At 41.8% G+C, this 288,358-nt stretch overlaps 2 protein-coding genes across 4 annotated transcripts; one reads left to right on the top strand and one right to left on the bottom strand.

The window, feature by feature from the left end:
• The first annotated feature begins 52,958 nt into the window (after positions 1-52,958).
• On the top strand, positions 52,959-222,178 carry ITSN1 (intersectin 1). 3 transcript variants are annotated; one of them, XM_065875722.1, is made up of 39 exons: positions 52,959-52,986; positions 55,173-55,265; positions 56,253-56,316; positions 68,491-68,651; positions 78,472-78,651; positions 80,133-80,229; positions 83,677-83,777; positions 87,863-87,926; positions 90,789-90,926; positions 92,342-92,457; positions 95,822-96,084; positions 98,255-98,404; positions 98,491-98,631; positions 106,758-106,845; positions 106,980-107,119; positions 134,033-134,160; positions 137,073-137,299; positions 139,125-139,246; positions 140,991-141,005; positions 148,652-148,899; positions 151,579-151,738; positions 155,139-155,344; positions 156,122-156,204; positions 160,154-160,320; positions 163,625-163,670; positions 166,005-166,126; positions 169,493-169,610; positions 171,300-171,491; positions 190,742-190,863; positions 192,679-192,785; positions 198,256-198,439; positions 200,449-200,547; positions 211,351-211,518; positions 215,735-215,947; positions 216,942-217,063; positions 218,129-218,211; positions 218,518-218,601; positions 219,400-219,573; positions 222,030-222,178. In XM_065875722.1, exons 1-39 carry the CDS (start codon positions 52,959-52,961, stop codon positions 222,176-222,178), a joined length of 5,163 nt encoding a protein of 1,720 aa, XP_065731794.1. The 3 variants fall into 3 exon arrangements, with proteins under 3 accessions (XP_065731794.1, XP_065731795.1, XP_065731796.1); XM_065875723.1 differs by lacking the exon at positions 140,991-141,005; XM_065875724.1 differs by lacking the exons at positions 140,991-141,005; positions 211,351-211,518.
• Positions 222,179-237,170: 14,992 nt separating this feature from the next.
• ATP5PO (ATP synthase peripheral stalk subunit OSCP) lies at positions 237,171-246,499 on the bottom strand. The gene is made up of 7 exons (XM_065876147.1): positions 246,426-246,499; positions 245,201-245,251; positions 243,933-244,043; positions 241,085-241,214; positions 240,252-240,364; positions 237,652-237,738; positions 237,171-237,352 (listed from the first exon to the last, which is right to left on the bottom strand). The coding sequence occupies exons 1-7, from the start codon at positions 246,459-246,461 to the stop codon at positions 237,239-237,241; spliced, it is 642 nt and encodes a 213-aa protein (XP_065732219.1). The 5' UTR covers positions 246,462-246,499; the 3' UTR covers positions 237,171-237,238.
• Between the last annotated feature and the right edge of the window lie 41,859 nt (positions 246,500-288,358).

A 288,358-nucleotide genomic window follows, 5' to 3' on the forward strand; every position in this document is an offset into this window, starting at 1 on the left:
CTATAGGTTTCTGATAGGAAAGATTTTTCTGTTTACATTTTTTGGTGAAAGAAACTTTAAATATATGGAAATCAATCCTTAAAAATAGCTGTTTTATGAATTGAGTGTCTATAGAAGCTATTCATTTTGAGGAAGATCTTATTTGTAAAATGCTAATATTGTCTGTCCAATCTGGTGTTTTAATTAGTATCAAAGGGAGGGAAATACTGCAGTAATTGTAACCTTACGTTACTTCCTTAGTTCTGTTAGTTTTAAACCATAGTCATTATCTATTATCTTTAGTTGTTTTGATCTCATTAGATTAAGTGATATTGCAGTTGTGATTTGGTAATTTAAAAAGTAACATGTTTTTCTTACTACAAAAGCAATACATGTTTATTGAAGAAAACTTTTGGAAATTCAGATAAAGTAGTAAAAGAGCGTATCTGGAATCTCACTGTCCAGAGATAATGACCATCCATACCCTGTGAGGGGTCAGCTTGCTCAAATTACCTAGAAGTTTAGTTGTATTCAGTCTGGGAGACACGAAGGCATGTTAGGGACTCTGGGGACTGAAGATGGTCCCATGGATGGGGCAGCCCAGGGCCAGTCTTCCCAGACATTTGTGGCCCTGGGAGGATGCATCTTGGTGTTACTACACCTTCTAGCTTTTTAAGAGAAGCTGGAAATCTAGAAATATGGATTTAATAAGAAATCTCCCAATTTTTATGTGGGCCACAATTTTTAATAACACGCTGAGGTTCAAACAAAGCATACCTGAGGGCTGCATTCAGTCTTTTTTGCCTTGCCAGCTTATAACCTCAGGTATATATAGTTTTGTAGCCTGTGTTTTTCACTTAGTATATTGGAATATATTCCCAAGCCTTAACCGTATGCTACCTTGGCAGTGTGTACCTGTCTACTGTTTCCTTACCAGCGTTGGGTAAAACCATCTCAGAAAAAAAAATCTTAGCTAGTTTTATTAGTTTTAACTCACATTTTTTGGTACTGCTGATGAGTTGAACATTTAAATGCTTATTGGCCTTATACAGATTTACTTGGTAACCAGCCACCTTGCTAGAACTCTGAGTTCCAGTAGTGCTTTGGTCATTTATTCAGTGCTTCTCAACCTTTCTAACATTATATAATATTTGTACCACATCAGTCCTAGTAATTAGTACTAATGGCAGGCATCATCCCCTAAACCTGAGGGCATCAGTACCTTGAGCACACCTCTAACCCATGTTAAAGATCTACAGGTGAGAAGTTCTGAGTTTGGTCAGTGGTGTAGTGAGTGTTTGAGCACGTGCTCTGTGCCTGGCATTGCTCTAGGTGTCCAGCCTTGAACCAAGACAAAGGTCTCAGCTCTCCAAGACCTCATGATTTTTTTCATTTCTTTTGAGTTTTTCATGTAGACCATCATATTTATAAAAGATACTTTTTATTTCTAGAATTTATAATTAATTTTTTGGCTTGTATTTCTTACTGACATGAACTCCCCCAACAGTGGTGAATGCTAGTTACCCTCTCATTTCTTAAATTCAGTTAATTCTCTTAAGTTCTATTAAACTCTAGACTTTGGTGACCATTTCCTTTCTTTTGATGATGAGAAAACCAGGGTACAACCCTGGGAATGTGTAATGGGAACTTTTGGAGTGTCTGCCTGACTCAACACGAATCCCTTAACTGTCCTCTAACCTAGACATCCACTCCCCTGCATACTTCTTCATTCCCACAGAAGACACAGAGGATTGAACCAGGTTTAGGGACCCTGACCCAAGGTAGTCCAATCAGTGTCCTTTCCTGGAGTTTGACCTCAATGTGTTCACGGGCCATAACGTAAAAACTTGGGAGTTATAGGCAGTTACGTTCTGCTGTTGTGTCTGGGGACAGATAAAGGTGGTTTGTGGATGGAGAAAATAAAGCAAGTATCTAGAGAGAAGCAGGAAGAGAGAACTACTACCTGAGACTGATAACTTGAAACATCTCTTCCAGTTTTTTCTGGAGCTGGTTGCATTCCTGTTCCTGAGTTCTGTGAAGTCCTCCTATATTCTTATGATTACATCCCCCCTCCCCCGAACACACGTGTTAGTTGAAGCCAGCTGATGTTGGGTTCTGTTACTCTGATCTAAGCCTTCTCTTCATTTTCAGCTCTATATTCTTTTTATAATCCTACCTCATCTCTTGTATTTCTTGACTATCGTCTGAGGAAGTTGTGAATTTATTATTATTTTCTCCATATAACAGCAACATCAAAAATTAAGGATACACTACTATATATAAGTTAGATGGGACTTCCCTGATGGCACAGTGGTTAAGAATCCACCTGCCAGTGCAGGGGACATGGGTTTGATCCCTAGTCTGGGAAGATCCCACATGCCACGTAGCAAGTAAACCCATGCGCCTCGACTACTGAGCCTGTACTCTAAAGCCCGCAAGCCACAACTACTGAGTCCACGTGCCACAAATACTGAAGCCCGAATTCTCTAGGGCCTGCATGCTGCAACTACTGAGCCTGCATGCTGCAACTACTGAAGCCTGCGTGTCTAGAGCCTGTGCTCCACAACAAGAGAAGCCACCACAATGAGAAGCCCGTGCACCGCAACAAAGAGTAGCCCCTGTTCGCCACAACTAGAGAAAGCCTGCACACAGCAACGAAGACCCAACGCAGCCAAAAAAAGAAAGATAATCAACAAGGACCTACTGTATAGCACAGGGAACTCTACTCAGTATTCTGTAATAACCTATATGGGAAAAGAACCTGAAGAAGAATGGATATATGTATATGTATAACTGAATCACTTTGTTGAACACCTGAAACTAACACAGTATTGTAAATCAACTATACTCCAATGTAACATAAAAATTAAATTAAAAAAATTAGGGGCTTCCCTGGTGGCGCAGTGGTTGAGGGTCTGCCTGCCGATGCAGGGGACACGGGTTCATGCCCTGGTCTGGGAGGATCCCGCGTGCCATGGAGCGGCTGGGCTTGTGGGCCATGGCCACTGAGCCTGTGTGTCCGGAAGCCTGTGCTCCGCAATAGGAGAGGCCACAACAGTGAGGGGCCTGCGTACCACCAAAAAAAAAAAAAAAAAAAGAAAAAAAGTTAAAGACAGCAAGAGACACAGAAGTGCAGAAATTTAAGCTAATTCAGGCAATTATGATTTTATTGGAAAGGCCATTTTGCAAATGTGGATGCCCTCTCTGACCTCTTTTAAGCCAGTTCAGATCTCTAGCTGAGGGAAAACAGAAAAGAAGAGATTTTGAACTTAATTCCAAATGCCCTAGAATTTCAGTGGAGTTACTCCCCTTCACATACATATAACCGTTTGACCTCATGAAAAAAATGATACTGCATCTGTATAGGGGGTCTGTTCAAGCGTGTTCTGTTCCAGCCAGTGAAAGAAGACTCTTAACTTAATATCTAAATATCAAGAAATTTAATCACAGTATAATTTACCTGGGGCTAGGATTATTCTTAGATTAACTTTCTGTCTCATGGTGATGTCATAAGTACTCAGTGCTAAGTTTAAATATTCCACTATCCTAAAGGCATTGGATGGGGAGGGGAAAAAAATGAAGAATGATAGGAAGAGAAGGAAAGAATTGTAGTAGAGAGAAGGAAGAATGCTCAGTGCTGTAATTCTCCTTATTCATAATTGTATTTATCTGAACTTTTTCATTTGCAAGCAGAAGAAGCACAAATTGTCTTAAGAAAAAAAGGGAAATGTATTGACTCACATAACTGTCAAGTCCAAGGGTTCTGATTGGCCTGGCTTGATCATGTGCTTGAACCAGTCACCATGGCCAGGGGAAGGCAGGACTCTCATTGGCTGTCCTGGGCCTTTGGGTCCACCTTTTGTACCAGTTTGTAAAGTCAGTAGCTAGACTCCTGGAATTAGCAGAAGGAGGGAAAGTGGGATCAATTAGGGGGAGAAAGAATGCCAGGCAGGCTAACACACTCATCATATACAGTGATCCGACAGAAAGGGGCTGATGGTGACCCTCTTTTTTCCTTTTGAGTGATAGTCTTTAATAAAACAATAATACAAAGACATCAAAGCAATCCAAAGTATATATGCACTTTCTTCTCAATAAAGCTTACTTTTTAAATTTAAATGTTCAACATGCTGCCCAAGAATCTGTATTGTTCATTCATTTTAAAACAAAATATATTTTACTATCCTGTGATTGCTCTAGATATGATGAAGTTTGGGCAGCTCATCTCTAATCTGGTTAGATCACCTTTGGTTTAGAAGTGTGGACATTATTTCACTAGTTTGACTACTTCTATAATTATAGATTTTGTCAGATTTTTTTCCATGCCTAAAGGTATGTTAGCATTCTCTCTTGGTGTGTATTTGGAGGCTTTCTACCTTACGGTTCATCTGGAACTGCTGGGGAAATGTGTATACTATGGAAAATTTGGAGCTGGAAGGGGATATCCTTTCTTCAGCCATCTGCTTTTTTAAATTAGACTCCAGGAAAGATAGCAGTTTGACCTTTTTCAGAAGGGCATGGGTCTATTTTTAATTGTTTTGTTTTGTTTTGTTTTGTTCTAAGAGACCGATAACAGTAGGTGGTGAGAGCTTATGGTATCTTGAAAAATGTTGCACTTTATAAAAAATTTTTTATTATTTATTTATTTTTTGGCCACGCCCCATGGCTTGCAGAATCTCAGTTCCCCGACCAGGGATTTAAACCAGACCGTAGTTGTGAAAGCCTGGAATCCTAACCACTAGGCCACCAGGGAACTCCCACTTATTTTTTAAATTATATATCTGCAGCATGATTTATCAATATTTCACATGTTCTTGGATTACAACAATTCCACCCATAAACTCTAGTTCCTGGACCTTCTTCCTTTTATCTCAGATTGTCAGTTTCCCCCAGTTTCATTTCCTTCCACCTGCAGCTGGGACCTCAGAGTGGGTCACCCCAGCTATTTCCTTGCCCTGGTGTCCTTGTGTCATGTCTTCCCCGCAGACTTCCATTGCTAGACCAAGCCAACTATCTGTGTTCTGTTTCCTGTATCTGTGCTGTTAAAAGTCAGCTGACAAAAACTGAACAAACTTTCGGACTTTTGTCCTTACCCATTTAGCTGCATTCTTCCTGAGCTTGTATTCTGCTAGGAATTCTTCCTCCGCTCTCTCTCCATTCCTCACAGACGCTGTACCACATTTGTCCCTTTCCTCAAGCCTCCCTGCTCCTCTGAACCTTCGCTCTCAGGAGCAGTTCTGCCTCCTGGCTGGGCCTGCTGCCCACTTCCCAGGCAGGTATCGTAAATCTATCTGACTCACACTTGCTCTTTGCTTCTTGAGATAAGAGGGTGAAGGAAGAGGCAGGTGTCTCCTTCCCTTCCCCTGGTTCTAGATGCCGTCCTCTTCGGTTTCCTTTGAGGCTCTGAGCTCAGTCCCTCATCAGAGCCACAACTCCATCCCGCTTGACTGCTGTGTGCAGGTGCTGTGGTAGGAGCTGGGGAGACAGTAGTGACAGGTCCCTGTCCTCACTCTATTTATATTTTACTAGGGACAGACAGACATACCCCACACCCCCCAATCACAGAAATAAATGATTCCTAGCTGTTATAAGTGCTATACAGAAAGTGTCCAAGAGGACCTAGTCTAGTCCTAGAGTCCAGGAAAAATGTGACATTTCCTTGGCATCTGAAGGATGTCTAGCAGGTCATCAGGGAAGGGAAGAAGTTGTTTGGCTGAGGGACCAGAACGTGACAGGGCCTGTGGCATAAAGAAGCACAGTATATTTGAGTAGAAGGCACCGTGGCCGCCATGAAGAAGCTGGAGAGGGAGGTAAGGCCAGATGTGCAGGACCTTGCAGGCATGTACAGAAGGGTTCGGTGTCCATCTCAGAGTCCCGATCTGAATCACGCTTGCTCTCAGCCTCCCGTGTCCTCCATGCCCTCCTGGCCTCTGCTCGCTCCTTCACGCCGCTCAGCTTTGACCCCCTCGACACTGCACTGTCGGCATCTCACATCTTCCTCTCACAGCCTTGTCTCTTGGAAGAATAGCTGTGCTGGGTGTCTGCCTTGTCCCTGTTGCCTGTTGCAGTCTGGGTCTGCCTCTGCCCCTCCATCGTTGAGTCCCATGCACAATTTCCTGTCAATTCATTTCTCTATCTTTCTGTGACTTTCAATACGTTCTGTAGAAACACTCTTCTGCTTGGCTTTCTGTGTCTTCTGCTCTGTGTGTTCTCCCCTCTCACATCTGAGGACTTCTCAGTCTCCTCTGAGGGCTCCTTATCCTTATACGTTGCTGTCCCCAGGGGTGTTTTTTCTACCCTCTTTTTTTAAAAAAATTATTTATTTAATTTATTTACTTTTGACTGTGTTGGGTCTTCGTTGCTGCACGCGGGCTTTCTCTAGTTGCGGCGAGCGGGGGCTACTCTTCATTGCGGTGCGCGGGCTTCTCATTGCGGTGGCTTCTCTTGTTGCGGAGCATGGGCTCTAGGCACTCGGGCTTCAGTAGTTGTGGCTTACGGGCTCTAGAGCGCAGGTTCAGTAGTTGTGGTGCACGGGCTTAGTTGCTCCGCGGCATGTGGGATCTTCCTGGACCAGGGCATTGGCAGGCGGATTCTTAACCACTGTGCCACCAGGGAAGTCTCCTCTACCCTCCTTTGACCCTACACTGTCCTCCAGGACGGTCATCTCCACTCTTAGTTTTATCTGTCACAATTAAGTCCTATTGTCTGCATGTCCATACCTGGAGCTCTGTCCTTTCTTCTGGGTTTTGACCCTTTATATCTGAGTGCCTCCTGTGACCCTTGGGCACTTCCAATGCAGTGTGTCCAAAACAGAGCTCACCACCACCTTTCTTCTGACAACCTCTTTCTCTGCCTGTATTTCCCATTCTGGTGAATGATACTATTATCTGCCCTTTTGTTCATTCTTTCAGCAGTTGTTTATTGAGTACTGTTATATACCAACAACTATGTTATCAGATATTCTGGTGTAATTAAAAAAAAAAATACAGTTAGTCTTTGTTCTGGATTCCTGTCACAGAAAAACCTTTGGACTTTCCTGAGTTGGTAGGAATGCCTTTTGTTATCCAAAATGAGCCCTTTCGGACCTTACCTGAATTTATGCTAATGAAGTACCTTTCAGCTCCCCACTACCATCACCTTCAGGGAAGAGGAAGAGGGAAGGATGAGATCGAGGTCAGTCACATGGCCAATGATTTAGTCAGTCATACCTACATGATGGAATCCCATATAAAGATCCTAGAATGATGAGGTTCGGGGAGCTTCTGGTTTGGCGAACACTTAGCTGTGTGGAAAGGAGTGCACCTGTATTCCATGGAGGAGGAGAGGAAGGTGTGGCATCTCTGCACCTCCCTTCCCCCATACTTTGCCCTATTAGCCCAAATGGCCAAATGGTTGTTCCCGAGTTATATCCTTTATAATAAAACTGTAATCACAAGTATGGAGCTTTCCTCAGTTGTGTGAGTTGTGAATTATTGAACCTGGGGCAGCGGGGGTCGGTGTGGTCATGGGACCCTGCGAGTTTGTAGCCTACATGGCAGAAGTGCTGGTAGCTTGGGGATCATTGAGACTTGGGGCTGGCGTTGAAGTGGGACTGAGCCCTTAACCTGTGGGGTCTGCACTAAATTGAACCGTGGGACACCTAGTTGATGTCAGAGAATTGTTGTTAGAACACATATTCTGGGACTTCTCTGGTGGTCCAGTGGGTAAGAAGACTCCACGCTCCCAATGCAGGGGGCCTGGGTTCGATCCCTGGTTGGGGAACTAGATCCTGCATGCATGCCACAACTAAGAGTTCACATGCCGCAACTAATAAGTCCGCATGCCGCAATTAAAGATCTTGCGTGCCACAACTAAGACCCGGTGCAGCCAAAGTAATAAATAAATAAATATTTTTTAAAAAACCATAATCTGACTGTAGAGTCTGTAGATGTCTATACAGTTGTCCCTCGGTATCTGTGGGGTGGTGAGATTGGTTCCAGGACCCCCCACGGATACCAAAATTCCTGGATGCTCAAGCCTTTCATATAAGATGGTGTAGTGTTTGCATATAACCTATGCACATCCTCCCGTATACTTTAAATCATCTCTAGATTATTTATAATACCTGATACAATATAAATGCTATGCAGATAGTTGTCAGTGCTCAGCAAATTCAAATTTTGCTTTTTGGAACTCTCTGGAAATTTTCTTTCTGTGTATTTTCGATATGAGGGTGGTTGAATCCACAGCTACGGGACCCGTGGATACGGAGGGCCAACTGTATATGGTGTAGACTCAGTACCTGTGTCTAAGCCAGAAAAGTGGACAGTCAGTTAAAATTCAGCCATGCAAGCAGCAGCCTGGTCTTTTTCTGATTCTGAAGTTGCGAGGTCTTGTCGATTCTGTCTCCATAATATCTTTTGAATTCACCCCTTTCTCCCTCTCGCCGTTGCAGCTGTCTTAGTCCAGGCAGTTACCGTTTTTCACTTGACTGCTTTGCTCTTACTGGCTTCCACTTCCTGGCTGGTCAGGCTTCCTTCATCCACTTCGTCTCACCCGCATGTTGTTGCCAGAGGAGTGTATTGGTTCACGTGCTGCCTCACAGTGAAATCTTCCCCTGTGGTTTCATCTCTTACGGGGATGGGTTTCAAACTTTGGTATCAGGACCCTTGTATACTCTTAAAAGTTATTGAAGACCCCAAGCAGATTTTCTTTACGTGTGTTTTATCACTATTTGTCAGATTAGAAATTAAAACTGAGAGAGTTATAAAATATTAATTTATTTATTGGAAATATCTGTAATAAACCCATTACACACTCACATAAAAAACAGATATTTATGAAAACTGTTTTACAAAACAAAACAGAGGGACTTCCCTGGTGGTGCAGTGGTTAAGAATCCACCTGCCAACGCAGGGGACACGAGTTCAAGCCCTGACCTGGGAAGATCCCACGTGTGGCGGAGCAACTAAGCCTGTGGGCCACAACGACTGAGCCTGCGCTCTAGAGCCCGCGAGCCACAACTACTGAGCCCACGTGCCACAACTACAGAAGCCCACATGCCTAGAGCCCGTGGTCCGCAACAAGAGAAGCTACTGCAATGAGAAGCCTACACACCACAACGAAGAGTAGCCCCTGCTCACCGCAACTAGAGAAAGCCTGCGTGCAGCAACGAAGACCCAATGCAGCCAAAAATAAATAAATAAATGTATTTTTTAAAAAAAAACAACTTTAGTGAGAAGAGTGGCACTGTTTTACGGTTTTGTGCTTTAATGTCTGACTTAGTAGAAGACAGCTGGATTCTCATATCTGCTCTGTAGTCTGTTACGAAATGTTGTTTTGGTTGAAGTAATTGATGAAAATCTGGTCTTACACAGATATGTAGTTGGAGAAAGCAGGAGTCTTAATGGCATTTTCCAAAAACTGTGGTTATTCTTTGATACTATACCAGCATTTGACATTGGTAGTTTCTTAAGGTAGTTTCTTAGTTGCAGTGTGGAATCTGAAGTTATATTAGGAAACTCTTCATGCTCTGTTAAAATAAAATCTATTGATCCATCTTGCAATATGAATGGATGTTTTACTCCTCTATGATTTTGTAACATCATGTATTGGTCATTTGGAAAATATTACTCCACTAAGTTATGTGGGTCTTCCAGATGTTGATACATTTCATTAAACAATATCACGAAATCCCATTTGTTAATTTTACCACCCATCTTATTAGAAAATTCTCTAAATTTGAGGGAAGCAGTCTAACTCACAGTAGCAGATACTAGTTTTCCAAATTAAAAATTTTTACCCCGAAGCTTAACTTTTATCATCAGCAACAAATACTGTCAGTCATTTTTCTTGAAGCAGCAGGTCCCCTTCATTTTTGAGAAACCATCTGCCAGATACTCAAGTCTGAATAACCATAGTTTTTCTGTTGTCATTCTGCTGAACACAAATTGTGTTCCATGAAAAAAGTGGCTAGTTCAGCTTGTAACTCATTTGCACAAGTTTGTTACCTGGAGATATTGGTCATATTCTCTGGTGTGCCATAGAAGTGTCCTTTAGTCACACCAGTATTAAACACATGTACTCAACGGCCGAGATTTAATAAAGTAATACTTTTTAATAACTCATCAAGGATGTCCTGAGGTGAAATTGTTGTTTAATTTTTTTTTTTTGCGGTACGCGGGCCTCTCACTGTTGTGGCCTCTCCCGCTGCGGAGCACAGGCTCCGGACGCGCAGGCTCAGCGGCCACGGCTCACGGGCCCAGCTGCTCCGCGGCATGTGGGATCTTCCCGGCCGGGGGCACGAACCCGTGTCCCCTGCATCGGCAGGCGGACTCTCAACCACTGCGCCACCAGGGAAGCCCTAATTTTTTAAAATTAATTTATCTAAATGTGAGTGTGTGGCAGTGAAGAATACAAGGACCACTAGTACAGTTTGGTCCCTCTGCTAAGGTGGCTGTAGTGTCCCCCACCCTTGCTTTTGTATCAATGCAAACATAAGAAAAGGGAAAGTAATGTCTGAGTACTATTATGATAATAATTTTGAACTTCAGGATCCCCGAAAGGGTCTTGGGAACTCCAGGGATCCACAGACCACACTGATTGCCACCCTGTAGGATAAAGTCTAAACCTTTATGCACAGTCTAAAGAGTGCTCTATGCTCTGTCCCTATTGACCTTTCTAATTTTTCCTCTTCTCCAGCTACACCTCACCTTTCCCAATTCCGGCTACCTGCACCTCAAAATGTTGTCCTTTTGTCACATGCACTTACCTTGACATTTCGTTTCCCCCAAGCAAGCATTTTCCTTTGCCCTCTTCCTCTGCCTCCCCTACTCTGGTTCTGGCTGATACCCTTCTAGGCCAAACTGGACCTACCTGAGGCGGAAGGTCCTGCCACAGCTGTTAGTCATTTTCTCTCTGATCCCACCCCCTCTCAAACTTTTTTGAGTGTACTTCTTTCCATCTATTTTCCAGGTCCCTTGATTTACAATTCTTAATTTCACAAGTCTGTCATAACAGGAAAGCATTTTACATCCCTCTTGTGACTTAAGCTTATTCATGCTAATGTTTTACATGTTGAACCTTCTTAGCCATAATTCAGTGAAACATTTGAACAAACGGGGTGAGATATCTGTTTGGAGCCTTCTGCTCTATCAGAAATGGTATTATAGATTGGTCTACCCAAGGAATAACCTGATTTCCTTTAATAACTACATGAATGATACCCATTTTCCTTATTAGGAAATTCTTCTGCTATCATCTAGATTTGGGGTTATATATGGCTAAGTTCATCAGATAAGTGATCTTTAGATAAGTAAGCTGAGTTGTGCTTAGCTTATGTAAAGTATGCTTTAGAATGACTTCTGGTTTTATCTGACCCACACCTGTCACTATCCGCACCCCCTCCCCCCATGCACACACCCATACTGCCCATCCCCACACACACAGAGGAATGCTTACTGAGTACCTGTCCCAGCTCAGGTATTTTGCAAGGGACTTTCACATATCCCATCTAATTTGTTTTCCACAATTCTGTGAGATAGATGGTAAATACCCTTATGTCACAGATGAGAAAGCAGAACCTCACATTTGCTACATTTGTAGTAATGGAAACATTATAAGTCATATTGGATAGCTGAACTTAAATAAAAAAATTCTTGAGTTACCGCAAAAGTAAATAGGAGGATAACATTATGAACTGACACTTGGTATAAATGAACATGTATCAGGTAGGCACACTTCAGGGCTTTGGTCCACCTTTTAATTCTAGAAGAAGCAAGAGTTATTTGTGAAGGATTATTCTAGATATGGCTTAAAGTTCCTTCAAATTCTGAGGTCCCATAACTCTAGGCAGTTGCAGCAATGTTAGAAATATCAGGAAGTTATGGCTCTAATTATTGCTCGGAAAATGAAATCTATAAACTCCAGTATTGTGTTCATATTGGTTTTATTATGAAATATATTACCTTTTAGATTTCTTCTCAAGTTTGAGATTCAGTTTGCAAAGCCATTAACTGCTGTATAATTATACTGCAAATTATGGGTTTGAGTTCGATGGACCTTTAGGCACTGGCTTTGCTGGTAACTGTAACCTCTTATAATTACTGTCAAGATGCAATCCAGATGCTCTTGGAAATAGACTGTTGAGTCACATCCCGAATGGCCTTTGTCAGATTCAGAAATCTTAGAAAAGACCTAAGTTGGAATGATAAAATGACATTCACTCCTTTGGTTTTTGGCTTACTTCTTTGTGACATTCCTAAGCCCGATTAAAGAGTTCTAGAACCAAGATTTGTGCAGACAGTGGGGATTGGAACTTGAAAGTGACATATCAAAATGTAGCTACTAGCATTTTCTAAAAAAGTCCTCAGTTAGGCATTCAGGCAAGGCTTATTATTTCATGGTTGAGAGGTAGTCTAACAAAGGGATTAAGAGCACAGATTCTGAAGCCAGGCTGTTCAGCTACTGATTGTATGACCATAAGCCAGCTATTTAACTTTAATGCACCTATTTCCTCATTTATAAAATGAGGTGGATCACAGTTCTTGCCTTGTAGGGTTATTGTGAGGATGTTAAGCACCTAAGACAGTGCCTCACTAAATAGTAAGCACTTTCTGAGAAATGAATATTATTATTTTATCATCACCTATGATTCAATCCTGGATTTATAATTTAAGACAGAAATGAAGGTGTTATATAGTATTATTGCCAATTGATTCTGTGACCTCTTTTAACTTCTTGGTTGCTCTTTCTATCATCTGGAAGGTTGGCATTTGTCTTAAGCTTGGTAGAGAGGAGAGGACCAGATGCCTGGTAGGTTTAAAGTGCTTTCATCTACTTACAGAAAAATAGATGTAAGAACTCTTACCTCCAACAACACAAAGAAACAACCTAATTTAAAAAATGGGCAAAAGATGTGACTAGGCATTTCTGCAAAGAGCATAGTATGAACACTCAAGGAGCACATGAAAAATGTTCAATGTATTGATATTCAGTCAATAGGGAAATGGAAATCTAAAGTATGAGATGCCACTTCACACCCATTAGGATGGCTATTAGAAAACAACAGAGTGCTTCCCTGGTGGCGCAGTGGTTGAGAGTCCGCCTGCCGATGCAGGGGGCACGGGTTTGTGCCCCGGTCCGGGAAGATCCCACATGCCACGGAGCGGCTGGGCCCGTGAGCCATGGCCGCTGAGGCTGTGCGTCCGGAGCCTGCGCTCCGCAACGGGAGAGGCCACAACAGTGAGAGGCCCGCATACTGCAAAAATAAATAAATAAATAAATAAATAAATAAATAAATAAATAAATAAATAAATAAAGTTTTGTCAAGGATGTGGAAAAATTGGAATTCCTGGTAGGGATGTAAAATTGTGCTACTGCTCTTCCTCAGTAAGCTAAACATAGAGTTATGTGGCCTAGCAATTTCATTCCTAGGTATATACCCCAAAGAATTGAAAACAAGTGTTCAAGCAAAAACTTGTATGTGGAATGTTCATAGCAGCACTATTCACAGTAGCCAAAAGGTGGAAATAGTCATGTCCGTCGACTTCTGTTTATCAATAGACAAACAAAATTTGGTATATTCTTCTAATGGAATAGTATTCAGCCATAAAGAGGAATGAATGATGCATCCACAACATGGAGGAACCTTGAAAACATTATGCTAAGTGAAAGAAACCAGACACAAAAGGCCACATACTCTGTGATCCATTTGTATGAAATATTCAGAATAGGCAAATCCGTAGAAAGCAGGTTATTTGCTAGGGACAAGATATGGTGTTTCTTTCAGAGGTGATGAAAATGTTCTGGAACCAGATGTTTGTTGTACAACATTGTGAATGTATTACATGTCGCTGAATTGTCCACTTTAAAATGATTTAAATGGTAAATTTTACATTCTGTGTTTTTAAAAAAGGGAGAAAATTAGACATGACATTTAGTTTACCCTAATGGCAATTTTGTCAAAATATTTTCTTAAACTATTTTAAAAATAATTTTAGGATGTGATCATTTTCATTTCATATATAATCCGGTGAAATGTATTACACTTATTCTCTTGTAGATCTAGAAAAGGTAGAAAATGAAAGCAGTGAGAATTTTGATACTTGTTCTTTCCTTAGTGCAGAGGTTCTCAAAATGTAGTCTGGAGCCCCTGGGGATTGTTGAGACCCTTTCAAAGGATCTGCAAGTTCAGATTATTTTGGTAATGATGGTTAAGATGTGATTTCCCTTTTATACTCTCCTTCTCCATGTGTTCAGTGTAGTTTTCCAGTGGCTTTATGCATTTGATGACATCATTCCTTTGATGGCTAATGTTTTATGTGCTTATATATGTCTATTTTTTAGAATTTCCTAAGGTAAGCTCTTTGGGTTCCTCAGTAATTTTTAAGAATGTAAAAAAGTCCTGAGGCCAGAAAGTTAGAGAATCAGTGTCTTAACAAAAATGTTATGTGCTAATAATTTTTTTTAAATGTATGAAGTGCCTACATTATGCATTTTTGAAAATAGAGGGAAAATAATTGTAAGCCAGTTTTTTTTTTGTTTTTTGTTTTTTGGCTTTTTTTGGTGGTGGTGGTTTTATGTCTTTATTGCTCAGAGTTTATTAGATTTGGAACCAGGGTGTTCTTTTCTGGACACTGTAAGTCTCCAGTTTAGGAAAAGGATCTCGGTTATTGGTTAAGTCTATAGTTTTTAAATTTGAACACATTTTACAATAGGAATGATATTAGATATGTTGATTAAGGTTACCATATTCAGTTCCCCCAAACTTGTATAACCCATAATGTATTTGAAGCTTCATAATAACAGCTGATGTTTACTGAGTGCCTACCATGTGTAGGCAGTGTTCTAGGTCTTTCCCCATGTGATAACTCATCTAACCCTCCCTATAACTCTGCAGAATAAGTACTGTTATAGTGGTTAAATAATTTACCTATGATTCCACAACTGGTAGGTGGCAAATCTAGGTATTAGGACCCACGCAGTCTGGCTTCCAGAGTCTTCACTGTTCGCGCTATGCTATATACTAGTTTATGTATGCATTCTGTATAATAATAACTTACTGGGAATATATATAGACAGTTCCCACTTGGAAGGCCCGCCCACACTTCTACCTCATTGTAGTGCTGTGCGACAGTGGTGCTAGGGTTGGGAGGGGGCCTGGGTCTAGTGCCTAGGGCAGGGTCTCCAGCAAAGAAGTGGTTCAGGGAGACATGGGGAGCAAGAATAGGAGGTTGGGGAGCTGTAGGGTGCCAAACCTCTTGCCCAGGATGCCTCTGGTCCAGTTTTCTAGTTGGATGTTTCCTTCCTAGGGATTGGCTCAGCTTATGGCTTACAGGAGCATCTCTCTCCCTTTCTTCAGCCCTTTGAAATAAGTTAGATTTTCACAGTTTTCTCCTAATCTGTCTTTGAGTCATGCGTTTACGCCATTTGAATGATTCTGCGGGTTTTTACTACCAACTAGAAATGAGAAAAAAGGTTGGGGTGAGGGAAGGTGTTAAAGACAGCCTTTAAAAAAGTAACTTTTTAAGGGAATTCCCTGGCCGTCCAGTGGGTAAGACACCCATACTCCCAATGCAGGGGACCTGGGTTCAATCCCTGGTTGGGGAACTAGATCGCGCGTGCGTGCTGCAACTGAGTTCTCATGCCACAATTAAGAAGCCCACAAGGGCTTCCCTGGTGGTGCAGTGGTTGAGAGTCTGCCTGCCGATGCAGGGGACACGGGTTCGTGCCCTGGTGCGGGAAGATCCCACATGCTGCAGAGTGGCTGGGCCTGTCCCGCATGCTGCAACTAAAAAAAAAAAAAAAGATCCTGCATGCCATGACGAAGATCACGTGCTGCAACTAAGAACTGGTGGAGCCTAAGTAAATAAATACTAAAACAAAAAACACAAAAAACAGTTGGCTAAGATTAAAAAATAATAAAAGTAACTTAGAAGTAGTAGGTACAGCTGTTAATGGTGATAAGGGTCCTTGGGATTCATATAAAGGAAAAGTTACCAACCTCTAAGAATGTCACCTGCCTTGGTGTGGGCTGCCCCAGGCTTGTCACCACTGGAGCAAGGAGAGGCGGAATAACCCAGGCCTCTAGCCCTGGACTACAAGGGGAATGTTGCCAAGAGATCTCCCCTGGGGCTCAAGGATGTGCCCTCCCATCCCACCTCCTGCCTTTCTCTCTCTCTCTCTTTTTTTTTTTTTTTTTTTTTTTTTACCTATTTTTTGTTTGTTTGTTTTGGTTTGGTTTGGCCTCCACATGCGGCTTGCGGGATCTCAGTTCCCTGACCAGGGATTGAACCTGGGCCACAGCAGTGAAAGCCCGGAATCCTAACCACTAGCCCACCAGGGAACTCCCTGATTTTCTCTTCCTAGTATCAGTCTTACTGCCCTGGCTCCCTTTCTAGGTCCAAGATACGCACTGGGGTGATGTAGGAAGCAGGGGTGGGGCCTGGGGATGGTTCCAGACAGTTTGTGTGATGGAGTGGCTCCACTAGTGTTAAAAATTGGGCGTTTTTGGACTCTTCCTTAAGAGACTTTCTTTGCTTTGTGGCCATATCCGTTCCTCTGTCCTGAACTCTGGGAGGGAAAGCACGACCCTGCGGGGCCAGTGAGAGGCAGAGCCTGCCCAGGAGTTCCTGCAGAAACCTGCCACGGGGCAGTAGGTGGTCCCTCCTTCCTGCTTCTTTGAACATCTCTGATTTAAAAGGTTTTTGAAGCTGAATCCTTAAAAAAATATTGTATGGACTCCTTGAAGATGCTGGCCAAAGGAGGCCTGGCAGGGGGTGGAGCGGGGGAGGAGGGTGGATACTGTCTCTCCTTTTCCACTTTTGGTGCCATGGAGTGGGCTCCAGTCATGTTCATGACTATTGTCCAAACGTCTGGTTTGTTAACATATATCAGAAGCAATGAAAGAAGGTATTTTTGACTATTATTAATGTCTGCATGAAAAAGGGCTGTATGTGCTGGTAGTTTCATTTAAACTTTTATGTTTGTGGGTTTATTTTCTACTTAAAAATTGTTTTTATGACGCAATGGTTATGGTATTAAAATTCCTCTGAGTGGCATCCTGTATATTCAGCTGCCCAAGTCAGAAGCTTATACCTCATTCCGGGATTCCTTCCTCTCCCTTCGCCACTTATAATCCAGCACTACTGATCTGGCTTGGTTCTCGAAGTTCCCTCACCCTACTCAGGTACTGCTCTGGTTTGTGACCTGCTCCTTCTCCAGCCAAAAGTGCCCTCCTTCCTTACCTTTTTCTATAAGAGCAGCAGTTTGCAAACATTTTCATCTTAGGACCCCCTTCACGCACCTAAAATGTATTGAAGACTATCAAAGAGCTTTTGTTTATGTATTCTTCATTGGCATTTCCATATTAAAATTGAAACAGAAAAGTTACCTGTTTTTAACACTTTTGCTTTATTAATTCATTTAAAAATAATAAATTCATTACAAGTGAGCATAAATAACTCTTTAATGAAAATAGCTCTATTTTTCATAACAAAGAATTGTAGAGAGATAAGTGGCCCTGTTTTGCGGTTTTGCAGATCTCTTTAATGTCTGGCCTAGTAGAAGTCAGCAGCACTCTGATCACTGCATACATTCCTCGGGTCACCACAGCTCTCAGCCTTGTCACACCCAGCACTGCCTTTTTGTAATGCTTCCTTTAGTCTCATGAGGTTAAATTCATCAATAATATACACATAATTTCAAAACTCTCAATGTAATGCCCCAACTTTTTTATAAAGAAGCAATCAAAGCATTTCTTTGGCATTTGAATATGTCCGAGCTTGGTCTTGACTGCACCAGAAGACACAGGAGTGAGATGCTCACTGCAAATGCACTGACTACCGGTGTACCCTGATGGAGGTGGTTCAGATATTGAGAAGGGCAGTATAGTTAATGATGTGGCTTTTCCGAAATTGTGAACAACTTTTGGTAAAACTGAAAACAATGTTCTTTTGACATATACTGCTAGCACCCTACTAGGGTGAGGGTGTATAGTAAAAACTTGTAAAAAGTCCTTTGTGTTTATATGTAAAGTGGAATTTGGTTCTAGGTTCGGAGAGTTATAAATGGATTTTGTTTCCCCCTACAGGAACGTCTAGACAGACGTTCGAGTCACATGGGACAGTTCCTTGTGTGGGACTGTTCTCAGGAGCCTGTTAAATGCCAGTGGTGCCTCCCAGTGAATGTGACAACCAAAAACACTCCCACATGTTTCTGAACATCCACTGGGGAGTGGTACAAACCTGTGGAGAACTACTGATTAATGGAATCTTGGCTGGGTTAAAAAACGTTTTTTAAAATGTTGAATGATCATTTTTTAAAAATAATTTACATTATAAAAGAATTTTGAATTGGGACAATAATCATCTATAATCTTCCCATTCAGCATAATCAGTATTAATATTTTTGTTCCATATTCGTCTTGCCCTTTTTTTGTTGCTGTTGCTTCTATAAGATAATTTTTCTCATTCAAAAGCAGGATCATTAGGGGACTTCCCTGGTGGTCCAGTGGGTAAGACCTCGCACTCCCAATGCAGGGGGCCCGGTAAGAGTCCGCATGCTGCAACTGAGAAGCCTGCATGTGGCAACTAAACGTGCTGCAACGAAGATCCCTCGTGCCGCAACTAAGACCTGGTGCGGCCAAAATAGATAGATAGATAGATAGATAGACAGACAGATAGATAAATATTTTTTAAAAAAGCAGGATCATTAGAAACTACTTTTTTTTTTTCTTTTGCTGTGACGCACACGGCTTTAGGGATCTCAGTTCCCTGACTGGGGATTGAACCTGGGCCATGGCAGTGAAAGTGGTGAATCCTAACCACTAGACCACCAGGGAACTCCCTGATAAACTCCTTTTTTTTACTTGGCCTGATGCCACTTGATTTTACCTAATTGTATGTCCCCTTTTTAATAACAGGAAAGTCGCTTTTATTCTTGGCTTTATTCTTAGCACAATCTCATGTAAGATGCGACAGTGCATACTCATGTCTCCTTTCGGTGCCAACATTAGGGCCAGGATAGAAGGGCAAGAGCAGAGCCTGGACTTGTAGGGAGTTGGGTGGCCTTGAACAAGTGACTTAACCTCAAGTATTAAAGAATGTATGTAAAGTTTCTGCCCTGGAGTGAGTGGAGGTCCTGTCTGGACTCTGCCAGTCTCCAAGGGGACCGCAGGCTTCTGGAGGGCAGGAAAGGTACTTTAGACATCATTTTGTCTCTGGCACTAGCTTCGTACCTGGCTCTTTGAACAGATGAATGTGGCAGAAAAATTTGGTACTTCATTGGGCTGTGAATAAACTTTCTTTCATTTCTCTCATGGTTATACCTCCATTACAAGTAAACAACTATATTAATTGTTGTTCACATCAAACGCCAGTAGACCTTGCCCCAAATGGGCTCACTGATTAGTTCAGGTGAAGATGTTTCTCAAGTTTTTAGCCCACCTGATTGTTGTATTTTTTTTTTTATCTGTTTTAAAGGACAGTTATTTCCTTCGGCCTCATTATTTATTTTTCATTTTTGCTGTGTTGGATCTTCATTTCTGTTCGAGGGCTTTCTCTAGTTGTGGCAAGTGGGGGCCACTCTTCATCACGGTGCGCGGGCCTCTTACTATCACGGCCTCTCTTGTTGCGGAGCACAGGCTCCAGACGCGCAGGCTCAGTAGTTGTGGCTCACGGGCACATGCTCTGCGGCACGTGGGATCCTCCCAGACCAGGGCTTGGACCCGTGTCCCCTGCATTGGCAGGCAGATTCTCAACCACTGAGCCACCAAGGAAGCCCCCTGATGGTTGTATTTATGTCTAGATATGGCTTCAGTATTGTTTTTACTGAGGAGTCTGGTTGGTTGATTGATTGTGAAGCCCTGCCTTTGACACTTGTAATTAAATGAGTTCACATTTAGCGTGTTCCTTGAGGAGGGGAGGTGTGTCAACCTCAAAGGCCGTGGAAGGCTTGAAGTGATGTCTCTAGGACTCACTGGTACCTTTAAGACATCTCTACAGGTATGGTTTTCTTTCCTTGTTATCTTTTTCTTTAAAAATTTTGTTTTCAGCTGTTACGATTAGAGATTTAGCAGCTCAGTCCCCTTGAATGATTTAATGTGTTACCATTAGAATTCTGAAAGATATAATTTGAAAAATGATTTGACTGTGTAGGAGAGTTTCTGGATGCTGAAGACCCAAAGGTTATAGGCTGAAACAGTGGTTCTCCAACTTTGGCATGCATCAGAATCACCTAGAGTATCATGATAAAAACTCACTGTTGGGTCCCACCCTATTTCTTATTCTCTAGGTCTGAGGTGGGGCCCAAGAATTTGCATTTACCAGCTCCCTGTTTATGCTGGTGCTGTAGGTCTGGGACAAGACTTCGGGAACCACTGAGCTAAAGTGTTGAAGTCCATTAAAGGTATTAACATGGAGGGAGATATGGGACCCAGCATGTTTCAGGAGAATCCCTTTGAGCTCCCCTAAGCTATTTAGAATAATGAAGAAAAACTGGTTTTGGTACATGAAGAGAAGGGCATAAACCCTTGAAAATACTGTTTGATAGTTGTAACGGTCATTCAAATTAAGATAAAATTGGAAAGTAATTTTTAGAAGTTTGTTTTACCTTTTTAAGAAATAAGTAGTGCATGTTCATAATGGGAAGTGTGTAAAATACAGAGAATTTCGATTCTAGAAGTGATGAAAAATTTTGCAAAATTGTATTTTATCACTTGAAAATATCTCCTGTTAATTTTTTGATAATTTCTATTCAATATGCATAGGACTTTTATTTTTGTTTTTCCCCCCAAAACGAAGTTTTTATTATCAAATCATATATGCTCATTATAATGAAAGAAAAAGATCATAAAGAACACTTAATTTTTCTAGACAGAACCACTGTTAATTTCCTGTAATTTATTATTAGAGATCTCTTTCTATGAATATGCCTATTGCTATGTATTATCCTGACCACGATTTTAAAACCTAATTTTTATTTTGAAACTTTTATTTATTTAAATATCTTTATTGGAACATAATTGCTTTACAGTGTTGTGTTTCTGCTGTACAACAAAGTGAATCAGCTATATGTATACATATATCCCCATATCCCCTCCCTCTTAAGCATCGCTCCCACCCTCCCTATCCCACCCCTCTAGGTGTTCACAGAGCACTGAGCTGATCTACCTGTGCAGCAGCTTCCCACTAGCCATCCATTTTACATTTGGTAGTGTATATATGTCAATGCTACTCTCTCACTTCGTCCCAGCTTCCCCTTCCCCACCTATGTCCTCAAGTCTGTTCTCTACATCTGTGTCTTTATTCCTGGCCTGCCACTAGGTTTATCAGTACCATTTTTTTTAGATTCCATATATGTGCGTTAGCGTACGGTTTTCTTTTTCTCTTTCTGACTTACTTCACTCTGCGTGACAGACTCTAGGTCCATCCACCTCATTACAAATAACTTAGCTTCGTTCCTTTTTATGGCACAGTAACATTCAATTGTATACATGTGCCACATCTTCTTTATCCATTCATCTGTCGATGGACACTTAGGTTGCTTCCATGTCCTGGCTATTGTAAATAGTGCTGCAATGAACATTGAGGTACGTGTATTTTTTTGAATTATGGTTTTCTCAGGTCATATGCCCAGTAGTGTGATTACTGGATCATATGGTAGATCTATTTTTAGATTTTAAGGAATTTCCATACTGTTCTCCATACTGGCTGTATCAATTTACATTCCCACCAACAGTGCAGGAGGGTTCCCTTTTCTCCATACCCTCTCCAGCATTTATTGTTTGTAGATGTTTTGATGATGGCCATTCTGACTGGTGTGAGGTGATACCTCATTGTGGTTTTGATTTGCATTTCTCTAATGATTAGTGTTGTTGGGCATCTTTTCATGTGTTTGTTGACAATCTGTATGTCTTCTTTGGAGAAATGTCTATTTAGGTCTTCTGCCCATTTTTGGATTGGGTTGTTTTTTTGATATTGAGCTGCAAGAGCTGCTTGTATATTTTGGAGATTAATCCTTTGTCAATTGCTTCGTTTGCAAATGTTTTCTCCCATTCTGAGGGTTGGGTTGTCTTTTCGTCTTGTTTATGGTTTCCTTTGCTGTGCAAAAGCTTTTAAGTTTCATTAGGTCCAACTTGTTTATTTTTGTTCTTATTTCCATTACTCTAGGAGGTGAGTCAAAAAGGATCTTGCTGTGATTTATGTCATAGAGTGTTCTGCCTGTGTTTTCCTCTAAGAGTTTTATAGTGTCTGGCCTTACATTTAGGTCTTTAATCCATTTTGAGTTTATTTTTGTGTATGGTGTTAGGAAGTGTTCTAATTTCATTCTTTTACATGTAACTGTCCAGTTTTCCCAGCACCACTTATTGAAGAGGCTGCCTTTTCTCCATTGTATATTCTTGCCTCCTCTGTCAAAGATAAGGTAACCATAGGTGCGTGGGTTTATCTCTGGGTTTTCTATCCTGATCCATTGATCTATATTTTTGTTTTTGTGCAAGTACCATACCGTCTTGATTACTGTAGCTTTGTAGTATAGTCTGAAGCCAGGGAGCCTGATTCCTCCAGCTCCATTTTTCTTTCTCAAGATTGCTTTGGCTATTCGGAATCTTCTGTGTTTCCATACAAATTGTAAAAATTCTTGTTGTAGTTCTGTGAAAAATGCCATTGGTAATTTGATAGGGATTGCATTGAATCTGTAGATTGCTTTGGGTAGTATAGTCATTTCCACAGTGTTGAGTCTTCCAATCCAAGAACATGGTATATCTCTCCAACTGTTTGTTTCATCTTTGATTTCTTTCATCAGTGTCTTATAGTTTTCTGCATAGAGGTCCTTTGCCTCCTCAGGTAGGTTTATTCCTAGGTACTTTATTCTTTTTGTTGCAGTGGTAAGTGGGCGTGTTTCCTTAATTTCTCTTTCTGATTTTTCATTTAAAACCTAATTTTTAAAATCCAGTATCTTTTCATGTTATTAGATGTGATTCTGAAGCATCTCTTTTTTAGGTGCAGAATATTCTAATCTGAAAAACATAATTTGTGCTGAAATCTTTTGAAACAAACCCCCTGATACTCCTGCCTTTTGGATGAGTTCCATGAAGCAGAATTGGTAGGTCAGAGAGCTTCTAAAATCTATGGCTCTTGATACATTTTACCAAATTGTCTCCAGAAAGGGCTTAGTAATTACTGCCCAGGTTCCAAGTCTATACTCATTGCCATTTTAATATTTATGAGCTTGATAGGGGAAAAAATAGTATCTCCTTGTTTTAATTCCTTTTGCTGATAAGTTTAGCATTTTTTAATATGTTAATTTAAAAAAAATTTGTGTTAGTAGCTCACATATATTATTTCTTCTCTTTGGAATTTTCTCTTGTCCTTGTCACATTTTCTTTTGGAGTTAATCTTTTTTCTTCATTTATGTGGGCTCCTTGTACTTAGGGATATTTCTTTTTTTTTTTTTAAATAAATTTATTTAGTTAGTTTTGACTGCATTGGGTCTTTGTTGCTGCACTTGGGCTTTCTCTAATTGTGGCGAGTGGGGGCTACTCTTCGTTGCGGTGTGCAGGCTTCTTATTGCAGTGGCTTTTCTGGTTGAGGAGCACAGGATCTAGGCGCATGGGCTTCAATAGTTGTGGCAGGCGGGCTCAGTAGTTGTGGTGCACAGGCTCAGTAGTTGTGGCGCACTGGCTGAGTGGCTCCATGACACATGGGATCTTCCCGGACCAGGGCTCAAACCCGTGTCCCCTGCGTTGGCAGGTGGATTCTTAACCATTGAGTCACCAGGGAAGTCCAGGGATATTTCTTTATTCCCAATTTTTCATTTGCTTTTAAAACTTGTGGTGTTTTCTTTTATAGAAGTATTTACCTCCCCCACCCCGACAATCCACGATTATTTTCCATTTTTAAGGATTTCTGCCCGCTGTCAAATGAGGAAGTCCTCTCTCATGCCAAGATTTTATGAATATTAACCCATATTTTCTTCTAGCACACTTTCATGGTTTCATTTTTTTCACTAGACTCTTCAAGCCATCTGTAATTTGTTTTGGTGTCAACAAATTTATTCTAGTGTAGGCAAATGTGATTTACATTTTCTTAATTTAATTATTTGTATACACTATGCAAACATTAGGCAAGTTTAGGTAGCAAGTTGGAGGTAAACATTAAGTTTTCACACTGCTCTGGGGAGCACTGGGATTTCTGAGAAGTCTTAAAGGGTTTGCCATGCGAATAGAGGTGTGGGAGGTATATGTGTGTTTCCAGCTCCAACTTCTCCCAAGAACTGCAGACTTAGATGGTCAGCTAGGCACCATCTAAGTAGGCAGGTCTTCTTGGGAACATAATGATAGGCTGTTCAAAATTAACATGGTCAAAACAGAGTTCTTTTTTTTTTTTAATTTATTTTATTGAAGTATAGTTGATTTAGAATGCTGTGTTAGTTTCTGGTATACAGCAAAGTGATTCAGTTATACATACATACATATATATATATATATATATATATATATATGAAATTTGCATATGGTAATCCCAAACTCCCAATCTATCCCTCCTTCCCCCCCTCCCCCCTTGGCAACCACAAGTCTGTTTTCTATGTCTGAGCCTGTTTCTGTTTTGTGGATAAGTTCTTTTGTGTCATATTTTAGATTCCACATATAAGTGATAATCATGATATTTGTCTTTCTGACTTCCTTTAGTATGATAATCTCTAGGTCCATCCATGTTGCTGCAAATGGCATTTCATTCTTTTTTATGGCTGAGTGGTATTCCATTGTGTGTGTGTGTGTGTGTGTGTGTGTGTGTGTGTGTGTGTGTATATATATATATATATATATGTATATATACCACATCTTCTTTATCCATTCATCTGTTGATAGACATTTAGGTTGTTTCCATGTCTTGGCTATTGTAAATAGTGCTGCTGCTATGAACATTGGGGTGCATGTATCTTTTTGAATTATAGTTTTGTCCGGATATATGCCTAGGAGTGGGATTGCTGTCTCATATGGTAGCTCTATTTTTAGTCTTTTAAGGAACCTCCATACTGTTCTCCATAGTGGCTGCACCAATTTACATTCCCACCAACAGTATGGGAGGGTTCCCTTTTCTCCACAACCTCTCCAGCATTTGTTATTTATAGAGTTTTTAATCATGGCCATTCTGACCCGTGTGAGGTGGTACCTCATTGTAGTTTTGATTTGCATTTCTCTAATATTTAGTGATGTCGAGTGTCTTTTCATGTGCCTATTGGCCAACTGTAAAAACACAATTCTCGGGCTTCCCTGGTGGCGCAGTGGTTGAGAGTCCGCCTGCCGATGCAGCGGACACGGGTTCGTGCGCCGGTCCGGGAAGATCCCACATGCCGCGGAGCGGCTGGGCCCGTGAGCCATGGCCGTTGAGCCTGCGCGTCCGGAGCCTGTGCTCCGCAACGGGAGAGGCCACAACAGTGAGAGGCCCACGTACCAAAAAAAAAAAAATCTCGATGCTATGCCCAGTCTAATCTACACACCCCAGACCTTTCCGTCTTAGCAAATGGCGCCCTTATCCACCCAGTTCTCCAGGCCAGAAACTTCACAGCTCTTCTTGATTCTTCTGTCTTCTACCTGCTCCATATCTATTCCGTTAAGTTCTGTGAACTTTCTGTTCAAAGTACATCCCGAATCTGACCACTCATCATCATTTCCACTGTTAAATGTTACTCCTGGCCACCACTGCCTCTCACGTGAGTGTCTGCCATGATCTCGCTGGTTTTCTTGATTTCACTCTGTCTGCGTGGAATCTGTTCCACACAGCACCTTCTACGCTAAAAATCAGATCCTGTTATTCCCTTGCTCAAAACCTTTCAAAGACTTCCCATTACACTTAAAATAAAATCCAAGCCTCACTTTAAGGGATGCTTGTATTTTGGTCTCTGTTGCCTCTCCTGTTTCCTCTTTCTAGGCTCACTTTGTTCACTTTGCTACAGCTGGACTGGCCTCTTTCTCTTCCTTGGACAGGTTCTTTTCTTTCCATGGGTCTTTGCACTGGCTGAACCCTCCCAGAAAGAACCCCAGTGTCTTTTTAGAGAGGTTCTCCTTGACTACCCAGGCATACAGAGAAATCCCAGATACCACCTCCAACCATCATCTGCCTTGTTACCCTACCTCATTTCCTTTGGAGTGGTTCTGTGTGTGTGAAATGATCATATTTGTTTGTTTACTTCTTTATTAGCTTTCTCCCCATTCTAGAATGTAAGCTGCCTGAGGGCAGAGACTCTGTTTTGTTCCCTCCTGAATTCCCAGTGCTTAGCCCAGTGCCTGGCTCATGGTGCTCCTTACTGGTGGGAGGTACTTGGTAGCCATTTGTGGAACTGCTCCCACCCTGTGGCCCTGCCTTACTTACACTTTAGTCGTAGCAGCTCAGCTGTTCGGTCTTGAGCTAGAGTGAGGTTTTGTGTACAGAATGTTTTGTTGGTTAACAAAAGTTTGAAGATAATTTCCTCAGAAGATAGGAATTTACTCTGAGGATATATGAGGAAGAAGAGGTTTTAATTTGACATTTCTGTCAGAGTGTTGCATTCACTTCCTAAGTATATTGGTGATATGGTTCCTGCCTTTTCAACCTAAAGGGGCAAGCATGAGTACAGCATGATTTTAAACATTTCCTGCTCAAGATTTTAAACATTTCCTGCTTTTTCTTTACGTACTGAACTGCATACCATAGATTGTTTTTAATCCTATAGTTAGGATGATTATGAGATTATAGCATCTCATATTTACCCTTTTAAAAGAGTGCTTCCTGAATCTCAAGCCAAAGCATTTTTTTTTTTGTGTGTGTGGTACGTGGGCCTCTCACTGTTGTGGCCTCTCCCGTTGCGGAGCACAGGTTCCGGATGCGCAGGCTCAGCAGCCATGGCTTACAGGCCCGGCCGCTCCGTGGCATGTGGGATCCTCCTGGACCGGGGCATGAACCCGTGTCCCCTGCATTGGCAGGCAGACTCTCAACCACTGCGCCACCAGGGCAGCCCCAAGCCAAAGCATTTTATAACTTTACTGTGTAAATATTTTATGTTTCAGGTGTGTTATTCATACATATAAACGTATCTTCGCCTTGATCTATATGTATATGGTAGTGTAGTTTATGACTTCTTTGCTTCCTGTTTAACTCCTCACTGTTTTGATACTGTATACCAGGTAGCTGCTCCCTAAATATTAGTTCATTTCTGTGACAGTTGTCCTATGACAATTTCAATATTTTAGTTTCCGGCTACTCTTATTAATTAGAAACATCCCAGTTGTTTCTTAAGTTATTGCTTTCTACATTTTAACCAGTAAGTTCAAAGAGATTGCCTCTTGTTTTTGTCTAATGTGTTTTCGTGTTATAGTATTGGGAGTATAAAGTTTTACAACTGTTCTTTTCATTGTAGATTATACATCTTATGAAAATAAAAAATTTTTATTGTATACAGCTTTTTCCTTGAAGTGGTACTTTATTAAATTTAATAACTCTTCCTTTCTTTTTTGTGTTTTTTTTTAAATTTCAGTCTCTGTCTTTTATTTTATTATTATTATTATTTTGGCTGTGCCACGCGGCTAACAGAATCTTAGTTCTATGACCAGGGATTGAACCCAGGTCCTGGCAGTGAAATTGCCAAGTCCTAACTGCTGGACCACCAGGGAATTCCCTCTCTTGTTTTTATTTTAGGTGTATTCTAGTTAGCTTGGCCTGCTCTTTTCACAGCAGACTATTGTTTAATAGATACAGTATTCTTCTGCCTTTTATTGTTTCCCAAGCAAATAGCTTCTAATTTAAAAAATAACTTATTTATTGATTGATTGATTGATTTTGGCCGTGCTGCCGCAGCTTGCAGGATCTCAGTTCCCTGACGACGGACTGAACCCGGGTCATGGAAGTGAAAGCACCAAATCCTAACCACTAGACCACCAGGGAACTCCCTATAGTTAACTTCTGAAAATCGAAATATAATTGACATATAACAGTATATTAGTTTCAGGTGTACAGCAATGATTCTTACAGTTAATTTGTTTCAAAAGAAAGTAGTAGATTTCATTCCTCTGGACATTTCTTGTTCTCTTGTGTCCTGTAGAATATTTTCATTGGTGCCGTATTTTGCGGGTTTTCTTCAAGTAAGGGAATTTCATACCTGTGTAAAGAGTTGAATTAGAGGACAACTCCAAATGCCTGAAGTGCAGCAAATGGGCCAGCCCAGACGTCTAGAGAGAAAACGACGCAAAACGAAACAAGCGGTGGGCTAGTGATATCCTGCTTGGGGTCAAATTGTTATCTACTTTGCAAGAGTAAGTTAGAAACTATAGAGGAGGTTACTTATTTCTTCCTCCTGCCCATTGGTGAGTGACGGTCTTTAATGTATCAAAGTTTAGTGAGGGGTATATGAATTCGTCAGCTTTTGCTAAATTATGCTGTAGTAACAATCCCCAAATCCCAGTAGCTTCCAACAACAAAAGTTTATTTCTCACATTAATATACTTCGTGGGCTTCATTCCAGGACCCAGGATGAAAGAGTGGAAGGAGCCATGATAGACCCTCCCCATGGCTATTAATGCTTCTGCTTAGAAGGTGACATTTGTCATTGCTACTCATACTTCATTGGCCAAAGCAAGTCACGTGGTCAAACATGGCCTCAGTGGATAAAACGTATAATCCCCTGCAGGGATGAACGGGTAGGGAAGGACCCGGTAAGGGAAGGAGAGCAAATATTTTCACAGTAACATTGCAGTATATTTTTGGATGTAGTGACCTTACAAAAAGGTTTCCTAAGGTTTTTTTTGAGGCGTATTCAGAGTTGGAGATGGGGCAGGAAGGTTTGCAGCCTACATTTTTAAGCACCTTGATAGTGAGAATTGACTAGTATATCTTAATTACATTTTGGGGACCTCAGCAGACAGTGGATTTAATGCATGATAACTGCTTAGTAAACGTTTGTTGGATTAGTGGACAAAGACTTCTAACAATAGTAAGAAAATCAATCTTTTCATTATCTTTAGTGCCTTTTGCAGCTTAGCTTGAAAGAATTTTATAGAGCAGGTCCTATAAACTACACGTGTTATATCATTAAATGAAAAATGCTTTCTCGGGGGTCTTTTTTGCCATGTAAGAAATTGTTTTTTTAATGACCTACATATTCATTATAGAAAATTTTGATTGCATTAAATACAATCAAGGAAAGGATAATCTTCTATCTGGCTACTCAGGACCACTACTGATAATGTTTATTATATATCCCACTGTATTTTCTTTTCCTCCTTTTTTTCTCCATATGGATTTTGAACGTTGTCCATATTTATAGTCATATTGTGATTACTTATTTTTGTACTTTTTGCAGTGTCTCTTGCTTAACACATAATGTTGTGAATCAACAATTGTAAGGGACATAGATGATGAGTATTATAAAATTAATTTTAATTTTCCCTCTTCTCCTCTCTTCCTGACTGTCCTCTTTCATACAAACTATTCGCTCAATCAAAAAAGTCACACCCTGTTCCTATTCTCTCTCACCGAAGCAAGCATGGAAATGAGCAGAAGAATGGTGAAAGGTAGACCAGAGGCATGAAAAATAAGGTGGGAAGGTGATTCTCAGACTAGATAATCAGCTCCAGGAGCATCAAGCTCATTTCCTTTTTTGTGTGTGTGTTTATTTGTTTTTATATTTTGCTTTGTTCGTTTGTTTTTGTTTTTGGCTGGCCTGCGGGATCTTAGTTCCCCAACCAGGGATCGAACCCAGGTCCCTGGCAGTGGGCGTGCCAGAGTCCTAACTACTGGACCGCCAGGGAATTCTCATTTTCTTTTTTAATCTTTTTCTTCTTTTACTAAGAAATCAGTTTTTCATATCTTGGAGTTTTCACAGTCTTTTGAAAGTCAAAAACTTGATAATAAGTTGGTTTCAGTACTATTATGTTTTTGTGCTGTACTAGATAACTTTAATGTGAGTCGTTCCAGAATGTAGCCCCTACTTGAACCTATGATTTGAGTGCCCTCTTTATCTAAGGTTGAAGCACTTTTTAGTTAGCAACTGAGCTTTTGTAAGCAACCCATTGTAAAAGTTCACCATGCCTTGTTGTTTTGTATCATTAATCATGTTCCCTCTAAGCTTTGGAAACATGGCTGACTCTTGAGTCATCTGGTCCTTTGCAGTGCTGGAAACCCACCCTGCTGAGGGGAATGCATGAAATATTTGCTGTCTCAGTAGAGCTCTAACTGGTTTGTCTCTTGTAATGCATAGACTGAATTCCTTACACGTTACTAAATACACCTTTTGTGTCCATTTTACAAAGGGATCTGATTGGGGCTATCAGGAGTTGCCATATAGATGATATGATTAACCAAACTATTTATTAAACTCTTTTGAATACTCCTGTACTTAATGTAATTTCCAAATAGTTTGAAATACCAAATGTAGACTCAGGGAGCTCAGTGACCAGTTTTTGAATTTTGGTGAATTTTTCTAGTTTAGTTTTCATAGTTGTCCAGTTTTGAAATGTCTGCTCTGCCGAATAGGTTAGGAGTATGGGCAGAGCAACAGTTTAAATAATCTGTTTGCTGTTGAAGCAGATGCCTCTAAGTAAACCTCCCGGATCCAAAGGAGAAAGGGGGGAAAAGCAGGACAATGAACCCCACCATGTAACATATGTTAGAGATAATGTGAGCCTCGCAAGTTATTCTTCAGTTCCCACCCTAGATTTTAATTTTCCCAGTTCTATTAAGGTATCTTGGTAAATTCTGTATGAAAAGAGTGCTGATAACTTCTTAAAGAAATGTGATTCAGTGATAACTTTGAGTTTCCATGTGATTACTTATCTAACATTTATCTCCTTTAAGAAAAGTATCTATTATTAAGGTCAATTCACAGGTCAGACATTAATCTTGGTTGTCAAGTGTCTCAGATCAATTCTGGAGGCTAAAGTGATCTTGATGGCACTCATCAGAGTACTGATTCTGTTGAGTAAAAGACATCAGGGCTTTGGTCTCTTTTGTGTTGCAATTTTTAGCAGAATTTAAAAGAATGAAAATTTCCAAATATGGACTAGCATGATTTATGAGAATACTTATCAAGATTAAAGTAATATGTTAAAAATCAGCTTACTTTAGTTTGATCTAAGCTTAACTCTTAGAAACTGATGTAAAGGGTAGTTTAAAATATGCTAAGCTTCATTAAAAGTCTGGATTTTGGGGTAGAAACAGTTTCCCTATGGTATCTCTTAATTTCCTTAATTTTAGAAAGAGTGTCTTTTGTCGGGATGAAGAAAAAAATGACCAGTAATTCTTTTTAATCAGGTTTAATTGCAATGACAGATAAAGGAGAAAATAAATTGTTAGCACAAGTTTGTGTGCCCGACACAGTGAGGCCAAACAAACTGAAACGTAGGAGTTTGGGGCAGAGAAAGCTTTATTACAGGGCCATGCAGGAAGATGGGTGGCTCATGCCCTAAAAAGCCCCGGCTCTGGGAAGGGTTTCAGCAAAGCATTTTCAAAAGCCAGGTGAGGGAGGGGTGTCACAGGGTATGTGATCAGCACGTGCACAGTTCTCTGATTGGCTGATGGTGAGGTAACAGGGTGGTGTCACAGGGGTTAACATTATCAGTCCTTAGGCTCCAGGAGGCCTGGGCCCATGTGCTCATGGTCATCAAGTAGTTAACATCGTCCATTTGGTGGGGGGTTTTCCCATCTGTAAAACAACTCAGGAAATGTGCATCAAATACTGTTATCTAGGTACTTCAGAGACGAGCTAAAGCAGAGGATATGGGGAAAGGCCTGTCCCGGCAAGACCCCATAGGGTCCAGCTCGGTTACAATAGCAATTTAGAGACAGGTAACTTCTTAATTCATCCTTTCACACCTGTGTGAACAACAGAAAAACCATAGGGTCATTCTAATTGTTTATGACTATAAAGAATTTAGATAATTCTTGCTATATTATATTCCTATAGAATTCTCAGTTAAGTATTTCTATAAGCTGGTCTTATAGAAATAGGCTAGCTGAGAGGCATTTGCTTTCTAAAACTAGCTTTCTTCTCTTTCTCTGTTTAACCTTTTATTATGAAAAATTCCAACAACTACAGAAGTGGGGGCAGTAGTAATCCCCATTACCCAGCTTCAGCAGGTGTTAACTCTCGTCAGTCTTGTTTCATCTTTCCCGCCAGCCCCAACTCTAGATTATTTTGAAACAAATTCTAGACATCATATCATTTCATTAAAGTGAATTGCTTTTGATAGTGACAGTAGAAGCCATTTTCCCTCTTGGCACTAGCACAGACTCTCAGGGCTGAATAGAATTTATAAGGAGACAGACTCTGCATTGAAGAGCTTACCTTTTGAGAAAGGAGCTCATATTTTCACTGGATACTTTCTTCAAGTTTCTCTTGTCTTTCAAATAGGCATGTATTTGCAAAGTTCTTAAGTTCTTATCTGTTTGGAAATTCCTGTAGCAAGTTCAGGTTTAGTCATCCTGTACTGCTTTGGCTGTGCCTTATCTAAATAGTATTGAAGGGAAGAAAGAATTATTTCACCCGGAGCTGGCTTTGAGAGGAGTTAGATATATTGGGTATATTTAGGAAGTGCCCCTTAGTGCTGTAATAATATACTAGCTTTTAAAGGTACCTCATAATAATAGCTTTTAAAAAGAACAAATAAAACACTTAAACGTGATCTCTTTTCCTAGCCATCAGTGGGACAATTTAATTCCTTTTTTGAGTTAAAATAAAATATTCTTTCAAGTACCTGAGATCTGCAAGTATTAGTTGACTCATCTTTTGTTTTTAAACCTATTGGTTTTCCAGGCCAGTGTGTCTTTTTGTATATTTTGACCTTGCACTTTAAACTGAATTCCTTTCATCTTTTGAAGGAGGCATAAAACTCAGTTTATATTGGTGAGTGTGAGAAATAGAATTTTTACTTTTCTCTGTGATTTCTAAATTTCAAGTAGCTTTAATAACCATCATAATGGTTTCTCAACTTCTAAAAGTAGATTCCAAAAAAATTTAAAAAGTAGATTCAACAGATTAAATAGAATACTTGAACTGTTTTCCTTCAAAAACTGAAACCAATTTTGACTTGTTAATTGTTAGAGTTTAGTTCTTGAACATGGGAAACTGTGGGGTTTGCTTTTCTATTTGACTTTGTTACAGTCCCTAGGATTATTGGTGACTTGGCTGTATGGGATGCTGAAAGTGCTGGATTGAGTCAGATCAGAACTCCAATTTGCAGTGTGATTAAATATGTCTACTTTTCTTCAGTAGCTAAACAGAAGTACTTATATTTACATTCCACCTATTTCACAGAGGTGTTGTTAGAAGTCCTATAATTAGATTATTTTTAATTTGCAAGAATATTTGAGCTGCTTCACAGATAAGTGCTATATAAAAGCAAGGTGTTATTAACATCTCATTTTTCTTGATTTGTGTTTTTGACACTAGAAGCATGTATTACTTTTCTCTTTTCCTGGTGCAGGTTCTGCTACATGTTTTGAAATTTGTTCTCTGAACATTTTTAGCAGCTGGGATGCTATAAAAGCAATCTTGTGTCCTATTTTTAGTACACAGTGATGAGTCTGGATAGATGGCTCAGGTAATGGCAAGGTAATTGAACCGAGCACTAAGTGCTCGTCAGTGTATCCTCTGGCCTCTCCCCTTTCAGGGTAGAGTTACTGTTTACAGTGACAGTTTCACTGTCTGTGACTGGGTAGTCTGAATCAGTTTGCCTGCTGCCTGGCTGTCTTGAATGCAATTTTTGTCTTATCCCCTCCCCCCCCCCAGCTTTATTTTATATCTTGCATTTCAGGGTAGATGATCTACTTGGCTAACTACTGCAGTGAAGCTTAGTGCTGTCTAATAAAGTCAGAATGAGATTCTTCGTGTTAGGCGACAGGAATTAGAGAGCAGATCTGTGACGAGAGCCATGTCACTAGACTCCTCAGTTTTTCTGGGCTTATTGTGTGCTTATGGGTGAAAGCGTTCTCCTTATCAGGTTTGGGTTGTATTGTTTGGAAAAGTTTGGACATGCTTCATGTACATTTAGCAGAAGATTCATTTTCTTTTAGTCCCAACCATGGTTGGCCAACCTTGTACTTAGTTAAGGTTGAAGAATTCTAACTTTGGTACTACTTAAAGGATTTCCCAGCCTCATTGGGATGCTTCTGTAGGCATGAGCTTTTCACATAAGGAGATGAGCTGTTATATATTTAGGTTTTGATGTTTCTAGTTTATAGAACTTGAGAGCCTGAGGATTTGGCTTGGTGGTTCTTCAGGGAACAGGAGCTTCTCTTTCTCAGAGGGTGGTCCCCTTCGTTACATTGTTATATTGACCTACTCAAAGGGTTTGGTTTCTGTTACGTTTGGAAATGAATTAACTTTTTTTTTTAATGTGGACCATTTTTAAAGTCGTTATTGAATTTGTTACAGTACTGCTTCTGCTTTATGGTTTGTCTTACTGGTCTGAGGCATGTGGGATCTTAGCTCCCTGACCAGGGATTGAACCTGCACCCCCTGCATTGGAAGGTGAAGTTTTAACCATGGGACCGCCAGGGAAGTCCCTGAGTTAACTTTCAAGACCAAGTGAGATGACTTGCTTAGGAGGGCATTCCAAATATATAGGTAGGGACAGTTGTCAGTGGTCCTCATTGTGTCATACAACTTGAATTGGCAACTGCGACAACTGCCTTGCTTTGAAAAGGTCCTTAAAAAACAGGGATGATGTACTTTGGTACTGAGTAAATAAAATAAGCAAAGGAAGCCTCTGATGTTAAACTGAATTTATTTGATTTTAGGGCCAAATAAATGAAGACTGTTTCTAAGAGAAACTTATGCCCTGTACAGATAAAGAGAAAAACCTCCTAAGAGTTTTGATTGTTGCTTCCAAAATAGCAAATTTCTAGAACATGATTGTCTGGTTTATCTTTAAAAAAAAAAAAAAAAAGCTGCCTTGCCTCTGTTAAAATATTAAGTTAAAAAGTCATCAGTGTTTTCATTCATAGCTTTATTTTTTTTTGAAAAGGCATTTGCTTGAGCATCAGCTTCATTAGTTGGTCTATGTTTTATGTATTTCTGTCTTAACTCCAGATAATTGATTTGAAAATTAATATGGCTAATATAGTACTGTGAAGTGTAGGGAACAAGTTCATTTCTGTTGTATTCCTTGGAATTATTTTTATTCCTTGGAACTTCTAAAATCAAGATTTGGTTTTTGCTTTGATATTTGTCACTTTGGAAAATTGAAATTGGTCTGGCTCCTGAACATTTGCAGGATTATACAATATCAGGAATCTGACTGGGGAAAGACTCCTTGTTTAGTCCTCAGTTTATGCAGGTGACCCCTGAAGGTGGACGGGTGATCACATGGAATTCTCAGTATTTACTTCATTCACTCGTTCTAAGACCTATTCATTCAGTACACATTGTGTGTCATTCATGGGCCAAACCATGTAACAGGTGCTAGAAATGCAGAAACAAGTCCTTGTTCTCAAGGGACCAAAGTCTTGTCTAAGGAGCACGCAGTTAACAAGCAATTTACAGTGGATTTAGTTCTAAGCTTAGAGTGTGCAAAGGGAACAATAGAGGAAATCCACTTAAAACCATTCCAGCCTCCAAACAGGACATGTGGCCCAAGTTTAGAAGAGCAGGAAGAGTTAGCCAGGTCAAGAAGGGAGGACAGAGAGGGAGTGTGGGTAGAGCCCTACAAGGGGTAAATTCAATTCTTTTGTAAGGATAGTTCAGTAGTTAATAGTTACCAATCTGTAATAGTTGTACAGTAAATAAAATCATTATGGTTGCCTAATGTTGACATATTAATTTTGGCTCTTTTTCCCTTGGTGTGTTTCTACAAACTGTCTGTGCTCTATTTTTTTCCCTTGTCCATTTTGTGCTTGTTGATGGGAAGTATCTACATTTTCTTGCCAATTACATAATATGCGTTTATTTGGATTTAAGCTGCCACCTCCCCAAATCCGGCTTCTTAGTTGCTGGAGAGGGACAGACTGGAAAAACGTAAATTGGAAAAGGTAACTCTGGTCCTGGCACGTTCCTGTTAAATCTTTCAGTAGCTCCCTTGCCCAAGTGTGCCAGTGAGACATGGTCTGGTCTCAACTCCACCCTTACACCTTTGCCCTTGGGATGGCTTCCTTCTTCCTGAGTGTTCATCCTCCACCTTGAAAGTGATTCTGCAACTTCTCTTCCTCCTTCAAAGCCTGTCTGGTGACCCTTCCACTACACTCAGTTCATCAGTTTCTCTTCTCTGCTGCCTTTGTACCCTGACCTGCTGTCCATTGTTGTATGAGCACATGTAGAGTGATTCTCTGTTCCTGTTCTAAATTTCCTGTTCTAAATTTAAGCTCTCTGAGGCAGGCCCTGTATCGTTCTCTCTTTGGGTCTTTATGGGTCACAATAACTGCTGTGTAATAAATAGCCATTAATTGATTTAAGCTGAACAGTTTAGCCTTTAAACATTTAGTTACTCTTTTATATTTACTGGATGTTGATCGTGACTGAACAAAAGTGTATAAGTTAATGTTCCAAGTGTTTTATTTATATTAAAACTCATTTTATCCTCCTTGTTAAAGAAAAACTTATTCTGACACTTGTCAGAATATAAGGAAGACTTTATTGAAGACTATTGCAATAGAGGAGAGAGAACAGGCTCAACTCTGAGTATAACAAAGATGAGTGGGGATCTGTAGCCAAGGAGCAGGGTGAAGGGGGTCAGTGGGTGGAAGTTTACTAAGAGGAGACTTCAGGGTAGGGGGATTCTTGCTAAATTGACCTAGTACAGGGACTGGTACATCAAAGGCTGGAGATGAGGAACTCGATCAGATATCAGGTGTGATCAGATATCAGGGGTAGGGAGGTTCTGTTCAACTGACTAGCAGGATTCTTGCTAAAACTGGTCTAGGCAGACTGAAGACGGTACAGGACCAAGGTTGAGGCCTAGTCCAGAAGAGGGCTCAGAGCAGCCTGATTAAAGTTTGGTCAGGGGAAAGTCTTTGTCATTATGAGCTTTTTTTTTTTTTTTTTTTTTTTTTTGCGATACGCGGGCCTCTCACTGTTGTGGCCTCTCCCGTTGCGGAGCACAGGCTCTGGACGCGCAGGCTCAGTGGCCATGGCTCACGGGCCCAGATGCTCCGCGGCATGTGGGATCCTCTCGGACCGGGGCACGAACCCGCGTCCCCTGCATCGGCAGGCGGACTCTAAACCACTGCGCCACCAGGGAAGCCCCATTATGAGCTTTTAAATTAGGTACTATTATTATCTGCATTTTATAGATAAAGAATCTAAAGCTTAGAAATAGTCTAAATATCTTATACAAGGTCCACAGCCAGTAAGTACCAGAGCTGGATGCTTGCTGGATGCTTTCCATCTGAAGGCTTCAAACTGTTGATCATTTTCTGGACTGTGTCCTGCCTGTGATGGCTCAGTTAATTTTTGCTAACCTACTGTGAGAGTCAGTAGAAGTTTACCTCTCTTTTAGAATGACTCGTGGCCTTGCTGCTGTCAATGCTGTTGTAAGGCCCATGATTTCCACTGGAGCAGCATACTCAGGTTGCAATAAAGAAGGATTTAAATGTTAGCGTTATTAGAATTCCAGATAGATGGTGTGACTATCTATACACATTTCTATTTTCTTATATATATATATATTCAGCAGAATAACATTTTTCGGCTAGATTTCTGGATCTCACCTATTGAAATATAACCACAGAAGGGAGAAAAATCAATCTATTTCTCTGCCGAGCTCTTCAGGTATGAGTGAGTTACCTTGTAAACTTTATGAATGGGCTGTTTTCTAAATGGTAGTAATTGAAAAAGACCATTTTTGTATGATTTTCTCTATTTTCTATGAGAAATAAAAATTAAAAATCAAATAGCTTATATAGCTGCTGCTTCTGTGGTCTGTGTTCAAAGGAAGCCCGCTTTAGCATGAAGACAAGGTTCCTTAGATTGCAAGACATTTTGGAGGTTTCTCTCCACTACTGGGTTCCCATCCTATGTATAACATTTCTTATGTTCTCTTGTCCCTTTTCCGTTCCTGCCATTCAGAATTATTGACTAGTCCTTGGATGCCTATTAAACTTTTATATGGGGCTTTGCCCATGCCCTTCATCCTGTTCTTTAGTCTAGAATGCTGTTTCCTATGTATCTATATACTGCTAGTGATTTCAGTCACACTCATTGCTAGTTGTTCTGAAGAGTGACTTATTCTCTTGGGTGAGTTGGTAGCTTTTTTCTCTGGGCTTTTACAGTCCCGTGGGTTGTTTCATTTGATGCAAGGTATGGGAAGTAGTGACTGTGAATCATTGCACAAGCTTTAGATGAAGATTATTTCAGTTCTTAATTGTGAAAAATAAAGTCACAGTAAACATCTTTGGCTATAGGTCTTTGCATTTTGGATTATTTTCTTAAGGCAGATTCCCAGGAGTTGAATTATTGGTTACATGGTTAAAGAACATTTTCCACTCTTGAAGCTTTGCCACGTTGCTTTCCAAAGGAGATGTAACAGTTCGCCCTCCCGCCAGCAGTGTGAGGTGGGCTCTAGTTGCTATACGGTTATTAATATTGGAAATCTGCAATAATAACCTTATTTATTTCGAGGTTTTACTTCATTCCTTTGTGGTGAGCTTTCAAGCTGGATTGACCTTAATTAAATTGGCTCAAATTCCCAAGTAAAATGTCCCTCTGACAAAAACTTTCTAATGTCCATTTTAAAGGTTGAGGTGTAAAGGAAATCAGAAAAGCTTTGTCAGAGAGGGAATAAAAGGGTTAGTTTATAATGTCCACGTAGATGAATGTTAATCAGTGAGCTGCGTATTGAATGAATTAACTTTTCTTCTCTTTAGTAACAATAGTTATCTTTTCAAAATCTTTTGATCGTTATTTCGGAATTGTAAAGCTTAGTAGCTCTACTGGATTTCACAACATTGAAGTCAAATGCAGTCAACTTGACATGTGCAAACATGCCTAAATTCTAATTCTAGATAAACTGAATTGGAATTCACATTTTGAGAATAAAATTGGCTTCTACAAAGTTTTTCATATTATGAGAAGTTGAACCTTTTTAAAGAAAATACGAAATTGAGAAAAACTGGGATTTTCTTCTTTTTCAGTTTTGTTCCAGACCACGGTGTATTTGTGATTTTGTGTGTGTGTGTGTGTTTACCTTCTGAAAGCATCCTTTTTTTTTTTTTTGATTATTTTATTTCATTTATTTTGGGCTGCAATTGGTCTTCGTTGCTGTGCACGGGCTTTCTCTAGTTGTGGCGAGCGGGAGCTATTCTTCTTTGCGGTGCGCAGGCTTTTCATTGCAGTGGCTTCTCTTGTTGTGGAGCATGGGCTCTAGGCACGCGGGCTTCAGTAGTTGTGCAGGTGGGCTCAGTAGTTGTGGCTCGTGGGCTCTAGAGCGCAGGCTCAGTAGTTGTGGCACACGGGTTTAGTTGCTCCGCAGCATGTGGGATCTTCCCGGACCAGGGCTTGAACCCGTGTCCCCTGCATTGGCAGGTGGATTCTTAACCACTGCACCACCAGGGAAGTCCTTTTTTTTTTAACATCTTTATTGGAGTATAATTGCTTTACAATGTTGTGTTAGTTTCTGCTGTATAACAAAGTGAATCAGCTATATGTATACATATATCCCCATATCCCCTCCCTCTTGCATCTCCCTCCCACTATTTGTGATTTTTAACAGAAACTTCCAAGCTTCCTTTCTGTACTTTAATGGTACAGATGGATCTACTTAAAGAAATTGAGTGAAATCCTCAGTAAATAATAATGACCAGGATTCTTTTCAGGTTTTCTCTTTTTTCTCAGGCTTGAATATATTTCAGTGTAATTCAGTCAAGTGAAGTGAAATTAAAGATTGGAATCATGTATCTCTTGCCTTCTGAAAACTCTGGTTTTCTGTTGGCTTCTGTCTGCTGAGTGTTTTAGTGATGCTAATGTTATTGAACAGTTTTTTAGTCCTAAAACTTCCTTGTGTCGATAAATCTTGTGTTGCATAGAAGTCCTCTAGGTCACCTAGCAGGGTGCAGTTGGTTTTTGTTAATGACTGCATTGTCCTTTACTCGCATTCATGATACTCAGTGACTTTTCATTGATGTTGCAATAAGGCTTTTCCCTTGGACTTCGCCCATTCTTTACACATTGGTAAATAATCTTCAGCTGTAGCAGGAGGCAACCAGCATCTGTGCATGGATCAGGTTATCAACAGGTAGCTCTGTAGATTTCCTTTATCTCCTGATTGGGGAAACACTTACCAGTCCTTAGCAAAGACTCTACTAAGAGATTAAAACAAATCTCCCTTGAAGTTTCCACTTGCTGGCATCAGGAGTTGGTCTAATTGTCATTGTTGTGCATTGTGGCACACTGCATCTGTGAAGATGTCAAAGGTGTGAAATATTTGCTGGCTTCTCAGTTGTGTACTCGTTATCAAGGCTTACATGTAGCCAAATTTAATTTTGATGAATATATTCAAATGCAGAGCATTTAATCAGCACTAGCACATGGGTTTTTTTGGTACAGCATGCGTATATTTCCCTTCTTCTTTTACTATGATCTATAAACTCATATTTAATTTATCCGGTTGCAGCTGTTGCACTATTTTTGTTGAACGAGGCTTAAAAATCTGGCAGGAGGCCTTCCTGCTCTCTTGCTCTTTTCAGTGTTGCAGTGCTATTTTGCACAATCGGTGCTTTCTGGGTAGTTCCTTGACTTCTTTTCCAATGCTGAGGCTTTCTCTAAAACTTTTCTCTGCCTAGGGTTGACCACTGTTCCTGCAGCTGAACTGGTAAGACCAGGCTTGGTTGCTGCCTGTATTTGGAGGTTTACAAGTTAATTATCTAGTGATAAAGGTGAGAGTAGTCAACCAGTACACTGTTGATTTAAGACTAAGTGTGATATTATTTCTTGTGCTACGACATGGAAGGTTATTTTAATATTTTCTTTTAAGTGTGCATGTGCCTCGTAATGTGTTGAGAATTCAGTTTATAGTTGAAAGAAAACCTTTCGATCATCTCTTTTTAGTGACCACCATATTTATCCACATGACACAGAGGACAACATTTTGTTCTCCCATTACCTAGTTCGTTACTTTTTTTTTAATGTGGTAAGTATTTACAATTACCTGTGAAATTTCAATTTTTGGTCACTTACTAATTTTTATTTGGGAAGCAACTGGAAAGTGAGTTGATAGTAGGTTAAATATATATAATCTCATTAATTTGGCTGATAATCTTGAAATTCCAAAAGTTTTATATTTAAAATAAAATTTAATCTGAAATGCCCTTCTCCCACTCATTGATTCTTTATTGTTTGCTCTTTGGTTTGGGGTAATCTGCTCTTTTCCAGAAATTACTTTTTCAGCTTTCAATACCTTTCAGTGATAATGTTTTATTCTTAATGACCTTCTTGAAAATGAGACCTTCTGGAAGAAATAAAGTCCCTCATTTATTTTATTGAAGGCTTATGAATGGTTATCCTGTCTGCAGCTGTAGTGCTCTAGAATCTGATTTCTTAAAAAAAAAGTTAGACAAGCTATAAGTTAATGACTTACTTTTCAGATGTGACTTTGGTCCAGAGGTGCAAATAAGCTTCAAAGAGGCGCTGGTTAATTTCCTTTTCTCTCTTAGAACAAGAATGCCTTTCTCTGTCTCTTTGTTCACTGTCGCTCATTTTTCAACTTTGTAGCTAGTTTTGGTTTTATTGCTCCCTGATGAATTCTCTCCTATTGCAAATATTAAAGGAAGGGTGATTTAGAAGAACTGAGGTTAAAATCTGCTCATTGAGCTCTATAGGTGACATTCCTTGGCGTTTCTCTTTGTGGAAAGTAAGCAGGAGTAAATGGACAAGTCGGCTGAAATGCCAGTGAGTGTTGCCAAGGGATGTGCTGACAGCTGGGCCTGACAGTGATTGCTGACCACTGGTCATTCCTGATGCATCCCCTTCTCACCTCTGTCCCCTGCCACCAACCCTTCCCCCAACAACAAAAATCTGGGAGGCACGCCTGTTCTCTTTTGAGAGGACAACTTGAATATTCACTACAGCTTCTCAGACAACGTTGACAATGTCTCTTTGAACTTAGTTCTCTTTTTCATTGGGTTCTTGACCCTTCATGCAGTTTTAAAATCTTACTCATGAACAAGCTGCACGTCCTTACAGGTCATCTTGTTCAGCTTCAAACAGTAGCACATTTATAAGCTACATTGGAGGTCCATGACTTCAGACATGACAATTCGGCATTGATCAGGTTGGCTGTATGTTTGGGATTTGTCAGTTTCTTTGTCCATTTATTGTGTGGCTTTCAGTACCTTTTCTCTGTGTTTCAAAAGAGCTTTGTTTACATCCTGCCTTTATGTGTAATCTTACAGGGCAACTTTCTGCCTTTTGTTCATCTCCTGCTCATTTTTCACAGGAGTGGAATTTGGTGTAAGACTTGCTTATAAAGCAGGGGTATAGGCTCTTCTAGTTGTTTTCCATTCATTGCAGACTTTTTTTTTTAATAAAAGAGATTTCCTTTTTTTTTTTAAGGTTTTCTAATTAAAAATTTTTAGAAATGTAAAGGCCTCCAAAACTAAGAGGTGTGGGGACAATAGTTTGTTTTTATTTTTTGTGATTCCTTTTAATTTTTATTCTAGAACAGGGATGAATATGGGCAGAACAGTGCCTTAAACCAGACCCTCACAACTCTCAAATATGAGACAGTATCATGATATGAGTATATTATATACTTTTATGTGTTCCTGAGTATATTTTTCAAGATATTTATACATATATTTTCATTTTTCTCCCACATTTTTTTTTTTATTTCTCCCACATTTTGACACTTTCTTTCTCTATGTTTCATTGATGCCAAATTTCTAGAAATTTACAATTTCTATTCTGTACCTTCCCATCCTGTAGGTCCTTTCACCTAAAACTAAACCTTTTGATCAACTTTACAACAAAATTAAAAAAAAATTTTTTAATAAGAAGTGAATTTAAAGTTTATTGCCTTAGTACCATGAAAACCTATTTCAAATAAATTAGCCTGAATATTGGGAAAGGACACTGTGAACTGGGTGTAGACAATAGACCTGTTAAAATGCAAGCCAAAAACGAAGTCTATTTTAAATATGAGGAAGAATAGGTCTTTTGTTTCCTTACCTCTCTGGCCTCTGATACCTTCTAGCCAGCTTGCCTTTCTGTGGTGACGAAAGTAGTTTCCTGCAATCTAGAACTGTTGGAATACTGTACATTTAAGGAGAATAGGTGGGAGAATGTAAGCCTAATTTGTTTATAATGTTCCATTATACATAAAATGCCTTCTCTACCAAGAGTGTATCTTTAAATATTGAGACCAGGTGTTCTCTGGTTATGAATCCAGCAACGTAAGTCAGTGGCCGTGTTCACAGCACAGCCCAGGTCTCTGCCTCTCCTATAGCCTTTGCTTGTCTAATTGTTGGGACTTGTTTTCCTTATGTATATAAGATGATTCCAAGATTCTGTGAGGGAATGGGCATTAATTAAGTAAAAAACAGATACTGTATATTCATAATCTCCTTTTGGTCTTTCAGTCATTAATCCTTAACTGGCCCTGCTTTGGTTGTTAGAATTCTGCTAATTATTAGAATTGCATAATTGTGAGGATTTCTTTTTCTGTGAATGAGTATATGTTTGAATTATCTCATTTCATCTCGATACTTCTTTTTATATTTACCCTTTCCCCCCTTTAATTTTAAAACATGTTAGAAAATTTTCAAACTTTCAGGAAATTCAGAAGAATAATGTGACATACTTGTTTTTAAAGACATCTTAAATAGTTTAATTATTTAATATAAGGTTAAAAGTTTTAAATTATGCCAATAATTGTTTAGAAATTTTATTCCTCATGATTAGTTTTTGCCTTTTTTAGTATTATAGTGTCTAAAATTTTAGTGTCTGTTGCGTGCTAGAAACCAGTTATACACGTTTCATATTTGTATTTTGAAATCATTTAATATTTTCTGAATAATCTCCCTTTATCGATGATAGCAAAACATTGGAAATCAAATAACAAACCTGTTTTAACAGTTTTTTATCATGCAAAGTGACATTTTAATAAATACTGTTTTAAGGATGATCTACCTGTTTTATACATATACATTAATAGAGGTGTCTTCTACTTGAAATACATCAACATTTGGGATTTTAATGTACATAGTGAAACTAGGGGTCGTACTTATTTTTTCAGCTTTCTATAATCAGCTCTCATTTCTGAAGCTGAAATGAAGAAAGGTTGAAGACATTTCTCAACCATGTTTTAGCTTTTGGCTTAAAAATCCTAACATTTAGCCAAGCCTTTCAAACCACTATTTACCTGTTCCTTGATTACTCAATATGTCTGAGTGTTTTTCTATCTTTTATATGTAAATATAGGAGTGTTTGCCTCACTCTGAAAATTAATATCTAAGCTAGCAATGTGTTTATGAAAGGTTTTACTAACTTTGGGAAAGTATGTATTATAATGTAAAGCGTGCAAATGAAGGCACGGTTGTATATTGAGGAAATACAAACACTAAGCTGTTAATAAAATGGGGTGGGCATGCTTGTGTGCGTGGTGGCTACCTTCTCTGCCTGTATGAACAGATCTTCCCCCCGGAAGCACTGCATCAGCTGCTGAGCTTTCTGCACTTGTTCTGGGGCAGTGGTCCTGCCTCCCTGCTTCCCAGGCAGTAGGGCCAGGCACCTTAGGGAGAAGAAAACCCTTCTCTGTTTTCTTCCAGGTAGATTCCTACGTTTATGTATGTTTTCATTGTAGGTAAACACACCGTACCCCGCTGAAATCCCATCATATGGGTTGAACTTCTGCCTTCACTCACTCCTTTTTTGTTTTTTTAAACTGCTCTGTTAGTTTTTGTTTTTTTAATATAAGACTTTCAACTTCCGTTTGATAAATGCTTACATTTTACTTTTCATATAAGAAGTAAAAGCTCTTTGGACTTACCTGGCAAAATTCTGTTAAACTTATTTCCTGCATTCAGTTTCCTCTGTGGTCTGCTATGACACTTTAGAAAAACAGGACTTCCCTGGTAGCGTGGTGGTTAAGAATCTGCCTGCCAATGCAGGGGACACGGGTTCGAGCCCTGGTCCAGGAAGATCCCACATGCCGCGGAGCAACTAAGCCCGTGCGCCACAACTACTGAGCCTGCGCTTGCGAGCCACAACTACTGAGCCCACATGCCATAACTACTGAAGCCCACACATCACAGCTACTGAAGCCCACGCGTCTAGAGCCCATGCTCTGCAACAAGAGAAGCCACCGCAATGAGAAGCCTGTGCACTGCAACAAAGAGTAGACCCATTCGCTGCATCTAGAGAAAGCCCGCGGAGCAGCAACGAAGACCCAACACAGCCATAAATAAATAAATAAGTTTATGAAAAACAAGCAAACAAACCCACTTGCTTTCCCTTCCCTCGTTTTTTTGCTTTCCAGCGCTTTTATTCCTTGGGACAGTATCCTCTCACTCCCCACCCCCAGCTCCACCCTGGAAGGTTTACCAGGCTAACTACTTCAGGAATATTCCATTAAGTTCTTAATCCTAAAAGTATGAGGTTATACATGACCACTGAAACAAGACTGACTCTCTGTTCCGTCATTTAGAAAATTTTCAAACCTTCAGGAAATTTGAATGACTATATAAACTGTGCCTTTGTTTCCACATCCCTAAGATGGGATAGTCATATTATTTAACCCATAGTGTTGTCAATTGGATTAAATTGGTTAATACAGGTCAGGCGTGTTAGTAGCATTTAATAATACAATTTTAGTGAATTATTATGTCACCTACATTTTCTCTCTCCCTCTACCCACACACATACACACAGATTTTTGATGTGATTTTTCCATCCCCTGTTTAATTATAAACTCCTTTTTACCCCCAGCTCTCTTGAGGTATAATTGACAAAAGCTTATATATTTAGGATGTACAGCATTCAGTATGTGTATACATTGTGAAGGGACTACCACAGTCAAGCTAATTAACACATCCACACCTTATCTACCATTTTTTTGTGTGTGTGGTGAGCACACTTAAGATCTATTCTCTTAGCACATTTCAGGTATACAAGACAGTATTATTAGCTGTGGTCACCATGCTACACGTTAGATCCCCAGAACTTACTCATCTTATAACTGAAAGTTTGTATCCTTTGACCAGGTCTCCTCATTCCTTACTCCCGCCCCTGGCAAACACTGTTCTGCCTTATGATTCTGTGAGTTTGGCTCGTTTAGATTCTACATATAAGTGAGATCACATAGTATTTGTCTTTCTGTGTCTGGCTCATTTCACTTAGCAAATGTCTTCCAGGTTTAACCATGTCACAAATGGCAGGATCTTCTTTTATTAAGGCTGAATAATATTGCATTGTATATGTATCCCACATTTTCTTTATCTGTTTATACATCCGCAGACACATGTTGTTTCCATGTCTTGACTATTGTTAACGATGCTGCAGCAAACATGGAAGTTCATATATCTCTTCGACATAACGATTTCATTTCCTTTGGATATGTATCAAGAGGTGGCATTGCTGGATCATATGGTAGTTCTATTTTAATTTTTTGAGGAACCTCCCTACTGTTTTCCACAGTGGCTGCACCAATTTACATTTCACAACAGCCGTGCACAAGGGTTTCCTTTTCTCCACATCCTCGCCAGCATTTGTTATCTCTTTTTGTTAATAGCTATCCTAACAGGAGTGAAGTGATACTTCATTGTGATTTTGATTTGCATTTCCTTGATCATTAGTGATGTTGAGCACCTTTTCAGTGTACCTGTTGACCATTTGTATGTCTTATTTGGAAAAGTGTCTGTTCAGGTCCTTTGCCCATTTAAAAATTGTTGTTGTTGTTATTACATTATTTTTCTATTGAGTCAAATGAGGTCATTGTAAACTCCTTAATTATATTAAGTATTCTTGCTCAAAAGCCGTATTGTCTGTCCATCATTTGTTCTATCCCTTCCATTTTTTTTTAACTTGAGCTTAAAGTTGAGTCTTTTTTTATGTGTGTTTTAAAGCTAAAATACTTGTTGAAAGTTATTGGAAACTGTCTTAAGAGGATAGTCCAATGTAGATATTCTAGTTTGTATTCAACTGCTAGGATTGCCAAACTCTTGACTTTTATTTTTAGAATTTTCTTTGTGGCTTCTGACCTAATGGGAAGTATCAGTACACTACACTGCATGTATTTAAAGTGCACAGTTTGGGCTTCCGTGGTGGCACAGTGGTTAAGAATCCACCTGCCAATGCAGGGGACACGGGTTCGAGCCTTGGCCTGGGAAGATCCCACATGCCGCGGAGCAACTAAGCCTGTGCACCACAACTACCGAGCCTGCACTCTAGAGCCTGCAAGCCACAACTACTGAAGCCCGCGCACCTAGAAGCTGTGCTCTGCAATAAGAGAAGCCACCCAATGAGAATCCCATGCACTGCAACGAAGAGTAAAGCCTGCATGCAGCAACAAAGACCCTATGCAGCCCCCCACAAAAAATTAATTAATTTTTTAAAAAGTGCACAGTTTGATCAGTTTTGACATATGGATATACCTGTGAAACCATGACCATTATGACGATAGCAAACATTTCCATTCCTCCCCAAAGTTTTCCTGTGCCTCTTTGTGATTTTATATTCTATCCCTTCCTCTACTGTCATCTCCTGGCAATCACTGATTGGTTTTCTATCACTATAGAGTAGTTAATATTTTCTGCAATTTTTACAAAAATGGAGTTATACTGTGTGTCTGTGTGTGTGTGTGTGTGTGTATACCTGCTTTTTTCATTAAGCATAGTAATTTTGACATTCATGCATGTTATTATAGCAATAGTTGGTTCCTTTTTATTGCTAAATAGTATTTCATTGTATGGGTATATCATTGTTTATTTATCCATTCATCAGTCGTTTGGGTTGCTAGTTTTTGGCTCTTAAAAATAAAGTTGAGGGGCTTCCCTGGTGGCGCAGTGGTTGAGAGTCTGCCTGCTGATGCAGGGGACACGGGTTCATGCCCCAATCCGTGAAGACCCCACATGCTGCGGAGCAGCTGGGCCCGTGAGCCATGGCCGCTGAGCCTGTGTGTCCGGAGCCTGTGCTCCACAACAGTACAGGCCACAACAGTGAGAGGCCCACGTACTGCAAATAAATAAATAAATAAAAATAAAGTTGATATGATATGTGTAGAAATCTTCCTGTGGATAGAAATCTTCATTTCTCGTAGCTAAATATAGAGAAGTAGAGTGGCTGGGTTGAATGGTAGCTGTATAATTTTTTAAGAAAACTGTTTCCCAATGTGATTATACCATTTTACATTCCTACCAGCAGAGTCTAGCTGTTCCACATCTTTGTCTGCACTTGGTATGCTCAGTCTTTTTCATGTTTGCCATTCTAGTGGAAACATAGTGGCACATCACTTTGGTTTAGTTTCCCTAATGGCTAATGATGTTGATCACCTTTTCATGTGTTTCTTGTCCGTTTCTGAGAGTTATTTTGTAAAGTGTTTGTTCACATCTCTTATCAATTTCCTCACTAAGTTGTTTGTCTTACTACTAATTTTAGGTTGCAAGAGTTCTTTATATATTCTGAGTACAGTTCCTTTGTCTGATGTATGTGTTGCAAATGTTTTCTCCCAGTCTATGGCTTGCCTTTTTGTTTTCTTAAGGAGATAACATTTCACTTTGATGAAGCCCAATTTCCTGTTCTCTCTCTTTTTTAAAAAATAAATCATGTTTTTTTGTGTCCTAAGAAATTGTTGCCTAGCCCAAGGGTCACGAAGATATTCTATCTTTTAGAATTTTTTTGTGTAAAACTATACGGTTTTAAATTTAGGCCAAATTTAAATTTTGATCCATTTTGAATTAATTTTTGTGTATTTTGTGAAGTAGGATCGGTGTTCCCCACTCCCGCCTCCACCACCTCCCCATATCTAGTTGATCTACTTCAGTTTGTTGAAAAGACTTTTTTCCTCCAGTGATTTGCCATTGCCAAAAATGAATTCACCAAACATGTGTAAATCTATTTCTCAATGCTTTGTTCTATTGATATGGTATGTCTGCCTTTACATCAGTCCCAAAAGGCCTTGGTTATTACATTGCTTTTTTAGTAAACCTTGAAATCAGGTAGAATAAATTCTCCAATTTTGTTCTTTTTAAAAATTGCTGTGGTTATTCTAGGTCCTTTGCATTTGCAAGCAAATGTCAATATCAGCCTGCCAATTTCTACTCAAAAGCCTGCTGCAGTTTTAATCGGGATTGCATTGAATATATAGATCCATTTGGCGGGAATTGCCATTTTAGCAATATTGAATCTTTCTATTAACATAGTATATCTCTCTATTTATTTAGGTCTTCTTTAATTATTTTTTAAGCAATATTTTGTAGTTTTCAGCATAGAGACCTTGGCCTTGGATGTCTTTTGTTAAATCTATACCTAGGACTTTTACATTTTTTTGGCACTGCTATAAGAGGGATTGTTTGTCTTCATTTCAATTGCCAATTATTGTTCATATATAAGAATTCAGTTGATATCAACGTTTCATCCTGTGATATTGCCAAATTCACTTATTGTACTATTTTGTAGATTTCTTGGGGTTTTCTATGTAAACAGTTATATCATCTGTAAATAGAGTTTTATAGATTTTTTTAAAATCTTTGTCTTTTTTTTCCTTTTTTTGTCTGTTTGTTTTTCTTACCTTATTTCAGGGCTAGAACCTTCAAAACAATGTTGAATAGAAGTGGTAAAAGTGGGTATCCTTGCCTTCTTCCTGATCTCTGGGGGGAGAAATTTAGTCTTTAACCTTTAACTATGATGCTAGCTATAGCTTTTTCATAGATGCCCTGTATCTGAGGAAGTTTCCTACTAATCTTAGATTCCTGAGAGTTTTTATCATCCCTAGGGGTTGAGGTTTTGTCAAGGCTTTTTTTTCCCACATTTATGGAAAAACGATTATATGAGCTTTTTGGTTTATTCTGTTAATATGGTTGATTACATTAATTTATTTTCAAATGTTAAATTAACCTTGACTTCTGCATAAACCCTTGGTTATGTTTTTGCCAATGTATATCCTTTGTTATATATTTTTGAGTTTCAGCTTTGAATTCTTCTTTGGTGAAGAATTTTTGCATATTCTTTACAGTCTTGTTCTGTAATTTTGGGGGGATTCAGCTCAAAAGACGTATGACTTGTCAATTTCAAGGACATTATGAAGATTAAGTGAGGTGGAAAACTAAAATTTTTTGGAAAATTATCAAGCTTACCTACATAATATATTGACTGAGAAATAGTGGAAGAACAGAATAGCAGCTGTAGTTTTTAAAGGGAATTGGCAGTGAGAAGTGGCCTGCTTCATCACTGGACTCACAGACTTTCAGTTCATTGTGGTGGCTTGACCACATGTGTTTTCTCTTCTCCTTCCCTGATGTCTGCCATAATCACATAGGCAGCTAAAAGATGTTAACTCCTAAGGAAAAAGATAACAGTAGAGAAGATAGTGACAGAAGATTTTTTTTAATATAAATATATGTATGTATTTATTTATTGGCTGTGTTGGGTCTTTGTTGCTGCGCGCGGGCTTTCTCTAGTAGCGAGCAGTGGCTACTCTTCATTGTGGTACACTGGCCTCTCATTGCAGTGGCTTCTCTTGTTTCGGAGCACAGACTCTAAGCGCGTGGGATTCAGTAGTTGTGGCACAGGGGCTCAGTAGTTGTGGCTCGCGAGCTCTAGAGCTCAGGCTCAGTAGTTGTGGCGCAGGGACTTAGTTGCTCTGTGGCGTGTGGGATCTTCCCAGACCAGGGCTTGAACCCGTGTCCACTGCATTGGCAGGCGGATTCTTAACCACTGTACCATCAGGGAAGTCCCCAGTGACAAAAGATTTTGACAATTTTTTGTAAAGAGAAACATAACTTTGGAAAGGAGTGTTAATTTGAGTTCAGAGGTAGATAAACAGTGCCTACAAATAAAGATGAGGTCAAGCCAGCTTGTCCCTGGCCCAGAGTACTTGGAGGCTCCTGGCATTCCTAGGTCAGTTTTGCAGCTGAAAATCAAAATTCTTCAACAGTCTGTGTCTCAGACATTTTGAACCATTCTCTCCTGCACCCCAGCAGACAGGTGATTACGTCAGCCCCCTTCCTCTGGGGAGATGTGAAGAGCACTAGGCCAGAGATGCTCCAGACTAGAGGGGTGAAACATGGGGTTGAAAATAAAGGGATTGTATATAAGTCCACTCACTGAAGTTAGGCCCCTCACTTCTTTCTCCCTTCTCCACTCCTCCCCAGAAGCCAGCTGGAATACCACATCTAGCTGAATATAGCTTCAATAGAAAAAAATCTGACATTTGGAGATCTCCCAGTGAACAGGTGACTAGATATATCTGATCATCATAGGGAGAAGCCCATCAATTAATAAACCTGCCACCCATGCCCAGCTTCTGAGCATTGTTTTAGTGCCTCTGTCTTAAATATGAAGGTACATCCAAGGATCACCAGATATATGAGCAAAGCCTCAAAAGTGAAAGAGAATGACCCTAAACGAACTATCAGTGAGCAAACAAAGAAGGAATCAAATGATGCAAGAAACAGAAGAAAACTAAAGAGTAAAATGAAAAAAAAAAATCAGAAGAATAAAAGACGTTGTGTCCATTTAAAAAAGAGATGGAGGAGAACACTAGGAATAAATAGTTGAGAACAAGATAGAGCTTTTGGAATTTTAAAATTCCATGGACAGGGCTTCCCTGGTGGCGCAGTGGTTGAGAGTCCGCCTGCCAATGCAGGGGACACGGGTTCGTGCCCCGGTCTGGGAAGATCCCACATGCTGCGGAGCGGCTGGGCCCATGAGCCATGGCCACTGAGCCTGCGCGTCCGGAGCCTGTGCTCCACAACGGGAGAGACCACGACAGTGAGAGGCACGCGTACCGCAAAAAAAAAAAAAAAAAAAAAAATTTCCATGGACAGATGAAATTGAGTATTAGGGCAAAGGGACTGTCACTTTTAAATTCTAAATTTAATTTTTTTCTGTTACTATTTAGTATTCATTTTTAACTGTGTGCATTTACCATGTTGTTTAGTTAAGCATAAGGAAAATATTAAGTTTGGATTTTTTCAGTTGGGGAAGAGGACTGGCTTGGTTTCACGTTGACTGTTCATGAGCAAATAATGCCTGATGGGGATATTTGAGCCTGGGTTTGTGTTTGGTATTCTGGGCAGACATTAGTGTAATATGCATTTTAAAGCAGCAGTCGCAGGCAATGTTTTTCATAAAAGCAGCACAGGCTGTGGAGTTTGCTTCCCCTGCTCAAATCCAGCTTGGTCACCAAATGTGTGATGTTGTGCTAATCACTTCGCCTCTCTGATTCTCATTTTCTTCGTGTATAGTATGGAATGGTAATATAGTACCTATGTCATAGGGCTGTGATACTATGGAAAGAGATAAGGGACTTCCCTGGCGGTCCAGTGGTTAAGACTCAGCACTTCCACTGCAAGGGCACAGGTTTGATCCCTGGTCAGGAAACTATTGCGCGTGATGCACAGTGCAGCCAAAAAAACCCCAAAAACGGAGAGATAAGACAGTGCGCTCCATGTACTAAGTGCTCATTAAAAAGAGCAGTTGTTGTAACCATGAAGCAGATGGAGTAGTATATGTAGATGGTTAGGAGAAAGATATATTTAAAAAATAACAAATACAACAATACAATTAATGAGATAATAGGCTGTCCCGAGCTAATAGTATCACTCCCCAGACTGAAAGCTTCTTGTTGCTGGCGAGTCTTTCGTTCACATTCCTCAGTGCCCATCATTGTACCTGGGACTGAGAAACTACGCAGAGAAGGAATGAATGAATGAACCCTTAGTTGTAACATTCATTTGCAGTGCTATCCCCTAACTCTAGTATCAGTCTCCAGGTCATTAAGACAGCATGTTAGTGTGTTTATAAGTACCTAGGAGTGAAGTTTTCACAAACTTAAATGTTGCATTTCAATTACAGGCGTCCATTAGCAAGGTGAAAGTAACAGAAACATGGCTCAGTTTCCAACACCTTTTGGTGGTAAGTTTTCAAAGATTTTCCTTTTTTAATGTACTTTGGAATCACATTTTTAAAAACTTAGTATTATGGCAAATTTCAAATATTCACGTAAGTAGAGGGAATAAAATAATCAACCCATCATATAGTTTCAGTGATTATCAATCAACTAATGGCCAATATAGTTTCACCTGGATTCTTTTGAGCACCTCTCATACATCAGATCATTTCATCCACAAACATTTTAGTGGGTGTTTCTAAAAGATAACACTTTTAAAGATATAACTACAATACTGTTACCACTCCTGAAAGTTTCTAGTAATTCCTCAAGTCTTCAACTATCAAGTCAGTGTTAAAATTTTCCCTGATAGTCTTTAGATATTTTTCGTTGTTGTTGTTACGGTTGGTTGGTTCAAATCAGGATCCGAACAAGACACACACATTACAATTAGTTCATGTGTTTCCTAAGTTGCTTTGTTAGTGAACCCTTCTCCATCCCTGTTTTTTTGGTTTTTTGTTTTGCAGTTTATTTGTTGAGGTGACTGGGTCATTTATTCTGTACTTTTTCTTTAGACTGGATTTAAAGCATGACATTTTTGTTTTACTTTAGTTAATCTGCTTGAAACATCAATCTGCATAAGATGTGTTTTTCAGGTAATTTTCCCTGAGATTATTAGGAAAGTGTTAAATGTTGGTTTTGCTTACTGGCCAAGTTTTGTTTTGTTTTAAAGAGAGCATGCCATATGAATGAATTTCTCTTGGCAGCTGTCAAACCTAGCCACCATGAAGAGAGTAAGGCAGCATAAAGCCCCATCCCTGTGATTACATCTGTAAAAGTCTCTGTGAGATTCTAGTACAGAAGTCTGCAACCTTTTCAAAACCATTAGTCTTACTGTTTTATTTTCTGTTTTGTTTTTGTCCCCCTTCTTAGTTACTGAGCAAGTTTTTTGTTTGTTTTGTTTTGCTTGTTTGGTGGGGTTTGTTTCTGTTTGACAAATTTTGACAGGGCAATAGAAGTTGCAGGACTGTAAGGCCTGTGAGGGTAGGGATCTGATCTATTTCGGTCACCATCTTATCCCTAATGTCTAACACAGTGTGTGGCACATAGGAGGTGTTCAACAAGTCTGTTTTCAGTGACTGAATGAATTGCTGCTCTGCCTGTCGCTGTCATATCAGGCCCTGCAGAGAAGGGAGATTTCAGTGTTTAGACATTTTGCTTGTATGCTAGGCACCTTCACATACTGTCTGTTCCCACCTTTTGGGAAAATGTCTGAACTTTTGAAAACCTTCTACCTGTGTAATCTAGAGTTATTTGGTGAATTTGTTTGAGAAAACCTAACACTAAAGTGAGGAAAATCCCAGAAGCAAGGGGATATCTGGTCTGTCCAAGAACTGAAACTGAAGAAGGACTTAAACCCTGTTCCCTCTGGTTTGCCGTTGTTTTTTTCAGGATACCCATTTTTAAAAACAGCTTCAGTGAGTTATAATCTATATGCCATAAAATTCACTACAATCTAGTATTTGAATATTTTTATCACTCCAAAAAGATTTTCATGGAATCACATAGGATGCTAATTTAGTGAAGCTCAATTTTTCCATAACTTTCATTTGTGGCATTTAAGATATCTGAAAATACTGTTTTAAATTAGACTATTGATTTGTAAATCAGTCTGTTTATGTAAATAAATGATGGTTATTAACATGTCTTCATACAGTCCTGCTAACTACAGGGTTATAGGACAAGTTTTTTAAAAAAAAGTTTGTGCTAATATCTTTTTTTTTTTTGGCCTGCTTTACTCTTAATTTTCTTTTTTTCCCCTTTCTTTAAAAAATTTTTATTGGCATATAGTTGATTTACAATGTTGTGTTAGTTTCTGTTGTACAGCAAAGTGAATCAGTTATACATATACATATGTCCACTCTTTTTTAGATTCTTCTCCATATAGGTCATTACAGAGTATTGAGAAGAGTTCCCTGTGCTATACAGTAGGTCCTTATTAGTTGTCTGTTTTATATATAGTAGTGTGTATATGTCTACTCTTAGCTTTCTAACTTTATATTCAAAACTTCCAAGGACAAACAGATGTTAACTTATCAAATCATTTATAACATACCGACAGTATCTTAAGGTACTATGGAAACTGTGCGTGTGAGCACTTTGTTTTTCTTTTCTCATTGAATAATTTCTTTGTCTTTTCTTTGGATTGTAGGTAGCCTGGATATTTGGGCCATAACTGTAGAGGAAAGAGCAAAGCATGATCAACAGTTCCATAGTTTAAAGCCAATATCTGGATTTATTACTGGTAATCGGAGTCAGTATTTTTACATTTTTACTTATCATAGTGCATATATCTGTGGAAAATCTATTATGCAGAGCGAAGGTGGGCACATGTGATCTAGGGTACACTTTGCCTATTTTGCCTTAACCTGGAGTCTGTATTTTTACAGTTGCTTCTCTTCCAATGCACTCAAGTCTTTTTTGCAGTTTTTAATGAATGCCAAGTCACTGTTTTAGGCGTATCACTGTTGGGAATTGTTTAAGATTAATGGACCACATTCTTTAAGTAATTGTAGCATTGGACTGTGGTCCTTGAGCAAAAGCACTTCCTTAATTCTGATCTTGAACTGGCTTGAGTAAATTAACAGATTATGAACATTAAAAAAAATTTTTCTTATTGCTATGTCCTTAAAGATCCTTTTGTACTTTGCGTTTTCTAATCTCTTTCCTGTTTGATTACTCTTCAGGAATTAGCTTTAGAAAAAATGGGATCTAGATTTCCTGGGAACTTGCTTTTGTGTGTATTTGTTTCACTTCTCTTTAACTTACTAATTCTTAGTCCTCGATGTGATTCTTTTAATCATTGTTACTAACTCTCCATAAATATGTTAGAAGTACCAAAAATCTGAAGTGTAGGTAAATGAGAATGGCAAAGAACTCTTTTGTAAAGTAGAAGTATGGGTCATCAGTTTCTTGAGGATTTCTGTAGGTTCACTTTGTTGTAATGTGTAGCTGTTACCATCTTAATTACTAGCAGATTGATTAAAGTGGACAATCTACCCCTACACAATGGTAGGCCCTTTTTGAGATGATTTTTTTTTAAGTGTTACATTCTAAAGTCAGTGCTGATGGATTCATTTTACTATTATTTATAAACTTATCATTTGGCTTTTCAAATGTATTCAGTTCAGTATTTACAGGATTATTAACCTCTTTCTTTTTGTAATTTTGCCATAAGTGGTTTTCTGTCAGCTGCTGTTTTCTTCTAAAACTTTTTCCATTTCATTTACAGGTGATCAAGCTAGAAACTTTTTTTTTCAATCTGGGTTACCTCAACCTGTTTTAGCACAGATATGGTAAGTTGGAACTTCATACAAGCAGAAGGTTATAAACTAGTCCAGTAATATCTAATCTTAATTTCTTAAATTACAGAGGAGAACATGTATTTCTAGTCTGAAATACCCCACTACTTCTTACCAGAGAAGTACTTCTGAAAAGTGTCTTTCTGGTATGGAACTTTTAAAAAAAAAAAAAAAAAAGTGACATTTGCAAGGTAACTGTTACAAAGTTGAATTTCCAGTTGAGAAATCTACATTTTGATATTTTCTCACCACTTTGGTTTTTTTGTTTGTTGGTTTTCTGGGGGTTTTTTGGCCACACCATGCTGGAGTGTGGGATCTTAGTTCCCCACCAGGGATTGAACCCATGCCCCCTGCATTGAGAGCACAGAGTCTTAACAACTGGACTGCCAGGGAAGTCCCTTTCTCACCACTTTGTTTTACCTTCATCCACATCACCCATATTCATCTAAATGGTCCACATTTCCTGCTTTATCATGTGATAGTTCTGTATCTTTCATTGAATAAAGAGTAAAGAAGATATTTGAGGTTAATAATGGAATAACCAGTGAAAGAGTGAAATAACCAGTATTCATTACAGTGTTGTGCAAGGTGAGCACATACAAAATATTGCTGAATCTCTTGATTAACTAGCACAAATAAGTGTTCAGTCTTTTGAAACCACAGGAAAGAAGGAGAATGAATAAAAAAGACTGGCAAATACAGTTTTGGGTTCTAGGTTTATGACTTTGGGAAGCCATGCTGAATTCTTTGGCCAAGAAGCCACATTTTCCTGCAGTGTATGGTTCTTACAGTTAGTACATCATTTCCCTGGGTTCGTTAGTGTCGTGGTGGCAGCTTGTTATGGTGAAAAGAACACATGAGTTGTAGTTGAATCCCATCTGTACTACTTTCTATCTTTCTGATTTGGAACATGTACTTACCCCCCCCAGCCTTAGTTTTCCCATCTAGAAAATGGGAAGACACTTGTTTCCTTACAGGGTTATTGAGTGGATTAGCAGAGAAACTGTATGTAAAGGACTTAGTGTGGGCCCTGGCACATAATAGAGCCTCAAAACAAAACCCCAGAAAGGTACTGAGCTGGCCAAAAATGTTCGTTCGGGTTTTTCTGTAAGATGTCACGGAACGCAAAAATAAAGATTGACATAGTTCCTTGTTGCCTTTAAGCAGAGTCTACAGAACATAGTCTAAGCTTGATTATAAGTGTTGTCAGTATGAAAATCATTTACTGTGTTCTGAAATAGCAAAACTTTCATGGGAAATTACATATTATTTGTGTGTGGATTTATTTGAATTGAAATTAAATGATATCAGATTCCTGTGCTTTTTTTGGTGTCTGCTTTATTTTCTTTTTCCTGGTTGTCAGCATATGGGCTGCCAGACTGTTTCTTTCAACTATGATACCCTTTTAGTGCTAATGTCTCATCTACTTTGAAGTAGAAAATTCAGATAACCAAGGTTTTTGGAATTACTTTTATTATTATTATTTTTTAATTAATTAAATAATTTTTGGCTGCGTTGGGTCTTCGTTGCTGCGGACGGGCTTTCTCTAGCTGTGGTGAGTGGGGGCTACTCTTCGATGCAGTGCATAGGCTTCTCATTGCAGTGGCTTCTCTTGTTGCGGAGCACGGGCTCTAGGTGCACAAGCTTCAGTAGTTGTGGCACGTGGGCTCAGTAGTTGTGGCGCACGGGCTTAGTTGCTCCACGGAATGTGGGATCTTCCTGGACCAGGGATCAAACCCGTGTCCCCTGCATTGGCAGGTGGCTTCTTAACCACTGTGCCACCAGGGGAGTCCCTGGAATTACTTTTAAAGTAAAGTAAAAGAGACACACACACACACACACACACACACACACACACACAGAAGGAACACTCATGTACTTCTGAGCACAGGGACGCTGACCTGTTGGTTAAGTGCCTAAGTCTAAATGCAAGAAACTTGACATCTGTGTTAAATTTCTTTTTGCTTTGTGTTCTGCTGTGTGATTGTTTTTCACACCATCAGCCAAGATCACTCACTAGAATCTTCCTTTCCCAGACTTAGCTTCCTTCACTGAATTCTGCTTTTATACTGTATTTCCAATCTATAAAGGTTCATTCAAGAAGCAGTCTTGTAATGAATACTCTGCTGCAAGGAAATCTATAATAAATTAACATTTATTCATTCAACAGTGGAAAAATATTTATCAGATGTCTACTATGGGCCTGTGCCTGTTGTAGGTGCTGGGAATACAGCTGTGAACAAAACTGACAAAATTTGTGCTTTCATCGAAATTGCAATCCAGTGGAAGGAGATGGTCAATAACAGCATAAAAACTGTCACATGTTAATAAGTGTAATGGAGAAAAATAAAGTATTATTTAGTAAATTTCAGTTCTTTCAATTAAGACAGTTAATTTTTTTTTTGTTTTTTTTGTTTTTTTTGTTTGTTTGTTTTTTTAACCAGAGTATACCAAAGTCATTTTTACCAACTTATTCTTTTCATTGTGAAAATGTTTTAACAGTGAATATAATGAGTCTGCAGACTTAGGTTAAATCAAAAGTGTTCTTTGTCTTTAATTTTTTTCTGACATTTTGTTAAATAAATTTGTGATGGCATATTTTACTTTCATCAAGAATTGCTATCAGGGGAAAAAAAACAAAATGAAACACCCCTCTAAGAATCTTTTCCCAAAAGCAATATCTCTGAAAAGTCGTTGGAAATTTCTCGAGCCACAGATGTCCTGCTAAGATGCTGGAATGGTGTGGTGCAGAATGTGAGGAACATCTGTCTTTTGACACCAGCTCTGATGCTTCTTCACTTTGTAAGCTTGAGCAATACTTCACCTCTTCAAATTTCGGTTTATAAATTTATAAATTACAGCTGACCTAATGAAATAGTTTTCCCTCCCTATCTCTCATGCTAATCTTGTGTTCTCATGTGGTTTTTCTGATGGGATCACAGGGCAAGTCCAACGCCACTTTTGGTAGAGAGAGGAGTGGGTTTGAGTCTAAAATTTTAGGCAGTCCCTGTGTCATTCCTCTGGGGAAGAAGAAAATTTTGGATTGAGAATTAGGACCTTTTTCTAGTTTCTCTTTCTCTCTGGTCCTTACTTTCATTTGCTCTGGACCATTCAAAAGTATGAGTGATGAGCACAGCTGGGAAATATCTGTTGGAATCCATGTAGAAATTATATTCCAGTTAATTAATTTATGAGCTTTGGAACTATAACCTACTAATACTTTGGAACTACCTATCTCTCCAACCCAGTTTCCAATTAAGAATACAGGAAAACTTGAATTCTCCCTCAGAATGGAGTCAAGTCAGTGTGTGTAATGCCAAATTATAACTGTGGCCAAAGATAATATATCTTCCTAGAAATTGTCTTGCTAATAAGGAACTGGAAGGAACAGGGCCAGTACCCTATATCCTTTTGGCAGCTTAAATGCTTAACATTGTTGCAACCTTGATCTGGTGTGGAGACAGAGAAGAAGAAAGCAGAGGGCAACGGACAAGAGCCTGGAAGGCAGAGGAAAGCAGAGGTGGAATGAGGACTTTGGAATCAGAGGCAGTAGGTAGGGGCCACAGAAATGGGGATTAGAAGCTCTTAAGGAGAGAAATGAGGGGAAGAGAGGCAGCACCACCTAGAAATGGGGCCCCAAGAGGAGGAGGAAGCCAGAGGCATAAGGGCAGAAATTAGAACATCTTGGTGATCTGGCTCAAGGATGGGGCAGGGGGCAAGGCAAACGCCTGTGTGACACCTTTGGATGCTATCTTAGGATACCACTGAGCATATGTCAGGAGGGCCTTCGGCCCCCAGCAAGATCAGTTTGCCAAAGTCATTTACCCCCAGAAAAAGTCATCCTGGACATTCCTGAGTCTTCACCATCTCAGTTCATGGCATTGAGCATCTACCCGGCTGCTGGAAGCCATGCCTGATTCCTCTCTTTTCCTTACCCTACGCAACCAATCCATCAGCAGGTACTTTTGACTCCATTTACAGACTGTATCCCCAATCTGGCCATTTCTTTCTGTATCCTTTGCTACCATCCTAATTTGTCATAGTGGGCCTAATAGCTGGGCCCACTATTTGAGCGTTCTGACTGGAGTCTCTCACACTTGCCTGTTTAGATTCCATTCTCCAAACAGCACCCCAACAATCTTTTGAAAAAGTAAATCCGTTTAAAACTCTCCATTGATAAGAAAACCAAAGTCATGACCAAGGCCACAAGGCCCAATATGATCTGGCTCTTGCTTTTTCCCTCTTCTCTTATTTTGTACCACTCCCTTCCTCAGTTTTTGCACTCTGGTTTCACTGACCTTTTTTCTGTCTTTAAATGGGTTCCTTTGGCCTCAGGGACATTGCACTTGGCATTTTCTCTTCCTATCATGCAACTCTTCTAGATCCTCACATATTTGGCCGATTACCCTTCAGGTTTTGGTTCACCTCCCCAGAGAAGGGCTTCCTGACCACTAATCTAAAGCAGTTCCCTCTCCCCACCTGCTCTGAAGAACATCTTCTCTTTCCCATCACCTTGCTTTATTTCTTTTTTTAAAAAATAAATTTATTTATTTAATTTATTTATTTTTGGCAGCATTGGGTCTTCCTTGCTGTGTGCTGGCTTTCTCTAGTTGCGGCAAGCAGGGGCTACTCTTCGTTGCGGTGCGCGGGCTTCTCGTTGCGGTGGCTTCTCTTGTGGAGCATGGGCTCTAGACACGCAGGCTTCAGTAGTTGTGGCACACGAGCTCATTGCAGACTGTGGAGCGCAGGCTCAGTAGTTGTGGTGCACGGGCTTAGTTGCTCTGCAGCATGTGGGATCTTCCTGGACCAGGGCTCGAACCCATGTTCCCCTGCATTGGCAGGCGGATTCTTAACCTCTGCACCACCAGGGAAGGCCTTGCTTTATTTATTAATAGCACTTACCGTGTGGAATAATCTGACTAGTTTTCTTGTTGAGTGTCTGCTTGCACTGAAACAGCTCTGAGGGCAGGAACCTTGCCTGTCTTTTTCTTAGTTGTAAGCCTAGTTCCTGGATAGAGACCTTAGTAGGTGACCTGTTCAAATTTATTGGAGAAATCCCTGGTGGTCCAGTGGTTAGGACTCTGTGCTTTCACTGCGGTGGTCCAGGTTCAATCGGCCAAAAAAAAAAAACAAAACTTCGGATGAATAAACAAACAGATGAGTGAGTGACTGGGCCCAGTTAATCTGCACAGTGGGAGGTGAGCAGCCTGTGATGAGCCTTTGTGGATGAAGTAGGCTCCTAAAGGAATCTGTTGGCTTCAGTTCTGGTGTAGTGAATGAGACTGAGCGAGAGGAGGCCCGCCTTTTTTCTCTGAATCCTATGATACAAACAAGATAGTTTCAGAATTTCTACACTCCCATCCACCACAAACAACAAACCTATTCAATGGCGTTCAAGGTTACTTCATAGTTCTTTTGTTTATAGCCCGAGGATATATGAAGTACTGTGTTCAGAAGTTATTTAGTTTTTTTCCCTTCTTCCTATGTGGACATGTTACTTATTTAAAATACTGTTAGGTTGATTTGGTTTTTTGCTTGTTTTTTTGTTTTTAATTAATTTTTATTGGAGTATAGTTGATTTACAATGTTGTATTAGCTTCAGGTGTACAGAAAAGTGTATCAGTTATACATATACATATATCCACTCTTTTTTAGATTCTTTTCCCATATAGGTCATTACAGCATACTGAGTAGAGTTCCCCATGCTATACAGTAGGTCCTTATTAGTTATCTATTTTATATGTAGTCGTGTGTACATGTCAATTCCAGTCTCCCAATTTATCCCCCCCCACTTGGTTTGTATGTTTTTGTTTTTATTTAGTTTAGGGATCTGCTCTCATCTTTGTGAACTTAATTTTATGTTTTGAATATGTAACACATTAACAAGATTCCAAAAGCTAAACTCTACAAAAGTGTGAACTCAGAGAAGTGTCACTTGCTGTCCTATTGTTTCATCCCATTCCCACTTATTTTATTAGCTTCTTATTATCCTTTCTTTGTTTATTTCTGTGGGAAAAAAGCATGTCCATAATATGTGTGCAAATTTATATTTAAATTATTTCTTCTTCCTTCTACTTTGAAAGTAACCTCCTATAAATGTTCTTTTGTTCTTTGCTTTTCTCACTTAACAGTGTATCCTAGAAATCGCTCATAACATTCCATAGAGATATTCCTCATTTTCTTTTTACAGTTATATAATAGTTATTGTTGAAGATATACCATAGTTTATTCAGCTAATTTCCTGTGTTTTCTGCATTTGGGTTATTTCTAATATTTTGCAATTACAGATAATGCAGCAAAGAATGAGTTAAAGCATGTTTTTTTCCTTTGTTTTTTGGGTTTTTTTGCGGTATGCGGGCCTCTCACTGTTGTGGCCTCTCTCGTTGCAGAGCACAGGCTCTGGACGTGCAGGCTCAGTGGCCATGGCTCACAGGCCCAGCCACTCTGCGGCATGTGGGATCTTCCCGGACCGGGGCACGAACCCGTGTCCCCTGCATCGGCAGGCGGACTCTCAACCGCTGCGCCACCAGGGAAGCCCAAAGCATGTATTTTTGTATTGTTGGAAGTGTATCTTCAGGGTGAATTCCCAGGATTGAATCACTGTGTCAAAGAGTAAATGCATATGTAGTTCTGTAGGTGTGGCCAGATTTTCCTACACTTGGAGTTGAAGCACTTTTTCCCGCTGACAGTATAAGAGTGCTATGTGGTTTATTTGTACAAATCAAACAGAAAACTTACCCTTAGTATTCAGCATACTTGTGGACCTTTCCTCATCTCAGCCATGCCTGTTATATATAGATTTTAAAAATAATTTTATTTTTTTTTAGCTGCATTGGGTCTTCATAGCTGCGTGTGGGCTTTCTCTAGTAGCGGCGAGCAGGGGCTACTCTTAATTGCAGTGCGCAGGCTTCTCATTGTGGTGGCTTCTCTTGCTGAAGAGCACAGGCTTTAGGTGTGCAGTCTTCAGTAGTTGTGGCGCATGGGCTCAGTAGTTGTGGCTCGCGGGCTCTAGAGCACAGGCTCAGTAGTTGTGGCGCATGGGCTTAGTTGCTCCTAGGCACGTGGGATCTTCCCGGAACAGGGCTTGATCCTGTGTCCCCTGCATTGGCAGGTGGATTCTTAACAGCTGCGCCACCAGGGCAGTCCTTATATATAGATTTTAATATCAGACTAAACACTGTATTTAAGATCAGCTTGTTTTCAGGAGTCATAGATAGCTATTTTGTCTTATTTTTTTATTAAAAATATTTTTAATCATACTTTCTTTTTAACTTTGGAAGTTTTGTGAATTTAATTTCAGGATCCTCAGACTTTTAGTTAGTCTTTTGGAGAGATTATTAGAAATGAGTAAACTGGGCTTCCCTCGTGGTGCAGTGGTTAAGAATCCGCCTGCCAATGCAGGGGACACGGGTTCAAGCCCTAGTCTGGGAAGATCCCATATACTGTGGAGCAACTAAGCCCATGCGCCACAACTACTGAGCCTGTGCTCTAGAGCCCGTGAGTCACCACTACTGAGCCCACGTGCCACAACTACTGAAGCCCGCACGCCTAGAGCCCGTGCTCCGCAACAAGAGAAGCCACCACAATGAGAAACCTGCCCACCACAACCAAGAGTAGCCCCCGCTCGCTGCAACTAGAGAAAGCCCATGCGCAGCAATGAAGACCCAACACAGCCAAAAATAAATAAATAAATAAAATAAATTTAAAAAAATCCTTTCATTAAAAAAAAAGAAATGAGTAAACTGAGAAATAACTATAAATAAGAGATGAACTGGACAGCAGAGCTGAAATCATATTTTGCAGAGAAGATTTGAGAAATCGAATTCCAGATCTACTCCAGTATATTAGGAGGGGGTGGGGAGAGTTGAGCTTTGTAGGAGTAACGCTATAGTTCTAAAAGACCTTTGAGTTTTTACTACAAAGGAGTCCCAACAGTTATATTCTGTTAGTTGAGCAAAAGAATTTTTTTAAAAAGGTCACACAAAATTGTCAAAAAAGTTTTGGAATTTTGGTGGATGTCTAGAACCTGAGCATTATGTGTTTCCTCTCCTCTCCTGTTGAGGCTTCTCCTAATTAACCCATTACTAGAAAGTCTCTTCTCTCATAACCCACTCATTATCCCACACTGGGTATTTTTGTTTCTCTCTAGAAAACATATTTTGGGGACAGTAGTGTGGGGAATAGGGAGTGGGAATCTATCTGCCTGATTTTTTTTTTTTTAAGTATGCATGTCAGTGTTGATTGTTGGGAGGTTTTTTTTTATCCATGAAAACCATTTGAAATAGCTGAATATCTTTTTAAAAATATTTTGGGGATGTCCCTGGCGGTCCAGTGGTTAAGACTTGGTGCTTCCACTGCAGGGGGCACAGATTCGATCCCTGGTTGGGGAACTAAGATCTCTCATGCTGCGTGGTGACGCGAAAAAAAAAAAAAATTTGGTAAAAGAGAGAAAGCTCACCATTTCATTTTATTGATTTAGTTTCCTTTATAAAACCTGAAAAACAGTACAAACATAAAGCAGCCGGAGACCAGTCTCAATTATGATCATAGACACAGAAAATCAAAACAAAATCTTAGCAAATAGAATTCCACAATGTACAAAAACTATGACCAACCTGAGTTTATGCCAGGGGTGCAAGATTGGTTCAGAATCAAGGAATTCCCTCAACATTATTATATCAGGAGATAAAAGGAAAAAGAAAATGTGGGATCAGATCAGCAGATGCTGACTAAGCATTTGATAAAAAGTATAGTAACCATTTCTAATAAGTAGAAAAGGGAACTGCTTAAATATGTCAGATTACTTTCTAAAAATCAGTACCAAATATTATTCTAAACAATGAAACACTGTAGTTATTTTTTTTTAAAAAACCATTTAATTTAAACTCAAAACCAAGCAGGGATGCTCACTTAGTAATGTCATAGAGGCAGTAAGACCAACAGGAAAGAGGAATGGTGGGGACTTTCCTGGTGGTGCAGTGGTTAAGACTCTGAGCTCCCAATGTAGGGGGCCCGGGGTTTGATCCCTGGTCAGGGAACTAGATCCCACATGCCGCAACTAAGGAGCCCACATGCCGCAACTAAGGCCCGGTGCAACCAAATAAATAGAAGTAAATAAATATTTATTTATTTACAATAAAAAGGAATTGTATAAATACTGGAAACGAAAGATAACTCTCTTTTTTGCTAGTTATGTGATTGTGTAAGATTCACAGAAGTTTGGTAAGATTGCTCAATACACCCAGCATAAATGATTATTAAAAGCAAAATTCTTCTCTATGCTTGAAATAAGCACCTAAATATGGAAATGGGGGACATGTTCTATTTAAAAGAGTGACAGAAATGATAAAATTCCTAAGAACACATTTAACAAGAAAAGTAGTTACTTATATGAAGGAAGTGATGTAATCTTATTAAAGGAAATATTAGTAGAACTGAACATACTATTTTTCTGAACTAACTATCATAAAAATGTCAGTTCTCGGGCTTCCCTGGTGGCGCAGTGGTTGAGAGTCCACCTGCCGATGCAGGGGACACGGGTTCATGCCCCAGTCCGGGACGATCCCACATGCCGCGGAGCGGCTGGGCCCGTGAGCCATGGCCACTGAGCCTGCGCGTCCGGAGCCTGTGCTCCACAATGGGAGAGGCCACAACAGTGAGAGGCCCATGTACCGCGGGAAAAAAAAAAAAAAAAGTCAGTTGTCTAAAAATTCATGTATCTAATGCAGTTCCATCTTGATTTTCATTAGAGTTGTTTATAGAATAGATAAATTAAAAGTTAATAGGGAAAAAGAAATGTCTGTGAATGGCCAAACAAGTTTTTTTTTTTTTTTAATTGGAGTATAGTTGATTTACAATGCTGTGTTGGTTTCAGGTGTACAGCAAAGTGAATCAGTTATACATATAAATATATCCACTCTTTTTTAGATTCTTTCCCCATATAGGCCATTACAGAGTATTGAGTAGAGTTCCCTGTGCTATACAGTAGGTCCTTATTAGTTATCTGTTTTATATATAGTAGTTTATGTGTGTCACTCCCAATCTTCCAATTTATCCCTCCCCCCGCCCTTACGCCCTGGTAACCATAACTTTGTTTTCTACATCTGTGACTCTATTTGTGTTTTGTAGATAAGTTCATTTGTACCCTTTTTTTAGATTCGACATATAAGCGACATCACATGATATGTGTCTTTCTCTGTCTGGCTTACTTTACTCAGTATGACAATCTCTAGGTCCATCCAACAAGTTTTTTTTAAAAAAGCCTTGCCAGATACCAGAACATACCATAGAGTCAGTGGGATCCGATTATTGTCACATTGACCTGGGAATTATTCAGTCAGAGTAGATAATCCAGAAATAGATCTCCTTTCATATGGACATTTAATGAACCCCCAAAATACTTCTTTTTACTTCAATGAGAAGAGGATGGATTGGTTAATAAACATTGCTGGGAACCCTAGGTATCCACCTGAAGGAAATCTGGTTGAACCCTGGGGTAACATACCACACACATATATGCAATTACAATTGGTTTAAAGATTGAAATGTAATAAAGTAATAATTTATTACTTTATTAAAAGTAATAATTCATTACATCTTAGGAAAGATGTAATAAAAATTTATTACATCTTAGAAAAGAAAGCTATGTGATAAAAGAAATATTTTACACATATAAAAATGTAGAATTTCTGTATGCTAAAGATATTACACACAAAATGGACAGAGTTTTAAAAAAACTTTCAACAACTGACAGATAAACAGTTGATATGTAATATACAATGAGTGCGTTTAAACTGACAAGGAAAAGACATGCAGTCCATCAGAAAACTTGGCAAAGGATGTGAATGAGCAGTTCATGGAAGCACGAGTCCAAGTGCCCAAGAAACATGGCAAGTGATGCTCAAGGCCACTAGAAATGAGTGAAATTCAGATTCCACTGGTGTGGTATGCTGAAGGCGGTCATTGACCACAGGAGGCCTGGGGCACTCCTAGCTGAGGCAGAAGGGTGGTTTCTGTAGCCATGGGGTTCCCTTTATGACTTTATGACCATTAAAATTTTTCCTGAAGAATAGTGTTGACTTTTACAATTCTTAACATTTTTAAAGATTTTTAATCTTTGTTGTATTATTACACTTTTTACTGTGCCTCATGTTTTCTCACTTTGAGTTAACTCTAGAAATGTAGGGTTATTTTCTATGTAGCTTAATTTTCTTTTGAGGACACAATCTTTATGTGGCTCATTTAAAACATTGCCAATGATGGCATTGTAATTGGAGTAGCTGGTCTTAACATTTGAAGTTTCAAATAAAACTTTTCTTAAGAAAGGTTTAAAAAATAAATCCTTATGCCCTTAAAATCTAGACTTCAACAAATGAAGTCTGAATGAACATATTTTGTGCAGAAGAGGTTAAATCATGAATATGCACAGTTTCAGTTAGCAAAAATGTAGTTTCCAGTTGCAAGTACAAACCCCTTTCTTCCTTTATCTTACTCTTATTTGAGAGAAATGCTTTACATAATAACTCATTGGAAGTTGACTTGACCATTTGTTTGAGTACCACTTTGAAATAGTAAGTGCATTTGTAAGGTCATTTAATGAATTTCCAGAGCTTTGAAAGTATGCTAGTATTATAGTATAGTACAGCATAGTGTGTCACATCCCCATGGTGAGGTTTGTAGAACCCCACAGAGGAGTTGATGCAATCTAATCAAGTATCTAGAAATAAACTCTGTTTCTAAATACTTTTTTCCTCCTAATAGCTTTATTGTCACATAATTCACATAACAAAAGTCGCAGTTTTAAAGTGTATAGTTCATTGGTTTTTAGTCTTTTCAGAATTGTGCAACCATCACCACTACCCAGTTTAGAACATTTTTATCACTCCAAAAAGAAACCCCATTTGATGTCCATGGTATATATCCTGACATTCAGACTGAAAATTACCATGTGTATCGTAAAAGTAGAGAGTAACACAATAAAACATATTTCATATTTACATAAAACCTTTTCAGTTTTTCCCTACAGCTTGGTAAACAAGTTTTGTTTTGTTTCGTTTTCCCCGGGACCGAGGGAGCTGATTATTTAGTTTTTGTGTGGGTGGGAGTGGTGGTTTGGGAAAGGTTCTTTTAAAGTCACAGTCATTCTAAGCCCATGCTGTTGGTTTGCAGGGCGCTTGCTGATATGAATAATGATGGAAGAATGGATCAAGTGGAGTTTTCCATAGCTATGAAACTCATCAAACTGAAGCTACAAGGATATCAGCTCCCCTCCGCACTTCCCCCTGTCATGAAACAGCAACCAGTTGCTATTTCTAGTGCACCAGCGTTTGGTGAGTCTGAAAAGGAATTGGTTCCTATATTTCATTACATGTTTTTAAAATATTTCCCTTCTCCCACCCTCCTCTCTCAGTCTGTAGCATTGTGAAATTCTAGGAGGTATTCTGTCTGAAAAATGATGGCCCTGTGCAGAAAGATAATGATGGAAGGGAAGAAGCATGGTCACATTCTAACCCTGGGATGAGAGTAATCAAAATGAAAGCAAATAAATAAATTTCACAGCTTACATCTCAACCAATACAAAGGCCTGGGATGAATATTAAAAATACCTGAATTGGGGGCTAACTCCATAGCATACAATATATGAATTAATCATCCCACTGTAACAAGTTTGATATCTTTGAGTCATTGGCTTATGAAAAATTAGAGATTTAATTTTGTACTTTATAAAAATGTGGACTAAGTTCTAGTCATATAAATCTCATTGCAGGATGCATGTGTGTGTAATCTGTGAGGTGTAGTGCCCTCTGTTACGTTTCACAGGACTCAGCTATCCAATTGATTTCTATAACAATGCAGAATAAAACTCAGGTCACTTTGAAATTAAGATTAATCTTTTTTTTTAAACATCTTTATTGGAGTATAATTGCTTTACAATGGTGTGTTAGCTTCTGCTTTATAACAAAGTGAATCAGCTATACATATACATATATCCCCATATCTCCTCCCTCTTGCATCTCCCTCCCACCTGCATCTCCCTCCCACCCTCCCTATCCCACCCCTCTAGGTGGTCACAAAGCACCAAGCTGATCTCCCTGTGCTATGCGGCTGCTTCCCACTAGCTATCTATTTTGCGTTTGGTAGTGTATATATTAGTCCATGCCACTCTCTCACTTCATCCCAGCTTACCCTTCCCCCTCCCCATGTCCTCAAGTCCATTCTCTACATCTGTGTCTTTATTCCTGTCCTGCCCCTAGGTTCTTCATAACCCCTTTTTTTTTTTTAAGATCCCATATATATGTGTTAGCATATGGTATTTGTCTTTCTCTTTCTGACTTACTTCACTCTGTATGACAGACTCTAGGTCCATCCACCTCACTACAAATAACTGAACTTCATTTCTTTTTATGGCTGAGTAATATTCTATTGTATATATGTGCCACATCTTCTTTATCCATTCAAGATTAATCTTTTTTGATTCATTTAAAAACTAGCTCCCCTGCCTTTTTGTATTGGGGTGGGGGAGAGGATTTCTATAAACTTCAGCCTCCAGTGACTCACATATGCCAAAGATTTTCAAGGAAATTCGTATTATATGTTTTAAAAATGATTTATGAACATTACCCACCAAAAGAAATAAATGTTTCTGTCTTGGGAAGATACCACCCATTACCCTCTAACCTGAGAATCAGAGCCCTAGATTCTATTTCTACCTTTACTATTAAACTCAACCTTGAAATTGAGCTTGATTAACTTTTCTGTGCCTTAGTTTCTTCACTTTAATATAAAGTACAAAGTTTACCATATGTATTCATTCTCTCACCTTGTAGAAATGGTCATTCTTAATTTAAATTTGGTTCTCACCCTTTAAAAAATTGTAGATGGGGCTTCCCTGGTGGCGCAGTGGTTGAGAGTCCGCCTGCCGATGCAGGGGACATGGGTTCGTGCCCCGGTCTGGGAAGATCCCACGTGCCGCGGAGCTGGGCCCGTGAGCCGTGGCCGCTGAGCCTGTGCGTCCGGAGCCTGTGCTCCGCAACGGGAGAGGCCACAGCAGTGAGAGGCCCGCGTACCGCAAAATTAAAAAAAAAAAATCGTAGACAGAAAAGTGATTGAAAACAGTTTTAAGAAACAAACATGTTTTCCTCATAAAATATATTATAATCTGATTTTCCCTTCTTATTTGCTGGTGGAAAAAAATGGAGAAAATGTGTATTGTCTTGTGCCATTTTGTAACATGGCTTTCTCAGGAAAAAGACCACTTTGAATTGTAATATTTCCTCAGATAATGCAGTATGGGTGTGAGGACCATTGTTAGTTCAGTATTGTATTGATCCTATGTGATTTCTTTTTTTTTTTTTTGCGGTACGCGGGCCTCTCACCGCTGCGTCGTCTCCCGTTGCGGAGCACAGGCCCCGGACGCGCAGGCTCAGCGGGCATGGCTCATGGGCCCAGCCGCTCCGCGGCACACGGGATCCTCCCGGACTGGGGCACGAACCCGTGTCCCCTGCATCGGCAGGCGGACTCTCAACCACTGCGCCACCAGGGAAGCCCCTATGTGATTTCTTAGTTAAAGGAGCTTATCAAACATTTTAAGGATTCTCAATGGAAAACATGAATAAAACACTCTAAAGTATTAGCAATCTGCCATACTTAGAGTCCTCAGTTTTCAGTTGCAGTGGGCAAGTAGTCATTTAGGATTGATAATTAACATAAGTTTCTTATTCTCTCACCTCCTTAGTACTATAGCCAAATACCATTTAATTTATAGAAAGCTTATCTTTATGGTTCTGTTTACTTGCTTTATTATACATCTGAAGGTAACACTTAAATTGGGCAAATACACCAAAGCTACAGGAATCTTTTCCTGGCTTTCAATTTGTTGCCACCATTTTAGTCCTGCAGGTGGTAAAGCGTCTCCTATGGGCAAGGATTTCCCAGGGAGGTCCCAGCAATCTCCGTTAAGTGCAGTGTCTTCCTCCTTTGGAAGGTCTTTTTATGTTTAAAGTAGACTAATTGTGAGAACAGACAGAAGGTATTTGCAGGTTGCTTTACCAGCATGAGTCTTGTTTTTCTGGCTTAAAATCTCAGAGACTGCTAAATTATTCTATAAGAAGGTAAGCTTTAATACAGAGATTAACCTCATACTTGTTGGTGAATTGTCTTTAAAATTTCTATATAAGATGCAAACCTGTTTTGTTGCTGTAATGCTTATTTTTCTGTATTTGTTTACACATTAAATTCTTACAGAACACCAACAAAAAATGAAATCAAAGGTGCAGATTGTCAGGGAAAAAGGAACAAACTTGCAGTGTCCTGCTGCATCTTCTGTTTCTTTCTTGCTCTTATTGGATTCTTGACCTTTCACAATGTCACATACTTCCTTTTGAAAGGTTTTGTGTTTCCAGAGCATCTTTGTGTTTCCTTGTGCTCCTTTTCTTTATGGTATTAAGAAATATGTATTTTATTCACAGTAATGAGGCAATTGGCCATATTAAGTTTTTTTTTTTTGCCACGCCACGTAGCACATGGGATCTTAGTTCCCGGACCAGGGATCGAACCCTCACCCCCTGGATTGGAAGTGCCGAGTCTTAACCACTGGGCTGCCAGGGAAGTCCTAAGTTATTTCTTAGAACAAAATTCCACAGGGAAAAAAATCCATTATTATCCCAATTTAAAACATAATTCCATAAAAAGCTGTCTTTTAGTCAGATGTTTTTCTTAAAAATTAAATGGTAATTAGTCAGCTAAGATCACCAACAGTTCTGATTTCTTCTCTGTTCTCACCCTAGACTTTAATTATTTAGGTTGATTTAAAGATTACAGTAATCAGATCCAACATCTGATTCATGGGAAAGTTCTTAGACAGTTTAAACAAAACACAAAAATTGTGGATAGAGTTTCCTTCTCTCTCTTCATCCTGATGTATCTGATGACAGGGAGTAAAGTGAAGGAGGTTTGGGAGGGGACAGTCAATAGTCATTCAGGTTGTCTCTGATACAATTAATGATAAGCTGAGATAAATGAATGCTATGCTTTTACTTAAAGGTTCACTATTAAAAACAAACAAACTATGCATTGCCTTTCTTTTGGTGAGGTTGAGCCGCAAGTCTGGATATTTTAAGGGGAAAGTTACAGGTTTTGGGTTAGGCAAGTAGGACAGTGATCCAAGAGAAGAAGGAAAACTCAAGAAGTCACGTGAGAGCAAAGGTCAGGAAGAGCAGAGGTGAGCAGTGCCATAGGCTGCAAGGGACCAGGGCCCCTGTTGATCTTGTCCATCGTGTGTTCACGGTTTCTAGTCCTCAGTTAACCAGCTTAGTTAAAAGTAGAAGTTACTCTGAATCTCTGAAGGGCCCTGTAGCCAGCGTTTGGTTGAAACCCAAAACAGCTAAAGGGTGTTTGGTTTTCTTTTGGCCTCCCTTCCGGGGCTGCAAGAAGAAACCTCGGAGTGGAGAAAGGGTCAGATAACCACAGGCATCCCATTGCCTCTTTTTCCCAGAAACCCGGGTGTCAGTAATTCTTCCTCTGACATATAATATGTCTCGTCTTAGTCCATCCTGCTATAGGAATTTCAACGCTAGGGATAGTGCCGATTTATTTTCAGGAGGGGTGGCCTCACTGCCCAGAGGGTTTTACAGTCAGCTGAGTAACCTGCCCCGGCCTCTAGGGGAAGCCAGGATTTCTTAGCTGCCCTCCTGCCAGCCAGACCTTAGCTCTTACTCCCAGCTTCTCCACTGCTTTCCCTCCCCTCCTTCTCGTCACGTCACCCTTCTCAGTAAACTGTTTTCAAGAAGATAAATCATGAGGGAATTATAGAAAATAAAGAGAAGTTAAAAGTACATGGTCTTAATCCACTTTGCCCAAGTTTACTCAAAGATCTGGCCTTTGGGGCTTCCCTGGTGGTGCAGTGGTTGAGAGTCCGCCTGCCGATGCAGGGGACACGGGTTCGTGCCCCAGTCCGGGAGGATCCCACATGCCGCGGAGCGGCTGGGCCCGTGAGCCATGGCCACTGAGCCTGCGCGTCCGGGGCCTGTGCTCCGCAACGGGAGAGGCCGCAACAGTGAGAGGGCCGCGTACCGCAAAAAAACAAACAAAAAAAAGATCTGGCCTTTGCCAAGGTAATTTTTTTTTCTTATACTTTTTCTGGCTACTTGAGAACATAATTTATTACTATTATCATTATTTTCTAATTAATATTAGACATTATCTGACCATGGGTTTCCTAGCCCTGTGGTCTGTCTTTACATATAGTATTTTATCTGGTCACAACAGTAACCCTAAAAGTATGCAGAGATTATTGGCTCTCTTATACAAACGAGAGACCTGAGATTCCAAGAAGTTGAACAGTTTGCTTGAGACCATGTTTCTGAAAGGGAGGTGGAGCCTGTTCAAACTCAGTTTTCCTGAAGGCTCTTGGTTTCCTTATTTCCTTCTCTCTTCCCACCTTCCTTATCACTAAATCATGAGGGTGACATGGGGCATTGTCACTCTTCCAAGGTTAATGCAAATGTTAACACACTGTGGAATTAAGGCTGGCTAGGGGTTGAATAATCATTTTTGTTAAGAAGAGGAAAATGGGGTGCAGTGATATTGTGATTTGCCTAAGGGTACCCAACTGTGTTTAAGGACATTCTGTGAGTATGCCTCATACCTTCTTCCTTCAGTGTATTTGCACACAGCATCATTCTTCTTATACTCTGGACTCAACTGTTTCAGGGGGAGGTTGTTGCTTTTGTTTTTGCCAGAGTCCATGGTTTTATTAAGTCAAACCAATCAATATTTTTAAGCCCTGATTGTGTGTCCTAGTTGCTGGGAAGATGGTGGTGAGCAAGACATCATGGCTCCTGTTGCTATGGAGCTTGTTGACAAGTTGGGGGAAGCAAACAAATAATTCCATAAAATGGGGTAATATGATAGAGACAAGTAGGACCCGGTGGTTAGGGGAGAATTTTCCGAGGAGATAACTTTTGAGCTGACTTAAGCATGAGAGCCTCGTGAGGGGAGAAGACCCCCAGGCAAAAGCAACAGGTCCTAAGGCAAAGCTTGGTGTGTGAGAGGAACAAAAATGAGATACTTCCCTTGAAGCTGAAGTATCCTTAGGCCTTAAGGTCATGGAGGTAAGGCAGGAGGCAGGTGGTTTGGGGCCTGATAAAACCACTGAAGAGTTAGCATTTTTGTCTAAGTGCAGTTGAAAGCTTTTAAGCAGGGATATGACATGGTTGATAGACACTTAGAAAAAAAAATCTGTGTTATCTGAAGACTATTTTTGTTTCTTTGGTGGTGTTATTTTTTGTTTGTTGTTTTGTCATTTGTATTATTTGAAGACTGTATTGCAGGGAAACAAGAGTAAAAGGGAAATCAGTAAGGAGGCTTTTTCCATAGGCAAGAGGTTATGGTAATTTAGATCTGGGTGGTGATAATAAACGTGGAAGATAGGGTAGAATTAGATTCATGATATCCTGTATTGTGGAGAAAACAATAAATCAGATTTTGACCATTTCAAGTTTGAGGGGCCTCGTTGATTTCCAAGTCGAGATGTGAAGGAGGCAGGTGAATCTGTATGTCTGCAACTCAGGAGGGATCCGTCAGTTCCGGGTGAGTTTGGGTGCGGATGGCATTGAAAGCCCCGGGGCTGGATATGGTATCTTAGAGAGAAATGTGAAGGTTTCAATCTTAAATGGAACCAGAGGATATAAAATGGAGAATCTCATGCATGGGTCCTCAGGAAAATGAAACTTAAGGACCAAGGGACTGGTCAGGCATTTATAGAAAATCGAAACTGATCCCTTGACTAATGAACATCCTGCAAAAGTCTCTTCTCCTCCTCAAGCCAATGAACTTGCTGCTTGGACTCTAATTGAATTCCCTCCTCTTTGTGATCCTTGCCCATATATCCAGCCCACCCCAAAGCCTCAGAGGTCTCACTTGTAGCTTACCGCAGTTGGCATGTCCAGAATTGCAATTCTTGGGACTTCCCTGGCGGTCCAGTGGTTAAGATTACACACTTCCAACGCAGGGGGCGCAGGGTTGTCGATCCCTGGTTGGGGAACTAAGATCCCACATGCCGCGTGGTGCCCACCCCCCCACACACCAAAAAAAAAAAACAGGCATATCAGAATTGCAGTTCGTCTGCTATTCCTGCATAAACTCAACTTCTGGTAATTCAAGTTTGCCTCAGTTTTCCTCTTTACTTAGGTTGACGCAGTGTAGCTTTAGAGTAGGCGGAAGACCTAGGTCCAGGCCTTGGCGGTCTGTGACATTTAAAGCTCTAGTGAAAGGGAAGAAGCCAGAAACAGAGTGAAGTGGGAGGAAGTTGGTGTCCTAGTAGCCAAGGAAAAGTGTTTTGGAGGGGAGTGCCCCATTGTTCAAGTTGCTTCTGAGGGACTGAGTAAGAATAGGACAGAAAAGTGATTGGATTTGGCAAGACGAGCTTGGACCTCACCTTGACGAACCGTTTCCTTGGAGTGGTAGGGACAGGAGCCCGCTGGAGGCTTGGAAGAGGGGAGGGTTTAACTGTAAGGGGAGCATGTCAGCTGAAGAATGGTGTGTTTATGGTGGGAAGTGCTTCCGTCAGTGGTTGAGGAGAGAGGGTAAAACTTCAGGAATTGAGACTTAGCACCGTCATGAGGGATGGCATCTAAAACACAGCCTCTGGTAGGTGTGTTTATTTAGAAGTATTCAGAAAACACTCATTCATTCAGAAAAGGCAGTCAGTTGGTACAAGGATGATAGTCTTTGCAGTGGCAATTTAGGAGCTGAGTAGGTAACTTAAAATGGAAAAATTATGATGTTAGAGAATAAGAAGACCTGCAAGATCTGGTCCCTGTGAACTCTCAGCACTGGCCCAACAAGGCTGCCTTTGGGGACAGGATCTCACACTGAGGAGGAGTGACTGGGAGTGGAATAAAAATTAAGCAGGGCACCGACACAGAGACAGAAGGAGGAGAAGGTCCAGACCAAAGTGGGGGAGGAGAACGATCCTGGAAATCCCAGGAGTCAAGGCTCATATCAAAACGAGCATCAGGCAGTATCAGGCCAAGGTCAAATCCCACACATGGTTATTATTAGAAAAAAGAGGATGAAGAGTCGAGTAACACCCCTGTGGACGATGACAGCACATCAGTAACCTACTATTTCAAAACAAGCTGAAAGGTACTAAGAAAATGATGCGAGTCATGAAAGACTAACATAGATCAGAATTTTAAAACCCCAGAAATCAGGTGACCACTCAGGAAAGAATGAGACATAAAAGAAAGAGTCATTTCAGAAATGAAGAGTGAGCCAGAAGCAACACAAGAGAGACTATCTGAAAGGAAATAGAAGGTAAAAAGAGGAAGATTTCAAACATTAAAAGGAAATGAAAAAAGAGATACAAAGAATTTGAGAAAAAGCGGCAAATGTTGAAGGCAAAGAGAATTGAGTAGGTTAGTTGGGGTCTCTGAAGAAGGAAACCAAAGCAAGGGAACAGAACAAATGGCAAAAACTAGTTCAAGACAGCTTTCTTGACATAAAAGGTTTGAAGCTAAATTTGAACGAATATATATAGTATGTGCCCAAAAAGATCGACCTGGAAAGATCAACACTAAGATACTTTCTAGTAAGACAAAAAATCATTTGGGCCCAAAGACAAAGAAAACACATGGCTAATGAGAAAGAAAATTAGAATATCTTCAGACTTTTCGGCAGCAGTGCTTCATGCCGGAAGGAAATGGAGTGACATATTTAGGATTCTCAAGGAAAGAATCAGCCAAGAATTTTGTGTCCAGAAAAACCACACCAACCAATTTTCCAACTCTCCGGACACTAACTTTATATCTTATAATTAAATTCAATTCTGACACTAACTCTGGTAGTCAGCGTCAGGTTCCACAGGTTTAAGGGTTCGGTCTCACAAGACTGCCCTCACTTCAGACTTGAGTCACAAGTAATGGGCCACAGGGTACCCATGCTCTGTCTGACTTGACTAAAAATCAGAGGCTCCCCAAACTCTTCTCCCCTTTTCTATAATTTGCTAGAACAGCTCACCAAACTTAGGGAAACATTTACTTACATTCTCTGGTTTGTTATAAAGCATATTATAAAGGATACAGATGAACAGGCAGATGGAGAGGTGCATAGTGTAAGGTGCGGACGGGTCCTGAGGGCAGGAGCTTCTGTCCCTGTGGAGTTGGGGAGCGCCACCCTCCCAGCACGTGGATTTGTTCACCAGCCTAGAAGCTCTCCAAACCTTGGTATGTAGGAGTTGTTATGGAGGTTTCATTATTCAGGCGTAGTGGATTAAATCGGTAGCATTTGATTAGCTCAGCCTCCAGCCCCTCTGCCTTCCCCTGAGGTCTGTGTGGAGGTGGGAGTTGGGTGGGGCTGAGAGTTCCAAGCCTCTAATCATGCAGCTATTTAGGGGTCCCCAGCCATCAGTCACCACATCAAACACACAAAGATACTCTTACCACTCTAGAGATTCCAAGGATCTTAAAAGCTCTGTGTCAGGAACCAGGGACTGAGACCAAATGTTTTGGCAAAAGATGTTCCTATCAGTCAGGAAATTAAAAGGGTTTTAGGAGCTCTGCCAGGAATCAAGACCTGGGGACAGAGACCAGATATATATTTCTTATTATATCACCATATCACAAGTTAGGATAGAGAAACTAAAAGAATAGAAACATCTATTTTAGTTCCTATTGTTTCTTCATTTTTTCGTTAGAATACTTCTATAAAGAGAAACTTTCTCATCAAATGTTTGATTACTCTGAGGTTCAGTATATAAAAGAAAGGCAGGATAAATGTTTATTTTCTGCCTTTATGTACTAGTTTTCAAAATAAATTGATTGCCTATGGTGACCAATTAGGATTAAAAAAATCATTGTGAATTTATGAATTGAATTCTCTTTGGTGGCTTTCAGTCCACTGCAGTTATTATTCTTATTGATCCTCAACTTTGGCCAGTAGATCCTTCTTTAAGTTGGGTCTTGAGTCCTTTTGATATGATCCTTGACAATTTTTACTACCCTTCAAAATGATTAATCTGAATTCATATTTTAAATGGAACTATATTACAGCTGGAAAGGGATTTTCTTCTCCATGCAGTCCTGGATTAATCATCATTGAATGTTGAAATGTGGTTCCATGTGAATTTTGTTGGCATTTTTCCCTTCATAGGTATGGGAGGTATCGCCAGCATGCCACCGCTGACCGCTGTTGCTCCAGTGCCAATGGGTTCCATTCCTGTTGTCGGAATGTCTCCCCCGCTAGTATCCTCTGTTCCTGCGGCAGGAGTGCCTTCTCTGGCTAACGGGACGCCCCCTGTCATACAGCCTCTGCCTGCATTCACTCATCCTGGTACGTGACCTGCTGAAGCCACAGGCCGAACTTCTACCTGTATTTTACTCTTCGTTCTCGTTTTCTGTCTTCACGTTCTGATTATATTTAAATGGTATTTTATTCCAGAAGAAATCATCTTCATTTTTTTCTTTTTTTTCATTTAATGTCTCATTTTGGGGATGAGCTAGGCTAGAGAGAGGGAAAGGAGAATGAAATTATGAAGCTTTGGGTGCCATTGTACACAGAGGTGAACTCAACAGCTAAAACCAAGAGCATAATTTCCTTTCAAGGGCTTGATGAGAGCAGCTCAAGTTTGAACAGTATTTGAACACTTTTTATTTCCATGTATCATTTACTACTTTTCTTCAGCTGCCATGAATTGCTAATAAACAAGCCAATCCCTTAGGAGTAGAATTATGTGGGAGGAAAAAAAAGAACATTGCCTTTCTTTTTTTTGAGGAGGTGGAGTGAATCAGGCATAGAGGGGGAAGGAAGTCTATTGAATGGCTAAATATATTAAGGTTATAGTATTACATGCTTGCTTAATTGAGACTTTATTCAAAGTCTTTTTCCCTTTAGTTAAAGAAAAGCAGAGTGTAGATGTAGATGGTCTTAGTCTAACAAATCAGAAGGGATTCATATCAATATGGAAAGTTTTTTTTGTTTTTTAAGTACTTCGGATATGTCTGAATAAATTCGTAAGTGACTGACAGTGTGGGTTTGAGCCTTATGTATGAATCTGCCTAGGCCCCTGCATTTATTACATCTGTCAGGATGTGTCTCTAAGTTATAGCCACAGAATCCAAATCGACCTCTTGTTTTTAAGATGTTCTTTTCACATGTAGTTTATCTTTCATAGGAGACCATGACTGCAGGTGTGATGGCAGCTGAGAAAATGCTTGTAATTATTTTTCCAGTAGTAGCAGTGAATCCACGCACTGTGTCTTGTTTTCTTTTGCGGCGAATGTTGCAAGACAGTAGGCAAGTTTGAAGGGAATGTTGGTTAAGGCTCGAAGTTTTTCTCCTGACACACAGCTAACCAGCTTGAATGAGACTCAGACACAAAAGCTGGCCCTTCCTGACATCACGTGTCATCTGGCCAAGACAAGTCTGTGACTTCTTGGCTCTTACATCTGGAACTAATACTTCAGCTCCTTCAGTGCAGTTAAGAATATGCCAGCTATCTATTTAAGCTGTTATTTCTTTAACTATTGGAACAGATCCTCTAAAATGTGATACTAAGTGTCTAATGAAGAGTCAGATTTTATGGATGTAAACATTACTACCTAGTAAGGTGATTTTCTGAAGGAACTAGTAAAACACTTTTGGCTAGAGGGCAGGAAGCAAGGAGGGAATAACTTTTTGAGTCTGGAATGGTAAGAAGGGAGGAATAATTTCTACCTCAGATTTGATAACTATGCATTTTAATTTTTATAAATAGGAAAATGTTTCTTACTTTTGTAAAATTAAAATTATTCAACATTTATTTATTTTTTCAGCAGCCACATTGCCAAAGAGTTCTTCCTTTAGTAGATCTGGTCCAGGGTCACAGTTAAACACTAAATTACAGAAGGCACAATCATTTGACGTGGCTAGGTAAGTTTGCTTGTTTTTTTAAATGGGTGGTTTGGTTCAGCCATTATCTGATTGACTCATACATTTGAAAGTGAATTAGCTCTGTGTTCTTTATTTGTCTTGTTTTAGTTTGCAGAATGGTAATAATTTTCTTAATTCTTGTTAATGTTACTAGGTTTTATTATTTATTTGTTGTAGAGTTGACAGAATCAAGAGCACTACTTTTCCTTTGAAAGCTTTGCATGTTGATTTTTTTTTTAAAGAGGATGATAAATAGGTAGTAGTAAATGTTTAAAAAAATAGAACTCTAGGTATGAGGGAAAAAAGCACATTAACTGTTTTGTGTCAGTCATTTAAAAGTTTATGTATAAAAAATACTATATGAAGATTAGAGCCAAAACTAGCTCTAATTTTATCTCAGACAATCTTATGGGGTCTGTGTGGATTGTTAGTAAAACTTTAGATCAGGTTTTATGAAATGAGTTATTCAGGTTATGGGACAGTTGTTATTAAATCAAACATGTGGCTCAATTTTGGGTACAGCTTACATGACCTGTTTGCTTCTGTTTTGGCCAATCTTGGTTCATATTATCTTTCATATTTTTATTTTACCCATTTTTTCCCCTTGCATACTGCTGTACTAAAATAAAAAATTAAGTCTCTTGATAAGCTATCTCAAAGCTTTCCAAATGAAAAGGAGATGTAAATGAAGATGATTCCATCTTTTCTTGTTTCAGTCCTCTTTAGGAATCTTTCCTAAGTGAATTGAGTCATTTTTCCTCTTCAAAGAAAAGAGCATGTTGAATATAATTCAGTAATTCATTGCCTTTTAAAAAATGATGTAAAGAAAATCCAGAAACTGAAAAACACTGTGCCAAATGCTTTATGCACATTAACTCATTTAATGCTCACCTTCTTCCCCATAAGATGACTGATTTTCTGTGTTATAGATGACGAGGAGGCTCAGAGACAGGAAGTGACTTGCTCAGGATAACTTAACTCCTAGGTGATAGGGCTGAGTTGAACTGAGATCTTTCTGATTTTGAGGCAGATGTTCTTAAAATTTGCCCTGAAAACTTCGGTTAATTGTGGTATACAGGTATTTGTGTTCCATTTAATTAAGGTTTTACTCCTAGGATGCAGGAATATTTATTGAGTATCTGCTTTGACTCATTAATCCCATTTAACCCGCACAACCACCTGTAGGGTAGTAATTGGCTCAGAATTGTGAATGAAGAAACACCCGGAGAGGTTATATTTCTCACCCATAGTTTACAGCTTACTAAACAGAAGAACTGAGATTTAAATTGAGATCATCTAACACTAAATTCCATGTTTTCTATTCTTTCTCCCATATCACGCTGAACTTTGAGTATTCTCTGACTTTCCACAAGTGATTTTGAAATCTGTCTTAAAATTGACTTGTGGCATTAAAATGAACAAACAGCCAGTATTAGCAACATTAATGCTATTAAAATGTTGGGTCTGCTCGCCCATGTGCCGTAAAGCCGATCTACTGACACCAGTTTGTAAGGCGCCAGACAAGGAGTCCGGGGCAGCTAATGCTCAAAAAACCTGAGCTCCCCAGTGGGTTTTAGGGGAGCATTTTGAAAGGCAAGATGAGGGAAGGGAGTCTCAGGATGTGTGATCAGCTGTGCGCCGTTCTCTGATTGGTTGATGGTGAGGTAACAGGGCAGTGCCACAGGGGTTAATGTTATCAATCCTTAGGCTCCAGCTTCCCTTTGGTGGAGTTTTAGCATCTGTAAAACAACTCAGGAATGTGCATCAGATACTGTTATCTAGGTACTTCAGGGAGGAACTAAAGATTCTGTGACTGCCCTATGGCTGACTGTTTACATTGTTACCAGTTCTCCTGGCCCAGTTGCTGCTTTTGTCACTCCACGTTCATGTACTTTCAATCATTAATTCTTGAGTCAGCCTTTTGTGACTCAGGGGAGGCCTGGGAGACTACAGCTTTTCTACAAACAAGAGATAGGCTGAGAAAAAAACATTGAGAGAGGCAGGCAGAGGACGTGAGGGGAGGGGTCTGTCCCCAGAAGGCCCCATAGGGTCCTGCTCCGGTTATAAAAACACTGGGGTTTTTTTGGTAGTTACCTTTCAATAATTTAAGTTTCTAGCAAGTTTTTATAATGTGGCATCTAACTTTTTGGTTAATGCATTTTTAGGCCTATTTAAATTCTCAGGAATTTGGCAGAAAACTATGATTGGATAAGTGTAATCTTGAACACCTTCTGTGTAATACCCTACATTCCTGGGGTGCAGGAGAGATATAATTAGCTTCTTGACAAATAGGCAAGAGTTGGAATCTTCAAAATATTAGTTTAAAATGAGAGAGTTGTTGCAGAAGTATGCACAGCAGATTAGAACTTGGTAAATGTTTTTATTAAGAAGTTTATAAAAATTGAAAAGATAAATTTTTATAGGTACTTTTCAAGTGTTTGGGAGCTGTTTCTGTGCTTTGAGAAGTGTACATAGTAAGTATCAGTGCATAGGTAACATAAATGATGATTAAAAGGTCCAGTTCATGATTAAAATTTCACTGTAATCTGTGAGAAATAGATATTTTTGTTGAAATGAAAGGAAATTGCAAATGGGGCATTAGTTGTAATCTGTCCTGGAAGTGGAATGCCATTTTTACTGCCAGCTCAGCCATCGTGTTTAAATTGCCCAATTGAAACATCTGGCTCTCAAGAAGCCATGGGTACCAACCAGCATGATACTGTGTGGGAACTAATCTGAGGAACTGATCACCAAGGAGGTCTACACCCAAACTGGCTGCCAGCAAGGGGTTTCCTGAGGTCAGCTGCACGTTGGCAAGGAAAGGTCAGCACTGGATTGCAGTCAGAAGCAGAGCTCCTTCCCATACTGCACTGCTGATTTGCCAACCGCCCTGGGAATGTTCTCTTCTCTCTGGGAAACTCCATTTTGGGCATTTAAATTCTCAGAATGAAATAACTCCCTTTCATTAAGACATACATTCTGTATTTTGGTGTAAAGAAAGTTAAACATTTTAAAGAATTAATACCTTTAAAAGCAGTTATTTGTTTTCTATCATCATTGCTTTTTGAACCTAAAGAGGACTGTTCTAGAAGTTTAGAGAAGCCTGGTCATTACTGTATCACCTCAGTTCCGAGGAGATTTTCCATTCTTCTGTAGAACCTTTAAATTAGTAAATTATCCATATAACTTGAACCAGCCACTTGGTCTGCCGTGTTTACCCCTGATTTGGAAAAAATAATGAGCTTATCTGTTTGGAGAGAAAGGTTTATTACCTTAAAAAATGGAAAAAATGATTATAGAAAATTCAGAAATAGTGATTAGGAAGTGAATAAAATATTAAATCTAGTTTTCTAGAGAAGTTCTTAGTTTACTGTTTTTAGAGAACTTAAATGTGATTTTCCTTACTATTAATCCTTTTTTCCTCTCCTTCCTCTCTTTGCCCCACAGTGTTCCTCCCGCAGCTGAATGGGCTGTTCCTCAGCCATCCAGACTGAAATACCGACAGTTATTCAACAGTCATGACAAAACCATGAGTGGACACTTAACAGGTATTTACAAATGAGAATTAATTTAGTGAAACATGATCTTTGTTCTAAATGCAAATTGTTTCTAGATGTTGGGCTGAAGATTTTCCCGATGTCTTCCTCCATTTACTGTACTTCTTTCTAAACAGGGTTTTTGTTGTTCCCCTTACCTCCAGTTCTCATCTACTGATAAGGCCATAGTTATTTTATTCTCCAGTGCCTCAGGCTTTTGCTTCTTGGTAAATAGAACCTAGACCAAGGATCCCCCAGCACCCTAGATGCCACTGTTGTGCAAATCAGCGCACTTGCAAAGAAACACTGCTGTGGACAAAGCCTGGTTCACATTCTGAAGTTCAACTTAGTAGATGAACTTGAAACTGTCTACTCAAACAATCAGTGTTTATGGCAGGACACAGGGTGAAAGTTAGTAAATGGTTGGGGAGTTTAGAACCTAGCTTTGCCACTAACCAGCTGGAGGCCACTTTACGTATTTGGATCTTATTTCTTCATGTATAAAAGGCCAGAGTTAAGGTATATGGTCCCTATGGATTTAAAAAAAGATTGTTGTCTACATTAGAAGGATTCAAAGGATTTTATGATACTATCCAGAAACCTTTCTAATAAGGGGTTAAAACACTTAAAATTGTTAGAGAGTTATAAAGAAAAGCATAATTTTAATAAAGGAAAATAGAGATCTCCAATACAAACATTAAGTGTAAAAGGGGGGAAAATGTAACTGCTCTTTAACAAATATGAAAGGAGGGGAGAATGGGGTCATTTTCCTGGGGTGGAGAAGCAGTGATATTCAGCAAAAAACATTTTAAATTTCTGATTCTTACTATCTTTTTTTCTTTCTATCACTTACAATTGCAATTTTTACTTCCAAGAGAAAAATTCATCCTTGTTTAAAAATGTCAGGATTGGGTGAGACTTCGAAGGGCTCTGGTCTAACCTTGAACCCTATCCCAGTAAAGAATCTCAGCAGTCATTTCAAATAAGCATATATTTGTATCTGAAAGGGCGAATTATAAGTATGCACAAATTCTCTGTATGCCTCTCTCACTGTGCTAAAGCGGAAGCTGTCACTTTTATACATAGCATGAAAAACCAGGCCAGCTTATATGGGCACTGAAGGGATATTCAAAAGTATAGTTTTAAGTACTGTTTAACATGATTTGACAACAGTGTATCATACAGACCCAGACCTGCATTGTCAGTGAATCTGAAAACATTTTTTAAAGCACTGTTGGTGTTTGCTGGGAGTTACTTAAAATAGTATTCAGATACGATGTTGATGCCGAAATTCTCTTTTCTTGGTAGCATGTGTTTTATGACCGAAGTATAGTATCAGGTAGAAGGTATATGACGCAGGAACTTAAATATTTAGAACTTTTAATATCTGAGGCAGAAAATAAAATTTGAAATATACTGGATGGATGAGCAGATTTTTGCTACTGTTTAGCTGTATACTTATTACTGTTTTGTCCTGGAAGGAATTTAAGGTGGGAATTTCATTTTCAAATCTTTGTATAGTCATGTCAAATAGAAAGAATAATTTATTACAGTACATTTTAAAATAGGAGTAAATAAAAGACATTTAATTTGTTTTCCCTTTGTGAGGAATCAATATAAGGTGTGTTTTAGGCTAAATAAGACTGTTGATAGAAGCAGAGCAGGTTTTGTTGAGATGAAATACAAAGATTATTTTCATGATCACAACTGTGAAAATAATTGTGTGAATCCTCAACCCCTAAAGCAGTTACTCAGTTCAGCTTAAGAATTGAGTAAGATTAAGAAGAATATCAAGAAAGTTGAGAATAGTTCCCACAATGGAAAGAGGCAGAAGTGAAATATTTAGCAATGGCACAGTTTACCCCATTGATTACCTGGGTTGATTTCGCTGATACACCTGGTTAGGTGGGCACCCCCTTGTTCCTTCCCAACCTGATGTATATGCTTCTGCACGCTCTTAAAAGAGACACTCTTATAAAAGAGAGGAGGAGTCCTTCCTAATGTAAGTTATATAAGTAGCTCTAGAATTCTGTTAATGCCATTCTTGCTAGTCCTCTTCTCAAAGAGGTATTTGATTATCTCCTTGCATTCTGAAACAGTGCATATGTTATTTGGTTATTCATATGCTAATCACAAAATGCTAAAAGTCTTAGTCATTGTTTGAAGTAAAGCATTAACTTCATTTAATTGTCTCTGTTCTTTCCATTCAAGCTTCCCTACTGAAACATAGCTACCCACTGTAGGCTTTGTGAACTTGAGATTTGTGTTTATTCCCTTAATGTTTCCTTATAAGCCAGTCTGCCTTTCATGAATGTAGGCTTCTACAGAATAGTTCCGAACACTCAGAGCTTGATTTTTATGTTGTCCTGTTACTATCTTTGCTGTTGCTGATCTAATTTAATGTTTCACAACCTTGTCTTAGGACTTAGAGTCAAGTATTAGAAATTGCAAAAGACAGTTGGAATCTTTTAGTGCAGGGGTCAACAGACTTCTTCTATAAACAGCAAAATAATGTTTGCAGATTCACTGACAATGCAGGTCTGGGTCTATATGACACACTGGTGTCAAACCATGTTAAACAGTACTTAAAACTCTACCTTTAAATATTCCTTCAGTGCCTATATAAGCTGGCCTGGTTTTTCATGCTATGTATAAAAGTGACAGCTACTGCTTTAGCAGAGTGAGTGAGGCATACAGAGAATTTGTGTATACTTGTAATTCGCCCTTTCAGATGCAAAAACATTTTAGACTTGCAGTCATACACTGTCACTGCTCTTCAACTTTGCCATTTCAGTATGAAAGCAGCCGTATATCATGCTTAAATGAATGGGCATGGCTATGTTTCAATAAAACTTTATTTACAAAAACAGGTGGAGGGCTGGATATGGCCTATAGACTGTGGTTTGCCAATCCCTGTTCTAGATCATTTTCCTCATTTCAGAGATAAAAGAACTTCCTAACAGTAGTTTTGTTAATGTCACATGTCATTAGGGAGTGGAAGAGTCAGGACTGGAATCCATATGTCCTGATATCCAGGTCCAGGGTTAGTTCTTTTCATTTATTGTTACACTTTTTATTGAATAGATGAAATATGAACTTTCTTTTATATAGTTCTGAAGTGGGCAGAATTGTTACAAGTATAAATTAAAGCATTTACTAAACTTTTGCTAATTCTACTTTAATGTTGCCAACATTCTAAATACAATGTTAGAGACTAAATAAAATGATCAATGAACTTTTCTCATTCCAGTATACCACGGAACAAGCAAAATTTTATGCGTGGTAATCTTCCTAACACAGTTGCTACCACTTTCCGTTCGTTTGTCTTCATGTCATCCTGGGACCACACCTTGGGAGTCAGTGATGGACATAAGACGTTTGTCTCTCTCCTCCTAACACTAGTTTATTTAAACATTCAGATTCTTCCATTGTAGCCTTTCTGGTATCTAAGGCTAGTTTCATGCCCAAACTGAAGATATATACAAGTATTTTAAGAAGTGAGCGCTGATTTTGAGATGAGAGTTGAAATTCCAGAAATTCTTCTTTATCACTAACCTAGGAAATGGCTGCGATAATTGGCCATTTATACAACCTTGAGCAAGTTTTTTTTTGTTTAGTTTTGTTTTAGAGTCTGTATAATGAAATGAATAGAAGAGTTCTCTCTAAGTCCCTTCCTCCTCTAAGATTCTCTGAATCTTATCTGAATTTGATAGTCATCATGGTGGAGGAAGCAGGTGGTGGCCAAGATGCTGAATTTAGAGAGAATAAGTTTCAGCTTTGTAAATAAAAGCCTGATACGAATAGAGACGGTAACCTGGACAGAAGGGCAGGTTATATTTTGAAACTCTAATCCTTTACATACTCATTCCTCATTAAACATCTATTTAACAAAAATTTATTGACTGTGTGCCAGGTGCTTTGTGTTTCTTGCCTTTTTCATTGGGGCTTAATTTCCTTTTTAAAAAGCCCCTCGGGTAATAGCAAATATTGTTTAAAGCACTGTGATTGCATGAGATTACATAGTACCTGTGTTCAGAACACTGATCAGTGGAGATTTGCTGATTCATCTTTATTTTTTTTTCCTGGTTTTTGTTTAGGTCCCCAAGCAAGAACTATTCTTATGCAGTCAAGTTTACCACAGGCTCAGCTGGCTTCAATATGGTAAGGAATGAAAAAGTTCCTTGTTTTGTATAAAGAGGAAACTGTATTTCTTGAATTGATATGGCTCATGGGTCTTTAGATTAATACCGTTATTTCTAAGGGGGATATATGGAGTAGGCTTAATTTTCCAATGAGTTGTTATGATTACCCCTCTTACTTTCGCCCCTTTTGATTTTGAAAAATACAAAAGCAGAGCAATCAATATAATGAATTCTCAAGAACTCATAATACAGCCTAAATAAGTCTCAACTCATGACTTGTCCTGGTTCTCTCTCCTCTTTTCAATTATTTTAAGCCAAATCTCAGTCATTATATCATTTCCATCTGCACATATTTCAGCTTGTATCTCCAAAAGACATAGGGATTTTTTCCCCACATGACTGCAATACCAAAAGTCCACTTAAAACTGTTAAATAGTAATTCTTATCATTAAGTTAATCAGATGGTGTTTAAATTCCTTAGATTGTCTCATAATTTTTTTATAGTTGATTTGTTCAAATCAGGACTGAAATAAATCTATATTTTGTAACAATTGGTTGATACATCTTTTAAGTCTCCTTTAACCTATAAACTACCCCTTGTCTTGTTTTCCACTCCTCCCCCACCCCACTCTGCAAAAAACCCCAGATCATTTGTCCTATAGTTTCTTATAGCCTAACTTTAGCTGATGGCACCCTTGTGGTGTTAATTCATTCTTGTATTTCCTGTAGATTGGTAGTTAGATCTTGAGCAGGGTTCTGCACCTCAGTGCTATTGACATTTTAGGCCTGATGACTCTGGTGGAGGCCTGTCCTGTGGACTTTTGATTGTTAAGTAGCATCTCTGGCCTCTGCCTACTGCAGTAGCATGAGCCCCGCCTCCACTTGTGACAATCAGAGATGTCTCCAGACATTGGCAGGTGTTCTTTGCAGTACTAAATCTATCAGTGGTTGAGAACCACTCATTAGATTCAAGTTTGAATTTTTTTTTTTTTTTTTTGCAAAATACATCAGAGATGATACCGAGTACTTTCATCAGTAGGTACATTTATGTCTCTTTGTCTATTTTGTAATGAGTTTTAGTAGCTATTGATGAGCCTTGCCTAATCCTATAGGATTCTTTACATTTAAATATTAACTAGAATGTTAAATATTTAATTTTAATATCTAGTTAAATATTAACTAGAACACACACTCTTCAGGAGTGTGTATCTCTCAGTTATGCATTATCCATTGATTCCACCTGGAAGATAAACCCGGTCTATAACACTTACCTGCTAGGTTCAAGATTTTGCTGCAGACTCATTGATGTGGTTGTTTCATAAGTGGTCAAGCTCTAGGGCTGCTCCCTTCACCCATTATGGTCCCTTCTGCTTTGCGTTAAAGGGTCAGCCTCTTGCAATAGCATAATAATAGACCAGTTAGCAAGCATCTTATATCTATGACACATCTAGACCTCTTTAAGTCTGGGTGTGTACCAGTATCCTAGGGCCCTCTGGAATAAAAACTAAAGACCTAACATTTATGGACGTTGGTTGTTCTCATGACACTAGAATATAATGAAATGTTTAAGTTTCTCATTTATAACCTGCCCTCTTTGAAAAAAATACTTGAGTCTTCTCCTACTAGAATATTATATTCTCTTTCTACATGATAAAAAGATATTTAATTAAATGTGTACAGCCATTCTTCAGGCAAGTATGGGGAAAAAAACAAATAGGAATTCCACCTGCCTTTTAATTGCATTTGCCTAGGAGTGGGCAGTGGAAAGGAAGAGAGAACAAGGTAAAACAGGCAGGGTTTTCATTTGTGGCTCTGTTCTACTTAAAAACAGGAGTCTGGCACCTGGAAAAGGCAAAGGTAGAGGGACAGAAAAGAGATCAGTGGTTGCCAGGGCCTGGGGGCAAAGGAAAGGGTGACTATAAAAAGACAGGAATTTTCGGTGATGATGAAACTTCTATACACTGTGGTAGTTACACAACTGAATGTGTTTGTCAGAACTCGAAGAATTGTACTCTAAAAGGGGTGGATGTCACCGTATGGATATTGTACCTTAAAAAAAAGAGTTTGTGCCACCTGAGGAAATTTCAGATTTAAGAGGAGTTTCTTGACTTATCGCATCAGCAAAGCCAGTTAGTTGCCCAGTGTAGCATCTGTCCTGTTGGTATTTTAGTGAACAGTGTTGTGGTCTTGCATCCTCTTTTGGTGTCTAGAAGTTGTTAAGTAAAATCACACTCTTGGACTTGCTAGAAAAATCTGTTTACTTTAATTAGCTACCAGGGCAAGTTGATTATGAAGAACATTGACGATTGAATCCTAAGATTAAGGAACAGAAAACACCTTGCCTCTGTGGCTGGAGGCCGTAAAGATCCACCCTTGGAGGCCTAGATCAGGGCTTGGTCCAGTGAGCTGAATCTGGCCTGCACCTGGTTTTGTTTTTTAAAACAACCATGCCCATTTGTTTCTCTATATATTGTCTGTGGCTACTTTCCTGCTGCAGCGGCAGAATTCCGTGTGATAGAGATTGTGTGTTCTGCAAAGCTTAAATATTTACTATCTGACCTGATAGTCTACAGAGCGTAGTCTAAATTAGACACATGGAATGTATGATACATTTAAAATGGGTTGCAATGATTGAGAAGAGTGTAATTATAATCATAGTTAACATCTGTTGAATGCTGAACACCATCCCAGCTATATGGATTGTCTCATTTTGTCTTTGCAATGGTGGTGTGAAATAGGTACTATTTTTATAAACTGAGGCACAGAGGAACTCAGTTGGCCTAGAGTCATAATAAGAAAATAGAACGTTTAAATCACTCATGAATAGTAACAAGCATGCATTTTCATGAAGCTAGATTACAATGAGCTTTTTGTTGAATAGGAATCTTTCTGACATTGATCAAGATGGAAAACTCACAGCAGAAGAATTTATCCTGGCTATGCACCTAATTGATGTAGCTATGTCTGGCCAACCACTGCCACCGGTCCTGCCCCCAGAATACATTCCACCTTCCTTTAGGTAAGGAATATTTGGCTCTCATAAGAAATTGTGCGCTGAGTATGTGAATTTCAAACTTGGCTTTGTTGCCTGTGTATCTTATAGTCATTTTTTATTCTTGGCAAGTAAATTTTCATCTATGAATTCAAGCAAATCTTCTTAGGTAGGTTTGTGTTCATCTTTCCCTGTTCTGTTCTTTAAAGTACTCATAGGATATTAGTAAAACAGTCAAGTAAAACATCACAGATTTTGTGATTTTTGAGACAATCCATATAATCAAAGCTCACCCAAAACTTTAGCAGTTTAAAGTGCAATGATATCAACCTGTACATAGAAAATAAAGCAAGGAGATTCTGCCTATGAATTCTACACATTCCAGACAGAGGTAACAAAATGCTGGCAATGTAGAAATTATAATCAGGAAGATAATTAAAGAAAATTGTCATGGTCTGAAACATAACCTCAATGGAGACATTGAGAGGGTAGTTCAGGGTCCAATTGGGAAGACTCTGCAGTTACTGGTATCCTCTGCCTACACACAACCACGCATACACAGCCCTCTTGGACAACTGTGTCTCAAAGCTTTAACTTAAAAGACAAATTTGAGATCTTACGAGACAAAGAAGAACAAAAGAAGCACAGATAAGAATTTCTGTCCTAATTCCTCACAGGAAGGACTGGAGGAAAAGTCCCCATAAAAGTATGAAACACGAAGCCGTCACTGTCAGCACATACATGGTGCAGGGGGGAGCTGAGAAAACTGTGAATGTGTAGGAAGAAACCGGTAGCTGGACAGTTTTCCCACAAAATCTCACAGCTTCAAGAATCGCTACAAGAAACACAACACTGGAAGCTGATAAAAGAGCGTAAAAAGAAGATAGGTAGATCGGTTTAAAAGAGCAAGATTAATGGTGTAAAGTGAAACTAACCAGTAAACTAAGTGATTTGTTTTAAGGACTATAAAGTATAGACATTTCATGTGTTTATTAAGAGATAACATGGAGAGACTTTGTAAAGGGAAAAAAAAAAAGATGCTCTCAATTAGCTCAGCTGCTAATCTTCCCTTGGAAATTTAATGTTTCATAGGAGGGTTATGATCGGAACAGCGAACACTTACTATGTCCAAGGTACTTGCTCTAACCACTTGACGACTGTTCATTGATTTAATCCTTTGGAATTGTCCTACTTTTGGTGATGTTTCTAAACATTTGAATGAATATGGCACTCAGAGTCTGATGACGTTCAGATACTCATTTTTAAGAAACTCTTGTAAATAGAGAAGACCAAATCTTTATCTTTTCCTCACTAAAAATGAAATTTGCTCCATGATATGTGGCATAATCTTAAAAAAAATTTTTTTTCATAATTTACCCAATTCTACCTAGACAGCTTTACATGAATCCTTTTTTTCTTTTTTCTTTTTTCCACAACTGCAGAAGAGTTCGATCCGGCAGTGGTATATCTGTCATAAGCTCAGCTTCGGTAGATCAGAGGTTACCAGAGGAACCAGTTTTAGAAGATGAACAGCAACAACTAGAAAAGAAATTACCTGGTAAGACAGTCCTTATATTTGAATTATAGCAAATTAGAGATTTTCTATCTCTAAGGCAAAGATGGAGGCAAAAATAAATTTAGCTTTTGACATTCTTGCTATGTTTCTTTTTTAAAATTTTATTTATTTTATTTTTTTGCTGTGTTGGGTCTTTGTTGCTGTGCACAGGCTTTTCTCTGGTTGTGGCGAGCAGGGGCTACTCTTCGTTGCGGTGTGCGGGCTTCTCATTGCGGTGGCTTCTCTTATTGCAGAGCATCGGCTCTAGGCGCGTGGGCTTCAGTAGTTGTGGCACGTGGGCTCAGTAGTTGTGGCTCACAGGCTCTCTAGAGCTCAGGCTCAGTAGTTGTGGTACATGGGCTTAGTTGCTCCGCAGCATGTGGGATCTTCCCGGACCAGGGCTCGAACCCGTGTCCCCTGCACTGGCAGGCAGATTCTTAACGACTGAGCCACCAGGGAAGCCCTTGCTATGTTTCTTTAACTGACCTTAGTCAGAAAGGAGACACTTTTCATATGCTTTTGGATTTGAATATATGTATAGAAATAAGAACATTATGTACTCTGCTAATGCACCCTTGTTCTAGCTTTTAAATTGAAATCTGATTATTTACCACTTAACAAAAATTTTATAAATGTTATCTATAAAATGCTCAAAACTGATAAGCCTTTAAGGTGGTTGCTTAATACCACCAGTGCAGAAATAGAATGTAAAATTACCTACTGTTGTTTTCTCATGTTGTTATAGAATCGGAAGCTCCTTGATAACAAGAAGTTATTTTAAATTTAATATGAACCTAATTTAAATTATCCTCATTTACAAAGATAAATTCATCATACTATTAAAGTATTCTATGGTAGCTATGAATTATTAATGATGAGATGACAATTGATACTGACACCCTAATGAAATTTATTATGGAACCTCTTTATGTTTAATACTCTGTCATTGTCATTTTGTTGCATTTAAAGTGCTCAGGGGATAATTGACCTGCTCAGGACACTAGCTCTCCTAGTCTCCTCTTTAACTAAATTACTTTTTGTTCAGTGATAAACTGCTTACTGAAAATGTTCTTTGTTTAAGTGTGTTGAGTACAGTGAAGAATCTAAATGTTAATAATACATGGTCCATGCCCTCTAGAAGGTTATAATACAACTGAGGATTTAAGACATCCATATAAACAATCATCAAAGCAGTGCATAAGTATGATAAATTCCTGAAGACAGAATTATAGATGCACAGCAGAGCTTACTTATAGCTGGTTGGCATAGACTGGGGAATACACAAGCAATTAAATCTCTATGGAAGAGGTCACAGTTGAGTTGAGATTTGAAGAGTAATTGGGTCATTACAAGTGGAAGGGAGGAACATTTCAGGTTGATAATAATGGGAGTAAAGTCTTAAAGCAAATAAGGACAGGAATCCTTAGGATTTGGAATTTTCTTTTTCTGTTGGTAGAAGACATTCATTTAAAGTTTTGAACAGGATGTGACAGTATTAGAGTTTTGGGTTAGTGCATTCTTTCTTTCAACAACCATTTATTATGTGCCTCTGTGTACCAGAAATAGGGCCAGATTTTGGAATTAAAAAGATGTATAGGGACTTTCAGTTTTTTTCTTTTTTTTAAATTGAGGTAAAATTTACTTAAGATAAAATTGATCATTTTGAAGTGTACAGTTCAGTGGCTATCTAAGTCAGCTTGGGCTTCCATAATAAAATGTCATAGTCTGGGTGTCTCAAACAGCAGAAATTTATTTCTCACAGTTCTGGAGGATAGGAAGTCCAAGATCAGGGTGCCATCCACTTCCATTCCTGGTGAGGGCACTCTTCCTGACTTGCAGATGGCTGCATTCTCACTAGGTCCTCACATGGCCTTTCCTCGGTGTGTGCACATGGAAAAAGAAAGATAGCTCTCTCTTCCTTTTCTTATAAGGCCACTAATTCATAATGAGGGCCCCATCGTCATGACCTTATCTTAACTGGAATTAAAAAGTTCCCATCTCCAAATACCAGCCCATTTGGGGGTTAGGGTTTCAACCTATAAATTGGTGGGGTGGAAAACATTCAGTCCAAAACAGTGGCCATACCTAGTCACTCTCCATTCTCCCTTTTCCCCAGCCCCTGGAAATCACCAGTCTGCTTTCTGTCTCTTTGGATTTACCTCTTCTGGATATTTCATATAAATGGTATTATGCAGTGGGTGACCTTTTACATCCAGCTTCTTTCACTTAGCATAGTGTTTTTGAGATTCATCCACATTGTAGCATGTATCATTACTTCATTCCTTTCTCTGACGGAGGGGACTTTCGATTTTAAGATGGCAGAGTAAAATGGTTGCTGCCTGTTCTGAAATCACAAAAGGAGCCAGAAGAACAAGAAAGTAAAACTTGCTTGCCATCTCTGATCTCTAATCTAACTACAGTATGTAAGGAAGGTCTGTTTTCAGTGAAGGCCAGACAGGAATGTGGGAAGAAGCCAAGAAAGGATGCTCACAGCTACACATCTCAAGACAGTGTGTGAAGTGACGGCCCTTGAAATAGATTGGGAACAATGGGAATGACATACTGCACAGGCTGGCAGTGAGAGCTTCCCTTGTCTGGGGCTGGCTCCAAGGAGAAGCGTGTGAAGCAAACACAAAACTGGATAGACGCTGCTGAAAACATAGTAAGGGATGTGGTGGATGGAACTTTTTTTTTAAGTAAAATAAAATGGATGTAAACAGTGTTAGCAAGGATCAGAGAAAGACAATTACTGACCTGGGGATAGTTCTAAAATTCATAATTGGTGTTCTCAAAGAAGGAAACTGAGTAATGGGTTAGAAAAAATAATTTACGGAGTATCATTTCCATGATGATTAGGGCACAACCTGCTCTTTAGTGTGAAACCCAGGAGGAGACTTACCTTCTTACCTCTGCATTCAGAAACTGTCTTGTTTGTTAAAATTGAAGACACAACAGCACGGTTTTAAGCAAAGAAAAAAGAGGTAGAAAGGGAAAGATTTGTGGTACAGAAGTGACAAGGGGTCAATTGCTGAATCCAGGTCATAGAAAAGGGAAAGGGTAGAGTGACAGGGAAGGTATGGAGGTTGGGTGATGATGCAGAACTGCTGTCAAAAGATTATTCCAGAAACCGCGTTTGGCATTTCGAACACTATGATGTGGTTCATCTGGAGGGGAGAGTATATAAGCAAGAAGCTGGGTGAAGGGCACGTTCATAGTGCTTATCAGCGAGGGCACAGGTGAGAAAGAAGCTTTGGGAGTTCAGGTTTGCAGGTACACTACACATTTCCAATATGCCATTGAGTTTTCCCTTTGAAAATACTATGTTGAAAATCATGGCTTTTCCTAATCGTTACGTCTTGTTTTAAAGTAACCTTTGAAGATAAGAAGCGTGAGAACTTTGAACGTGGCAATCTGGAGCTGGAGAAACGGAGACAAGCGCTCTTGGAGCAGCAGCGCAAAGAACAAGAGCGCCTGGCCCAGCTGGAGAGGGCGGAGCAGGAGAGGAAGGAGCGGGAACGCCAGGAACAGGAGCGCAAGAGGCAACTGGAGCTGGAGAAGCAGCTGGAAAAGCAGCGGGAGCTAGAACGTCAGAGAGAGGAGGAGCGCAGGAAAGAAATCGAGAGGCGAGAGGTGAGCAGCTGGGGAGCAGCCCCGTCATGAACACACGTGCTGTGCTCTTCCAGAGCTGTTTAAGTAATATATTAACACAGTCTTTTTTTTCTTTTTACAATTCAGTAGTTTTAGTTATTCACAAAATTGTGCAACCGTCACCACTAATTCATCACCCCAAAAAGAAACTCCTTACCCATTAAGCGGTTACTCCCCATTCCCCCTCCTCCTGCCCTTAACAACCGCGAATTTCCTTTCTCTCTCCATAGGTTAGCCTATTCTGGACATTTTGTATAAGTGGATTCACATAATATGTGGCCTTTTGTGTCTGGCTTTCGATTAGCATGTTTTCGTGCTAAGTTGTAGCGTGAATCATTACTTTATTCCTTTTTGTGGTTGAATAGTATTCCATTATATGGATAGGCCACATTTTAAATTTATCCATTCATCAGTTGGTGGACATTTGGGTTGTTTCTACTTTATGGCTATTTTGAATACTCTTCCTATGAACATTCATGTACAAGTTTTTGATAATACAGTCTTGTAACAAACCACTGATAGCAGTTAAGTATTTTTTTCTAGGCTTTTTTCTGCATTCACATACAAATATAGAAACAAAAAGGTTTATATGGTGGAGAGGTTGAAGGTTTAGTTGAAATTGTTTTATGGAACCACTGTAATGGTATCACACTAATTTTATTGTTCTGCATCTTTTTCTTTTTCCACTTTAGAAAATAGGTCTAGTAATCTTCACTGTATTTTATGGATGGCTTCCTAAATTTGGTGCCATACCTGGATAGGGGCCAAGCCTATCTCCTGTCTGTCTTTCCAATTTTAGTATATTGGTTTTTTTTAATTAATTAATTAATTTATTTATGGCTGCATTGGGTCTTCATTGCTGTGTGCGGGCTACTCTTCGTTGCGGTGCACGGGCTCCTCATTGTGGTGGCTGCTCTTGTTGTGGAGCATGGGCTCTAGGCACACAGACTTCAGTAGTTGTGGCACACGGGCTCAGTAGTTGTGGCTCGCGGGCTCTAGAGTGCAGACTCAGTAGTTGTGGTGCATGGGCTTAGTTGCTCCATGGCATGTGGAGTCCTCCTGGACCAGGGCTCGGACCTGTGTCCCCTGCATTGGCAGGCGGATTCTTAACCACTGCACCACCAGGGAAGTCCTAGTATATTGTTACAGAAGAAATGACATGATTCTCTTGTGTGGATAAAATGTATTTTAAAGATGGGGGATTTGTCTTTATGAAAAAATAATACTTTGGTTTCATCTCCTGATGATTGCTTTAGAAAACTTGTAGCTATAAGCTCCCTTTCATTCGGGCAGACACACACAGATACTAACAGGATTTTCATTTCCAGGATGACAACCAAAAGGTAGACAGCCTTTCCTTCTTCAAAGTTTTTTTAAAAAAAAAGTATTTTAGAGTGTTTATTCAAGATTATTTAATTGACATTTACCATGTGCCAGGCATTGATAGTCCCTGGAGATATGGTGATAAAGAGGAACTCCACCTGTCCTCCAGGCCCTTACAGTGTAGTTGGAGCACAGGTATGTAAGAAGCAATTACAATACGATAAAGAGTGCCAGGTGCTCCCACAGTTACTCTGCCTAGCAGCCATCAGAGTCAGCGTTGAAGAGAGCTGACGTTGCCAGAGAAATTACAGAACCTTCTGTGCTAAAAAGGAAATGAATGATTAGGGAGATGGGGGTTACAGACTTCTAAAGCTTGAGACAAATAATAATCTCTCATGTGACAGAAGAAATAATAATTACTTGTTTGATGGAAGAAAGCTTTTTTTGTTTGTTTTTTGTTCTGGGGTTTTTGGCTTGATTTTACTAGATTAATTTTCCTTGTTTTTTATGAGTCCGTAAATAAGGAAGAGCAGCTTATTTTAGCACACCAAGCATCCTTAGCGTAAAGAATTGAATGTCAGTGGTGAAACAATCCAGTCTGTTCTCAGCTCATGTAAACATAATAGCCTTTCTCAATATTCTCTGTTTTCCCATAGAAGGAATATTATATTTGTATAAAAATTTTCTGCTATTTTAAAATAAAAATTTCTTGTAATGTTTAATAATATTTCACCCCTAAAAGAAAAGACTTACTAGATGTAATGCTTACTAAGAGACCTTGAAGAGTATAAGAACTGAACAATTGATAAATCGTCTGTGTATGTCATAGGCTGCAAAACGGGAGCTTGAAAGGCAACGACAGCTTGAATGGGAACGGAATCGAAGACAAGAACTATTAAATCAAAGAAACAAAGAACAAGAGGACATAGTTGTGCTGAAAGCAAAGAAAAAGACTTTGGAATTTGAATTAGAAGCTCTAGTGAGTAGTTTGATTATGCTTTGGGAATCTACTTACACTGAACCATTAAAATGCTAATAATTCTTATTATTTTTCATTTGTTAAAGAATGATAAGAAGCATCAACTAGAAGGAAAACTTCAAGATATCAGATGTCGATTGACAACCCAAAGGCAAGAAATTGAGAGCACAAACAAATCTAGAGAGTTGAGGATTGCTGAAATCACCCACCTACAGCAACAATTACAGGTGAGAAAATATGTCCCTTAAAAGCTTTTTGGCTTACATGCCTTTCTCTGATTCATCTCATTCATTTATTCACTCAACAAACATCAAGCATCTAATAGGCACTGGGAAGCCAAGATGAAGTAGACAAGGTCCTTGCCTGAAAATAGGTTGTCTAGTAACTCAGCACACTTGCCGAGACTGCTACATGCCAGCTCAATGCAAGCTCTGGTAAGCACTGAGGATCCAGCAGTGGACAGCAGAGACAGGAACCCCGCCCTCACAGAGCTTACCTTCTGTTTGCAGGGGAGACAAGCACTAATAAAATAACAAGTATGTACTCTATTAGAAGATGAAAAGTTGCTCTGGAGAGCGAGTAGGGAAGAGAGTCCCCAGTAGTAAGGAGAGCTGTGATTTTGAGTAATGTGGTCAGGACAGGCCTCTCTCTGAACATGCTTTTTGAGCAAAGACTTGAAAGAGATGAGTGGCTGAGCCATGTGAATATCTGGCAGAGCAAGTTATAGGTAGGGAAACAATAGTGCAGCAGACCTGAGGCTGTAGCTGGTCTCTGGGATGCCAGTTACAGCAAGGAGACCACTATGGTTGGAGCAAGTGGGGGCTGGATCACACAGGGCCTATAGTCCATTCATGGGACTTTGGCTTTACGGTGATGAGCACAATAAAGAAGTGCAGTTAAGTATATTAGGGGGAGTTCCAGAAATGTATGTATACACAACAGTTGGAGACAGTGGAGTACTCTAAGCAGTTCTGCTTTCATTTTATTACCTATCCAACCTTGACCACCAAGTTGTTACAATATCACCTGGTTTGGTTTCAAGTGTTGAGCTAGGGGGCATCGAATTCATGTAGATATTGTTCTGCATATCATCATGAAATATGATCAGTTTTGAGCATTGTGACTTTTTTTTTTGTAAGTCGTTTTAAAACCTCTGTGTTCTCAGAGACGTTTTCTTTCTTTCTTTCTATTTATTTATTTATTTAGGCTGCGTTGGGTCTTTGTTGCTGCACGTGGGCTTGCTCTAGTTACGGCGAGCGGGAGCTACTCTTCATTGCGGTGCTCAGGCTTCTCGTTGGGTGGCTTCTCTTGTTGCGGAGCACAGGCTTTAGGCATGTGGGCTCAGTAGCTGTGGCTCATGGGCTGTAGAGCGCAGGCTCAGTAGTTGTGGCACACGGGCTTAGTTGCTCCACAGCATGTGGGATCTTCCCGGACCAGGGCTTGAACCTGTGTCCCCTGCATTGGCAGGTGGATTCTTAACCACTGCCCCACCAGGGAAGTCCCTTGAACATTGTGACTTTTATTTCAGCTTCTTCCTCTCCGCATGCTTTTTTTGAGATTTATCCATATTGTTGAGTGAATCAGTTGTTTGTTCCTTTTCATCACTGAGTAGTATTTCCTTATTTATCCCCTCACCTGTTGAGGGACATGTAGGTTTTTTTCCAGCTTGGGACTGTTTTTTTTTTTAAATTTATTTTTGGCTGCGTTGGGTCTTCATCGCTGTGCGCAGGCCTTCTCTAGCTGCAGTGAGCAGGGGCTACTCTTTGTTGCAGTGTGCGGGCTTCTCATTGCAGTGGCTTCTCGTTGCGGAGCACGGGCTCTAGGTGCGCGGGCTCAGTAGTTGTGGCTCGCGGGCCCAGTAGTTGTGGCTCGTGGGCTCTAGAGCGCAGGCTCAGTAGTTGTGGTGCAAGGGCTCAGTTGCTCCGCGGCACGTGGGATCTTCCCAGACCAGGGATCAAACCCGTGTCCCCTGCACCAGCAGGCAGATTCCTAACCACTGTGCCAACAGGGAAGTCCCTGGTTTGGGACTTTTATGAATAAAGCTGCAATGAGTATTTACTTATACATCTTTATGTGGAAATGTGTTTTATTTCTCTTGGTTAAATTTTAGGAGTGGAATTACTATGTCATGTAAGTATGTGCTTAACTCTATCAGGAACTATCAAATTGTTTGCAAAGTGGTTGTACCATTTTACATTCTCACCAGGAGTGTATGAGTCCTTCAGTTGTTCCTCATTCTTGTCAACACTTGGTATTGCCATTATTTTTAATTTTAACATCTCTGGTGGGTGTGTAACAATATCTCATTTGGCTTTAATTTGCATTTTCCTGAAGGCTAATGATGTTGGTCATTGTTTCATATGTGTATTAGTATGCATCTTCTTCTGTGTGTCTTTTGTGAAAAAATCTTTAGCTCATTTTTTAGTAGGCTGTTTAGCATATTATCAAAGTTCTTTATATATTCTCATAAGAAATCCTTTTTTTAAAAAATATTTATTTATTTGGTTGTGCTGGGTCTTAGTTGTGTCAGGCAGGCTCCTTAGTTGCAGCTCACAGCCTCCTTAATTGTGGCTCACTGGCTCCTTAGTTGCGGCACATGTGCTCCTTAGTTGTGGCAGGAGGGCTCCTTAGTTGCAGCTTGCCGGCTCCTTAGTTGTGGCATGCAAACTCTTAGTTGTGGCATGCATGTGGGATCTAGTTCCCTGACCAGGGATTGAACCTGGGCCCTCTGCATTAGGGGCGTGGAATCTTAACCACCGTGCCACCAGGGAAGTCCCAGAAGTCCTTTGTCAGATAGATGTTTTGCAAACATTTTCGCCCAGTCTGTGGCTTACCTTTTCATTTTTGTAATGGTGTTCTTTAAAGGGCAGACGTGTTTAATTTTGGGAAAGTTCAATTTATTCATTTTTTTCTTTTATGGTTTATACTTTCCGTGTTCGATGCAAGAAATCTTTGACTATCCCAAGGTTGCAGATACTTTCTCTTATCTTTTCTTCCAGAAGTTTTACCCTTTTATATTACATGTTTAGGTCTGTGATCCATTTCAGGTTCGTTTTTACCTTAAGTGTAAGGTAAGGGGTGAGGTTCGTTTTTTTCCATACCAACACCCAGTTGTTCTAGCAACATTTATTAAAAACACTGTCCTTTTCCCCCATTGAATTGCCTTGGTAGCTTGTTGATAATCAATTAACCACATTTGTAAAAAATCTTTTCTAGATTCTCTTCTGTTCCTTTGATCTATGTCTATCCTTTCACCAGTATTTCACTCTGTTGATAATTTTAGTTTTATAATAATTTTTGAAATTAGGTAGTGTGAGTTCTTCAATATTTTTCTTTTTCAAATTATTTTGGCTATTTTAGGTCCTTTACATTTCCACAGAAGCTTTTAAAATCATCATGTCAGTTTTTACAAAAGTTCTTAGAGTTTTTATTGGAATTCCATTGAATTTATAGATCAGTATGGGAAGAATTGACATCTTAACAATACTGAGTCTTAATAGTATATCTCTTAATTTTATTTGGGTTGTTACAAATTTCTTACAGCAGTGTTTTGTAGTTTTCAGTGTACAAGTCTTGTACATATTTTGTAAAGTTTAGCCCTAATTATTTCAAGGTTTTTGATGCTATTGTGTATTACATATTTTAATTTCAATTTACAGTTGTTTGATGCCAGTATATAGAACCAGAATTCATTTTCATATATTGACATTATATGTGTGATATTGCCTAACTCATTTATTAGTTCTAATAGCTTTAGTGTAGCTTCCTTAGAATTTCTACATGCATAAACATTGTGAATAAGGATAACTTTATTTCTTCTTTTTCTTTTTTTTTAAATATTTATTTATTCATTTGGTTGCGCCAGGTCTTAGTTGTGGCAGGCGGGCTTCTCAATTGTGGCATGCGAACTCTTAGTTGTGGCATGCATGTGGGTTCTAGTTCCCTGACCAGGGGTTGAACCCGGGCCCCCTGCATTGGGAACATGGAGTCTTCACCACTGTGCCACCATAACTTTTTTTTTTCCAATCTATACACCTTTTATTTCTTTTTTTGTCTTAACTGCGTTGATTACAACCTCTAGTACTATGCTGAATGGAAGTGGTGAGAGTCTTGTTCTTGATCTTAGGAGCAAAGCATTCAGTCTCTCACCATGAAGTATGATGTTAGCTGTAGGGTGTTTTTTGATTGATGCCCTTTTTTTTTTTTTGCGGTACACGGGCCTCTCATTGTTGTGGCCTCTCCCATTGTGGAGCACAGGCTCCGAAAGCGCAGGCTCAGCGGCCATGGCTCACGGGCCCAGCCGCTCCGCGGCATGTGGGATCTTTCCGGACCGGGGCACGAACCCGTGTCCCCTGCATCAGCAGGCGGACTCTCAACCACTGTGCCACCAGAGAAGCCCTGATTGATGCCCTTTTTAGGGTGAGGGACTTCCCTTTTTTTCCTTGTTTGCTGACAGTTTTTGTCATGAATGGGTGTTGAATTGGGTCATATTCTTTTTTCCTGCATTTACTGAGATGTTTATGTGTTTGTTTTCTCCTTTATTTTGTTAATATGGTGATATTTGAGTGTTAAACCAACCTTCCATTCTTGGGGTAAACTGCACTTGGTCATGGTGTATTATTGTTTAACAAACATTTTGCTGGATTCAACTTGCTGTTATTAGGGGTCTCTATTGAAATTCTTGAAGGATATTAGTTTATCGATTTCTCATAATGTCCTTGTCTAGCTTTGGTATCAGGGTAATAAATAAGAAACTAAGCTGTAGGGTATTCTTTTCTCTTTTAGTTTCTAAAAATATATGATGGTAGTCTTTCCTTGATATCTGTGGGGGCACTGGTTCCAAGTTGCCTGGGGATACCAAAATCTGTGGGTGCACCAAGTCCTTTATGTAAAACGGATAGTACAGTAGTTCTTCCATATTGTCATATTTGAATTGAAATTCGATCCTAGGCTGGTTGAATCCAGATGTGGTGGACTGACTGTAGTGGTAGCTACCATTTATCCAAAGCCTGGCATGTGCCAGTGTGCTCACTGCTAAGACCTTAATGTGGATATTTAATAGAGTCCCACAGTAATCTGGTAAGGGCACTATCATTACTCTCGTGTTATACGTGAGAAAGTGAAGATTCGAGAAGGGAACATTCTAGAATCAGTTTCTGGCATTCAGTTTCTAGCTGGGAAACAGGAATCCAAATTCGAATCCAGATCTATGTGACTTCAAGACTTTACATCCAACCTCAACCTTGACACTACACTGCCTTCCTAGCTAACCCCATCAGCTTGTCTCTTAAAATCCTGTATGTTGGGCTTCCCTGGTGGCGCAGTGGTTGAGAGTCCGCCTGCCGATGCAGGGGACACGGGTTCATGCCCCGGTCCGGGAGGATCCCACATGCCGCGGAGCGGCTGGGCCCGTGAGCCACGGCTGCTGAGCCTGCGCGTCCGGAGCCTGTGCTCCGCAACGGGAGAGGCCACAGCAGTGAGAGTCCCGCGTACCGCAAAAAAAAAAAAAAAAATCCTGTATGTTTCTATAAAACTTTCTCTCACCTCCTGGAATAGTTATCTGGTTCCAGTATCAGATCAGTTGGTCCAAATGTGCAGATTAAAGGATTTGGGAGGCTGATTGCACTATGCCATTTTAATATAAGGGACTTGAGCAATCTCAGATTTTGCTCTTGAGAGGATCCTGGAACCAATCCCCCATGGATACTGAGGGTTAACTGTGTTTCTTCCTTAAATTTTTGGTGGCATTCACTAGTGAAGCCTTCAGGGTCTGGAGTCTTGTTTGTGGTAGAACTTTTAATTGCAAAATTTATTCAATAGATATTGACACAAGGCTATTCCAGTTTTCTATTTGTTCTCTGGTCTGTTTTGATAATTTTGTATCTTGCAGTGAATTTGAACATTTCATCTAAGTTAACAAATTTATTTGTATAAAATTGTTTATAATATTTTCTTATTATTCTTTGCAAGTCTGTAGTATCTGTAGTGATTTTACTTCTTTCATTCCTGATATTGGGAATTTGTATCTTTTCTCTCCCACTCCAATTCCTCCTCTCCTTCTTCCTTCTCTCCGTCCCCTTTCTCCTTCTCTTCCTCCTCTCCCTTCCCCTCTTCCTCCTCTCCCTTCCCCTCTTCCTCCTTTGCTCCATCAATCTAGCTAGGAGCATATTGGGTTTATTGATTGGTTTTTTTAAAAAAGGTTTTGGTTTTATAGATTTTTTTTTCTCTGTGGTGTGTCTGTTTTCTATTTCATTGACTTAGGCTTCTTATTATTTCCTTCCATCTCTTTATTTTGGGTTTGATTTGCTTTTTTCTAGCCTCGTAAGGAGGAAGCTTAAATTACTGAGTTTGGATCTTTCTTCATTTCTGATAATGTATAACATTTTAAGCTATATAATTCCTTCAAAGCATTGTCATAGCCATATGAATATGTTGTATTTTTAAATCCACTCAATTCAAAACCTTTTTTTAAAATTTCCTTTGTCATTTCTTTGATGAATTATTTAGAATTATGCTGTTTAGTTTCCAAATGCTTGGATTTTTTTTCCATTTGTCTTATTGATTTCTGATTTATTTATGATATGATCTGTGAACATACTCTGTATGATTTTAACCCTTTTAAGTTTATTGAGACTTATGTTATGGCCCAGCATTTGATCTGTCTTGGTGAATATTCCATGTGCACTTGTAAAGAATGTGTACTCTGTTGAAGTTGGGTAGGGTGTCCTGTAAATGTCAGTCGATCAAGTTGATTCATGATGTCGTTCATGTCTTCTGTGTCCTTACTGATTATCACTGAAGTCCTAATCAATTTGAGATATTAGGATATGACGTATAATGTAAACAGTATCAGGAGTTCACTGCTAGAAATTGTTTGAAAATACTTTAAAATGCATGCACCTTTTAAAAGTGTATTCTTTTCTGTGGTAACTGTTTTTCTGTGTCTTTCATTAACTGTTTATGAGAAGTTTCATAAAATATTCCGTTGAAAATTTAGGAGTGAAGGCCATGTGTTTGTTTATTATCTCACTGAATGCGCTGTGTCCAAACATATTTTTATTATTTAAGATTGATGCTTAGTATATTGTTATTGATAATAAAATACCAATCAAGGTTCCTGAAAAAGTAGTGAAGTTAAAAATAATACATGGTTTGAAGAAAGGCAGGTACATAGTAGGCCATGAGAAATCTGTTTCCTTTCTTTACAGTAATTAGCAGATTCTTGCTCTGCAAATGAGTCAGGTAGCCCTTCATATTGGTTTGACCTATTTTTGAAACTCAGGTAGTCCATTTAAAAGTAACGTTTAAATAAATGAAACAATCTGAGTGATCTGAGCCAGGCTTCATCTTGATCCTTCATTGTTTGTCCTGGTTCAGGAAAGAATCTTTGGGATTGGGTAAGAGGCCTTGCCTTAATTTAGCAAGGAGAACAAGAGGAGAAGCTTAGTTGGCTATGCTTTTTTGGGAAAATGACCGACTTTTGTATTGTTTTGTTCAAATTTGGGGGGATGGGGGGTATATGTGTTTGTGTGGATTATTCATATGAGAAGATGCTACCAAATCCTCTCCATTGAACTGTATCTACTGTTCAGACATATAGTACACAAAGATTTATTACACACAAGCCAGTCTATATCTAAAGGTGGTTGTTCCAGAAAGGGACTGGTTCTTAGCCTCTAGTGAAAATTTTTAATTGACATTTTAATTTTTTCAAACCAAAAGTTAATACACAGAGATTTTTTTCTCAAATCAAAGTAAAAATAAAAGTCAAATATTCCTTAATAAAGTCTGGAAAATCTGTCCTTTTTCTAAAATGTGTAGAAACTATATTGAATAATTTCAGCTGAACTTAGGCAAATACAATTGCTTGTCAAGTCACCCATGAAAACTCCAAATAGGCTTGTACAATGTGGTTTAGCTTTTATCTATGTCAGTTAAAAAATAGTTGGTTCAAGATTTTTGTGTAGCTGTTTAAAATTGTGCCTCTATCCTGAGTGTTGGACAAACATATATGGCAGCTAAGATTCTAATTGTTAAAAGTCCTTTTTTGATTTCTGTTTCCAACTTCAGGTGTATGGTAATCCAGTTCAACCCTATTAAGGCTCAAAGTTCAGGACAGAACAGTTCCTGTTTAAACTACTGAGTCAGTTTGCAAACAGCAGGGTCACTGCAGTTGCATTTGATCCCAGTGCAATTGAGAGATCATTGCTTTCCATTTTCTCTGCTGAGTTGTGAAACCACCCTGACAGTTTCACTGTAGAGGATTCAGGTTGAGATTAGGAGAGTCTTTGAGGGATGAGGAAACATGGTGGTTTTCTCCATCATTCATTGTTGTGTTCTCTTTCTCTCCTAGGAGTCTCAGCAAATGCTTGGAAGACTTATTCCAGAAAAACAGATACTCAATGACCAATTAAAACAAGTTCAGCAGAACAGTTTGCACAGTAGGTGTTTTATAAAAGTTGACTTTTTCCCTTTTTACTGGCAATAATTTTCTTAATTGAAATGAGAACGTTAAAAACCATTTTTACTCACTGCCAGTTTGTTTTTCTTATCTTGCGATGCTTTTCTAAAATAGGAGATTCACTTCTTACACTCAAAAGAGCCTTAGAAGCAAAAGAACTAGCTCGGCAGCAGCTACGAGACCAACTGGATGAAGTGGAGAAAGAAACTAGATCAAAACTACAGGAGATTGATATTTTCAATAATCAACTGAAGGTAACTATTCTGTGTGTGCCTACATGTATGTTTTACTTTTTAATTTCTCTAACTGGCCAGATGATTAGTTGATATTTGATCCCAGGCAGAAAAATTTATTAGGCTGGTTTGTCAGCCTTCATGAAAGCCTTCACATTTACAGATAAACATTAAACAATCTAAGTTGAATTATTCTCCTTTAAAATATAAAAATGAATTTGGCATCTCTAAATTAGGGCTGAGTGAATGGCCCCAACATGACATCTGTCTTTTACCTGAATTACATTTTTACACATCTTCATCCTTTTATCTGTAGAGAACTACATCAAGTTGAATTTCCAAAAGCTAGGCTCCAAAAGCTTCATCTTTCTTATGTTCTTTGAAGACTACTGAAAAGGAACTGTTGTCTCTTTTAAAACTAAGAATTTTTCTTCCACTTCTTACCTTCAAGACTGTACTTGAATATAAGTCTTTATTTTGTCACCTCACATTTTAAAATATTATTGTTTAATGGAGTAATTGCTTTTGTCTTTGTGGCAGAAGTGGTGTATGGTTTTGTCATATTTACACAGTAAAACTCAGGAAAATGCCAAAGCTCTTGGGGAATGTAAAAGTAGTTAGATCACAGCCTTTTTCTGATTTGGTGCTTTTGATTTAACTTTAGAACTTTATCATCTTGATTATTATCTTGTAATAAAATATCTTGGAGTGCAAACAGCTCATTTCCTATCAATAACAATCATATACTGTAGATTTAAGTAGATATTGGCGTTTTTAATCAGTTATGTCCTTATAAAAAATTGGATTTTACACTTGTTTTTCTCAAATATTTTCTTTTTCCAACCTAAAATCCTTTATACTTGATTCTGACCAATTTAGCTTTTGACACTAGGAAAAAGTTAAAATCCTATTCTTCATTAGTAGAAATAGAAAAACAAATTAGAAAGCATATTTGAGATTTTTAGTTGACTTTTGAATTGTGATTCTAGGCCAAATTGTCTAGACATTTGAGTTTGAAGTATTTGTACTGTTTTTTCAGAGTAATAAGTAATAAGCTTTTCTCAATTATACAATTCCAGGAAAGAGATCTTAGGGGAAATATTTGAGTAAACTTAGTGTTTGGGGTTTTTTTTGCTTTCATGCTTACACAGAATATGTATTTGTGTGCATGTGTGTATGTACTATATTTTTTTTCTATATTCGTACACGTATGATTGTGTCACATGTAAGTATTGGAAGGACAGCTATCAGTTCTCCTTCTCTAGAATAAGTACAGTAGAAACATGTTAACTCTCTTATGACTTGTCACTATTTCAAGCAAAAGGAATATGGCACTAGTGCAAGCTTGTAGTCCTTTTTATTTTTTATTTTTATTTTTTGTGATACGCGGGCCTCTCACTGTTGTGGCCTCTCCCATTGTGGAGCACAGGCTCTGGACAGGCAGGCTCAGCGGCCATGGTTTATGGGCCCAGCCGCTCCACGGCATGTGGGATCTTCCCGGACCAGGGCACGAACCCGTGTCCCCTGCATCGGCAGGCAGACTCTCAACCACTGTGCCACCAGGGAAGCCCTTGTAGTCCTTTTTAATAGTCTCTTGGATTATAAACTGTTAAGTATTCAGGTATCTTCTGAACCCAGGCAGTACTCTAGATTTCTGCCTTAATCTTAAGATTCCTTTCTATAGAAGTTTGACCCAAAACAAGGTTCACACGTTTTAGAAAACAATACTCTGATGAATTCCCTGGCAGTCCAGTGCTTAAGACTCGGCGCTCTCACTGCCAGGGGCCCAGGTTCGATCCCTGGTTGGGAAACTAAGATCCCACAAGCTGCAGTGTGGCAAGAAAGAAAGAAAGAGAGAGAGAGAGAAAGGGAGGGAGGAAGGAAGGAAGGGGGAAGGGGTATTCTGGTGGATTATTTTTTTCTTTTTTTGGTTGCACTGGGTCTTAGTTCTGGCAGGTGGACTCCTTAGTTGTGGCTCCAGGGCTCCTTAGTTGCAACATGCAAACTCTTAGTTGTGGCATGCATGTAGGATCTTGTTCCCTGACCAGGGATCGAACCCAGGTCCCCTGCATTGGGAAGCACAGAGTCTTATCCACTGCACCACCCGGGAAGTGTCCCTGGTGGGTGATTTTTGATAACGCCTAGATGACTTACACATTATTTTGGCTGTATTTCGGCTATTGGATTACTGTTGTCATTGCTATAGAGAACACCCTTAAAATGTGGTGTTTGTCACTGTTACTGTGTTTAGTTGACTAATGCTGCCTTCAGTATCAGAGAGTTGCTTATACAAAGGCTAATTTTTTAGCCCTTTATTCCACTAGCCCCTTTTCCAAATATACTTATTTTTAAAATAACATTCTTTTCTGTTGTAATTTTTATTTTAGTTTTCCATTATTACTTTAAATTTAAGTCAATGTGGAGAGTAAAAAAAAAAATCACAAGCCAGTATGTAACTATATTGTTTTGTTATTTAAAACTCGTTTGGAGGACTTAGTGACTATATTATGTTACCTGACGGTTATTATTTCTATTATTCCTCTCAAACCTGGTGAGATCAAAGCAGAAACAGTTACATTGAAGAATCAAAAGATTTATAATTTGATTGAGAGAACTCAGAGGCAGATTTAAGTATCCATTGAGTATCTCCTGCCAATTTTTCTTTGTTGTAGTCACCTTGGAGAATATGAAGCTTTTTTTTTTTTCTGACTTTAGAGCATATATTCACTAACAGCTGTAGTTTCTTGTGATGGACCAAGAAAGCCACATTCTGACCCTTTGGGATTTCTTCCATGTCTCCCTTGATACAGCAGTGCCTCTACAGCATCTTCACTAATGATGCAAAAATTACTTCTACCTTGCTGACAGTGAAACAGTTCAACTGCCCAGTCATTCCACACATCGAATTTGATGGTGTGAATTTGCTCCATCCTAAACCTTCCTCTCCTAAAAGGAAACCAGCCTGGAGAGTAGAGAAAAGAAATTTGGACTTAGTTTTGTTTTATATTCGTATAGAGTGTTCATCTAGAGAAAGAAAGTTTAATTCACTCATTATCAGCTAATATGGTGACACTGGAGAAATACCTTATGGAGTGCAAAGTTTTAAAATTAGTTGATTGGAACATTAAACCTATATTCAATGGCTGGCTCCGTAAATGAGGGTTCCGTTTAGCAAAATCCAACTCTCATAGTTCCTTTGATACAAAACTGCTTACAATAAGCCATTCACTTCTTTTGATGCACACTCAAGGTCATGTCCAGTTCCTTAGGGATAAGGTCATGGGAACAATAGCACCCTGCTTTAGCCCAGATTCTTAAGCATAAGACTGGGATTGGGAAGTATAATTATATTTAGTTTCTTGAATGAGAAAGAGTTTAGAGAGCAGGTATGCTTTTTCCTTTTTTTTTTTTTTTTTGCGGTACGCGGGCCTCTCACTGTTGTGGCCTCTCCCGTTGCGGAGCGCAGGCTCAGTGGCCACAGGCTCCGGACGCGCAGGCTCAGCGGCCATGGCTCACGGGCCCAGCCGCTCCGTGGCATGTGGGATCTTCCCGGACCAGGGCACAAACCCGTGTCCCCTGCATCGGCAGGCGGACTCCCAACCACTGCGCCACCAGGGAAGCCCTTATTCTTTTTTTAATATGCAGTCTGGATTAGTTCTATCTACCAGGTGTCTAGTTGAGATTCATTCTTTTGAGAATCTCTCCTTTTTTCTTCAAACAAGAACTACACTTATGCCTCCTAATTCAATATCTGATAACCAATGATGGAAATAACTCAAGGCATTAATTAAAGAGGAAAACAATTACTTTTGCAGTTAGATTAACAGGTATTTGTTTCATATTGGTAGCAACCCACTGAAAATATAAAGCATACTTCAGTTCTGGGGACGTGTTATTCAGGGCTGTGGAACATAAGGTCTCTAGAATCTTGGACCTTTACATTTCTATCTGATCTCATGGAAATTGAGGACTCTTTTTCTCCTTTTAGAGAAGGCTATTTTTCCATGCATTTTGGTAGATATCTTCCTTATAGATACAATATTTATGTTTTCCAAAATTGATCCCAAGACATAAGTGTCTTTCTAATTTATCACCCAAAGCGAAGAATTACTTAAAAAAGGAAACAGAGGGAATAAACTTGGCTTTTGTAGATCTAGCAAAAAGGGGGGAAATGATAGCACTCTGATATTGAAGCTTTTGTGCTCAAATTCCCAATTGATAGATTTTGTATTTTTACGCCTTTTGTGTGAACAGTGAATTTTTGATGATCTAATGAAAAATTTAACCAATGATTTAACCAGGAATAATTGATTTTGTTAGTAATTATTGCCAGGATGAATTAACCCTTCTTGAAGTAGCTTTAATTCAGTGGACCAAATTTGTTTATCAAATTTTCTGCTTTTAAAATGTGTTATATATGCAGCAAATATTTCTCAGGCTAAGGAATAAAAAGTCTTCTCATATTCATGGCCTAGAAACATCAATTTAAAATTATTGATTATTGGGACTTCCCTGGTGGCGCAGTGGTTAGGAGTCCGCCTGCCAATGCAGGGGACATGGGTTTGACCCCTGGTCCGGGAAGATCCCACATACCGCAGAGCAACTAAGCCCGTGTGCCACAACTACTGAACCTGTACTCTAGAGCCCGTGAGCCACAGCTATTGAGTCTGTGTGCCACAACTACTGAAGCCTGCGCGCCTAGAGCCCATGCTCCGCAACAAGAGAAGCCTGCACACTGCATCAAAGAGAGGCCCCCGCTCGCCGCAACTACAGAAAGCCCGCATGCAGCAACGAAGACCCAATGCAGCCAAAAATAAAAATAAATGAATTTATTAAAAAAATAAAATTATCACGTATCTATGACTTCTCTTTTTACCTTGTTTTACAGGAAAATTAAAGCTCTCGACATTTTTTGGAGAATCTGTCTGCCTTTTAGGCACATAGAATCATTCTGATAGTTATTTTTCTTATATACAGTGCTTAGCTATAGGTGTAAAACTGTGGCTCTACCAAGTGTCAAATACCATTACCAGTAGGGACTTTTTAGACAGCAGCGTTTGACTGCTTGCCTTTGGCAATGTTAGTAGTTACTGTAACAGTTTTCCTTGGCCCTGATAGCTTAATGTTCCATACTTTAAAGACCACTATGATAACAGAGCAGCAACATAAAGTACAGCTTATAGTTTTCAGGGCTCCATTGTCAGCCAAATAAAGAGAATCCAGGCAAAGAGGCTAGATATTGTGTTTCATGTTGGCAAGTTGAGTCCTTGTTGGTTCCCATCTAGTCACTGTGTGCTGGCCAAGTCCTAACGTGAATGGCGTTTACATTGGATTTCTTTCTTCCAGTCAGTGGCGATGCAGGAGGCAGTGTTGTAGTGCCTGGCAGTTCTCCTGGGCAGCGTCATCCACTTTGACTTCTTTCTAAAGGTCTCCATGCCCTACTCAGGCAATGCATATCTTTCTCAAACTAAGAATGGTGAACCATCTCCAGCTCTGTGCTTCAGTTTTCCCTGTGCAGATGAGTCCTCAGTGTCTAAGACAGCATTTACCATGAAGCGCTAATCCTTTTTTATAAAAGTTAATAATGATTAGTTATTATACATCATTGGAGTATGAGTGAATCTTTCCTCTTGACAAATTGTGTGTGTGTGTGTGTGTGTGTGTGTGTGTGTGTGTGTGTGTGTGATGAAAGCTCTGAACTACAAGCTGGATAAGGTACTGTAGTCTTTATAACAAGCATATTTCAGATCATTGAATTTGATATGTGGCTGCAAAAATTTGAAAGACAACACTTAGTCATTATTTAGGTTGATATGCAAATTTTCATCATCAGATAGTATAGTCAGTATACTATTCCAAAAGGGGATAGTATTTTATTTCTTAGAAAAATGTATTTAGGACTAATTCAGAATTAAGAATTATATTCCTTAATATATTTGGGAAATCCAGGCTTTGTAAATTGAACACAAGAGGCTGTTAGAAATATAAACTCTGCTTGTAATGATACCTGTCCTAAAAATTGCTCCTAGGAACAGAATTGTTGAAATGAGAATGCCAGTTATAGTAAATAAGGTTCTTGGCTTAACTAAGGCTTTTATGCTCTTGGTTTCAGACACTTGCTTTCATGGCAGCCTCATTCATTTTGAAGGCAGTGAAAGGCAAAATGTTTAGCAACCAGGGGAGAAAAGAAAAGATCTGGAGAAGGAACTGCAGAACAGAATGAGAAGTCAGGAAAAAAATGCATGCGAAGGGAAACAAGGAAGGAAAGAAAAAGATCCAGAAAGAGGAGATGCAGAGACAGCAAGAGAAATCAGTGTGAATTCAAATTACAGTGTTGCTTTCTTATGTTAGTAGATTAATGTTTGGCTGTTTCATGGTTTGTTCAAGATTAAATTTTATTTTTACCTCTATGATCCTTTTGAAAACACCTCTTTTGCACAGAAGTAATAAAATGCTCTAACTCTCATTCAATGTACCTGTGATTGTGGAAACTTTACACAGATTCCTTCAATGTAGAAAAATAATTAGAACACTCCCAAGACTCAAAATAGTTAACAGACATTGTACATCAGATTCTGTTCCATACCAGTAGGCTTGTTGGTTGGTTGAGTTTTTAGTAATAGTGTGGGGTTTTCTTTTGAGGGTTTTCAAAAATACTTAACAAAAGGTGATTTGGGAAAGGGACAAAAGCAGAACTCAGTCTTTGAAAAAGATGTTTTCTTTTTTTTTTAATTCTCTTCTTTAGCCAACCCAACCCCCTTGACAATTTTATCCTTTAGAATGACATGTATTTAAAACAATGGGATATTGCTTTATAAATAAAGTTGAGACATTTGGGGTAAACAGATTTTTCAGGACAAAATGGAGTCCGTTTTCTCCTTCTGGGAATATATGGGTGTCTAGCAAAGGCTCTTGGGAGACATCGGAAAAGATTCTTAGTTAGCTATTTCTATTGCAGAAACCACAGGGTTTTCTAGTTCTCCCATTTTTTGTTCGCCTATCGCCTCACCCTTCACAGACACATGCACATACACGCTGCCCAATTCATCCCTCTTTGGCTCTTCTATAGCACTTATGATACATTCACTGCTGCCTTGTGCCGTGGGGAGTTGGACTTACTATCTGGTTGAATTATGACTACAGATTTAGAAGTAATATTTAAGCATGTTTTTAAATGTTAGTATACCCCTTTTCGGAATTTAAATAACCAGTCAATATTTTTTTATCTGATTTTTCTTGCATCAAGAATGAATACATTTTCTAATTTTGCAATAATGGAATATCAGTTTACCTTGATTATGGGTAAAATTTCTCTTTTGAAATGGTCATTTTTCAGATTTTTCCACACAGATAGGAGTTCCCCTCTCTTCGTTGGGTTTGTTGATTGGCTTTCTTTAATTAATAACTTTCCATTTGTTTCACAACCACTTAATTGGGATAAGTTACTATATTTAAAGACTCAAAAGTCCTTTTAAAAATTCTGATATTGTGTGCTACACAATATCCCTGGGTGAGAAGTAAAGTGATGTTTATTTATACAAAAGCACGCCTATCTGTAAAATCTGTAACTTCCCCTCTCCCCCTAACATTTGTATAGAAACGGGACAGTTTACAAGGCATTTCCTTCCATATGGATTCACTTGTTTGCTCTTCATAGCGCCTTCCCTTTGCTGTAGGTAGGACAGTACTACCTCCCAAGTCTTGCAGATGAGTAAACAGAGGCTTAGAGAAGGACCTGCCAATTGCACTCTTCCTTTATCAAGCTGACTCCCAGGGACAAGAGGGTCTGGAGGCTTTGAGATTTCTGCCATTTATTGAAGTTTTTTGTGGAAGCCAGGAAAGATTCAAGCTGAGTGTCCTGGGTGGAGTGTGGGGGGAAAAAATAAAAGCACTTCTGCTTCTAACTATCTGTAGGTATTAGGTCTAGACAAAACAAACACCTGCAATTTCTGTTGCTGGTAACTAAATTAATTTCCTAAGAGTTCTATTTAATATTAACAGTACCAAGACTGTTGTAAATAGGAGATGTGTCCTTCACAGTTTTATTTTGATTTATAGTGTTGAGTTCATGAATTTCTAGTAATTAATCAAGGTATGTTTGGTTTTGTGTTTCTTTTCCAAGAGATAGCCTGAGGCAAAAACCAGAAGCAGTGTAATCCTTCAGAAAAGTTAGATGGCCAAATTAGCAATATATTCTCATTAACTGCTAGTCTTTTTTAGCGCCCCCGCCAGCCCATTGCTCGCTCATTTTTTTTCTCTCTTCACAAACCTTTATGCAATGTCATGTTTATGAAAAGGAAAGCCATACATATTGTTCAGGTGGATACTTCTTTTTTTTGACTTTTATTTTATTATTTCTTTATACAGCAGGTTCTTTTTAGTTATCTATTTTATACATATTAGTGTATATATATCAATCCCACTCTCCCAATTCATCCCACCACCACCCCCTTCACTTTCCCCCCTTGGTGTCCATATGTTTGTTCTGTACATCTGTGTCTCTATTTCTGCCTTGCACACCAGTTCATCTATACTATTTTTCTAGATTCCACATATATGTGTTAATATACAATATTTGTTTTTCTGTTTCTGACTTACTTCACTCTGTGTGACAGTCTCTAGGTCCATCCACATCTCTACAAATGACCCAATTTCGTTCCTTTTTATGGCTGAGTAATATTCCATTGTATATATGTACCACATCTTCTTTATCCATTCGTCTGTTGATGGGCATTTAGGTTGCTTCCATGACCTGGCTATTGTAAATAGTGCTGCAATGAACATTGGGGTGCATGTGTCTTTTTGAATTATGGTTTTGTTGGGGTATATGCCCAGTAGCGGAATTGCTGGGTCATATGGTAATTCTATCTTTAGTTTTTAAGGAACCTCCATACTGTTCTCCATAGTTGCTGTATCAATTTACAGTCCCACCTATAGTGCAAGAGGGTTCCCTTTTCTCCACACTCTCTCTCCAGTATTTGTTTGTAGATTTTCTGATGATGCCCATTCTAACTGGTGTGAGGTGATACCTCATTGTAGTTTTGATTTGCATTTCTCTAATAATTAGTGATGTTGAGCAGCTTTTCATGTGCCTCTTGCCTATCTGTATATCTTCTTTGGAGAAATGTCTATTTAGGTCTTCTGCCCGTTTTTTGATTGGGGTGTTTGTTTTTTTAATATTGAGCTGCATGAACTCTTTATATATTTTGTAGATTAATCCTTAGTCTATTGATTTGTTTGCAAATATTTTCTCCCATGCTGAGGGTTGTCTTTTCGTTTTGTTTATAGTTTCCTTTACTGTGCAAAAGCATTTAAGTTTCATTAGGTCCCATTTCTTTATTTTTGTTTTACTTTCCATTACTGTAGGAGGTGGGTCTAAAAGATCTTGCTGTGATTTATGTCAAAGAGTGTCCTTCCTATTTTTTCCTCTAAGAGTTTTATAGTGTCCAGCCATATACTTAGGTCTTTAATCCATTTTGAGTTTATTTTTGTGTATGGTGTTAGGGAGTGTTCTGATTTCATTCTTTTATAAGTAGCTGTCCAGTTTTCTCAGCACCACTTACTAAAGAGGCTGTCTTTTCTCCATTGTATATCCTTGCCTCCTTTGTCATAGATTAGTTGACCATAGGTGCATGGGTTTATCTCTGGGCTTTCTATCCTGTTCCATTGATCTATATTTCTGATTTTGTGCCAGTACCATATTGTCTTGATTACTGTAGCTTTGTAGTATAGTCTGAAGTCAGAGAGTCTGATTCCTCCAGCTCTGTTTTTTTCCTCTCAAGATTGCTTTGGCTATTCGGGGTCTTTTGTATCTCCATACAGATTTTAAGATTTTTTTGTTCTAGTTCTGTAAAAAATGCCACTGGTAACTTGATAGGGATTGCATATTGAATCTGCAGATTGCTTTGAGGAAGTCATTCTCACAGTGTTGATTCTTCCCATGCAAGAATATGGTATATCTCTCCATCTGTTTGTGTCATCTTTGATTTCTTTCATCAGTGTCTTATAGTTTTCTGAGTACAGGTCTTTTACCTCCTTAGGTAGGTTTATTCCTAGGTATTTTATTATTTTTGTTGCAATTGTGAATGGGATTGTTTCCTTAATTTCTCTTTCTGATCTTTCATTGTTAGTGTATAGGAATGTAAGGAATTTCTGTGCATTAATTTTGTATCCTACAACTTTACCAGATTCATTGATTAGCTCTAGTAGTTTTCTGGTGGCATCTTTAGGATTCTCTATGTATAATATCATGTCATCTGCAAACAGTGACAGTTTTACTTCTTCTTTTCCAATTTGTATTCCTTTTATTTCTTTTTCTTCTCTGATTGCCGGGGCTAGGACTTCCAAAACTATGTTGAATGATAGTGGCGAAAGTGGACATCCTTGTCTTGTTCCTGATTTTAGAGGAAATGCTTTCAGTTTTTCACCACTGAGAATGATGTTTGCTGTGGGTTTGTCTTATGTGGCCTTTATGACGTTGAGGTAGGTTCCCTCTATGCCCACTTTCTGGAGAGTTTTTATAATAAATGGGTGTTGAATTTTCTCAGAAGCTTTTCTGCATCTGTTGAGATGATCATATGGTTTTGTTTTGTTTTTGTTTTTGTTTTTGCAGTAAGTGGGCCTCTCACTGTTGTGGCCTCTCCCATTGCGGAGCACAGGCTCCGGACGCGCAGGCTCAGTGGCCATGGCTCACGGGCCCAGCCGCTCCACGGCATGTGGGATCTTCCCAGACTTGGGCACGAACCCATGTCCCCTGCATTGGCAGGCGGACTTTCAACCACTGCACCACCCAGGAAGCCCAATCATTCGGTTTTTATTCTTCAATTTGTTAATATGGTGTATCACATTGATTGATCTGTGTATGTTGAAGAATCCTTGCATCCCTGGGATAAATCCCACTTGATCATAGGTATGTTCCTTTTAATGTGTTGTTGGATTCTGACTGCCAGTATATTGTTGAGGATTTTTGCATCTATATTCATCAGTGATATTGGTCTGTAATTTTCATTTCTTCTAGTATCTTTGTGTGGTTTTGGTATCAGCGTGATGGTGGCCCGGTAGAGTTTGGGAGTGTTCCATCCGCTGCAATTTTTTGGAGGAGTTTGAGAAGGATGGGTGTTAGCTCTTCTCTAAATGTTTGATAGAATTCATTGTGAAGCCATCTGGTCCTGGACTTCTGTTTGTTGGAAGATTTTTAATCACAGTTTCATTACTTGTGATTGGTCTGTTCATATTGTCTGTTTCTTCCTGGTTCAGTCTTGGAAGGTTATACCTTTCTAAGAATTTGTCCATTTCTTCCAGGTTGTCCATTTTATTGGCATAGAGTTGCTTGTAGTAGTCTCTTATGATGCTTTGTATTTCTGTGGTATCCATTGTAACTTCTCCTTTTTCATTTCTAATTTTGTTGATTTGAGTCCTCTCCCTCCTTTTCTTGATGAATCTGGCTAAAGGTTTATCAATTTTATCTTCTCAACGAACCATCTTTTAGTTTTATTGGTCTTTGCTATTGTTTTCTTTCTTTCTATTTCATTTATTTCTGCTCTGATCTTTATGATTTCTTTCCTTCTGCTAACTTTGGTTTTGTTTGTTCTTCTTTCTCTGTTTCCTTTAGGTGTAAGGTTAGATTGTTTATTTGAGATTTTTCTTGTTTCTTCAGGTAGGATTGAATTGCTATAAACTTCCCTCTTAGAACTCTTTTTGCTGCATCCCATAGGTTTTGGATCATCATGTTTTCATTGTCACTTGTCTCTAGGTATTTTTTGATTTCCTCTTTGATTTCTTCAGTGATCTCGTGGTTATTTAGTAACATATTGTTTTTTTTTTAACATCTTTATTGGAGTATAATTGCTTTACAATGGTGTGTTAGTTTCTGCTTTATAACAAAGTGAATCAGTTATACATATACATATGTTCCCATATCTCTTCCCTCTTGCGTCTCCCTCCCTCCCACCCTCCCTATCGCACCCCTCTAGGTGGTCACAAACCACCGAGCTGATCTCCCTCTGCTATGTGGCTGCTTCCCACTAGCTATATATTTTATATTTGGTAGTGTATCATATGTCCATGCCACTCTCTCACTTTGTCACAGCTTACCCTTCCCCCTCCCCATATCCTCAAGTCCATTCTCTAGTAGGTCTGCATCTTTATTCCCATCTTAACCCTAGGTTCTTCATGACCTGTTTTCTTTTCTTAGATTCCATATATGTGTGTTAGCCTACTGTATTTGGTTTTCTCTTTCTGACTTACTTCACTCTGTATGACACACTCTAGGTCCATCCACCTCACTACAAATAACTCAATTTTTTTCTTTTTATGGCTGAGAAATATTCCATTGTATATACGTGCCACAATTTCTTTATCCATTCATCTGTTGATGGACACTTAGGTTGCTTCCATTTCCTGGCTATTGTAAATAGAGCTGCAATGAACATTGTGGTACATGACTCTTTTGAATTATGGTTTTCTCAGGGTATATGCCCAGTAGTGGGATTGCTGGGTCGTATGGTAGTTCTATCTGTAGTATTTTAAGGAACCTTCATACTGTTCTCCATAGTGGCTGTATCCATTTACATTCCCACCAACAGTGCAAGAGTGTTCCCTTTTCTGCACACCCTCTCCAGCATTTATTGTTTGTAGATTTTTTGATGATGGCCGTTCTGACCAGTGTGAGATGATAGCTCATTGTAGTTTTGATTTGCATTTCTCTAATGATTAATGATGTTGAGCATTCTTTCATGTGTTTGTTGGCAATCTATATATCTTCTTTGGAGAAATGTCTGTTTAGGTCTTCTGCCCATTTTTGGATTGGGTTGTTTGTTTTTTTGTTATTGAGCTGCATGAGCTGCTTGTAAATTTTGGAGATTAATCCTTTGTCAGTTGCTTCATTTGCAAATATTTTCTCCCATTCTGAGGGTTGTCTTTTTGTCTTGTTCATGGTTTCCTTTGCTGTGCAAAAGCTTTTAAATTTCATTAGGTCCCATTTGTTTATTTTTGGTTTTATTTCCATTTCTCTAGGAGGTGGGTCAAAAAGGATCTTGCTGTGATTTATGTCATAGAGTGTTCTGCATATGTTTTCCTGTAAGAGTTTGATACTGGCTGGCCTTACATTTAGGTCTTTAATCCATTTTGAGTTTATTTTTGTGTATGGTGTCAGGGAGTATTCCAATTTCATACTTTTACATGTAGCTGTCCTGTTTTCCCAGCACCACTTATTGAAGAGGCTGTCTTTTCTCTACTATATATTTTTGCCTCCTTTATCAAAGATAAGGTGATCATATGTGCATGGGTTTATCTCTGGGCTTTCTATCCTGTTCCATTGATCTATATTTCTTTTTTTGTGCCAGTACCATACTGTCTTGATTACTGTAGCTTTGTAGTATAGTGTGAAATCAGGGAGCCTGATGACTCCAGCTCCATTTTTTGTTCTCAAGATTGCTTTGGCTATTCGGGGTCTTTTGTGTTTCCATAAAAATAGTCAAATTTTTTGTTCTAGTTCTGTAAAAATTGCCAGTGGTAGTTTGATAGGGATTGCATTGAATCTGTAGATTGCTTTGGTTAGTAGAGTCATTTTCACAATGTTGCTTCTTCTAATCCAAGAACATGGTATATCTGTCCATCTATTTGTATCATCTTTAATTTCTTTCATCAGTGTCTTATAATTTTTCTGCATACAGGTCTTTTGTCTCCTTAGGTAGGTTTATTCCTAGATATTTTATTCTTTTTGTTGCGCTGGTAAGTGGGACTGTTTTCTTAATTTCACTTTCAGATTTTTCATCATTAGTGTATAGGAATGCCAGAGATTTCTGTGCATTAATTTTGTATCCTGCTACTTTACCAAATTCATTGATTAGCTCTAGTAGTTTTCTGGTAGCATCTTTAGGATTCTCTATGTATAGTATCATGTCATCTGCAAACAGTGACAGCTTTACTCCTTCTTTTCCTATTTGGATTCCTTTTCGTTCTTTTTCTTCTCTGGTTGCTGTGGCTAAAACTTCCAAAACTATGTTGAATAATAGTGGTGAGAGTGGGCAGCCTTGTCTTCTTCCTGATGATGGCGGAAATGGTTTCAGTGTTTCACCATTGAGAATGATGTTGCCTGTGGGTTTGTCATATATGGCCTTTATTATGTTGAGGAAAGTTCCCTCTATGCCTGCTTTCTGCAGGGTTTTTATCATAAATGGGTGTTGAATTTTGCCGAAAGCTTTCTCTGCATCTATTGTGATGATCCTATGGTTTCTCTCCTTCAATTTGTTAATGTGGTGTATCACGTTGATTGATTTGCATATATTGAAGAATGCTTGCATTCCTGGAATAAACTCCATTTGATCATGGTGTATGATCCTTTAACGTGCTGTTGGATTCTGTTTGCTAGTATTTTGTTGAGGATTTTTGCATCTATGTTCATCAGTGTTATTGGCCTGTAGTTTTCTTTTTTTGTGACATCTTTGTCTGGTTTTGGTATCAGGGTGATGGTGGCCTTGTAGAATGAGTTTGGGAGTATTCCTCCCTCTGCTATATTTTGGAAAAGTTTGAGAAGGATAGGTGTTATCTCTTCTCTAAATGTTTGATAGAATTCGCCTGTGAAGCCATCTGATCCTGAGCTTTTGTTTGTTGGAAATTTTTAATCCCAGTTTCAATTTCAGAGCTTGTTATTGGTCTGTTCATATTTTCTATTTCTTCCTGATTCAGTCTTGGCAGGTTGTGCATTTCTAAGAATTTGTCCATTTTTTCCAGGTTGTCCGTTTTATTGGCATAGAGTTGCTTGTAGTAATCTCTCATGATCCTTTGTATTTCTGCAGTGTCAGGTGTTACTTCTTCGTTTTCATTTCTAATTCTATTGATTTGAGTCTTCTGCCTTTTTTTCTTCATGAGTCTGGCTAATGGCTTATCAATTTTGTTTATTTTTTTAAACAGCCAGCTTTTAGTTTTATTGATCTTTGCTATCATTTTCTTCATATCTTTTTCACTTATTTCTGATCTGATCTTTATGGTTTCTTTCCTTCTGCTAACTTTGGGGTTCTTTTGTTCTTTCTCTCTAATTTCTTTAGGTGCAAGGTTAGGTTGTTTATTTGAGATGTTTCCTGTTTCTTAATGTAGGATTGTATTGCTATAAACTTCCCTCTTAGAACTGCTTTTGCTGCATCCCATAGGTTTTGGGTCATTTTGTCTCCATTGTCATTTGTTTCTAGGTATTTTTGGTTTCCTCTTTGATTTCTTCAGTGATCACTTCGTTATTAAGTAGTGTAGTGTTTAGCCTCCATGTGTTTGTATTTTTTACAGATCTTTTCCTGTAATTGATATCTATTCTCATAGTGTTGTGGTCGAAAAACATACTTGATACGATTTCAATTTTCTTAAATTTACCAAGGCTTGATTTGTGACCCAAGATGTGATTTATCCTGGAGAATGTTCCATGACCCCTTGAGAAATATGTGTATTCTGTTGTTTTTGGATGGAATGTCCTATAAATATCAATTAAGTCCATCTGGTTTAATGTATCATTTAAAACTTTTGTTTCCTTATTTAGTTTCATTTTGGATTATCTGTCCATTGGTGAAAGTGGGGTGTTAAAGTCCCCTACTATGATTGTGTTACTGCCGATTTCCTCTTTTATGGCTGTTAGTATTTGCCTTATGCATTGAGGTGCTCCTATGTAGGGTGCATAAATATTTACAATTGTTATATCTTCTTCTTGGATCGATCCCTTGATCATTATGTAGTGTCCTTCTTTGTCTCTTGTAACAGTCTTTATTTTAAGGTCTATTTTGTCTGATATGAGAATTGCTACTCCAGCTTTCTTTTGATTTCCATTTGCATGGAATATCTTTTTCCATCCCCTCACTTTCAGTCTGTATGTGTTCCTAGGTCTGAAGTGGGTTTCTTGTACACAGCATATATACGGATCTTGTTTTTGTTTCCATTCAGCCAATCTGTGTCTTTTGGTGGGAGCATTTAATCCATTTACATTTAAGGTAATTATCGATATGTATGTTCCTATTCCCATTTTCTTAATTGTTTTGGGTTTGTTATTGTAGGTCTTTTCCTTGTCTTGTGTTTCTTGCCTAGAGAAGTTCCTTTAGCATTTTTTGTAAAGCTGGTTTGGTGGTGCTGAACTCTCAGCTTTTGCTTGTCTGTAAGGGTTTTAATTTCTCCATCAAATCTGAGTGAGATCCTTGCAGGGTAGAGTAATCTTGGTTTTTCTCCTTGATCACTTTAAATATGTCCTGCCACTCCCTCTGACTTGCAGAGTTTCTGCTGAAAGATCAGCTGTTAACCTTATGGGGATTCCCTTGTTATGTTATTTGTTGTTTTTCCCTTGCTGCTTTTAATGCGTTTTCTTTGTATTTAATTTTTGATAGTTTGATTAATATGTGTCTTGGCGTGTTTCTCCTTGGATTTATTCTGTATGGGACTCTCTGTGCTTTCTGGACTTGATTAACTATTTCCTTTCCCATATTAGGGAAGTATTCAACTATAATCTCTTCAACTATTTTCTCAGTCCCTTTCTTTTTCTATTCTTCTTCTGGGACCCCTATAATTCGAATATTGGTGCGTTTAATGTTGTCCCAGAGGTCTCTGATAGTGTCCTTAGTTCTTTTCATTCATTTTTCTTTATTCTGCTCTGCAGTAGTTATTTCCACTATTTTATCTTCCAGGTCACTTACCGTTCTTCTGCCTCAGTTATTCTGCTATTGATCCCTTCTAGAGTTGTTTTTTTTTTTTGCGGTACATGGGCCTCTCACTGTTGTGGCCTCTCCCATTGCGGAGCACAGGCTCTGGACGCACAGGCTCAGCAGCCATGGCTCACGGGCCCAGCCACTCCGTGGCATTTGGGATCTTTCCGGACCGGGGCACAAACCCGTGTCCCCTGCATCGGCAGGCGGACTCTCAACCACCGTGCCACCAGGGAAGCCCCCTTCCAGAGTATTTTTAATTTCATTTATTGTGTTGTTCATCATTGCTTGATTCCTCTTTAGTTCTTCTAGGTCCTTGTTAAATGTTTCTTGCATTTTCTCCATTCTATTTCCAAGACTTTGGATCATCTTTACTATCATTATTCTGAATTCTTTTTCAGGTAGACTGCCTATTTCCTCTTCATTTTTTAGGTCTGGTGGGTTTTTTACCTTGCTCCTTCATCTGCTGTGTGTTTTTCTGTCTTCTCATTTTGCTAATCTTACTGTGTTTGGGGTCTCCTTTTCACAGGCTTCAGGTTTGTAGTTCCCGTTGTCTTTGGTGTCTGTCCCCAGTGGCTAAGGTTGGTTCAGTGAGTTGTGTAGGCTTCCTGGTGGAGGGGACTAGTGCCTGTGTTCTGGTGGATGAGGCTGGATCTTGTCTTTCTGGTGGGCAGGTCCATGTCTGGTGGTGTATTTTGGAGTGTCTGTGGCCCTATTATGATTTTAGGCAGCCACTCTGCTAATGGATCGGGCTGTGTTCCTGTCTTGCTAGTTGTTTGGCATAGGGTATCCAGCACTGTAGCTTCCTGGTCGTTGAGTGAAGCTGGGTGTTGGTGTTGAGATGGAGATCTCTGGGAGATTTTCGCCGTTTAATATTACGTGGAGCTGGGAGGTCTCTTGTGGACCAGTGTACTGAAGTTGGCTCTCCCACATCAGAGGCACAGCACTGACTCCTGGTTGGAGCACCAAGAGCGTTTCATCCACACGGCTCAGAATAAAAGGGAGAAAGAAAGAGAGAGAGAGAGAGAGAGAGGGAAGGAGTGAGGGAGGGAGGGAGGAAGGAAGGAAAGAAGGAAGGAAGGAAGGGAGGGGATAAAATAAAATAATGTAAGATAAAATAAAATAAAGTTATTAAAATGAAAAATAATTATTAAGAAAAAAAATTTTTTAAGTAAAAAAAAAAAGAAAAGAAAAACAAACGTATGGACAGAACCCTAGGACAAATGGTGAAAGCAAAGCTATACAGACAAAATCTCACACAGAAGCATACACATACACACTCACAAAAAGAGGAAAAGGGGAAAAAATTATATATCTTGCTCCCAAAGTCCATCTCCTCAATTTGGGATGATTCGTTGTCTCTTCAGGTATTCCACAGATGCAGGTACATCAAGTTGATTGTGGAGCTTTAATCCTCTGCTCCTGAGGCTGCTGGGAGAGATTTCCCTTTCTCTTCTTTGTTCGCACAGCTCCCGGGATTCAGCTTTGGATTTGGCCCCGCCTCTGCGTGTAGGTCGCCGGAGGGCGTCTGTTCTTCTCTCATACAGGACGGGGTTAAAGGAGCCGCTGATTCGGGGGCTCTGGCTCACTCAGGCCGGGGTGGGAGGGGGGATACGGATGCGGGCCTAGCCTGTGGTGGCAGAGGCCGGCGTGATGTTGCACCAGCCTGAGGCGCGCCTTCGTTCTCCTGGGGAAGTTGTCCCTGGATCACGGGACCCTGGCAGTGGCGTATTGCACAGGCTCCCAGGAGGAGAGTGGATAGTTACCTGTGCTTGCACACAGGCTTCTTGGTGGCGGCAGCAGCACCCTTAGCGTCCCAGGCCCGTCTCTGGTATCCGCGCTGATAGCTGTGGTTCGCGCGTCTCTGGAGCTCCTTTAAGCAGGGCTCTTAAATCCCCTCTCCTCGCACACCAGGAAACAAAGAGAGATGAAAAAGTCTCTTGCCTCTTCGGCAGGTCCAGACTTTTTCCTGGACTCCCTCCCGGCTAGCTGTGGCCCACTAGCCCCCTTCAGGCTGTGTTCACGCTTCCAACCCCAGTCCTCTCCCTCTGATCCGACCTCCGAAGCCCAAGCCTCAGCTCCCAGCCCCCACCCGTCCCGGTGGGTGAGCAGACAAGCCTCTTGGGCTGGTGAGTGCCGCTCGGCCCCAATCCTCTGCAGGAATCTCTCCGCTTTGCCCTCTGCACACCCCTGTTGCCGCGCTCTCCTCCGTGGCTCCGAAGCTTCCCCCCCTCCGCCACCCGCAGTCTTCGCCCGCAAAGGGGCTTCTAGTGTGTGGAAACCTTTCCTCCTTCACAGCTCCCTCCCACTCGTGCAGGTCCTGTCCCTATTCTTTTGCCTCTGTTTTTTCTTTTTTCTTTTGCCTTACCCAGGTACGTGGGGAGTTTATTGCCTTTTGGGAGGTCTGAGGTCTTCTGCCAGCGTTCAGTAGGTGTTCTATAGGAGCAGTTCCACGTGTAGATGTATTTCTGATGTATCTGTGGGGAGGAAGGTGATCTCCGCGTCTTACTCTTCCGCCATCTTCTCACATCTCCCAGTAACGTATTGTTAAGCCTCCATGTGTTTGTGTTTTTTACGTTTTTTCCCTGTAATTCATTTCTAATCTCATAGCGTTGTGGTCAGAAAAGATGCTTGATATGATTTCAATTTTCTTAAATTTACTGAGGCTTGATTTGTGACCCAAGATGTTATCTATCCTGGAGAAAGTTCTGTGTGCACTTGAGAAGGAAGTGTAATCTGCTGTTTTTGGATGGAATGTCCTATAAGTATCAATGAAATCTATCTGGTCTATTGTGTCATTTAAAGCTCGTGTTTCCTTATTAATTTTCTGTTTGGATGATCTGTCTACTGGTGAAAGTGGGGTTTTGAAGTCCCCCACTCTTATTGTGTTACTTTCAGTTTCCTCTTTTATAGCTGTTAGCAGTTGCCTTATGTATTACGGTGCTCCTAGGTTGGGTGCATATATATTTATAATTGTTATATCTTCTTCTTGGATTGATCCCTTGATCATTATGTAGTGTCCTTCCTTGTCTCTTGTAACATTCTTTATTTTAAAGTCTATTTTATCTGATATGAGTATTGCTACTCCAGCTTTCTTTTGATTTCCATTTGCATGGAATATCTTTTTACATCCCTTCCCTCTCAGTTGTATGTGTCCCTAGGTCTGAAGTGGGTCTCTTATAGACAGCATATATATGGGTTTTATTTTTGTATCCATTCAGCAAGCCTGTGTCTTTTGGTTGGAGCCTTAAACCATTAACATTTAAGGTAATTATCGATATGTATGTTCCTATTACCATTTTCTTAATTGTTTTGGGTTTGTTTTTGTAGGTCCTTTTCTTCTCTTGTGTTTCCCACTAGAGAAGTTCCTTTAGCATTTGTTGTAGAGCTGGTTTGGTGGGCTGAATTCTCTTAGCTTTTGCTTATCTGTGAAGCTTTTGATTTCTCCATCGAATCTGAATGAGATCCTTGCCAGGTAGAGTAATCTTTGTTGTAGGTTCTTCCCTTTCATCACTTTAAATATATTGTGCCACTCCCTTCTGGCTTGTAGAGTTTGTGCTGAGAAATCAGCTGTTAACCTTATGGGAGTTCCCTTGTATGTTTTTTGCAGTTTTTCCCTTGTTGCATTTAATAATTTTTCTTTGTCTTTAAGTTTTGTCGGTTTGATTACTATGTGTCTCAGTGTGTTTCTCCTTTGGTTTATCCTGCCTGGGACTGTCTGCTCTTCCTGGGCTTGAGTGGCTATTTCCTTTTCCAAGGTAGGGAAGTTTTCAACTATAATGTCTTCATATATTTTCTGGGGTCCTTTCTCTCTCTCTTCTCCTTCTGGGACCCCTGTAATGTGAATGTTGGTGCGTTTAATGTCGCAGAGGTCTCCTAGGCTGTCTTCATTTCTTTTCATTCTCTTTCTTTATTCTGTTCCACAGCAGTGAACTCCACCGTTCTGTCTTCCAGGTCACTTATCTGTTCTTCTGCCTCAGTTATCTGCTGTTGATTCCTTCTAGTGTATTTTTCATTTCAGTTTTTGTATTGTTCATCTCTGTTTGTTCTTTAATTCTTCTAGGTCTTTGTTAAAGATTTCTTGCATCTTCTCAGTCGTCGCCTCCATTCTTTTTCTGAGGATCATTTTCACTGTCATTATTCTGAATTCTTTTTCTGGAAGATTGCCTATCTCCACTTTATTTAGTTGTTTTTCTGGGGTTTTATCTTGTTCCTTCAACTGGTACATAGTCCTCTGCCTTTTCATTTTGTCTGTCTTTCTGTGAATGTGGCTTTCATTCCACAGGCTTCAGGATTGTAGTTCTTCCTGCTTCTGCTTTCTGCCCTCTGGTGGATGAGGCTATCTAAGAGGCTTGTGCAAGGGACTGGTGGTGGGTAGAGCTGGGTGTTGCTCTGGTAGGCAGGGCTCAGTAAAACTTTAATCTGCTTTTCTGCTGACGGGTGGGGCTGAGTTCCCTTCTTGTTGGTTGTTTGGCCTGAGGTGACCCAACACTGGAGCCTACAGGCTCTTTGGTGGGGCTAATGTTGGACTCCGGGAGGGCTCATGCCAAGGAGTACTTTCCAGAACTTCTGCTGCCAGCGTCCTTGTCCCCGGGGTGAGCCACAGCCACCCCCAGCCTCTGCAGGAGACCCTCTAACACTAGCAGGTAGCTCTGGTTCAGTCTCCTATGGGGTCACTGCTCCTTCCTCCTCGGTCCTGATGTGCACGCTACTTTGTGTGTGCCCTCCAAGAGTGGAATCTCTTTTTCCCCCAGTCCTGTTGAAGTCCTGCAATCAAATCCCGCTAGCCTTCAAAGTCTGATTCTCTAGGAATTCCTCCTCCCGTTGCCGGACCCCCAGGTTGGGAAGCCTGACGTGGGGCTCAGAACCTTCACTCCAGCAGGTGGACTTTTGTGGTATAAGTGTTCTGCAGTCTGTGAGTCACCCACTCAGCAGTCATTGGATTTGATTTTATTGTGATTGCTCCCCTCCTACCATCTCATTGCGGCTTCTCCATTGTCTTTGGATGTGAGGTATCTTTTTTGGTGAGTTCCAGTGTCTTCCTGTCTTGATGATTGTTCAGCAGTTAGTTGCGATTCCCGTGCTCTGGCAAGAGGGAGTGCGCGCACGTCCTTCTACTCCGTCATCTTGAACCCCAGTGGGTACTTCTTTATACTTTATGTAATATCACTTCACATAATACCTTTATTTTTGAGTGTTTCTAAGACCAAATGAAGGAGAAACACTCACAGTTTTTTAATTAAGTGATTCTGTGCCACTTGCATAGCAATAGAACAACTGTCTTTAGTAAACTTGAAAGTGAGCCATATTTCTCAGGGCAAAAAATGGGATCTTCTTGAGTATTCAATTTGTGAAGCATATTGCTTTTGAAATACTTTGGCTGTATGCCACAGGATGTCCAAAGATGTTTTAGGTGCAAATATCTTAATTCTTTAGGGGAAATAAGTGACTTTTCCCCCTTGGTTGAAGGAAGAAATTTAAAAATAAGCTGATTTTCATTAATCTTAACTAATATAAGAAAGAGTCTTTATTTGCCAATCATTTTCTTATTGTGGTTTATAATCTGTGTTTGATCCAACACCCCTTTGAGAGTCAAATAAAAGCTATGTGCCTTCTCAGCAAGAAAAATGCCAATATACTCCAGTTTGCATGTAATTTCATAGCGTTCACAGAGCCAAAGTTTTTTCATAGACCATGGATAAGAAACTCTGCTTTATCTTAAAATTCTGTAGATATTATTGGTGGACAAAATCTTATTTTAATTTATTTATACTATGCATTTTATAGGAGTTTTATTTTTCCTATATATTTATTTGTAGCTAAAACTTACTGAATGCATGCTTATTTCTTATTTATTAAGAAAGTCACCATACTTTATTAGGAGTTAATATTAAGCTATTGTTCAGTATATCTAGTGTAAAACATATACCCTTGAGTAGAACTCAGAAGAAAGGTCAACAAAGTTGTACACTCAATACCATATTGCTAGATAAATATACAGCCAATAAATAAATATGTGATTGTAGAGTTACTTATTTTAGAAAAAAGTAAGTTAATTTGAGGAAGAGCTACAAGTGAGATACTGAGTTTTGAATGGCAGTAATTTCTTATTTGTTCTGCTTATCTTAGTTATAATAGAGAAATAACCGTGACAAGATTTAACAGAATTTGCAGGGTCACTTACATCAGGCTGATCACCAGGAGAGTTGATACGATTTGTGTGGGGAAGTTTTTCTTAGCTACTTCTCCCAATAGTTCTCTTATTTCCTAAGTAAATAAAAAAATTAATAAAACACCAGATTTATTTGTCACCTGGAAAATGTTTTCCCTGAAAGAATTAAAAGGCAACTTGTAAATAACTATACTTGAATTTCTTAAACGGTATTGAAAAGGAATGAAGGAACAGGGCAGCCCTCAGCTCCCATGTGAAAGGACTCGTTGCTCCTTGTCATGCACAGAAGAGCAAGTTGTTAGCTAGTTTTTAGTTTATATTCCTTCATTCTATAGATTGCCATCTCAGAAGTTCAGCTTTAAAAAAAAAAAAAAGTAATCAACTGAGGAATCATACATTTCCTGCTTATTTTAGTTCATGCCATCTTAAACTCCCAAGTCCAAGGAAAGAGAGGAAAACCCAGAATGCCTTACTATTCATAGCATCTTGATTTTCTTACACTTGATTGTGTATCTCAGCAGTATTTGACTTGGATGAAGGAAATGACAGAAAAACTTTGCAGTCTTCAAATCTGGATCATAAGATGTCAGAGCCTTCTGTTACCTCATTTGACATCTGTTATTTTATGGCTCCTGCAAGCTCCATTTCCTTGGAGGTACTTGAAACTGCAGCTTATTTAGACAGTTCTGAAGATAGGTTCAGCTTATCCTCCAATTCTCTTATACTCAAAAATAAGTGTGCTTTAAATTTTTAAAAATATCTTCCTTCATGTATTTGAAACATTTAAAAATTGTTTTCAAACTCTCATTAGCGTGATTTTTTTCCTATAGATGCTTTAAGTTTATTTCTTATTACTTTTCATTTTATAGTCCCTCATAATATGTTGCTAGCTTTATTTCCATCTGTCTTGACTTTGTATCTGGTAATTATTGATCTATAAATTAATATCCAATTACTAGAGCCCAATATAGAAAGGAAATATGCAGTATAATTCTTTGTTAAAATGAAAAATCTTCATTTGTGCCCCGGTCTACCTGATGCATTGGTACATCATGGCCGGCGTCCATTCTAACTGGCCAGCTCTTGTGCAGTAAGTACGTGTTGTTAAGTGTTTTGAATATCACTATGCCTAAAATACATTTTTCCTGGATGAAGTAAGAATTTTTCTGTTTTAATATACAATCAGATTCCTCCTCTGTCATTTCTTTTTTTAAAAAAATATTTATTCATGGCTGTGCTGGGTCTTCGTTGCTGCACACGGGCTTTCTCTAGTTGTGGCGAGCGGGGGCTACTCTTTGTTGTGGTGCGCAGGCTTAGTTACTCCACGGCATATGGGATCTGCCTGGACCAGGGCTCGAACCCGTGTCCCCTGCATTGGCAGGTGGATTCTTAACCACTGCACCACCAGGCAAGTCCCCTCCTCTGTCACTCCTTACTCTTTTGTATTTAATTTCAGCTTAGAATTATTTTGCTTACTGGTTATACCTTTTTAGTTTATGTAATAGAATAAAATCCTAAATAAAAGAGACACAGATAAATAGAGAATAAATTTTTATGGTGATGAACAATGTCTAACAATTTAACAGATCTTAAAACTAAAAACTAAAGATTGTCTACTCTGATTTAGCTTGTGGTGCATATCAGGGACCTGAGATTAAAATCCTGGTATCTTTGTTCCCAGTTCAGTACCTTTCAATTATAGTCTGTTGCCATAAATTATTTTTCTGAACCTATTTGAGAATTTTGTGCAGTTGAAGATGAAATTTGAAAATAGGAAAAAAAGTAAATTTTCATCACTTCTTACCCTTCTTTTTAAAGGGTCTCAGCCATTGGGTCAGTGACAGAGTGGGCCATCCCTGTCTATGCAGAGGCAAACTTTTGACTTCCTCTCTCAGGACATATAGAGTTTCGATTAATAGCATTCCACTGCAGTTTTCCTTTTCACGTAGATATTAACTTGAACCAAGAGTGCGAATAACTCTAACAGAAATTGACCCTTATTTTCCATTTGTCTCTGAAATATCAAATCCCAGATATTAACCAGATTTTTTATTCATGTTTTTAGAGATTACTATTTATGCTTGAGTCCAAATTACTATGAAAAGCAATACTGCTGAACTTTTATCACATTAAAGTTTTACATCCCGTGGTATAGCAGTGAGAAAGATGATGAAAAATGGAATTCTTCTTTTGTGATGTTGATTTTTGTCTCTTAGAACTGTAAACAGACCAAGGCGTCATCATTATGTTCCAGTTTCCATTCTTGGCCTTCCATGGCCCCTCTATAGCTAAACTCCTGTCTCAAGTACGCTTCATAATTTGGAAGTCACATGCCCATGGCTGCAGCCACAGGGAATAGTCCTTCAATTTGTGCCTTACAAAATTGTGTCTTCCGGCTGCATCCTGTCTGGTTATTCCCAGGCTCATCTGCTGGGTTCTCTACTGAAGCCCCTTCCTTCTTTCCTTCCTTCCCCCTCTTCAAGTACCTCCTTCTCTCCAGTCCTTCCTCCTTGCCCAGTACCTGCTCCCCCTAACCTCCTGATCTCCAGTTAAACTTTTTCTCGTATCGCATTGATCCCTTTTAGGACCTCTCAATGTCACTTATGGTATACAGAATGCTTGTTACATACATTCTAACTTTATCTTAAAAACGGTCTAGCTAGTAGGAAAAGGTTAGCCTCACTTTAGGGCTTTTCTCTAGGAATAAGTGCATTTTAACACTGATCTTCTTCAGACAATCTCTCTACCTTTGATGTCTGATCTGTGAATGAAATCTAAAGGTAGAAATAAGGCAGGAAGAAACCTACCCATCTGGACTTACCAGTGAGCAAATCAAGAGAAGACAGGGCAGGCCTTAGTTCTTTTTTTTTTTTTTTTTGCGGCGGTAGCGGGCCTCTCACTGTTGTGGCCTCTCCCATTGTGAAGCGCAGGCTCCGGACACGCAGGCTCAGCAGTCATGGCTCATGGGCCCAGCCACTCCGCAGCATGTGGGATCTTCCCGGAACGGGGCATGAACCCATGTCCCCTGCGTCGGCAGGCGGACTCTCAACCACTGCGCCATCAGGGAAGCCCAGGCCTTAGTTCCTAAATCTCACCATATAGACCCCTTGGCTGCCCCCCTAGTTAGCCAGACCAAGAAGTCAACTGGAACTTTACTCTTGGTTCTATTGGACACTTTGACTTGTCTGATTTATTGTTAACACAAGTAAGAAGAGATTTGGTGACTGAATCTGTTAGTGACCATTTGATTCCTATGGAATCAGAGGGTTTTCCCCCACCAACAGGCATTTCTTTGTTCTTCATATTTTTGGATGTTTAAACTTCTGACTTGAGTACTTTAAATATCATAAAATACACTTTATTTTCAGTAGCATGCTAAGGAAATTACTGTTGTTCCTGTGTTAGTATCAAATGAGGAAATCGGATCCAAAGTGATAATCAAATTATAGCTTTTTACTTTCCATCTGACTGCTGGCTTAGTCTGGGGCAGCTGTCAGCTTCACACATGGTTTTAATAAGAAAAGATGCTTCGGAAGAGGTCTGATTTGAAGAAAAATATACCCTAGGGGGAGACTCAAAGTTGTGGAGGAGAAGGATGTTGTTTTGTTTCAAAGCAGCATATCATAAGAAGGAGGTGAGGTTGTAATGGTTTAGTGGAGCAAGTGTATGAAGAAGTGTGTACATCTTCAAAGCCAGTGGAGGTTGGTGTTGATTATTATCAAAAGAATCTTAAGATTCCATTCAAGATCATCACGGTGTCTCAAAATTGGTTGAGTTCCATTATTGTTGCTGAGCCCTGAGCAGTATAATTTTTCTAATGCTCGTCCCTAGCAAGCTCCTTCTAAAGCACCTCATGGACCATGGTGCAGTGTGTTATGGCTCACTAAAATATGATCTCAGACAGCTTCTGGAGATCAGTCATGTCAAAATGTAGAGTGATTTTTGTTTTCCAAGTTAACGTTTTTCAAACCTGAAGCATTATCTCCTACGTGTCTGGGCTTCCCCACTATGAAACGTTGCATGCTGATAAACAGTGGAAATGTCTATCAGCGCATGTCATTACATGAACTGTTTCTTGATCATTTATAGGAACTAAGAGAAATACATAATAAGCAGCAGCTACAGAAACAGAAGTCCATAGAGGCTGAACGACTGAAACAGAAAGAACAAGAGCGAAAGATTATAGAATTAGAAAAACAAAAAGGTGAAGCCCAAAGGTGAGTCTTTTCAGTGGATTGTGGACCCTTCTGGAAGGAACTTTGAGTATTTACTATTCTTTGCCGGGCTTCTCCAAGTTCTTACTGCACCAGAAAGAGCCTTCAGTCTTTAATGTGTGTGTGGGCACATGTTTATATAAATCTTTGCATGTATAAGTACCCCCCAAAGTTTTTGGTTGGTGCCCAGAGCTCTCTCAGGCTACGACTATGTAGATAAATGTAATTATACAAGAAATTGGGACACTTGGTATGCTTGTTTGCATGCCAATGACCAAAATACGTTTCCAGTTCACAGCCTTTTAATAACAGTGGGCGTCAGAGTCCTGGGTTTCAAATCAAAGTCCCTGAGCTCAGTGGCCACACAGGGTTTCTCCAGTGAGACTGCAAGTATACCACGCCATCTTCTTTCTTCTTTTTTTTCAACTGCAAGTGAAACTCGAGTACAAAAGGAGAAAATTTGCTGTTGCTGCTGCTGCTTAGGACACAGACACATTTTTGTTGGAATATTTATGTCTGTAGTCTTTTATTTGTAACCTTTCATAGTAAATTGTAGAAATTTATTGTTTCCCTTTTGGTGTGTCTGATTTTGTTATCAGATATTTGCTTTTTAGACTACAAATTGATTTTAGACTCCCAAGAAACAGAAGTGACCAAATATCCCAATGGTATAGTGTAAATTATAAAAATTGGTTATTGTAATTAGACTAAAAAGATGAAGAAACTCATACTTTAGGCAAGTCACTGACTTTTACTGGCCTGAGCTCAGTTTAACTGCCAGGGTGCACATTTTTTTTTTTTTTTAACATTTATTTATTTTAATTTCATTTTTGGCTGCATCAGGTCTTAGTTGTGGCATGTGGGATCTTCGTTGCGGTGCACGGGCTTTTCTCTAGTTGTGGCGTGCGGGGTCCAGAGCGCATGGGCTCTTTAGTTTGCAGCATATGGGCTCTCTAGTTGAGGCAAGCAGGCTCAGTAGTTGTGGCACGTGGGCTTAGTTGCCCCACGGCATGTGGTATCTTAGTACCCCAACCAGGGATCAAGCCCGAGTCCCCTGCATTGGAAGATGGATTCTTTACCACTGGACCACCGGGGAAGTCCCCAGGGTGCACTTCTGCAGCACTTTTTATTATGGGTACATATTGTATTTTGCATTTGATGTTTTTGTCTTTTTGTTTTTGTCTTTTTTATGGTTCTCTTGGTAGAAGGAGGTAGGTCTAGGATTATGTCCCAGGGATTAATTCCTTGGATATGTTGATTAACTCCATCATTTTCTTATCTTCGAAGTTTATTATTCACAATACACTGCACCAAAGTTTCACTTTCCTACAGAGTAGAAATACACATACAGTGTCATGATATAAAAGTTTAAATTTTCTGCTTACAATTGTATGATAAATAGCACCCAAAATTTAACTTCAGAAATTACGTGGTTATATGCTTTTATAAATGGTGGCCTTTATTGGTGGAATATGTTAAGCAAATTTTATTTGTTGTTATGAATAACAATTAACATTCCTACCCCTCCAAAAAATGTCTTTTATGCTTTCTTAAAAGATGTTTTGAAAATTGTAAGTGAAATGCTTGATTTAAATTGAAAAGAATTCTACTGCAGTAAAGATTCACGTTTATACAGAGTAGAAATAAATATAATATTTTTTTAATGGAGAATAAAAGTTTTATTTGTTTATATCATGTTCTCTTAGCAGTTTCCTAGTTCCAGGAGATGACCTTTGTGCGTTAGCCATGTCACAGGCTAGCGATTCATGCTGTAGACTTTAGAACCAGGCTGCCTGAAGTGGTCCCCAAGCTGGTGTGGCTGTGTGACCTTGGACAAGTCATTCACTCCCTCTGCCTCATTTTCATCTGTAAAATTTGGATGATAATGATAGGACCTACCTACCTAGTGTGAGGGTTAAAGTAGTTAACAAACGTGGAGGACTAGTTATTATTAACATGGTATCATTTATTATTGCACATTAGTTTCTTTCTTTCTTTATTTTGTTGTACCATGTCTTAGTTGCAGCGCATGGGCTCCTTAGTTGCGGCAGGCAGGCTCCTTAGCTGTGGCAAGCAAACTCTTAGTTGCGGCATGCCTGTGGGATCTAGTTCCCTGACCAGGGGTCAAACCCAGGCCCCCTGCATTGGGAGCTCAGAGTCTTACCCACTGTGCCACCAGGGAAGTCCCACATTAGTTTCATTTAATGTGTGATCATTTAAAGTGTTTTCTGATTTTCTAAAATATTATGGAATGAGGAAAAAATCATCCCCGATCTTTTCCTATGGATTTCAGGTTGAGGCCATCATATTTTTCAAGGCCTATATTTAATTGCACTTTGTGTCAGCTAGTTTAAAAAACAAAGCAGTCGAATTCAGTAAGATACATAGAAACTGTTGCTTAGTAAGGGTTGGTTACTACCTCAAGGGTTCAAAATAACCTGTTGGTTCCCGCTTCATTTCTGGGGAGCTACTTGTGTGCGTGTACATACAGTGTGTCCCCTCAGTGATCTAATTGTTCATGGACTTCTTTAAGCAATATTTCATTTGCAGTGCTGGGTATACTTTCTCTTCATGGAAGTTATGTTCCTATGTTGTATGGCTTTTATTTTTCTTTGCAATTATATGCCAGTTTTAAAATCGAGAAGTATTTTTGTGTTTTTTTTCTAATCACTTTATAAGCTAGCTACATCAGGAATTTTCTTTCTGTGTTTTTCTACATCATGTGATTTCATCTCACTCAGAAAGGGAGCCCTGAGAGCCTCTGTTTCATTGATTCCGATCCCTCCATCTGAAGAACAATATCCCTTGGTGTTTAGCATCCCATTGACTAGATGGAGCTCTTTGTGCAAAGAGACCACACAGCAGTGTTAACTTGGGAGTTGCTTCCCTGCTGTAATCAGGCATTTTGTTGACAGACGAGCTCAGGAAAGGGACCAGCAGTGGCTGGAGCACGTGCAACAAGAAGATGAGCATCAGCGGCCAAGAAAACCCCACGAGGAGGAAAAACTCAAAAGGGAAGAGAGTGTCAAAAAGAAGGAGAGTGAGGAAAAGGGCAAACAGGAAATGCAAGACAAGCTGAGTCGGCTTTTCCATCAACAAGAGCCAGCTAAGCCAGCTGTCCAAGCACCCTGGTCCACTGCAGGTATGAGAGGCCAAAATTATTCTAGCAAATAAGTCCTTTTCTACACCTGAAACTAACACAACATCATAAATCAACTATACCCCAATATAAAATAAAAATTAAAAAAAAGTCCTGTTCTCCCAGATCCTCTCGGGAAATGTTCATGTCTTATCAGGCTCTATCTTGGCTGTGTTCATAGCGATGAGACGTCAGCGTCTTATTTTGGATGGTGCAGCTGTTCATCTTCTAGCATCATCAAATGTCTGTTTAGTTCTCCCCACACTGTGCCAACCTTTGGCATCCAGAAGTATTTTGCAGACGACAGTGGCATGAAGTTTCATTGCCAAGCCCCATTCATACACCTGTATTCCAAATGGAGGTCATAACCCTTCCTGCTTCTCTGTTTTGTTATGTTCTCTGGGAATTTCAGGGCTGTCTCAAAAGCAGGAAGTGGCACTTCTTCCCCTTGCCTGTAGTGACGTGACATTCACTGTCCTCAGTCTGCACTGCGTACAACTGTGTTCTTACCTTTTGAAACGTTTTTTTTTTTTGCCCTTTGAACATAAGTTACGTCTTTATAAATAACGATAAATGAAAGACTTTGAAATAGCTAAAAAACGTTATCCCTTTTATCAGATGCAAACTAGAATGTATTTTTTAAATTCTTGTGTGGCTGTACGATATTGTAAAGCTTAAGAGATAACACTCAGCTGAGGAAAGTGATGGCCTTTTCCTTTGTTTGGCAAATGACAAATGTTTGTTTCCTGTTTGCACAGCAGGCAGGGATGGGAGTGAGGGTTCAGAGTTGGCCGACACCCTCCCTGCCTCAAGCATGCAGTCCAGGGAGAAAGACTGGCAAGCCATCAGATCCACACAGGAGCCTGTGCCATATGAGGACAAAATATGTTTTAATATTTTTTTTGATCTGAAAATTATTTCACCATGACTTGATCTTAAGTTCCTTATGCGTCCTCTTGGTATAAAATGAGGATTTTTTTTCTCCTTTGGTCAGTGGGAAATTATGCACATCATTCAGTTCAAGATGACACAAAGATAGTACTTTCACGGCTTTTCAGAGAAAATAGGTGTGTATCAAAATACTTGCAGCTCTTGGGTAAAAACAGTACAGAGGGCTGTGAGTAGTTATTAATCAGGATCCAAAATATCCTCTGCTCACGTGCATTTTCAAAAATTTTACTTCATTGAAAAGCTACATTATTTTCATCTAGGGTCTGTCCTTGGTTCATTTTTTTCTCTAGGACGTGTAATTCACCAGGAATTACAATTGAATGATCAATAAGAACGGTTCTTGGTGAAATCAGCACTTATGTTTTACATGACCACATTGAGGGCCTAAAACATCAACCTTTCCATGTCTCTTAATATGGAAAGTTAAAGTTGTGCTTCTTTGCCCCCTCCCCTATGAGTTGGCTGTTTCAAATTTGCATCACATTCGAACTGCTGCATCGTGCTAGACACCCTGCATGGGGGAAAGAGGTCTGGATGCTTTATAGATGCGCACTGTTGACGCCTAGGCCAGGGAGCAGAGAACAGGGACTTCAGGCAGCCTCACTGCACTCAGCACTGGGATGACCTTGGTTTAGCATCCACTAATGACCTCTCTGATGGGTTCTAGTTGCTGACATCAGATTTGGCTCTCCTTTGGTTTCAGAACCAAACACATCCTCACTATGTGTTCCAGAAATTCCTTGAGTAGATGTAAATTGTTCAGATGTTAAGATAGGCAGCAGAGGAGATAGATGTCTGTAATTTGGCTTGTGTCATGCATTTGTGTTCCGTGTAACGTTTTATTTTTGTTCCCTTCTCCTTCTTTCCTCGTAAACAGAAAAAGGTCCACTTAGCATTTCTGCACAGGAGAATGTAAAGGTGGTGTATTACCGAGCACTCTATCCCTTTGAGTCCAGAAGTCACGATGAAATCACGATCCAGCCAGGAGATATAGTCATGGTAAGAAAGACTCCAGCGAAAGCGTGCTTTCTGTTGATGGTTAGCATCTGTCCTCTTTTTGTACTTTATTTGACAATTGTAAAATGGTTAGTGAGTGTGAAATCCAGTAATCCAACATTTGAGTTTTTGAAGTATAGCCTCACTCTTCTTCCTTTTCTATTAGAATGAAAGTTGGCACTTAAAAACGTATCCCAGCATCACTTTAAAATAGGATTGTTAAAGAAAATGGGTTCTTAACATAGCCTTGCATAATTTTAAATGTGTAAAGCTCTGGTAATTTTAGAGTTTAGTTTACTACTTAGATATTAAAAGTAGTCTTTCAGAAATAGTTTTAAATGCAAAATGCTTGATCATCATTTTCATAGTTGCCACTGATAATTTTTGTATCTTTGGGTCAAAGCATCTTTTCTTCCCTTTGTGTAAACTTTGAATTGTGTGAAGAGTAATGAATTAGATACAGTTAACCTGCTTTCCTACTCTATAAATGAACAGATGAAAGAGTTTAGAACTTTGCTTGTTAATTATAATAATAACAATCTTATGATTGTAACTAAAACTATAGTAACCAGTTTAAGAAAGAATAAAGCAATGTGGTTGACCTAAATTATTTCCTAAAAGAAAATAGTAGTTCCTCAATCCAGTTATTAACGTAAGTCTTAGAAGTGGTTAAGCTTTGCATTACTGTTGGCTTTTTTTTTTCTTTTTATTATGGAAATGGTTCAGAATTTTTTTTAAGAACTATGAAAGTTAAGATTTGAGACAAACACACTTCCCATAGTAGGACCCATGTCTTTGAAGTATAAAAGGGTGACATGCAGTCACTGTAATTACTCATGCATTCATCTTCCATTTATGCATCGTATCTGTATTTAGAGTATGTGATCTTTCATGGGCCAAAATATATAGAAAGAACAGTGTGTTTGGTCCTCAAAGAACTCAATCCCTTCTCCCCTTATTTTCTGATAGGTTTTTCTCTAGTTCTTATGGGCTGGAAATAAGGGAGTCATGCCCAATGCTCCAGAATTTTTCAAAGTCAACATCTCGCTAACAATAACGAAACCCTCTTCCAGTAATCTCTCTGCCTTCATCCAGCACAGAGTTTTGAATGCTTGGGCGCCAGCCTCACTCATTCTTTACAGAAAGAACTGCTGGTTTCTCTCAAGTGTGGACGCACCACACTGCACGTGAATGGTGACCCGGGCCGAGTGTTTCGCAAATTCTTCCCCATCTTCTTTTTCCTAATGGCCTGAGGCTGCTTTATTCCTCCTGCCTAGTCTTTGAAATATCTTGTGCCTTTTAAAGCAGATTCATTGGAAATTATCTAAATACCATGCAATAGCAGGAATCTAAACATTATGAAGGTACAATGCCATAGCAGAGAAGACCTCATTACAAAGTTGATTTTTATACTGCTTTAAAAAAAAAAAAAAAGCCTAACATATTTGAAACTGGATTTTGTTGCAACACAAGGTGCAGAAAAGTAATGTTCTCTTCCTGAAATAAGGAAGTGTTACCAAATATTACGATAAGGAAATGTTACAGATGATCTATATTTTAATGAGTATATATTGCTATTTTTTTTGAAACATAGTCTTGTTACAATGGTACTGAGTCCTTTTCCTCAAACTGACTAGTTAAGCACCAGCCCCACTAGAAGAATAGAGTGTAGATATACCATGAGAATGAAACATTTCATTAAACATGTATTTTGCCTTGCTTTCAAACCTTTGCTTTCCTGGTGGAGGTTAAAGGGGAATGGGTGAGTGCCTTGTGACTGTCAGGAAGTCTGCATCTTATTAAATGTTTTGTTCTCTTAAATCAGTTTAATTCTGTGTAAGTACACATATCTTTGGGTGTTGTCGTGGCAGTAAAAAGATGTTTTGAGTTTGTGTAGTAGGTTGTGCTTAAAATAGAAAATGAAGAAAAAGGTGTAAAAGTTTGTGTTACCAGGTTTCTGTTTGCTAGATTCCATGAAAGGACTAACTTGAAGTTTCCGTATTGGCAAATTATTAGGTCAAGTCTGTGTCTCAAATCATGGGCAAAAATAAGTTCCAAGTAGGTTAAACTTAAAATTCTTTTTAAAAAGCCTTTTTTTTTCCTTTATTTTTAAGGAGAATATTGGAATAGTTTTCTAAGAAATGCCTTTCTGAGTTAGAACTAGAAGCCATCAATGACAAAAATGGACAGATTTGACAATATTAAAAAATTAAATCCAGTAGATTGCAAAATACATAGGAGACAAAGGGTCACTATCCATATTACATAAAGACTCTGAAAAGTTAATATGAAAGAAACCCACAGCTTTAAAAAGTTGGCTGAGGATATAAAGAGACATATACAGATGAAGAAAAGTAAATGATTTTTAAAAAATACAAAAAGGGGCTTCCCTGGTGGCACAGTGGTTGAGAGTCCGCCTGCCACTGCAGGGGACACGGGTTCGTGCCCCGGTCCGGGAGGGTCCCACATGCCGCAGAGCGGCTGGGCCCGTGAGCCATGGCTGCTGAGCCTGTGCATCTGGAGCCTGTGCTCCGCAACAGGAGAGGCCACAACAGTGAGAGGCCTGTGTAATGCAAAAAAAAATACAAAAAGATGCTTCTTTCTTTGGTGATCAGGAAAATGTAAATGTTAAAAATGAGATAGCATATTTCATCTCTCCGGTGAGCAAGTTTAAGAGTTTGATAATATTAAGCTTTGTCAAGAGTGTAGGAAAGTGGATACAATATACATCATCAGCATGGTTGTATGAATTGGCTAAGCCATTTGGAGGGCAATTTGGCAGCAATACCTATTCAAATTTAAAATTCTCATTCCCCTTGACCTAGGAATTCTGTTACTCTCCCTCCTCTAGGCTGTTTTTAGCAAGTGCACAAATAAATGTGTCCATGGATGTTCACTGCAACATTGTTGGTAAAAGCAAACAAGGAACAGCCCAGTATCCATCAGTAAGGGAATAGTTTAAATAAATTGTGATACAGCTAAACAATAAATATAATGAAGATTTTAAAAAAATTACACAGATCTACATATACAAATAAACTCTAGTAAAAAAGCAGAAACAATATGTATAGCATAATTGCATTTGGTTAAATAAAAAGCTCTGTGTGTGTCTATGAATGTTTTTACGTATATAGTTTACAGTCTCGCGGTATAGGCATCAAACTGTTCACAGTGGTTACCACTGGGCAGTTAGAGAGGTGTCTTTCATGTTTAATTCTACGTAATTCTATATTCATGTTTACAAATGTATTAACATTTGTAATTTTTAATGAAACACTAAAGATAAATCCAACTTCGACAACTATTAACAGGCCTGGAATGGTGTTTATTTTATCTCAGACATCCCACATATGTTAACGAAGGGGCTGTGCTGTGAGGTATACTGTATTCTCTTGCGGAGGGGACAGCGTTGGTGTCTTCATTTTGTACCACAAGATGCAGCAAGACACCTCAAATGGCATTCTACTGTATTATGTTTGTGAGGCTAATGATCGGTACCCAACAAGTGGAAATGGACATGTAATCGTAGCAATTTTTTTATTTCATGAAGTTTGCAGTTGAGAAACACGATCATGAAAAATACGCAATAGAACATTCCTAGCAATCTGTCTTGGTTGAATAATCAGGAGTTCACTTACTTTTGTGGGCACAGTAATCATCGGCTTCTCAGATTTCTCAAACTTCTTTGAAAAGTAGCTAACTATACCTGTTAGATTTTAGAAGTCTAGCAACGTTTTCTGTTTTAATGTAGGCAGTCTTGGAGGGGGCTTTAAAAAATATTTTGTTGTTAAAAAAACTTGATTATCAGCGCAATTTTCTCCAAAAATATTTTTTCATGATTAACAAATATTAAAGTGGTATTTTATATATCATCCTGTTCTAAATGTTGTTGACAATACAAAAAAATATAAGATAATTCTCCCATTCATATGTTTAAAATCTCTTTAGAAAAATAGGGAGAAACACATGAAAAGGCCATTGTGTGATAAAGTTCCCAATGAATGCTCACTAACTGCTAGGAATGTAAAAGAGGAAAGAAATCAGAGTGAACTAAGGTGCTCAGGGAAGACTTCTGAATGGAAACATCTTAATTGAGTTTGACCTGGACAACTAAGGCTTAGATACTTTGAAAATCTATGGCCTGTCTTCTGATCTGGAGGTCCCAATACCTGGAGGGTGAATAAGTCCAATTTGACATCCACAATGTATTGGAATAGCATAAGAGATTAGGGACTTCCCTGGCAGTCCAGAGGTTAAGACCACTCTTCCAATGCAGGGGGCGCAGATTCGATCCGTGGTCAGGGAACTAAAATCCCACATGCCACGCAGCCAGAAAAAAAAAAGAAATTGGAACACCTCTGCTCACTGCCATTTTGTTGAAGTTTATCTTAAGAATACAGGCTGATGATCTACTCAGCTGGTTTTAAATGGTGCAGGGCTGAGTGCATCAATCCTGCTCAGGGACCTTAAAAAAACAAAAAAACCCCACAACCAATCCAGGACTCACCCCCAGAGACTGTGGGAACTTTTCATCCATATTTAGGATTCAAAATCTTGTCCAGGTGGTTCTATCAGGGAGTCAGTTTAGGGAACCACTGATCTAACCTAATTTCTTTTCTGTCAGGACTAATCCCAAGTCATTCTGGGAAATATCCTCTTCTTAGAGATATCCAAAAAAGGAGACTTCTTTAGGGGCTGTCAGTCATCAACCCATCAGTTCATTCAGAAAGTTGTTTATCTTCTAATTTAGTGTTTCTTTTGTAACAATTTAAACTCATTCTTTTTTCCTTTTCTTTTCTTGATGGAGAATTGTTTTGGGGTTTTTTGTTTTGTTTCAGTGTAGTCAGTACCTTTTATTTCCTGCCTTTCTTAGATTTCTGTAATCTTAACATCTGAGCCATTGCTGTGTTGAGGGAGCAGCACATACGTGATTCCGGGGGTGGACCAAATCCAGCCCGTGCCTGTTTTGTAATAAAGTTTTACTGGAACACATTCAGGCGTGTGCATTTACATATTGCTTACAGCTGCTTTTGTGCTACAGCTGCACGGTTCAGTCGCTGCGCAAGTTAAGGAAAATTTTGCCAACCTCTAGATTTGCGCTTTAGAAAACAGTCTTAATATCCTCATCCAGGAGCTTGGGGGAAACCTTTTACTTCCAAACTAGCAAATGTACGAAGCGTGCTTCTCCCTACATTCTGCAGCACATCCCAGGCAGCTGCACTGGTGGGTCTAAGTTGGTACACAGTTTAAACCTGTTTGCTGTCCATGCCCTTTGTCCTGCTTGTGAGGGGAGAGGGAATTTCTGTTACCCTTCTTTGTGACAAGGTCAGAGGCTTTAAAAATCTCAGTGTCACCGTGAAGATGGCGGTCATGAAGCATATGAACATTGAGAAAAGAAATATGATATTATTGGGTTTCAGCCACGTGTACTTGAACCTGATACGCTGTGTGCATTTGACTGTTGCATCAGTGCCCTACAGTATGCAGTGCATAATTATTAACAGTTCATAGACTAGATCTGTAACATATTCCCAGACATTTAAGCAACATTTGGGGTTTGTGCTTCCCACTTTGATGTTTCACTAGAATGACCCCAAATGCTTTGAGGTGTTGCTGTGGGGCTGATTAAATGAAATTGTATTAAGACCAATATTGCTGGTCTTCCCTGGTGGTGCAGTGGTAAAGAATCCACCTGCCAATGCAGGGGACACGGGTTCAAGCTCTGACCCGGGAAGATCCCACATGCTGCGGAGCAACTAAACCCGCGAGCCACAACTACCGAGCCTGCATGCCACGACTACTGAAGCCTGCGGCGCCTAGAGCCCGTGCTCCGCAACAAGAGAAGCCACCGCAATGAGAAGCCCGTGCACCGCAATGAAGAGTAGCCCCCGCTCACCGCAACTAGAGAAAGCCCACGCGCAGCAACGAAGACCTAACGCAGCCAAAAATAAATATAAATCAATTAATTATTTTTAAAAAGACCAATATTGTTAATATCAAAATCCCCCTGACTTACAGCCACCGATAGATGAATCTACCCTATGTGTGTATAAGTCCACATTATAGCCAGCCACATTACAAAGAAGTTTGTGTGCTTGACTTTGCTTATTCTATCCTAATTTTATGTCTCGTTTTTCCACAAGGGGATTGGCATTTTGAGTAAAGCTTTGATCCAGGAAGGAATATTTCTCATTTTCATATGAGACCCCTTATGCTTTTTCTAAGTGGTTAATTTAATGTTAGGAGGGAATTTTTATTATAACCTCTGAACCTTAAAATTAAAATTTAATTACTCATTAAAATTAATGGATTCATATAAGAATAGATCAAACTAATTGAGATTATTGTTTGTTCAAGTTGACTGATGGATTTCCTTGGTTAAAAGTGAAATACTGATTTTACCATTGCCCTCAAGAATAGATCAAACTAATTGAGATTATTGTTTGTTCAAATTGACTGATGGATTTCCTTGGTTAAAAGTGAAATACTGATTTCACCATTGCCCTCAGGGATGGCAGAAACTCTTATTTGCAGGGATAAGGAGCTGATGTGGCACCCTCTCCCGTTCCTGAGTACACACAAGCACCTTTCAGTGGTGAAGCCTGCTTTCTGTCATATCAGGGGACAAGGCTGGGTGTGATCAACTAGGGTGTGAGCTAGACCTGCCCATAGGGTGGAACATTTCCTCAGGGCTTCAGATCCAATTCCAGATGTCAACCAAAAGTCTGGTTAACCAGGTAAGACCCATGTCTCAAGGGAATGACAGTGGGTCACAGGACATAATTAAGTAAAGCAGCTGGCATTCAAGGAGGTCCAACTAGCTTAGACCAGTAGGAGTTTGATAGGTCGTGATCAGGGATCGCATTCCAGCCCCTACAGGAAGATAGGAAGGCCAACCCCGAGGACCTAAGGTGCTAGACAGGTTTCTAGAGCAGGGAACTCCCCATAGAGAACCAGAAATCTCTGGTTACCTAAAGTAAACAGGGTCAAATAGAGGCCAGGCTTTTAGAACAGGGCAAAAGAGAACTGCAGTAGAGTCAGACCTGGACAACAGGAGAGATGGCTTTAGAAAATCTGTCATTAAGCACGTCTCATATACCAAGCAGATACTTATCGATAGATACTTATCGTTCTTTACAACAACTATTATAAAACAGGTACTGGTATTATCCTTCATTTTACAGGTGAAGAAACCAAGGCACCAAGAGATTACACTTTGCCCAAAGTCAACCAGCTAATACTGTAGAAGTGGTGTTAAAACTGAGGCAGTCTAATTGCAGAGCCCTACTCTTAATCATGACACTTTGCAGTCTTTTTTTTTTTTTTTAATTTATTTATTTAATTTAGGCTGTGTTGGGTCTTCCTTATGGTGCGCAGGCTTCTGATTGTGGTGGCTTCTCTTGTTGCAGAGCACGGGCTGTAGGCGCGCGGGCTCAGTAGTTGTGGCTCATGGACTCTAGAGCACAGGCTCAGTAGTTGTGGCGCAGGGGCTTAGTTGCTCCGCGGCATGTGGGATCTTCCCAGACCAGGGCTCGAACCCGTGTCCCCTGCATTGGCAGGTGGATCCTTAACCACTGCGCCACCAGGGAAGCCCCACTTTGCAGTCCTGAGGCGGAGATTGTGTCTGGCTCCAGGTCCTCACTCACTGCTGCCAGACCTTACCTCTTGTCCTGGGACGTGTGGAAGGGGCAGGAACCGGGCTGTTTAACCCGCTGAGAAGCTGGGGAGGCCCCGGCTCAGGCTGACCTAGAAACAGCTGTGTTTCCAGTGCAAAACAGCAATAAAGTTAAAGTGCGTCGTAATATCACCAATAAATATAAACAAGAGAGAAAAGGCATCTAGCCATTTGAGTTCAGCAGAAAATAAGATCCAAGTGGGAAAAAAATGTCACCTTAAATCCTCATCTGGAGAAACAATTCGGGCTGCCCAGAAAAAGGAAAGAAAGAAGAAAACAATGCTGGGCGGCTGAATGAGAAGTGGCCCACGTGCTCACATTGATACAAGTGTTAGCACCAGAACTGTAAAGCCAAAAATAGAACCTTTGGAACTCCTTTTTGGAGAATTCTCAGCTTTAAAAACTGCTTTTACCCATGACAATAGGGTTCCTAAGGTAGAGCAGCAAGGAAGCTCTCCTATGGACTGAGTATTTTATAAATAACATGCAGAATTAAGTAGGAAGTCCTGTATTCTACTTTCTCCACCCCTACCCCAGGCATTTTTTTTTAATTCAAATAAGCTAATAAACATTATACCATATTACTCTACACTGAATACAAACAGGTGTTTGGTCCCATAGTTATTTGCTTTGGGTTTTTTTTTTTTTTAACTGAATATTTGAATGGGTTAGAAAACTGGTATTTTTGCCACTGTTTCCAAAATCACTGTTAAGACCCTACATACTCATTTCAGTGATTTCGAAAAAGCAATATTAAGGTCCAATGTTTTGCTCCTTAGGCAGTATATTATGCAATCAAAATAGGATAAGGTCTCTGACAGAACCTTATTTGACTTATTGTAATGAAAATAATTTCCTACTAGTGAATGTAATTGTCCTCATATTGATCTCCTGTTGCTCATAAAATAGTGAGGGTAACTTCTAAAGATAAGTAGAATCATTCTGGTGATTTTGACTAATCCTTTTGGTCAGAATTAAAATAAAATGCAAGCATTAAAAACACGAGTGTAATAAATCTCTGAAATTTTTTAATAGCAGAATTCTATATTCTCACGTGCATGTTTGTGAATATTAAAGTGAAATTTATACAAAAGAAAACTCTAGGACTTTAGTAAAATTAATTGTTGCTGTAAATAATCATTTCCTTAATTTTCTCGTCATGTATCTGTGGAGCTTTTAAATGGCTAAACACAGCAGCCAGTTTTACTTGCTGTAGAAAACATCTAAGGCTCTGTTTTTTATCTCCTTGTCCCTATGCTGAATAAGTACTGCTTAGCTTAGAGATTTTTTTTAGAGTGCTAAATTCATATTGATTGCACCCTTTGCTTTCAATTTTAAATAATAAACCTAAGTCAAATTATTTCTAATAATTACTTACTTCCTGAGTGATGAAGTCTGTCAATCACTTTCTAATTCAAAGTAGCTCTAAAAATTTAAACTGTAGGCTTTATTAGGATTCCTTATTGGTCTTAACTGCTATTATTAGGGGAAAAAGAAGAAGCTAAACAGGCACAAAAGACTAAGAACTCGAATTATAGCACCTACTGTTTCCTCAGAGTTAAAGTTTAGAGACCATTTTTCCAGACTCTTAGACTAAGAATAAAGTGAAGAAATGTCTGTGCCGTGTGTTAGTCTGACCGGGTCAGAGGCGGGGGCTTTGTTCTGGTAGAGTGTTTGGTGTCTTTAGGGGTTGATTTAGTTCCACTGAATTAAACTTTATGACTCTCCTGCAGGTGGATGAAAGCCAAACTGGAGAACCGGGTTGGCTTGGAGGAGAATTAAAAGGAAAGACAGGATGGTTCCCTGCAAACTACGCAGAGAAAATCCCAGAAAACGAGGTTCCTGCCCCAGTCAAACCAGTGACTGATGCTGCCTCCACCCCTGCACCCAAACTGGCTGTACGTGAGACCCCTGCTCCTTCCGCGGTGACCTCTGCAGAGCCCTCCACGACCCCCAACAACTGGGCCGACTTCAGCTCCACGTACGTGTAGGATGCTACTTCTGATGATTTTTGAAATCCCAGCTTAGTGATCTTTTAAGTGTTGTTATAGTCTTGGGTTGTACCTCTGAGTAATTTTCATGGCCACTTTCTCTGGTCTTCCGGCAAATTGTGGATTGCATTCTCTGACCTGGATTTAATTATATCATTGCTCAACAGTGATTTGCCCTGGGATAAAGTTAAGCCTATGACCCTTGTTTTGTTCAATAATTTATCTGTATCTTACATTCTTGTGGAAGAAATGGAGAACTACACTTTCCTAATAATGTGCTTGACACCCATGACAGCAAATATTTAGAGTCATTTCCTGCACGGAAATAGCACTTTTTTTTTCCTGGACAGAAACAGAAATTGAATTTAGTCACGTGGTTTTGAATAAGATAGAAAGCTGTTTCCTGTGAAGCTTTTCTCTTTCATCAGTCCTGTACAAACGTACACCAGAGCGAAGAGATGTGTACTCTTGGCCACTGTTCGTGCTATGCCTTTGGTCATCAGGAAATGGCATTAAACATAGTGCGTAAGCAGAGGTTGGAAAGCAGAGATGAAGCCGCTGTCCACGCTTCCAGTTATAGGACTGGTCTAGGTGTGCAGTAGTCTAAAAATATCTTATACCGGCATTCAAGTAAAAGGGACGTAAGAAGGGTTTAAAATTTGTTTTCAAGTCTGATCATCTTTCAGAAGAAACAAATTGAAGGCAAGGAGTCAGGGCTTAATGTTGGAGAAAGACCAGGTGGAGGAAATAGAGGAAAGAGAGCTGAGTAATGACCAAAGGCAGGAGGAAGTAGAGGGAAGGATGTAAGGAATAGCAAGTTTTTCATACTTACATTTTCACATAAATGGTTGAAAGTGCTAAAGAAGGTCCTCCCTATCTAATCTCTGCTAAAAAGTAGTCTTTTATTAGATGATTGAAAACAAGTTGAAATTCTCCTCTCGATTTTTTTTCTTAATTGAAGTATAGTTGATTTATAATATTGTTTTAGTTTCAGGTGTACAGCAAAGTGATTCAGTTATATATCAGTAAGTCCCCTCATACAAACCTTCAAGTTGCGAACTTTCAAAGACGTGAACGTGCATTCGCATGTCCAATCACATAAGTCAGTTCACGCGTCTGGCGTACATTGTCACATGGTTGTGTTTTTGTATACTTTACTATACTGTACTGTATAGAATATAGTAGTACAGTATCTTTATTTCAACCCCAGGATGTCGGGAAGCAAGCGTAAAAGCAGCAGTAATGTAGCTGGTACTGAACTGTACTTTTCAAGGCATTATATTGTAAGACTAAAAATGTTTTATTTATTTTTGTGTCTGTTTTTTATGTATTATTTGTGTGAAAAGTATTATAAACCTATTACAGTACAGTACTATATAGCCGATTATGTTAGTTGGGTACCTAGGCTAACTTTGTTGGACTTATGAACAGATTGGACTTTCAAATGCGCTCTTGGAACAGAACTTGTTCGTATGTAGGGGACTTACTGTATATATTTTTTCACATTCTTTTCCATTATAGGTTATTACATGACATTATAGTTCCCTGTGCTATATAGTAAATCCTTGTTGCCTATCTTTTTTGTGTATAGTAGTTTGTATTCCCTGTCTTGATTTTGATTGAAAAGTTCTGACTTGGGCTTCCCTGGTGGCGCAGTGGTTGAGAGTTTGCCTGCCGATGCAGGGGACACGGGTTCATGCCTCGGTCCGGGAAGATCCCACATGCCGCGGAGCGGCTGGGCCGGTGAGCCATGGCCGCTGGGCCTGCGCGTCCGGAGCCTGTGCTCCGCAACGGGAGACGCCCGCGTGCCGCAAAAAAAAAAAAAAAAAGTTCTGACTTTTGAAACTAAAGCTTACACTAAAATTTTAAGAAGACAAGTGCTGTGTTTTCCAGGATTTTGTTTTGCTGTGGATCCAGTCAGTGTTACTCTCTTGCTCGATAAATGTGTGGTCTGCAGCTCTCCTGCTATAATTCCAGGCTTCTTATTTTCCAAACCCTGAATCAGGATGTGCCGTCTATCAAAGGAAATATTCTAATTTTCAGATTTGTTTATGTCTTATAAAGATTTTTAAAAAGTCAGTTGAATTTAAATCTGCACTGACACAGATGTGTTTATTTAAAATTATAAAATCGCAAAATTAAAACCATTCCCGATATCAGGTCAACAGGTTGCTGTAAGGATACCACTGGTAGTTACCATGGTATCCAAGCACATGGCCTGGTGCTTGCTGTGTGATGATGGGACAGAGAGATGCACCAGCCGCTGGGCTGGCATGTTTTCATATGTGGTGCGAAACTTCTTTTTGCTTATTTAGGATTGTCGTTACAAATGAAGATAATGATCACGAGAGGATGTTTCTCTGGCACTTTCTCGTTGCAGAGTATTTCTCTGTGTGGTATTTCATGTGACCCTCACAACTAACCAGAGTGGTACAATATTGTTCCCATTTTATCAACGAGGAAATCAAGATTCAGAGAAACGACTAGAATTTGCCTGAGACCCATTGCTAGTGTGTGACGGTCAGACCCAAACCCAAGTCCAGTGCTCTTTCCCCCCTCTTTGTTCTTAAACAAGCCACAGGCACATCCTGGGTGTATGTTTATGGGGGGAGAAATGCCGGTGCATCGGGAAGTCCTTGCCACTCACGGTGGCGTGCTTCGCCTTCCAGGTGGCCCACCAGCATGAACGAGAAACCAGAAACCGACAACTGGGATGCATGGGCAGCCCAGCCCTCCCTCACCGTTCCAAGCACCGGGCAGTTGAGACAGAGATCAGCCTTCACTCCAGCCACAGCCACGGGCTCCTCTCCATCTCCTGTTTTAGGCCAGGTAACAGCATCAATGGGAGCAGGGAGGACCTCAAGTGCCTGTGTGGGGCGGACAGATTCAGCCAGTGCTTGTTGTCAATGTCATTTAGGAGTAAAGCCTTATTATATGCATCTGGGTCGGCTGGCAGGGTGGGATCCAGTTCACGTTTTCCCAGTAGAGGGAATAGTGACAGTTCAGAGGATGGAGTTCAGACATTTGAACTCCATCTTGAACAGTGGGTAAGGGCTTCTTAGGAAACGGAGAGGGCTGGCATGTCAGACAGAAAATACTGTGAGAGTGTCACAGCATTTTTAATCAGCTATACTCCAGTATAAAATAAAAAGATAAAAAGAAAATAATGTGAGGAGAGGCTTTAGGTAGGAGGTCAGAGAGTGTTTCGGGAAAGTCGTGGGTAAATCCATTTGGCTAGACCATTGAATATTTACCCAAAAAGACAGACCGATTACAGATTAATGGGAAGCTCTTAAATGCCTTGCTAAGAAAGTAATTTCTGAAAGGATAATAAATAAAGGAATTTATTCCCTTATTTATTTAATAAATAAAGGAATGAAATTTCTATAAATAGTCAAACGAAACAGCGAAATTGCCCATCTGGCAGGCATTTGGGGGTCAGGGACAGTTTCTGCTCGGGGAACAGCCAGAGTGAACACAGGCTCTGGGCAGATTCACGTGGAGGGTGGTGTGTGCAGGAGGATTCGAGTCGGGGACACGGGGGCACTGACAACAGTTGAAGAGGGTGGAGCCCCAATGCCTGTGGGAGCAAAAAGGAAAGGAAAGGTCTGGGACTGAGAAAAAGATTTGACTTTACAGGGGAACAAGGAAGGCAGAAAGAGAAATTGATTTTTAGCGAGAAGAAGTTGGGTTTTAGACGTGTTAATTTTAAGGTGAGAAGGGGACAGCCAGGTCATTCTGTCTGGCAGGAATTGGGACATAGATCAGATCTCAGGAAATGAGTGAGCTCTTCAAAGGAGAGAGAGTGCACGAAGATGGAAATTGCACAGAGCGTGTGTCTTCTCTGACCTGGAAGTAGGGCAGCTCCTGAGAGGAGCTGTTGCTTTTCTTTGCATCTGTCCCAGCTCAGCAGGTGGCACAAGTGTCATGCTCAGCCCTGGTGACTCTGGTGGAGGAGGGCTCAGGGCCAGGAAAATGAGGCGAAGTTGAAGGCTGTTTCCAGAAAGCGGGGGTGGTGGTGCTCATATTATTAAAGGCGGTGGTCCGGGCAAAGAGGCAAGTAGAACATATCTGTGAATCTAAGTGGGAGCAGCACTAAAAGCACAGAAGACAGGCTTCTTTTTCTTCTGGGAGAGGAAGGGTGAAGAGAGGTTGGAGAAAGAGGGAAAGGAGTTTAGGTTGTGCTCTGGGCAGCTTTTTCAGGAGGGGCGCCCGAGGGCCTTCGGAGCATGCATAAAAGGACTTGCGTAAAGAAGGATGAAGCCTGACGTGGCTGAATTTAACCTGAATGTGTAACTGGTCATCACACATTATCCTGGCTTTCTCCAGCAATACTGCACAGTTTGGGACTAGAAATAATAATAGTAACATAAGCCACCCCTGTTAAGATTATTACTCTCATAGCTGCTCTAAAGATAGATCCTGTTACACTTTCTTAACCACCTTTTGAAGAAAGTGTCTCTGTTTTAGAGATGTGGAAACTGAGGCCTGGAGAGATTAAACAGTTGTCCAAGGTCACACAATTAGTAAGTGACAGACTTGGGATTCAAACCCAGAGTCCGTGTTCTGCCTGATTCCATGCTGGTTATTCAGGCGTCTCCACGTGGAAAGATGGACAGGGCAGGTACAGCAAAGATTTCTCAGGGTGAGAGGTTATGAAATACTGGAGCCCAGGTGAAATGGCAGAGACTAAACGGAAGTGATGGAGAGGATTGGGCACCACAGAAGCACTGAGATCCACGGCTCCGGTGTGAGGCTCCCTGCAAGCACGAGGTGGGGACACAGTGGGCAGAGACTCTGTGGTCCCGGGGGCCGTTTGGAATCCAGAGACCCCTCCTCAGTTCTGAAGACTGGGTGGAGTGTACAGTCGAGATGGAAGGAAATAGGGATGTCATAGGTCTAAGAAGGCGAGAACCCATGGAGACCAACATGGAAGCCGAAACTCTTTGACCTCTCATAAATTCTCCACTTGTCAGAGATAATCACAGTTAAATGTCATTATGAAAATATCTTCTACAGGCAAGTCCAAGTTGGTTCTGAATGAACTGTCATTGGGCATTGTCCCTTGTTCTTGTCCATTTACGTATATAATTGAAAGTTGATGTTGTATTTTTTAGTACTGTTTTAAGATACTGTAACTGTTTTATGTTACAGTCTTTAAAAAGATAATAAATGCCTCACCCCACCTTTCCAGCCTCATCTCCTACTCCACCCCTCCATGAGACTAGGCCACATGCACCCCCAGATCGCGCTTCTCCTCCTGGACCTTGCGGGACAGCGTCGCGCGGCCGTGCCCTCCGCCTGGAGTGCCCTTCCTCCGAAGCCTTAGCTACCAAAATCCTTCTCATCCTTCAAGGCTCAGCTCAAACGCTGCCTCCTCTGTGAAACTCCCCGTGTCGCCCTCAGGCAGCATTAATCCCTCTTTTCTCTCTGTTCCGGCAGTGAATAGTTGGAACCTCTTCTTAGCCTATTTCATTCTGCCGGGTGGTAGGCATAGTTGTTTGTATCTCTTTCTTCCTCATTAATTATGAGTTCCTTGGTAATAATATCATACTGCCCATTTTTATAGTGCTTTCTGGTTAATAAACTGTCTTAACCTAAATTATTTTGGGGAGGCAAAGATGGCATTTTATTCATCTTTGTATATGGTTTGCATATAGATGTATTTCTAGTAAATGAGGATTACAGTGGATTTATGCTTGCCAAACCCCTGTTCCTCTAAAAAGGAACTGAAACAAGCCTAATCCAATGCAAGGTGTATTTCCCTGTGTCCACCTAAACTAAGATATCAGTTAATTACCTTTTGAGATTATATAAGGTTTCTGCCCTGGTATTAATCCCCCACTAAACACCCAAATCCGATTGGAAATTGGCAGGAGTGGGAGTGCCCTGGGCAACTTGAGACTTAAAATAGAACCCAAACAGAAAAGGCACACAGCCAGGTGCAACGGAATAAACACGGACCTCCTGGCTTGTTTAAATAGAGAATTCTAGATGGCCCGACCACGGCTTTGTGAGTAGGCTAGCAGATTTTCACCTCCACTTTTGGAAATAAACAGTTACTGAAAACAGTGGAGCCTGTGGCACCAGTGCTGCGCTGAGGCGGGGTCCTCTGTGGCTGAGCATGTGCCTGCGTGTGCCCGTCGCAGGGGAGGAGCCGGTGTTCACGCCGCCTGAATGGGTACAAATCACAGAGTGATGAGAGGTCCTTTATGTTCTTCCACACAAGGGCGAAAAGGTGGAGGGGCTACAAGCACAAGCCCTGTATCCTTGGAGAGCCAAAAAAGACAACCATTTAAATTTTAACAAAAATGATGTCATCACAGTCCTGGAGCAGCAAGACATGTGGTGGTTTGGAGAAGTTCAAGGCCAGAAGGGGTGGTTCCCCAAGTCCTACGTGAAACTCATTTCAGGGCCCATAAGGAAATCTACGAGGTATGTTTGTATTTATCTGCTTCTATTGGATGAAAACCATGTCAGGCATGAAATTATTGTTTGCACTAGTTAAGATCCATAGATAGGAGTTGCAGGATTGTTTTGTCTTTAAACTGGATCTTTTAACTGCAAAAATTAGGGTACATGGCAACAGGGGAGAGCCTCTTACAGATAAATGGTCATTTTTTTCCTTGCTCATAGAAACCTGTATATCCTGTTTTTCATTGACTTATGCATGAGGGAATTCTACTCTGAGACCTGGAACATTCTTGTGGATTTGTTGGAGATTATGCCCCTCTTCATGCTTAGTATCCAGTACTGTTCCAGACGTACAGGACTACTTAGAGGCCCAAAGCATTTGGGAAAATTTATGGAAGAATGAATTATCTTTTTCATGAGGAAACTTATAGCATGCAACCTTAACATAAAGGTTATTGTTTAATTGTTCTAACCATGTAGATGGTCAAAACAAATGATGAGCTTCAAGAAGAGATGAAGAGCAAAAATACTGAATGAGCATCTGTCAGTCATGCTTTGAAACAGACCAATACGTTAGCTGTGTATCCAGCAAAGCAAAGTGCTGACAAACAGGGATGTGAGCTTAGAATCAGGCCTCTGTGGCCCCTTGTGATGTGTTTTGAATTAGCTGAGTGCATCTATTTCAGCTGTAGATTATCAATGCTTTAAATGTTAAACAGTCTTTAAAAAGAAAAGTCAGTGTCATTTGTACTGTTTTCTTTGAGGGTGAAAATTAAAATACTTTCCCCCCTCTTCCAGCATGGATTCTGGTTCTTCAGAAAGTCCTGCTAGTCTAAAGAGAGTAGCTTCCCCAGCAGCCAAGCCAGCCGTGTCAGGAGAAGGTGAGAACCTGACTCAGATCATGTTCTTTAGAAGGTGGAGGGAATCGTGTAATACAGTGAATGTTGGAAACGAAGTGGGATTTCATGTTTAAATAGTTTACATTAATTTACGTTCATTATATTAAACTCTAAGCTAAAATGAGGTTTAGCTCTTCACAAAGTCATAGTACTTTATGGAGACTTTTAAAATACTATCAGATATATTGATCATAAAAACTGAATCTTCTAATTATGTGTGATTATGAGCCCTTTGACTCTTGAAAGAGGCCCATCACAGTCACTAAGGACCAAGTTCTCTGAGCATCTCTAAAGCTAATTTGTGGTAGTTGCTATTTTTCTGACTTTATACAGGTAAGTATTAAGGCTTAAAGCCATAACTATACAGTTCAGTAAAACTGTCACAGTAACGTCAGTGCCAGTTGTACCCCAAATGAAACAGAAGTTTCATTTCTGTGTTCCATGTAAATAACCACAGCAGATTATTTAGGCCTAAAAATTGTATTTTGAGTGTTTATTACACAAATAATTAATTGCTTGATTTCCTCTTCTTCATGACATAATCTTTTCGATTATATATGCCAATATATAGTATGGGTTTAAAAATGAACAAAACCTACATAATTCAGGCTCTAATGGTAAAAATCTCATGTCTTTTCTTCATTTGGTCCAGCCATTATCAGAGTACTAAGTGAAGAATGAGCGCTACCCAAGTTAGACAGGCTTTCCATGTTGAAGTATGAACAGTGTTTGTAGCTAACAGATGTCTATACAACTGTATAGTAGTTTTTCATAGGTTCCTTGAATAAATTCCACGAGGGTGGAATCTTTTGTTCAGTTTGTTTGCCATTATGAGACTTATATTCCTTAGAAACTTTGCCTTATGAAAAATAGAATTATTAAAGCAGTTCTTTCAATGGAGACAGCAAGGGTTAAAATTTAATGGTATTTCAGATAGTAACAAAGTTACTTTTTCAAGAGGAATTTCAGAAGTAAAAATTTTTTTTTGGTTTATAGGTATAGCTGTAAAACTTCATCATCACTGAACAAATCCATTATTTTATTGTATCCAGTTTTTGCCATTACCGCCAAAACAATCATTAAGATAGTTCTCTTCATACATTTTTTGTCATCTTAATGACTTTTTTATCCACTGTTAGGAGAACAGGCAAGAAGGTCTTTTAAACACAGCACATGTAGTCAGTATTATGTCAGGCAAATTATGTGTGCCTCCCGTCCCCCCAAATTCAGTGTGTTTTATCCATTCAGTCTCACTGGAGCACCAGAGTTTGTATCCTGGCTCTCTCACCTAGTGACCATTTACTTTTAGTCATGCCTTAACTCCCTCATCTGTAAAATGGGCATAATAATCACCACTTGAGGTAGAAAATTATTACAAGGCTTATGAGATAATAATGTAAGCTTTTAGAATAAAGGTCAGTAAATGTCTGCTACTCTTATTTCCTTTTTGCTTCATTTCCTGGATTTATCGATAGTCACTTAAAGCAGTGAGCTTTCTCATCCAAAGGCTGGTTTTTTTTGTTTTTGTTTTTTTGTTTTTAGCATCTTTATTGGAGTATAATTGCTTTACAATGGTGTGTTAGTTTCCAACAGCTGGGTTGATGAATGTTGATTTGTTTTGAAACATTGTACAGAGGCCTCTACACTTGAGGCCTCAATACGTAGGTTACAGATGAACCACACACATCCTTAAAGTTGGGCAACAGAAGAGAGTTAAATTCTAACCTCGGGTGACATTTATTACATCCATTTTGAAATGATTTAGGTATTAGAAATTTGAGGAGAGATTGCTGGCTTTTTGGAGGGGTGTGGGAGGGCACTGACATCTGAAATTCTGAGAAAAGGTACTTAAATATATTAATGGACCACTTATCAGTACTGTATTAAATGTAATCAGATTTCACGTAAACCAGAAACCAGATTAAATAGATGGTCAATTTGGTTAGCTCTTAAAATATGGGCTTGGGAATTGCCAGTGCCCTGTGTTACATGTCTGGGGAAGAGGGTCTGAGTGGTGAGGAGGCCCCGCATAGCGGTCCTCACGTCTCCCCGTTTTCATTGAATCCAGAAGGTCCTCGCAGATACCTGCGTGCACACAGGGCAAGTAAAGCCACAGTCTTTCCCGTCTCCTTGGTATCTTCTGCTGCAGTGTGAAGTTCAGCTAGAGTTCACGCTTCTGAAGTTTCTTAAGCATTTCGAAAGTGACTTCAAACTTTGGATCCATTTTAAGAAAGTGACTTTTAGTGCAGGAATCACTGGGAAAAGGATTGATTGCCAAGGATCCAATCTGAAATGGCCAAACATGAGCGAAGGAACAAGTAACGGAACAAAATGAAAAGGGAAGGGTCAGAATATTGAGAAATCCGAAAAAGGAATATATTAATGAAAAAACAATGTCCTTATTCAAGCTGCCAAACTTTGATTTCCTTGTGCGGGAAATCATTTTTCCAGTTTTAACTGTGGAGGTGTGTGTCACCAGTGCTGGAGGGCTAAAGACAGAGAGGCTTCTGTTCTGCCTTGTACATTTGGATGACCTTGTATCTCGGGGTCTGCTGGCCTCAGCCTACAGGTCAGCACAGGGAGGCTGAAGCAGCCCCTTGGAGAGCTGCCCACATTAGCATAAGCATTAGGAGGGTTTGTGTTTTTTGGTGTTTGTTTTAGCTTTCTTTAGTGCCTCCTGCAGAGGCTCTTATAATGAGGACTAAATTAATTTAGTCCTCCATACTAAATTAATTTACATTAAGCTCTGCATTTAAGGACTATCATATGAAATTTTAGCAAGAAACACTCCATCCATCATCCATCATAAAATGAACTTTTCCGGTAAATGGTGTTTTTTTGTTTTGTCTTTTTTGGGGGGGAGTTTTTTGCTTTTTGCATTTTAAAAAATACACAAAGGCCTAGGATAAAATGGACAAAAAGTGGAAATAAGAAATGTATGTTCATCTTTCCAGAAATCTTTTATTCTCTACCTAGTGTAGTGTCTAGAATTTTGTGTCAAGTGATCTTTCTGAGAGTGTGACTTGGTTTCTAAGCCTTAGTAAAGTCAGCTGTTTATAATTCAAAAGAAAAACTTCCTCTGGAATGCACATCCTTCACATTCAAGACAGTAAAGAACATTAATTCTTGTCCTTTACGACTAAATTACATGAATAATCAAATGTAAGAAACTGTGATTTGTCTTTTCCACTTGTTCAGAAAGGCGTGATTATTTTCTGGGATTGGGTAGACACTACTTTTGTCAGCAGCCCACTCTACCTGTTTATACTTGAATGACAAGTAGGTGTCCGTTTTTAACCAAAGAATATATATTTTAAATTTTGTGTTCTAACAGCTTCCTGCCATCTGTGTATATGGCACAATAGGACTTAAATTTTCACCGAGGCACTTGAATAATGAAAAACGTGTCTTATTTAATTTACATAAAGGATATACCATGTCTAAAAGGTTTCTAAAATGGTGACTTGGTACCTTCAAAAGTGAATCACAGATACTTGATGAGCTCACCAAGGAGCCTGGCATGTCAGTGCATCTAACCCAATGCTCAGCATGACCTAGGTACTCAGTAAATGTTAGCTAAGAGTGAACGTGAAAACCATTTTCATGTAAAAAGAAACCATGGTGTTAAATCGGGGATCACTGTCAGTACTGGTGTTGGTGGACATGCAGTTGGGTTTTTTTGTTGTTGTTCCTGGTCCTGGGTCTTCACAGGAATTGTCTCCCCGGCTGCAGTTATTGAATTTTTATGTGCAGTCGGGGAATTTGGAGCCCAGGGGGTTCTGTAACTCTGCATTTTATCAGTGACTAGCCTTTCTCTTGAATGGACCTTATCCTAATAATTTCCTTATTCATAATCTTGCTTTTGCAAAGTTGTCTGGGATTTCTGTAAACAATCAAGCTCTCTCCGTATCTCAATATTTCTCCCCACCAGAATTTATTGCCATGTACACTTACGAGAGTTCTGAGCAAGGCGATTTAACCTTTCAGCAAGGGGATGTGATTTTGGTTACCAAGAAAGATGGTGACTGGTGGACAGGAACAGTGGGCGACAAGTCCGGAGTCTTCCCTTCTAACTATGTGAGGCTTAAAGATTCAGAGGTAAACCCACATTAACTGTTTCCTCTCCCTTTCTGTGCAGCGATTCTCTTTTCAGGGAGTCATGATGTTTGCCGGTGGAACATCATTGTTGGGTTTTGCTAAGTTCTGGAACGTGACAGCAAATACAGTGTGACCTGTAATTGTTTGAAATTGTCTATTGGTGCCGCAGGGTCAGCCTTGGCTTCCCAGAAGCAGAAGAACCCCCCCGGGGCTCAGTGGAGACTGCTCATAATGAGGCTGGTCTGCATCAGCTGGGATAATACTCAGGATTCATCTCTATTCCTGAATGTAACTGACTTAGGATTCGGAGTAAATATTCTAGATTTAGTCTTCAGGGTCACTGATTTGAGAAACTTCAAGAAAGATACACAACAATATCTTGCCCATGTAGACAAAAGTATTTTGGTGATACTGGCCCCAGAATATTGGGCAGTAGAGAGTTTTTAGAATCTGTATTTTTGCCTACACACTAGGAAGACACAAGATCTAAGAAATTGGTACACTTTGGCTAGAACTTAGTATCTCCGTTGATCAGACACTGAATTTATTTATTTATTTGTTTATTTATTTTTTGAGGAACACGGGCCTCTCACTGTTGTGGCCTCTCCCACCGTGGAGCACAGGCTCCGGAAGCGCAGGCTCAGCGGCCATGGCTCACGGGCCCAGCTGCTCCACAGCATGTGGCATCTTCCCGGACCGGGGCACAAACCCGCGTCCCCTGCATCGGCAGGCGGACTCTCAACCACTGCACCACCAGGGAGGCCCCCTAGACTGAATTTATTTTAAATGCTGTTATCCTTACAAATTGGAAGTGTCTCCCCATTGTTGTTAATGGGGCCCTAAAAATTCAGTTGCATGAAGTGGCCTTGAGATAGCACAAGATTAAGGAAATGGTGGTGTGGGCCTACTAGAGTATGGGAGCCTATCTCGTAGTGGCCAATTTCAAGTTAGTGGGAATTTCAGGTTATAGATGTAGTCATTTAACAGACCCATGGCTGCCTGGGGAGCGAAGCTGGGCCTGCTATGGTAGTTCTTCCATGTCAGCCTTCTCACCTTCCCTGCAGTTCCTAGGAATAGTTTTATTTGCTGTTTTTTTTTTTTTTTTTTTTTAAGGAAGGTCATTGTTGTTTTGGGAGTTTTTGGTTTGTTTTCCCTTGCTTTGGTCTTGAGAGCAGCTTGCTGAAATTCCCCTGGAGGGATTTGCATAAGTGTTTTACCCTTGGAGAATTTGGCAGAAGCTGGAAAGAAGGTACTTCTTTTCTGTAGGACAGTCATCGTATTGTCCTCTGCAGACCTGGAGAGGGAAAATTCAACTCTTCTCCAGGCCAGCCAGTTATATCCAATAAGAACCATGGAGATATTTCAGGGGAGTAGAGGGAAAACATTAAAAACTAAACTGGATTTCTGCTCCCATGCACAAAACCTCTTAAAATGGCTTTACCTTTGGGATCAGTTAAACACAAAATACATTACTTGTATTATATTTTAATAAATTAGAGTTTTCTACCAAAAACCATCCAAAGTCAGTAAGTTTCAAAAAATGCACTGTGACATTTTCTAAAGGTAAGTTGAGTTGTAAAGTGCTTTCTTAACCACAGCCTTAAATATCAGCCACAGAAGAACTAACAGTGCCAAAGATTTTAGACATTTAGCAACATTATTTCATAATAATGAAAAAATCCAAAAAGGCAGCTCTTCCATCCTACTTGGACATAGACTTCAATATCATAAGGCCATATCCCGCCAAACTTAAAAACCAGACCCAGCTTCAGATACCAAAATTGACCCGTGGACAAGGGGGAGGTTGTCCTAAACCTGCTTCCCTCCTCTACACGAGCAGGGCTGGGGCACGTAGCCTGGATCAACTTTTCTGCTGCATTCTTAAGAAGCGCCAGGATGGAACCTGGCCATCTGACTGCGTCTCAGCGTAAGTGCTGGCTGTGGTGTTTAAAAGGGAGCACATTGAAGCTGCTTGAATTCTATCACTGGCTTGCTAATTGCTTTGTTCTTTTTATGGAATAGAGAGAGCATATTTAAGCCTGTACTGGGAAAGTAACTGGTCATTTGGAATCTTCTATCATTAGTGTTCCTTCATTTTGATATGCAGCCTATAAAAATTGCAAGGAAGATGGGTATTGTATAACTTGGTTAATACAGAAAGCATAATCAGAGTAAACATTTTAATTCAAACTTTCCCTGGTAAATGGTTATTGAATTTCAGTATAAATATAGGTAGGGACAATGATAAGTTGTGTTCCTGGTAGATAATTACATATTTTTATTATTAAAGTTACTCTCATTTAGTTAATTAAGCCTTTTGTTTTATTCTGTTTTAATTGGAATACTTAATTTACTGGAAGATAGGGACACAAGAGTGAAAATTAATCTGGAATAAAGCACTTTGCAAGGACAGATTACGGCCTGGCCCCTGTCCCAACTGAGTCTCTGCTGGCTTGGCTTGCTCAGCTGGTTTAAAATTCCATGAGTATCTATGAAGGAATTCAACCCCAGAGCACTTTTGAAACACTTAGTAGTTGGGGAAAAAAATGGTCTGCTTCTATGGGCTGTGTGTCCAGCATTACAAGAGAAATTTCAGTGTTTAAACAGTGTTAAGGTTTGGGTGGAAAGGATATACAGGAGAGTGGCTGCCTCTTTGGGTAATGGGATGGGGGAAGGGGTGTTTGAATTGCCACTGTACTGTTTTCCTTCTTTAAAAAAAAAGAAAGCCCTAAAGCAAATGTACCAAAATATTAATATTTCCATGTATTGTTAATATTAATTTAATTAAAATGTTAATAATATTTTCACATATTTAGTCTCTAGTATATGGAGACTATAATAGACATCCATTGCACTCATGGATGTCTATTATAGTCTCTGTACTTTTTTTATGTGTGAAGTGTTTAATAATTAGCCATTTGGACATCAAGCATGAGCTTAGTGTTTAGGCTGTAGACTAACAGTCTTCCTGGCGGGGCAGCCCCTGTTTCACCTCACCAAGGGACGGGATGCGCCCATGTTACACACAGTCAATACCTGAGCCCTCTGGGGTCCTACAATGCCACTTACTTTGCTAATTTTTCTCTTAAGAAGAGAGTAAAAGCTACATGCTTTTAAAGTACTTATTTCGCCCCATGCTTTCCTTGATACAGATCATAATGTCAGGAGATACAATGCTATGTTTCCCCAGAATGAAAAGGGGAATTTAGGGGCTCAAGCGGGTTTGTGTCATCATTAATCGTTTTTTAAGTTGCTTGACCAAAACTCTTCAGTATGCAAATGAGACCTTCTGCTCTGTTTTAAGGGCTCTGGAACTGCTGGGAAAACAGGGAGTTTAGGAAAAAAACCTGGTAAGTGACAAACCCTGATGCTTATTTTTCAATATTTTAAATGTAATTGATAGTTGCTCCCAATCTTTGTTTATTGGAGCCAGAAGCCTTAAAAAAGAAAAGAAAAGACAAAAGAATCTGTCCGAAGAGTGGTTGGAGCAGATCCTTTCCTTGGAATCCATTAATAATGTATTTATAGATGATTATGAAATATGGCTGTTGCCTCGCACATGGAGAGTAGGGACATTACCAGACAACGTTCTCTTGGGATGTGAAGAAATAATTCAGGCAAGATGGTGGGAAGTTATAATGCATGAACCTGTAGGATTTGGGGTCAGCAGCTGCTTAGTCCTCCTCTCGTTAGGTTCAGGAAGCCCTTGTTTGTTTCCTGGAAGCATATTTAGTCCCAGGACATACATAACCGAGGAGATGAGAGAGCAACACGTATTATCAGAGTGCAGGTCCTATTAATTTAGAAGCCATTGGGTGGTTTTCCTCAGGTACACGGTGAAGGTACAAAAATCACAGTCATCCCTCTGAACTCAGAGTGTTTTAGTTTATTTAAACAAAATCACATATTCTATACATACAAGCCTGAAAGAAGAAAGAAGCAGATGTGAAATCATATGGTTGTATGGCCTGTCTTCCTCTCTAGATCATTTGAGCTTTTGTGCTATTACAACCTTAAGAAATTACAGGTTGAGAGAGTCACCGCAGTGCTGACAGGGATGTGTGTATCTGTGTCTGGTGCTCAGCTCCAAATGGGCTTACCTGGCAAAGAAAGGTGGGTTTTTAGGCAGTTGTAGGATTTTAGTCTGACTCAGATGTTGGACCACCCCGGTCAAATGTCTGTTTTAACCAGGAGTATGCTACATTTTGAATTGTCATTCCAAAGGGTCCAGAGGGGCTTAACTTTGCACTGAAACCAGCGAGCTGCTCAAAAAAGCTGGAAAAGACAGAAAAGAGTGTCAGGGCAGGTCACTGGCTACGCAGGCCAGGTCTTTTGAGGAGCAGGGACATCAGGGGCCAAATCGGGCACTGATTTGGATCTTTTCCAAATGGAAAACTCGTGGAGTTTAGAGCTAGTCCTTGGCATGTTGGGGGAGAATTCTCATCCCCAGCACAGATTTCCCAGCTTGAGCTCTCAGTGGAGCCCACGTATGTGTACGCTGGGCTCTTTCTCGCTTCGCCTGAGCTCTGGGATGCATGTGTCAGGGCCAGCCCGCACCGGGACAGCCTGGCGCTCCTAGCCTGGTGGCCGCTTACTGAACAGGGTCCTAGGGGGCTAATGTGCCTTCAGGGAAGCAGGAGCATGGGCCTTTCACCTCTTTCCTTCTGTCTGTCTATCTTTACTTCATTGCTTCTTTCTTCATCTCTTTCTTTCAAGAACAGTTATGATGGGGAGAGAGTGGAGAGGAATAGAACAATCTGTTCTGTCTTGCTTCTAGAAGTTCACAAGACCGTCGCTGCGGATACACCAGCATTCGGTCAGAGGAGGATTTTGTCCTTTCGTAGTTGAACTCATGTGCCAGGAGAAATGTACTTTTCAGAGCCTGGTCTGTGGTACTGCTGGAATTTTTCCCATGAGACTGTTCACATTCAGGAAAAGTACAGAACTGTTTACATTTTTTGTTTTCTGTGCTGAATTGTTGTTTTGCATAAAATCCCTCCTCTTGACTGCAGGATCGTCCTCTAACTTGAAGTAAAAAGAAGTAAACTTACATTGATGTGATTCCTACCTGATATTCAGGGATCACCCTCAAAATGTGAGCCTCAAAGAAAATGGGCTTGTGGGTAGAAGAGAGAGTCTAAAGAAAGTCATAACATAGAAAGAAATTAGCTAGTGCACACTCCTGGTGGTTTCTGAAGAAAACAGATTTCTCTTTCTACTGTACTTGGCAGGTGGAAAAGGTTCACTTGAGTTCCTTGATTCGCTCAACCATCCTTGACTGGACCATGTGCTAATAATAATCAGCACTGTGTGAGAGCGGAGGGCAGTTGGGGATGAATGAGGCCCAGCTGCTGCATCGGGGTGTTCTTGGGAATTGGGGCAGTGGGGGTAGGGTGCGGACTTGGGGGAGAGTGGGAGGTTATGGAGGCAAGTTGGTACGTTCTGAGAGATGAGGGGGTCCTCGAGCAGACTGGGCAGAACCGGAAGACAAGCCCAGCTCCTGAATACTGCATTTGCCATGTGGTCAAAGAAGGGCCACCGAGCCTTCTTCATTTAGTAGAAAACCGGCCCGTACACCGGCTTTGACGATGTTGACCCGTGAACCTGGGAGGTGGCTGTGTCTTCTTAGGCTCTCCTTTTCCTGACTCTAATGGTGCACTGTTATGTTTGGTCTTGTTTTCCAGAAATTGCCCAGGTTATTGCTTCCTACACTGCTACTGGTCCCGAGCAGCTTACCCTGGCCCCTGGTCAGCTGATTTTGATCCGAAAAAAGAACCCAGGTGGATGGTGGGAAGGAGAGCTGCAAGTCAGTGTCTTTTCCATTTGTTTAAAATTCTCTGCCCAAATTTCAATATGCAAGATCTCAAAGGGACACCGTTTCGTTGCAAAGTACAGATAACCCTGCACCACCTAAATCCTGCGTTTGTGTAGTGAGAGATGCCATGTTATCTGAATCGATTTGGTTCCTAAGCTTTGGGCAGCCAGGAGCAGAATTGTGAGAGCTAAGAATTCTTCTGAAGATGTATCTAAATCTATTGCATTCTTGAGTTCAGACAGTGAGTGGTGGGATAGTGAGAGTTCATGACGGAGTCATCCTTAAGTCACAGCATTGAAGGAGCGGAGCTTTCCATGGGCGGGGCTGTAAGGTGTGGTACCAGAGTAGCCTTTGCATTCAAAGCCACATCTGTACAGCACAGCAGTTTTAGTTCCTGTGTGTGTGTGTGTGTGTGTGTGTGTGTGTCTGTCCCCTCAATTCATCTTTCTGTCAAGGCAAACCTTGGTCAGGAAGGCAAAGGTCTATGTTGTGGTGAGGTAAAGAAATACAGTACCTTTCTGTGCATCTAATTAAAAACTAAAGAGCCGGAGAGTGAAGAGTGAGCTGGTGGACTGAAAAAATGTGTCTTGGCTGGAATAGAAGGCACAGCCTGGAGTACGCAAAGGCAAAAGTTGCCCTGGGAGCTTGCTGGTGGGCACCCGTTAAAGCCCTATCGAGCAGGGGGGACGGGATACAGTTGATTGGCTCAGGATTCCATTGGGGTCCTGGAATCCACACCCCCTCCCCTTTTTTTTTTCTAATTTTTTTTTTTTAGTGATTGAGTTTTTTGGCTGCATGGCTCACAGGATCTTAGTTCCCCGACCAGGGATTGAACCCAAGCCCCGGCAGTGAGGGCGCCAAGTCCTAACCGCTGGACCGGCAGGGAATGCCCTCCACTCCCCCTTTTAATATGTCTCTTCCTTCACTGGGTAGGAGGAGGCCTTCCTCAGACCGGAGCGTCTCATTTCTTGTAGAGAGTTGCCACCTCATTGGCTTTCCCATCCATATGTGACTCCCCTGTTCTGAAGACTTAAGGGGTGTCCCCTTGACATACATACACTAATATGTAATAAAATAGATAACTAATAAGGACCTGTGTATAGCACAGAGAACTCCACTTCGATGTACAGTAGAAACTAACACAACATTGTAAAACAACTATACCCCAATAAAAAATTTTTTTAAAAAAAGGGGGTGTCCCCACTGGCCCTCCTTATCAGCCTGCTGGCCAAGACTCCCCTCAGATGCCCTCTTCCCCTTCCAGCATCCGTCTTACCAGTCTGACCTCTCACAGCGACATCTCTACTCCAGCCTCATTCGGTGATTTGCTCTCTTGAAGACAAGCAGCAACCCTCAGACCCCGATGCCTCACTGCCTTTGCCCATAGCGCCTCCCCACATGGTCATCTCCACCTCTCCCCCGTTCGAGAGCCAGCCAAATCCCACTTCTTCCGGAAGCTTTCTGTGACCATCCCACCAGAAGCGACGTCTTCTTCCCGTGAACCGTGGTGGCCCCGATGCCTGCACCACTCTTGGTATTTAGTGTTGATGTGGATATTATTACTTCCATGCATATTTCTTACTTCCTCTTGTAGGCTGTCAGCTCTTTGAAGGCAGAAACCATATTTTTTCATCATCACGTTCCTTGTACCTTGCTCAAAAGAGAGTCCTGAGTGGCTCTTGCAATCCATAATTGCTGTGCCCAGGGGGGCTTCTGTTGCTTTCACCAGCCCTTCTCCCCTGTGGATACACAAATGAAGAAATTGCCAGTGAGCTCTGTGTTCCGCCCTTGTGAAGCTGCAGGGATGGGGGAAATGGTGGAGCTGTTGTGAGACCTACGGCAGCGTATGCTCAATAGATTAACATGGGGGAGCTTTTAAAGGAGTGGCTTCAACCATTGGTGGATTAACTGTGGGTTAGAACTTTAGTCCTTGAGCCAAGGACATGAAATCTATGACTCCAAGGAAAGTGAAATTTGATCGGCGTTCTAAAAGTAACCCAGAAGTATCCCTCTTGATAAACTGAATCAGATGAGAGAGCAGGGGTAAGATGGTGGGAAGTTTCCTTTTCTCTTAATTTTATTTCCTTATTTTTGGGAATAGGTAATATATTCACATGGTTTCAAATTTTAAAATTACAGGGGACTTCCCTGGCGGTCCAGTGGTTAAAACTCCGCGTTTCCTCTGCACGGGGCGTGGGTACAATCCCTGGTCGGGGAGCTAAGATCCCACATGCTGCGTGTCGTGACCCCCAGAAAATAAATTAATTAATTAATTAAAATTATGAAAGGGAATTCAAATGTCTCCCTCCCACCCTGTCCCCAAAAGCAGCTGTTTTTATCAAAGCCTTGCTTCTAGAGGGGGTGTGTGTGTGTGTGTGTGTGTGTGTGTGTGTGTGTGTGTGTGCTCTGTAAGTTAAGTTCTCTGCTCCTGGTGATGTGCAGAAGGGTAGTTATAACACTTATCACATCCCTAACTAGAGTCTTCATCTCATGGAATTGTGTCAGTAGTGCAAGTCTTGGTTCGCCAACTTCATTATAAGTTCTTCTGTGTCCTATACTATCCCCTTCCAACAACTCCCAGCATGTAAACACTCAATGAATGGATTTTGTGTCGAATTAGATAAAAGTGAAGGAGGCAAGAATGGTGGTGGAGAATGTGGCTGATCCATCACGTAAGCCTGATGGCTTTTGAAAACAAGGTGAAGTTTAGACTCCTTGTGTCCTCCATATATTGCGTGTATGTCATCTTGTGTATGTACAGTTATTCTCCATAAGAAGATCGCAGATGTGACTGTGAATCTTGGCTTGCCACTGATTAGCCTGTAACCTTGACATTGTCACTTAACTTTTCTGAGCCTTACTCTTTTTATCTGGGAACTAGGAGTAGTAATAGTGGGAAACGGAAATAGTAATAGTATTATCCTTCTGGAATTGTTGTGTAGGTAAATGCAGATAAGGTACTTAGCACAGGCCTGGCTCATAAAAAGCACCCAGCACGTGTTGACTGCCATTATTATCATTCCTAAAATCCATATATAACATTGGCATAAACCGTAATCTCTACATTACCTGAAAATGACAGCTGAGAGCTGTTAAATGAGCAGAGTTTCCCATCCTGTACATACTACATTGTGCTCTGTGATCCACACAGTCCAGCCCATGCCAGAACATTCTAGGCTTTGCTGATTGATAGCTGCCACAATTTGGATTTTAGCTGGCATGTTTTCATTTTGTAATACAGTAATCCGTAGATTCTGCTATTGATGTCATTTGTTTTTCAGTTATATGTAAACTTGGTATAAGTGCAAAGTAGAACATGAACCTTTGAAACATTGTAATGTAATTTTTTGTTATTAGGCACGTGGGAAAAAGCGCCAGATAGGCTGGTTCCCTGCTAACTATGTCAAACTTTTAAGCCCTGGGATGAGCAAAATCACTCCAACAGAGCCACCTAAGCCCGCAGCATTCCCAGCAGGTAAGCAGCTTATACTCTCCGCTCAGAAGATGGTCTGTGCGTCATGGTAGCCTTTCCACTCAATTTTTTTAGCTTAGATTGTCTTTCACACTGGCTGTAAGCGCTTCTTGTACTTGCTGGGGCTGACACCCAGCTAATGTGATATGGAGTATGTTTTTCAAAAGGACCAAGTATCGAAGCAGCTTTGCTGTGCTGGGTACAACAGAGCCCTTGTTGGAACCGGCTTCCTAAAGGGGCCCTGAATGCTATGCCATTGAAGCCAGATTTTTCTCTTGATTTCCTTCCAGCTATTTAAATTGGAATTTGGGCTAGGGGGCGAGGGGACAAAAAGGGCCTCCTAAAAATAAATGGCCGGGGTCTAAATAGGTCAGGAGATTGAGCTGGGAGGCCCCAGGGCTCTGTTGGTTGTAATGTGCCGCTCAGCTGAGACTGAAATAGCTCCCCTGCGACATTTCCTGCGAACACAGGGGCTGCGCTTAATGGACAGGATGTTATACACGCTCTCCTAAAGGGCTAAAAAGGAACAGAGGCTCGGCAGCTTAGATGGTTGGCTATTTTCTGATTGAAGAGACCAAATTAGATGCTTCGGTAATAGTTGAGATGGGCGAGGTTAGGGGAGCAGACTTCTGCTTTAGGTCTTTAAGCCATCAGTGCTTGGGTGGCACTTGTGGAAAATGCAGAATTTTCATTCCAGTACCTTGTGGTTAAATGTCTATGCTGTACATCCCCAGCGAAATCAGATTAAAACCTGGCAGCCTTTGCAAGAAATGAAAGGACTGGCCAACACTGTGACTGGTTCCCAACCACAGCTGGGCCCCTTTGCTTGAGCCGTGGCCTCATGTGGGCAGAGGGGTGTGGTGCCAGCTGGATCTCCTCTCCCTTGGGGAGGCCTGGCGGCGTCCCCTTCATCAGGTTGGTTAAAACCCGCAGGAATAGTTTGCTGAGGTGATTGAATTAGCTGGAGCATCTTTAAAGCCTAAGACTGTATAGAAGTTGGTTAGGAAAGATTAACTGGGGGTAAAATCTAACTAGGCAAACTTTATCTGAAGTGTAAAAATGCCAGGGAATAAAGGCAGTGTAACCTCCTGTAGTTTTGAGGGAAAAATGAGAAAAGAAAAATTGTTCTTGAATGTGGAAATTGTGTGTTTCTTTGAGAAAAAATTTTGAGACACAAAGGTACAGCAGAATAAAACACTGATTTTACTTTTCACTAAGAGTTGAACTTTTTGGAGGTCAGATGATAATTACCTTCCACCTTAAAAAAAAAAAAAAACCAGAAAAGAAATAAAGAGCAACAGTGAAGTCCCCATGATATGCAGCTGTGTGTGAAGTTGGGCCAATGTTCAGAGTCAGCATTTTGAAGGAGTGCCGCTGCACTCAAATAGAAATGATTCCATGGAAACTTTCAGTTATCACTGTACATTTTCTGCTGACAACTAAACGTGTAAAAGAGGAAGATATTATAGAAACTCAAGGCTTGGTCTGACATTTTTGCTGTCGTCTTGGTTTTCAATCCTCCGTCTTCCTCTACTGCCCCCACTACACAAAGCCCATCAGAGCCCTCCACTTACTTCTGTCCTCTTCGGAGAGGACACAGATGAGACACGAGAGTACCTAATACCCCCAGGTAGCCTGTCCCGCGAGCCGCGCAGGTGTGCCGCCGCCCCTCACCTGGCCTGTCTCCTGCAGTGTGCCAGGTGATCGGGATGTACGATTACACCGCGCAGAATGACGACGAGCTGGCCTTCAATAAGGGCCAGATCATCAACGTCCTCAACAAGGAGGACCCCGACTGGTGGAAAGGAGAAGTCCACGGGCAAGTGGGGCTCTTCCCGTCCAATTACGTGAAGCTGACCACAGACATGGACCCCAGCCAGCAATGTAAGTGCCCTGGTGCCTCGGTTGCCTCTCCTCTCTGGTATCTCATGGTGAAACATGCAGCATTGCTCTGATTCTGCTGAGCTTTGTTTGCAGAACTTAAAGCTAGACCATTGCTGCATTCGCAACAGTCTCTTTGAAGACCTTCTGTAATGCAAGACTTTATCTCGTGGGGTTTTTGTTTTGTTTTGTTTCTTTAAAAAAAAATCATTCCTTCTGTAGCATGTCCCCTCCCTTCCCTCCCCCCCTTTTCCTTTTTTTTTTCTTTTTAATCATTTTGGCACCATGCTGTTTACATGCCTGACTCATTTTCCTAGCTTGAATTTTGCTCATTGTTTTGTTTTGCTTATGTGTTGTTTTCCTCCTTTTTCTAGGAATCATATGTTGTCCATCCCCCCCTCAGGCTTGAAAGTCCTCAAAGAGACCCACTATCCCATATCACTGCCCAGAGGGATGATGGGAGATGCAGCCTTGATCATGTGACTTCCAGCATGATCACCTACTGCCTTCTGAGTAGAAGAACTCACTGCAGAGCAGTTTACCTCATTTTACCTTAGATGCATGTGATGGCAATGTTGAGTTATTACTTGCACAGATAGAAGCAAAAAAATTACAAAAATACACAGGGTAGTGGGTCCTTTTGTGGCTTTCCTAGTGACTCAAATTGACTTCCCCCCACCTTTGCACAGGTGCTTCCAATAGTTTTCAAATTATTTTAAAATAAATACCTTAGCCTTTTAATAAAAAAATAAATGAATTACTTCTTTGCTATTTTGGTTTTGCAAAAAGACCCACTATCAAGGAATGCTGCATGTGCTATTAAAAAATGTTCCAAATGTCCATAAATCTGAGACTCGATGTATTTTTTTCATTTTGTCCAGTGTTACCAACTAAATTGTGTCGTTTGGGTTTTTGACCCCTACTATAGAAGTCCAGAGGAGTTCAGTATATCTGTTTTAAAGACGTGTAGAACGAGGCCAATTAAACAGAAGCTGTTTTGTGCTTGTTTGTGTGTATCAGATGTACCTTGTTGAGCATGTAATAATACATCCTGTACATAAGAAATTAGTTCTTTCCATGGCAAAAGCTGTTATCTTGTATGATGCTCTAATCACATTACATTAATTCTATTTTGCACAGTGACCTTGTAGCCACACGAGAAAGCACCTGTGTTTTTGTTCGGTCTCAGATTTATCTGGTTGAGTTGGTGTTTTCTGTTTTGGGTTTTTAATTTTGCGTGTTTTCATACCATAAATCCGTAGACAACACCACTGAGGTTGTTACGATCAACAGTATCTACAATCTCGCCTTGGTCTCTGTTACACCAAGTTTTATTCCAGTGACTTTTCATGGAATGACGTATTTTGAACAAGTAATTTTCTTGACAAGAAAGAATGTATAGGAGTCTCCCTGCAATTAATTTCCAATGTTTACATTTTTTAACTAGACTGTGGAATTTCTACAGATTAATATGAAATGGAGCTCATGGTCCGTTAATGTGTTGGATATGTAGTAGCTGAAGCCATGTTTGTCTTTTAAACACTAGTTGGAAGCTCTCAATAAAAACGCCGTTGCCGACAGCACAGCAAATGGGGCGGGGGGCAGGGAGCCTCAAGCACAACCTAGCGGTTCTACTAATGACTTTTAATAGTAGTGAACTTCTGTTTCTACGTCTCTCCCCTTGGGGATTCCGTGCTGGCGATTGTGTAGAGGTCTTTCTCCACTCACATGGTGCCGAGAACGAGGACTCCCCCTCATTCACTGGCGCGTCAGTATTTTCATGGATATGAATGTAAAATATATAAATATATAAACCTGCGGCTTTAACAACTGTAATACAACTTTTGAATTAGTTATGTGTATAGATAATTAAATTCTTCATATAAAAGTTAGACGGAAATGTCTCTGTGTTCTTGATGTTGGAAGCTGGCAGTGGTGACGGGGAACAAGCAGACTGGACGTGAGCAGGTGGCCTGCTGTCCATTGTGATACAGACACCATGAGAGCCTCACTGAGTCTTCTTTGAACGGCCCTCCCTCTTCCCCTGCTACCCACCCCTCCCTGATCAATCTGCAAACAGTTAACCCTCATAATACTGGTTTTGAAGAATAGAGGTACCACCCAGCTTCGTGCTTAACTGTCTCATTGGGCTTTTGGTACATGGTACTGATACATTGGCAGGTGTGTGATGTGACTCAGAGTATAAAACATTTGTCCAAAAGATATATCACGATAAGGGTCTGTTGAACATACAGATGTGGGTAAATACGGAAACTTTCACATCTTCCATACTGTTGTTCTCCATCCGTTTCTGCCTTGCACACTCCAGTCTCGTTGCCTTTGCAGAAACAAACTGGTGTACACGTTGATGGAACTGTTGGCTGCGATGACCACGTGCTTGATTCCGTTCAGGAACTTCACTTATTGGTCCTCCCCTGCCATTCAGTGGAAAAGTGATTTCCTTCATCAATTCACCAAATATTGTGGGGGAGAGATCCATCGGGTGTGGACGCCCCTCTGGGTTCTGGGGAGGGTGTGCTGCTCCGTCAGTAGAGACAGGGTCCCTGTCCTCATGAAGTTCATGTTCTCATGGGAGGAACAAGCAGAAAACCAAACTACTGCATAAGTATCTGTACATAAGTATATGTGGGGTGGGTGTGTGCGTGTGCGTGTGTGTGCTAAGGTGATGCGTTCTATGCTGGGAGAAATATGGATACCAGGTAACACTGAGCAGGACATCTAGAGCCGACCGGGCGGGGAGGGCGTTGAAGGGAGGGATCAGAGAACACTTCCAGGAGAAAGGGATGTGTAAGCTGAGACCGGAAGGATGGGTAGGAGCCGGACGAAGCCGGGAAGAGAAGTGGCTGTTTGAGGCAGAGATGTCACACGGAGGCCCAGAGGTGGGCGGAGAGATCCCTGTCACTGTCCCCCAGCCCACCCCCTTGTGAGCGGTCTCTTGGCCGGGACCCCTTCACCTGTATAAGTCAGTGTTTCCAGCCTTGAGCTCGGCTAGCAGGGATGCAGTTGCCAAGGTGGGTAATGCTCTATAATACTCTCTATAACTCTCTCCAGGCCCCTCTCCATAGATCATCCCTCTAGGCTGTGTTCTGAGTTTGTTGACACAGGTTGGTCCCCAGGAAACTGCTCTTTCCCCCTCCCAGATCATTCAGTTTGCACTGGATTGTAGAGTATCCATCTGACCCAGTGCTCCTCAACCAGAGGGAGGGAAGACCACGGCATCCAGTGGGTAGAGGCTGGGGATGCTGCTAAACATCCTACAATGCACCGGACAGTCCCCCACAGCGGCGGTCCCCCTGGGGCCACAGCGATCTGGCCCCAGGTGTCCCCAGTACCAAGGTTGAGAAACCCTGGTCTCATCCCACTGGCTGCTGTGGGTAATGCTCTCCTGGTTGCTCTGGGTGAATATACTTGCGACTGAACTTTGGGTACAGTTTTGCCCCAGTGGCACGTGGACAAGAAGAGGACAACTTGCTTTCCTGTGTCCGCCTGCCCCGCCCATGCAGAGCAGGACCCAGAGAGCTGAAGGCAGCCACGTGGCCCAAGCTCCAGGCTGCCTCTGCATAAAATGGTATCTGGGAGAAGCCGATCTAAAGCAAGGATTCATTCCCCTGTAAAGTTACAGTGTATTACATCATTGCATGTCCACCCTGTTCTGGAAGTAGGCCCAGATCCCCTAGCAAGTGGTGACTGGGTCCTCTCCACCTTCTCTGATGGCATCAGGAGAAAAACCTGCTAACACTAGCTTAGGAAAACCTTCGAAGTGGTGGGTTTAACTGTACGAAGTATTTGCCAGTACTCCTGTTTCTGACCTATAAAACGGCAGTTTCATGTGGTTCAACCCAATACACTGTATGATCTCCGGGCACATTCTAGGGTAGGTGCTCAAGAACGCCTGTCCAATGGGTGGGACCGGGAGCTAGTGAATGAGAGGAAAGCACCGACTTCCGGTTCTTGGGTCGCAGTCTATCACCCCCAGAGAGGAGGCCGGGCTGTCTCTGCACTTCCCTTCCGCTTTTAGGTGTGAGCTTCCTGAGAGCAACAGTCTCCTTAGAAGGGGCTGCTCCTGAAGCCTCTCGCTCATTGGTCAGTGCAGGAGGCTGAGGACCAGGATGCCAGGGCGTCTTCCCCTGCGTCTGGACCAGGTCTCCATGCCAGCCCGGGTCTCAGGTGAGGAACAGGCCTAACAAATCAGTCAGTCCTGTTTCCTGGCAGAGTGAAAATCACTTATGAGAGAAAGTGAACATTCATTTTTCCTTCTAGCAAAATTGTAAGTTAACCCTATTCATTCTTTTTAGTTCCCAAAATGCCCAAGAGAATTTTTATGGAAACGACACGGAATGCCAACAGTCCCAAAACTGCACAGAAAAATAGCCCTTTCTTCAAAATGTCTGATATTTTGGATCTGGTAGGATAGGGAAACATAATGAGGTCAAGGATCACCATAGCTTGATGTGAACATCTCACTTCAGCCAAACTTCTCTTGGGCCTTTCTTTAAGAAAATTCCACACATAAAAACCAGACTTCCAAAGTGTTTCCTGGTGTGTGGTGATTCCATATCAAAGGTTTCCATTGCCTCTTAAGAAGGTTCTGTTCTTGACATTGAAAACTCCCTGGGCATTTTTTAATAATATAACTTGAGTCACAAAAACTGAAGGTTTTGTTTGTAGAAAATGAGAATCAGCTATACAATTGTATCGATGCCACCTCCTGTTAAGCATGCTACCTCTTTGAAGCTACGATGTTATTATTTTATGTTGTCAGCAGACTGTGTGTGTGTGTGAGAGAGACAGACAGACAGACAGACAGACAGAGGCAATGATTTACAGGTGACTTAAATGCCCACGTCAGTAGCTTGGTAACAGTGGGTGAATGGTGAGCGCGTAGTACCACCAGTAAGCAGACAAGTATCACTCTCGAAGATCCTGGCACAGGCTGACAGCCACTGTTCCCACATCTACTTGGCACATAATGTCACATGATGCCACAGGCTTCCAAAGAGGAAGCATCCCTTCCTTTGACCCAGCCCATCATGTTTTTAAAAGTTGGACAGAGTCTCCTCTGTGTATTTTCTCCTAACTGACACAGGAGGAGGAAAGGCACTTTTGAGCTGCCATTTTTCATCAACGATGCTGCTTCACTCAGAGTACTGAACAACTTGACTCCCCTTAGGTGCCCCAAGCTGCCCCTTCCCCCCTCGGTCCCTGCCACACACAGTCCCCTTTGGTCCCAGTCCACGCCCCACATAGGAAAAGGTCTACAGTGGCCGCAGGTACATGCAGAGGTGCTACCCCCTGCCCCCCGGGATTACTTGAGGAGGTTGAAATCTTGGAGAACACTGGGCACACGCCCTGCACTTTGTAGCTGAGGGCACTGACGGTCTGGGAGCTACAGTGACATTCTCAAAGGCAGCTCCCAGACTCTCTGGCTTGTGCATTTGAGAAGAGCAGCCCTATCTCTGCCAGGGCTTCAGAGCCACCCACCTCCACATCATCAGTGACTGCATCTGTGGAAAGATGGAGAGCGAGTTCCCCTTCCCTTGTGTGTTCCTCCCACTCCTGGGGCTGCCATGGGAGGGAAGGATTCCAACATATTGCTGCCCCTTTCAGCACATGGGCTCAAGACGCCACTGGCTTCCTCAACCTTAGTCCTTCTCACTGCAACTGCAGGCAGATTTTCCAAAGACACAGGCTCTCTCTCACTCTGGACCAACCTAGGAACACGTGTTGCTGTAGCTTCTCAATTTTCATTCCTTGGCCGCTGTATATAATAACACAACTTATCTACAGGTTTAGTGTAATATATGACTCCATTTCTCTTAAAATTTTGGAACACTTGCTTTTCTTTCTTTCTTTTTTTTGGCTGTGCTGTGCAGCTTGTGGGATCTTAGTTCCCTGACCAGGGATTGAACCTGGGCCCACTGCAGTGAAAGCGCCGAGTCCTAACCGCTGGACCTCCAGGGAATTCCCTGGAACATTCTATTTGGGTAGATAGTAGAGGGGAGCGTGAGGGATCCACATAACTGTATCCTGGGCCCTTTTAGAGGCTAGGAAGCAATACAAGATGGCAGTTCAGAGCAGGGGTTCAAATCCCAGCTCTGCCCCTCACTGGTTGTGTGGTCGTGGGCAGATGACTTAACCTCTTTGTGCTTCATTTTCCTCGTTTACATATGGAGAGATAATAATAACACCTAGCAGATAGTAAGCTCCCAATAGGTATTAGCTTTGTTGTTACTGTTGCTGAGGAGAAAAGGCATCTGTGCCTGGTCGGGGAGCATCACGGAACCCATTTAACTGGCTTCCTGTTTTCTTGCATTAAACCAGACAGCACAGGATCGTGTGCATTTAAGACTTTCAGAAAACGCGCTTTTGCAGATGGGGATTTCAGAGAAAAAAGCTTGGACAGCTTCCCTGAAAACTGTCAGACGTCTCATTCATTTGTGCGCAAATCGGGGCCCTTCTCAGTTAGCGGGAGGCTGGCCCATGTCAAAGCAAGCAGCTTTTTCAAACACCTTCCTGTGCTCCCTAAACGTGCAGGGGCATTTGGGATTTGGGCCACAGTCTCGGCAGATGTCCTGGCAGAGGGGGAGAAGCCGCCCTGGGTTTCACACGGCTGGTTGGCAGTGGGGAGACCAACAGAGCCAGTGGAATGCACGAGGCTTTTAAATGTCACGTCTGTGGACTGTGTTGGCAGGCCCATGCGGCGCTCCACAATAAACCTGTCACACAGGCATTGAGTCACTGGGTCCTTTATTTCTCATCACTGCATTCTGTGGCCTTGTGTTCTCTTGCCAGCAAAGATTGGAACGTTCAGCCCCCAAATATGCCAGAAGCTCGTTGTTTTTTAAAGCAACCATGTAGCTTGCCTAAGGGATGTGTATCACTAGGGGCTGCTTCCCCAAGGTACTGTCTCCAGAGCAACCACCCCCAGCACACTTGAAGACTGGAGGTTAATTTTCTCCTACCCCCCTGTGCACACCCTGAGATGCTTCTCAGGATCCAGAGCTTTGGGCCTTGGGCATCTCTGCCCTCTTTGCCGGGCCTCCAGCAGACCGCAAGCCCTACAGTCTGCCCCAGCGCAGGAGGCAAAGCCAGGATGCCCCCTCTCCTCTCTGGGGCGTTGCCTTGGGGTTCTGAGGCCCCCTTGGGAAGGGCCCCACACATCTGAATCCTCTGCTGATGTGATCTCGGGCAGGAACCTTCACCCTACCCCATCCTCAAGGGGCAGAAGTACATCTGCCCATCCTCTCCGTCCCTTTCCCCCCCCCCCCGACTGTATCACAGGCTCAGGACACCGCCTGCATGCTGATTTCCAGCAAGCAACTCCTTTCCCGCTACTTCCTTGAGAATCTCAGCTGAGGAATATGGATCCAGGTGTTGAGGCTGAGCTCAGCAGAACCCCAGCAGACAGGGCGCCTGCTCCCCAAGCGGGAAGAGGCCACCAGCAGACAAATAAGCAAAATCATTTCAGCTAGTGGTGGATGAACTGGGACAAGTGTGACGGAAGGCCAGGGCTACAGCAGATGGCCTCTCTGGGGAGGTCACGTGGAGGGGTGGAGATCTGACTGCAGAAAGAGTCGGCATGCAAACGTCAAGGGGAAGCGTATTCCAAGCCCCAGGAACAGCCAGTGCAAACGCCCCAAGGGTTGATGAGTTTCTCCTGCTCCTCCCGTGAGGATGCACCAGTCTTCTACCCGGTACCTGCTCCATGCTTGCCAGCTTCCAGCCTCTTCTCCACACCATGGGCAGAGAGCTATTTTAAAAACCCAATTAATTCTGCTTAAAATCGTCCAGGGAGGTCCCAGTCCTCCTGGGATAGTGACCCCAATCTTGCATTTGGTCCATGAGGCCCCGCTTGATCTGCTCCCTTCTCCCGCCCATGTGCAGCCCCTGCCCCACCCTCTCATCATTTATTCCTACCTGTTTGCCCATTTGTGCTCAGCCTTCCCCAACCAGGGTCTTCCTTTCTGAGCTGCTGACGGGACCACCATTAGTGGCCTCTGTCATCTACAAACCTTCCACGTTTCTGGCGTCAGAACGGGTTGTGGGTGCAGGGGCTGCAGCTACTCTGGCTTCCAGGAGGAGATACTGATGCTTAAAGAGGTGAAGTCCCAGGCTGGTCTCCAGCATCCTGGTCTAATGTTCTTCCTAGTTCCTTCTGCTACCTTTTGGGTCACCATGATGACCCTAAACAGAAGTCCGGGCTTCTGTTGGCCCAGTGGGTTTCCAACTGGCTCTCTTGAAAACTGCCTCCTCTGACCTCCAAATTACTTGAGGGAAAGGTCCACTTTTGGGACTTCTCTGGTGGTTCAGTGGTTAAGACTCCACGCTTCCACTGCAGGGGGCACGGGTTCAATCCCTGGTCGGGGAACTAAGGTCCCGCATGCCGTGTGATGCAGCCAGAAAAAAAAGAAAGGTCCACTTTCATCACTGGTCCCCACTGTGGCATCCTGGCTGGGCAGACAGCATGGACGTGGAGCCTTTCCCTGCCTTGGAGATCCCACGACTCAACCTCCCTGAGCTTCGTCTTCCTCCCAGGGCTCTGTGTGCCTGCACGTCCGGGGGAGGTGGTATGTGTGCTCGGGTCCATGGACCCCCATCACCGGCCCCGCCCTGCCCGTCGAGTCTTACGCAGCCAGACCTTCTATCACCACACTTTCCTCACCACCTCTCCAAGATTCTCGCATTAAGCTGAAGCCACTGGTGGGCCCCAGCTGGAATGCCCTCACCTCATCTTCCGCTGCTCTGTCTGCCCACCTTCACCCCTCCTTTCTCTGCTGCCTTGGCCAGCCCCTCTAACCCGCCACGTCTGAGCTCTTTGCTGAATACTAGTTACTTACCGTACATAAGCTGAGTGGATGGAGGCTGATGCATAGACAGAGATACTCTTACCTCCTTCCTCAGACTGTGAGCTTCTTGGGAGCCAGGTCCTATCCCATGAAGACCTACAAACACTAAATAGCAAAGGTACCTGCCTTTGTATTTAGTACTGAATGATGCCCAGTCTCCCCATCTGCTTAGAAACTGGAGGGCAGCCCCTACCTCTCACACTTGTGTATTCCCCACGGTACCTTATTCTCGGCCGTTGCTCAGGAAGTGTCAGTGGTGGACAGTCTGGTGTTGCCCCCCCCTGTCGTTCCGCAGGCTTACTTCTTCATCCCCAGCGAGGCTGGAGGGAAAGGACGCACCCCAGTGTCCAGTCTCCCCGCTGTGTGTGGCCTAGAACCTTGCACCAACTGCACCTGGGAAGGCACCGCTCTGAAAAGATAAATCCACATGAGGGAATTCCCTGGCGGTCCAGTGGTTAGGGCGTGGCGCTTTCACTGCCATGTCCTGGGTTCGACCCCTGGTTGGGGAACTATGATCCCGCAAGCTGTGCGGTTGCAGCCAAAAAAAAAAAAAAAAAAAAAAAAATCCATGTGAGAAGACCTTAGAACAGGAAATGAGCTTGTTAATCATGAGACTTATTATTCACCATTCTTACGCCACCCTAAATAATATATATTGATTTTGTGTTTGGTTTTATGTCTCCCCTCCACTAGAATGGAAGCTCCATGGAAGCAGGGACTTGAGGGCATCTCTGCAGTTGCTGAGAAAGAGAAGGAGATGTCATGGGCTCGGGTGGTCTCTTGTGTTCCAGCGGGGTCAGTTTGCCAAGTTAGGAGAGACCACAGGGGACCAGGTTGTTCTTAGACCCTTGTGAAGAAAGTTCCACTGAGATGAGAAGTCCACCCATGCCCCTGTGGACCACCCAGAGCTGGTTTGGTGTCCGGAGCTTCCCATGGGCTGAGGCTGCCCTGGGACTGGTCAGCCAGGGTCATTTTCAGAGGAGACCTGGCAGCCTTGACCCAGTCTGGTTGCCACCAACCCCCACCAGCCTCTGGCTCTGAGGACAGGAGTGTCCTCTCAACTGGGTCATCCAGGAATGGACTGGGAGAGCCATGGGTATGGGCCACCCTCAGCCCCACTCTTTCAAAAGCTCGTGGTTTCCTTGTGAGTCTCCACTTCACAAGGCAGCAAGAGCAAAGGTTTTATTCCTGATCACAGAAGTCACCGTCCATCTCTGGACTCTGCTCTCCCATCCGTAAAATGAGGGCATCAAGCAGACTGATCTTACAAGCTCTAGCCCTGGAGTTGGGGGTCAGGTGGTGGTGGCAGTGTGGCCTCCGGGAACAGAGCATCAGAGGTTCTCTGGGCTCTGGGGTGTGGATGGCCTTAGAGGATGGCATTCTGTGGTTACGGCCATCACATCTCCTCGGACAAGTGGCGTGAGTAAGCTGCCTTGGGCTGGAGTCGGTTCAGCGGTTGTGGCCACTCTCATCCTGCATGTGCCTGGACAGATCTAGTTTCTGAGTCTTACTCCCTCTTCACACCAGGCGCCTTGTTTCCAGGCAAGCTTCCCTCTCATGGCATGGTCCTCACCGTTGGCTGCGCATCAGAACCTCCTGGAAGGTTTACAAGTCATGGATACCCGGGTCACACCCCAGCCAGTCATATTCGATGAGTCTGCAGTACAGCGGGGACGCCGGGCTTTTTAAAGGCTCCTTAGGTGATTCCGACATGCAGCCAAACTCGAGAGCCACGGCCCCCTCCATCCTCCACGCAGCTGCCACAGTGACCCTCCCAAGATACAGCCAGACCTTCCCTGGCTCCCCAAGCAAAGACGAAAATCCAGACACCTAGCTACATTGTTCAGAGCCTCCTTGACTGTACTTCCCCACCTGTTAGGGGTGAATTGTGTCCCCAAAATTCATATGTTGAAGCCCTTACCCTTATTCTTCATACCACAGAATATGACTGAATTTGGAGAAGGGGCTTTTAAAGAGGTCATTAAGATGAGGCCATCAAGGTGGGTCCTCATCCAGTCTGACTGGTATCCTTACTAAGAAGAGGAGATTTGGGCACAAAGGGTCGCCAGGGATGATCTCACAGAGAGGAAAGGTCATGTGAGGACACAGGGAGAAGATGGCCAGCCGAGGAGAGAGGCCTCAGAAGACACCAGACTTGCTGACACCTTGATTTTGGACTTCCAGCCTCCAGAACTGTGAGACAATACAGTCTGTTGTCCAAGCCGCCCAGTCTGTGGAACTTTGTTACAGCAGCCCGGCTCACTGATGCATGACCCTTCCACCAGGCGAGAGGCATAGTGATCAAGAGAAAGAACGCTGGGGTAAGATCCCCTCTGCCTTTTATTAACTGAGGCTCTGGCAAGTTACTTAACTTCTCTGTGCCCATTTCCCTGTCTGTTCAATGGGGAATAACAGCAGTGGCTACCACATAGGATTACTGGGGAGGATTTCGTGAGTCCACGAACGTACAGCACTTGGAACCATGTGGCTCAGAGTAGCATCCGTGTGAACTTTCCGTTCTCCCTGGTACCCCAGCCTCTGCTTCCCTCTTCCTCACCTGCCTTCTAGCCCTACCACCGCACTCTTGCTGCCCTTTTCTCCGACTGCCCCTCTGCTCTGATCCCTAACTCCTACTCACCCACCCTGAAATTTGCCTGAGGAAAGCCCAACTCAAATTCCTCCTCCTCTGGAAAATATTCCCAGATCCCTCTCATCAAAACTATGGCCTTGGGACTTCCCTGGTGGCGCAGTGGTTAAGATTCCGCCTGCCAATGCAGGGGACACGGGTTCAAGCCCTGGTCCGGGAAGATCCCACGTGCTGCGGAGCAACTAAGTCCGTGCGCCACAACTACTGAACCTGTGCTCTAGAGCCCATGAGCCACAACTACTGAGCCCACGTGTCACAACTACTGAAGCCCACGCGCCTAGAGCCCATGCTCCACAACAAGAGAAGCCACCGCAATGCGAAGCCTGTGCACCACAAAGAAGAGTAGCCCCTGCTCTCTGCAACTAGAGAAAGCCCACGCACAGCAACAGAGACCCAATGCAGCCAAAAATAAATAAATAAAATAAATAAACTTATATAAAAAAAACACTATGGCCTCCTTCCTCATACTGCAATAGAAATGTGTTTGTACTTCTGACACACCGATCTGCCTTGTGTACTCAAAAGATTTATTTACGGCGGCTAGTAAGGACCCCTAAAATACTGCAGGATAGAGCACATTGACAGCAGGAACTCAGAAAGAAAGAAAAACAAGGACGGTGACATAAACGGGGCCAGGAATGAGCTAACAAATGCAGACCATGGGGCACTTGATGCTACACCAGGAATTCCAACATCGGTTATACAGCCATGGATGACATGCCTTTGATTAAAAAAAAATTACTAACATTCTTTTTGATGCAAAATTAAGAGATGATTTATCCCTGAGAGTAATTTGATTTTCGCCACTTCTCAACAGTCGTTAAATTGCCCGGCAGCCCATGTAGCTGGATTCTTCTTCTTGGGAGACAATTAAGCTTATCTGGAAACCACATTGGCGCTTTTAAACTCCCGGGTTGTGACTGAGTGCTGCTGAGTAGAAGGCCCTGATGGGTCCCTGGACAGGCTGCAGGGGGATGCCTGGGCTCAGCTGGGCATAGCTCAGGGAGTCTTTGGTGCCATCAGGTACGATTTCCCCCACCTCTCACCACAGGCCTCCGTGCCCACTTGGCATTTCTAGACCCCCATCAGAATCTAGTCTTGGGCTTCCCTGGTGGCGCAGTGGTTGAGAGTCCGCCTGCCGATGCAGGGGACACGGGTTCGTGCCCCGGTCCGGGAAGATCCCACATGCCGCGGAGCGGCGGGGCCCGTGAGCCATGGCCGCTGAGCCTGCGCGTCCGGAGCCTGTTGCTCCGCAACGGGAGAGGCCACAGCAGTGAGAGGCCCGCGTACCGCAAAAAAAAAAAAAAAAAAATCCAGTCTTAAGGATTTGCACCTCTGAGGTCTCAGGGATGGATGACAGGGTGCATGGTGTCCTCTACGAGGTACCTGTGAATCAGCAAGGACCAGAGTGTGGATAATATGCCCCAGCCTCCAGTAGACTGAAGCTTCCACAGGACAAGCGCCTGTCCTGCTCCTTCATCAGTGAATCCCAGCGTCAAGCACAGTTGCGGCCATAGCGGGCCACAGCTTAGAGAAGAGGGGGCTTAGACATCGGCTGCAGGGCAAGGACAAAGTGCTTTGACCACAGAACCTTCTTGTTGTCACATCCATTGTGGGCAATAAGGGCAACACGATTAGATTCATTTTCCCAGGAGAATCCAGTGTAGCCTTGAGGGAAGTGTGCCCGCCTGGCAGTAGACACCAGGGCCATGAGGCTCCCATTTCCTACATTCAGGCCAACCCTGGAGAAGCCTTCTGTGTAGACAGGAGCTCCAGGATCCCAGTTAATATGGATCATGCTGACCCAGGGCCATTTAGCCAGAGGATTTGGACTGAATGTCCCCACAGACACTGGTAGATCCTTTCCCTTAAAGATGAAAAGCCATAGCCCAAGCTTCCATACTGCTTCTCCCCTGTCCCTCTGGCATCATGGCCTCTGTAATCTACTTCCCACCTTATCTACTGTCTACTTCCACACTTATCTTCCATAGCATCTCAGTGTTTACCTGGCATGCTGGCCCACACGTCCCCAACATAATGGCCCCATCCTCCCTGGCCATATAGAAGCCTGGCGCAAGGAGGACCAGGTCCTCGTACAACCTTCCTCCATCAGGATGGAGAGCATCTCATTTTCTGAGTTGCTGCATTCTCCACCGTCGGCACAGCCCGCAGGACCATTCTTTGTTGCTTGCTATTTTAAATTTAATTTTCATGTCCAGTCACCCCCAGGGCTGAGTTTCCTTGAGGACAAGGACATTACCTTGCTTATTTCTGTGTCTCTTGGACTTCAGGGGGAATGCAATGCATATTTATTGACCATCTCATTGTATATTTTGGCCCTTTCATAAGAGGAATGAAGCCTGTTTATTTGCTTTGCTCTGTGGCCAGCTTGCTGTGGGGCCTGGTTTGGTTTTAAAACTTATGGTCCCCGCTGGGAAAGGAAGTAGAATGATTGGGGTAGGGAGAGGGGGCTTTTTACCCTACATCTCGACACTTCGTGTCTTTGGAACTGTTTACAATAAGCATGTGTTCGTGCATTACTCTTGTAAAAAAGCAATTTATTTAGATTATGCTGTTCCTATGAGCAATGTCCCACTGAGGGGACAAGATGATCTTTGGGGGTAAGATACTTTTCTGCAGTGCCCCAGACTCAAATCCTTTCAGAGGGGCATCACGGCTCTCTCTGTTCTGTAAATGTGTCTAACTATACGAAATTATAAGGGACAGCACACAGATTAGGAATTTTACATGGGTTGTAATTGGGGACCATTTCTGACTGCCTGGAGTCATTTGCAATATTATTTCAGCTGCGAGTGGATTATAGTTAGTTATAAGAATCCCTCCATCATGCCGAGATGTCCACGAAATTTATTTGCTGTGCTTTGCCCTCTCGTTTTTCACTGGGAAAGGAAGCCAGCAAAGCATGTTTATTCTGGTTCCCAAAGGAGAGAAGGACCACATCCCTCCACCCCTAAAGAAAACTCTCTATTTGAAATGTCTTTTCCACTTACCCTGCTCTGAATAATGGAGTTTCTAAACTCTTTTGTTTTTCTAAATATTAAATTTTCAAAGGAAGGTTATTTTTGAGTTCAAAGCACCTATTTCAAGTCTTTAATGGTTCTCTTGGTCTGGCATTCATCAGCAAGAATTTTTAAAACAGCATCCTATGGGTCAGTTCAGTAGCCCAAGCCAACATTGTTGGCACATAATGCTGAGACAAATCTCCCCACAAAATCTTTGCTGTTCATTGGGTTCTGGGTCCTGGAGAGGCCATCTGGACCATCACTCTGTCTCCAGGCAGGCTGGTTGGGGGGCCAGCACAGGGTGGGATTTGTTGGGGCAAGTAGCCTAGAGTCACACAGCACTGGCCCCCCATATTTCTCAGCCTGCTGGGTGGATTGACCGAAGGCTGGAGCTGCCGGGACTAGGACGCCAAGCAGCCTTCTCATGTCCCCCACCTCCATGAGCAGGAGACGGTCAGTTCACCCTGAACTGGCCTCAGCACCTGGGATTCTAAGACCAGTGGCCCAAAATCCACCCTGGACCTTCTGCTGTTGCTCTGGCTCTGAGCTTCTTCAAAACCACGCTGTGGGAAACTTGAAGACTCAGAAGAATGAACTTCTGAAATCCAAAGCAAGCCAGTTCCTGTCATCTTTCCTTACAGGTCCTTGTGTCCGGTTCCTCAGTCGTTCTGTGTGTCTCTGGTCATGTGCACCATCCTTGCTGCAGTTATCAGTTTCTAGGAATGTCACCGTTTCTCAGTGGGGTGCTATTGGCACTGGAGGTGGGCCATTCTCCGTCCTGTATATTGCAGGTCATCTAGCAGCCCTGGTTCAGCCCCCCAAATTCCAGCAGCCACCTCCAGTCATTATGACAACCAAGAATTCATTCTCAGCCTGGAGTTGAGTGGTGGTTGCAGTGCAATCCTCAACCTGGTGGGGAGCAATACCACCCTCAGTCGGTCTTCAGCCTGTGGGCGGGCAGTACCATCTTCAGCCTGTAGGGGGGGCAGTACCATCTTCAGCCTGGGGGAGGGGCAGTACCGTCTTCAGCCTGTAGGGGGGCAGTACCGTCTTCAGCCTGTAGGGGGGGCAGTACCGTCTTCAGCCTGGGTGAGGGGCAGTACCTTCTTCAGCCCGGGGAAGGGGCAGTACCGTCTTCAGCCTGGGGGAGGGGCAGTACCGTCTTCAGCCTGTGGGGGGGGCAGTACCATCTTCAGCCTGTGGGCAGGCAGTACCGTCTTCAGCCTGTGGGGGGGGCAGTACTGCCTTCAGTACTGTTGGGGGGGCAGCATCACCCCCAGCTGAGGACCCCAGGGTTCTTAGCGCTATGCTCTGGGGGTCAGGCATTTCTCCTCTTCCATCATGAATTCCCAGCACCCAGCACAGTAGGATATCAGTAAATATTTGTCAAAGGAATGAAGGACCGAGATCCATGAGCAAGCTTCAAGAGAGTCTGCAAATCCTTTAAAATTGTGTGCAAAATGTGTATATTGTGTGCATTGTATACATATGTTTTCTGAGGTAAGAGTTCATAGCATCCACCAGATTCTGCAAGAGGAATTGTGACCTACGGGGACGTTTGGAAGACTGTTCCAACCAGTGTCCACTACTAGCCCGATGTTTGTGTCCCTGCAAACGTCACTGCACAGTGTGTGGGAACTGAGTTTTAGAGCTGCTGGTCTGTACTAGTACTCTGATATCCCTGAAGAAAGGAATGTCCTGAAAATTGCAGGGGAGACTCTGCTTCCCTGAGTTCATACAAGTCTGTAATGTAAGGGCTGTATTCTACCCTTTAACAAGAAATGGCCTTACCCCTGGGCCCTTGGACTCACTAACAGGAAGGTTTGGTAAGAATAAGGCAGGAATGAGATATTTTCCTCCCAAATTCAAGAGTGTTTCCTGGGTGGCTTTCCTAAAGAAAGCTAAAGAAATTGGTGATATCACTCAGCTTCCGGTAAGCCGGGGCTCACGCATCACCTTGGCAGAGGTTGGCTGAGCCCCCCAGGTGAGCAGTCATGACTTGCTTCCTTCCTGAGAATTCATTGTTGATGCAATTGTTTTAATAAAACACAGTCAAAGCACCGAGGCAGGAAGGACAGCTAGGCCAAGCTGGTGGCTGAGCAGAGTGCCCGAGTTCCAGAAGCATCTGCAGACCTACGCAAAGGCTCATACTCAGCCCGTGGCCCTGTGGAATTGTAGTTTAGCCGCACTGCCACGGCTTTGAATGAGGTCTCGGATGGAAGGCCATGGAGGGTGTTAACATGAAAGCCTTGATGCTTTCCTGGCATCCATCTGCCCATCCTGGGATTATCCTGTCCCAGGAAGAGAAGCTCCAGCATTCTAGAGAGGGCATTTGGCCAGGGGAGGGGACAACACTGAAGGCTGGAAGCGCCAGCTCAGAGCTAATCTTGGGCCCAGTGAAGCATTTACCAAGAAGTCTATGATATCATTCGCCCCAGAGGGATCGTTCTATTTGCAGAAGCTTCCAGCATATAGACTAGATCAGTCACGAGCCTATTTCGAAACTCCCTTGGGGGAAGATGGAAACTCTGAGGAACCCCTGATAGTTCAGAGCAGTCTTCTCAGATTTGAGTGTACCTAAAAAGTTACCTGGATAGCTTGTTTCTTTTCTTTTTTTAAAAAATTTATTTATTTATTTTTGCTGTGTTGGGTCTTTGTTTCTGTGCGAGGGCTTTTTCTAGTTGTGGCAAGCGGGGGCCACTCTTCATCGCGGTGCGCAGGCCTCTCACTGTTGTGGCCTCTCTTGTTGCGGAGCACAGGCTCCAGATGCACAGGCTCAGTAGTTGTGGCTCACGGGCCCAGTTGCTCTGCGGCATGTGGGATCTTCCCAGACCAGGGCTCGAACCCGTTTCCCCTGCATTGGCAGGCAGATTCTCAACCACTGCGCCACCAGGGAAGCCCCATGGATAGCTTGTTAAATCAGATTCCAGGACCTGGCTCCACAGTCTAGTCAGCAGGGGCCTGAGCATCTGCATTTCTAATAAGCTCCCAGGTGCTGCTGATGCAGCCTGCCTAGGGACCCGACTTTGAGAACCACTGGTGTCCAGCAGGGGGTTCTGCACTGTGCTCCACGGCACCCCCTTGTGGGGAGAAGAAGGGATGCGAAAAGCAAGTGAATGGGACTCAGCGCCTCACCCCCACCTACCTCCAAGACACCTCCCAGTCTTCTTTACAAATCCGGTTTTGGTGATTAAACAAAGAACCCCTGATAAAAAGGACAGGGGTGAGGGGACCACTGACCTGGAAGAGGTAGGTCCAGACCTGCAGGAGGGGTACTCCCTAGAGCCGCGAGCTTCCCCGCCCCTCATTCCAGTGTGCCTGCGGCAGGGGACAGCCTCTGCCCGAAACCCGAGAGCATCCAAAGCAGACCAACCCCAAGTAACCAGCTAAGTGAGCAGAGGCCAGGGCGGGCGCCACCTGCTGTGCATGCCCCACCCAACGGCAGCAGAGCCTACTCCTCGTGGACCTGCAGCCAAAGCTGTGTCCGGCCGTCTGCACCTGGAGGAATTTCCTGTCCGCCTGTAGGTTCACTGCTCAGCTCCCGTGAGTGCAGGACAGCAGCCTGGTCCAGGAGAGTTTGCCCAGCAGTGTCTGGATGTGCCCCACCTCTGCCCTATCCCCGGGCCCACCAGGAGCCTCAGCATCGCCATTTCATCCTCCAAAAACCAACCTCAGGATAACCGTGTGCCCTCCTGTAGCTCGGATCCAACAGCAGTGATCTGGGGTAGAGTCCAGTCTCTGGGGTCAAAGTGTCAGGTTCCCATCTCAGCTTCTCCACCACCCAGCTGAGAGAGCTTGGGTGAGGCAACCTCTCTGACCCTCAGTTTCCCTGTCTGTACAATGGGGATGATTTTAGTGTCTATGCGAGCATTAAGCACAACTGTCAGTGTTCAGCTCCTGGTAGAGCACCTGGCATGGTGAGAGCCCTCAGGAAATGTCAGCCAGTTGTTACTAAGTCTACTCTGTTTATTTTGTTTGTTTTGGTTTGTTTTTAGGCCGCCCCATGTGGCACATGGGATCTTTGTTCCCCGACCAGGGATCGAACCCGTGCCCCCTGCATTGGGAGCACGGAGTCTTAACCACTGGACTGCCAGGGAAGTCCCCACTAAGTCTTCTCTCTTGACACTCTTTTAGTGGTTTTGCTGAAGCAGGAGTGTGAGGCCTGTAATAGTTTCCTGAGGCTGCTGTAACAAATGACCGCAAACTGGGTGGGCTTAAAACAACAGAAATTTATCTTCTCATAGTTCTGGAGGTGAGACGTCCAAAATCAAGGTTTGGGCAGGACCATGTTCCTTTGCGGGCTTCAGGGGAGAATTTATTGCATGCCTTTCCCTTAGCTTCTGTTGCTGCCAGCAATCCCTGGCATTCCTTGGCTTGTAGACACGTCACTGTAGGCTCTGCCTCTGTCGTCATGTGGCGTTCCTTCTGTCTGTCTCTGTGTCGTCTTCTTATAAGCACGCCAGTCATATTGGACTAGGGCCCGCCCTAATTGAATATGACTTCGTCTTAATTAGATTGCATCTGCAGAGACCCTATTTCCAAACAAGTCCCCTTCAGAGTTACCAGGGATAGGACTTGAACATATCTTTTTAGGGGACAACACTGTCTAACTGGAGTGAGACCACGAGGCCACGAGGACCCTGGGGATCTTCCCCATGAAGCTGTACAGGCTTCCCCAGACCTGGACTAAGTTGTCCCCATGGTTGTGTTTTGCAGGGTGTTCAGACTTACACCTCTTGGATATGTTGACCCCAACTGAGAGAAAGCGACAGGGATACATCCACGAGCTCATTGTCACAGAGGAGAACTATGTGAATGACCTGCAGCTGGTCACGGAGGTAAGGGCAGCTGGGGGTGCTGGGGCAGGGTGGGGGGCACTGGCAGAGGGTGGGGAAGGCAGCGACTCTGTCAAGGAGGGCTGGGTCCTGATTCCCAGTGTGAGAAGCTTTCCGAGGTACGGGAGCATCAGGACGGTACATCACAGAGGAGAGTCTTACCCAAGAGAAGATGCTTAATTCTCATCCGTGGCCACGGACTCCCAATTCTCATCTGTGAGTCCCACCCACAGAGGGGCAGAGACCCTTCAAGCCAGGGATAGACGAGCCTGTGAGGAGTGCATGAGAGGGGACACACGGGCTGTGAGGTGGGAGTCTGAGCTCGGCTCAGAACACTTGCAGCTCAGCCACCAGCTAATCGATGCTGTAGAGCATCGTGTCCCTGGCCCCCAGCGGTGACATCTGAAAGATGGCAGTCACCTGCTGATGTCTTGGTTATTCCTCATGCTACACATCACCCACCAGAAAAATCTGTTGCAGAGAACGAAGATGTTTCCTCCCGGCACCCCGTGCATACCCTCCCTCCCCCGTCCTGGACGATGTCTCATTTTGGCTCTCCTCCCGGGGAGCTGTTGAAGGGCCTTGTCTGCCTAGTCCAGAGGACGGGGAGGTGCAGAGTTGGGAAGTTCTGCTTTTCAGGAAGCCTTTTGTCCATACGCATGGGAGGTTGCCATATTAGGAGACAGGGGTTTGCAGAGCTGGACGTCGGGGTCACCCTACAGTTTGAAAAGTACCGTGATCATTTGGGAACCCCCGTACCCGAACTATTGTGAAACCATCTCCTCTGATAGTCTTAACGACCCAGAAAGGCATTGCTCGGTTACCCAGTGTTGATGAGTACAGGATGCAGGATGAGTTGATGGCCCCCAAGGCCATCATTAATGCTTAGGGAGCATTGGTATGAAGAGGTGTCCCTTTCTCAAGACATGTGACTGTCACTAAATATACGGTCTTGGATGTCTAGGCTGTGAATGTCGCCCTCTTAGATACGGTACGTTGTGCAGTGGCCTGGTATATGCCAGGTTCAACATCAGCGTAAAGACTCATGAAGTACTCTGGGCTCCCAGGGATCAGCCTCAGCCTGCCCCGGTCCCTAAGGTACCTTCCAGCGAGTGGCCTGCCTGCAAAGGTAGCTATGACCTCTTTCTAGGCAGGGGCTCACCACGTGGGGCTCAGCCAAGACCTGTGGTCTACTGTGAGTTGCCCACCCACGCGGAGCTTGGTGAGGCTCCTCAATTTCCTGGAGCCCCGGAGGGGGGCAGCGCCCACCTGGTACCAGGCCTTCGCTCGCTGGCTCCGTCCCAGGCCCAGCCCAGGCTGCGGGCAGAGCAGAGGAGTCCATCCTGTCCCCAGGCTGCTGGTTGGGGGCCCGGCTGCCAGGGCTGCTCCCCTGGGCTTCCTGAGGCTTGTCTGTGCAGCCGATGCTGGGAGCAGGAATGCGGGAGTACCCCCCACCCCGTGCATCTCTCGGCCCTCCACTTCCCCCCTGTGCCCAATTCCTCACCGTGGCAGGTGAGGGCTTGAGTGCCTTTGTCCAGACCCCCGGCTGAGTCCTGGTGGAGTTAAGGCCTGTCCTCCAGGGTTTAGTGGACCTCCTTGTAAAACAGTGTGGACCTGATGGGAACCCACCACCCCCCATAGCCCCCGGCAGAGGGAGGGCCACCTGCTTCAGAAACTCTGCAGCTTCTGGGCCTCCCAGCCAAAGCTGCAGACGCCTCGGTCCTTCCCGTGGCTCTGAACAGACCGGTGTGTGCGTGCGCGTTTGAGTTTTAAGCTAACTGTTTGCTTTCTGTACTGCTTCGTTTTCTGCATCTGTAGATCTTTCAGAAACCCCTGATGGAGTCTGAGCTGCTGACAGAGAAAGAGGGTGCTATGATTTTTGTTAACTGGAAGGACCTGATTATGTGTAATATCAAACTGCTGAAGTAAGCCTCTCCTCTACCCCAGCCTGCCTTAGCCCTCGCGCACCAGCCCTGCTACGAGGCTTCGTCCGTGTGTCCCCTCCGTGCATGCCGCCCTGTGTTTCTTTCTGCCTCTCTTCCTCATTTCCACTCACAAGAACCATCGCTCTTTCTTGCCCTGGTGCTTTCTGGAAACACACCCCCAATTTTTCACTGGGGAGAATGGATTGCTCAGGTATCCCGGTTCCTGCTTTTACCGTGGTTCTAGAATGAACAGAGCTGGGCCGATTCTGGCTCCTAATCGCTGGCCAGCTCCATCCAGGTGGGGGGCAGCCCCCCCATGCCTCAGACCCTGGTTCCATTGGGGGAATGTTGGTCTCTTGAGACTTTCTTGGCTCCTGAAGATGGGAAACGGTGGGACCGCGCATGGCCACGGTCAGCGGCAGTTCTCAGGATAGGCCTCTGAGGAGCTGGCCTGGAGCAGTTGCTATTTTATTTATTCCTGTTTTAATTCTCAGAGGCAGCTGCAGGGCCAGGGAGAAACACTGGGCCAGGAGTCTGGAGACCTGGGCTTGGAGCCCAACTTGCTGCCCTTCCTCAGTTTCCCCACCGGTAAAAGGAAGGGATTGGATTACATCATCACAAAAGTCCTTTCCAGTTCTTAAAAAAACTTCCAAATCTGTGTCCACCAGGCCCTCGGTATAACATCATTTGCTAGAAAACAGATGAAGTCTGTGGTGATCCTGGGGGCCAGGATGAAGCACAGGCCCTGGGAACTGGTGTCCATTCCAGCTCTCTAGGTTCATATAATTGGGAAGCAGCTATTCCCTGAATATGGTCCCTGGGATTTTATAAAGTGATTTCAGGTCCCCACTTTCCTGAGTGTGTTTGGGAGTTGATGAAGGGATGGACAGAGAGGTGGATGTGAAGAAAAACTATAACGTCTTCCGTCTCTATGTTCTAGAAGACGTTAATCAAAGATGACGGCATGGGGGTGGCTTGGAGAAAGTATTTCCATTACCCCCCTTGAGAAGCATATTGTAGAGGTTTCTAGCATAGGTCTGGGTCAGACTCTTGGGCTCACACCCTGCTGTTGCCTACCTGCTTTGAGCAAGTCGCCTGTGCTCCCTGGGCCTCAGTGTCCTCATCTGTAAAATGGGGGTAATAATAGTATCTACCACGTACGGTTCTCCTTAGGGAGCATTTAGACAGCGATTGCCTGGTCCCTCGTAAGTGCTGGGCTTGGGCCCCAGGGTGGGCTGAGCACCCACTCTTGCCTTGGAGAGAGGCTGCCTTGTCACTTGGGGCAGGTGGGATAGTTAACCCCTGAACCTACAAGTACTAAACCTAAAGTGTTGGAGATAGGTTGTTTTGAAATAGATGAAAAGGTTTTCTGTTGAACATATACCGACAAGTTAACACCTCTTTCCTTGGGTGGCTGCATGGGGGTGGGGAGGCGGGAAATGTGTCTGATGTTCCCAAGTGACACCCCTCCCCAACCCTCCCAGCATCGGCGCTCCCCATGCCTTTCTGTTGTCTCTGTACTTTTAACCCTCCATCCTGCTCCTGTCGGGAAAGCAGAAGCCCCTTTCTTGAGCTCTGTCAGGGCCAGGCCTGCGTGCTCCTTCCTTCCATTAGCGCTGATGGGCTCCACAGCCCCGGAGGTAGGAATTGAGAACGCTCTTGCAACCACGGAAACGAGGCTCAGAGAGGTTGAGTGACTTGTCCAAAGTCACAGAGAAGGCGATCAGGGTGCCCCGGGCTGCTCTGTGGACAACGCCCAGGGTCCCACTAGGGGTTCCACCCTGTCCTGCCCTCGATGGAAAGAAGGTGAGACCAGTAGGCAGACGTCTCAAGTTTTCACCTGGGCTCCAGCGCCTTCTAACTCGTTTGGGGCAGTTACCTCGGGCAGATAACTCCCCACCCCTTTGTTTTAGAGCTTGTAAAATTGCAGTCAGGGCGCCTGCCCTGTCTAGCATGCAGGGTTATCCCAGGGAGCAAGGAGATCAGGTGTACAGCTGGCGCCCTGTCAATCATGGCACCAGCGGGCACAGACACCCCCTCTCCCATCACAGGTACGCTCTGCGCCTTCCTCTGATGACCCGATTGGTGAGTTGGGCTGATCTTTTCATTTTCCAGATAAGATACTTGTATTTAGCAGGAGCTTTCCGGGGACCTGACTTCTTTCTTCCTTGCTTTTCTTTTTTTTTTCCTTTTCAAGATCTTATTATGAACATTTTCAAACATACCAGAAAAAATGGAAAGAATTTTATGGTGAGCGCCCATATTGTAGATTATACAATTTTGCTGCATAGACTTAATTTCTTTGTGCAAAGGACTAATCCCAATGATGGGAAGATTTAGGACTCCTGGCAGGATGGAAGAAGATGAAGAGAACTTAAGGCAGCTCTCCCTGGAAGGCCGCAGTGGGCAGCTGCATGTCTCTCACTCCTGATACAAGGGCCAGCGACTCCTTGTACCTAGAGGGGGGACGTAGGGTTTATCAAACAGATAAATAAGAAACAAATAAAATGAACATAAAAGGGAGCTCCCTGGGGCACACAGACTTCCTACTAATGCCGCCTCTGGTTGGGGGTTAAAATGGATGGTTGGCTCTCTTACCTGTGAGCAGAGAGCTGAGACGTTTGCCTTCGATGAACAGAGTAGGGGAGAAGAATCTAGAACATTTTAAAGTTAAGAGCTAGGTGCAGGCCCCTAGGGGTGGCTGTTAGAAATGATAGCAGTAGGGACGCAGAAGTGAGATAGGGTGTGTAGAACCAGGTACTGCAGCTGTTTTTTTAATCAAGATCCTTTCCTGCCTCCTTGCTTGAAAAATAAATAAATGAAAGAGCTTCTCCCCCCCCAAAAAAAGTTTTTCTTAAATATTAAGTATTCAGTTTTCTTTTTAACTTAAGAAGAATAGCCATGATTTTATTTTAGGCAGAAAAACAAAGAAAAATAAAAAGTGAAAAAGATAACTTGTGGGGTAAAGACAGGGTGGGGAGAAGGAAAGAAGGGGCTTTGGGTGGGAGTGGGCAGGGTGAGAGGAAAGGAGGGAGAGGCTTGAGGAAATGAAGAGGAAGGACAGAAGGGAAGGGAAAAGCAGAGGGGCCGTGGAAGCCCCCCTTGGTGGGATGGCAGGAGCTGCTTCTGGAGCGAGGACAGGCCAGGAACCCCGAGCAGCTTGAGAGGAGGCGGGGCTGGGCACGGTGCTTGTTCTCACATGCGGTTCTTGCAGACTGTGGGCTCTGGAGACCAGGGCTTCCTGCCACCCATGAGCTGTGTGACTCTGGTCAAGTCACTCGATTTCTGCATGCCTAGGTTTCCCCAACTGTCAATAGGGATAATAAGTCATATAGGTTAAAAAAAATTGTTTGACACATAGGACATATTCATAAAGGCCAGCCCTCTTGACCATCCCCTTGATCTGCGAACGTCAGAGGGCTACTCATTCGTTCAGCAAACGTCAGGCTCTCTTATGTGTTCATTAGCTGATCGATTACTGTCACAGTTCAAGACCTTGAATCCATAGACCTCTATATGAGATTACAAACCAGCTCACCAAAGGGCGGGGCTGAGGCTGCAGCAATGGATTCATGTGATCCCTGAGCCTGGTGATGTGCCCTGTTTCAACCCACCCAAACTCAGTCCTCAAAAGCCTTGCCTGTGCGCTAGAACATCCCAGAAGTTGACTCACAGTTCAACCTAACAGGTGCCTGGACCATAGCAGGGGCCTGATTTTAGGTCTGTCTCGCAGTTGAACAACTCAGGTCTCCAAGCGTGGGCCTCCAGAACCCAGGAACTGGCTTAACTTCCTCAAGACAGTGATGATCTGCATGTGATCTTTTTTCTTTTCCCTTTTTCTTCTCTCCCCATCATTAAAAACAATAAATAAAAGGAGGGGAGCAGGTGAACGTACTCTTATTCCCTTGCAGAAAGATTGTGTTGCTCCTCATTGGAAAATCATGGAACGATGGAATTTCTTCCCATTTCCGTCCATAGCAAGTTTGTAACATCGTTATTCAGCACTCTCATCCCCCAGAATTGGTAGTGACGTAACCCTTGAGCAAATTTCTACACACTGGGAGATATTCCACACCAACCCCCCAATGAGCAGTGGCCACCTGGCCATCCTGAGGGTACCAACCTGCCACTCCTCACACCCCAGGCAGCCAGCGCTGACCAGCACCTCTCCCCACAAGGGCACCTGCTTGAGGGGGAGTGGCTCATTGTTTGGACCACATAATGCACTGTCCCTAAAGTTTTTCTCCTTGGCTTGTTTCCCAGTCCAAAGATTTTTTTTTCTTTAACCAAAAATGTAGGAGAAAGAAAATAAAGTGATCTGAAGTTTTTAATACAAAGATTGCAGAGCCTTCTTAGAATTATATAGCCCTACCCATGACCTTTAAAGCAACCAGAGGAATTCATAGTAACACCCTCCCAGCCTTATGTAAAAATCCCATATCATACCATTCTGTTCCTTCCATCCATCCATCCATCCATCCAGCCATCCAGCCATCCAGGCATCCAGCAATCCAGCCATCCATCATCCATAATCACTAGGGTAGGCAGAACACACCCATGGCCTTATATGTTGAGGTCCTGCCCTTATAGTACATTGCTATCCTTGCTGCGTAAAAGCTCAGTGTCACGCCCTTCTTATAGATGCTGGGTTAGGAGTTGACATACGAGTTAGAAGGGTGGGATGCACAGTCCTGATTGTTATGGTCTTGAACACTCATTTGCAGCTGGACTCCTGAACAAACACTTTCCAGTCCCTCTAGTCTCTTCTCAGCTTCCAGGATATAAATTGTTTGAGTCTATGACCCATTATCATATGAATAGACTTGTCTCTTCAGAACTCCTTTTAATCCAGTCAACTTCAAATTAGTCACAGCGATGAAGCAGTGAACCAGAGAATGGCACAGATTGTTCAGACAATCATTTATACCTGGCTTTCGTGAACATAATGGGATTATTTTTCTGTGGCAGTTGATTTACCATCTTGATTATGTTTTGTTTGGTCTGAAATTGAGCCTCCATGGCCCCTGGCAACAGCAGCTTCCCTTGGGTAGCACTGGCCCCGGAAACAGGTTCAGTGTTGGGGCCATACCAGCCTGGACAGATCATCCATAAAGTGAGACATCCACCCAGGGATCCTGTCTGAGTTATTCAAAAACAAGATTCCATATATTTCCACAAGAAAAAATTGTCTTTTACGCTGACTTGTTCAGCAAAGTTGTTTGTTTGTTTTTTTAAGTTTTTCTTCCTAAGAGCCAGCAAACAGACTTCATGTCAAAGAAAAATGCCCCAGTGATACCTCTTTGTAGCACTAGACTCATTGCTTTTTCTGTTCCTTGTCTGCCACATAGATGCTTTAGTGGCCCTGGGTTTGTGCCCCTCACACACATCCCATTTCTGTACCACCTGGAAGTGTGCTGTGTACGCGTCAGAGAGCGTGAAGAGGGCGCTCACTTCTCGTGTTTCTGTGCAGAGCGCTGAGAGTTCGCAAGAAGATGTCTGGGGAGAAGATGCCTGTGAAGATGATCGGGGACATCCTGACCGCCCAGCTGCCACACATGCAACCCTACATCCGCTTCTGCAGCTGCCAGCTCAACGGGGCTGCCTTGATCCAGCAGAAGACAGATGAGGCCCCCGACTTCAAGGAGTTTGTCAAAGTAAGGAGCCCAGGCTGAGCTGAGTCTCTGCCCCCACCGAGTGGCCGTCTTCCAGCCACTGGGCGTGTGAGGGGCTGATTCACACATTCACAGAAGGCCAACAAGGGTGAGGTCTCGGCTGAACAGTAGGGGCTGCCCCTCACTGGCGGGTGGCTGGGACCAAGGGGGTGGGCTTGGAGAGGAGGGACCAGTGCTGGCCTAGAAGCTCTGCCTTGGCCAGGTGTGAGCGGTGTTATTTGAATACACGTTTAAATCCTCCATCTCAATTTTAGGCCTAGGAGGGCTGGTGGGCCTCAGGTTTCCTATTCTGTTTAATCTGAGCATCCTCAGTTCTTTGCTGCTCTCTGCCCTTCACCTGAAAAGGGAATGGCTGGCAATCCCAATGGACCCTTTGTTTTTTCCCAATTGGTTCTTTTTGATGGGCTCAAGCTCTAAGAAGCCCATGGGGGTGAGTGTGGGATGCCAGGACCTCTGCCTTGGAGGATAACAAGGGTCTGGAGAGCCATGTGCCCACCAAGGAACATTGTGGGGAAGTGGGCCCATGCTGCTGGAGACCCCAGGCTTTGGGTCTACTACCCTTCACTGGGGTGGGTCTCTGCTGGCCAGGCCAGCCCATGCAATCAGCCCCAACCTCTCCCAGAGGGGAAGAAAAAAGAGAATAAAATAACGTCTGCTAAACAGGCACATTTTGATGAACAGACAGCAAAATAATCATACTAATGACAGGCTTATCTTTGTACCTCCTGCATTTTGGGGGCAGGCCTTTCCCACTCCCCCGAGTAACCAAGTTTGTGGAGTCATCACTGGGAGGGGAAAATGCCATCTCTTCTCCGCCGTAGCATCAGATGTTCTTGTTCTTTCTTTCTCACCCTGTTTCTCAATATTAAATGCTCTGATTTCCTACCCAATGAGTGGGGCATCTAAGGGAAGAAACACTGCTATGAAGTAGGCCTATGGTGGGCTGGAGACTGGAGAGCAGATACTGGGCTGCCAGGTGCCATGGGCCACCTGGGGTTCCAGCCAAGGGCCGCGTCCTCCCTGAGTGCAGGCAGGATGAGTTCATCACTGGATGTACTTGAACTTGAGGAAAATGCTGACACCAGCCCAGGAGGGGCCTTGTTGCCCCTCCCCTTCTCACTCCTCCCCTCATCCCCTCTCCCTGCCTCATTCCTGTGGGACTTTGACATGCCTTTGCCTGCTGCAAAGTGTTCCTGGAATAATGGTGTCCACGGCTGGAGCAGGTTCAGGCACTGACAGGTCCCAGGGCTTGGGGTCCAGGTCATGGCATTAAACCTGTTCCTAAGACATTAAACCTGACCAGAACCTTTGAGAGCTGTCACCATATAACCCCTGTGACTTGTCGACAGGGTCACCTTTTGGAGGTAAAAGGACTCTTGTCCTCCAGTCAAGTTGACAAAAGTGGTGGAAGGAAAGAGGCAGGGAGTCCAGAGTGGAGATAACCACAGCCCCTGGGACTGGGGGCCTGACCCTCATGTCTCGGCTTCACCATCCCTACCCTTCTGGGGCTCCCACCGGCGAGTGCAGGCTTTGCCCAAAACAGACAGTGAGATCCGGCCAGGCCCTTCCAGCATCTCTGGGACTTAAGGGGGATTTTTGTTCTGACCCTATAGTCTTGTGACTCTCCTTGCTCCTGGGAATGTTATAAAGTTTTGGTAGGTATCCAGAGGAAATATTCTCTGTAAAACCAGAACCTCATCTCTGGAAGTAAGGAACTGCATGTCCCATGGAAGGTCCACTGGATCTGGGGAGCAGGGGTCAACCCTGCAGCTGAGTGACGTCCAAGGTAGATTCCCACTCTCCATCTGGAACGTGCCTCCTCCTGGCTTGGGGATAACCAGCCTGGCTCTTCCAGCTCCGGGCTCCTCAGCTGTCATTCAGATAAATGAGACAATGTGATGGGTGGGGAGTGCTGAATAACATCGATGTTGATGTCACTGACCAGATTTTGCAAACTTCTTAAGTACATTTAAAAAAATCTCTTATTGCAGAGACTGGCCATGGACCCTCGCTGTAAGGGAATGCCACTCTCTAGTTTTATACTGAAGCCTATGCAACGGGTAACGAGATACCCACTGATCATTAAAAATGTAAGTAGCTGTCTTGCCTTTTCAAGTAGAGGAATGCTTTCCCAGCAGGTCAGGAATCTGGGGCCATGGGCAGGTTAGCCAGCCAACACACCTGGTATCTATTGTGTAGAAATCTTATACCAACAGGCTGCAGGAGGCATCTACTTGGTAACTCAGAAAGAAAAGCTGGCTTATCATGAAAAGAGCTAATAATACACAGCCTTCAGCTGTGCAACCAAGTGGCCTCCACCTTCTAAGTCGGAACACGAGAGCTCAGTTCTTTTCCTAATACAGGCAGAGTGTCTTTAGGCCTTGGTTTTCCTAGTAAGAAAGAGAGAAAGAAATATAGTTTCCACCACTCATCTTCAGAAAGCCATTGTGAGATACTCTATGTTGATATTAGATGATTGTTTTCCTCCTGTCGTTTTAAGAAAGCCAATACCGAAAGAAAAGAATAGAAAAATTAGGGTTTCAGCATGCCCATCTGTAAAGTGAGTGAGCAGACTTAGACATCCTCTGAGCCTGTGAGTCTATAACCACAGGGAGGAAAGCTCCTGGAGAGAAGTTTTAGATCTGGTTCCTTTCAGTGGAGAATTTAGAAGCCCAGATCTAGACACTGGTGTGCTCACTGATACTGGGGTGTTGTTGCCTTTTGAGTCTCTCAGTGGCCAAGCCAGGCAATATATGTATGTGTATATATTCACACCCACATATTTACATAACATAAGTGTGCAAACATATTTATTTCAAGATTTATATATATTATAATATGTATTAAAACCCATGAGTTCACACCAATACTTCCTGTTCTAATCTAGTATCATGGAATTTATTCTAGCCTTTCCCCTTTCTCTGTATATAACTCCTTTCTCCATGAGAAGCCTGGCTCTCATTATCCTCAATAGATTTACTTATTTGCTGAATCCCCTTATATGTAGCAAATTTCCCTCTCGTATAAGCCGGTTCCTCAGTCCAAGCCCAGTATGACCCCACAAAATACACTGTGGCCTCATTGGCTGAGTTAAAGGATTAGTTTTGAAAGAAGCTTTCAATCTACTGTTTCCTTTTCTCCAACTTGACAGTTACTATTAAACTAACTCAACACCTTTCTTTACTTCCCCCAATATTTAGTTGGGAATTGAAGTTGGAAACAAGCTTTTTAAGTTCTAAGGGCTTCCCTGGCAGTCCAGTGGCTAAGACTCCACACTCCCAGTGCAAGGGGCCCAGGTTTGATCCCTGGTCAGGCAACTAGAGCTCACATGCTGCAGCAAAGATCCTGCATGCTGCAACTAAGACCTGGAGCAGCCAAATAAATAAAATAAATATTAAAAAAAATAAAATAGGTGTTCTAGATCTAGCTAATGGGGAGAAAAACAAAAACAAGAAAAGGACTGAGAGACATAAATATTAAAAAAGAAAAAGCAAATTATCATTCTTTGCAGAAACATGATTGTTACCCTAGAGAACCCAAAAGAACGAACTGAAAACTAGCAAACCTAAGAAGAGAATTTTTAAAGTTGGCCAGTTATAACATACATATGGAAAACTGTAAAAATACTAAGATTAAATATTCTTTATAATACTGAGGTGGAGAAATTCTTAGCATGGCACCAAAGACAGAACTTTACAGAATTTAGAGTTGTAGCAACTTGAAAAAAATTTTTTTTCCTCTGGGAGAAACCTAGATGTTCATTAAGGAGAGTAGTTAAATAAAGTGGTGAGTCTATACTATGAAAGAGACTTTTTTATATTAGCTGGAATGATATCTAGAAAATGCTGTTAAGTTAAAACAAAACAAACCAAACAAACAAACAAAACCCCAAAACAACCTTTCACAAGCAATCCTACAGTATGGTCCCTTTTGCAAAACCGAGAAAAAACTCTGTGTGACTGTTAAATATATGTGGAGCATCTGAAGGGAACTAAAGGGATGCCCTTAAGCCTGGGTACAGTTACCTCTGAGGCAGGAGAGCAAAGGGGATAGAGCACAGTTGTTATCTATACTTCCGTGTTGTTTGACTCTTGCATATCAAGAATGTGTTAATATTATTTGAATAAACATTTTTCTTAAAAAATGTTGTGTAACAAAATATAATGAACATTAAAAGACAAATGACAGATATAAGCTGAGTAAACAGATTTTAACTGTATATAAGAAGATACTGAAATACACATGGATTATCTATCTATAATATCTATCTATCTATCTGTCTATCTATCTATCTGTCATCTCAAGCACTCTTATAACTCAGAATGAAAAAGACAAATACCCTAATAGAAAAACAGGTAAAATATACAACTAGACGTTTCTGAGAGGAGTGTAGAATAGCGGTAAAGAACATGCTGTCATCTTCAATGAGGTGTCGTGCAGAAGTCTGCTGTGGAATCTGTGATCTGACACGTTAGACACAAAGCCTCTGCACACGACCCCCTATAAGCACATGAAACTGGACTGAGAAGAAGAGTCACAACTATTGCCCTCGAGCTGAGGTGTCACTGTCACCATTTCCCATGAGAAAGTATGGTCTGAAGTGCAGCGGGGAGGCCTCTGAATGTGGCCCTCTATGAGCAAGTGGAACTAGACTGAGCACAGAGGAAAAGAAAAAAAGCCGTGGGGCTGACAGGGTCTAGGTGCTCCGTCTGGGTGTCAGGCCTGAGCCTCTGAGATGGGAGAGCTGAGTTCAGGACACTGGTTCACCAGAGACCTCTTGGACCCACATAATATCAAATGGCGAAAGCTCTCCCACAGATCTCCATCTCAACGCCAACACCCAGCTCCACTCAACAACCAGCAAGCTACAGTGCTTGACGCCCTATGCCAAACAACTAGCAAGACAGGAACACAACCCCACCCATTAGCAGAGAGGCTGCCTAAAATCATAAGAAGGCCACACACACCCCAAAACACACCACTGGATGTGGTCCCGCCCACCAGAAAGACAAGATCCAGCCTCATCCACCAGAACACAGGCACCAGTCCCCTCCACCAGGAAGCCTACACAACCCACTGAACCAACCTTAGCCACTGGGGGCAGACACCAAAAACAACAGGAACTACGAACCTGCAGCCTGCGAAAAGGAGACCACACACACAGTAAGTTAAGCAAAATGAGAAGACAGAAAAACACACAGCAGATGAAGGAGCAAAGTAAAAACCCACCAGACCTAACAAATGAAGAGGAAATAGGCAGTCTACCTGAAAAAGAATTCAGAGTAATGATGGTAAAGATGATCCAAAATCTTGAAGATAGAATGGAGAAAATACAAGAAACGTTTAACAAAGACCTAGAAGAACTAAAGAGCAAACAAACAATGATGAACAACACAATAAATGAAATTAAAATTTATATAGAATGAATCAATAGCAGAATAACTGAGGCAGAAGAACGGATAAGTGATCTGGAAGATAAAATAGTGGAAGTAACTACCACAGAACAGAATAAAGAAGAAAGAATGAAAAGAATTGAGGACAGTTACAGAGACCTCTGGGACAACATTAAATGCACCAACATTTGAATTATAGGGGTCCCAGAAGAAGAAGAGAAAAAGAAAGGGACTGAGAAAAAATTTAAAGAGCTTATAATTATAACTGAAAACTTCCCTAATATGGGAAAGGAAATAGTTAATTGAGTCCAGGAAGCACAGAGAGTTCCATACAGGATAAATCCAAGGAGAAACACGCCAAGACACATATTAATCAAACTATCAATACTTAAATACAAAGAAAAAATATTAAAAGCAGCAAGGGAAAAGCAACAAATAACATAACAAGGGAATCCCCATAAGGTTAACAGCTGATCTTTCCGTAGAAACTATGCAAGCCAGAAGGGAGTGGCAGGACATATTTAAAGTGATGACAGGGAAAAACCTACAACCAAAATTACTCTACCCAGCAAGGATCTCATTCAGATTCAACAGAGAAATTAAAACCTTTACAGACTAGCAAAAACTAAGAGAATTCAGCACCACCAAACCAGCTTTACAACAAATGCTAAACTTCTCTAAGCAGGAACTTCAAGAGAAGGAAAAGACCTACAATAACAAACCCAAAACAATTAAGAAAATCGTAATAGGAACATACATATCGATAACTACCTTAAATGTAAATGGATTAGATGCTCCAACCAAAAGACATAGACTGGGTGAATATATACAAAAACAAGACCCGTATATGTGCTGTCTACAAGAGACCCACTGACATAGACTGGGTGAATGGACACAAAAACAAGACCCGTATATATGCTATCTACAAGGCACCCACTTCAGATGGAAGTCTGTAGGGACACATACAGACAGAAAGTGAGGGGATGGAAAAAGATATTCCATGCAAATGGAAATCAAAAGAAAGCTGGGGTAGCAATTCTCATATCAGATAAAATAGACTTTAAAATAAAGACTATTACAAGAGACAGAAAAGGACACTACATAATGATCAAGAGATCAATCCAAGAAGAAAATATAACAATTGTAAATATTTATGCACCCAACATAGGACCACCTCAATACATAAGGCAAATGCTAACAGCCATAAAACGGGAAATCAACAGTAACACAAGTATAGTAGGGAACTTTAACACCCCACCTTCACCAGTGAACAGATCATCCAAAATGAAAATAAATAAGGAAACACAAACTTTAAATGATACATCAAACAAGATGGACTTAATTGATATTTATAGGACATTCCATCCAAAAACAACAGAATACAGTTTCTGCTCAAGTGCTCATGGAACATTCTCCAGGATAGATCACGTCTTGGGTCACAAATCAAGCCTCAGTAAATTGAAGAAAATTGAAATGTATCAGGTATCTTTTCCGACCACAGCTCTATGAGATTAGAAATGAATTACAGGGAAAAAAACGTAAAAAACACAAACACATGGAGGTGAAACAATACACTACTAAATAACCAAGAAATCACTGAAGAAATTAAAGAAAAAATCAAAAAATACCTAGAAACAAATGACAATGAAAACATGATGACCCAAAACCTATGGGATGCAGCAAAAGCAGTCCTAAGAGGGAAGTTTACAGTAATACAATCCTACCTCAAGAAACAAGAAAAATCTCAAATAAACAACCTAACCTTACACCTTAAGCAGTTAGAGAAAGAAGAACAAAAAAACCCAAAGTTAGCAGAAGGAAAGAAATCATAAAAATCAGATCAGAAATAAATGAAAAAGAAATGAAGGAAACAATAGAAAAGATCAATAAAACTAAAAGCTAGTTCTTTGAGAAGATAAACAAAATTGATAAACCATTAGCCAGACTTATCAAGAAAAAAAGGGAGAAGACAAATCAATAGACTTAGAAATGAAAAAGGAGAAGTAACAACTGACCCTGCAGAAATACAAAGGATCATGAGAGATTACTACAAGTAATTATATGCCAATAAAATGGACAACCTGGAAGAAATGGTAAAATTCTTAGAAAATTTTACCTTCCGAGACTGAACCAGGAAGAAATAGAAAATATAAACAGACCAATCACAAGCACTGAAATTGAGACTGTGATTAAAAATCTTCCAACAAAAGCCCAGACCAGATGGCTTCACAGGTGAATCCTATCAAACATTTAGAGAAGAGCTAACACCTATCCTTCTCAAACTCTTCCAAAATATAGCAGAGGGAGAAATACTCCCAAATTCATTCTATGAGGCCACCATCACCCTGATACCAAAACCAGACAAAGATGTCACAAAAAAAGAAAACTACAGGCCAATAACACTGATGAACATAGATGCAAAAATCCTCAACAAAATACTAGCAAACAGAATCCAACAGCACGTTAAAGGATCATACACCATGATCAAATGGAGTTTATTCCAGGAATGCAAGCATTCTTCAATATATGCAAATCAATCAACGTGATACACCACATTAACAAATTGAAGGAGAGAAACCATAGGATCATCACAATAGTTGCAGAGAAAGCTTTCGGCAAAATTCAACACCCATCTATGATAAAAACCCTGCAGAAAGCAGGCATAGAGGGAACTTTCCTCAACATAATAAAGGCCATATATGACAAACCCACAGCCAACATTGTTCTCAGTAGTGAAAAACTGAAACCATTTTCAGTAAGATCAGGAACAAGACAAGGTTGCCCCCTCTCACCACTATTATTCAACATAGTTTTGGAAGTTTTAGCCACAGCAATCAGAGAAAAAAAAAAAGAAATAAAAGGAATCCAAATTGGAAAAGAAAAAATATAACTGTCACTGTTTGCAGATGACATGATACTATACATACAGAATCCTAAAGAAGCTATCAGAAAAGAACTAGAGCTAATCAATGAATTTGTTAAAGTAGCAGGATACAAAATTAATGCACAGAAATCTCTTGCATTCCTATACACTAATGATGAAAACTCTGAAATAGAAATTAAGGAAACACTCTCATTTACCATTGCAACAAAAAGAATAAAATACCTAGGAATAAACCTACCTAGGGAGACAAAAGACCTGTATGAAGAAAACTGTAAGACACTGATGAAAGAAATTAAATATGATACCAACAGATGGAGAGATATACCATGTTCTTGGATTGGAAGAATCAACACTGTGAAAATGACTATACTACCCAAAGCAATCTACAGATTCAATGCAATCCCTATCAAATTACCATTGGCATTTTTTACAGAACTAGAACAAAAAATCTTAAAATTTGTATGGAGACACAACAGACCCCAAATAGCCAAAGTAGCCTTGAGGGAAAAAAGTGGAGCTGGAGGAATCAGACTCCATGACTTTAGACTATACTACAAAGCTACAGTAATCAAGACAATATGGTACTGGCACAAAAACAGAAATATAGATCAATAGAACAAGATAGAAAGCCCAGAGATAAACCCATGCACCTATGGTCAGCTAATCTATGACAAAGGAGGCAAGGATATACAATGGAGAAAAGGCAATCTCTTCAATAAGTGGTGCTGGGAAAATGGACAGCTACATGTAAAAGAATGAATTCAGAACACGTCCTAACACCATACACAAAAATAAACTCAAAATGGATTAAAGACCTAAATGTAAGACCAGACACTATAAAACTCTTAGAGGAAAACATAGGAAGAACACTCTTTGACATAAATCACAGCAATATCTTTTTTGATCCACCTCCTAGAGTAATGGAAGTAAAGACAAAAATAAACAAATGGGACCTAATGAAACTTCAAAGCTTTTGCACAGCAAAGGAAACCATAAATAAGACAAAAAGACAACCCTTAGAATGGGAGGAGTTATTTGCAAATGAATCAATGGACAAAGGATTAATGTCCAAAATATATAAATAACTAATGCAGCTCAATATTAAAAAACAGTCAACCAAATCCAAAAATGGGCAGAAGACCTAAATAGACATTTCTCCAAAGAAGACATACACATGGCCAAGAAGCACATGCAAAGCTGCTCAACATCACTAATTATTAGAGAAATGCAAATCAAAACTACAATGAGGTATCACCTCACACCAGTTAGAATGGGCATTATCAGAAAATCTACAAACAACAAATGCTGGAGAGGGTGTGGAGAAAAGGGAACCCTCTTGCACTGTTGGTGGGAATGTAAATTGATACAGCCACTATAGAGAACAGTATGGAGGTTCCTTAAAAAACTAAAAATAGAATTACCATATGACCCAACAATCCCACTACTGAGCATATACCCAGAGAAAACCATAATTCAAAAAGACACATGCACCCCAATGTTCATTGCAGCACTATTTACAATAGTCAGGTCATGGAAGCAAACTAATTGCCCATCGACAGACCAATGGATAAAGAAGATGTGGTACATATATACAATGGAATATTACTTAGCCATAAAAAGTAATGAAATTGGGTCATTTGTCGAGATGTGGATGGATCTAGAGAGAGTCATACAGAGTGAAGTAAGTCAGAAAGAGAAAAAAAGTCGTATATTAATGCATGTATGTGTAACCTAGAAAAATGGTACAGATGAACTGGTTTGCAGGGCAGAAACTGAGACACAGATGTAGAGAACAAACATATGGACACCAAGGGGGGAAAGAGGCGGGGGTGTGGTGGTGGTGGTGTGATGAATTGGGTGATTGGGATTGACATGTATACACTGATGTATATAAAATTGATGACTAATAAGAACCTGCTGTATACAAAAATAAATAAAATTAAAAAAAAACAAAAACACACAACCAAAACCAAAAATGTGTAGAAGACCTAAATAGACATTTCTCCAAAGAAGATGTACAGATTGCCAACAGACACATGAAAGGATGCTCAACATCACTAATCATTAGAGAAATGCAAATCAAAACTACAATATGGTATCACCTCACACTGGTCAGAATGGCTATCATCAAAAAAATCTACAAACAATAAATGCTGGAGAGGGCATGGAGAAAAGGGAACCCTCTTACACTGTTGGTGGGAATGTAAATTGATATACAGATGTCGAGAATGGACCTGAGGACGCAGAGAGTGGGAAGGGTAAGCTGGGACGAAGTGAGAGAGTGGCATGGACATATATACACACTACCAAATGTAAAATAGGTAGCTAGTGGGAAGCAGCAGCATAGCACAGGGATATCAGCTCGGTGTTTTGTGTCCACCTAGAACGTGGGATAGGAAGGGTGAGAGGGAGATGCAAGAGAGAGGAGATTTGGGGATATATGTATATGTATAGCTGCTTCACTTTGTTATACAGCAGAAGCTAACACAACATTGTAAAGCAATTATACCTCAATAAAGATGTTACAAAAAATAATTACAGAAAATGATGTCAGGCACCAGGCTGCTTGTATTTGAATCTTGGTACCACTCCTGTGTGCCCTTGGGCAAGTTACTTAACTTCTCTGGGCCTCAGTTCCCTTATATGTAAAATAGGTATGCTAATAATACCTACTGCATAGGGTTGTGAGAAATCAACTGAGTGAATATATGTATGTCTGGCTCCTACTAAGCCATATATAAATGTTAGCTTTATCATTTAGTTTACTTATGTACTAAGTGTACACAAAATTCAAATTCTCTGGTAATAAAAGAAATGCATAAGCAAACAAGAAAATACCTGCTTTTGGCTTGCCAGGTAGGCATATATTGAAAAGATTGTGAGTCCTCAGTGTTGGCAAGTTTGCTTGTGGAAGGTAGACTGGTTCAGCCTTTTGGAGGGCGATGTATACATCAAACTCCACACTCTCTTTGGCTCAGCACTACCATCTCTAGGAATTTATTCTAAAGAAATAATCAGAGAAATATTGAAAAATTGGAAACATGAAGTTTTATGGGAAGGAAACTGTTTAAATGCATTGTGGTTCATCCTTACAATGACATATTATAGAATCTTTTAAAATGATGCTCTATATACTTCAATTAAAAAATAATAAAATGATGATCCAGGTCCATATAAAGTGGACACTAAATGCTGTGCTATAACTGACATGAAGTGGGAAAGAAGCAAGTACAAAATGGTACAGTGTAATATGGTAGCATGATCCAATGTTTATTTTTTTTAAACTATATGTATTTATATCTACGCAGAGTGTATTAACAGATAGGCAGAGGTTATTTCCAGATGGTGCAATTATGGGTGGTTTTTAGGTTTTTTATAACTTTCTAAATTTTCTAAATTTTATACAATAATAATTTTACAATGAGAAAAAACATAAACCTATTTTCATTTTGAAAAACAAACAAAAAAGAATTCACACAATTCAGCTATGTGGGCTTCCTGTCGAGAGCAGTTGTCCTCAGTCTTGGCTGTATGTTAGAATCACCCAGGGAGCTCTAGAAAATTCTGATGCTTGAGTCCCACCCCTGGGGATTCTGATATGGTCAGAGTTGAGGCATCAGGACTTTTCAGAGGGACTCTAATGTACACCCAGGATCCACCCGGGGCTGGGGTTGTTGTTTGGAGATGATTGGTGGACACACAGGACCCAGATTGGGTGTTTTCCTCAAATTGGGTGCCTCCTTAGGACTTTAAACCAAAGTATACCCTAGGGATGAGATATTATTCAGGGTAAAGCCCACTTGACTTATTTGTATATGGACAAGGCCTGGGCAAGTACACCCTCAAAATAATCCTAGTACATTGCAAAGACGGCTTAGGACCTTTCTTCATTCTTAGTGTCTTTCCTCAGGATGACTGTTCTCAGTGTCCTCAAAGTCCTTTGAGAATCTGATGGTAACTGCTGTCACTTACTGAGCACCTTCAAAGGGCCAGGTACTTTGCAAAGTGCTTTACTTGTATCAAGCCATTTAGTCCTCCAAACAACCTTATGAAGGAGGTGCTATTAGTATCACCATTTTTCATATTAGGAAAATGAGGCTCAGAATATTTAGGTGACTGACCCATATCATGGCTGGTCAGTGGCAGGGCAGGGATTTTAAACCAGGAGGTCTTGCTCTAGAGCTGGCACTTTTAACCACTGGCTTGGAATAATTTATCCAGAAAAATGCCTTTGCTCAGATGCACCCATTAGCATGTAGTTCCATGGGTCCATAGATGCCTACAGCTGTGCATGGACCCAGGAAAGAGCCATTCTCCAGGGAGAAAGCCACATGTGGTGCGATATTGCCCTTGCTGTAGCCACTGCCCTCCTCATACCCCAAGTATAGATAATGTGGCAGCCCCTGCCCCCTCAAGGGTCCCCTGCCAACAAAGAATGGTCATCTCTCTCCATGTCATTGCCAAGGTGGGTGCTTAGAGCTGCAGTTGCTCTTGTGGGCACTGTTCAGGAAAGGTCTGTGCTATGCCCTGCCTCTGTTGGGTCTGGCCCTCCAGAACAGTGAACTGCAGGCTCACCCACACTGCCTAAGGATGATGTCTTCTGTTCTCCAATGTAGATCCTGGAAAACACTCCTGAAAACCACCCAGACCACAGCCATTTGAAGCACGCCCTGGAGAAGGCAGAGGAGCTGTGCTCCCAGGTGAACGAAGGGGTGCGGGAGAAGGAGAACTCGGACCGGCTGGAGTGGATCCAGGCCCATGTGCAGTGTGAAGGCCTGTCTGAGGTAGCGCCTTAGGGTGTGACCTGGGTCTCCCCCACTGAGCCTTGGCAGCTGGCCTGAAGGAGGACGAGAAAAAAACATGAATTGTCCTCCCTATTGGCCTCCAGTTTGCTAATTCTCTCTCCAGCTGCTTCTAATCTGCTGTTTAATCCATCTACTGATTTTTTAAAATTTCAATTATTTTCTTTTACCCTTTCCAGCATTCTAGTTATTTTCTCTAATCTGCTGGTTTCTTTCTTGTCTTGGTCCTTTCACAAATGACCATGCTTCTCATTTATTTCCTAACACATTTTAAATATATTCTTGTACATTTCAGATCTGATTATTCCATTAACTCAGGTTATGAGTTTCACTGTTTTGTCTGTTGCTTCTGCTAGCTCTCACCACACGTGTCTGTTTCCCTGTATGTACTTTGATTTTTGATTGTGAGCTCAACATTCCTTGGAACTTTATCTGTGGGATCTTTGAGGTCTGAAGTTGTATTCCTCCTGCAAGGGTTGCTAGCTACCAGGATCACCCTAAATTAGATATAGAGGGGTTTTCAGATCACACTAGTGTGTGAATTGTGGTTGTAAACTTAAATGAGAACTGCATTGTGGTTACAAATTCTCAGGGACATTTTTTTTCCCCTCCACTTACACCAAGTTCAAAAACAAGCAAGTTTTCTTGGTCATCCCTTCTGTGCTGAGTTTACTTATCATTCTTCCTTTGGAGTCTAGCGTTTTGGGATGTCCTGTTATCTCATGTGGGCCCTGGATATATCTCCTGTCTCTTGCACCCTCCATAGCCTTTAAAATGGAAGCTTAAGGTCACCAGATTTAAGAAAGACTCTCAGGGATAAAGCCAGCTTAGGGGCTTGTTTATCTTCCAGGGTTCACATTTTCATGCTGTTTTTGGCCTCTGCAAATTTCTTATTTTCAGTTTTAATTTTTACCACCTCACTTGCATTTAAAAACTACAGTTCTATATTTTATTCGGTTTTGAAAATTTTCACTGGGTGAGTCAGAGTCTCTAGTCCACCATACTACCAGAAACAGAGTCTCTTCTGTAGTATTTGATTCTCTTCTTGTCCTTTATCTTTACTTTAGTCTCATTCATTCTTTCTGCCTGTTCTCACTCTTTCTCTTTGCCTCTGTACACACACACAGATACACATACATACACACATTCATGCACACACACCATTGACTAGGGTTTACCAAAATGCCCAGGCAGACTGTCTCCCTCACCCACTCTCCCTGTGGCTCCTTCCTTCTTACAAGTTTCAAAGGCATTAACTACCTAAGGAAGTTGCACCACTGCTTCCTCCCTGCCCTGCCTCCTGTCCCCCTTCTGTGAAGGTGTGGGATAACCAAAGTTATGGAAGCAGCCATGTGGAAACCAAGGTGATGGATGTGGGTTCCCATTTTGGAACTGTGTTGATAAGCAATCCAGCAGCATTCACTGGTTGGTTGGCTTACTTATTCATTCATTCATTCAATAAACATTTACCGAGCACCTGCCCATGTGCCTTGCTCAGTACTAAACACTGACATGGAAATCAATAAGATGTGACCTACACCATCTCAAGAAGCCTACAGTCCTGGACCAAGTAGAGGGATCAAACCAATACTTACCACACAGTGTGAGACGTTATGAGGCAGATCTAGGTGCCAAGTGCTGTTGGACACTCATGGAGGAAGGAACCGTCATGGAGGGATTCAGGGACGTGTTGGAGAAGGTGACACTCGGCTGGGTGTTGAAGGATGAAGATACCTCTCCAGGAAAGAATCCAGGGGGAGGGCATTTCAGTGGAGGGCACAGCCTGTGCAGGACTTGGGTGAGCAATGCAGGGTGACAGGTGATAAGCTTTAAGGCAAGTTGAAGCCAGGGCAAGGAAGGGCTGTGTATCATTCCCAGGAGCATTAACTTGATCCTGAAGACAGTGGACTTGAACAGCTCCTGAATCTGCCAGCCTGAAGTGCAACTGTGCACTTTTTCTTTTTTCTTTTTCAATGTTCCCTATCTTTTTTCTTCCTTTCTTCCTTCCCTTTCTTCCCTTTCTTTCTTTCTTTCTTTCTTTCTCTCTCTCTCTCTCTCTCTCTCTCTCTCTCTCTCTCTCTCTCTCTCTCTCCCCCTCCCTCCCTCCCTCCCTCTCTTCCTTCCTTCCTTCCTTTCTTTCTTTCTTTCTTTTTGCCACACCACGTGGCTTGCAGGATCTTAGTTCCCTGACCAGGGATCGAACCCAGCCCCAGCAGTGAAAGTACAGAGTCCTAACCAATGGACTGCTGGGGAATTCCCCTCACTGTGCACTTTTAAAGGGGTCCTTCCCTGAGTCTCAGGGCGGCAGTCACGGGACTCAGTGAGGCCTGGGTCTTCATCTTAGAACATTAAGAATAGGGAATTCCCTGGTGGTCCAGTGGTTAGGACTCCACACTTCCACTGCAGGGGCATGGACTCAGAGGACTAAGATCCTGCATGCCACATGGCACAGCAATAAAAAAACCCTCAAAACATTAAGAATAAAATAAACTCTTGTCATTTGCTTTTTTGGGATGTATATACCCTCTTTGAAATAGACTGTTGTCCTTCTTTAGTGATCGATCCTTCCTGGCTGTTGTACAACAGCTTTCTGTATGGTCTGTTTTGTCTGTACAGTCAGGGTTCACAATCGTGGGGAGGGGGCGTGTTGGCTTCTGTTTCCTGGCCCAGATCTGGACACACACCAGTGATTAAGTTTCAAATAAATGCCGTCTTTGGCATTCTTGTCTTAAGATCAAGAACTATCAAGTCTGTTCCCAATTCACATATGTTCAGTGTTAGCCTGGCCAGTTGGAGGCTCTAACCTTTGAGTGTGAATAAACCACATCAACTCTATGTCATCCAAGTGAATTGCTAGATTCATTGCCCCCAAGTGGCTTGAACTCTCTCTTGGTGAGTAAAAAGGGCTAGATTGACATCCTTTGAAGGCTCTCTTTGTGGTGTCACCTTCAGTCTTTGGGGCTCCCTCAGAACCTCAGTGGGAGGTTAGAGGCCCTCGTCCCTCCTTGTACCTGAGGACAGAGTGGACTGGTCACGCTTCCTTGCTGCCTATAGGTCTCTGGTCATAGAGGCCCCACTGATTCTTTCTCCCACACTGGAGGCAGACAGGTGGCCAGCAGCATCTCTTGGGGAATGTGTGTTGTGAACTGTCACCTCTTCATTAATACTCTTCTCAGGGAGGTCTGTAGGGTTCATAGCTCTGGAGAGAGTCTCAGCCTTGAAGGCTGCTGGATGGAGGATACCCCTGGGGCCCAAGTATGGGCAGGTGGAGACCTGAAGTTCTGACTCCTGCCTGGATCGTATCACTTCCTGGGCACAGCTGTGGCCTTCCCCTCCCTCAGTCTCTCCCCCGCTATCCAAAAGGGGGGCCTTAGTGGGGTTATATCTTCTACAGTCTCCCTCTGCCCCTTTAGAACCTGCTCACAGGAGATGACAGAGCCCAAGGGGGGATGATAGAGCATGAGATGATAGAGCCCAGGGGGATGACAGAGCTGCGTTTCCACACTTAGATCTGTCTCCAAGTTTTGGGAAGTGGAAGGAAGAGAGCTGCCTGTCCCCTTCACATTTTCAGGGCCAGTGAATTGGGTGAGATATAATGGGCACCAACAGTGTCTGTTCTGCTTGGCTTCGAGGCATCTGTCAGCACCACTGAGTTTTGTAGTCCACCCATGTGGTAGGGGCCTGGACTCAAGCTGCGCCTTGGAAAGTAGCATTTGTCCTGTAGAACCGTACAGGGAGAGTCTCTGCTGCTTTCCAGAACCGCGTAGGACTGTCTGAGCCTGAGCAGGGCCATCATTGGAGCTGGTTCATGCCACCTCCGGCGGACTAGTCTGCGCACAGCACATACCCATTAAGGAGGGAGAGGGCTGAGTGTTTTCTTCCTGCTGCCCAGTTTCCCCAATAAATACAAGGGGGAAAAGCACCAGTCGCCCTGAGACACTGAGCAGACCTCGAGGAAAAGCATTAGGAATTATAGCCAAAGTTCATCTTGACACGTGGAATCTCCAGAACCACGACTTTGACTTCTTGGCTCCAAAAGTCCCTGCCTGAAGTTTTCAAAGGAGTCCTTGATTTGAGCCTAAGTTACAGGCTTCAGATTCTGATGGAACGCATGCTTTCAGATGCAGAAAAACAAAACAAAACAAAAAAATGACCTCACTTCATCCTGTCTTCTTTGGGTTTTGTTTTCCTTTCTCAGCAACTTGTGTTCAATTCAGTGACCAATTGCTTGGGGCCACGCAAGTTTCTTCACAGTGGGAAACTCTACAAGGCCAAGAGCAACAAGGAGCTGTATGGCTTCCTCTTCAACGACTTCCTCCTGCTGACCCAAATCATAAAGCCCCTGGGCTCTTCGGGCACCGACAAAGTCTTCAGCCCCAAATCAAACCTGCAGTATAAAATGTACAAAACCGTAAGTTTGATTCTAGATTGCAACATCAGGGTTGATGTTTGGGGGAGGAGGAAGTTTCCAAAAGGAACATTTCAGCAGGGTTTGGAGGCTGTGGCATACAGGAAGTGCAGGGGCTGAGACAGGATTTAGGGTGACCACAGCATCACGGGTCCAGCAGTATCAGAAAAGGAACGACGCTCAAATCAATTGACGAAACATCTATTAGCTGTCAAGTGGCTACTGTGGGTCCCCCAGATGTGTTGAAGATATGCCTTGCCCTGGTGGGGTTCCCGGTCTAGTGTGGCAGGTGTGGGAAAGTTCGAGACTAGAACTCAAGCACCCACTTCCTGAACATTCCCAGATCTCCCTCCAAACTTCTCAAGATGGTTTGGAACATCTGTGCCCCTCACCTTTTTCCAGCAAAAGCCAGTCTAAATAGTCAACGTGTAGAGAATTTTCCTAAGCTGTTTATTTGGTCTGCTTCTACGTGTATGGCTGTGTTTGTGTGTTTTCGTGTCATGGGATATTGTTTTTCTAAGCTTGTCTCTGTGTGGGTATTTTCACAGAAGAATTTTCTCTGAAGCAGCAGTTAGCTTTATTTTGGGAAAAAGCACAATGTACTTATGTAGCTTGTCACTAGCAGCTTTGTATGAACAACTTGGAGAGAATTGCTTGGAGGTAGAGTTGATGGAAACTGCTGACTAGGATATACTATGAGAAAAACAGACCCATCAGTTCTTATTCTGGAGGACTTTAAAAATACCTGCAAAACGGAGGGGGGAAATCCATATTTATAATTTGCAGTATCTGAAAGTCAATATGAACACAAAATCATTATTCTGGTATAGTTTACTGAAACACCCTCACACCCCCACCGCAGACACACACACACACACCCTTCACCCTCAGTCTAGTTTATTAGAACACGTGCATGTAAGCACACACACATACTCATAGTTTATTGCAATACACGGCCCCCAGTCTGGTTTTGTAATGGCTGTGCATTATTTTTCAGCCTATTTTCCTAAATGAGGTTCTAGTAAAATTACCCACTGACCCTTCCGGGGATGAACCCATCTTCCACATTTCCCACATTGACCGAGTCTACACCCTCCGAGCAGAAAGCATAAACGAAAGGTAAGACCTGCCTCCTCACTGGCAGTGGGCGCCCAGGTCCCACCAGGTGTAGGACAGATGTGGGACATTTAATTAATCAGCAGGTCCCAACGTTCCTTCAGTTGCAATGCCACCCCCTCTGGCTGGAGGTGGGGCGGGGGCATGAGGGTGGGGCTGTCTTAATACGTTTTTCTAGAGTCTCTCGGAAGTTTGACCCATGGCATGAATTTTGCAAAGTAAAAGACATTGAAATGAATTTTGCTTGAGAATTTTTTAAAAAGCAATTTTCAGAATCTGAGATAAATGGAGCATCTCGTTTCCCAAGGTTTCCCAGGTGGCAGAAACCAATAGGAAAGTGATTTGGGGATGGATAGGACCACCTAATCCTGACCCCCTCCTCAGCTGGCTCCCCTGGACAGACGTTCTGGATCCTAGAACTGTGGGCATTTTTGCTTTAATCTCTTCTTCAAGGTTCTGCCCCGGAGCCAAATGAAACAGATTATTTTCTGAAGGGTGAACTTGACATAAGACCTACAGCATTCCAAGAGAATTTGTGCCAAAAAGCAGGAAATTGGCTAAAGTCGTCATGTCATACATATGCTTCTCAGGAAAAGGAAGGCGAAAACATCACGCCAAGATGTTGGGGAAAGCCAAGATGCTTTCCCCGGCGTGTGTGTGCTCTTTCATGGAAAGTGGTTCCTTATCTGGGAAATGGTTTCTTTCCTTGGATGGTTTAGTAAGAGAAATCCTTCTGGCCTTATTGGATTAGGCAAATATGTGTTGCTTTTCAAGAAGGAAGGAAGAGGAGTTGTTGCCAACATCTCCTCCAGGGCAGCATTTATCATCATAGATTTTCTTCCATGGGGACGCAAACTCAGGTCTTGAGTACATCAGTAAAAATATCACTCGTGCCTTTGTTGTGCGTGGTAGAAATCATGATTAGCACCATGTGACATAAAACCAGACTTTCTTTGCTGAGCCTTTGTTGTAAAAATCAAACGAACAAGGCAGAGTCCTAGAAACTGAATTTGTACAGACCTGAAGCCTGAGTTCTGTTTGGCACCGTTCTGTCTCTCCCTTTCCAAGGACCGCCTGGGTGCAGAAAATCAAAGCTGCTTCTGAACTCTACATAGAGACGGAGAAGAAGAAGCGGGAGAAGGCGTACCTGGGTAAATACATCGCTGGGCAGAGGGGCCCGGGATCCCGCAGAGTGGCGGCAGAGAGCCGTTTGGTTGTGCCTAGAACCCTTAGAGCTGGAAGATGGGCCTGGGGGTAGGGGAGAGCCTGAGGGGGCAGGCAGGCGGAAGAGGGAGAGCGGGGGTGCAGGGTGAGGGGTGGAGAGCAGATTCCAGGATCAAGGAAGCGAGAATTCCAGGTGGAGTAGGGGTGGGGAATTGTTCTTGCTCCCCAGGCAAACCAAAAAGGCAGCAGATCCTAAACGGGAGCATTTTGTGTTGTTTCTCTTGCTGTCATAGTCCGTTCCCAAAGAGCCACAGGCATTGGAAGGTTGATGGTGAACGTGGTTGAGGGCATTGAACTGAAACCCTGTCGGTCACACGGTAAGGACCCAAGAGGCCCCCTCTATCACATATTAGTGGTGGAAGCCTTTTCTGCATCCCCTCCACCTGGCTTTAAAACAAATGTGCTGTTTCCATAATCCTCAATTTCCTTCCAGACTTGGTTTTTGTAGCACTTGTTAAAAAAAATTTTTTTTAATTCTTTTCGACCGTTTTGCTTTCGAGAAAGATCTGAGTGGCTGCCCTTTCACAATACAGTCAACCCCTCTGTATCTGCAGGTTCTGCACCTGCGGATTCAACCAACTGCTGATCGAAAATATTCGAAGAAAATCTGAAAAATTTCCAAAAAGCAAAACTTGACTGGCAACGCTTTACATAGCAGTTACATTGTATTAGGTTATTACATGTAATCTAGAGGTGATTTAAAGTATATGGGAGGATGTGGGTAGCAAAGACGATACCATTTTATCTAAGGGACTTGAGCATTTGGGTATTTGTGGAGGGTTCTGGAACCAGTCCCCGTGGATACTGAGGGATGACTGTGGTTTTGACACAATCTAGGGCTAAAGTGAGGAGACAGGAAAGGCTTAGTTTTGAAGCCCACTAATGTAATTATTTAAGTATTATGAATATTTAAGTAGTATACTTTAAGTATGATGCTGGATTGTGTGAGTTTCCGCCTGGATTCTCCATTTTATGCAGCTTATTAAGTGTGGCATTGGAGTGAGATCAAAATGAGGGGTGTAGCGGGAACGGCTGCCACATGACTGTGACCCCGCCACACTCACCCAGAAGAGCTGGGCGGCAGGCGGGAGTCAAGCAGGCTCTGTTCCCTCTAGGAAAGAGTAACCCGTACTGCGAGGTGACCATGGGCTCCCAGTGTCACATCACCAAGACAATCCAGGACACTCTGAATCCCAAGTGGAATTCCAACTGCCAGTTCTTCATCAAAGACCTGGAGCAGGAGGTCCTTTGCATCACCGTATTCGAGAGGGACCAGTTCTCTCCAGACGGTGAGTAAAAAGCGGCCCCGAGGCACCCTTCCCCTTTTGCTGTCACTTGGCTTTCATGGCTAAATATTTTCTACCTGGGAACTTGGTGCCCAGAATTTCTTGGGCTTCCTGCCAGAGAGATGAGGTTGGCATTAGACAAGACTCAGCATCCCTTGGAAAGAGGCCTTCACTGATGCCAGGTTGTCTCAGAGAAGGTGGACAAGGTATGCTTGGTCTAGAGTGGTCCAGCTGCCCTAGAAAAGACCATGGTCCTGTGCTTCCCCAAAGCAAGTAAATGCAGAGAGAGCTATACCACAAAGCCTCTGCCCAATTCTTTAGTCCTTGGCTAAAAGCTATGGTGAAAATTCATAAAACTAGCCAGTAGAGCAAGAAGAACATTAGCCCACAAAAAACGTGGCAGAATCAATCAGTGCCCTTTGGGTGACATTTCTGGTTAATTAAAGGGATGGGATTGTGTTGGATGTATCATCCCTTCAACCAACTTTCTGTTTCTGCTTGAGCCTGGAAAAAAAAAATGGGACTGGCAATGATTCTGAGAAACTTCTCTCTCCCTTCCTCAACGCAACAAAAATAAGAGAGTAAGTTTAAAGATCGCGGTCTCAACCTAATTATATTCAAAGGAGTAAAATTAAGTGCTAGGAGTGAGGGTCCAGTGCAGGCATGATCTGTGCAAGGCTTAAATTGCTCCACGTGGCTTTTGTCTTTTCGTACTTTTATATGAATTATCTCGTTGTGAGTTAGTTACTATTAATTGTTGCCCAGAGATGGTCACATAGCTGGCTAGATGTTAGAGCATGACCAGACCGATCTGACTCATAAGTCTGGGCTCTTAAGCACTGTGTTTCAATGGCAATTTGGTTTTAAATTTATTTATTTTTGGCTGCGTTGGGTCTTCCATGCTGCGCACATGCTTTCTCTCTCTAGTTGCAGCGAGCGTGCTCGCTAGTTGTGGCTTACGGGCTCTAGAGCGCAGGCTCAGTACTTGTTGTACACAGGCTTAGTTGCTCCGCGGCATGTGGGACCTGCATGAACCCGTGTCCCCTGCATTGGCAGGTGGATTCTCAACCACTGAGCTACCAGGGAAGTCCCTCATTGGCAGTGTTAATTCTGATAAATAAAGGCTTGAGGTTGGAATTATTTTAGTAGTGAAATACCAGGACACAATGGCAGCTCCACTGGAGTTTAATCCTAGTATTGTTCTTACTTCAAAGATCATTTCCATGAAATGCACAAGGGGAAAAATAAACCGGTATCTTCCACCAGAAAAAGTTCCCAGGTTTTAACCGTTGAAAGAAAAGCTGTTTCCTGTACAAGTGTTCCTGGATCATAGTATATTCCAAAAACTAATCGTTGAATGAAAAAATGAAGGAGTTAATGGTCTGGAGGCCCCTTTAACACCATTGTGCATTTGTACAGCATCAACAATTGTTTCAAACACGCTCACGTCCATTCTCATACTGACTCAATATTTGATAAAAAGTGGTGTTGAGATAGTCCTGGGAGCATGGCTGGAAGCACGCAGCTCCCGTACTGTCACCTCCTCCCCACCCCCTCGAGTTTGCTCTCTGGCACTTACAGTGGTGCATTATAAGGACCAGCCCTTGTTCACCATCCTTGGCTTTTCGAAAAGGAGTGTAACATCGCGAAGCATGTTCCTGGGTCAACCCCTGGGAGAAACTACTGTCCAATTTTTGTCCCAGAAATAGCTGACTTTCTTCTGGGCAATTTCTTTAAATTTCATGTAAGTTGCAAATTGCTCAGCAGATAGGACATCTGGTTCTGCATTGCCTCCCAGGAAGCTCATAGCCCTTTGGGGGTCCTCGAGTGTGAGGAAAGTCTGTGTTTTGAGCTCCTTCTGGGCTCTCCTTCATCCCCATCCTGGTACCTTTTTGTTTTCACTTCATTTAGAAGTGATGCTGGGCTTCCCTAGTGGTGCAGTGGTTAAGAATCCGCCTGCCAATGCAGGGGACAAGGGTTCAAGCCCTGGTCCGGGAAGATCCCACATGCCGCGGAGCATCTAAGCCCGTGTGCCACAACTACTGAGCCTGCTCTCTAGGGCCCCCGAGCCACAACTACCGAGCTTGCATGCCACAACTACTGAAGTCCGTGCGCCTAGAGCCCGTGCTCTGCTACAAGAGAAGCCACTGCAATGAGAAGACCCTGCACTGCAACGAGGAGTAGCCCCCGCTCACCGCAACTGGAAAGGGCCCGCACACAGCAACAAAGACCCAATGGGGTCAAAAATAAATAAGTAAAATAAATGAATTTATTTTAAAAAATTAAGAAAATAAAAATTATGCTGTCATTGCAGTCCCTGAATTCTCAGAAACTGACCTAATTCCCTTTTGGAAGAAGGAAGAGTATAACAATTGGCTGGGACATTCCCAATATGCCAAGTACCTGCCTTGAAGAGAAGGCATCCTCTCTGAGGAGGGTCTGTGTGTTTCTCCTTTCAGATTTTTTGGGTCGGACGGAGATCCGCGTGGCTGACATCAAGAAGGACCAGGGTTCCAAGGGTCCAGTTACAAAGTGTCTCCTGCTGCATGAAGTTCCCACGGGAGAGATCGTGGTCCGCTTGGACCTGCAGTTGTTTGATGAGCCTTAGGGAGCCGGCCCAGGGTGTGCTTGGCAGAGCTCCAGCCTGAGGCAGCAGGTGCTGTCTGGAAACGGTGTTGCTTTTCGAGGACCACTGTTTGGTGTTCAGCCACAGGGCAATAGGACAGCAAAGACAGGACCCTCAAAGCTTCTGGGAATACTTCTCGACAATCCTTCCCCCTAAACAATTTCCCATTTTGTGAAGCAAAACTGTGGTTTCCTTTGTTTTCACTGCAGGGCTCATCATGGCTTCCAGGGTCTTTGAAATCCCATCGCCCCCAGCTACGTTCAGTTGGGAGTCTGACCCATCCCTGGGCCCGAGGCTTGGGTCTGGTTACTGTAAAATAGGTTTATAAATGCCATGTCTGTATGTTTGGAGAACTCATGTAATCCTCCTGTTTCTTACCTCCACCAGCCTCCAGGTAGGCCCCCTGACCTATGATGCCGAGTCCTTGGTGTGTTCAGAAATAATCATGATCTCGTTATTGCTTCAGAATCTCATTCTCCCCCTGGGACCTTATTTGAAATGTTCCCCTGCATCTGATCACTCGGGAGACGGTTGCCTGATCAGACACTGGTCTAGCTCTTTGAAGAGCTGGTCCGTGGAAGATTCCAGCAGTTGTGCTGTTAGAGCATTTCCAGTCTCCTCCAGGTCTTTTATTGCTAGACGTCAATGAAAACTATCACTGGCTACTATCAGGTGATCTGATTCTGATTTCCAGCACGCTTGGAAGGTGGTTAAGGAAGGTTGTTACCTACCAAGTTATACTCTGCTGGATTAGATCACTGCAGGTCACCTGAAAGGCTACTTTCCGACATTATGGGGTCCTGGTTGCCAGCCCGGTTGGAAAATGCTCTCTTGGCTTGGAGGTCCTGTGATGTTTCACAGGAGTAGTTGTTGGTGACCAGATCTGAGCCTACTCTTGCCTGATTATCATGGGAAATTTCTGCAGATGTCTTTGGTACGTTCCCCCCAAAGGCATCCCCAAGGTGTGAGAAGGAAAAGTGACAATCTGTGGAGGAAATCTATTACGTGGTGGGGGGAGAGACCCGAGAAGCATGGAAGCCCCTCAGTTCCAGGGAAGAAGACCCGAGACTCCTTCCCAAACCCTGCTGTAACACAAGCAACCTCTCAGTAACGGAAAAATACATGGCGCCTTGACAGAGTCAGGAGCGTATGAACACGTGCCAAGTCTGGCTTGTGCTCTTTGAGTTTCTCTCCTTAAATGCCAGGAGATAGGCTGGTTAACCACATAAGAACTTGATTCGCTAATGAAAAGCGTGGGCCGTGTTTTGTTTGCATGGTAATGTTCTCACAATCCCAGTTTGTCGTTTTCATCTAATGTTCTTTGCGCGTTCTCTCGGTCCTGGAATCTAGCTTTCCTGTGTGAGATGGTGTTCTCTTTGATTGCAGGTCCTTAGAATTTAATTAGGGTTGTAGAAACACTTTTTGAAGATAGCATCAACCTAGTGGCAGAGTGAACTACCCACTTTGCTGGGAACTGAATATGTCATGTCATCCTTTCCCATAAGAGCCCTGTCATTGTTCAAGCGATTTTTAAAATGTGTGTGTCAGAAAAGGCAACAAAGTTTACATTTCATACTTTTAAGAAACACTCTGTTATTTATTTATTAAAGATAATGTAGACTTTTGTATCAAGAACAACAGACATAAGTATTTTTTGAAGCAAGCAGATATACCCTTTAGTTAGAAACTCTCAACCGAAGACCTTAGAGACCAGGTTCAACTTCAAGCATGCATTCGTTTACCACTTTCCAGCAGCGGACATGGTTCAAATACTTTAAGTTTATATTTTTTGATGTTGTTAGGAAACTGTTTTAAATTAAATCTATGAATAGACCTGCCAATCATGCTTTCCTATTCTATAACAAATACAGTTTGTTCAGTGTACTTCTGAAGAAGGACATATTACTGTGGTAGAAAAAGAAGGGTTACCTGTGTAAGTGGGGTCATATTGGGTCACCATTCCAATCCCTTTCTTTCTGTTCTCCCTTTTCTTCATCGGCTTTCTTTGCGTGTGAATGCCGGGCATCTCGGTTCATGTAGGGAGGATGCGATGTGCTCAATGACAAACATCTTGTCACCTTTTTAGGTCCACCAGGTCCCCCACCCACAGAGTCCCATTATCGGAATTAATATAGCATGAAGAAGCAATATGTGAGTTTTTTTCCCAAGTGACTACACTGAGCATCCTGTAGATGCTCCTCCAGGGTAGCAGTTCTGTCCTTTGTACTCACTGGGGTAATTTGTGAGGTGACTGATCCTCCTTATGGATGAGTTAGGCTGGCCCTCAGATCCAGGTGTGACTCGTGAGTCATGTGTGAGATACAGGAATGTGGGTGATGCGTGGAGTCTCAAATTCTTTGACCTCTAGTCCTTCCCGTCTACCTTTTGGGCTGCCTGGGCTGTGTTTCGTAGAGATGAAATGTCCATTGCCAATAACTTTCTATCTCCTAGCTCTTTGCTTTTTTTTTTTTACGGTACGCGGGCCTCTCACTGCTGTGGCTTCTCCCGTTGCGGAGCACAGGCTCCGGACGCGCAGGCTCAGTGGCCATGGCTCACGGGCCCAGCCGCTTTGCGGCACGTGGGATCTTCCCGGACCGGGGCACAACCCCGCGTCCCCTGCATCGGCAGGCGGACTCTCAACCACTGCGCCACCAGGGAAGCCCTAGCTCTTTGCTTTTGAAACACAGGGTTTCTCCAGGCCACTACCTCCTGGCATTCCGACCCCAGCCCTCTAGACACCCCCACAAGCTTCCCTTTTCTCTGAGCTACGCTGACCTCCTCTAAGCCCAGCCAGGGGCCTTTCTGCTCACAGGGCTGTGTCCTGGGCTTCATTCAGACCCAGGGCTGGCCTGACACACAGAGAGAGACCTTTCTAGGCCGGGGTCTCCACGAATGCTTGAGAAACTGGGACCAGGCTTCCTACATGCCCCTGACCTCTGATGGCAGAGGAGAGAGCTATGCTCCCAAAGAACGTTCATGTTAAAAGGATCATTCTTTTCTTCTTTGGTTTTTGAACAATTTAAGCATGACCTAAGTCTATGAAAGTAACTGATTTCAGCTGGTTGAGTGGCAGTGAATTTAGTTGGGAAAAAACTTCCATCGGAAAATGGACAAATTGATCACTTGCATTGTCTCGGTGACCTGGTACCCCAAACTCCTGTCTCTCCAGGAGTTGGCTGGTGCAAGCGTAAAGCCACGGACCACAGCAGAACAGGGGCGTTCTAGAATCTGATGGGACTGGAGAACAAAGGGGAGTGAATGAAGTCTTCTGGTTCTATTTAAAAGGAGATCCTTGGAGTCTGTTTTAGAGTTTGCCAGTACTTTGTATGAGCAGAAAAAGGCTTCTCTGTCTCTACTCCAAATAATTTTTTTCCTAGTTGGTTGGGCCTTTTTGATTCGCAAGAAGAGTATTTGTTTTGTGTATGTAAAGATTTTAAGAATTTCCATTGGGAACAGCAAGTAGTTTTTCATTTTATTTCAATTCACTGCATTCTCCCTTCTCCTTGAGGCTGGAGATGAGCTTTACAGCGGACGCTAGCACTTTGAGACGGACGCCTGCCTACTTTAGAGGTGGCAGGGTAATTTCAGACTTGAAGTTAGTGTGAGGTTCGCATCGGGTCTGCCTGCTTCAGATGCACTCGCTTTGAAAGTTCAGAACCTCCTGTGCAGAACGTGAGGTGATGACAACAGATGAGGCTGGATATTCTTGTTTGCTTTTTAGGATTAGAACTTTAATTCCTACCAGGTGGAAGCATAATCAGTGCATCAGTGACACGGTGAAGCCCTCAGATGCTGTGGTCTGAGCCACCCTAAGGGGTACCTGGTAAAACTAATACCGCCTTCTCTTTGCACCCAGGGGCTTCTCCTGACTGCAGGGAATGGCTCAGATCCGATGCCAGGACTCAGCTGGCAGTGCCCTGAGCCATGTTTTATGGGGGCCACTTAGTATTGTGTCAATATGGTTGGGATGTTTATTGCACTTGGAAAGCAGCTGTTTATTTGAGCTAGAGGAAAGGAACCTTCTAGAACTCCCATTTCTTCACCCTGCATTGTGTCAGTTCCAGGATATGTTTGTAGGTCACCAGGCTCAGCTAAGGTACATAACCTGCTATCTTTAGGAACCAAAATCTATTCCTGATAAGCATGGAAAACTCACGCCACATGAAAGATGGAAAACTTCTAATAGCTCCCTATCTTGGAAGCATTAAAACCCAGATGCCAACAGTTGGAAAGTCCCATCTCTAGGTTGTGGCCTCTCAGTAACACAGTCAGCACTGTTAATAGCGCACTGTTCATTCAGGGAGTCCCCATTCTGGACCCAAACACCATCTGAGGGGCTGGGAGGTGGTGAAGAGGGGCCTGCCTTTGTGGCTTTCACAGACTAATTGTAGATCTAACTTTAAGTCATTTGGATAACAGCCAGTGCTTGTAAAAATTCATCTCCACCTCCAAATAATTATTTCAGTGACATGCAGGTTCAGTCAGTTCCTCCACTGAAAGGAACCCTCTTTAATCTGGCCTCGGGGAACCAGAAAACACCCACATAATAACTTGTTCATCACTATGTGTGGTTGTCATATTTCAGGGTAAATTTGCCCCTAGTGTATGTCAGGGCGTTTTGTGAGTCATTTTTTAATAAGATCTTGTTCTACTTTCTATACCAGCCTACATTGTTAAAATCATCTGAAGAGAGTGAATATTTTAGGATTCAAAGCCCACCAAGTAAACTGTTCAGAAGTGGGCTTACGTGGTCAGCCTTGAAAAAAGTTGAACGTTTCTCTGATATTTACTGAGGATTATCCAGTAACCAGGGTTTCTTTTTATGCAGTGGAAAGAATGCATATTTTTCTTCTAGGAACTCTGGTTTTGTACTTTTTTCATTGAAAAGACTAACATTCCTATGCGTCAGTGTTCCTAAAGCTATGTTCCTTTGCGTTTTTCCTCTCATACTCAAACCCCTTATTTCCTCCCATTTCTCTGTCTAAACAGAATGGGGCCTGGAGCAAAGAGGGTGATGCAGGAGCCAGAGAAGGGGTGGGTGCTGGTGGAGTCTTTGCAGTGCCTGGTTGAGGAACCAGCGGCTGCCGTTATACCCACTGTCACCGCTAGGGGGAGATCGCCCTGATGGAAACTTACAGGTCCCACTGGCGGATCCCTGGGCGCTGGCTCCACCTACTGAAGCTCCCGGGCATTGCTCTCGTGTAAATCACGGAACGAGCTTGCTGGGTCTGAGACGGAAGGGGTGGGGGGAGGGTTAGAAGCGGGCGTGAGACTCGAACCCAGCACCCCTGGGGTACCTGGTGACACCTTGCCTTTCTCTCCTGCTGGGGTTGGGGCTATAAGGGGTTCTTAGCCTTCCTGCCTTTTCTGCATCTGCTTTGATGAAGGCGCCCGAGATTCATCCCAGCAGGGGCCTTAGTTGCAAGTCGGAGGTGTCCCCCCCACTGCTGGGCTGACGCGGGGCGGGTGCACTGGGTGAGGCGCCCTCTCCCCAAGAAGGGTTCTAGAAGTAAGGTCCCCTCTGCTTGGATTGGATAGCAGAGTCTCTACTTGGAGACTATGACTTCTGGGTTTTCAGATGTAAAGGGACTGTTGGGGCCATGCAGATCATTGCAAGGGGTGTGTGTGTGTGTGTGTGTATGTGTGTGTGTGTGTGTGTGTGTGTGTGTGTGTATGTTTGCATGTGCACCGGGAGGAATGAGTGGATATGTGGATTGAACAGGAAAACAGGTTGGTCTGACCCTCCCAGAGTCACACTCAGGACCCGCCACATAATTTGTGGGCTGAGTGCAAAATGAAAGTGTGAGGCCCCTTGTTCAAAATTATGAAGAATTTTGACGTGATGATAGCAGAGAATTAAACCAAGAGCAGGCCCCCTTAAGCACAGGGTCCCATGTGACTGCACAGGTTGGACACCCGTGAAGCTGGACCTGGTCACACTGTATTTTCAGTTAATTTTTGAAGCAAGTGGGGCTTCACCTTTGGCTTCTTACTTTGTAAAGGCACAGATGGTCTGGACCAATCACAGGGTATAAGACCCAAGCCCCTAGCTGACAGATGCGCCTGGTCTCCGGGCTCCAAGTCCAGGGCAGGCCACGTGTGCCAAGAGGCCTCCAAGCCTTTACCACTTAACCCACTGATTTGAAATAAAACCCTTCCTTTCAGTCGTTAGTCATCCGCTGGGGGCTTGTCTCCTCTTTGCTGGTAGGACAGGGAGGCTTTTCCAGCCTCTGCCTTTCAAGTGACCATCCAGGTGATGGTAACAAGAATGGGGAACTGGCGGGGGTAGGGTAGTGCCCAGTGCCTCCTCCCCTGGGGCTGGACGTTGCTCCTGCATCTCCACTCCATGGAGAGAGGGAAGCCCGCTGCCACCCTGCCCAGGCTGGTGGTCCCTTGCTCCACAGTTGTCCGGAGGGCTCCTGCTTCAGAGGGGCAGCAAGCTTCCCAGTTGGGCTCTCCCCCATGGGATCCCATCCATGAGCAGGGTGATGTGAGGAGAGAGGAAAGATCCCACTGCGTGAGTAGCCTCGAGTTCTAGAAGACCACGTGCCGGGGAGGCAGCTGACCACGGAGTTGCCCCTCCTGCTGTGTGGTTATTGTTACTTTCTTTCGCTAGCGTTTTCTAGCACTCGGCTGGATGCTCCAAAACCTTTGCACTTCTGCTTTGTCTTTGCAAATCGATTTCACTTCTACACACACAGAGCAATAATCCCGTCTATGTTTCCCGATTCTGTCTGGGATTATAAAGTTTGCTAAGTAAAAATGTTGACAGAAAGTTGAACAGAAATATCAAATTCATCTTGCATGGATTTGATGGCGTCACTCTGAACGAAATAGCAAATTATAGCTTTGTTTCTACGTGTATTGCCATCGTCCAGACTACTGAAAGTTCAGAAGTGTTTTCTAGAAGCATTTAATTAATATTGTGTCAACGTTAGTTTTCATGAATGAACATTTTGGTGTACATTTTACAAATCAACATCCTTATAATGTCATCTGCTAAATATTCACTATTGGAAAGTAGATATTCTAGCAAGATCTTTGGTAATGATATTTATTTTAACACATGCATTTAAAACATACATTGCCAATAGCCCAAGTGTCTTTGAACTGTAAAACCAACTTCAGATCTTGTCTGCTGAAGCCCAGCAGGCTGAGGTCTGTACCCTCCTGACCCACTTCTTTTACCCCTTCATAGCCCTGCCTAGATAGACAACTTGGCAATCAATCATACAATTCATGTCCTATTGCCTTAGCTACATCAGCTTTGTACCTTCACATCTATAGGTGGTCAATATATGTGTAAATACATGTAAACAGATGAGAATCTGCAACAAAAATGTCTTGTGTATGATAATCAGTTCTTAGCTTCTGATTTTCTGCGTTTTATACAGTTTCCAGCTAAGAAAAATGCAGAATTCCACTACGTAAAGTGAAAAAGTTACGCTCTTTAAATGGTCTGTCCAGAAATCTCTGCTGTATGTTTATGGGAATGTCCATGACTAAATGTACATATAGTGTGTAAGAGGCTATGGTTAAATGTTGCATAAACTAACACAGATTCTGTAGTTATAAATATTTAACTTGTTATTGTAAAATGTGATTTGTCATTGAGAGATTATTTTTCTGTATGTATATGAGAGTATTTTAGGAATCTAATTTAAGTGCATAAAACTATAGAAAAAAAATTAAAAACCTATCCCAGGAGTAGAAAATACTTAATCAGATTACTTGGGTTCAACCCAACTAAATTTCTTATATTAAAAAGAAAATCCGAATTGCATACATTAGAAATTCAAAGAAGTCATTTTTGAGGGGCATAGAATGTGATGAATTTAAATAAAGTGGGTGGTGTTGTGATAAACCGATAAGTACCTTCTAGCCATGACCTTGGATGAGACCCAGGTATTTCATTAAACAGGTAGGACAGGAGGATTGAGAGCCTGTTTCCCATCAGATCTGTGTGATGTGCTCCAGAAGCTTCCATGGGTTCTGGCATATTGGTCAGGAATCTTGGGTGGACCTAACCATCCTTCTAGAGAGTTCCTGACGTGGGAGGGAGGCCACCCCCTGACCCAGCCTGGCTCACCCTTTGCAGTTCTCTTTCTGGATAGATTCAGCACATCCCTTTGGTGTTTGCATTTTCCATGAAATTTCCTGGGGCATTCTCACCGTCTTCACCTGTGGCACTGCTGGGTTGGTTGAAGGATGAAGTTTGGGGCTTTGTGGGTTAAGCTGTTTCTGGCACACAGAACAGGCAGCACAGAGCAGCCTCCTAGGTGCCTGTGTCCATGATGGAGACCCCTGGGCAAGAGGCCTTCCTCTTTTTCCCTGTCCCAGAAAAGGGTCAGAGGTCCAGGCTACTTCTGGGGCACAGACTTTTTATACTTTGCTACCAGAAATGTCCCCGCAGGCCACCTAGGGAGGGATGGAATGCAAAATCCTGTGAAACTCAAGGTCTAAACCCCTGAGAGGTACATTCAGAGGTCATTTCAGGAGGTGGCAACCCCGTGAGTGCAACCCCTCCCTTAACAAGCTGGGAATGATGAAGTGGCGAGAATAGCCAGTTCCTGGTGATCTGGGAGTGTTGCATATGGATCACCATTTGTGAAAAGTTGAGGGCCATGGCTTGAAAGGACAAATGGGGAGTGCGTGCCTTCGGTTTTCAACAAGTTGTGTGCTTCCTAATAATGTCAACCAACAGTCAAAGTCCTTTTTCGACATGCCTGAAATTGGCAAATGCTGGAGTCCAAGTGACCTCCTGGACTTCAGGGGTGTGGGGAGCTGTGATTTCTGGAAGCTTCCTGGAGTCTCTTGTCATATGAGTAATCTGCAAATCTCCTTGAGGAACTGTCCATGTGGATGTAACTGACTTTATTTCCAAACATGGAGCTGTTTAGAGACCTCTTTGTTCAAGGTGGCCAGGGAAGGCCATCTAAAGCCAGCCAGCAGAAGTGGACAAGCTCTGGTCCACTCACCCAGCGTAAGTCCTGACCTTCTTCCTGGGCACCAAGCCCTCGTGGCTGGTGTGGCAAGAGGGCTCTGAGTGGGAGTGAGTCAGCCGGTCAACCGCCCTTTAGGCCCTGGTTGTTGCAAAAGTCTGGGGTCAAGAAAAGCCCGAGGATGTGGGGTCCTGCCCAGTAGTGACTGCTTCAAGCCATTCCACTTAGCCTTCATCTGTTTAGAAAAGAATGTATCAATCCTGACATGAGTCCTTGGTGTTTCCAGTGACAAATGGGTCACAGTGCTGGTGGCACATTGCTCCCCTTACAGCCCTGCCCAGGGGTGGGACTAAGCCACCCCTGATGGACGTCCTGTTGACTGTAATATACTTCTGTTGCCAAATAATGGTACTGTTTAATTTCCCATCAAAGGGAGACTATATTGTTTGATGTGTAATGTCCATGGAGTTCCAAAAATTACTAGACACTATTATAAATTGTAGAATTACGTATTTGTCTAAGGTTTGATGAAACAGGGCCAAAACATTAGGTTTCTTTTTTGTTTGAAAGAAGCTGAGGTTACTTTTGCTGTCTGAGCATTCCTTTGGCACCTTATTTATGTAAGAAATGTTAACTTTTACTGGTCAAGATTATGATAACTGAGTTTTTTTTTTTTTTTCCTTCTTTAAACCAGTAGCAACATCGATACAGATGGCTATTCCTGTGTATCTTGAATCTAAAAAGAAGAATCTCTTCCAAACAACTCTTTGGTCATTTTGACCTGTATGGTTTAAATTCACATAGTTCATGAATAAAAGGAGAAAAACCAACCCTGTTACAGTGGATTGTTTTGGGTTCTTTTTGCCCCACCTCCTTTCTGAGCAGACTGACAGCTGTGCAAATGGCATCTCTTCCTGTGTGTTTCCTTTTCCCACAGACAAGGCTATAGTTGTGGAAGGAAATTTATGCAAAAAGAAACATAAAAAACCAAACCAAACCAACCACCCTTTCAACCCCCCCACGTCTTCTTCAGACAAACGTCAGCACAAAGTAGAAATGGATTTCCTGTACCAAGTACTTCTGAGAATTTCAGAAGTTCTATGTTGTGTATCATGAGACATGCCAGGGGATGTGAGGGGAAACCAAAAGTGAATATTGTCTTACAGAGACATTCAGAGCGATTCCTCGGGCTTTCCCCAAAGAGGTTTCCAACACAAAAAACTCCACATGTTCAGAACTTTGACTTGACTCTGGGTCGAATTAGCAAACCAACACAGAATTCTATTGTAACCTAAATTTCCATGGGAAAGCTCTAGCATTTTCTTCAGTTCTGGTTTTAAGGTAATTCCTCCTTATTTCATCACTGATTTATCTAAATATGATCAAATCCCTTAAATTCGCTGGTTGGCTTGGACACTAGTTGAATTATTATAGCACATTAAAAAGACTGATCCTGAAGCAACCAATCTTTGCCTTGTTTAAATCAGTAGACCCCATTTCTGACCAACATAAAAAATCTTAGGCCATTTCCTTGGTTGTTATTTGAAGTTCTAAAAATAAATTAAACGTCATTGAAAAACAAAGAAAATAAAGTACTTTTTCCAAACTACACCTAGTTTTCTGCGAGATTGACAAGGTCCCCCTTGGTGGGTGGAGTGAATCACTGGTATGAAACGTGTTGAATAGTTGCCTATTTCACTACATTTAGTAGCTAGCATAATCAAGGCGATATTTTGTTCGAGAATATCTATTGCTTTCCTTCTAATTACAGAAGTAATATTCGTTAATGCAGAGAACTCAGCAAACACAGGAAAATACAAAGGAAATAAAATCACTTAATGGGGTACTCTTCCACGCAAAAATAAATGTTAGCATTTCGATGCACACTCTTCCTGTTATTTTTCTGTGCGTGTGCGTGTGCGTGTGCGTGTGTGTGTGTGTGCATTGCATATGCATTTTAGATGCTCTTGTACCGTTTATAACCAATAAACTTGAACACTTCCCTTATGCAAGGCCCTGTTCAATTACACAATTTACATAAATCATCTCACTTCTATTTTGATTGCTTTCTTTCCAATCAGATCTATATCTATATCTATCATCTATCTATATCTATCTATCATCTATCTATCTATCATCTATCTCCATTCTTCAACAACTTGATTTTTAAGAACTTCATAGTATCCCATTGCCTGAATGTATTCCAGTTTACCCTAATTTTTAAAAAGAATCCTGAATGGTTACATGTTGAGGCTGCTTTAAAATTTTCACCGTGGTAAAAAAGTGCCATGAAGAATATCATTGTCCGCAGATCTCTGGGTTAATCTCTGATGACCCTGTAAGGCAGTGTTTGAAGCATTTCACCATTTCCCCGCATTTCTATGTGCTTAATTTACAGGGAGGTTGTTGAGTTTGATTCTGAAGGATATGGGCAGTATTACCCCCAAAGGTATTTCGTCTATCAGCCGTCACGCATCTTGGAAACTTGTGGTTTGACAGGGGTACGCAGTGTGAGCCCAGAGGAAGGCAGGTGAGTCTTGGCGAACCAGTGTTGGCTGGGTTACAGACGCAGCTACTGAGACTTAGAGACCCATCATCCCGTGACTTCAGTGACAGGTTTATTCTCCCTCACGTTAACAGCCCAGAGGTCTGAGGTCGGGCCTGGCAGGGCCTTGAAATCACTTAGCTTTTACCTTGAAGTGCAGCTGCTCCAGCTCCCGCTGTCTCGTCCGCATCTAGCCAGAGGGAAAGGGAATTGTGTGCCTGGTTCTCGTGAGGCCAGTCGGGAAGGCACACACATCATTTCCTCTCCTCTCATCTGCTGGAACTTAGCTCCGTGGTCACGTACCTCAAGGGAGGCTGGTAAACGTAGTCCCCGGCTGGGTGGCCAGATGTCCAGGTGAAAATTAGGTGACTGGATACTGGGGCCACACACCGGTCTGAGTACTCCCGGCTCCTGGGAAGGAGCCGCGGAAGCCAAAGTGGTGTCTCTGTCAGTGGACATGTTAGGTGATTGTGGAGCTGGTTTGCCAGGAGGAGGCCAGATTTTCAGCAACGTGACAGCCAGGAGGGAAATGTCATGGCAGATGGAGGGCACATTGATCTGAGCCCTAGGATGTGGCCCTGGGTCCCTCATTGCCCCGCAGGACTTTCTAGCTGCCATTGTCCCGTCCCTGCCCACCCAGGGGTAGTTCTGGGAAGGGAATCAGTTTGCTGTCCAAACACTTGGAGGGTGACCAAGGAATGGGCGCCTGCAATGGCTGTTGTCTGGACCACTCTATCTTCTCTAACAAGGCCCACAGGAGGGAAAGTGTAGGGGAGAGCTGACCTGGGTTGAAGGGTGAATCAGAAGCATCTTAGGGACAAAGTGGGAAGGGACACAGGGACTCACCTAAGGTTATCTTGGCTTGTTGGCTCCAGTGATGAGGGACCATGTGCCAGGGTGTGGCCAGTGACAAGCTGGAACAAGCACAAAATGGGCCAGAGGTGGGGGCAGGAGTAGTGAAGGACCTGGGCTCTGGGACCTGTCCCACTAGCCATCCAAGCCCGTGGTCCTGAGCAAATCTCTAAGGCCCCTCCATCTCTTTCCTCATTTGTAGAGTGGGGTGATGTCTGTCCCATCTGGACCACAAGGCTGTCACAAAGCTTAAGTGAGATATACATGAAATGGCCTTGAAAACTGCAGAGCATCCTTCACTTAGGGGCGTTATGTCAGGATTAGGGGCATTTTACTGGGGAGAGACTTCCCTGGAGGACTGATGGAGCGAGTCATCCTAATGATCGAGTAGGAACCAGGAGTTCTGAATGACTCTTGAAGACAGGCGAGTCTGGCAGGCAGAATGACTTGCCAGATGACCTTGCTTGAGTGACTACTACCTGTCAGGTGCAGTGTTTAACCCCCCGGGGGCCAGATGGCCCAGAGATGTCAGAGGCCTTTGGACCTTAGTAACCGACACCATTTGCTGACACCTTTACATCTGTGAGACCTGGTACTAAGCTGATCATAATCTTGCTTCACTCTCGCAGCTACTCTGGGAGTGGCATTACTGCTTCCTCCATTTACAGGGGTGGAAACCGAGCCTTGAAGGTGGGACGCTTCATGGGTTGGAACAGCAGAGGCTTGCACGTACACCCCCCCAAATGCTCCAAGATGCGTTCTCAGTCACCTCGTCTACTGTTGCAGAGAGCAAAGCAGTGAACATCACGGGACTCACCGCGGACGGCATGTCATATCCCCTTATGAAACTTCCTGTTGAACGAGTTTTGTAGAGTGGTTATTACTCCCGGCTAGGTCACTCTACAGTCTGGGAAAGGGTTACTACCCCAGTGAAGTAACACACTCACTGTGGGTGCAGGTGTTCTAGTCCTGTCAGGATGTATTTTATGACCTCAAGTATGGTGGCTGCATGTACACCAGGTTAAGTGTTTGAGATATCTCTTCGGGCAGTTTCAGGATAATTGTAATTATCAGAGAAGCAAAAAGATTTATTTCAAGTTTGGCTCCCTCAGCCTGGCTGGAAAGGCCTTAATTGGCAGGACCAATGGGCAGAAGTTCTGCCACATATCAGGGACTTGCATTTATTTATTTATTTACATTTTTGGCTGCGTTGCGTCTTCATTGCTGCATGCGGGCTTTCTCTAGTCGTGGTGAGCAGTGGCTTCTCTTGTTGCGGAGCACTGGCTCTAGGCGCACAGGCTTCCGTAGTTGTGGCATGCAGGCTCAGTAGTTGTGGCGCACGGGCTTAGTTGCTCCGCGGCATGTGGGATCTTCCCAGACCGGGGAACAAACCCGTGTCCCCTGCACTGGCAGGTGGATCCTTAACCACTGCACCACCAGGGAAGCCCCAAAGAGCAGCGACTTCTAACCATCAGTGTACCTTCCATTGGAATACCTGCTCCCAAGAGGGGAGAAAATTCTGTGATTCCATTCTGTGCAGACACTCCTGGCCATTCCTTGGTTCAGAGGACATTCTCGGGGGCTGTGACAGCCGGCTGGCTGAGAAAGCGGCCATTCCGCTGCCTTCCCTTGCGAAGTGCACAGCTCTGATGGGGACCTCTGTGCTCAGTGGGGCTGAGGGAATGAATGCTTGTTAGCAGAGTAACTTTTTTTTTTTTTTAACATCTTTATTGGGGTATAATTGCTTTACAATGGTGTGTTAGTTTCTGCTTTATAACAAAGTGAATCAGTTATACATATACATATGTTCCCATATGCCTTCCCTCTTGCGTCTCCCTCCCTCCCACTCTCCCTATCCCACCCCTCCAGGCGGTCACAAAGCACCGAGCTGATATCCCTCTGCCATGCGGCTGCTTCCCACTAGCTATCTACCTTACTACGTTTGTTAGAGTAACTGCTTTTAGATTTTCTAGATGCTAGACTAGAGGCATCTTTTTGGAAATAATCTCTCTGAAAGCTTTTACAGAAAACTTTACTGCCTTTAAGAGTAGGATAATGTGGAGGGTGGGACTGTAGGCCAAATCACTTTGGGCTCAAACAAGTCCGAATGCACACGCTGGAAGTACCTGTTAAGAGTTCAGCAGGTGAGCACAACCTGGCCCTATTTGAAGGACTCTGCACAGCCCAGTCACCTGGCTGACATGGGACCCCGGGGGCACAGCAGGAGGGGCTGGCCCACGTGCTGCAGAAGTCGCAAGAAGCATGCAGCAGCAGAGGGGGAGCAGCTGCCAGTGTCTGACCAGCGGGGGCTCAGGGACCACTTTCAGTGTCTGACTAGAGATGGGCCCCAGCACTTGAAACTTGGAGATGACAACCGGTTTGCTTTACCTTAACTCCACTGCAGGCCCAGGCCTTGAAGACAAAGGAAATGAGGTGAGATACATGAGGTACTTAACAGTCCCTGGTATAAAGGTTAACTTTTTCCTAAGGGATACAAGCTTCCATAAATTCCTAAGAATAATCGACACAAACTAAGTTCCAAAGGGCCTTTTAACCTTTAAGCTAAGGGGATCGTGAAAGATATAAAAATAAGGCTCCCTATATTTCCACTTTAAAAGACAGTAAACATAGTATATTCTGTTCAGGAAGCATTTTATTGTTGCTCCAAGTTTAAGAACTTTCACTTTTAGGAAATCAACACTTTTAGAGAGTCTCCCGCATCGCTTTGCTCAGCTTCTGAATCTTGGTTTTTGCAGACATATCAACATATTTCTCTCCAATACGGACAATCATTCCACCCATGATTGATGGATCAATCTAGGAAAGAAAATAGGTTGGAAATGTGAAAACACGTTGACATTTCACTAATCAAAAAGAAAGATGAAAAAGTGCTCTGAAAAGTCTACGTGCTACATAACTGTAAGCAGGAACAATTATATCTAGAAAATGACAGAAGTCAAATTGTGAATGGACTCAATCATTTATATTGAATATAAATATGAAGGTTCTACTACAGGCAAGTTTTTACATAATCAAATCTAATTTTCCACTTTCTATAGCCATTTTAGGTGTCAAACAACCTGAGGAAACGTACCCATACGTAATTAAAAACCTACCTTAACTTCCAATTTCAATACTTGGCCTTTACTTAGGAAGCTCTTCAGGACTGTTTTTAATTCGGTAAGAGTGGCTTCATCTAAAGGCTAAAAAAGGACAAAACCATCCTTTAAATTTAGATAAAGCAAAACAGAAAGTTACTATAGTTGAAGGAGAGAAAAAACATCCCTCTGGCAATGTATCACCAAGACAGGCCTTGTGAATTCCTCTGTTAGATATCTGAGGACCCATCCTGGAGCTGTGCCGCAATGGTCACTCATCAAGGCTGGTGTTGGGGTGTGCAAAGGCCCTGCCTCACAAGAACACATGGGCAGCTCACACTGGGAGGTTAGGTTCACTTACTGCCCATCTCTGCTCCATGGTACTAGCAGTACAACTTAGAAGTAACGATTAGGGGAATAACCTGAAGTTTATAAAGCCTGAGGATGCAGGCCTCTCCTCCGCGCAGCTCCCCCGGGTGCAGCCTGAGTCTATTATTCCCTTGGATGAAAAGCTGCAGTTTGACCTGGGATCTGCGGGTACCAGGAGCTCTGGCATGCCGCCCCACTCTTTGCAGGTCACAGAGCCCGGGCAGGCGGCTGGCTCCTGAAGTCAGCACAGCTCTGTGATCTTGTTCCTACAGAGCAAGTGCCCTGACCATCCAGACAGTGTTCTCTCCTCTTTGCCCCAACTTTTACCCCCGATTGCGTGAGAACGGCAAATGTTGCTGAAGGAGCGGCATTTCACCTGTCACAAATCCTACCTCCCAACCCACACACCCAAGAGTCCAAAAGCTAGCAAAGAAGCCTTTAAGCTCTACAAAGATCCGACAGTGTCTTTTGGGGGGTGGTGGTGGGGAAGTCTATCAGTGCTCCATCAATCATCGCTGAGGCTCCGAGGTTAGAGAACTCAGAAGTATATGCCCCACCTTCCATTCAGACACATGCCGCGTGTGAAGCACCCGTGTGTGCCAGGCATTTTATACCACCATCTCCTTTAACCTGGACAACTCCGGGAGGTCAGGAGTTACTGTTCCCATTTTACGTGTGGGAGAACTGAGGCTCACAGTGGTTAAGAAGAACTCACCTGGGCAGGAGGGATAAATTGGGAGACTGGGATAAACATAATACACACACATATATATATACCTATAAAAAATAGATAACTGGTAAGAGACTAGTGTATAGCATAGGGAACTCTACTCAATACTCTGTCATGCCCTATATGGGAATAGAATCTAAAAAAGAGTGGATATATGTATAACCGATTCACTTTGCTGTATACCTGAAATTAACACAACATTGTAAATCAACTATACTCCAATAAAAATTAATTAAAAAAAAAAAAAAGAACTCACTTAAGGTCCCACCAGCAAGTGAGGACTAGTGCCAATATGTGAAATCAGCCTATTTCTAAAGTCTGTGCCCCTAGTCATTAATCAAGGTGTATATATATATATATATATATATATATATATATATATATATATATATTTTTTTTTTTTAAGGGTGGAAATTATTTACCCGGGAGACTCAATGTCAAAAACATTAGCATCAGTTGGTTCTAAGAAACTTACAAAATCATGTCCTTGTAACCACTGAAGAATGACCTGCACCAGTGCTTGGCCATGGGGATGGTGTGACCATCTGGCCAGGGGAGCCTGGTCTGAGCTCTATGGTCAAGGAGAACCAGTGCAGTCGCGGTGGGCTCCGGAGAACATTTGAGCTGTGTTGACTCTCAGCCAGGAATGTGCTTTGGGGGCACCAACTACTGAACTACAAATGTACGAATAGGTACTATGTACTAAAATGTCTCCTTCATATTATGCTCTTTTGGAGAGTTAGAATATCTTTTCAACACTAGAAATGTTAATCTAGGTGAGGTCAGGTGCTGCGTACCCCAAGTAAATCTACCATGCTCTACTGATAATTAAGCCCCACAGACTGTTTCCCTACCTCGACTGAACTACAGTGGGAAGAGAATACATACTTAAGACAACAACAACAAAATTAATTCTGGGGAGGTAGTGCAGATTAAGGAACACGGACTTCTGAGAGAGAGGCCTGTGTTCAAATCCTAGTTCCACGTTCTGTGACCTCGAGCAAGCAACTTATTCCCCTGGGCTTCAGTTTCCTCATCGGTAAAATGAAGATAATAACACTTCTGCTTCACACAGACCTTTGATATTAAAATAAAGCACCCAGAATAGTGTAGGTTTCAAAATTCAGTCCACTTCAGTGAGTCAGTAAGACCAAAGGGCCCTTCTGCCTTACCCCTTCCCACTCACCACCACAAAAGATTAGACACGCATTTCAGTAAACTACGTAGTGTGACATTTACAAAATAACTTAAACCTTAACGGAACATAAACCAGTATTTCCCGACACATTTTTAACTCAATCTACACTCTTTATGAATAATCACTGGTTAGGGAAGCACCAAGAAGACACGCTGGCCCTTGCAAAGCAGAGGTTCACAGAAGCTGGTATAAATGAAGCAAACCGCCCAAGTGCCAAGTCGCCTGTCCCGATTTCTTGATTTTAGCTTTTTTCTTTTTGTTCTGCAAAATGTGACACAGGGGATGTCAAGGCAAATGCAGCAGCAACAGCCCGTCACCTACAGATGCGGTGGTAACTGTGCAAGACACTTCTCCCCGGTGGACACTCATCATGGTGGAAAAGGCAGAAATGACCCCAGCGGTATTGTTCAAGCGACCATTTTCAGCAAGCAAACCTGGGAAAATAAAGGTATTTCACTTAAATCAGGTCATTCATGAAGCATTATATTCACCTCGAACGCAAACTTAGATTTGCGGCCTTAAAATTCAATGTCATTTAAGAATGTGAACGGAGAAGATGCAACTTACTTAAAAAGAATATGCAATGTTCAAAAAAAAAAAAAGACTGAACAAACAAGGATTTAAGTTTGTAAGGGTGTGTGTGTCTTACATGGATTTGCAGTAGATTTCTTGATACGGCTTTCAATCTGATTTTCAGGTTTATGCCACAGATACCAGTGTTGGCCATAAATCCTGAAATTAACACACTGTCTATATTCACTACATGCTTTCTTTGAATTCTGAGTGATCATGGGATTTGAAAAGCAACTCAAATGTACCAAAGAATGCAAATGTCTTCAAGGACGGGGCGGGGCACAGCCACTGGTTACAAACCATTTTCTTGGTATGAGTCCCACTGGTCTCGCCCATGGGTTGAAACTGTGCAATCAGGCATTCTTGCATCTTAATATCCTTTAGACAATGCTCCTCAAACTTTAACGCCCGAACGATTCACTTGGGGAGCCAGTTAAGATGCAGACTGTGGCTCAGCAGGCTGGGGGAGACCAAGGTTCCTCACTGCCGAAAGGCAGGCGGAGCTGGGGTTCCCGGCCCATGCAGGACAGTTTCAGGAGCAGAATTTTCAGAGCCTTCAATAAAAAACATCTAATACTTACTGATCAGGTTGGACGTGAGGGGAGAAAACTTCTCTTTTGCTGTCATGTCATTTAGGCTTTTCATTTTAATGGAACGCTTTACATAGGGATTCATAACAGAAGCAGCCATTTTGGGTTCCTTCAAGATTTGCTAAAAGTACCAAAAAATAATTTCTTAAACTCTTTAGGCCATAAACGATCCTAGCTTCCGTACACATATGTTCTGATGTATCATATATTTCATAAATAAAATTAGCACTCTCAAAGCACATGAAGGGAAGTTTACAATCACGAAATTTTCTTTGCTTTTAAGATGATTTTACACAGGATACAGTATTTCTTGAAAATACTTAAAACCACTTTAATGAAGTTTCTTAAATTTATTTTTGCCTTTCAAGAGAGATTCTAGAAAACCTAAGCAGCCAAAAGATTCAATTCACCACCTATTTTAATGCACCTACTATGGGTAATACTCTAGTGTCTCCCATGCTAAGAGGACGCTAATGATGCCCACACTCAAGTGCAGACCTGACAAGATGTGCTGACTGCAGGCGGCCTCCCGGCCTCTCCCTCTCAGGCTGACCCGGATTCTGTCCTGCCCCTTAGAGAGCGCAGGAGAACCAACCCAGAGCTGTGCGGGAGCTCTGGGGCTTCCAGAGCAGCCTCAGCCAGTCTGGGAGGAAAAACGGCCAAAGAACGGGAGTGCAACTACCATGAGAGGCACAACTTTGTCTCTGCTGTGTTACATCACCAACGTCTGGTCAGTGATCACGTGCAGCTTCCAGCACTCTGCTCCCCTGAGTGTCAGGCCAGAGCTCCAGCAAACCAACGGCTGTTTCCATTTGGGCATCTTTCAGTTATGCACCTCTATTAGCCCCTCAACCCCTCTGTCAGCACCCTCTCCTGGGCTCCTGGACAATTTCTGTCTCTGATCCTAGCTACCTGCCTACACTGCCATCTAATGCTAAAACTTCAACTTGAGCGACCCCAAAGAAACAATAGTTTTCCATAAAAACTGCTAGCTTATACAAACTACAAGCATTCCGGAGTGGGAACCATACAGTTTTTCATGTTTCTTATCTGTTTTTGCTGCATCACCCACGGACAGTCAGTGACACCGGGGCAGCATATTTTCCTCTCAGTGCCAAGAAATGGCTGATTTTCTTTTATAAAGAGTCTTAAGGTAATGGCCTCCTCTGTATGTCTCCACGTCTTAGCCGACTTCAAGTTTTAATTAAACCCCATTCTAACGTCCACAAGCCAGCCACTGGCCCCTTGGCGAGCACCGGTGCTCAGGTCTAAAGTGGGTGCGTGGGACGAGCGGCGGGCAGTCACCGTCACCTCCCGAAAGCCTGTGTGTGACCCTGTCTGCTCCTGCTACCCGTCCCCCGAGTGTCTCCAACAGTAAGTATGATTCTGTGAGGGTCAGAACAGTTGACGGTACCAACTGAGATCAAAAGCGTTATCTGCAGAGATAGATGGACGAAGGGAGGAAAACAGAGCTAAAATTACTGTCTGTTAGGACAAAAATTCCCACAAAAGCTCAAAATGAAAAAACGAACAAAACTTATTGTTCTATACAACTAGTCTGTGAAGGTTTTTATCCCCTCTAACAAACAGTAAGATTAAAAAAAAAAAATCTTTAGAAGTTGATTAAAAATTATAAGAAATTCTTAAAACATAAAATCAAAAAAAAGAACACAACTTTCTCTGGAGAGATTATATACTAGCTGTACATCCCCCTTCTTTAATGCAGAACTTACTGCCAGAGGTGGGAACTACAAAGTACTGTACTGTATAGAGTACAGTATCTTTATTTCAAGCCCGGGATGTGAGTGAAACTGCAGCCCTCCGTCTCCTGTTGCTGACGATCCTTCCGCTCTACCATCTCCCACCTCCTCTCCCTCCTCCAGTCAGTAGCTCTTCTTGCCTGTGCACTCGATGCCAGCCCCTGGATGCCAGCTGTTGTGCTGTACCGCTGTACTTTTCAAGGTACTGTACTGTAAGGTTAAAAATGTTCTGCTTTTTGTTTGTTAGTTTTTATGTATTTGTGTGAAAAGTATTATAAGCCTACTACAGTTCAGTGCTATACAGCCAATTGTGTTAGCTGGGTACCTAGGCTAACTTTGTTGGACCTATGAACGCGCTCTTGGAACGGAACTCGTTTTTCTGTAGGGGACTTACTGTAAAAGGAGCAGGGGAAGAAACAAAATGTGTTAACTAGAAAACTCAGGGGAAACTGCAGTGGGGATTCTTCTATTTGTTACACTGTAGGCTTTTGTTAATTCAGTTCATTTACTCTTCTTTTCATGTTTAAAAAACACGTAAAAATAAACTTTCCCCTGTAGCCTTGTGGTCTTTGCCAGTTCTCTATTATCGCCATGAAACTCTTGCACCTTCACTAATTTTGCTGCCCAGCGTGCTCTGCTCATTTTCTCCTCACAAAAGGCTTCATAAGGAAAATAAATTCCCAATTAAACAAAATCGTAATATATTCTAAAGACTGTTTTGGAAATACCTGGAAATACAAGCAAAGATTATCAAGGTGACTTTTTAATTCTCTTTTGAAATGACAATGTTTCTTAAATTACCATCTTAAATTTAGATTTTCTATTTCTTCTCTGAGCCCCAAATCTTGGTTCCTAATATTAATATCCTTACCTGCGTCAGTTTGTACCTATTATACAATAGGTTCAGAACGATAATACCCAGTATTATTACTATCGACATCATTACAGAAAATATGTTTTTCCTTTTTCTTGCAGCTCTTTCTCTTAGGATATACCTCATTAGGGATGCAGAGTCAAATATCTAAGCAAAATATATACAACGAGAACTTAATAAGTAATGAACAGGAAAGGCTACTTACTGCTACTCTCAACAATTCCTTTTCTACTTGTTCCAGTTTATTCTGTTTAGATGCAGCAGAATAAAGAGCAGTGGCATAGCGACCTTCGATACCGTATACCTGAACAGGTGGCTTTAGAAACAAGGGTGGAGGAGGGGAGGAAGCGAAAAAGAAAATCAGTTAAGACAATACTACAGTATCAATAGCAGAAAGAAATATTTATAATTTAAAAAATACATCTTTTATAGCACAAAACAGTTTAAATATGTCATCAAAGAGCTATCCTGAATGACAAGTCTCAAAATGAGGGATGTTTCCTTGGCCAGGTCACTCTATCTGTGAGCTTCCAATTTCTCACCTTAAAACGAGGGGTTTAGGAAACATGGTGTCTGAAGTCCCCTTCTGCTCTATCTATAATTCAACTACGTTAATTATGAGATGAGCTTAGGATTCCTTTGAATTCAATAACTACTTAGTTCCAAGTTTGGGAGGTTTTAAACACTGATAGAAGGCAGTTGTGAACATGTTAGAACCAGGCCAACAGGTGTTTATGAAACATACACAAGCATACTTTTATACATTTCAGAGTAATACTGCAAATATCCCTTACAGAGCTCCATAAATGTTCAGTTTAATGGAGCCCTTTAGCAATTTACTAAGTGCCTGAAGCTTGAATTAGTTTTTACAATGAACCACTGGCTTTTAAAACCACACTACCGTCAATGTATGACTACATATGCTTACTGGTACTGTGTGATTGTAGTGGAAAAGCTTAGGCTTTGGATGAGCAAGATGTAGTTTCAGTCCAGCTTTAAGACTAAGATGAAGGGCTTCCCTGGTGGCGCAGTGGTTGGGAGTTCGCCTGCCGATGCAGGGGACACGGGTTCGTGCCCCGCTCCGGGAGGATCCCACATGCCGCGGAGTGGCTGGGCCCGTGCGTCTGGAGCCTGTGCTCCACAGCGGGAGAGGCCACAACAGTGAGAGGCCCGCATACCTCAGGCAAGTTTTCCCAAAGTCTGTTTCCTTTTTTGTAAAATGGGAAGACCAGCTACCTCCCATCACTGTTATCGGGTTTTAAGAAATTCTCCTACTTAAAGGTTATGCATGGGCCTGTCCCACGGCAGGCATTCAACATTATTCCGTCCCCTAGCCCCTCCACCCCCATCATATTTGGGGAACCACAGACCATGCATAAAGGTTTAGGGGTAACTATACAAAATCCATGCCCCTAAGTGTACTGCTGTCTGATTCACACACATTCATCTACTTTACAATCACAAAAGACATACCCTCACAAGCTTGGCAAACGGCCTGACCACAGATGTACTGAAGCATCGCACCTTTAAAACAAAAAGAGAAAGTAGATCCAAATGAGACTACTTAAAGGATTTCTGCATTTACACCTGCAATAATAAACAGTAAACATGACTTCTAGATGATTCGCTTCTCATGTTTCCTTGTATCATCACATAGATTACATGAGGGTGAGCTGCTCTTTATAACCTAGTAGTAAATTTCCCCACTGGAAATCATTCCAGGTTGCTTGGGAAATTGCTTTTCTACTTCTAACTTCCTGGTTTACTAGGAGTAGGCTGAGGCAAGCACACCACTGAGAGAGAAAACACCAAGTTTGGTGAAATGTGTCTTCCAAAAATTTTAACAAGATTTTCGGCATTTATATTACCACCCTCGAGCATGATTTTAATAAAAAGTGGGAGGATTCCAGGCATGAACTGCAAGAGATGGACCTTCTTAGAATCCAAATGCTATCTGAAAATACAGATGAATTCTTTGGGTACTCCAGCCTCTGATGTGAGAACAGGCCCTAATACCTTGTCTATCAAAATACTACCTTGATATTGTTGAGATGGTATCTTGTCTATCAAGAGTTGGAATCCAGAGTTTAAAAGGCACCTGCAAAGGCACAGGTCACCTTCAGAAAATTCCAGCTCTAAGTGTACTACACCGGTTGTGAGGGTTATGGAAAACTTACGGAAGCTGTACGCTGTCATGATATGTAAAGCATCATGTAATATAAAGAGCACGAATTTTCTTTCCAACTCTGTGGATTCGAATCTCAGCTCTACCCCTTATTGGCTGAGCAGCCAAGGACGAGTCATTTTAACTTTTCGGTCTCACTTTTTTATTAAAACGTGAAATGTGCTTTTACAAATATTCCTTAGCATTACTGGTGACCCCGGCCAGGTCTGACCACCACAACATAGAGAGACCCCCTTCACCTGTGCCCTTCAAACCAGCTGCTTCTCGAGGCTGTGCTCAGAGGACGCCAAGGTAGGATACGCGCAGCCCCAAGCCCACCGGCCCGCGTGCATCCCGGGGGGAAAGCGGGGCTGCCCAGGCCGCCTGGCGTCGCCCCCCACTCGCCTGGCCCCGCGACCTTGAACGGCGGCCACGCTCCCCAGCTGTGGCCTGGAACCGTGGAACTTAGGGGTCTGGTACGAGTCACCCCAGGGGGGTTTCTCCCGCTGGCTTTCAGGACCTCCGTTCTCTCACCTGCAGGGAGAGCCGAGACACTACCGGCGCGGCCATCTTCTCCTGCCGGCTGTAGGTCAAACCAGAGTTGGCAAAAGCGACCAAGAGCGCACGCGTACGTCAGCGTAGCCGCTCGGCCTGCTGGGAAATGTAGGCGTAGGTCGTCAGGCCGCATGCGTAAGGATCTCCCTCAGACTGGGAGTTGTAGTCCTTAGAAGCGAGTGGTCAGGGCTGGACCCACAGGGCTGGGGGTTGGGACTAGTGGGCTCGGACAGCACCTGGAAATGAAATTCTAGAGTTACTAAGTGACCCTTATTGTAGAATAGATATAGTGCCCTTAGCTTAAAATTTCCATTTAGATAAGTACGGTGGCATTTGTTCCATTTCACATTCCTCACTAGCATCATTAGCGTGTTTACCCTTTCTTCCTACCACGCTAAAAGGTGATCAAGCGCAGTTCCTCGCGCTGCATGTATATATAAACCCCGAGCCTTACAGCTCCAACAGCGGACACTACGTGCCCAGCTCCTGGGCCGTGACTGCTCCTGCATACCTCTATCCCACCTCCGCCCCATCTCACCTGAGTACAGCACTGACCTCTTGGTTTGTGCGGACGCGTGAGGTTCTGGTGTTTAAACACTTCCTTCTGGGTAAGACAGAGTGATTATCTGAGAACCATACCTAAAAATAGAACTGGTGTTTGAGCAAGTGTGACATTGAAACTGAGAACCCAACATTAGCTTTGGCTAGTTTCTCTGCATTCATAAAAACAACCTATTTTCAACCCACTTCCCTCTAAATGGAATTTACTCTAATTTTCTCTTGTGTACAGAAGAGAGTTGGCTGCTGGTTGGAGTTTCCTGGTTGCAGTAATGGGGTCCTATGGTCAATTAAGATGTCTTTCTGCTCAGATCTATTATAGGAACACAGATTAAGTCCTTAATTTACCCTTTTCGAGTGCAGGTTTCTCATCATTACATAAACTTGTTAAAATGCAGAAAAGTAGAAGGGATGTAATTGCCCTCTTTTCGAACACTCAGAGTGTGTTGTCTCCCATTATTTTTTCAGATAGTAGCCTGGACTGCCCAGGCTTGAATCCCAGTCCTTTCATTGACCTTGGCCCAATTATATAACTTCTCTGTGCTTCAGTGTTCTAATCTATGAGTATTAGAATAGCACCTACCTTAGGGCTGTTAGGAAAAATGAACAAGTTGTATATCTATCTGTCTATCTATCCATCTATCTATAGATTTAGAACAATTGTCTGACAGACTGGCACTGAATAATGTTCTCTATTTTGTTTTTATATTCTGTAACTTAATCATTCAATAATTTTGAACATAATTCAGATGGTTGCCTTTTCCTTTCTCTCCATTTTAAACAATACTTCATCTCCTGAGCATCTTTAGACACAAATTTTTGTTTCTTCTTCCTTAGGATAACTTCCAAATAGATTTCCAGAGCTGGCACAACTTGGCGAGAGGGTATGAGCACTTTAAAAGTCTTTGATGAATGAGGCCATGCTCTTTTCAAAACTTTAAGCCAATTTATGCTTTCACTAGCAGTGCATAAAAACCCTTGTTTTACTTTTCTCCGCAAACTCTTTTGGGAGGCTGTCTTCAAATATGTCTAATGGAAAGTATATGCATTATGCAACACATTTTATTGAGCACCTATTATGTGCAGGCAGCTCTTCTATACCCTGGAGGTACAGCAGGGTACAAGACAAGGTGCTTGCCTTCATAGACCTTATATTCTGTGTGGAACCAAACCACAAACCCCATGTTTCCTAATGTGTGGGTGTTATTAAATGTAATTCAAATCAAAAGTTCTGGGGCCAAATATACTTGGAAAATTCTAGACTATCGCATTAATAATTAATTATAAGGAAGCTGTAAGGTTGCGTAGCAACAGGGAGAGTCCCTCTATTTCCTTTGTATTTACCCCCATCTCACTTCAGCACTTTGCATTTTGCCAAAATAATAGTTTGTGGTCGTTTGAATTTTAGGGTTTATCAAGTGGTTGCACATGTATGGTTTCATTTTTATTTTGAGTCTCAGGATAACTAAGATGTAAGTAGTCTGGTGCTCCCCTACTTTATAGGTGCTGAAACTTCGTGGATCCTGTTTGGGCAGCTCATCCAGGAAATGGCAGTTCTGGGTCTCAGGATGCATTTCTGGGCGTCAGATTTTGATGCCAGTGTACGCTGCTTACATCTTGGTGATCTGGACAATTGGAGAAACACAGAAGCAGCCCTGATGCCTGACGCCTCCACAGTCAAGCCTCCCTCCACCTGCTCATGGATTCCTGGATGTCTGCTGAAATCTCACAGCAAGCAAAGCCCAGCAATGACCAGCCGGGGCCTCAGAGACAAACTCTCACGAGGGACCCTGACAGCAGTTTCCCAGATGGGGGACTGTCGAAACTTCTTAAATGCAAGAAGAGAGAATTGGAAAGAAAAAAAGAATTTTGTCCCACAGAAGAAGGGAAAAGACTTAGCACTTTACTTTTATAGTGCTTTCCTCCTGTACAAACTTAAATTGTTTAAAAGATAGTTATTTTAACAGCTGAGGCTGACAGAGTCAAAGGGACTTGCCCAAGGCCACAGTCCAGGGCTACAGTGGTAGTGAAATCCAGACATCAAATCTCAGCTTTTTTTGTTTTAAGCTGATTTTCAATTCAAAACAAATATATTTCTCACCATTTTATTTTCTCTTTAAAGGCACCATATGCTGTCATGAAAACCAGCAGCGTGGAGTCATGAGACCCTCAACTGTTTTAAAAAGTGAAGTGATTTTCCGCTTGACCCAGAAAGAACCTTCTAAAACTCAGAAATCTGGATGAAGGTTAATATGCAAAATGTTCACTGCACTCACTTTAAAATGGCAAAAAATTGGAAACAAATGTCTGAGCATAAGAGAATGGTTTTTTTTTTTTTTTTTTTAAATTTTTATTTATTTATTTATGGCTGTGTTGGCTCTTCGTTTCTGTGCGAGGCTTTCTCCAGTTGCGGCAAGTGGGGGCCACTCCTCATCGCGGTGTGCGGGCCTCTCACTATCGCGGCCTCTCTTGTTGCGGAGCACAGGCTCCAGATGCGCAGGTTCAGTAATTATGGCTCACGGGGCTAGTTGCTCCACGGTATGTGGGATCTTCCCAGGCCAGGGCTCGAACCCGTGTCCCCTGCATTGGCAGGCAGATTCTCAACCACTGCGCCACCAGGGAAGCCCAAGAGAATGGTTTTAAAAATGGAACATTGTGCAGCTGATACCATGAAATTTTCGAAAAGTATTTAGTGACATAGAAAAATATTTAATGACACTGAGGAAAAAATTCCAAACCACATTCTGTAGTTTTCTATAATGAGCACGTGTCACTACCATAATCAGAAGAAAAAAACGGGGGGTGGGGAAATACCGTGATCCTGTCCCTTAACTATGTTCCCAGTAAAGAAGAGATCCATCCACTCTAGTTTCTGATATGCTCAACTTCTGACCTGCAGGGCAATGCTTCAAGTTGACGAGTTCCATGAGGGACCAGGCTCCAAAGTTGGACCAAAGGACTTCCGAGATTTCTTTCCAAGATTGGCTTTAACTAGACTCTACCAGCCCAGGGAACATTTTCTTGAGCTTTGTAGACTACTTACTAAGGATGTTATCTTCAGGGCAAAGGGTGTTAAGATTTTCCCTACACATTTTGTTACACTGAAAGGACCTGGGAAGTGTTTGCATTATTCATATATTTGTTTATCTTGGAGTGAATTTCCATCAGTTTTCTCTTTCTTTTAGTTCTCTCCCCCTCCAAGTTTATTTTGAGAACTGTACATGGGTCCTTTACAGCAGACCAGAGCCACTTGCTGTCCTGGGGACCCAGGCTGGCAGCCCCGATTTAGAACTTCATATGTAGCTTGTCTTTCCATTTCAACCTTAAGAATGGGAAAGTGACTTTGGCAGCTTTCTACACATGTCTATGGCGTTAAAGGGGGTTTGAGGCCAGTCCTGCCAATCAGCAGAGGCCCCTGGGCTGGAACTGATCTGGCTTTGAACAAGAAAAATTGTCGACAGTGGGACTCCAGGTGCTGAGACCATATGATTTTAAACTGTTTATCCTCGGGATTTGATGCATCTACTACAGAAGAAAAGAGTGAATAAAACACATGAAAATGGCTTGGTGATATTTTTGAGTCTTTGGAGAAAGCTGCATTAGATGGGTCTGCAGCACAGAGCCGGGACCTGGACGGCGACAGAGGGAGAACCAGGTACTGCGGGAACCGGTCCCCCTCCCCGGCCACGGGCACCTTCCCGCCCCTTCTGCAGCGGTCGTGCCTACCTTGAAGCATCAAGGTCACTGCTCGCGCTCAGCCTGGTCCAGGTTTCCGAAGCATCATCCTGACACTGGGGGGCGCCATCTCCTCACGTTGTCAACTCAGCCTCTGGCCTTGGAATCAATTTCTTTCTAGAGCTTTCGCCATTCAAATCCCCCGTGTCACAGCTCACACAAGCAAGTATGAATCAGAGTATTGTGAGATTGACTAACTGGTTCCTGAGAGATGCTCTAATCCGGGCTCCTTGTGTTTCGGGGCTCACAGTTTCTTGTTATTGTCACCCAGCCTCAGTGGGGAAGCAGGGCTTAGGACCCCCAGGGACACTCCCCCCCTCCCCTCCCCTCCCGTCTCCTCCCCCTCCCCTCCCGTCCCCTCCCCCTCCCCCCTCTCCCCTCCCCTCTCCCCCCCACCATGTTCCTTCCAGTCGGCTCTGGCCCCGCCTCCTCCTCAGCCCTCACACTTCCCGGGGCTGGTTCGGCGTTTGCTTCCACAGGCTTTAGAGACCATCGCTCCTGGGTTAGAGCGGACCGAAGTCTTTCTTATCAAAGTCCGTTTTCTTTCTGGGTTTGGGACAGTTCAGGGAAAAGTTATACCATTCAGTGGGTGCCCTGTTCCGGGAGGTGGTAATGACGGAAGGAATGAGCAAATGATAAATGCAGAACATTCTTCTGTTTGTTGATTTGATAAAAATGTTGACAGTAAACAGTGTATGTTTGGGGGCCTTTCTGATGTAATGAAGCGCTCTGCAGCTCCCATGGTTGCTTCTATTTGGTGGTCCAACTGGGGCTTTGGGGGCTTGGGAGGCCCTCGTTCCCTGCGGTTTGGTCATTGTCTGCTGTTCCTGCAGAGGTAGTGCCAGGCTCTGCAGCCCCGAGGCCCGGCCGGGGTTGAAATCCCAGCCCTGTCACTCATCAGCTGTGTGGCTTAGGTGAGTCCCTTAACCGCTGTGCCTCGGTTTCCCCACCTGGAGAATGCAGATAGGAACCATACAGGTCATGTGAGCTAACCAGTGCGCCATGGAGTTGAACTGTTCCTCTCCTCAAGACCATCTCTCTAAATAGCATCTTTCCATATAGAGGCAGGAGGAACACAAACCTGGGTCATTCTTCATTATGGAATTTTAATTCTTATTTTCATCTCCTTCTTGTGCTGTGGCCCAGAACGTAGAGCAGAGCTTCACTGTGGCTTCTGAAAGCTGGGAAATTGTTATCGTCAAAAGCAGCTCCTTTTTGAAGGAGCTTGCCTGCAGGGGGAAGGGCCATAGCTGGTGAGTCCCAACTGGGTCTCCTCATGTGGGAGGTTACAAGAGAAGACGGACTGGTGGTTTTAGAACAATTGGCTCTCAGGATATACTGGTGAACAAGAAAGCATTGAACACTGATTACTTAAAAAAAAAAAAGCAGTATGTATATTTGGTGCAAGTAAAAATGTGAGAATGGTGAAGGCTTTGTAGGAGTTTGGGGTGGAAAAGGAAATTATTTGATAAAGAAAAAAATTATACATTTTTTTTTTCTTTGCAGTTATTTAGCTGTAGTAAAAGGGAAAATAAAAGTCAGGGAATGAAATGTATACAGACAGGAGGGGAAGCGTTCTCAGAACACGGGACAGTGTGTGGTCCAGTCAGATTTTGAAATGCCCAGTAGAGAGATGGGATCATTCTGGATCCCACAGTGGGGTGCAGCACCCAACAAAGTGTTGATGAACCCTGGTGGCAGACCAACCACTGTGTTGTTTTTATCAATAAAGAAGCACACAGGGAGGAACGCTTACTTTGAGGTTCCTGGTAAATCGGGCTGGATCTGTTTGGGGTGGTGCACTTTAGTACAAGGAAGATGGAGAAGAACAACGGCCAGTCCAGTCTCATGGAGCTGAGCGCCTGGGAACAGTGTACATAAGGTGACTTCAGAATAAAGGAGGCTTTTTTCCACCTCCGAGTTTAAAGACAGCCACTGTCTCTGTAGCAAATGAATTAGTGTGACCTTGCAGATGGCCCTTGTGACCTGGAAGTGACAAGGAATAATGAGACTTTTCGTTTTACTAACTGGGTACTGGGAAAGGAAGCTCAAGATGGAGTCAGTATTGCTAAGAGAGCTCTCTGAAATGGAGCTGGGAGGCCATTGAGAGGGTGACTTGTGCATGTCTCAGCCTGGAAGGAATCTGACCTTTGACTTGATCAAATCATCCAGAACATCTACCAGAAACTCATGACAGTCTGTCTAATTTTCAGACCCCCTACCCGAAAACAGATTATGATTCCTTAAGGACAAATATTTTCTGATTTGCATCAGAGCCCAATCTAAATCTCTCCAGGCAACGTTTTAACAACCTTGTGATTTTTGGCTTTATAAGCCCCTGACTTTTTTCCTTCCCAGAACACTCTTTGCAAGTAACCTGAATCTGTGTCTCCCGAATTGCAATTCTTAAGACCTCCCCAAATAAACTCTTTTTCTTATTTGCAGCACCCTGCGTCATCATCACCATTATTATTGTTACTTCAGTTGACAGTACCTCCTGGGGGAGACCGGTGACTTATTTCTGTGGGTTTTTGATTCTGTGCTTTGAATTGCAAGGCTGAATAAGAGCACTACTTATTTTGAGTTTTTCAGTAATGGGGGAGTTATTGGTCTTTGGAGATTAAGGCCAATCTGCAGGAAAACTGAGTAGTTCAGACCATTTATATATACCGTATGGCTTGAAGTGGGATAGAGGACCATCCCCTAATTCATTAACTCATTCTTTCAGGCATTAATTCATTTACCAAACATTAGCTGCATGTTAGAGATCATGATAGATGCTGTAGAGAATGAAGGCAACCAAGACAGACTTTGCCTTCAAGGAGCTGTTGCCAGCTCCCTTTGAATCAGTTTTTCATTTATTATTTTTATTTTTTAAAAGATTTTGGCTGTACTGCGTGGCTTGTGGGATCTCAGTTCCCTGACCAGGGACTGAACCTGGGCCACAGCAGTGAAAGCACTGAATCCTAACCACTAGGCCACCAAGGAACTCCCAGTTTTTCACTTTTTAAAATGACCTCCCCTTTGTTCTACACATTGGAAAAGAAATTGGTATGGTGTTTGGCTAAAAATCAAACTAACTAAATTGCAACATAATTTTATAAACTCTGAGCTGTCTTTAATCTTTAAATCTTTATATTTTGTAGGAATCCCTTCTACATCTGGGCTCCTAAGGGACAGCAACCTCCTCCTATCATATCTTGGCAACTAATTGAAGCAACGAAAGGGGAAGAAATGATAAAAATAAATCATTCCAGCTGGCAAAGCATCACTGTATAGTTCTCAAAGTGGCTGTTTATCAGAAATGAAGTTGATACCCTCTTGGTGGCACTGGATCAAACTGGTCCACTTTTTTTTTTTTTTTAATAAATTTATTTATTTAATAAATTTATTGCTGAGTGTGGGCTTTCTCTAGTTGCGGTGAGTGGGGGCTATTCTACATTGTGGTGCGCAGGCTTCTCGTTGTCATGGCTTCTCTTGCTGCAGAGCACAGGCTCTAGGCGTGCAGGCTTCAGTAGTTGTGGCACGTGGGCTCAGTAGTTGTGGCTTGTGGGCTCTAGAGCTCAGGCTCAGTAGTTGTGGCACACGGGCTTAGTTGTTCCACGGCGTGTGGGATCTTCCTGGACCAGGGCTCGAACCCATGTTCCTTGCATTGGCAGGCGGACTCTTAACCACTGCGCCAACAGGGAAGCCCCAAATTGGTCCACTTTTGACGATGACAAGAGGACCAATGTTCTTTCTTCTTGTGATCTGTGACAGTGCTGTGTACCCTGGAATCAGCAGAGCTTTTGTAATCCAGATTTGTTGACATTCTTGAGGCATGGAAATTTTCCTCATTTGTATTCCAACTCCAGAGGTTTCCTGAGAGAACATCCTAGAAGTAGCTTTTCATTGTGGCTTTTCAGCCATCTGTCCTGGCTACTGATTGGAATCAGTTGTGGAACTTAAAAAACTACAGGTAGCCACCGAAGACATGTGAATTAGAATCTGCGTGTACATTTTATTTTAAATTAATTATTGAGCTTGAATGTTCAGTGATTGGACAGGGATTAAATAACATGTAGTATGTCTAGATAGAATACCTTGCTGCCATTTAAAATTATAGTGAGGAATATTTGCTGAGCTGAGAACCTATTCATAATGCATTGCTAAGTTAAAAAAAAGGAGGCCGAAAAGAGCATTTGGTGTATAATCTGATGATATTTTATTAAATAATCATGTATTTGTATGCACCGTACAAAAAGCCAGAAGGAACCGCACAAATACGCCTAAGGTGGTAACCACTGTTAGTCTTTTCCTCGGTGCTTTTCTGTGTTTTCTAAGTTTTAAGCATCAATCGTATATTGTTTTTGTACTGGGGAAAAATTCCTTCAATAAATGTTAGTGGTTTCCCCATCAGGGACAATGTGGTGAGAAGGAGCCAAGGAAACTAGATACACATGACTGTCTCATTCATTCGTGATTTCTATTTAGTCTTTAAAATTTTTCTATTAAGATTATTTAATGTTATTTTCTATTTATTAAGAAAAAAATGTCTTGAGCACCTGCTGTGTGCTACACATTGACAGTTTTAGGCACTTGGGCTGCAGAGGCTCAGTTTCCTCAAATCCAGCAGAAGAGGCTGTGAAGACTTCGTTGACAGGCACGTTCCCTCCCTGGAGGTGCCAGTGAAGTACATCTGGAGGGGGGCGGGGCTGGGAATTGCCCATGTTAAACAAACACCCTGTGTGGTTCTGACAGACTCTCTGGTACCACCCTTTGGGAACCTGTGAGGAGTGGGACCTTGACCTTAAATAGCTTAAAGTCTAAAGATGATGAAAATGGAGAATGTGAAAACCTGATTTGTTGGTTTCATCATGGAATGTCTACTAAGTTCCCCCAGAATGTCCTTGGACACGTGCTCCTTAGCTGTCTTATTTTAGAATGTGACATATCTAAGTGGGATGACAATCAAAATATACCCAGCCAGATTGCCAGCCTCCGTGAGGGTCATTAGATGAAGCAAACACCTTCCTTCCTTAAGGACAGTCAGAGAGCAACAGCACGAGGAGTCATAGCAACTCTGACAGCAGCCACTGCTTAGGAAGTGGTTAGTGCCTGCCAGCCACTTGTCTAAGCATTTTAAAATTTAAAAAATTTATTTATTTTTGGCTGTCTTTGGTCTTCGTTGCTGCACGCGGGCTTTCTCTAGTTGCAGCGAGCGGGGGCTACTCTTCATTGCGGTGTGTGGACGTCCCATTGTGGTGGCTTCTCTTGTTGTGGAGCACAGGCTCTAGGTGTACGGGCTTCAGTAGTTGCGGCACACAGGCTCAGTAGTTGTGGCTCGCAGGCTCTAGAGCACAGGCTCAGTAGTTGTGGTGCACGGGCTTAGTTGCTCCGTGGCATGTGGGATCTTCCCCGACCAGGGCTCAAACCCATGTCCCCTGCATGGGCAGGTGGATTCTTAACCACTGTGCCGCCAGGGAAGCCCTAAGCATTTTATTGAATTCTCTCAAAAACCCAGAGGTTACCTACCCCATTTTAAAGATGAGGAAACTGAGGTTTTAGAGAGATTAATTACCATGCCTGAGATTACGTGGCCAGTCAGTTGGCTTGTCTCCAAGAAAGCCTGGGCTCAACTACTATATTATCCAGCCTCAAACTCGACCCATGGCCACTGTGCAACCTCTCGTTGTGAGGCTGCCTCCAGGGCTCAAGATTATTGAGACTCAGGCAGCTTGCTGCTCAGCGACCCCAGTTGAACGTTTTCTGGTGTGAAATTATTAACTTCAACCTTCGAAAACTGTGCCCTTCATGGTCCCAGCCAGTACAAAGTTAAAAACACTTGATAAAATGCATAAAACACAGCCAGCAGCATATTTCCAAATCACGTTGTAAGCCAGGCAGCGTTCTCCTGAAACATTCTCGGGGGCAAAGCAGTTAAGAGAACTTCCACTGAAGTCTGTGGAGTGGGGTGTCCATTGAACCAGGGAAAGCTGGGGATTTGGGGAGGCCAGTCCCCTGCAGTGGGAGCAGCTAAGGGAGGGCTTTGGGAAATTTGGGCAGTGACAAGGATGTAGGGAAATATACTACAGTTTTTGCCTAGGAGCGAAACTCACATTTGAAAGAAAACCTATCTTCTACTCTACCCCCAGGCATGTTTTTTTTTTCCCACTCTTATTTGTAATAAAATGATGGGGTATTATTATTATCTCAATTTTTAATTTTACTGAGATATGGTTTACATACCATAAAATTCATGTACCCTTTTAAAATGTACATATCAGTGGTTGTTAGTATATTCACAGGGTTGTGCAACTATCACCACTATCTGATCCGAGAACATTTTCACCTGGGCAAAAAAGAAACTCCATACCCGTTACAATCACCCCCCCCCCATTCTTTGCCCCCAACAGCCTCTGACAAATTATGATGATTTTTAATGGTTATATCTTTTCAACTAGATTACAAGAGACCATGGAACTCATCACTCTTCCTGGCACAAAGTAGGTGCTCAGTAAATGTTCTTTTCTTGGTGATAAAGTTCTCAACCTTAAGACTCTCCTTTCTTTTTCGGTCTGTGTGGTAATTTAAAAAATATAGTAAATGACTGGAAGAAGAAAACATGCAACTGAGTTTTTCCCCCCTCCCCTTCCCACTTAGGAAGGCCTGAACTCAGAGGTCTCATGTCAACCAGATAAATGTTTTATTGGACTTTAAAAAATTCAGTTTGATTTAGGAAAAGACAAAGACATCTTGGGTCTTATAATGTAAAACGAACATTGACAGTTCAGTGATAGTTCATGTTTTTCTGGCTCATAAAAATACAGTGAGGAAATGAACAGCTTGGACTGTGGGAAAAAGAGAAGTTATGCTGAAACTCTGATAGGCATGGGTCTGAATTGGTTGTTTATGGAGTGAAAAGCAGGTCACACACAAAGGCTGAGATGCAGCTTCTGTCATGCCTGGGAATCTACAAGCTCAATGCCATCTCATTGGCAGAACATGAAAGCTAAAGATTATCCCCTAATCCTGTGGCATTTGCTGCTCAAAAATTTTCACTTGAAGTCACACACTCTTTGGAGATACAAATATTTTGTTTACCCCTGCAGTATCTACGAAAAAACTTGTCAGAACGTTGTCTATAATGGTTACCGCAGATGAAGTGGGTTTTGTCACCATCCGGAATTGACCATGCTCTCTCCACCCAAAATTTCCACTTCTTTTTAAATTCAAATAGTGGAAGCTTATGTGACAGCTTTACCTCTGATAGCCAAGAGAATAAGATTCAGTGCACTGCTGAAAAGTGGAAACAACCCAAATGTCCATCAGTGGATGAACAGATTAAAAAAAAAAGGAGTCATATCTCTACAACGAAATAGTATTCAGCCATAAAAAGGGAATGAAATCCTGACATGTGCTACCACATGGACAGACCTTGAAAACAGCATGCTGAGTAAAAAGAGCCAGACACGAAAGGTCACAGGTTGTATGATTCCATTAATATGAAATGTCCACAAAGAGGCAAATCTATAGAGACAGAAAGCAGATTGCTGGTTGCCAGCGGCTGGGGAAGGGGAACTGGGGAGTGACCGCTGACGGCTACGGGATTTCATTTTTGCAGGTGATGAAAATATTCTGGAAATTAGATAGTGGTGATAGTTGCACAACTTTGTGGATATACTAAAACCCACTAAATTGTGTGCTTTAAAACGGTGAATTTCACGGTATCTAAATTACACCTCAGTTAAAAAAAAAAGTAGAAAGAAAAAATTTGCCCCCAAGCCTCCCAAGGGTTAAAAATAAGAAGAGTAAGGGGGACAATGTGATGTGATCTTGCTGGTGCCTGTGTGAAGATGATTTAGCCGCTCTCCTTGCGAGGCATTTGCTGGAAAAAACCACATGCTTGCCACGGCAACACCCTCTTTCAGGCCTTTATCATTCTTGCCTAAAGATAAAGGAACTAAAGAATTTTGACAGCTGAAAAGGACCTTGGAGAGTCTGGTCTGACTCTCTCACTTGGCAGGTGAGAAAGCTACTTGCAGGCAGTAGAAGTGACATGTTGAAGGTCATCTTGTTAGTGGCTGAGCTGGACCTGAAACCCAGTGTTCTTTTCACTTGACCTCTTTTGCATTTGTTTTTTTCCCTCTTCTCTGTCTCTCCCTGTGCAAATATAGTTGTGCATTGCACAGACCTTAGTCTTCCTGAAACACAGATCATATGCCACCTCCCCCTAAAAAACCTTCATGGCTCCCCACTGTCCCCCATCTCCTCTCTGCCACTTGGCTCCTGAAATAAACTGTCCTTGTGGGCCCAACGCACAGTGTACTTTCCAATATCACTTTCTTGTTCATGTTCTGTTACTAAACTTTGTATATATTCAAAGTCCTCAGCTAAATCCTGAGGTTCTTGAAGACTGGGATTGTGTTTTACGTGTCTTACGCATCTTTGACCTTGGGACACAGTGCACAGTGCAGTTCCTTGAACTTGGTAGAGCTCAGGAAGTACTTTTAGAAGAGTTGATTCCATTCGGGACTACAGCTCTCTTTGCCCAGATACGTGCAAGGAATATCCCAGGAGTTCTGTCAGTAGGTGGCTATTTTGTGCTTCATCTCTTCTGTTGGAAGACCAACACTGAGTTTAATCTTTGGCTGTAATCTGGACAAAAAGATTCTAGAACCCTCTCATGAGAATAGATTTAGTCTCAAAAAGGCAAAACTCAGTGACTTAAACAAAAATAACCCAACATTATTTTGAAATAAACTTTTTATTCATTACAGAAGTAATTTGTGCTCATTGTAGAAGATTTGGAAAATTCTGAGAAAGTTCCAGGAATATAAAGGAGAAAATAAAAAGTGCCCCTAATCCTAGCCCCTAGGATAGCCTTTGATCGATAGCCTTTGATCTGTACAGCCATTTTTCTAGCACACGTATACACCACAGGTAGATTGTTTACAAAAACGAGATCCCGCTCTGCATGCTGTTTTGTAACCCGCTTTTAAATTAAATGGAAAATGAAAATTTACAAGCACTGCATTAAGCGGGAAGAATTTTGTTGCCGTCAACTCAGATGACTCACGCTGATGACATGGAGAAATGGCGACTCAATATTTGTTTTGCTTCTTTGCTTTTCTTGGTGCAGGAAAGGGTGAAACAGACAGGGTAGGAATAGTTCCATGAACTAAGGAATAAGTGCCTTTCTAGCTACCAAGTCACTGGGGGGCGAGGAGGTGCTTCGCCTCTTTGGGTCTTTGTCTTTTCACCAGTTCTACGAAGGAATTGTGTCCATTAAGGTCCTTTCCTAGCTCTAGACTCTTGTGAGCTTTAAGTTTCTCCTTGTCCCTTCTTTGTCCTTGGATATTTCAGAGCCCTCTATGTGCTCAGGAAGGTGGGGAATGTGACTACTTTTTCCCTGATTTATGCCAGCACAGTCCCTGGCAAAGAATTGACACTTAACAAATATTTGTTAATGAATGAATGGATGAGATGCTCATGAATGATGTCCTTTGTCACAAACATCATTAGACCACATGGTCCTCTTTTGGAAGCACCAAATAGGAATTCTATATTTAGGTTCTTGGAATTTGGACAAAAATACAAGTGAGTAACATCGTATATCAGTTGGTTAATGGAAAATATTTTCCCATTCTCCAGATCCCATTTGGCTCTCTCTGTAGCTCCATGAGGGAGATATGACTAGTTCCATTCCACAGGTAAATGGATGGCCAGTTTCCTCTGCTGGCCTCTTGATTCCAGGTCCCAGGTCCCTTCTGCTACTCTTCATTGCCTTTCAGACACCCCATTTCCTCTCTGGTTGGGAAAGTCACTCTACAACCACTCAAGCAAGTTGAAAGCAGAAGTTCTCAAACTTTAGTGTTCTTAAGAATTGCCCAGGGCATAGTGACCCACATTTTAGATAATTGTTCAGGGTGATTTTGATGCAGGTGGTCTGAAAAGCACACTTTCAGGAATACTAGCTTAAAATATTTCAGGTGTAGTATTTTGTCAAGCAGAGGAGGCTGCCAAGAGAAGAATATCAGGCTTTTCATCAAGCATCGGCTTGCCCAAGCTTTGGTTTCCAAGGACACTTGGAAATAACAAGACAGTGGTTCATGTCCATTACACATTTCCTGTGCCAAGAGCTTTTCTAAGTGCTTTACATACATTATGTTCCTTAATGCTCCTAAAAGCCCTCCGTTGTAGGTCCTATTATTGCCTCTGTTGTACAAGGAAACTGAGGCTCAGACAAGTATGTTTGGCTTATCTATGATCAGGTGAAGTTGACAACAGTATTAAGTAATCAAGTCCTACTATTGTCAGGTTAAGGAAACCTAACGCTTTATTATTTTTATAAGAGCTGGGAGAAACTGGTGAATGCCATCAGCTAATAGGGAGAGTAATTCATATTTTGGCTTACATACTCATGTCTTTCCTCATGTGTGGATGGCTCTTGGCAATTGTGAAACTGGAAAACAAGACAAAACAACACAGTGAAACGAGTGAAATTCATTTCTTCTTCCCCTGGGTAAGACCAGCCCTAGGACCAGGCCCTGCCATGTTCTGAATCGAATGTTACTTTTACCTAAGAACTGAACTATTCTATCAGGGAACCTTGAACACTGATTACTGACCGGCTATTTGCTGACATTAAGGAATTATCAGTACTATCATCTTAGCTATGATACTGATATTGTGGTTATGTTAAAAAAGAGTGCTTATCAGAAATAGAATCACAGATGTAGAGAACAAACTCGTGGATACCAAGGAGGGGAGGGGGGGGATGAATAAGGAGATTGGGATTGACATATATACACTACTATGTATAAAATAAATAACGAATGAGAACCTACTGTATAGCGCAGGGAACTCCACTCAATGCTCTGTGGTGATCTAAATGGGAAGGAAATCTAAAAAAAGGGTGGATATATGTATATGTATAACTGATTCACTTTGCTGTACAGTAGAAACTAACACCACATTATAAAGCAACTACACTCCAATAAAAATTAATTAAAAAAGAGTGCTTGCATTTTATAGCTCTATAGTGAAATACACAGAAATTAAATATTAGGAGGTTTTGGATTTTCTTCTAAAAATCCAGTTTGGGGAGGTAGATGAATGAAACAGGATCAGTTTTAGGATGATAGTTGTTGAAGCTGGCTGATGAACACATAGGGGCTTATTATACTATTGCCTCTAGTTTTGTATGTTTGAATATTTTCATAATGAAGAGTAAAAAGTAACTTCCTGTCTCGTGTCCCTTACTCTCTACAAGTGGATTTAGTACGTGTAACTAAAGCACTCGAGGTTAATAACGGATTAATATCTGATTGCTGTAAGAGAGCACTTACATTTTAAGCAAAGATCTGTAATGTCTTAACGAAGAATTACATTGTTAAAACAAAGTAAGAAATACTTTGGAAATTTCAGGCATTACCCCAACCTGATAGGAGAAATATTTTGTATTAGCTCACACTTTCTCCTTCCCTACTTTGTCTATGTGCAGAATTGGTCCTGATCCCTGCCTTTGGGGACAATTTTTTTTGCAGTACGCGGGCCTCTCACTGTTGTGGCCTCTCCCGTTGTGGAGCACAGGCTCCGGACGCGCAGGCTCAGCGGCCATGGCTCATGGGCCCAGCCGCTCCGCGGCATGTGGGATCTTCCCAGACCGGGGCACGAACCTGCGTCCCCTTCATCGGCAGGCGGACTCTCAACCACTGCGCCACCAGGGAAGCCCTGGGGACACTTTTGATCATCATTATTTTTTCTTTTCTAATAATGCTCTGTAATAACATGGTGTTACGTAGTGTTCAAAATGCTTTCATTTGCTACTCCTAGACCCTCATTCCTTTTCTGTGAGTAGACAGTGCATATCGTTAAGCATGGGAACAAATAAAGGTCTAAGAGGTTAACTATCCAGTTATTGGACTGGTTAATTAATTCTTTTTATTTTTATTTTTTTTGCGGTACAAGGGCCTCTCACTGTTGTGGCCTCTCCCGTTGCGGAGCACAGGCTCTGGACGCGCAGGCTCAGCAGCCATGGCTCACGGGCCCAGCCACTCCGCGGCACGTGGGATCTTCGCCGACCGGGGCACGAATCTGTGTCCCCTGCATCTGCAGGCGGACTCTCAACCAGTGCGCCACCAGGGAAGCCCCTGGTTAATTAATTCTTATGTTTAACTCTCCTCCAGACAAGAAGCATGCATTGAGCATCTACTATACATCTGTTAAGATGCTGGACTGACATGATACAGGCACGCATAAAATAGTGCCTGACTTTGAGGTGCTCACACTTGGGGAGGGAAAACAGTGCTAAGTGAATAAGTGTACAGGGTTGAGGGCTTCACTGAGAAGAAGACACTTGTGCTGGGCCATGCAAAATAAGCAGAAGTTCATCCCACTCCCAGTGAATGTCAGAATCAGAACCAGAACCCAGGGGTCCTGCCGTCTGTTTGCTCCAGCACAATTTCTGTGTGGCAATTACGCTTCTCTTTTTTTTCCTGAAAATCCCAATTTCCTTTGTTCCTCATAAATCCTGCAGGATTTTTCTTGAAGCCTTACAACGATGCTGTCATCTGCACTGCACAAAGTGAGGCAGGTCTCTTTGTCAGGGATACAGGGAGCAGTTCGCTGCTGAAAAGGAACGGGTGGACGGCAGAATGCTGAACGGGGTACTGTCCCTTCTAGCATGTAGCCCAGGGGCGTTCCTTTCCTGCGTGATACAAATGACAGCATTCTCACACTTGGTGGCTTTCCAGGCGACTGATGGCGTGGAGATCCTCCCTCCTGTTTACCTGTTCTCGCAGCCATTACTCACCTCGTCCCACACGCCCCGACACTTGCACACAAAGCCACGGAGCGACTTCAAGAAAAAAAAATCAAAAACCTTCCCCCAACCCCATTCTAAAATGTCAAGTGTTTCAGTTTTGAGAAAAAAGAAAGCTGAAGAAAGGATGACTCATGACAGGGCTAACAAACAACTATCTGAAGGTATGCTGGTGAGTCACGGCGTGGAGATTTGCCTTTATGTTGTGGAAAGGGCCTGGGATTGAAGAAGCATCATGGGACCAGCCAGTAAAATTCCACTACTCTCTGAAGCCGCTTTGGAGGTAATTTAAAAACCCTGGGCTTTTCTCAGCCCCAGTCTAGTGCAGGGCTCTGGGTACCCTCAGGTATGTTGATCTATACAGGAAATCAGAAAGAATGACTATTAATAACTGGAACAAAACCATTATTATCTTTCCATGCCCAATGCCATGCTGAACCAGCCCTGCTTTCTTCTTCAAGCCAGCGAGACGGCTGGATTTTCTTGAAGGGTATTGGGTTGCTAAGCAACAGCGCTGGCAGCATCCATCATGCCCAGCAATGTCAGCGCTGGAGTGTGGCCGGCAGAACACGCCTCCCCCTCGCCTTCCCTCGAGCCCCTCCCCCATGAAAGCACTAATTTGCATCTAGGGTACAGGACCTGTGCCAGGTGATTCTGTGTATAAAACACCACAGTGCAGCACATGAAGCACAAATATTGTTTTTGGTTGCAAAGCAGGGCATGTGACGTAGTTGAAAATACATACTCATTTGTGTACACTCTTCACATAAAGAGTGTAGGCATAATTTAAAAGCCTGCATGTCAAATATGCCGGTGTGTTCTGCCTTTAAATCATTTTCTTTTCTCTCTGCCCATACAGCATCTTATTTATACCCTGTTCTGTCCATATCTTTCCCCCTCCCTTTGTTCTGTGGTCTCCTGTATGATAGAGCTATTGTTTGTGTGTGGGGCTGTGTGGACAAAAGGGAGCCTGTTTCTACATGGGAGGCAGCCCTGTGGTTAACCGTTGGAGGCTGCCGTTTACAAGGCCTGTAGCTGTGGCTGTTTTGCTCCGGAAGTGCCCATTTTCTGGGTAGGGTCTCTACCTGGGCCCCATCTCTCTGTGCTTTTTACTTCCTTTCGAGGGGCAGAAGCCGAGTAGCTGATCCAGTGCCAGAGGCAGAGGGATGGGCAGGAAAGGGTATCAGCTTTGGGGTTAGACAGACCTACATTCAAATCCTTTCTCTTCCGCAACCGGCTCTGGCATCCTGGCAAGTTTCTCTCCCCATTTCTGAAAAAGATGTTAATAAAACCCACCTCACTGGGTTTTTGGGAGGGCTGAGTGTGGCAATGCATCAATATGCCTGGTTCCCAGTGTTTACTAAGTGGCAGGTATTACAAGAATTGAGTGAATCATAGATGATTCCCAGTTGGAAGGGAGTTTAAGATGTCATCTGGTTCAGCCCAACAAGGAATTCTCATTCCCCTACTTCTTCCAGTGGATAATTGGGGCAGGATCCAGCTGGATTGTCAAAGTTGATGCTTGGTGATTGGGTTGGATTATAAGTTCTCAGACTCCTGGCTCAGTGATCTTTTCTCTGGGCCCATTATGATATCTATTTGCCTTCCTTAAAGTTATCTCTTGGCTTTGGGGGCCTTACCCTGGACCGATGTTCCGCCTTATAGGACTGAACAAGGTTGGTTGGCAGGAACCCTTGTCTGACTGTGAGATTTTGGTGGTGGTCAAGACCTGGAATTTGATGGAGGTCTGATGAAGCTGAAGGATGTGCCCTGGGAACCTGGGAGGATGACTTTGCTGGGTCTGACAACTCCAGCAAGTTATGCTACCTCTGCTCTGAAGGTGTTAGAGCTGTGTCTAATGCCCCACAGAGGTTGAGATCTCAAACAGGAAATATGTGGGATGCCTTATCTGAAGGTGACTTTCTGATTCTAGCTTTTAAACCACAACCACTGAAGATGGTTGGTTCCAGTAAGTCCTCCTCAGTTGGTACCCAAAATACTATTTTGTACATTTAAAGACTCCGCCTCTCACTCCCAAGAATCTGAACCATTCGCTCTTAGAGAAACCACTCCCTTTGAAGGAAACCCCGGGGGCCTTCCTGGTCTGGTGTTACCAGCCAAGGAAGGGCCAAGGAGACAGCCCTCAAATCTAGCCTGAGGCAGTCACATCCCATGGTCCGAGGGGTGTGCCGCTCCTTTTTAGGAGACTGGGAAGAGGAACAACGGATCAGTCTAGGTTGACTCCAGGTCAGAGTTGAGTGAGAAGACTGATGGGCAAAGTAAATTTGAAGGAGACAGGTAGGTCAGTGCATTCGGGAGACACTGGCTATGCGGAGGGCTGCACCAATGGCCAGGAAGAGGGAAGTGGGTGAGGAGGGGCTCTTGGGAGTCCTACCAGGGAGGGTCTCCCCTACTCCCATCGCCACCCAAGGGTGCTTTGGAGCCCCAAACCATGAAAAGGTCAGAAGGATTCCTCCAAAGGCAGGACACTCTGTGCAGTAGAGGTGACTTAGAGTCCAGGATCAGTGACAAAATATTCACATCTAGAACGCTGGTCAAGGAACATGAGCCAGACTTACTAGCTTTCAGTCCTGGCTTTGTCACTCGGCTGGGTCACTTCCGGCAAGACATATAACCTCTTGGAGCCTCATCAGGGAAAATGGGGATAATAATACATACCTTTGGGGATATTTTGAGACAAATGAGATAATCCATTTAAAGCACTTTGTACAGTGCCTGGCACACAGAATCCTCTAGAACTGTTAACTCTTTTTTGTGTGTGTTGTTATGGCCTAAACATCTCTCTGGAAAAGAAGCTGTTTACTCACACTTGTTCTTTTGCTATGGGTTAGAGATGACAGTGGATTGTAAGAAGCCCCAGTTCTACCTCAAAATGTGAAAGCCTGTTCACTCAACCACAGGGAAGTGGTCTTCAGGAAACCCACCACCATGCTCTGGGGTCGAGTCCAGCTCCCTGGGAAGAACTACTGTTTTCCCAGCCTGCCAACAATTTCCTAATTTTGGGTGGCCTGGGGCGTAGCACTGGGGCCTCATGGGCTGTTGAAAATTAGGACACAAGAAGTACAAGCTGTACCCAGGGATTAAACCTGTTCTTCCTTCACAGAGGTGTGACCTTGAAGGGGATCTCACAAGGACGGTGGAGGCAGGGCAACAGGTGGGAGTGGCTGCCCTCACATCCACCTTCTTTGCACACCTGTCAGCAGGGCTTGGCAGCCTAAATCCCAGACTGGCTAGCAGAAACCTGGGGCCTGACAGGGGTGAATGGAGGCTCCACAAATAGCTGCCAACCTCATGGGACCAGAGGTGGGTCCTTAGAGCAGCCAGGCAGTTGGTCTCTATCCAGTTGGGCAGCAAGGATGTGGAATGTATTACACCTGGGTGTCTTAGCAAAGGAAATGCAGGGAGAGGTACTTCCTCCACTATGCTCCCCTGCCCCTTTGGTGTTAAGTGAAAGTATTTTCTCTCTCCCTCTCTACTCTCTCCTCTTTCCAACCAAACATCATCTTTAGACTGTAAAAACAGTGTCAGGAAGACTTTTCACACCTTGGTGGGGACATGAAAAGATGATGGGGCATGTTATGAACCACGTAACCTAGTGACACTTCTGTTGCAAAACCTCCTGATGTTCTGGATGAACTGTCAGGTACAGCCTTTTAAGTGTAGATCTAAGGTCATAAGAAAGTAAAGGGGACAAATAAAGAGGGAATTGCAAGCTAGCGCATCAAGCATATGACTAAAGCAGTGATATCCCTGGGGGTGGGGGTAGGATGTACAGGCTGCTTTTGTTAATATAGGTACTTGGGTTTGAAGGTTCATCCACAACATTTTGTGGTTTCCAGTTTGGAGATACTATGAACAGTGCTGCTTTGAACATTCTAGTACCTTAATTTTGGTGGCACATAAGACATTACTGTTGGACAAAAATCTAAAAGAAAAATTATTGAATCTTAGATATTCATAAACTCGGATTTGAAGGACACTGTTATACAGTTTTTTCAAAGTGCTTGACCATTTAAAATTCCCAGTGAATGAGCATTCTAGTTGCTCCATATTCTCCCCAACAATTGATATTGTCTTTTTTCTTCTCTGCCTCATTTGAGCCCCTCTGGTTGGATTTGTGATTCCATGATGACTAATGAGAGTGAGCACTTTTTGATAAGTATTTTGTCAATTTGGCATATGCTTTTGTGAAATGTCTGTTCAAGTATTTTTTTCATTTTTCTGTTTTTTCTTACCTGATTTATAGTTCTTTATATACTTAAAATATAGATCTTTGTCAGGTACCTGTATTGCAAATATCTTTTCCTATTCTGTAAGTTGCATTTTCATTAACCTAGTGATGTTTTTTGATGAATAGATGTCCTTGATTTTAATAAAGTCCAATTATCAGATTTTCTTCATAGTACTTGCTTTATGTGACCTATTTAAGAAATTACTGTTTTCTCCAAAATAATAAAGATATTTCTTATGTATTCTTTTGGAAGCTTTATTGTTTTATCTTTCACATTTATATCTACAATCCATCTAGAATTCATTTTTTGTATATATAGATTTTTTTTGTATATGTAGAGGTTGATATTACTTTTTCACATCGAGTTATCCAATCGATCCCAACCATTTAATTAAAAAAAGAGTATTCTTTCCTCCATTGTACTGAATTGTCACCTTTGTAATAAGTCAAGTGACCATATATGTATTGGTCAGTTTCTGGATTCTCTATTCTGTTCCGCTAGTCTGTTTGTTTACCCTTGTGACAATATCATGTTTTATATCATTACCTAGCTTTATAATGAGTCTTGATAACAGGTGGAGAGAGTCCTTCAGCTTCTTCAAGCTTGTCTTGGTTCTTCTATTATTTACTTATTTATTTTTCTTTTCAGCTGCACCACACGGCATGTGGGATCTTAGTTCCCTGACCAGGGATCAAACTTGCACCCCCTGCATTGGAAGCACAGAGTCGTAACCACTGGACCACCAGGGAAGTTCCTGTCTTGGTTCTTCTTGATCCTTTGCATTCATGTATACAGTTTAGAATCCACTTGTCAATTTCCAGGCATACTCACTAAACCTGCTGGGATATTTTATTAAGATTACTTTGAACTAAATAACAAAGATATCACTGAAGAAGTCAAAGGAAATCAAAAAATACCTAGAAACAAATGACAATGAAAACACAATGACCCACACCCTATGGGATGCAGCAAAAGCAGTTCTAAGAGGGAAGTTTATAGCAAAACAATTCTACCTCAAAAAATAAGAAAAATCTCAAATAAACAACCTAACCTTACATCTAAAGCAACTAGAGAAAGAAGAACAAAAATCCCATATTTAGCAGAAGGAAAGAAATCATAAAAATCAGATGAGAAAGAAATGAAAAAGAAATGAAGGAAACAATACCAAAGATGAATAAAACTAAAAGGTGGGTCTTTGAAAAGATAAACAAATTGATAAACCATTAGCCAGACTCATCAAGAAAAAAAGGGAGAAGACTCAAATCAATAGAATTAGAAGTGAAAAAGGAAAAGTAACAACAAGCACTGCAGAAATAAAAAGGATCATGAGAGATTACTACAAGCAACTATATGCCAATAAAATGGACAACCTGGAAGAAATGGACAAATTCTTAGAAAAGCACAACCTTCTGAGACTGAACCAGGAAGAAATAGAAAATATAAACAGACAAATCACAAGCACTGAAATTGAGACTGTGATTAACAATCTTCCAACAAACAAAAGCCCAGACCAGATGGCTTCACAGGTGAATCCTATCAAACATTTAGAGAAGAGCTAACACCTATCCTTCTCAAACTCTTCCAAAATATAGCAGAGGGAGGAACACTCCCAAACTCATTCTACGAGGCCACCATCATCCAGATACCAAAACCAGACAAAGACATCACAAAAAAAGAAAACTACAGGCCAATATCACTGATGAACATAGATGTAAAAATCCTCAACAAAATACTAGCAAACAGAATCCAGCAGCACATTAAAAGGATCATACACCATGATCAAGTGGGGTTTACCCGAGGAGTGCAAGCGTTCTTCAATATACGCAAATCAATCAGTGTGATAAACCATATTAACAAATTGAAGGAGAAAAACCATATGATCATCGCAATAGATGCAGAGAAATCTTTCGACAAAATTCAACACCCATTTATGATAAAAACCCTCCAGAAAGTAGGCATAGAGGGAACTTACCTCAACATAATAAAGGCTATAAATGACAAACCCACAGGCAACATCATTCTCAATGGTGAAAAACTGAAACCATTTCCACTATGATCAGGAACAGGACATGGTTGCTCACTCTCACCACTATTATTCAACATAGTTTTCAAAGTTTTAGGCAAAGCAATCAGAGACGAAAAAGAAATGAAAGGAATCCAAATCGGAAAAGAAGAAGTAAAACTGTCACTGTTTGCAGATGACATGATACTATACTTAGAGAATCTTGAAGATGCTACCAGAAACCTACTAGAGCTAATCAATGAATTTGGTAAAGTAGCAGGATATGAAATTAATGCAAAGAAATCTCTTGCATTCCTATACACTAATGATGAAAAATCTGAAAGAGCAATTAAGGGACCGCTCCCATTTATCACTGCAACAAAAAGAATAAAATACCTAGGAATAAACCTACCTAAGGAGACAAAAGACCTGTATGCAGAAAACTATAAGACACTGATGAAAGAAATTAAAGATGATACAAACAGAGGGAGAGATATACCATGTTCTTGGATTAGAAGAATCAACATTGTGAAAATGACTATACTATGCAAAGCAATCTACAGATTCAGTGCAATCACTATCAAACTACCACTGTCATTTTTCACAGAACTAGAACAAAAAATTTCACAATTTGTATGGAAACACAAAAGACCCTGAATAGCCAAAGCAATCTTGAGAAAGAAAAATGGACCTGGAGGAATGAGGCTCCATGACTTCAGACTATAGTACAAGGCTACAGTAATCAAGAGAGTACAGTACTGGCACAAAAACAGAAATATAAATCAATGGAACAGGATAGAAAGCCCAGAGATAAACCCACGCACATATGGTCACCTTATCTTTTATAAAGGAGGCAAGAATATACAGTGGAGAAAAACAGCCTCTTCAATAATTGGTGCTGGGAAAACTGGTCAGGTACATGTAAAAGAATGAAATTAGAACACTCCCTATCACCATACACAAAAATAAACTCAAAATGGATTAAAGACCTAAAGATAAGGCCAGACACTATAAAACTCTAGAGGAAAACATAGGCAGAACACTCTATGACATAAATCACAGCAAGATCCTTTTTGACCCAGCTCCTGGAGAAATGGAAATAAAGACAAAAGTAAACAAATGGGACCTAATGAAACTTAAAAGCTTTTGCACAGCAAAGGAAACCATAAACAAAACAAAAAGACAACCCTCAGAATGGGAGAAAATATTTGCAAATGAAGCAACTGACAAAGGATTAATTTCCAAAATTTATAAGCAGCTCATGCAGCTCAATATCAAAAAACCAATCCAATTCAAAGATCGGCAGAAGACCTAAATAGACATTTCTTCAAAGAAGATATACAGATTGCCAACAGACACATGAAAGAATGCTCAACATCATTAATCATTAGAGAAATGCAAATCAAAATACAATGAGATATCATCTCACACCGGTCAGAATGGCCATCATCAAAAAATCTCCAAACAATAAATGCTGGAGAGGGTGTAGAGAAAAGGGAACCCTCTTGCACTGTTGGTGGGAATGTAAATTGATACAGCCACTATGGAGAACAGTATGGAGGTTCCTTCAGAAACTAAAAATAGAACTACCATACGACCCAGCAATCCCACTACTGGGCATATACCCTGAGAAGACCATAATTCAAAAAGAGACATGTACCACAATGTTCATTGCAGCTCTATTTACAATAGCCAGCACATGGAAGCAACCTAAGTGTCCATCAAAAGGTGAATGGATAAAGAAGATGTGGCACATATGTACAATGGAATATTACTCAGCCATAAAAAGAAACGAAATTGAGTTATTTGTAGTGAGGTGGATAGACTTGGATTCTGTCATACAGAGTGAAGTAAGTCAGAAAGAGAAAAACAAATACCGTATGCTAACGCATATATATGGAATCTAAAAAAAAAAAGGAAAGCCAAAAAATGGTCTGAAGAACCTAGAGGCAGGACAGGAATAAAGACACAGATGTAGGGAATGGATTTGAGGACATGTGGAGGGGAAAGGGTAAGCTGGGATGAAGTGAGAGAGTGGCATGGACATATATACACTACCAAATGTAAAATAGATAGCTAGTGGGAAGCAGCTGCATAGCACAGGGAGATCAGCTCGGTGCTTTGTGACCCCCTAGAGGGGTGGGATAGGGAGGGTAGGAGGGAGACGCAAGAGGGAGGGGATGTGGGGACATATGTATACATATAGCTGATTCAGTATGTTATACAGCAGAAACTAACACACCATTGTAAAACAATTGTACTCCAATAAAGATGTTAAAAATAAAAGATTACCTTGAAAACTCTAAATATATCAAATGGTAGAGTTTTTATATCTTTACAATTTTGAATCTTCCAATAGATGAACATGGTAAAGCTCTTGTACAACTTCCATTACACGAATACCTAGGTATTTGATGTTTTATTGAAGCTACTGTAAATTCCTCATGTAGGTTCAAGGTTCAAATGTACACTACCCATTTGGTCTGGGAATTTCCAAGTTGAGAAGTTAATATAAAACTGTTCCCAAGCAGTGATAATATCCCTGCAATGCCTGTCAGAAGGAAATAAAGAACCTCCTTGGAGGGATATGCCCTCAATCCAGGGAGCTCAAGATTGCTAAAGTAGAAGCATACTAAATATGAGTTCACAAACCAACATTCCAAAACATGTAATGAACCAAAGTCCAGCATGACCTGGAGTCAGCAGATAAGCAAGTGCGAGATTAGGTCCCAGCAACTTAAGATAATAGAACTATCAAATAAACTATAAAATAAATGTATTTAAAATAAGTACTTAAAAGACAGTATTAAACATATAAAGAGAATTAGGCATTATTAAAAAGAATGAGGCAGAGCTGAAAGAGAATCTAATAATACTAATAAAAATGAAAACTATATAGTCATTAAATTAAAAAGTCAATGGGCAAGTTAGGCAAAGCTGAAGGAGAATTAGGAAATCAGAAGGTAGAGCAGAGGATATTTCACAGAAAGCAGCTCAGAGAGATTAAAAATGGGAAATATGAATGAGAGGTTAAGAGACAGGAGGACAGGATGAGATTTTCAATACAGGTATAATGGGATTTTCAGAAAGTAAGAAGATAGATAATGGGGAAGAAGCAGTACTCAATGTGATAATGGCTCAACAATTTTTAGAATTGATTAAAGACTTGAATCCTAAAAACCAAGAAGCCCATTTAAGTCCTGAGCAGAATTTAAAAATATGTATCTGTAGTGTAGAGGGAAAGAAAAATCAAGAAAACTCAAACAATCCAACAGAAGGAGAAAAAGAGAAAAGAAAAGGTAGGGTAAGGAGAAAAGTACAAAATAAGGCAATAGTAATAAACCTAAATGTATGAGTAATCATAATAAGTATATATGTAGAATACATTATTCAAGAGTAAAACAGTAAGGTTGAAAATAAAATAATGAGAAAATATACACCAACAGAATACTAACCAAAAGAGTTAGTGTAGCTATAATAATATGAGACAAAATAGTCTTTAAGTATGAAAGCACTATTGGGGAGAAAAATAGTCACTACATATGATGAAAGGAACAGTTCATTAAGATGTGTCCACCTGGATTGCACCTAACAAGATCACCTTAAAATATATCTAGAAAAAACTTATGTAATTACAGGGAAATATTGGCAAATTCACGATCATGGTGGGAGATTTTAACATATCTTCCATAGTAATTGATAAGCCAGGAAGACAGACGGTAAGATTATAGGAGATTTGGACAACACAATGAATAAGCTTGAACAATAATCATACCTGTAATTCTATACTCAGCAGTAGAGCATATATGTGCTTTCTAAGCAAGTATGGAAGATTTATAGAAGTTGACTATATACTAGGCATTTACATTATGAGGCCATTTTATGTAATGTTTAAAAACTTGTAAAACTATACTATACAATATTTGTGAATATTACACATATTAAAAGTGTAAAGCACATGGAAGCCCCAAGTTCAGGCTGCTGTTTTTCTGGACACGAAAGGAGAAAAGGCGGATGAGAGAAGGACATATTAGGGTATAGCCAACAGTATCTGAAGTGCTTTTAAAAATAACTTAAAGAGAAGAAAAGATCAGCTCCCTGTCCTGGTACAGATGGAGTGTACCCTCTAAGACTATCTCTCCCACTAATTATACCCAAAATGCAGGACAGAAGGAGTAGCTACGAGAGGACTCTCAGGTAATCGCGATCAGACTGGGGAGGGAAGTAAAAACTTGAAGAATGACTCATTCAGGGGTGAGAGGCTCATTTTTCCCCCCTTTCATGTCCCAACTTTGATCAGAAGGCAACTTAGTTGTGGGCAAAAATTCTGAGAGAAATCCTGTCTTCTGGCCAGAAGACTGAGAAAAGGGATGCGGAGCTAGAGAGTAGGAGAAATTCTGAAGAGGAGAGAGCTGGAGAAGGGGGTCCCCTAATTCTCTGTGTGAACCAACACAAATCCGGGGCTTGGCCCAGAGCTGCATATGCCCAGGGCAAACCTAAAAGCAGTGCTGCAAAGGCTTTGACAACTGACCTGACAATGGAACCCCACAAACAGAAGACAAGACAGCACTTATGATCTGAACCCAATTGGATTGACTGCCTGTGTAAATAAAACAAAACAAAAGCCAACATTCTGTAGAGGTTTTTGGTTTGCTTTTGTTTTAAACAGGATCTAGAGTTTTACAGAATAATATTCAAAATGTACAGGATATGGTGCAAACTTACTTGACATACAAAGAACCAGGAAAATGACCATTTCTCCAAGGAAAAGGCAATTAATGATGTTAATCCTGAGATGGCCCAGCTGTTGGAATCATCAGACAAATACTTTGTTATTAGAATCATGCCCATAAAGTAAAGGTAAACACTCTCAAATGGAAAGACATAAGTGGTCAGTAGATAACAGAAACCACTGAAAAAGAGCGCAAGAGAAGTTTTAGAAATGAAAATGGTATCTGAAATTAAAATATTCATTGAATGAATTCAGTAGCAGAGTGGAGGTGGCAAAGTCAGTGAACTTGAAGACAGATTTAAAAAATGATCAAATCTGAAGGATAGAGAGAAAAATGATTAAAAACAAATTTAACAATCTCAGGGAGCCTGTGGAATAAGATCAAAAGTTCTAATATTCTTGTTGGAGCACCAGGAGGAGAGAGGAAAGAGATTGTAGCGGAAACAAAATATGTGAAGAATTAATTGCTGAAACATCCCAAATTTGGTGAAAAACATATATTTGTAGATGCAGGAAGCTCAACAAACCTCAAACAGGATAAACAAAAGGGAATCATGCCTAGATATATCATAATCAAACTGTTGGAAACCAAATACAATGGAAAATTCTGGAAAGCAGCCAGAGATAGGTAACATATTGTACATAGGGGAAAAATGACTCATATGACTGAGGATTTGTCACCAGAAACTGTGGAGGCCAGAAGATAGTAGAATAGTAAAGTGCTTAAAGAAAAGAAATGTTAACCCAGAATTCTATATGAAGAGAAAATATCCTTCAGGAATGATGGTAAAATAAAGACATTCTCAGATTAAGGAAAAGTAAGAGAATTCTTTTCCATCAGACTTGCTTTAAAATAAATGCTAAAGAGAGCTCTATAGGCCAAAGGTAAATCATATCAGAGGGAAACTTGGAACTTCAGGTGTGAAGGAAAAGCAAAAGAAATGTAAACATCCGGGTAAATAAAATAAACCTCCTCTTAAGCTCTTCAAGTATGTTAGAAAGCAAAAATCATAACATTAGTGGGGTTCTCAGTGTATTTAGAAATGTTACATATGACAACAATTGCAGGAAGAGGGGAGAGAAAAAAAGATGTAGATGGTTGTAAGGTATCTACATTTTACTAGGAAGGGGTAAAATATTAACTTGAAGTAGATTATGAAAGGTTAGAAATGTATATTGTAATCTCTAGAACAGCTACTAAAAAAATAGATGAAAAGATATAGCCAAACAGTCAACAGATATATTAAAAAAAATAAAAAATTTCAAATAGTCTGAAATAAAACGGGTAAGAGGGAATGAGACAAAAAAACAGAAGGTACAAACAGAAAACAAATACTACAATGATAGACTTAAATCTAACCATACTGATAATTACATTAAATGTAAATGAGCTAAACACACGAATTAAAAAACAGAGAGTGTCAGATTGGATAACAAAGAAGACCCCAAAATAAGCTGTCAACAAAAAAACCCCAGTTTAAATGTAATGACCTAGGTTAAAAAAAAGGAAATGAGATAAAGCAAATAGGATAAAATAATAAAACCAGGTGGTAGGTACCTTTGAGTTAATTCTATTACTTGTTATTATACTATACTGTGTGAAATATTTATAATAATAACAAAAGGAGTTTGGAAAAATAAATTTTCTCCAAAACCTTCCATGATTCCCCTTGCCTCTGAGATAAAATCATATATGATCTCAAGATGTCTGGCCCAAATCTGACCATCCCATCTCATTTCCTTGTAGTCCCCTATATAACTAGACCAGTGTAGGGGCTAAGTGCCTAGGATTTAGAGTCAGGAAAACAGACCTCAAATTCCACTTCTTGCTGGCTGAGCATGGACAAAGAACTCAACCTCTTTAAACCTCAGAAGGCTTCAACTGTATAATACGTATACATTACCTAAACCTAAGAGTTTTATTTTGAGGAAAAATATAATATTGTACCAAAGTACCTGGCATGTTTGGCACGTTGCTCAATATATATCAGCCATTATCAGCCAGATTGATTCACCTGCTGTTTTAAAAACTTACTGTATATCATCTTACCTCCCTGCCTTTTCTTACTAACAAATTGCAGATTGCAACCTATATTAATCGATAGTGAAATCCATTAAGTGGATTATGACCAGCGTTTGAAAAAAATAGGAATAAAAACGATATAGAATAGAATAGAATGAGATAGAATGGAATGGAATAGAACTGAATAGGCTAGAATAGAATAGAATTTTTAAAAAGTTGAACTGTGTGTAGTTAGGGTAATTATTGTTTCTGGGTATGGGTGTAAAATCTCTTTCTTACTGTGGGTTTTGGCCAAAAGGAGTTTGAGAAACACTGGTTTCCATGATTCCTTTGGCCTGGAATGATGAGCTCCTAGCCCCTCTCCAGTGGCTACTTTCAAGACCCACTTAAGACCCACCTTCTCTGAGAAGTCTTCACATGATCCTCACTGCTGTGGGCTGCCAGTTCTGGAATGAGTTCTCAGCTCTGGACCGCTCCCCCACCCCATCCCACTATGGAGGAAGCCATTTGACATCTACCTGCAGTACAGCCTCAGTTCTGATTAGGGTCAAACCTGCTTTTGTTGACGGTAGTTTCTGAAGCTCTGTGAAGCAGTTCTGAGGATATAGAGTAAACCTCTGGCCTTACATTCCAGACTTCTTAGCTAGGTTTCTGTAACTCTGCCCTCATCTCTGCTTTGACTCTAGTTAACAGGATTTATAGACCCCCAGCATTGAGCATGTGTGGGTGGGAGGCTCTCAGGGTAGTAGTGTGGCTACCAAATAGCGAATGCTTAGGCAGCTCTTTCCTGCTCACTCCTGAGGTGGCCCTATGAAGGGTGGTCCTTGCCTTTGCTCCTCTAGAAGAGAACTAGCGAATAACGCATAATTGCCCCAGCAGAAAATCAGGGTTAGGTTCCTGCAAGCCTCTGGTCACAACATTTTCATGGACACAACACCTAACCTTATTTTATGTGTGTTTCTGTTTAAAGACACCATGTATAATACACGTTGTTGACTCACTGACATTGAACTCATGCCTAACAGAAGACCACAAGCCTGAAGAAGCTTCTCTAACATACGTCTTTTCTCCATAAGGCCCATCCCAGCCTTCTTGTGTGTAGAGACAGTAGACAGCATCTCAGTTGTGTGCTTGGGGGACACTTTAACAGTGAGGTCACCAACAGAAAGTGACAAATGTGAAAAGTGTGACAGTGAAGAGCCCAGGAAAGGGACACTTGTTTACAGCCCGAGAGCCCTGCCTTGATCAGCCTCCCCGGGAACGTATGCAGAGGTGACACAAACTCTTCACTCTTTTGAGCATGCACCCGTCCTCTGTGCGTGACTGGTCATGAAACCACCACGGGTGTTGATTTGGGGGTTACAAATACATTTTAGCAAGTAGGAGAATTTCAAATATGGGATCCATGAATAATGAGGATCGACTTTAGATCCAGAGTCTGTTTGCCTAGCACCCAGGGTAGGGGAGCTGATCAGACGGCAGTATATACAAGCATGGCCCTTCCCTCATGGGGCCTGTGGACCGCTGTGGGAGAATAAACACAAGCCAACAACAAACTAGTACGTCTATCCTTTCAAACTGTGCAAAGTGCCATAAGGGATATGGAAGGGTCCAGACCCCTCTGAAACCAGACGGGTTAGAGGAAGATGGTACAGAGAATGTTCTAGGCTGTGGGAACTGTACATGCAAAGGCCCCTAGATGGGAAAAAGCTTACAGTCTCAAGCTTCAATTCAAGTCCTTCCTACTATATCCAGAATCGTTCACTTTTCACCACCTCCTTGGACCACCCTGCCCCTAGGAATCAAGGGAGAACAGTGTGGCCGCAGCACAGAAGGGAAAGGAAGTGGCCTGAGACGTTGGCAGGGGCCAGATCATGCAGGACTTGGGAAGCCCTGGAAAAGAGTTTGGCTGACCCGGAAATGCAGTGAGAAGCCATATAGATGTAGGTTTTAAACAAATGAGTGATGAGATGTGATTTATATGCTAAGACCAGGTACTCTTGAGAAGAGGAATCATCAGGGGCAAGTAACAGCAAAGGTGAGTTCTGTGGTTGTCCCTGGGGTGCTGGTAATGAAGAAGGAAAGGGACAGTGGATTTGGAAGGTATTTCAGAGGTAGAAGGGACGGGACCTGCTGGTGGGTGCGAGGTAGCACGTGAGAGGTCAGGGAGCAGCCCTGGGGCCCTCCGCACTTGGCCTCGTGGGCTCCGCTTGTCCTGTTCTTGGCCAGTCTGTCTTGTTTCTTCATCCTCAATCCTCCAGGCTTGGCCCTGGCCACACCCCACATTCTGACACCTGACTTTGAACTCCTTTCAGATTTACTGTCTTTGTCTCTTTTCCATTCTCGTCACACAACAACCAGTTCTGCTTGGAGCTTCTGTGTGTGTCTTATCTCCAGGTGGACTGAAGCTCTCGGAGGGTCCTTTCCTCTTGTGTCCCACATCACCTCTGAAGATGTCCACATAGGTATCTCCCTCCCCCAACTCCAAAATTCATATCTCCAGCTGCCTACTTGGTGCCTCTGTTGGAACAACTAAGACATAACCTGTCCAAGACTGAGCTCCTAAGATGCTTCCAAACTGCTCCTCCCCACACACGTCTCTTCTCAGTTGATGGCAACTTTATTCTCATTATTCAGGCCAAGAAGCTTGGAGTCATCCTTGTTCCTCTCTGATGCCCTTTCCTTTGGGCTCTACCTTCCAAATGCATCTGCAGTCTGACCACTTCTCACCATCTGCCCGTCCCACCCTGCTTTTTTTTTTTTGGCTGCTTTGGGTCTTTGTTGCTGCGCGCGGGCTTTCTCTAGTTGTGGTGAGTGGGGGCTACCCTTTGTTGTGGTGTGCGGGCTTCTCATTGCGGTGGCTTCTCTTTGTTGCGGAGCACGGGCTCTAGGCACGCAGGCTTCGGTAGTTGTGGCATATGGGCTTAGTTACTCCACGGCATGTGGGATCTTCCCGGACCAGGGCTCGAACCCGTGTCCCCTGCATTGGCAGGCAGATTCTTAACCACTGCACCACCAGGGAAGTCCCCACCTTGCTTTAAGCTACCACCATCTGTCACTTGGATAATGAGGATGGCCTCAGATGGAGTCCTTCAGATCCTTCTCTTCTCTGACATCACCAGATGTTGCTCTGCCCTCCCTAACTCCCCTCCCGCCCCGTGCTCTTTGGCATGGTGGGCTGGCTCCCACTCAGAGCCTCTGTATCTGCTGTTCCCTCTGCTTGGAAGTCTTTCCGCCACATACCTGCGTGGCGCATCCCTTGTCTCTTTGAGTCCTTATGCAAATCCCCCTTCTTGGTGAGCTCTTCCCTGATCATCCTAATGAAAATAGCAAATAACCCCCCTTTCCTAACCCCCTACCCCACCTTCCTGATCTATTTCCCCCATAGCACTGATGATCTTCTACTATTCTCTATTTTATTATTTATTTTATTTATTGTCTATCTCTTCTTGCTGGAGTGTAAACTCCACGAGGGTAGAAATGTTTGTTTATTTTGTCACCATTGTGTCCCTGGCTCCTAAAACACTGCCAGCAGAGCCAGCTTCATGGCCAGCCTGTGCAGGCATGTTGGCCTTGTGCTCACAGGGCCCTGCACTTGGTTTAATGCTCTGCCATCCATATCTTGAAATCCTTAATACGTTTTGAATAAACCCTCTCACCTATTTCCATTTCACATGGAAATTATGACGGCCAGGCACACAGTCGGCACTCAATAAATAATTCACCCCTCTGCCAGGTGGAGTCCAGTTTTAAGTTATCTCTGAGGAATGAGAGGCCGTGCTCCACGAAGAAGGACTTTTAAACCTCAGGAAGCAAGTGGTGAGGCCCTGGGATAGGCAGGGACCCCAAAGCCCTGAAGTTGCCCCCAAATCTGTCCACAGATCAAGCCAGGCCCCAGAGAATAGAAATGGAAAAATAGTCCTACTTTTGGCCACAAAGTCTAGAAAGCCATGAAAAGCTAGGGAAATCCATTTTGAGTGACATCTTTTAGAAAGAAGAGAAAAGGAAAGAAGTTAATCATAGGATGAGTTTTGTTAGACAAAACTGGCAATTCAGGTAGAAACACACATTTAAAGACTCCTGAGTATGCACAGATGACATCTCATGGGGGTGGGGTTAAGCCAGAATTTACCGTCTGCATCCTTGGTAACATACAAGCTAAAAATGGGGACCAGATTTAAGTTATGAAATACACAGAAGACCAATGCTACAGGAGCCAGAGGAAACATGGCAATTCCAAAGCTTTGACCTTGGCATTTGTCTTCGTGATTTCATTTGAAAACGGAGTATGCCTGAAATTCTCAGAATTTACAAAATTTATGAAATACACAAGAATATGATATAGAATATAAATATGATAATAATCAATAAAAGTATAAAAATATTCTCTACATAAGTATAAATACAATGAGTAATAATATGACATATAATATTATGTAAGGATATAACATATAAAGTAAGAAATAGGTATAAGAAATAGAAGTATTGAAATTGTGAGCTGGCTCTTTTCACTCAGACCCACTTTCCTATGGTATTAGGATGCTTTAATTGGCAAGTAAGAGAAAGTGAACCCAGCCTAGCTTAGGACAAAGGGGGATGTTACTTATTTATTTATTGCTTCTGCTCGGGAATGAGCAGGGTTGGGAGTCTGTCCACCTCCGCTTGGTCCCTGCAGCTTGGCTCTCCCAGGCATCATACCTTCCGGCTCTGTCTGCAGACCAGCGTCCTCTGACCAGAGAAACGTGATGCCTCACTCCCAGGTCGCTATGGCTTGATGCCCAGAGGAGCAAAGGAAGCGTCTCTTTATCCCAGCAGGGACATGTGAAATTGTGGACGAGCTGGACGGCCCTGCTTGGTCACATGCCTCTCCCTTGGCCTTCCAGGTTGGCAGGAGCCGAGGGGGCCCGTGATTGGCCAGACCTGCGCCATTATCACTACCTTCTCAGGGGGCACTGAGGCTCAGCCCTGCAGAACCACATCAACTTGGGGAGAAGCAGCTCCTCAAAGGAACAGGGAAAGGAAACAACAATCAAAATCTGAGCCTTTTTCCCCATGCTAACAAAAGACATTTTCTCTCTGAGGCTGATACAAAGCACTGCTTCTTAAAGAATGTTTATAGAGCCCTTTCGCCTGGATATTTCCACAATCCAGGTATTGTGCTTTCCAGTCAAAGACTTGGATGAAAAATTCCCCAATCTAAAGATCAACTTATTTTTTTATTTAGGGAGCGGTTGATAAAATGTGGGCTCTGACATTAAACAAAAAACTTCTGCACAGCAAAGGAAACCATTAACAAAATGAGAAGGCAACCTACTGAATGGGAGAAAATGTTTGCAAATCATATATCTGATAAGGCGTTAATATCCAAAAAATATAAAGAACTCATACAACTCAATAGCAAAGAAACAATCAGATTAAAAAATGGGCAGAGGGGCTTCCCTGGTGGCGCAGTGGTTGAGAGTCCGCCTGCCGATGCAGGGGACATGGGTTCGTGCCCCGGTCCGGGAAGATCCCACATGCCGCGGAGCGGCTGGGCCCGTGAGCCATGGCCGCTGAGCCTGCGCATCCGGAGCCTGTGCTCTGCAACGGGAGAGGCCGCAACAGTGCGAGGCCCGCATACCGCAAAAAAAAAAAAAAAAAAAAAATGGGCAGAGGATCTGAAGAGACATTTTTTCAAAGAAGACATACAGATGGCTGAGATATACATGAAAAAATGCTCAACATCACTAATCGTCAGGGAAATGCAGATCAAAACCACAGTGAGATATCACCTCATACCTGTTAGAATGGTTATTATCAAAAAGAAAAGAAATAACAAATGTTGGCCAGGATATGGAGAAAAGGGATACTCTTGCACTTGGTGGGAATGTAGATTGGTGCAGATACTATGGAAAACAGTATGGTGGCTCCTCAAAAAACTAAAAATAAAACTACCATATGATCCAGCAATTCCACTCCTGGGTATTTACCTGAAGAAAATGAAAACAATAATTTGAAAAGATATATGTGCTCCCATGTTCACTGCAGCATTATTTACAATTGCCAAGACATGGAAACAAAGTGCCCATCAACAGATGAATGGATAAAGAAAGTGATTATATATATACATATATATTTATATGATCTCATGTTTTCTTTTTTAAAATTTATTTAAATTATTTATTATTTTTTAACATCTTTACTGGAGTATAATTGCTTTAAAATGGTGTGTTAGTTTCTGCTTTATAACAAAGTGAATCAGTTATACATATACATATATGCCCATATCTCTTCCTTCTTGCATCTCCCTCCCTCCCACCCTCCCTATCTCACCCCTCTAGGTGGTCACAAAGCACCGAGCTGATCTCCCTGCTTCCCACTAGCTATTGGTTTTACATTTGGTAGTGTATATATGTCCATGCCACTCTCACCTTGTCCCAGCTTACCCTTCCCCCTTCCCATATCCTCAAGTTCATTCTCTAGTAGGTCTGCGTCTTTATTCCTGTCTTGCCCCTAGGTTCTTCATGACCTTTTTTTCTTTTTTTAAATTCCATATATATGTGTTAGCATACGGTATTTGTTTTTCTCTTTCTGACTTACTTCACTCTGTATGACAGACTCTAGGTTCATCCACCTCACTACAAATAACTCAGTTTCATTTCTTTTTACAACTAATATTCCATTGTATATATGTGCCACATCTTCTTTATCCATTCATCTGTTGATGGACACTTAGGTTGCTTCCATGTCCTGGCTATTGTACATAGAGCTGCAATGAACATTGTAGTACATGACTCTTTTTGAATTATGGTTTTCTCAGGGTATATGCCCAGTAGTGGGATTGCTGGGTCGTATGGTCGTTCTGTTTTTAGTTTTTTAAGGAAACTCCATACTGTTCTCCATAGTGGCTGTATCAATTTACATTCCCACCAACAGTGCAAGAGGGTTCCCTTTTCTCCACACCCTCTCCAGCATTTATTGTTTGGAGATTTTTTGATGATGGCCATTCTGACCGGTGAGAGATGATATCTCATTGTATTTTGATTTGCATTTCTCTAATGATTAATGATGTTGAGCATTCTTTCATGTGCTTGTTGGCAATCTGTATATCTTCTTTGGAGACATGTCTATTTAGGTCTTCTGCACATTTTTGGATTGGGTTGTTTGTTTTTTGATATTGAGCTGCATGAGCTGCTTATAAACTTTGGAGATTAATTCTTTGTCAGTTGCTTCATTTGCAAATATTTTCTCCCATTCTGAGGGTTGTCTTTTTGTTTTGTTTATGGTTTCCTTTGCTGTGTAAAAGCTTTAAGTTTCATTAGGTCCCATTTGTTTATTTTTGGTTTTATTTCCATTTCTCTAGGAGGTGGGTCAAAAAGGATCTTGCTGTGATTTATGTCATGGAGTGTTCTGCCTATGTGTTCCTCTAAGAGTTTAATAGTGTCTGGCCTTACATTTAGGTCTTTAAATCATTTTGAGATTATTTTTGTGTATGGTGTTAGGGAGTGTTCTAATTTCATTCTTTTACATGTACCTGACCAGTTTTCCCAGCACCACTTATTGAAGAGGCTGTCTTTTCTCCACTGTATATTCTTGCCTCCTTTATAAAAGATAAGGTGACCACAGGTGCATGGGTTTATCTCTGAGCTTTCTATCCTGCTCCATTGATCTATATTTCTTTTTTTGTGCCAGTAGCATACTGTCTTGATTACTGTAGCTTTGGAGTATAGTCTGAAGTCAGGGAGCCTCATTCTTCCAGGTCCATTTTTCTTTCTCAAGATTGCTTTGGCTATTCAGGGTGTTTTGTGTTTCCATACAAATTGTGAAATTTTTTGTCCTAGTTCTGTGAAGAAAGCCAGTGGTAGTTTAATAGGGATTGCATTGAATCTGTAGATTGCTTTGTGTAGTATAGTCATTTTCACAATGTTGATTCTTCCAATCCAAGAACATGGTATATCTCTCCATCTATTTGTATCATCTTTAATTTCTTTCATCAGTGTCTTATAATTTTCTGCACACAGGTCTTTTGTTTCCTTAGGTAGGTTTATTCCTAGATATTTTATTCTTTTTGTTGCAATGGTAAATGGGAGTGTTTCCTTAATTTCTCTTTCAGATTTTTCATCATTAGTGTATAGGAATGCAAGAGATTTCTGTGCATTAATTTTGTATCGTGCTACTTTACCAAATTCATTGATTAGCTCTAGTAGTTTTCTGGTAGCATCTTTAGGATTCTGTATGTATAGTATCATGTCATCTGCAAACAGTGACAGCTTTACTTTTTCTTTTCCGACTTGGATTCATTTTATTTCTTTTTCTTTGATTGCTATGGCCAAAACTTCCAGAACTAAGTTGAATAATAGTGGTGAGAGTGGACAACCTTGTCTTGATCCTGATCTTGGGGGAAATGGTTTCAGTTTTTCACCATCGAGAAAGATGTTGCCTGTGGGTTTGTCATATATGGCCTTTATTATGTTGAGGTAAGTGCCCTCTATGACTACTTTCAGGAGGGTTTTATCATAAATGCGTTTTGAATATTGTTGAAAGCTTTCTCTGCATCTATTGAGATGATCATATGGTTTTTCTCCTTCAATTTGTTAATATGGTGTATCACATTGATTGTTTTGCATATATTGAAGAATCCTTGCATTCCTGGGATAAACCTCACTTGATCATGGTGTATGATCCTTTTAATATGCTGTTGGATTCAGTTTGCTATTATTCTGTTGAGGATTTTTGCATCTATGTTCATCAGTGATATTGGCCTGTAGTTTTCTTTCTTTGTGACATCTTTGTCTGGTTTTGGTGTCAGGGTGATGGTGGCCTCGTAGAATGAGTTTGGGAGTGTTCCTCCCTCTGCTATATTTTGGAAGAGTTTGAGAAGGATAGGTGTTAGCTCTTCTCTAAATGTTTGATAGGATTCACCTGTGAAGCCATCTGGTCCTGGGCCTTTGTTTGTTGAAAGATTTTTAATCACAGTTTCAATTTCAGTGCTTGTGGTTGGTCTGTTCATATTTTCTATTTCTTTCTGGTTCAGTCTTGGAAGGTTGTGCTTTTCTAAGAATTTGTCCATTTCTTCCAGGTTTTCCATTTCATTGGCATATAGTTGCTTGCAGTAATCTCTCATGATACTTTGTATTTCTGCAGTGTCCGTTGTTACTACTCCTTTCCCATTTCTAATTCTATTGATTTAAGTCTTCTCCCTTTTCTTCTTTATAAATCTGGCTAATGGTTTATCAATTTTGTGTATCTTCTCAAAGAACCAGCTTTTAGTTTTATTGATCTTTGCTAAAGTTTCTTTCATTTCTTTCCATTTATTTCTTATCTGATCTTTATGATTTCTTTCCTTCTGCTACCTTTGCGTTTTTTTTTTTTTTTTGTTCTTCTTTCTCTAATTGCTTTAAGTGAAAGGTTAGATTGTTTATTTGAGATATTTCTTGTGTCTTTTTTTAAAAAATACATTTATTTATTTTTGGCTGTGTTGGATCTTCGTTTCTGTGCAAGGGCTTTCTCCAGTTGTGGGGAGCGGGGGCCACTCTTCATCATGGTGTGCGGGCCTCTCACTGTCATGGCCTCTCCCATTGCAGAGCATAGGCTCCACACACGTAGGCTCAGTAGTTGTGGCTCACGGGCTTAGTTGCTCTGTGGCATGTGCGATCTTCCCAGACCAGGGCTTGAACCTGTGTCCCCTGCATTGGCAGGCAGATTCTCAACCACTGCGCCACCAGGGAAGCCCTGATATTTCTTGTTTCTTAACTCAGGATTGTATTGCTATAAACTTCCCTCTTAGAACTGCATTTGCTGCATCCTATAGGTTTTGGGTCATCAGGTTTTCATTGTCATTTTTTTCTAGGTATTTTAAAACTTCCTCTTTGATTTCTTCAGTGACCTCTTGGTTATTAAGTAGTGTATTTTTTAGCCTCTGTGTGTTGGTTTTTTTTTTTTTTACAGATTTTTCCCTGTAATGATATCTAGTCTCATAGTGTTGTGGTCAGAAAAGATACTTGATAGGATTTCAATTTTCTTAAATTTACCAAGGCTTGATTTGTGACCCAAGATATGATCTATCCTGGAGAGTGTTCCATGAGCACTTGAGAGGAAACTGTACTCTGTTGTTTTTGGATGGAATGTCCTATAAATATCAATTAAGTCCATCTTGTTTAATGTATCATTTAAAGCTCGTGTTTCCTTATTTATTTTCATTTTGGATGATCTGTCCATTGGTGAAAGTGGGGTGTTAAAGTCCCCCACTATGATTGTGTTACTGTCAATTTCCCTTTATGGCTGTTAGCATTTGCCTTATGTATTGAGGTGGTCCTATGTTGGGTGCATAAATATTTACAATTGTTATATCTTCCTCTTTGATTGATCCCTTGATCATTATGTAGTGTCCTTCTTTGTCTCTTGTTATAGTCTTTGTTTTAAAGTCTATTTTGTCTGATATGCGAATTGCTACTCCTGCTTTCTTTCAATTTCCATTTGCATGGAATATCTTTTTCCAACCCCTTACTTTCAGTCTGTATGTGTCCCTAGGTCTGAAGTGCTTCTCTTGTAGACAGCATATATACCGGTCTTGCTTTTGTATCCATTCACCCATTCTATGTCTTTTGGTTGGAGCATTTAATCCATTTACATTTAAGGTAATTATCGATATGAATGTTCCTATTACCATTTTCTTAATTGTTTTGGGTTTATTATTGTAGGTCTTTTGCTTCTCTTGTGTTTCCTGCCTAGAGAAGTTCCTTGAGCATTTGTGGTAAAGCTGGTTTGGTGGTGCTGAATTCTCTTAGCTTTTGCTTGTCTGCAAAGCTTTTAATTTCTCCATCAAATCTGAATGAGATCCTTGCTGGGTAGAGTAATCTTGGTTATAGGTTTTCCCCCTTCATCACTTTAAATATGTCCTGCCACTCCCTTCTGGCTTAAAGAGTTTCTGCTGAAAGATCAGCTGTTAACCTTATGGGGATTCCCTTGTATGTTAGTTGTTGTTTCTCCCTTGCTGCTTTTAATATTTTTCTTTGTATTTAATTTTTGGTAGTCTGATTAATATGTATCTTGGCGTGTTTCTCCTTTGATTTATCCTGTATGGGACTCTCTGTGCTTCCTGGACTTGATTAACTATTTCCTTTCCCATATTAAGGAAGTTTTCAATTATAATCGCTTCAAATATTTTCTCAGTCCCTTCTTTTTTCTCTTCTTCTTTTGGGACCCCTATATTTCAAATGTTGGTGCGTTTAATGTTGCTCCAGAAGTCTCTGAGATTGTCCTCAATTCTTTTCATTTTTTTTCCTTTATTCTGCTCTTAAGTAGTTATTTCCACTATTTTATCTTCCAAGTCACTTATCCATTCTTCTGCCTCAGTTGTTCTGCTACTGATTCCTTCTAGAGAATTTTTAATTTCATTTATTGTGTTGTTCATCACTGTTTGTTTGCTCTGTAGTTCTCTAGGTCCTTGTTAAACGTTTCTTGTATTTTCTCCATTCTATTTCCAAGATTTTGGATCATCTTTACTATCATTCATCTGAATTATTTTTCAGGTAGACTGCCTATTTCCTCTTCATTTGTTAGGTCTGGTGGGTTTTTACCTTGCTCCTTCATCTGCTGTGTGCTTCTCTGTATCCTCATTTTGCTTAACTTACTGTGTTTGGGGTCTCCTTTTTGCAGGCTGCAGGTTCATGGTTCCTATTGTTTTTGGTGTCTGCCCCCAGTGGCTAAGGTTGGTTCAGTGAGTTGTGTAGGCTTCCTGGTGGAGGGGACTAGTGCCTGTGTTCTGGTGGATGAGGCTGGATCTTGTCTTTCTGGTGGGCAGGTCCACGTCTGGTGGTGTGTTT

The sequence above is a fragment of the Phocoena phocoena genome, chromosome 4 (genome assembly GCF_963924675.1).
Source record: "Phocoena phocoena chromosome 4, mPhoPho1.1, whole genome shotgun sequence".
NCBI classification, from domain to species: Eukaryota; Metazoa; Chordata; class Mammalia; order Artiodactyla; family Phocoenidae; genus Phocoena; species Phocoena phocoena.

What these genes read in the sequence shown, in the direction of transcription:
- ITSN1 (XM_065875722.1), top strand. Translation starts at nt 52,959, where the DNA reads ATGGCTCAGTTTCCAACACCTTTTGGTG. An exon ending in ACCCACTGATCATTAAAAAT is followed by an intron (nt 200,548 to 211,350) that starts GTAAGTAGCTGT and finishes TCTCCAATGTAG; the next exon opens with ATCCTGGAAAACACTCCTGA. An exon ending in GAAACCCTGTCGGTCACACG is followed by an intron (nt 218,602 to 219,399) that starts GTAAGGACCCAA and finishes TGTTCCCTCTAG; the next exon opens with GAAAGAGTAACCCGTACTGC.
- ATP5PO (XM_065876147.1), bottom strand. Translation starts at nt 246,461, where the DNA reads ATGGCCGCGCCGGTAGTGTCTCGGCTCTCCCTGCAG. An exon ending in TGTCTCGGCTCTCCCTGCAG is followed by an intron (nt 245,252 to 246,425) that starts GTGAGAGAACGG and finishes TTTGTTTTAAAG; the next exon opens with GTGCGATGCTTCAGTACATC. An exon ending in CGTTTGCCAAGCTTGTGAGG is followed by an intron (nt 244,044 to 245,200) that starts GTATGTCTTTTG and finishes TTGTTTCTAAAG; the next exon opens with CCACCTGTTCAGGTATACGG.